A 288,358-nucleotide genomic window follows, 5' to 3' on the forward strand; every position below is an offset into this window, starting at 1 on the left:
CGCGGCAACCGGGTGGGCGGTTGGTTGGTTCCTAACCCTGGAAGACTAGACGGTGCAGGGCGGTGGCGGCGGCGCCACGGCCCGTCCACCCGCGAGACCCGTTCCAGGGGCGCCCGCAGCGCCTCCATCTTGGCTTCTGAGGTGGGGAGGGACGTCTGGGTCTCCCCGCAGTTGCCTTTTCCTGGCCCCGTGCGGACGCTGGGAGCGGGCTGTCGCTTGGCCCGATGGCGCAGCGCAGAGGGGGCTGCCCCGGGACACGTAGCCCAATCCCATGGGCCCGGTTCCGAGTGGGAACCGACAAGATGGAGGACGCCATCTCCTCCCGTAGCCATGACGGGCGGCGAGGCTGCTTCTCATGGGACGAGGCGCTGGTGGACGTGCGTCCGCCCCAGGTCACACGGGAACGCCTTCGCCCTCCGCCCGACCCCTCTGGCCCACAGCAGCCCATGCCCGGCCGCCCGCACGAGGCTTCCGGGACCTGGCTAGGAGAGCGTTAGGCACATCGAGGTTGCGTCCCTCAGGACGTTGGGAACCACCGCGGTGGCCTGGGCGCCCCGGCTTAAGCGGGGGCACTCGGCCTGGCCTCAGCGAGTTGGACGGTGCCAGCACAGCGGGACCATCCGTCCCCCTGGGGCCCAGTGCGTGGGCAATTCCTTGGCCCCAGCGGCGGCAACGAAAGTCGGGCCACTGCCCTGACGGACCGGGTGGGGGCGGGGCGGGGGCGGGGCTATAAGAGAGGGATGCGGCCCAGGCCAGTGCAGTCGGAGAGGCGAGGGCGTGGAAATGCCAGGGGTGTGTCCTGCGCCTGACGGACAGCCTCCCGGGCCATCCCCTCAAGGAGTTCATGAAAGAAGGCAGACACAGCCAATGGAAGCGCCCCAGGCACTCTTGACGGCCCTCCCCTCCAGCCAATGGGGGGCGAAAGGCGGTCCGTGCTCGGGCTTGGCCGCGCCGACGCCTCCGCCTCCGACTGCTCACAGCGCTAAACCCGGGACTGGACCGAGTGGAGTTGTGTGCGTCGCTGAAGGGGGTGGGTCGGGGGAGGGGAGGTTCGTTCCGTGGAGCCGCTGCCAGAACCGGGTGAGGCTCGTCCCCGCGGTCTTCGCAGTCCCGGCCCGCGGACGGTGGGGGTTGTTTGGTGCAGCGCAGCCTCGGGAGGCGGAGGCGGAGGCGGCCAGGGAGGCGGAGATGGGCGAGGGCGGCCTCCGGAGCCTCCCACCGGCCCGGGAGTAACCCCCGCGGCGCGGCCGCCGTCGCCGCTTCGCGTCGGGCCCGGGGGCTGGTCCGTGCTAGCTCATGTCACGGCGTCGTCCAGTGCCGCCCGAGGGCTGCGGGCGTGCGGGCGAGACCGGGAGGGCAGGGTGAGGACATCGGGCGGGGGTGCTAGAGTGGGTGGGGGGTGGTCGTGGGCATTTTCTTTTCTCTCCGGGGGGCGTTGGGGGAGGGGCGGCCGGCCTTGGGCTTCCGGGGCTGCGCGAGAGCCCGGGGTCCCGAAGTTTGGGTGTAAGGGTCTGCATCCGCTCCTGTCCCTGCTCCGCGCTCCGCTTCCCGGCAGTGCGCGGCCCTGCTCCGCACGTATTGTTTGCCTGGGTCTCTAATGGCGGACAGGGAGGCAGCGCAGCCGGTCTCCGACTGCGGGAGGGGGGGGTGGTGCAAGATCGGGCCCAGGGCAAGCGCTTGGGGCTGTAAATACGGGAGATTTCAGCCTAGCGACCGTGAGAGCCGTTTCAACGTGGGAGTTGGTGTCCGGAGTGATGGGAGAGACTCCGGGTTCGTTCATTTGGCGAAAATGCCTTTCCCTTATTGGCGTCGAGGCAACATTTGCCCTTCCCCCTCTCCCTTTCTTGGGGCAGGTTGGATGTCCTCTGCCTTCTCCTTCCAAATTTTGCTTTCCACTTTGGTTTTGGTGCCAAATTTGTATTTTACGCAGTTTTGCTCCGCTTTACCTACGAGGGATTGTTGGTTTCTTGCTGGGTAGTGATAACAGAAAGGCCGAACCTCCTTGACCTCCTATTCCGTTCTGTATCTCCTTCTTGTGGGAAGGGTTGCTTGCCCCACCTGGATAGATTGTTCTTGATACATTTCTTATTTCTCCTTTTACCCCAGGAGCAGGAATCGCCGTCAACCCTGTGTGGTGCATCTTTGACAGAAAGTGAGAAGGAAAACGCCCTCATTGTGAGTCCTTTTTCCCTGATTTGTCGCTCTTAGAGGAAGTTGTCATGTTGTAGTGGTTCAACCGTGGGACTTCTGTCCTCGTTGTTTTGAGGAGGAGAAGCTTTCCTTGGGTGGCAGCTGCCCATGGGGCGAAGCCTGGGTGATGGCTGGGGAGGCAGCTGGGAATAGGCGCTGCCGTTTGACCGCTGCATATACTGCTCTTACTGCAGCAACACCAGCCTCAGCAACCAGAAGAAGGTGCTGCAGCCAGCTGCTCACGTTACCCTGAGGAGGGTTGCTGGGAACGAGGGCATATTCCTGGTGCCCTCTAGAGTTCCACAGTGGGAAATGAAGTTCTTTCCTTTTAAGTGCTTTGCAAGCAACCATCTTTAACATTTTCTTTTACCTTTACAATGGATAATTAATTGAAGGGATGGGAAAAATATAAATAACCATTTAACCTTTTTTGTCTGATTTAAAACATATTTTGACTCTTGGTGTTCATGAGTTGGTAAGATCTCTTTCGTGTCTTTGCTCAGGCATGAATCCACTCTTTAATTCTTAATTCACCAACTATGTAGTATTCTGGTCACACCAGCTTACTGCTTCAGTTACTCTTTGAGTTCCCTATCTTCTGTGCTCAGTAGTCTTTACTTGATTCATTCTTAAATGTGTTGAGAGTTATTGTATAGTGCTTGTAATTTATTGGTTTTAAGACAGTCTGGTAATGTTCTAGACAAGATAAACATAACCAGCAAAACTTCGATAATTTAAAATTAGTTATAAAATATCAGTCAGGTTAGCACTCTGAAACATTGCCCACTGATAGTTGATACGTTGTAACTTGAAGATTTCTGTCAGAGGTGTCATAAGTGTAGCTTTATTTATTATTTTATTTTATTTTTTATTAAGTGAGAGTCAGAGTGGCAGAGCCTGACTCCTGCATGCGCAGCACAATGGGGATCCATCTGGCAAGCCCCTGCCAGGTGTGGCTCTGCCCAGCAGGCAACCGATCTATCACCAGGTGAGGCCGAGGCCATGGAGCCATCCTCAGTGCTCAGAACCATCCTCAGTGCCTGGGTCCAACTTTGCTTGAACCATTCGAGCCATGGCTATGGGAGGGGAAGAGAGAGAACAAAAGAAAGATGGAGAAGCATATGGTCACTTCTCCTGTGTGCCCTGAATTGAAATCGAACCCGGGACTTCCACACGCCAGTCTGATGCTCTACTGCTGAGCCAGCTGGCTAGGGCCATAAGTATAGTACCTTATACTTAATTATTAAGTCCCAAATGGGTCAAAATACAGTTAATTGATGATGCATGTTTGCTTAATACTGATTGTGAAGCACGATTTGAAGAAGACAGTTTTTATTAAATAGTTATCATTCCAGGCACAGTGCAGTACACTTTCAAGTATTATTTCCTTTAATCATAACAGGTAGCATGCAGGATAATAAAAATAGCATGTATTGAGCCCCTATTATATGCCAACACTATTGTAAGCTAAGTTAGAAAAAGTTTATTCAGAAACTACGTTCATGAGTGAGAGTAGTAAGTACAGTATATTGAATCTCTGTGTATCTTATTTGCATTCTGTAATTTCTACACATGTCTAAACTAAGTTTTAACATATATTAAGTACTTAATCCTCATGAAAACCCAGTGATACATGTACTGTTTGTATTTCTAATTTGTAGAGCAAGAAAAATATTACCAAACTGTTATTCTTGTTTCATTTAATGATTTAGCTCAGGATTAAAAAATAGTTTAAAATACCAGTTAGTGGTGTTTTAATGTGCCAGGCAATAAGATAAGAAAACCTGACAAGTTTTAATTGACTTTGATAAAAAATTCTTTATTATACTTTGATTTATTGGGCAGTTAATATGAATTAGGTGCTATTGGATGTCCTTATGAGGTATTTTGACAGTTAAAATATTTTATATATTTACGATGTCTTTCTTTAGTGCATTCTTTTTTTAATTTTTATTTTTATTTTAAAAATTTTCTTTTTATTGTGTAAGAGAAGGGGAGGCAGAGACAGACTCCTGCATGTGCCCCAGCTGTGTGGGATCCACCCGGCAAGCCCACTAGGAGTTGATGCTCTGCCCATCTGAGGTGTTGCTCTGTTACTCAGCAACTGAGCTCTTAGCACCTGAGGCAGAGGCCATGGAACCATCCTCAGTCCAACTCATTCCAGTAGAGCCATGGCTGAAGGAGGGGGAAAGAGAGGAGAGAAAGAGTGAGAAGAAAGAAGGGGAAGCGGTACAGAAGCAGATAGGCGCTTCTCTTGTGTACCCTGACTAGGAATCGAACCCGGACATCCACACACTGTGCTGAAGCTCTGCCACTGAACCAACCTACTAAGGCCTTTTTTTTTTTTTTTTTTTTTTTTTGGCATGAGAGAGACAGGAAGGGAGGGAAATGCGAAGCATCAACTTGTACTTGCATTACTTTAGTTGTTCTTTGCCTCTCAAATGTGCCTGGTGGGGGGCGGCGGCAGCTCCTGCCATTCCATTGACCCCTAGCTCAAATCAGCAACCTTGAGCTTCAAGCCAGTGTGACCTTTGGCCTCGAGCCAGCAACCATGGGATCCTGTTAATGATCCCTCACTCAAGCTAGTGAATTTGTACTCAAGCTGAATGAGCCCACGCTCAAGCTGGCAACCTCAGGGTTTCAAATCTAGGACGTAAGCATTATAGGTCGGTGCTCTATCCACTGCGCCGCAGGTCAGGCTTTAGTGTATTCTTAATAGTATGTATTGTCCTTCACTCCCATGTGTATTTTTAGATAATTGGGGGAAAGATACAGGGTAGTTCCTACTTTTCCATGATCTACTTTTATATAATCTCACGGCATGGACTTTTGTACCTCATTTGGTGAGACAGTCCTGCATCACTCAGATTTTACATAGGTGCTGACATGGATTTCATGGATTAATGGAGCTTGACATACCATCTAGTACAAGTGTTTAAGTTTTTTTTTTTAAAGATTTTATTCATTGATTTGGTGGGGGTGGAGAGTGGGAAGCATCAAGTTGTAGTAGTCGCTTTTCCTATGTGCCTTGACTGAGCAAGCCCAAGTGCTTTGAACTGGTGACCGACCTCAGCATTCCAGGTGGATGCTTTATCCACTGTGCCATCGCAGGTCAGGGAAGTGTTCATGTTTTAAAAGTTTTATTTTATTTTCCCCTTGTTTAAGACAAAGTGAATATTTGCCTCTAATCAGATGATATGGTATTACTGTAACGGAAGAATATGAAATTCTAGAGTTCTGTCTTTGTTGTCAAAAGGTGTAGAATAATTCATAGTTTTGTATTTTTTGTCTTTCTAGGTATTAACATCTGTGTCTGCCTCATTTAACTATATAATTAATGTGTATATTATATTGAATAACATTGTAAGAGAACTTGACATATTCAACTTTCATGTGCTTTTTAAGGAATGCACATGAATCCAAACACAAGTGCTTTCTCCTATTTAATTCTCAGAACTATTATATGCAGAATTTTTTTAGTTAGGAAATAACTAGACAAAGATTGCTTTGACTCTATGTATTTTCTATTGTTGAAATTTTCAGTTGGTTAATTTTCTATTCATGTCAGAGCATAGACTTGGGATTTTAGAATTGAACAGGACTTTTGAGCTATTCAAACCTGAAAGTTCTCATGCACAGCTCCTAATATGTAAAGATCTATAAAGTTGTGAGAAAATTGCTGTTGGACAAATCCATAATTTTGAACTGTGAGGATCTAGGTAACCATTGTACTTTATTATTATTATTTTTTTAAGTGAGAGGAGGGGAGATAGTGAGATAGACTCCTACATGCTCCCTAACGGATCCACGCAGCAATCCCTATTTGGGGCTGATGCTCTATCAGCAGAGCTATCGCCAGCGCCCAGGGACCAACCCTCAGACCAACAGAGCCACTGGCTGCGGGGGGAGAAGAGGGAGAGAAAGGGAAGAGGGAGCGAGAGAGAAGCAGATGTTTGCTTCTCCTGTGTGCCCTGACTGGGAATTGAACCCGCGATATCCATACACTGGACCTATGATCTGTTCACTGAGCCAGCTGGCCAGGGCCGGTACTTTATTATTTTTATTTTGGTTGCATACCAGCAAGAAAATTTTGTTCTACATAGTTGGAGTTGCAAACTTTTATCTGCAACCTGTTTTTTTTTTTTTTGACAGAGACAGAGAGGCAGAGAGAGTGGCAGATAGGGGCAGACAGATTTAGGAAGGGAGAGAGATGAGAAGCATCAATAATTGCTGTACTGTAGTTGTTCATTGATTGCTTTCTCATACGTGCCTTGACTAGGGATGGGGGTTGGAGGGTGGGGCTACAGCAGTGTAAGCTATCTCTTGCTGAAGCCAGCGACCTCGGGCTTCAAACATGGGTCCTCTCAGATCAAGCCATGTCTATGATCCTGCGCTCCAGGCGGAAACCTCGGAGGTTTCAAACCTGGGTCCTCCCTGTCCTAGTTGGATGCTCTGTCCACTACGCCACCGCCTGGTCAGGCTATAACCTGTTTTTTAAACAACTCACTTTATGATCTCAGGTTTCTGTTAACTAAAATAGAGATGGGAATAGAATTATAAAGGCCATCAACAAACATTTAACTTGGTAACAAGATAAATTGATGATTTTAAAGTGTGTTAAAATTTGGATTACATGCATTTGAGCATATTTGTTTTACTGCATATTTTAAAATACTAATTTTTGAATCATGGTTTAACAGCACTTGAAATATTTGGAATTCTGGAATAAACTTCTATACACATTGAAATATATAATTTAGAGTTAAATAATGATGTGTAGAGGTGTTTGCAATATTACCTGATAACATGACTAATTTAGGATTTATTCTAGTTCTTTATTAACTTAATAGCAGTCCATTGAAAATTAGAAGTAATAAAAATTTTTTAAATATATTTTTAAAATATATATATATTTTTTACAGAGAGAGAGAGTCAGAGAGAGGGATAGATAGGGACAGACAGACAGGAATGGAGAGAGATGAGAAGCAGCAATCATCTGTTTTTCGTTGTGACACCTTAGTTGTTCATTGATTGCTTTCTCATATGTGCCTTGACCGTGGGGCTATAGCAGACCGAGTAACCTCTTGCTCAAGCCAGCGACCTTGGGTCCAAGCTGGTGAACTTTACTCAAACCAGATGAACCCACGCTCAAGCTGGCGACCTCGGGGTCTTGAACCTGTGTCCTCCGCATTCCAGTCCAACGCTCTGTCCTCTGTGCCACCAACTGATCAGGCTAGAAGTAATAAAATTTAAGGAAAATTTATTACCTTTAATTTGGAAGAGGATATGACTGTTGGGGATTTTATGTTTACTGATTTGACCACTGTCTTGTAAGAATTAATGTCTACTATATTAAGAAATGATGTAAGCCCTGGCCAGATAGCTCAGTTGGTTAGAGTAGTGTCCCCATGTGCCCAGGTTGCATTTTCAATCTTTGATCAAGGCATATACAAGAATCAACCAGTGAATGCATACATAAGTGGAACAGCAAATCAATTTTTCTCTCTTTTTCTCTCTCCCTCTCTTTCTTCCTCTCCCCTTTTTCTTGCCCCCTCTCCCGTCATCTCTTCTCCCCGCCCCCTTCTTCTTTTCTAAAATCAATAAGTAAAATTTTTAAAAATTATTTAAGGGTAAACTTTGGATATTTGGATAATGAATATTTACTAGGTCTGGTTTTAAAGAATCTTATATATTTGTTTCATTGTTAAATGTTATCTTTTTTTATTTTATTCCTAAAGAGTTACCAAACTATAGTTAGAGATTTTCAACCATTTAAAAAAATAATCAGTAGGCTGCTAAGGATCAAATTTCTTTTCCGAGTTTCTAGATTATTTTCAATTGTGTTCCTAGTGAATTTGAAGTTGTATTTATTTTTGTGAATTTAATGTTTAAGGGTTAAAAACTCACCTAAAACTGGTACAATTTTGTATGTCAATTACATCTCAATTAAAAACGTTTAAAATAGTTTATCCTTAAATTATTAAATATTTTAGTGTGATTCTGATATTAAAAGTTAATGTTAACTCATAATTTTAAGATAAATTTAGTAGGAATAGAATTAACTGTTGCAATCTCAAATTTAAAAAACTATGAGGCCCTGGTTGGTGGCTCAGGGTATAGAACGTTGGTCTGGTATATGGATGTCCTGAGTTCAATTCCCAGTCAGGGCATAAAGGAGAAGCAACCATCTGCTTCTCTCACCCTCCGTCTCCCCCTTCTCTCCCTTCTCTTGTTTCTCTCCATCCTCTCTCTCCTCTCTTTCCTCTCCCTCTTCCTCTCCCACAGCTCCATTGGTTCTAGCGTAGGTCCGGGCTCTGAGGATAGCTTAGTTGGGCCCCAGTACATCAGCTTCAAGTGCTAAAAATAGCTAGGTTCTTGAGCATTGGCCCCAGATGGGGTTGCTGGGTAATCCTGGTTGGGGTACATGCTGGAGTCTGCCTCACCGTCTCCCCTCCTCTCACCTAAAAAAAAAATTATTAAAGATCTGTTGTAATTCTTGCAGTAAACTTTCTAACCATTTAGATTGTGTAGGAAAAATACTTAAATGTTTATTGTAAGTAAAATTGTGATGCACAGTTAGAGGTTTCAGACTGAAGAGAGTTTATAAAATGTGACTAATCAATGAGACACATTATTTAGTTTTGTTTTTTTTTTTAACTTTATAGCAGTGCCATGTGTATATTTTTGCTGTAGTTTACCTACATACCTTGTATGGATTTATTTTTGTAAGAATTTGGAACTGAAATTATGGTTTTCTTTTGTGTGTGTGTGTGTGTGTGTGTGTGTGAGAGAGAGAGAGAGAGAGAGAGAGAGAGAGAAAAGGACAGATAGGGACAGATAGACAGGAAGGGAGAGAAATGAGAAGCATCAGATCTTTGTTGTGGCACCTTAGTTGTTCATTGGTTTGCTTTCTCATATGTGCCTTGACTAGGGGGCTCTAGCAGACAAGTGACCCCTTGCTCAAGCCAGAGACCTTGGGGTCAAGCTGGTGAGCCTTGCTCAAACCAGATGAGCCCGCGCTCAAGCCGGAGACCTCGAGATTTCAAACGTGAGTCCTCTGCGTCCCAGTCCAACGCTCTATCCATTCACTGCTCCACTGCCTGGTCAGGCTGAAATCATGATTTCCTAACTTAAAAACATTAAAGAAACTTTTCTTGTAATAGTAGAACAGTTTTATTTTTTATTTTATTTATTTTGTGTTTCTCTGAAGTTGGAAACAGGGAGGCAGTCAGACAGACTCCCGCATGCGCCCGACCAGGATCCACCCGGCATGTCCACCAGGGGGCGGTGCTCTGCCCATCAGGGGCATTGCTCTGTTGCAACCAGAGCCATTCTAGTGCCTGAGGCAGAGGCCACAGAGCCATCCTCAGCTCCCGGGCCAACTTTGCTCCAGTGGAGCCTTGGCTTCGGGAGGGGAAGAGAGAGACAGAGAGGAAGGAAGGGGATTGGTGGAGAAGCAGATGGGCACTTCTCCTGTGTGCCCTGGCCGGGAATTGAACTTGGGACTTCTGCACGCCAGGCTGATGCTGTACCACTGAGCCAACCAGCCAGGGCCTAGAACAGTTTTATTTTTATTTAATTTTTTAAAAAATTTATTGATTTTAGTGAGAGAGCAATGGAGAGAGAGAGGAGAGAGAAGATGGAACATCGATCTCTTCCTCATGTGCCCTGACCAGGGATTGAATCAGCAACTTCTGTGCTTTGGAACGATGCTCTAACCAAGCCCATCTGGCCAGGGCAGGAACAATTTTATAACCATTAATTTCATATAGGCATGTCTTTTGCCTAGGAAGTGTGTTTCTTGGACTATTGAGCTAGACCAGATTGAGAATAGTTCAAGCTAATCATTCAGGGCCGTATAAAAGTCATTTATTCAACAAATTAGATATTATAACATCTGCTCTCTATCACAGAGTCATACATAGAAGATGTTTTCTATAAACTGTTGGCCAGCAGTTTCTTTGGCTTTATGTTTCTACCATTTAGATTGGACTTTGAATGCTACACTCCAGAACCTTAATTTGGAATTTGTAAGTTATTGGTTAGGTCAGTGATTATCATATTAGTGAATTGTCCTTTCAGTTCTATTGAGTTAATGAAATATTAGAATGCAAATGAAAATTTAGATTAAATGGAAGTTTTATTATATCTTCCTATTTTACACTTAATCTTAGGCAAAAGGTTAAAAATTGATAATCTTTTGTTTTAGATTTGTGTTTTTTCTTTCAAGCTTGTCATATTTTCTTTCATTATTTTAGTTTATTTATATCCCTAACATAGTATCAGAAGTCTTATATGTTTATGGTTCTATGTTTGTTTGATTATAAGTAATGGAAATTTTGCCCTTGTTTCAGAACAGTGAGCTACCCGGCCAGGGCCTCCTGTTTTGTCTTTAAGCAGTTCATTGTGTTAGAAAATAACAAATTATATGTATTTACAAGGCACTTGCATCCTATTCCTTACTCCAGTGTACAGCTAGATTAATTTCTTTCTAGAGCCCAACTTGAACTAATTGAATCTTTCACTTTGCAAAAACTTGAGGAATTCTTGTTACAGGTATTGTGAAACAAAATACAAATTAGCCTGGACTTTTTTTTTTTTTTTTGTATTTTTCTGAAGTTGGAAATGGGGAGGTAGACAGACTCCCGCATGCGCTCGACCAGGATCCACCTGGCATGCCCAACAGGGGGCGATGCTCTGCCCATCTAGGGCGTCGCTCTGTTGCAACCAGAGCCATTCTAGTGCCTGAGGCAGAGGCCACAGAGCCATCCTCAGCGCCCGGGCCAACTTTGCTCCAATGGAGCCTTGGCTGCTGGAGGGGAAGAGAGAGACAGAGAGGAAGTAGAGAGGGAGGGGTGGAGAAGCAGATGGGCGCTTCTCGTGTGCCCTGGCCGGGAATCGAACCCGGGACTCCTGCATGCCAGGCCGATGCTCTACCACTGAACCAACCAGCCAGGGCCTAGCCTGGACTTTAAAAGGAATAAATCAGTAAACGTGTTATAGTTTAAGGTACATTCTCAGTGTTAATTTTGTATAAACAAGGAGGCATAGTAGACAATACTATACAGAAATAAATACTTGTGTGCGTATCCGGACAGTCTGAATAATAATTTGATTATAAAAATAAATATACTCTTAAAATTTTAAGTAATAAATAAATATGTGATGGGTAAATGAATGTCCGCCATAATCCATTTCTTTTGAGACTAGTGTTTATTTTTTAAAATACATTCTTATGCCCGTCCAGTGGTGGCAATGTGGATGAAGAGTTGACCTGGAATGCTAAAGTCACAGGTTCAAAACCATGGGCTTGCCTGGTCAAGGCACATAGGGCAAGCAATCAGTGAACCATAGGTTTCCGACCCCTGCTTTATCCACTGCGCCACCACAGGTCAGGTCTCAGCTGATTAATATTTGAATTATAGTGGTCAGTATATCCAACCAGTTCACAAGTCTTGAATTCTATAGTATATAGTTGCAGGTTGAGGTGGTATAATGAAAAATATTTGGACCTTAGGTACAAACTCTGGTTTTGCCATCTGTATGCTAGCTGTATTCCATAGGAAGGCTACCTGATAACAGTAGTTTACTCATCAGCAAAATGGGGCCATTGTATATATGTAAGATATCTGTTATAAGGTGTATGTTAAGGTAGTTTAGATGAGCCTGGTACCAAGTATGTCTTTATAAATTGTAGTTATTATTATTGTACTAGATGTGTGATGAGAAATGAACACTTACTGAGCACCTTTGCTTCAGAGCTTGAAATACTTAATAGATAAATAAAAACTACATTGAATTGTAAGATAGGTAAAATTGGCCATTTACTTTCTGAAATTTGTCTACTAGGAGAAAAACACAGATTTTCTTTGATGTATATTCTATATTCATTTTGTATTTGATTTTTTTTTTTCTACAGAGACAGAGAGGGATAGACAGGGACAGACAGACAGAAACAGAGAGATGAGAAGCATCAATCATCAGTTTTTCGTTGCGACACCTTAGTTGTTCATTGATTGCTTTCTCATACGTGCCTTGACCGTGGGTCTTCAGCAGACCGAGTAACTCCTTGCTCAGGCCAGCGACCTTGGGTCCAAGCTGGTGAGCTTTTACTCAAACCACATGAGCCCTCGCTCAAGCTGGCAACCTTGGGGTCTCGAACCTGGGTCTTCTGCATCCCAGCATCCCAGTCCGATGCTCTATCCACTGCGCCACCGCCTGGTCAGGCTGATTTTTTTTTTTTTTTTACAGAGATTGAGAGTGAGTCAGAGAGAGGGATAGGCAGGGATAGACAGACAGGAACGGAGAGAGATGAAAAGCATCAATCATTAGTTTTTCATTGCGCATTGCAACACCTTAGTTGTTCATTGATTGCTTTCTCATATGTGCCTTGACCACGGGCCTTCAGCAGACCGAGTGACCCCTTGCTAGAGCCAGCGACCTTGGGTTCAAGCTGGTGGGCTTTTGCTCAAACCAGATGAGCCCGCGCTCAAGCTGGCGACCTCAGGGTCTCGAACCTGGGTCCTCTGCATCCCAGTCTGACGCTCTATCCACTGCGCCACCGCCTGGTCAGGCTGATTTTTAAAATCAGTAAGTGAACATCTTAAAAACATATCTTGGAAAAAATTGTGATAAATATTGCTGTGAATTGTGAGTCATATGAAACAGGTGATGCATTTTTATTTATTAATAATCTGTTTTGGAGAAGTAGTTTTAGTACCTAAAGTTCAGCCTTTTTAATTTGTGGTCTCATTGACTTATTGATGCAAATACTGTTTGTTTTTTAAAATTTTTATTGATTGATTTTAGCAAGAAAGGAAGAGGGGGGGCAGGAATGTTAATCCGTTCCTGGATGTGCCCTGACCGGGGATTGAACCGGCAATCTCTGCACTTTGGGACAATGCTCCAACCATTTGATCTATCCAGCCATAACAAATATTGTTTCTTTAGGTTAGGTGAAGTATTAATCATGGAACTTTTGAACTCACCTAAAGAAGTTACTACTACTTTTAAAACCCTCTACTTATTTCATCATTTTTTAACCCTAGGGCGAATTTGGTATTAAAAACAGTTGTTAAACTAGGTCATAGATTTGGAATACCAAGTATCATAAGAATAAATGAAAGTTTGTTTCCAAAGTAACACATATGGTTCTGCTATCCTACTTCAAAAAATTTTTTTTACACTTACTAATTTTTAGAGAGAGAAGAAGAGAGAAACAGTAACATCAATCTGTTTCTGTATGTACCCTGACTAGGGATCGAACTTGCAGCCTCTGCTCATTGGGACAACGCTCCAACCAACCAAACTATCTAACCAGGGCAATGTTTTTAAACTATGTTTGGAGAAGGAAGTGTATGTTCCTTTCCTGTCTTAAAATGGGGAAACTGAGGTTTGAATATGAAGTAATTATCTTTTGACACTTAGGAAAGGACGGAGGGAGGGATAGAGTTAGAATTCAGTTTGGACACATGGTGGAGGTGTTAGCAGCAAATAAAACCCACCAAAACACTACCTAGAAAATTCATTTATCTTCCTTTATTAGGTAAAAATTTTCAATCAGTAAATACTTACTGGCCAGGCACTATGTTAGGTTCAGAGAGTGCAATGGCAGGCAGTAAGAATATCGGTCTTTGCCCTTATGGGACATACAGTCCAATGGGGGATGCATATTACAAATAAACAAATACAAATTGGGTGAGTGCACCTGAGGAAGTGAGTGATGGTGTGAGTATATAACAAAGGGGCGATCTAATGTAGAGCAGGGATGGGTTAGCGGAGTGTTTGAGGGGAAAGGATCTAGAGCAGTGTTTCCCAACCTTTTTTGTGCCATGCCCCACCTTAACCTTTCTAAAATTTTTATGTCACCCCCCTATGTAACATACATAATTTTTAACATTAAAAAATGATTTGTTCACTTAATAAACATAAATGATAGGTTCTAGGAAGAAATCACTATGAAATTGTTGACAAAACACAGTAAGTAAAATTTCAAAACATATAATGAAAAACAGAAATTTAAATTCCAAATAATTTTAATACAGATTTTTCTATATTAATTTATTATTTTAATTTAGTGTGATCCTTGCGCTTGATGCTTGCTGCACAGAGATTTTATATTAGGTTCCAATTTGGTTAGCTTTAGTCTCAAGTCTCCACGTTGTGTTATATCCAGCCGATTTCTTTTTTTTACCAGTAAATCATTTACAGCACTAAATCCACATTCAGCTAAAAATGAGTATGGAAACGGTAGCAATAGTTTTCTTGCACATTTGGTTGAATTTGGGTATTTGATTTCTGTTTCCTCACAAAGCCATGCCATCGCTCCTTTGATATTAAATAAAGCTTTAACTGACTCATTTTGCAATTCTGCGAGTTCTTCTTGATACTGCATATTTGATATATCAGACAAATCCACTAACATTGGCTGCATCATCCATGTTGGGAAATCAATTTGTTTTAAATCAGAAAATCTTTCCTTTAAATCAGCTGATAGAATATTCAAATGATTAACAATAACAAGTAAAGCGGTATCAGTTACTTCACATTTTTGGAGCCAATGAAACTGTTTAAAGTTTTTGTTGTTAATATGTTTCTGACATAACTCAATATTGGTAATGAAACCAAATATCTTGGCTTTTGCATCGACAAGAGTTTTATTTGTTCCTTGAAGTTGCTTATTTAATATATTTAGTTTTTCAAAGATATCGGCTAAATAACTCACAAATGCTTTACCATCTATTGTTAACAGATACTTCATTTCAGGTTTGTCGCTTAAAAAATCACTAAGAGTATCAAACAGTTCCATAAATCTTTTCAAACAGTTTCCTTTAGATAGCCATCTTACTTCAGTATGAAGTAAAAGTCTCACATGGTCTTCATTTTGTTCTTCACAAAATAGCTTGAAAAGACGCTCACATTTGGCACTAGCTTTAATAGCATTAACACACTTTATTACTGTATGTAATACTTCATTCAGAACAGGCAAGATGTTTTTAGCTACCAAGTTTTCCCTATGAATAACACAATGCACAAGAATCATTTCTGGATTCGCATCTTTCATCAATTTTAAGCAGCCATTTTTCTTGCCCATCATATTGGGAGCACCATCTGCAGCACAAGATGTTCTCTTTTTCATTGGTATATCATTGACATCTAAGTAGTTTTTTAGCTTATTATATATATCTTTGGAGGTAGTGGTGCTTTCTTATCTTTTACAGAACATTTCTTCAGCAAAATGTCCTTTATCAATATATCTTACCTAAGTTATCAATACTGCCTCACTGTCTCTCAAAGTTGATTCATCTATTTGCAAGGAGAATTTTCTTGTTTTCAGCTTTTCAATAAGTTGTTTTTCAATATCCTCACTCATTTCGTCTATTCTTCTGCTAACAGAATTGTCACTGAGTGGCATAGCTTTTACATCTTTGTCATCTTTTTCAAGAACCGTTTTAAGAAATGCTGATATTGACGGTTTTATTAAATTCTCTCCTATAGTGTGATTTTCTCCAGTTTTAGCGGTGAATAAAGAAATTTGATAACTAACCTCAAGAACACGATTATTAGTTGAAGTATGAGCAGTAAATAGAGACTTTAATGTTCTTTTTTCAAAATTTTTCTTTTAAAGTTTTAAAGTAACTCAAATCTGAATTAATATGAGCACTATATTTCGCCTTCAAATGCGCCTCAAGACGACCTCGTTTCATTGATTCGTTGGTCAAGCATTGCTGGCATAAAAGACAAAAAGGAATCCGCTCATCGTGAACAGCGGGTATGAATCCAAATTTTAAATATTCCTCCGAATATTGATGAGTTTTTTTCTTGCTTGCACCACTCATTTTACTATGGGCTATAAGAAATAAAAATAAGATGAATTAAAAACTAATTTTAAAATATGTGTTAAAATATATTCAATGTGACATAGAATAAACGTATACTAAAAATTCATATTTATTTAAATGTATATAACACATTTACTACACTACCACCGCAAATCAAAAGGTATCTATATTTTTTCCACTTGACAAAATTTTCTGGAAAGTTATGCTTCTAAAATTAAAATTGTCGTGCATGCACTATTATAGCCCCAATAATATTTATAAAATATTATTGCTTTCTAGCCCTGATGCAAGAAGTACTTAATAAAGAGTTTAATATTGATAAAAATAAAATCAAATACTTACCAATTATATCTATACGATATATATATGTATATTTATTAAATCAACGAGCTTTTACAACAGTTTTGACTGACACTTATTTCAAATTAACACCAACTGAATGATGTGAAACAGTACAGAAGTTGCAATGGGCCAATTAGGTGAGAATAACTGCGTTGTTTAGGGAGTTTTTAAAATGTCCGGGGTTCCCCGCGGCAGGCGGCACGCTCCGCGGTTAGCCCAGGATGAAGTTTACTTGACGACGCCGATCACCCAGTTGATATTTTGTTCTCGTCAAATGAAATTATACTTAATAATTATTTAACACAATTATTTAAGAATTGCATTTTTTGTTAAGTTTGGCACCGATATCTAGCATTGCATTTAATTGGCCCGGGGCGAAAGAGTTAAAGTGTCGAGTCCATTTTCAAATTGCCCCCCTTAACTATCGAATTACCCCTCTGTTGGGCGTGGGCCCCACGTTGGGAAACACCGATCTAGAGGGAATGACATTTAGGCTGAGACTAGAAAGAAGTTTAGAAAAGGACATTTCAGGCAGAGAAAACAGTATATATTTGTAAAGAGAATCTTGACACTTTTCTGTACTAAAAGAAGGCTTTCACTGAATGCAGAAGCTTAATGAACAAGATGGGGAAGAGTGTTGCTGACATGGAGCCTAGCATGTAGTTAGGGATCATATCAGAATCTTACAGGTCAGGGGAAGAAAGAATCTTATGTGTTCTTTCTAAGTATACTGGAAAGCCATGTAAGAAGTGATCTAACAGAAAAATGATGTTTAAGTACTAGAGCTAGAGGGATGTCAGAAGAGATAAAAGCGGGCAGTTAATATTTATTTTGGAAGTAGGATAAGTCTTGGGGATGGATGGCATGGCAGTAGGTGAAGAGTAGAGAAGAAATTAAGAAAGAACTCCAGATTTTTATGAGTAGCTAGATACATAATTTCCTAAAAGGCAAGAAGATGTGGGTGGGTTTAGAATGAAAGCAAGTTAAAATAACTTAGTTTATGCAAGCTGGGGGCTTTGAAACATTGATTGACATAAATTAAGGAGCCTAGGGTATTGAAGTATTTAAAATTGTGGAGTGTATGATACCCTGAAAATGTTAAATTACTTAAAAGTACCTTGCAGTTAAATTTTGGTCCTATGAGAAAGAAGAGATTATTTCTTACTACAGAACTTCTGTACCCTAGAGATAACCTGGGAAAAACTTTTTATTTATTATATCAAAAGGGATTTTTTTTAGATGCTATTATAACCCTTAAATGAATATTTAGTATATTGAATGATTCCTATCACCTTCTAAAGCCAGAGTAGCATTGTTATAGATATCTGATAAAGACATGTTAAGAAAATTTTGTGACTAGGCTGTATGCAACATGAGGATGTCATCTATCATTGGTCTCCTAGTTCTTTTCCTCACTTTGCCAGAGATTTGTAGTAGTATCACATTTTTTTCTTTTTTAATTTAGTGAGAGGAGGGGAGGCAGAAACAGACTTCTGCATGCTCCCTGACCGGGATCTACCCAGGAAGCCCACTAGGGGGTGATGCTTTGCCCATCTGGGGCCCTTGCTCTGTTGGAACCAGAGCCACCTTTTAGTGCCTGAGGCGGAGGCCATGGAGCCATCGGCCATGGAGCTGTCTTCAGTGCCCAGGGCCAATTTGCTCCAATCGAGCCATGGCTGCATGAGAGCAAGAGAAGAGGGAGAGAGAGAGAGAGGGAAAGAGAGAGGGAGAGGAGCGAGAGGGGGAGAGGTGGAGAAGCAGACAGGTGCTTCTCATGTGTTCCCTGACTGGGAATCAATCCCAGGACTTCTACATGCTGGCTGATGCTCTACCACTGAACCAACCAGCCAGGGCTGGAAGGTTTTTGATTATTGCTTTCATTTTGTTGGTCATTATTGTTCTCTTCTGATTTTCTTCTTGATTCATTTTTGGGAGATTGAATGTTTCTAGGATATTACTCATTTCTTTCAGATTGTCTAATTTGGTAGCAATGGTGGTTTGTAGTGGTTTTTTTTTTTTTATAATCCTTTGTATTTTTGTGGTGGCTTTTGTCAACTTCTTTCATTTTTTATTTTATTCACATGGGCCCTGTCTCTTGTTCTTAATGAGTTATGGTTTAAGTTTTATCAAATCTTATTTCTTTTTTTAAACAACCAGCTTAGTTTTATTGATATTTTAAAAATATTTTTATTTTATACTGTTTAGGCTCTATTTTGTTTGTAGCTCTGACCTTTCTTTATTTCCTTCCTTTTACTCATTTTGGGCTTTGCTGTTGATACTCTGGTTACTTCAGGTGTTTGGTTAGATGTGTATCTGAGATAAATCTTGTTTTTTGTGGTAGGCCTGTACTTTCTCAGTTTCATTTTTAGGACTGCTTTTGCTCTAATTGATTTGGGGTCATTGTGTTTTCATTTTTGGATTAAATATAAGGTCGCTTGCTTGAGCGCAAGATTGCTGGCTTGAGCAAGGGGTCACTGGCTCAGCTGCAGCCCCCCAGTCCAGGCACATTATGAGAAACAATCAATGAACAACTAAAGAGATACTGCTCATCTCTCTCCCTTCCTGTTTCTGTCTCTCTCATGTGTGCTTTAAAAGAAATAAAAAAGTTAAAGGGGCTTCTTTAAATAAAGAAAAAAGAAAAAAAGAAACTTAATAATTATAAAGAATAAAATAACAAATGCCTTCAGAACAATAATCACTTTAAAGGTAATTGGATTAAATGCTTCAATCAAAAAACAGAGTAGCTGAATGGATAAGAAAACAAGACCCAGCCTGGCCTGTGGTAGTGCAATAGATCAAGTGTTGACCTGGAATGCTGTGGTAGCTGGTTCAAAACCCTGGGTTTGCCAAGTCATGGCACATACGAGAAGCAACTACTTGTGAGTTGATGCTTCCCACTCCTTCCCCCCACTCATATCTCTCTCTCTCTCTCTCTCTCTAAAGTCAATAAATAAAAACTTGAAAGAAGATCCATATATAGTATATGCTGAATACAAGAGACTCACCTCAGAAAGAAAGACACACATGGACTGAAAAAGTCGAAAATATCTATTTCATGGAAATAAAAACAAAACAAAAGCTGAGATAGCAATACTAATATCAGACAAAATAGACTTTAACAAAAAGGCTATAATTAAAGACAAAAAAAAAGACATTACATCATGATAAAGAGATCAACCCATCAAGATTATATACATAGTCCTTGTACAAATTTATGCACCCAACATATGTTTAGGAAAACCTAAATATATAAGGCAAATATCAGGTCTACCGGAAAGTTCTGTCCGTTTATATCACAAGTTTCGACACGTAAGCACATGTTTATTTGGCACATGTGTGCCTCTCTATTTTTATCACTTAATGTATACATACTGATGTAGCAAATTAACTAAAACAAAGTTGATTTACGTTAGTCTTATGTGTGGAAGCGATAGTGTACCCATGGCTACTGATAAAGTTCATTTACGCCACTAATTTTTACGAATTTTAACAAGGAAGAAATGCTACAGAAGCATGTAGAAATTTATTGAAAGTGTTTGGTGAAGGTACAGTTTCTGATAGGACATGCAGAAGATGGTTCGAAAAATTTGAAACAAGTGATTTTGACCTTTCTGATAAGCCACGTTCTGGGCTACCATCTTTGATCGATGACGATGTTGTTAAGACCACGTTGGAGCAAGATCCTTTTCTGACAACTTTGGATATCGCAGAAAGATTTAATTCAGCTCAGCAAACCATTTCGGACCATATTCGGAAGATAGGATTGGTGTGGAAATATTCAAGATGGGTGCCACATGAATTAAGTCAGAAGAAGTTGGATGATCGAGTTGTCATATGCACATCTCTATCTTTGCTTGCTCGGAACAAAATCGAGCCCTTCTTGAACCGGATGATAACTGGGGATGAAAAGTGGATTACCTACGAAAACATCGTAAGGAAAAGGGCATATTGTGAACCCGGAAAACCTAGCCCTTCCACCTCTAAACCAAATTTGATTCTGAATAAGAGAATGTTGTGTATATGGTGGGACATTCGAGGACGAATACATTATGAGCTTTTAAAACAGAACGAAAAGCTCAATTCAGAGTAGTATTGTCAGCAACTGGATAATTTAAAGACAGCAGTCCAAGAAAAGAGGCCGGCGATGTTCAATAGGAAGAACATCATACTGCATCATGATAATGCCAGGCCACATGCTGCTTTGGGGACTCGTCAAAAAACTGCAGAACGCCTGACCAGGCAGTGGCGCAGTGGATAGAGCATCAGACTGGGATGCTGAGGACCCAGGTTCGAGACCCTGAGGTCGCCAGCTTGAACGTGGGCTCATCTGGTTTGAGCAAAAGCTCACCATCTTGAACCCAAGGTCGCTGGCTCCAGCAAGGGGTTATTCCGTCTGCTGAAGGCCTGCGGTCAAGGCACATATGAGAAAGCAATCAATGAACAACTAAGGTGTTGCAACGCGCAATGAAAAACTAATGATTGATGCTTCTCATCTCTCTCCGTTCCTGTCTGTCTGTCCCTGTCTATCCCTCTCTCTGATTTACTCTCTGTCTCTGTAAAAAATAAATTAAAAAAAAAAAAAAAAAAAAGCCTGACCAGGCGGTGGCGCAGTGGATAGAGCATCAGACTGGGATGTAGAGGACCCGGGTTCGAGACCCCAGCTTGAGTGCGGGTTCATCTGGTTTGAGGAAAAGCCTACCAGCTTGAACCCAAGGTCACTGGCTCCAGCAAGGGGTTACTTGGTCTGCTGAAGGCCCGCGGTCAAGGCACATATGAGAAAGCAATCAATGAACAACTAAGGTGTTGCAACGCGCAATGAAAAATTAATGATTGATGCTTCTCATCTCTCTTCGTTCCTGTCTGTCTGTCCCTGTCTTATCTCTCTCTCTGACTCATTCTCTGTCTCTGTAAAAAAATAAAAAAATTAAAAAAAAATTGCAGAACTAGGCTGGGAAATTCTGTCGCATCCACCATACTCCCCGGACTTAGCACCCTCTGACTATCACTTGTTTTTGTCCTTACAAAATTTTTTGAAGGGTAAAAAATTAAAAAATGGCCCTGGCTGGTTGGCTCAGCGGTAGAGCGTCGGCCTAGCGTGCGGAGGACCCGGGTTCGATTCCCGGCCAGGGCACACAGGAGAAGCGCCCATTTGCTTCTCCACCCCTCCGCCGCGCTTTCCTCTCTGTCTCTCTCTTCCCCTCCCGCAGCCAAGGCTCCATTGGAGCAAAGATGGCCCGGGCGCTGGGGATGGCTCTGTGGCCTCTGCCTCAGGCGCTAGAGTGGCTCTGGTCGCAACATGGCGACCCCCAGGATGGGCAGAACATCGTCCCCTGGTGGGCAGAGCTTCACCCCATGGTGGGCGTGCCGGGTGGATCCCTGTTGGGCGCATGCGGGAGTCTGTCTGACTGTCTCTCCCTGTTTCCAGCTTCAGAAAAATGCAAAAAAAAAAAAAAAAAAGAAGAGGATACAAACAAGCACTGGTTCAATTTTTCGCATCAAAAGATAAAACATTTTTCAAAAATGGGATATACAAATTGCCCTCACGCTGGCAAGAAATCATTAATAATAATGGCAATTATTTAATAAAGTTTATTGGCAATTATTTAATAAAGTTTATTGGTAAGAAAAATTTGTATTTTGTTTTATTCCAAAAACTCACAGAACTTTCCTGTAGACCGTATATTAACATAAAAGAAGATACTGAAAGTAATACAGTCGTAGTAGGGGACATTAACACCCCATTGATATCATTGAATAAATCTTCCAAAATGAAAAACAAAAATAGTAGCCTTGCCTGACCAGGTGGTGATGCAGTGGATGGAGTGCTAGCCTGGGAAGCAGAGGACAGTTTCAAAACCCCGAGGTTGCTGGCTTGAGAGCAGGGTCGCTGGCTTGAACAAGCAGTCACTCACTTTGCTATAGCCCCCCCCCCCCCCAGTCAAGGCACATATGAGAAAACAATGAACAACTAAGGAACCGCAACAAAAGAGTGGATGCTTCTCACTTCTCTCCCTTCCTGTCTGTCTATTCCTATCTGTCCCTCTCTGTTTCTATTATAAAAAATAGTAGCCTGAAATGACACATGACACCAGATGGATTTAATTGATATTTTTAGAGCATGTCATCCCCAGAGCAGCAAAATATACATTCTTTTCAAGTGTACATGGAACATTTTCTAGGTTAGACCAACCACATGTTAAGCTGCAAAATAAGTCTTAATTATTTAAGAATATTGAAGTAATTATCAATCAACTTCTCTGACCACAATGGTATGAAAGTAGAAATCAATAACAAGAAAAAAACTGGAAGACACACAAATACATTGAGGCCTAATAATATTTTAATAAACAATGCATGTTTTAATAATGAGACCAAAGTGGTCCAACATTTGTTTTTAAATCTGGCTCTGGCCAGTTAGCTCTGTGGTAGAGTGTCGGCCTAGAGTATGGATGTCCCGGGTTCGATTCCCAGTCGGGGCACAGGAGAAGCGCCCATCTGCTTCTCCACTCTTTCCCCTCTCCTTTCCTTTTCTCTCTTCCCCTCCTGTAGTCAAGGCTCCGTTGGAGCAAAGTTGGCCCGGGCCCTGAGGGTGGCTCCATGGCCTCCACCTCAGGCGCTGGAATGGCTCCAGTTGCAACAGAGCAATGTCCCAGATGGGTAGAACATCGCCCTCTAGTAGGCTTGCTGAGTGGATCCCGGTTGGGTGCGTGTGGGAGTCTTTCTGCTTCCCCACTTCTCACTTCAGAAAAATACAAAAATAAAAAATCGTTTAGCTTGACACTTTGGATTTGATATTTCTCTTTGTATATTTGTATCTTGAATATTGATTAGTTTACTATTTTATTGAATGGATACAATTTTTAATTATAAGTTTTTCTATATGTTTTATTGTTAAATTCCCAATAATATAGTTGTAAGTATTCAAATTCTACTTCCCACTTCATTTGTTTTAAATCACTTGTTTCATTTCAAATATGATGTTGGAGAAAAGCTCTGTGGATACCCTGGATTGTTAGAAAGATGAACCATGGGTTCAAGAGCAGATTCAGCCTGGAATGTCATTGGAGGCAAAAGTGACAAAATTGATGCTATCCTAATTTGAGCACATCATGAGACGGCTGGGTTCTTTGAAAAAGACATTAGTTCTAGGAAAAACAGAAGGCAGCAGGAAAAGAGGAACACCCAAGATAAGATGGGTTGATGCCATGAAAGAAGCCTTAGGTGTAAGTCCACTGGTACTGAGAAAGGACTGTTGAGGACAGGACATAGTGGACAACATTCATTCATATGACTGCCAGGAGTTGGGGGCATGTAACATACACCACTTCCTGGCTTCAGGCTTGGGCAGTTTGCTTTTGAGGAGTGATTTTTAAAATATTTGTATAAGATAATTCATGGGATTGCATTAATGTTTAACTGATATGAATATATGTTCATAATCATTAAATTAATGTTAACTGTTATTGGATGAACGTACTTTTATTTTTTAAAAAATTTATTTATTTATTTTAAAGAGAAGGAGGAGGGGTGGGGACGAGCAGGAAGCATCAACTCCCGTATGTGTTTTGACCGGGCAAGCCCAGGGTTTCAAACCGGCGACCTCAACATTCCAGGTGGACGCTTTATCCACTGTGCTACCACAGGTCAGGCCGTACTTTTATTTTTAAAAATTATAGTTGAGTTATGAAAACTTTCTTTATAATTTATAATTTATAATTTTATATAATTTATATCTTTAATTTATAATTTTTTTTTATTATTTTTTTAGCTGAGTGAGGGATGATAGTGAGGCAGACTCCCACATGTGCCCTGACTGGGATCCACCTATTAACCTTCTCTGGGGCTGATGCTTGAGTACCAACCTATATTTATTTCCTGAGACTGATGTACGTGGCCTAGCCAAGCTATCCTTGGTGCCTGGGATCGATGCTTGAACCTATTGAGCCATCCTCAGAGCCTGGGGTTGGTGCTCGAATCATCAAGCTGGTTGTGGAAGGAGTAAAGGGAGAGAAGGGGGAGAGCAAAGGAGTAGAGAAACAGATGGTTGTTTCTCATGTGTGCCTCGATTGGGGATCGAATCCTGGATGTCCATACACCGGACTGACGTTTTATCCACTGAGCCACAGGTCACGACCAAAAATTTTGAATCAAATGTTACTCAGCGCATTTCCACTTTTAAATCTTTTTGTAGCAGTAATGTTAAAGATTTTTTCATGTTTGCTTAGCATCAAGTGAAGGCCTTATGAAGGGTTCCCCCTAGCATATGATACTATTTTACCATAAAGATGTCTTATTAGAGGTATTTTAGAATAATGTTTATATGTTTTATTGTTTAAAAACATACTTTGTCTTGGAGTTGGTTTTAGTCAGTGATGGGATTCAAATAATTTAACAACTGATTTTCTGCCCTAATGACCGTTTTAAGTATAAAAAAGTGATATACCAAAAGGTAGTTATTTCATGCATTTAATACTTAAATAAGAACAATAAAAGAGGCACACAAAACTAGATTATAAGAGAGAGTTTGAAAATGTTAATGAAAAAGTATTAAATAATACCTGAAAAAATAAACAATAAAACTGTTATTTAAGATAGATCCATATTGCCTTTTTTTTTTTCCATATTGCTTTTTGATTGGCAACCTCACTGGCAGTTTTTTCCACCTATGGATGGAATGAACATTATACAGGCAGTTAGAATACACTGTTGCACAGATGAACAGTTAAAAAAGAGTAAGGAATGTAAATTTGTTATTTCCACATTGGGGGGCTGCCCAGGTGCACACCTTAGAGTGAACCTTGATTACAAGTGTCATTTTAATAACCACTTTGCCGAACTCATCAAAAACTTAGGTATTGGTTCTGCCGACCAGTACAAACTGGCTGAATCCCACCACTGGTTGTAGTGTTGTCCCAATACACCAAGATTGTGGGTTGGATTCCCAGTGATGGCACATTCAAGAATCAAGCAGTGAATGCATAAAATGGCTTTGCGTATGAAATGGAAATTATAGATTTTTTTTGTTAAGCACATAGTCACTCCCAAGTTTTTAAACAGATTATCCATTCTCTTTTAATAAGATATAAATATATTTTTTGCTATTTTTATATTAGCATGCCCTTTTTTTTCCCTGAGAGAGAGAGACAGATAGGAAGGGAGAGAGATGAGAAGCATCAACTCTTAGTTGTGGCGATTCAGTTGGTTATTGACTGCTTCTCTTAACGTGCCTTGACTGGGGGGTCTCCAGCTGAACCAGTGACACCTTGCTCAAGCCAGAGACCCCATACTTAAATCTGATTACCTTGCATTCTAGCTGTTGACTTTGGGGTTTCTAACCTGGGTCCTCAGCCTCCCAGGTTAACACTCTGTCCACTGTGCCACCACCAGTTAGGCAGCATGACTTTTATCCTGACACAGATACTGCTCTTGCTTGTTCTAAGAGGAAAGAAGTCTTTATTTTTGGACTCAAGCTTTGTAAATTGTGTTTGAGTTGTGAGGTTGTCTTAGAACCTTGGGTACTTTTAACTAATGTATCTGACCTATTTTATTATAGAGAAAAGTTTTTATCTTTTATTTAACCTATAGTGGTTATTGTCACAATTAAGTGAAAATGAAGTAAAACCTTTTCTATAAAATAATGTGTAAGTTATTAGATACATTTAATTTTGAAGCGAATTGGATATGGTACTCTCTGGACACCAGAAGCTGCTTTAACCGGATGCATAATGGTCAGAGTAGCACAGTATATATAAAATAAGGGACTAGATTTGTATACCTTGACAAATAATGTCACTTAAAAATGACTAGTTGTTAAACTAAACATACTGGCTTTTGCATTCTAGCCTTTCGATAAATATCTGGGACAAGTGAGTTTCTGCTCTGTGCAGGGACTATTTAGTCTCTAGGTATTCAGTCAGGAGGGAAGTTACTTATGTTTTATCCACAGAGTTTCATAAAAAAGTTGGCATACTCGCATTTAGTATCTGAAAAGTGGTTATTCTGTGTCCCTCTTATACCTGGAGATTGATAATCACATCTTCAGCACTAGGTCAGCTTTATCTCATCCTCTGTTTTACCCTTTATTCATTCAGCTGTTTAAAAGCTGCCTGAATTCTTTATAGATTATTGTGTAATCTAAAGAGTAACATGTTGAAACCTCCCTGACTCTTCCAGCAAACTATTCTGTCAATGCAGTAAGATCCTTTGAGGTTTTCTTGTTTTCATAAATTTACATAAAAATATATGCATTTAAGAAAAATATAGTATGTATGTATGTATGTATAGGTTTTGGGGGAATGCATAATACTGTAATAATCGTCTGTATTCTGTAACTGTTTTTCAGTCTACAGTATATCTGGAGATTATTTCATGTAATGTGATCTTTTTTTCCTTTGTGAGAGAGAGAGACTCAGAATTTACAAAACTACTTATTGTATATCTGATTAGAATGAAATGTACCATTGCCAGTGGTGAGACTGAATGGTATTTTCGTTTTCATACTCTTATGTTATTAATACGTTTATAATTACAAGAAGGACAAAGTAGCTTTTTTTTTTTTTTTTTTGTATTTTTCCTAAGTTAGTAGAAGCGGTAGGGAGGCAGGCAGACAGACAGACTCCTGAATGCGCCTAACTGGGATCCACCCGGCATGCTTACCAGGGGGCAATGCTTGGCCCCTATGGAGCGTTGCTCCGCTGCAATCGGAGCCATTCTAGCACCTGAAGTGGAGGCCATGGAGCCATCCTCAGTACCTGGGCCACCTTTGCTCCAGTGGAGCCTTGGCTATGGGAGGGGAAGAGAGAGAGAGGAAGGAGAGGGGGAAAGGTGGAGAAGCAAATGGGTGCTTCTCCTGTGTGCCCTAACCAGTAATCGAACCTGGGACTTCCACACGCTGGGCTGATGCTCTACCGCTGGGCCAATTGGCCAGTGCCAAAGCAGCTGTTTTAAAACTAATTTGAACACTGTCATTCTTAAACATTTTTTTCTCTTATTTTTACGAGAGAGAGAGAGAGAGAAAGAGAGAGAGATAGATACACAAGAAGGGAGAGAGATGAAAAGCATCAACTCGTATTGTGGCACTTTAGTTGTTCATTGATTGCTTCTCATACATGTCTTGATGGAGGGGGAGGGGCTCCAGCTGAGCCAGTGACCCCTTGTTCAAGCCAGTGACCTTGGGCTCAAGTTAGCAACCTTGGGCTTCAAGCCAGTGATCTTTGGGCTCAAGCCAGTGACCATGGCTTATGATCCCATGCTTCAGTATACAGCCCTGCATATATATAGTAGGTGCTCAGAAAATATTAGTTGATTATTGCACAATGATAAAGAGTTTGAATTATTGAGTTATCAAGGCCTAGGTATGCATTCTAGCTGTATGGCTTTGGCATGTTAATTAGCATTTCTAAGCTAATTAACAATTTCAAAGCCACAATTTCTTAATCATTAAACTGGGACAAATTATATAGCTATATCAAGGGATGAAGATGTAAATCAAAAGGGTTGTGTTCATTTCCTTTAGCTGTGCAAATAATCACACAAACTTGAGGGTGAACAGTTTTTCTTAACATTGTGGACTGACCACCAGAATTTTTGTGTTTTCTATTCTAAGGCTTGTTTTACATAGTATCATACTTTAAAAAGTAAAAGGATATTAGCTTGTAAGAACATGTAATAACTTCAAAGTGTAGTGGGTATTTAATTTTAAAGCGTGCCTTTATCATTTACATAAAACATTTTTTGTACTCGTTCAATAGAAACTTATGTGGCCACTGGGTAAAGCTAGCAATAAAACTACTGATCCACAATATGTAAAAACAACAGCACTTTTTTCGCTCACAGTTCTGGAGGTCAGACATTGGAAGTCAGTGACACTGGGCTCAAATCAAAGTGTTAGTAGGGCATTCTTCCTCTGGAGGCTCCGAGGAAAGAATTTGTTTCTTTTTTTTTTTCTTCTGTACTCTTCTGAAGCTAGAATCGAAAAGAGACAGTCAGACAGGCTCCCTGCGCCCGACCGAGATCCGCCCGACCGGGATCCACCTGGCACACCCACCAGGGGGCGACGCTCTGCCCCTCCGGGGCATTGCTCTGTCGCTACCAGAGCCACTCTAGCGCCTGGGGCAGAGGCCGAGGAGCCATCCCCAGCGCCCAGGCCGTCTTTGCTCCAGTGGAGCCTCGGCTGCGGGAGGGGAAGAGAGAGACAGAGAAGAAGGAGAGGGGGAGGGGTGGAGAAGCAGATGGGCGCTTCTCCTGTGTGCCCTGGCCGGGAATCGAACCCAGGACTCCTGCATGCCAGGCCGACGCTCTACCACTGTACCACTGAGCCAACCGGCCAGGGCCGGAAGAATTTGTTTCTTGCCTCTTCTACACTCTGGTGACTGCCAACATTCCTTAACTGTAACACTCGGTTTCCTTTAATCTGCCTCTATGACCACACTGTCTTCTCTTGTGCTTGTAACTTCCCTCCACCTTTCTTTGATAAAGGCACTTATAATTGCATTTAGGGCACACCCAGCCCATCTTATTTTTAAATCCTTAGTCATCTTTTCAAAGACATACATTTACAGGTTCGAGGAATTAGGACATGATATATTTGGGGGCTGTTTTCAGATGATACATAAATGTAAAACACACTGCAGAGTGCCTGGCAAATAAGGATTTAAGCTTTCTGGGTAGAGTCAAGAAAGATTTCAGATTTTCAGAAAGATTTACTCCTACAGTTATGTGGGAGCCAGGTAGTATGAGAAGAAGGGATTAAAAAAAGATGAGGTAATGGATATTAGGCACTAGCCCTATCATTTTATTTAATACAGAGGAAAGATTGTATAGAGCAGGGATTTTTTTTTGAGTGAGAGAGAGAAACAGGAAGAAGAGAGAGAGATGAGAAGTGTCAACCCATAGTTGCAGCACCTTATTTGTTCATTGATTACTTTCTCATATGCATTGACTGGGTGTCTTCAGCTGAGCCAGTGCTCCCTTGCTCAACCCAGTGACCTTGCACTCGAGCCAGTGACCTTTGGGCTAAAGCCAGCGATGGGGTTGTGTCTTTGGTCTTATGCTCTAGCTGTTGAGCCCCGTGCTCAAGTCAAATGAGTCTGTGCTCAAGCTGGCGATCTTGGGGTTTCAAATCTGAGTCTTCAGCTTTCCAGGCTGATGCTCTATCCACTGTGTCACTACCTGGTCAGGAAATTACCTTTTTTTTATATTGTTAAAAGTTCACATGTAAACTGTATTAAATGATTCGTGACTAAGAGAAGATCACAGAATAAATATCAAAATATTCCTGGATATTAGATGAAAATTATTTTCATTTAGAATAAAAAAGAAAGTAAGAGCACACAAAAAGAATTCTTTCAATTAGAATAACATATAAAATGTCATATACTGACATTGTATTATTTTTCTTTTTTCTATCTCCTTAACAGGTTCCTTGGCATGGACACAGGTTCAGTGGGAGGATTAGAGTTGACTGATCGTTCTCCTCTTTTATTAGGGAGTACAGCCATGGCAGCTAGTCTCACGAATGTTGGAAATTCATTCAGTGGTCCGCCTAATCCTTTAGTTTCTAGATCTAATAAATTTCAGAACTCAACAGTGGAAGATGACGATGATGTTGTTTTTATTGAACCTGTACAACCTCCTCTACCTTCTGCACCAGTGGTTGCTGATCAAAGAACCATAACATTTACATCATTAAAAAATGAAGAACTACAAGGAAATGATTCCAAAATTCTGCCTTCCTCAAAAGACTTGTCTTCTCACAAGGGAAGTGTAAGTGAGACAATTGTCATTGATGATGAAGAGGACATGGAAACAAATCAAGGGCAAGAGAAAAATTCCTCCAATTTTATTGAGCCTCGACGACCTCCTGAGACTAAAAACAGAAACAATGATGTGGATTTCTCCACTTCCAGTTTTTCAAGAAGTAAGGTAAATGCAGGAATGGGGAATAGTGGTATTACCACAGAACCAGACTCTGAAATTCAGATTGCTAATGTTACAACCTTAGAAGCAGGTGTAAACTCTGTGAATGATGGCCAATTAGAAAATACTGACGGGCGAGATATGAACTTAATGATTACACATGTAACATCACTGCAGAATACCAACTTGGGAGATGTCTCTAACGGACTGCAGTCAAGTAATTTCGGTGTTAATATACAAACATACACCCCATCTTTAACTTCACAGACCAAGACTGGAGTAGGACCTTTTAATCCTGGTAGGATGAATGTGACAGGAGATGTATTTCAGAATGGAGAATCTGCAAATCATCATAGTCCTGGTAAGCAGTGAGTGATCTTCAACCCCATGTAAATGAATTGAACTTTGGCTGATGCTTTTTCTATTGGAATAATTGGTGTCACCTTGGTTAGTTTATTCAAGTAAGGTAGGTTAATTCTATTGAGTTCTAAATTTGAACGCTTAGCTGGTAAGAGATATAAAACTATATACAAGTGTTTCTCCACAATTATTAGAAAATTAGTCAGAAACTTATGTCTAAAGGATTTAAAAAAATACTTATATATTCGCCATCATTAAATTGTAACATTTTGGCATGTTATTTGTCATGTGCTCTCTTTTTGCTAATATATTTTTAGTTGTATTGTTTCAATGTATAGAGAATAGAAAGATAAATAGCGCACTTAAGGGACAATATAATATGCTGCAATTGCATTTAGATTTTACTTTCTCTGTTTAATTTTGAATGCTTATCTGATTTTAATTTTTGCTTTTTTTTTTTTTATAAATAAATTTTTATTTTAATGGGGTGACATCAATAAATCAGGATACATATATTCAAAGAAAACATGTCCAGGTTATCTTGTCATTCAATTCTGTTGCATACCCATCACCCAAAGAGAGATTTTCCTCCGTCACCTTCTATCTAGTTTTCCTTGTACCCCTCCCCCTCCCCCTCTCCTTCCTACCCTCCCCCTGCCCCCCGTAACCACCACACTCTTGTCCATGTCTCTTAGTCTCGTTTTTATGTCCCACCAATGTATGGAATCCTGCAGTTTTTGTTTTTTTCTGATTTATTTCACTCCGTATAATGTTATCAAGATCCCATCATTTTGTTGTAAGTGATCCGATGTCATCATTTCTTATGGCTGAATAGTATACCATGGTATATATGTGCCACATCTTCTTTATCTAGTCTTCTATTTTTTTTTTTTACAATGATTAAAGCCCTTAAGCAAACTCTTGGCCAGTGCAGCAAGAATCCATAAAAGAGTAGTGTCCTTGACATGTTCACCAAGTCCAAGTTGGCCCCAACACCATGCCAAATCCCTGAAAAATGCAACCCAACCCCAGTTCAGTCTGTTATGAGCTGTCACAAGGAGCAGGAGTCCAGGAAAAGTCCACATCCAGGAAAAGTCTGCATGGCACTGGAATTGTTGTCACCATTCTATACTTTGCAGCTCACGTCCAAGTCCCAATGACTGCTGTTTCTAGCTGGTAATGATTCAGGTAGACTGGGAAAGCCATCTGCAGCATTTGTGGAAATGGAGCTTCTGTTCTCTGCCTGGAGAGATGAGACCAGGTTGCTTTTCCCTGGAGCTCTGTGACTGTGGCTTGGTAAAGAGAACCTTGGGATACACTAAGCTGGGTGGCAAAGGTAGATTCATGATAGAAGTTGGCAAAAGGGGGAACGAGAGCTCTAAATTAGGAGTAGGTCCCAGCCTGCTGAAATATGAGTGGGGCATTGAGGTAGGAGGGATAAAGGAAACACTATATATTAAATAAAGCAGCAGAAAATAGGACTATCAACACCCACAACAGAGATCTTCGAGGGAAGAATAAAAAACCTGACTATTCAGGCAAGACATAGTTAAGTGGCCCTTGTGCAAATGAGATCAGTTTACCTGCTTCTTGGAAGAAATACCCTAGGCTTGTCCACAGTGTCATAGATGGGGCTGACAGCCCTGGGGACCTTCAGCCTTCAGTGGCTAACCCCAGCATTGTGGGCAAGGTTAGGTCATAGGTGGCTGGAGCAGGGCTGGAAGAGACTGAACCCTCCCTTAGAGGAGCGAGGGGGAAGCCTACCTTCTAGTGTCCCTGTTTCCTCACAGCAGAGGCATGTAAGTCTGGCAGGCGTTAGCTCAATGACCTTCCTTTCCACTATTGAAGCAGGGCCCAGATGGCATCCTATGAGACCCCTTTGGGGCATTGGAGCCTTTAAGGGTGTATCCTAAAAGCTGGTAGTTCCCCTGATCTCTATTGGGCTTTTTCTGCCTCTAGGTATCTTAAAAGCCATGCTCAGAAGATCTCGCTGAGGGGTTTGAGGATCCCCATCCGCCTATATAAATCTTTTCCATATATCTGGAGCTATTTGGAAAAAGACAAAACAGTGTTATTAGCTAGATCAAATAAAGAAGGTAGTAGTTTGCAGGCGAAAAAGATTTGGTGTCTCCTGTTCATCAGCATTCAAAAGAAATTTAAATTTTTTTTTTTTTTTTTTTACATGTAAAAAGCATGATATGGTAGACCTGTAGGAGTTCCAGGACATGACTACCCCCTTTAAAAAATTTTTTTTTAATTGACCTTAAAAATATTTGCTGAGTACACTTTAATAATACCTTAACTTTAAAGATTGTAAGAATGACAAAATATAGTAAATGCTTTTGCTCCATATGCAGGAGCATTTTCAGTTTAACCAGTTTAGGAAATCCAATAATAGAACAATGCATACAAAACAATGAGCTATAACATGCTTAGCAGCCTCTCCTGTTCTGACAGAGGTTACTATAAATCCAGAATATGTATCCACTATAACGTGGACATAGGACTGTTTGCCAAATGAAGGTATATGAGTAACATCTATTTGCCAGAGTTGTCCTGGTAGGGGTCCTTGAGGGTTAACTCCAAATGAAGGGGCAGATTGTAGTATAGGACCCCTTGGACAGGATTTCCCAATCTGCTGTGCTGCTTCCCGAGAAAGTTGAAACTGTTTACACAGGGCTGCAGCGTTCTCTGGTGATGAATAGAATGAGACTGAATTGCTCAATCTGTCATGGTTGCTCCAAATAATTTTCTTTTGGGTAGCTTGATCAACAAGGGCATTCCTAGGCCCTGGCAGGTTGGCTCAGTGGTAGAGCATCGGCCTGGTGTGCAGGATTCCCGGCTTCTTTTTCTTTTTTTTTTTGGTATTTTTCTGAAGCTGGAAACGGGGAGGCAGTCAGACAGACTACCGCATGCGCCCGACCGGGATCCACCCGGCATTCCCACCAGGGGGCAATGCTCTGCCCATCTGGGGCGTCACTGTGTTGCGACCAGAGCCACTCTAGCGCCTGTGGCAGAGGCCAAGGAGCCATCCCCAGCGCCCGGGCCATCTTTGCTCCAATGGAGCCTTGGCTGCGGGAGAGGAAGAGAGAGACAGAGAGGAAGGCGTGGCAGAGGGGTGAAGAAGCAGATGGTCGCTTCTCCTGTGTGCCCTAGCTGGGAATCAAAGCCGGGACTTCCACTCGCCAGGCTGATGCTCTGTTGCTGAGCCAACCAGCCAGGGCCTTTTCATCATTTATTATTACATTATATTTTCTTGTTATTAATATTTATGCACAAAAAGTTTTTGGTTTTTTTTTTTTTGTATTTTTCTGAAGCTGGAAACGGGGAGAGACAGGCTGACAGACTCCCGCATGCTCCCGACCATGATCCACCCGGCATGCCCACCAGGGGCGAAGCTCTGCCCCTCCGGGGTGTCACTCTGCCGCGACCAGAGCCACTCTAGTGCCTGGGGCAGAGGCCAAGGAGCCATCCCCAGCGCCCAGGCCATCTTTGCTCCAATGGAGCCTTGGGTGCGGGAGGGGATTAGAGAGACAGGGAGGAAGGAGGGGGGGGATAGAGAAGCAAATGGGCGCTTCTCCTATGTGCCCTGGCTGGGAATCGAACCCGGGTCCCCCGCACGCCAGGCCGACGCTCTACCGCTGAGCCAACCGACCAGGGCCTATGCACAAAAAGTTTTTAATGGCTGTATAATTAATTGGTATGAATATACCAGGGGTTGGGAACCTATGGCTCACGAGCCATATGTGGCTCTTTTGATGGCTGCATCTGGCTCGCAGACAAATCTTTAATAAAAAAAATAACATTAAAAATATAAAACATTCTCATGTATTACAATCCATTCATTTCCTACCACTCATGTTCATGGTTGCGGGTGGTTGGAGCCAATCACAGCTGTCCTCTGGACAACACCAAATTTTTATTGGATAATGTGTAACATACACGGGTCATTGTATGGCTTCACGGAATTACATTTTAAAATATGTGGTGTTCGTGGCTCTCTCAGCCAAAAAGGTTCCCGACCCCTGGAATATACTGTTCCCTGATTTGGATTTTCCCATATTTGCTACTGTAGGTCTATGATGAACATTTTTGTTCAGAGTTTTATTTAGTATATCACTAGAAATGAAGTTACTAGGCCAAAGAATATCACTATCCCTTTTCCCCTTGAATATTTATTTTATTTTATTATTTTTTAGAGTCAGAGAGAGGGATAGATAGGGACAGACAGACAGGAACGGAGAGAGATGAGAAGCATCAATCATCAGTTTTTCGTTGCAACACCTTAGTTGTTCAATGATTGCTTTCTCGTATGTGCCTTGACCGTGGGCCTTCAGCAGACCGAGTAAACCCTTGCTCAAGCCAGCGACCTTGGGTCCAAGCTGGTGAACTTTGCTCAAACCAGATGTGCCCTGGCTCAAGCTGGCGACCTCAGGGTCTTAAACCTGGGTCCTCCGCATTCCAGTCTGTCGCTCTATCCACTGTGCCACCACCTGGTCAGACTCCCATTGAATATTTTTAGTTTAAAAAAATAGCTGGTGTGCTGTGATTTTGAAAGAAATGTGTTTCTTATTACTCAGTTTTGAGAATTTTTCATGCCTTCGAAGACCCTTTCCCTGTGTGTGTGTTTATATTTGTGTAAGTTGTAGAAATATATTGTTATATTGCCTTTGAAAAAGTTCTTGCCAAGTTATATACTACTATGAGCTGCAAAGTTAGATGTCTTTCATTGTAACCTTCTAGTTAAGTGGTTTCCAACCTTTTTGGGGCCACAGACCGGTTTAATGTCAGAAAATATTTCCACGGACCGGCCTTTAGGGTGGGATGGATAAATATATCACGTGACCGAGACAAGCGTCAAGAGTGAGTCTTAGACGAATGTAACAGAGGGAATCTGGTCGTTTTTTAAAAATAAAACATCGTTCAGACTTAAATATAAATAAAACAGAAATAACGTAAGTCTTTTATTCTTTTTCTATGGACCAGTACTAAATGACCCACAGACCAGTTCTGGTCCGCGGCCCTGGCATTGGGGACTACTGTTGTAGTTCACATAAAAGTTTAAAAATGAGTCTGACCAGTGTTGGTGCAGTGGATAGAGCATTAATATGGGACACTGAGGTTGAGGTTACTGGCTTGAGCACGGGCTCATCTGGCTTAAGTGCAGGCTCACCAGCTTGAACTGAGTATCATCAACATGACCCCATGGTCGCTGGCTTGAGCAAGGGGTCACTGCCTTGGTTGGAGCCGCTGGTCAAGGCATGAATGAGAAGCAGTCAGTAAACAACTAAAGTGCGCAACTACCAGTTGATGCTACTCATCTCTCTCCCTTCCTGTCTTTCTCTGTCTCATAAAAATAAAAGAAAAAGTGTTTAAGAATGAGTGCTTAAATTAGTTTTAAAATGTCTATTTCGTCTTTCTTGTAATTGTAAATGTATTAGTAACATAAGAGTATGAAAACGAAAATCCAGTTCAGTCTCACCATTGACAATGGTACATTTAATTCTTATCAGAGATATAGTTAAAAGTATAGTTTTGTAAACTCTCCCCTCGTACTACTTTAAATACCTAGCAATAAATTTTGAACATTTGTCCATGTCAAGTATATGTTTGAGTTTTATTCTCTATTTAGCTTGGTTCCAGGTTTTCCTATATAAACAACTTTTCAGAGTACGAATGTATTTGGGATATGTATTTCTTTAGGAATATTGCTTAGTCAAAGGGATATATTGTAAGAGATGTGTTTTTGTTTACTCAGACTCTTAAACAAAAGAATATAAAGTACTCATCAGAAAAACTAAACAGATACACCTGCTGCTCTTGGTGTTTGTGAATTAGGTCTTTTTTTTTTTTTAAGAGAGAGAGAGAGAGAGAGAGAGAGAGAGACGGGGTAGACAGGAAGCGAGAGAGATGAGAAGCATCAACTCCTGGTTATGGCACTTCAGTTGTTCGTTGATTTTTTTCTCATATGTGCCTTGATGAGGGTCGGGGTTCTAGCTGAGTCAGTGACCCTGTGCTCAAGCTGTTGAGCCTGCACTCAAACTGGTGACCTCTGGGATTCAAACCTGGGTCCTCATCATCTCAGGTCGACATACTATCTACTGCGCCACTGCATGGTCAGGTGTGAATTAGTTCCTGTATTTTTATGTGCTTTCTTATTTGTGATAGAGAGTTATAAAATCTTGACTGTGTACTGGCTCTCGGACTGATTAAACTACTATCCCATGATGTCCCTTGTATAAAATGAAAGGGTTTGATGAAATGATTAGGTCCAGTCTTTTCTTAAAAGTCTTGTAGGTGAAAATTTGAAAGTAGATGAAATGTAAGAGCTGAAGTATAGTTAAAGGGAGCCATTACATTATTTACACCGGGCCTAAAACTGAAAATTATAGCACCATATTTTCAATAATAGAAGCCCTTAAGTTTAAATAGATTCCTTTAAGTATATATACAAATGATAAGCCTAGAAAGTTGAAAAATAAGGAGCCAGCCAGTATTTGTTGCAAAAGCTATTCTTTCTAGCATATGCTCAAATACTGTTTTTTTGATTGAAAGCCTGCCAGAGAGTAAAACTGCCAGTTCTTACAGTGATTTACTTTTTTTTATCTTCATGAGTATTGCTACTTATTTATTAAAACTGTTCATTTACCCTGGAAACAATAGGAAAACAGGATTCCAGAATGTACTATGTTTATATTCTTTGTATATCTATATAATTTTGGTGGTGGTGGTGATTGTGGAGTAAATTTTGAATAGCAACATGTGTAGCTTGTTGAAACCATTAAATTGTGGACTGGATCAGAACTAGGAGATCACCTTCTTGAAGTTTTTGTGGTAAAGAACTTTCCCTGAGCTCTGGATATATTTGTACTTACTATGGAAGGAAAGTAATGGTTTCTAATATGGAAGGGCTGCTTTTATGTCAGGAAGTTTAAGATTTAGAAGAAACTGGAAAGAAAAAGATATTATGAGATTAGAAGTGGTGGCCTTATAATCTCAATATAACTTCTAATAAAAGTTTCATAATGAACAAAGGTTATGGTTTTGGTAGTGTAGTGAAAGTCTGTGGAGCTGTAGCTATGCAGCAAGCTGGAGGCTGCAGCTAGTACTAAAGCAGCTCACTATTAAAAGAGGACAGATGAATAACTGCACTCCAGTGGTAATGCAGTGTACCTTCACAGCAAAGCTGTGTTGTGCTGAAACTGTTGGCAGTGGAAGAACAATATAGTGCATTGATTACTATATGTTGGCTTACTGTCATTTCTGTGAAACACTAATTTATTTGTTATGTGTATATTCAGAGGGTATGGAACTGAATGTATATATGGAAAAGCTGTTCTTAAAAAAGATGTCTTGAATATAATCATATATAAAATTTAACAATCTTGTATTATATTTGTTGAAGATTCTGGTTGATCAAGATTTTATTATACTTATATGTTGATGTTTGTATTCCTGCTTAAAGTAATATTTGGCAAATTCTTCCTGTTTAATAACTAAAGGCTAATATTTTTTAGTGCTTTCTATATGCTAGTCACTATGGTTTCTTACGTGTATTATCTCATTTAATGTTAGCATTCCTAAGATGTTGGTACCATTATCAGTTTAGAGAAGAGTTAGGTACAGAGTTTAAGTAACTTCCAGGTCTAGTAAGTGATAGAGCCTGAATGGCAACCAGCCTTTCTTACCCCAATACTTATATTACTTACTTCTGTGCTATGCTTCTGCCTTATTAATGTCTTACACTTGTACAGAATAGTAAGGCAAAAAACTGTTTCTCTGATAAAAAATTTCAGTGTGTGAAAATACATTTCTTACTCTTTCTTGTATATTTTGTTTTTAAGATTCTTGGATTTCCCAGTCAGCATCATTTCCGCGTAATCAGAAACAGCCAGGGGTGGATTCTTTATCACCAGTGGCCTCGCTTCCTAAACAGATTTTCCAGCCTTCAGCCCAACAGCAACCCACTAAACCAGTTAAAGTCACTTGTGCAAACTGCAAAAAACCTTTACAGAAGGGACAGACAGCTTATCAACGAAAAGGATCAGCTCATCTCTTTTGTTCTACCACCTGCCTTTCCTCCTTCTCTCACAAGCCTGCTCCAAAGAAACTCTGTGTTATGTGTAAAAAGTAAGATTTACTTTTCGACATAATTCCATTTGTTTGAATACTGGTGGTATAAAATTTAGGAAAACTTATTAGTCTTAGAGACGTATTACTGTGTTATAAAAATTCGTAAGCAAGTTGAATCTTAAAAGCAAACTGAAATTTATACTGGTTTTGGAGTGTTCTCCATCAAACCCAGTTGGCTTATGATTAAAAGGCTTTCTTTCTATTTTGATAGACATTGGGGTTGACCTTGTTAATTGATTTTGTCTGTAATCTTTATCAGACTTCTTAAATTTGTAAAAATACATATGTAAATTATTACGTAAAATTTTTAAGCGGTTTATATACTGCTTAAAAAAATTAGGAGATATGTTATCATCTCATATTCATTTTTGAAATATTCCCTAATTTTTATGAGCAGTATATATGAATAGTTCTGTATAGGTCAAGTTTTATACCGTCTTCATATTAAGATTTTTTTTTTTTTTTACAGAGAGAGAGTCAGAGAGAGGGATAGACAGGGACAGACAGACAGGAATGGAGAGATGAGAAGCATCAATCATTAGTTTTTCATTGCGCGTTGCAACACCTTAGTTGTTCATTGATTGCTTTCTCATATGTGCCTTGACCACGGGCCTTCAGCAGACCGAGTAACCCCTTGCTGGAGCCAGCGACCTTGAGCTCAAGCTGGTGAGCTTTTTGCTCAAACCAGATGAGCCCGCACTCAAGCTGGCGACCTCAGGGTCTCGAACCTGGGTCTTCCGCATCCCAGTCCGACGCTGTATCCACTGCGCCACCGTCTGGTCAGGCTCATATTAAGATCTTAAAATTGGCAAGTCTTTGGATTTTATGTATGTTTTGAACATTATGTCATTAGAATAGTCACTTTTCAAGACTCAGATATCAGTTTTTTGACAGTCTTGGAGAGACAGGATACTCTTTTCTGCCAAATTTTAGGTTTGGCTTCACTGTTTAAAAATAAATGGTATATGACCTCACTGGTGGTGGCACAGTGGCTAGAGCATCAACCTGGGGTGTTGAGGTCCCAAGTTTGAAACCCAGAAGTCACTGATTTGAGCGTGGGCTCAATTGAGCATGGGCTCTCCAGCTTGAGCTCAGTGTCCTTGTCTTGAGCATGCCATCATGGACATGATCCTGTGGTCACTGGTTTGAAACCCAAGGTTGCTGGCTTGAGTAAGGGGTCACTGGTTTGGTTGGAGCCCCCTTTTGTCAAGGCATTTATTAGAAGTAATCAATAAAGTGCTGCAAGAAGTTAATGCTTTTCATCTCTCCCTTCCTGTCTGCATCTCTCTCTTGCTAAAAAAAATAAAGTAAGTGGGATAGTTTATATTATACGAAAGTCAAACCAGATGTATTTTCTTGTACCATTTTTTGGAGCAGTCCAAATTTGTGAAGATATTTTTCATCTTAGAACTTTGGAAAAGTCTTAGTGCTCTGTATGAGTTTAATAAAGTCAAATATTGGAACAATTATTATACACCGTTTAGGTTGCTTTACGAACTATAGAAATGATCCCTGAAAGTATAGTCTTTAGGTTGCTTTACAGTAGTAGACTTACATACTACAATATAGAATCTTGAAATTGAGAATTAAAGGAAAACTTCAAAAGTTGTCCAGTCATTTTCTAACTTTTTTTTAGAGACAGAGAGAGAGTCAGAGAGAGAGATAGATAGGGACAGACAGAGGAACGGAGAGATGAGAAGCATCAGTCATCAGTTTTTCGTTGTGACACCTTAGTTGTTTATTGATTGCTTTCTCTATGTGCCTTGACCGTGGGCCTTGGGCAGACTGAGTAACCCCTTGCTTGAGCCAGCGACGTTGGGTCCAAGCTGGTGAGCTTTTTACTCAAGCCAGATGAGCCCGCGGTCAAGCTGGCGACCTCGGGGTCTCGAACCTTGGTCCTCCGCATCCCAGTCCAACGCTCTATCCACTGGGCCACCGCCTGGTCAGGCAATTTTCTAACATTTCTAATTGCGGTTAGATAGCTGTTTAGAATGCAAGTGAGGTTATTTTTGTCATGTTCCCATGACCTAAACATTTTATGCTTTCTATGTATGCAAGGGAATTCAAGAGGTATTATAAATTTATACCTCAGTAAATTAGGTCTTGACATTAAACTCTCTATAAATAATAACCATTTTGTTCTCTGAAGTGTTGCCAATAGCTGAAAGCCTTGTTAAAGAGTTTCAGGTTAAATTAGGTACTGGCAAGGATTTAAGAGTATAAAATAGATTTGCTTTTATAGAAATTAAAAATGTCTATTATTACTCTTTTTTTTTTTTTTTTTTTTTTCTGAAGCTGGAAACAGGGAGAGACAGTCAGACAGACTCCCGCATGCGCCCGACCGGGATCCACCCGGCAAGCCCACCAGGGGCGACGCTCTGCCCACCAGGGGGCGATGCTCTGCCCATCCTGGGCGTCGCCATGTTGCGACCAGAGCCACTCTAGCGCCTGGGGCAGAGGCCAAGGAGCCATCCCCAGCGCCCGGGCCATCTTTGCTCCAATGGAGCCTTGGCTGCGGGAGGGGAAGAGAGAGACAGAGAGGGAAAGCGCGGCGGAGGGGTGGAGAAGCAAATGGGCGCTTCTCCTGTGTGCCCTGGCTGGGAATCGAACCCGGGTCCTCCGCACGCTAGGCCGACGCTCTACCGCTGAGCTATTATTACTCTTATAGTTTATTTTTTTCATTATTTATTTTTTGACAGAGACAGAGACAGATAGGGCCAGACAGACAGGAAGGTAGAGAGATGAGAAACATCATTTCTTTGTTGTGGCACCTTAGTTGTTCGACTGCTTTCTCATATGTGCTTTGATGGGTGAAGGTGGAGGGGAGATGCTACAGCAGAGTGAGTGACCCCTTGCTCAAATCAGTGACCTTGGGCTTCAAGCCAGCGACCTTTGGGCTCAAGCCAGTAACCCTTCACTAAAGCTGGTGAGCCTGTGCTCAAGCCAGATGAACTGCTCAAGCAGGCGACTTTGGGGTTTTGAGCCTGGGTCCTCTGCATCCCAGTTCAACTCTATCCACTGTGCTACCGCCGGATCAGGCTGATTAGTTTTTAAAATAGAATTTTACTTTAAATTGTTCCTCTTATTTTCAGAGATATAACTACAATGAAAGGAACCATTGTGGCTCAAGTGGACTCAAGTGAGTCCTTTCAGGAATTCTGTAGTACGTCCTGTCTATCTCTCTATGAAGATAAACAGAATCCTACTAAAGGAGCTCTAAATAAATCAAGGTGTACAATTTGTGGTAAACTAACAGAGGTTTGTATTTTTATTTTTGTGCTTTATCATTTAGTTATAACTAATGGAAATATTTTTAACTTATGATATTACATTACTGTGTATTTCTTTAATAAAAGTGAGGATATATTAAATGATCTAAATATCCTGTTACGTAATTCCATTCTCCTAAGTTGAGAATGAATTAGGGAAATAATTATCTTTTCTCCCCTTCTCTCCCCTATTTTTTTCTTTTTTCTCTTTTCTTTGCCTTACCCTTTTTCGTTGCCTTTCCTTTTCCTTTTCCTTTTTCTTTTTTTATTAAGTGAGAGGCAGGGAGGCAGAGACAAACTCCTGCATGTGCCAGGAACTGGATTCACCTGGCAAGTAATGCTCTGCCCATCTTGGGCTGTTGTTCAGTGGCTTGGCAACCAAGCTATTTTAATGCCTGAGGCAAGGCCATGGAGCCATTCTCAGCACCAGGGGCCAACTTGCTTGATCCAGTTGAGCCATGGCTGTTGGAGAAAAAGGGAGAGAGAGAGAGAGGAGAGAAGGGGGAGGGGTGGAGAAGCAGATGGTTGCTTCTCCTGTATGCCCTGACTGGGAATCAAACCCTGGACTTCCATAAACCGGGCTGATGCTTTATTGCTTATCTAATCTGCCAGGGCCTTAATTTTTTTATTTATTGATTTTAGTGAGAGAGGAAGGTCAGGAACATGGGTCTGTTCCTGTATGTGCTCTGAGTGGGGATTGAACAGGCAACCTCTGCACTTCTGGACGATGCTCTAACCAACCAAGCTACCCGGCAAGGGTGGAAAAATACAACATGAACTGGCTTTTTTCATGAGGTGGGGAGGACTCATAGATAAAACCAGTGTTTAAATCAATAGGCTGATAAATAAGATAACAATCTTGCCTAAGACATAGAACAAATGGAGAGAAATATTTTTGTAACTTTACATTATTAATTTGTATTAAAGTGTTAGTATTTGATTAAAAAAGAAAAATAAACCTGCATGTATGTACCTCATTTGAATGATTTATAATGTTGGTTCTCCTACCTTGTCTAATGCAATATACTTATTTATAGTTCCTGTTGGATTTATCTAAAGATTTTCAGTATCTTTGTTTTAGAAACTATATGCTAGTAATTTCCAAACTGGGTTGTTTCCTGTCATTTTTAGATACCTCTAGAGAAGTTTATAGTTATGTCACTGGTGGTCCTCCCCACAGCATACATGTATTGTGTATATATGAATATGGTTCAAGGAATAATTATACATACTTTGTCTTTCCTTTTCTCTTTAAATGTTTCTTCTCCAGGAAAATTATTGAGGCATTTTTTCTATTGGAACACCTTGTTTTTTGACTACTTGTCATACTCCTTTGGTTTTTAAAATTTTGTTTACTGTTTTTCTTATAGATTCGCCATGAAGTTAGCTTTAAAAATATGACTCATAAGCTGTGTAGTGACCACTGCTTTAATAGATATCGAATGGCCAATGGTCTGATAATGAATTGCTGTGAACAGTGTGGAGAGTACCTGCCCAGCAAAGGTGCTGGAAACAATGTCCTGGTGATTGATGGCCAGCAGAAAAGATTTTGCTGCCAAAGCTGTGTCAGTGAATACAAACAGGTAATTCACAATCTGATCAAAACTGGCTTTCTTCTGAATGTATTGTAAATGGCTTTAATCGTTTTCTTCTAAAGTATTTATTAACCAGATTTATCTTGGAATCTCATTGATTCCATTATTGTCTTCACATCTTGGAAATGACCTGTCTCAAACGAATACTATGCATAGTATTGGATATAAACTTGTGATTTTTACATACAAAGGTAAATGCTATCAGATTCCTTTTTTGAATTTTCTTTGGGTGGTGGAGGGGTTGCAAATATTTTTTTAAATTGTTAAAGCTTAGCTTAGGACTATATTTTTCAGTTTTAAGGTTAATTTCAATATTAAGATCTTTTTTGATTTAGTTTATTTTTGAATTATACTTATGGTTCAAAAGTAACATGTACATAAAAAAAACTGCAAGAAACCAGCTCCCATTTCTGTCTTCCCCTTGGTTCCTATTCCTTCCTTATAGTTATTAGTGTTCAATCTTACTATTTTATGTTTTCTTTTCTTTCTGAAAATTACAGAAATACATAATTTATTCTTAGTTTCTTTTTTCTATCCAAAAGGCAGCATACTCTACTGTACTGCACCTTCCAATTTTTACTTCAGAGTATATCTTGGAAATTATTTTGTATTAGTATATATAGACTATATTTTACAGAATATAGGCTAGAATATATAGACTATATTCTGTATTAGTATATATAGACTCTTCAATATTAAAAAAATTGAAAATTATTTTCATGAATTTTGTGAGCCAGTTAAAAACACCCATTATTAACAATTACATTATTGAAGCTTATATACTGCTCATAAAAATTAGGGGTATTTCAAAATTAATATGAAGTGATAAAAAGCATTTGGGTTTTTTTTTGTTGTTTGTTTGTTTGTTTTGTATTTTTCTGAAGCTAGAAATGGGGAGAGACAGTCAGACAGACTCCCGCATGCGCCCAACCGGGTTCCACCGGGCACGCCCACCAGATGCTCTGCCCATCCGGGGCGTCACTCTGTTGTAACCAGAGCCACTCTAGCGCTTGGGGCAGAGGCCAAGGTGCCATCCCCAGTGCCTGGGCCATCTTTGCTCCAAAGGAGCCTCGCTGCGGGAGGGGAAGAGAGAGACAGAGAGGAAAGAGAGGGGGAGGGGTAGAGAAGCCGATGGGCGCTTCTCCTGTGTTCCCTGGCCGGGAATTAAACCCGGGACTTCTGCATGCCAGGCTGACGTTCTACCAATGAGCCAACCGGCCAGGGCCTGTTGTTGTTTTTTTTTACAGAGACAGAGTCAGAGAGAGGGGTAGACAGGGACAGACAGAAAGGAACAGAGAGATGAGAAACATCAATCATTACTTTTTCGTTGCGCGTTGCAACACAGTTTTTCATTGATTGCTTTCTCATATGTGCCTTGACCGTGGGCCTTCAGCAGACCAAGTAAACCCTTGCTCAAGCCAGCGACCTTGGGTCCAAACTGGTGAGCTTTTGCTCAAACCAGATGAGCTCGCGCTCAAGCTGGCAACCTCGGGGTCTCGAACCTGGGTCCTCTGCATCCTAGTCTGATGCTCTATCCACTGTGCCACCGCCTGGCCAGGCTGATTTTTTTTTTTTTTTTTAAATTAAGCAAGAACATCAGGAAAGCAAACAAGTCAAAGAAAGTTCTTCAATTATGTAAATGGATGCAAAACCAACTCTTTTTTTTTTTTGTATTCTTCTGAAGTTGGAAACGGGGAGGCAGTCAGACAGACTCCCGTATATACCTGACTGGGATCCACCCGGTATGCCCAGCAGGGGGGCGATGCTCTGCCCATCCGGGGCGTCACTCTGTTGCAACCAGAGCCATTCTAGCGCCTGAGGCAGAGGCCACGGAGCCATTCCCAGCGCCCGGGCCATCTTTGCTCCAATGGAGCCTTGGCTGCAGGAGGGGAAGAGAGAGACAGAGAGGAAGGAGAAGGGGAGGGGTGGAGAAGCAGATGGGTGCTTCTCCTGTGTGCCCTCATCGGGAATCGAACCCGGGACTCCTACATGCCAGGCCGACGCTCTACCACTGAGCCAACCGGCCAGGGCCCAACTTTTATTTCATTGGTGAAAGTACACTATACAAAAGGCTGAAAGTACTGGAGTATCTGCACATTTCCTGATCCCCTAATTTTTGTGAGCAGTGTATAAGAAGGGCTCCACAATAGAAATTTATTTATTTATAATTCTGGAGGCTAGAAGTCCACTGGAGGGTAGAAGTCCAAGATAAGGTGTTTTTCTGGGTTGATTTCTGGTGAAGCTACTTTTCCAGGATTTTATATAGCAAAAATAAATGCCTCCCGAAAGTCCCTATTTCAAATACCATCTTATTGGGGATTAGGACTTCAAGATAAGAATTTTGGGGGAGCACAGTTCACGCTATTACATTTTTGAAAACAAAGTAAGTCAGTACTTCCTGATATATTTATTATATTAGTGCTTTTAAGATATTTCTATCTACTGTATTTTTATGAAGGAAATATATACTGTATAATGGTGTGCTTTTGTGCATCTTTTCCCAATTTCATGTTAAGTTTTGTGTTTGTAGCCTGAAATTAGCCATAGTGGGAAGATTTTCATGACAAATGCTACAAATTTTGGTGTATTCCCTCACCTTCCAAGGGCTAGTGGTTAACCACATGCAGAACACCACTGTGCTGTATACTAGTTAATTTAATCACTTTGCTGGTAATGGTATTTGGGTTATTTCCATCAAGTCTTTTTTTTTTTTTTTTCATTTTTCTGAAGCTGGAAACAGGGAGAGACAGTCAGACAGACTCCCGCATGCGCCCGACCGGGATCCACCTGTCACGCCCACCAGGGGCGATGCTCTGCCCACCAGGGGGCGATGCTCTGCCCATCCTGGGTGTCGCCATGTTGTGACCAGAGCCACTCTAGCGCCTGAGGCAGAGGCCACAGAGCCATCCCCAGCGCCCGGGCCATCTTTGCTCCAATGGAGCCTTGGCTGCGGGAAGGAAAGAGAGACAGAGAGGAAAGCGCAGCGGAGGGGTGGAGAAGCAAATGGGCGCTTCTCCTGTGTGCCCTGGCCGGGAATTGAACCCGGGTCCTCCGCACGCTAGGCCGACGCTCTACCGCTGAGCCAACCGGCCAGGGCCTCCATCAAGTCTTTTGCTGTTATAAATAATAGATGGTGAATAACCTGGTAATATATTCTTGACTTTGTGTTTGTGGAGGTGTGGTTTCAAGGTAGATTTTTACAAGCAGGAGTGCTTGGCTAAAAGTAAATGCATGTTAGTTTGTTAGATATTATTAAATTCTATGTTAGAGTTTTACAAGTTTGCATTCTTTTCAGTAATATTGTGGAAGTGCCTGTTTGTCCATTGCCTCTCCAACAGTGAAGATGAACACATTCTTTTTATTAAGAATGATTAGAGATTTTTCATATTTCAAAGCTAATTGTCTTTTCTGTGAATTATTTACATCTTTTACCATTTCTTTGTTTGGCCTTTGATCTTATTTTTTTCTCATTTGAACATTTATTTTAAAGAGCAAAATTTATTGGTAATTTGTTATGAAACAATTATTGACCACCTACTGTGTTGCAGGTACTGTGCTAGTGCCTGGGAATAGTACGATGGAAAGCAAAGTAGACATAGTTCCTGCTTTCACAGGATTTGTACTGGGTAGGCATACTTCATATTCATTAATATAGGGAAGGTTATAGTGGTTATGGAAAGGATCGAACTAATGGTAATCTCCAGGACTAGGTATAGTGTTGACTGTTGATGAAGTTGTTGCTTTTGGTAAGGCTGCTGCTGGCTTTAGTTAGTTGGTCTAGGTTAGAATCCTGGCCTCACCAATCATCATCTGCGTCCTGGGTCTCAGCTTTCATCATGTGTAAGGTTGAGATACTAGTAATCCCTGTCTCTTAGTGTTATTTAAAAATCACATCTAAAATCTTGTCTTGATTTTTAGGATCCTGCTTCAAAAAAGTGAACACTACCTGTTCTCTTTCATCCTATTTGTGCTGGTCTGATTACTTTCTCCTCCCCTTTCTCAAAAGTAACCACTAATTGTGACTTCTAACATCATGGTTTGACTTGTTTAGAGACTTTATGTAAATGATATTAGCATGTGAATGAGATTCATTTATGTTATGTATAACTGTCATTGGATGCTTATAAGCAGTTTTTGTCATGTAGAATTTTAAAATATTGTCAACTTTTTTGCTGCTTGAGCAATAAGTTTACTATTTTTTCTATATGAAAAATTTATATAGAAAATAGTAGTTTGGTTTGGTTTATAAGATCTCAGTAGCACATTCCTGAGATCTGAGGAAGCTTGCTTTCTGAGCTACCTGGTTTTTCTTCTGGGCAAGAAACATTTTGGAATGATTCCACCTCTTCTTTTTAACTTTTTTCTTAGGCTACTTCTCATAGACTGTGGATCCTTTTGTATAGCAGCTTGAGCTTTCTTACACATCCCCATCATGTCTGGAGTTACATTGTTCTTTATGTATTGAGAGAATTGTTTCTTATAAGTGTCTTCATCTTCTTTCATTAGGTAAGACATGTAATCTGCAATGTTCTGACACATGGCATGCTTCCAGTGTGCTTCTGCATTGAATTCCTTACTTTCTGAATCATAACCAGGGAATCATTTGGCACTGTGAGGGATAGACAATCCTATATCGACAGCTCCTTTTAGGGCCCCCAAAACTTTATTTCCAGTAGTAGTTCTGGCAAACCCAGCATCCAAATAGCAGGTGAAGGAACCAGGTTGACCATCAGTGCTTTCCACATTATATTCATCTGTGGTCTCTTCCACTTGGCTTTCTCTGATATTGTCCTTGCCAGACCTGTTGAGAAGCCTGCGGGTGGCCAGTAGTAGGCTAGCACAGTATGCTGCAACATAATTTGTCAGGCCAGCCTTCACACTATACTTTGGGAGTTCATGAACATAAGCTATACAAACTATCATATCTCCTATATACACATAAGCAATCTGACAAATGATACCTCTGTTGGTCACACAAAGTATCATCCTGTATTTGGGTGTGTTGTACTTATTTTTACCTTGGATTACCAAGCATTTCTGGGTATAGTAATCGGTCATCTTGTCATCTTTTACATTTTACTTGGTATTTCTTGAAGTAGGCTTTATTTTTTCACAACTTTGACAAATCCCATTCTGCCGAACAGAGAACCACATCTGCAGCTTGTCACAGACCTGTAGGCCCAGCAGAGTTCCAATGGGGGGGAAAGGTCAAACTTAATAGTTTTCTATTATTGCTTCTGGATTTTGCTGCATTTATTTTTTTCCCACTCAAGCTATAAAGGGATACTTCTCATGTTGTCTCCTAATGTTTCTAAGGCTTCATTTTAACATCTAAATCTTTAACCCACTTGGAATTTATTCTGGTCTACAGTTGAGTTGTGGGTCAAATATCTGTTTCCAAATGACTGGTCTTAAAACTCAGCATCTTTTTGATGTCAAAGTATCCTTAGAATAAGGGATTTCATTTCACTTGTTATAACAGTTCTTTTTGGCTTTACTTACTCATAGATACTTTTATCTTCTGTTATTATTTTAAACGGGTCTCCTCCATTATTTTGTATATATGTATACATATGTGTGCATATATATTTTTACTAATTTTAAATAGCTCTACCTAACTGAATCATTTTATTGGTTGATTTCTCAGATTTGTTTTTCATTTAGATTCAATACTATTCTGTATTTGTTTTAGATGTACATTATAGTAGTTAGACAATCCTGTACTTTACGGAGTGGTGCCCCTGGTATTTCAAGTACCCACCTGACCCCACATATCATAATTATTATGATATTGACTATTTCCTATGTTATAATTTTATATCTTTGTGACTGTCGTTAGCAGTTCCTATAAAATTTTGTTTTTTAAAACTAAACCATAATATCACCTGCAAATAGAGAAAGTTTAAAATCTTCCTTTCCAGTTCTCATTCATATTATTATTTTGTCATCTGATGGTGTCTCCTAATACAGTAACTCCAATACAATTTTATTTTTTAATTATTTTTTCCAATACAATTATTTTATTATTTTTAAGTGAAAGGAGGGAAGATAGACTCCTGCCTGTGCCCCAACCAGTATCCACCCACAACAACCCATCAGGGGCTGTGGCTCGAATCAGTCCAGCTGTCCTCGGCACCCCCCCCCCCCATGGTTGAACCAATCTAGCCACTGACTGTGGGAGGGGAAGAGGGAGAGAAGGGAGAGAGGGAGGGGGAGATAAGATGGTGGTTGATTCTCTTGTGTGCGCTGACCAGGAATCGAGCCTGGGACTTCCATACACAAGGCTTGTGCTCTATCTATTGAACCAACTGGCTGGGGCCTCTGATGCTATTTTATCAGACTTTTTATTTATTTTTGAAAGAGAGAGGATAGAGAGAAAGTGGGGGAGGAGCAGGAAGCATCAACTTGTAGTAGTTTCTTCTTATATGTACCTTTACCAAGGAAGCCTGGGGTTTTGAAGTGATGACCTGAGCATTCCAGATCAGCACTTCATACACTGTGCCATGGCAGGTCAGGCCAATACAATTTTAAATATTGGAAATGGGAAGTCTTTTTCTTTTTCCAGTGAAAAAATACTCTTTGTTGTTTTTTTTTCTATTTTTTTGTGTGTGACAGAGACAGAGAGGACAGATAGCGGCAGACAGACAGGAAGGGATCAGAAGCGTCAATTCTTCTTTGTGGCACCTTAGTTGTTCATTGATTGCTTTCTCATGTGTGCCTTGACCAGGGGGCTACAGCAGACTGAGTAACCCCTTGCTCAAGCCAGCGACCTTGGGCTCAAGCTGGTGAGCCTTGCTCAAACCAGATGAGCCTGTGCTCAAGCTGGCAACCTCAGGTTTTTGAACCTAAGTCTTCCATGTCCCAGTCCAATGCTCTATCCACTACTCTACCACCTGGTCAGGTTATACTCTTAGTTTTCAATCTTTATAAATTTATTGAAATTCTATTTGTGCCCTAACATATGGCCTGTCTTGGAGAATGTTTCATGTGCATTTGAGAAAAATATTTATTCTGTTGTTGGGTGCATACTGTATATATCTGTTATCTCTAATTGTTTTCCAGTGTTATTCAGATCCTGTATTTAATTACTGAGATTATGTATAGATGGTTTGTCCATTATTGGAAGTGGTATATTTATTGTTATTCTACACTTGTCTGTTTTGCTCTTCAGGTATGTTAGTATTTGTTTAATATATATATTTTGGGACTCTGATATTTGTTCCATATATATATATATATATTTATAATTATCATATCTTCCTGATAAATTTACCCTTTTACTAATATATGCTATTTTTCTTTTACTCAACAGTTCTTATTTATTTATTTATTTATTTGAGAAGAGGGAAGTTAGAGACAGACTCCTGTGCCCTGTGCCCCAGCTGGGATCTACCCAGCTACCCCCTTCTGGGGCTAATGCTTAAGTCAGCCGAGCTATCCTCAGCGCTTGGGGCTGACACTTGAATCAATGGAATCACTGGGTACAAGAGGAGACGAGAGAGAAAAGGGAGAGAGGGAGGGGAAGAGAAGCAGATGGTGGCTTCTTATGTGTGCCCTCACTGGGGATTCAACCCAGGCTGTCTGCAGGCTGGGCCAAGGCTCTATTCACTGAGACACCTGGCCAGGGCCTCATCAGTTCTTGATAAGGTTTTTAAAGTTTATTTTGGCCTGAACTAGGTGGTGGTGCAGTGAATAAAGTGGCGACCTGGGACACTGAGGACTCAGGTTCCAAATCCTGAGGACGCCAGCTTGAACATGGGGTCACTGGCTTAATCATGGGATCATAGACATGACCCCACAGTCGCTGACTTGAGTCTAAAGCTCACTGGCTTAAGCCCAAATGACGCTGGCTTGAACCTAAGATCGTTTGCTTGAGCAAGGGGTCACTTGATTCAACTGTAGCCCCCAGTCAAGGCACGTATGAGAAAGCAATCAACAAACAACTAAAGTGCTGCAACTACAAGTTGATGCTGCTTATCTCACTCCCTTCCTGTCTCTCTGTCCCTGTCTCCCTCTCTGCCCCCCCCCCCCCCCCGTCTCCTTCGTTTAATAAATAAATATTTATTTTGTTTGAAATTAGTATAGTAATTCCTGCTTGGCACTTTTATTTTTTGTATGGAATATCATTTTCCATCATTTTATTTTTGACCTGTTTGTGAATTTGCATATAGTTGGATTCTTTTTTATTTCCATTCTACCTATGTCTGTCTGCCTTTCCAGATTGGAAAATTTCATCTCTTTATATTTAGTTATTTCTGATAAGGAAGAATTTTTTTTCTTCCATTTTTTTCCCCCATTTGTCTAATATCTTTTCTGTAACTCATTTTCTCTATTATTACCTTCTTTTGTGTTTAGTTGATTTTTTGTAGTGAATTGTTTTGGTTGTCTTCTCATTTCCTTTTGTGTGTAAATTTTAGTGGTTACCATGGGGATTACATTTACCTAAGTTTATATTTGTCTAATGTAATTTGATAACTTAATTTATATTTAAAAACTTTATTCTTTTATAGGCCCATCCTCCTTTATGTTCTAATAAGTAACATCTTAAACATTGTTTGCTTCATAACAGAAACTTAATTACTTTTTGTGTATTTGTCTTTAAAATCAGGTAGGAAATAAAAAGTGGACTTACAAACTAAAAATAAAAAAATAATACATTTTGTATCTGTTTATACCAAAGGTCTTTATTCCTTTATCTGCTCAAGTGACTGTCTAGTTCCCTTTTATTTCTGCATAAATCTTTGGAATCTCTTGTAGGGTAGGGTAGGTCTACTGGTAAGAATCCCCTCAGATTTTACTAGGGTATGTCTTTATTTCTTCTTCATGTTTGGATAATAATTTTTCTGGGTTTATATTTTTGTTTGAAATGTGTTTTCTTTCTGTATTTCACATAATGTTGCCCACTGCTTTTGAACTCTCCATGGTTCCTGGTGAGAAATTGGTGGAAGATGTTACTGAAAATTCATGGTACTGCTGCTCTCAAGATTGTTTTTCAACATTTGATTATAATGTTTCCTATTGTGTGTCTCTTCGGAGTTTTCCCATTTGTAGCTTGTGATTCTTAGCTTTGTAGATATGTGTCCATTATCAAATTGGTGAAGTTTTCAGCCATTGTTTCTTCAGATCTTTCTGCCTTGTTCTGTTTTTTTTTTTCTTCTTCTGAACCTCTCATAATGCACATGTTAGTACACTTGATCTGTCCCACAGGTCCCTTAGACTTAGTTCATTTTTCTTCATTATTTCTGCCATTTCTCAATCTCTGTAATTGTAATTTTGACCTTGTTAGTGCTAGTTGTTGGTGAAAGTCTTGATCCTCAATTCTGATCTTGAGGGGGTAGGCTGTAGAGGTAGGGACCTGGATGGATGCTGAGCATTGCATTGAAGTCTGGACAACGTGCAAATGTAGGCATCCACCTGGCCTTTGCTGGTGTGCTTGGGTGAATGCCACATTTTTCTCTGGTGTTTGCTTAGAGTAGAAAGGACAATTATCTAAGAGTTTTTTGTATTTCTAAGGCTGTTTTTCCAGCTGTATTTATCTTTTTTCTTTTTTTTTGCTGGTTTCAAAATTTTTTCTCATTATTATTATTATTTATTGATTTTAGAGAGAGAGGAGAAGGAAGATATATAAAGAGACATCAATTTTTTTTTTTGTTGTTCCACTTGTACATTCCTTGGTTGATTCTTGTCTGTGTCCTGACTGGGGATTGTATCCCTGCAACTTTGACATTATTGGATAATGCTCTAGTCACTTGTGAGCTACCTGGCCAGGGCCCTTAATTTTTTTTAAATTCAAATTTTAATTTTACTCAAATTTTTATCCAGATTTTTTTCCAGAAATTTGACATTGATGTGGTTTAGTTTATTCTTTCTAGGGTTTGCTGAACCTCTTCTGTCCGTGGGTTACTGTCTTTTGCCTAATTTCCAGCCTTTTCAGACATTTCTGTGAGCGCTTTTTCAGTCCTGTCTTCTTTTTCCTTGAAAGTAGCTTTTTTTGTTATACTCCTAACTGATCCCTTAGGCCAGCGGTTCTCAACCTGTGGGTTGCGACCCCGGCGGGAGTCAAATGACCGAAACACAGGGGTCGCCTAAAGCCATCGGAAAATACATATTTCCGATGGCTTAGCTGCTGAGAAGCTGTGCTACTGTCTGCAGCTGCGCTTTTCCGCTTGAACGCACACCATTATGGACGTGCGTTCCAAACTGAATGCTTGTAGTCATGCACAGACGTGACTGCATCATCCATCCGGGGCCTAAGGGGCGGGGGGGGGGGGGCTGGGGGGAACGCTCCACAGTCCATAGCAGCGTGGCTGCTCGTCCATAGCAGTGCATTACGTATGTCCGGCGTTGTCTGGCGCTTGCTGACATCATCAGTGGGCAGGTGCAGCAAGCACTGGAGGACAGAAGCCTAGGAGGCGGAGAGCCAAGAGAACCTGCGAGACAGCCTGCTGGTGTAAAAAAGGTTAATAATGTAAAAACAGTACACACACCATACACACAATACTATGTAAGTGTAAGGTGCTTTGTGTATAATCATTACACAGTACACAAAGCAGCTTACACTTACACAAAGCACCATACATTTACACAGTGTGAACTACATTGGTCTTATAAGAGACCACTATAAGATGTAGTTCACACTGTACCCCAATGTATAATTATCTCCCATATCTCCCACTATTTTCCCATATTCTGAATGAGGAAACTGCTGAAATCAGCGGTTTCCGGCATTGAATCCGCCTCCTATTGATTTCATTTGGAGTGCAGCGGATTTTGTGGAAGAGAGCTCCCAAGAATCTCAGGTTACCACACAATCCTCCGCAGCCTCCTTTTGATTTCAATAAGAGGCGGAGAAATGACAGTTTCCGACACATTTCTTCCTCTCCTATTCAAGTCAATGGAGGCCGCAGCAGATTCCGCTCAAATATAGAGCATGTTGCTTAATTTTTTCCACGCTAGAACTTTTCCTAGAGCAGAAAAATTCCAAAGGTGGAATCCGCCACCCCCAATAGGCTGAAAGAGGCTTCATACTGAGGAATCTGCTGTGCGGATTCTGCAGTGTAAAAGATCTGCCTCCCATAGAAGTCTATTGCCAAGGTTGCGGGTTTGATCCCCAGTCAGGGCACATACAAGAATCAACCAGTGATAAATAAGTGGAATGACAAATTGATTGTTCACTCTCTCTGTTTTTCTTTCTCTCTCTTTTTCTTAGTCTCTCCTTCCCTCCTTCCTCTATCTCGAAAATCAATCAGTAAAATTTTTTATAAAAGTCTATAGTTAATTTGGATTTCCTTAATTTTTACATAATACCCCTTTTCTGTTTCAGGATTTAGCCCAGAATACTACATCATATTCAGTAATCATGTCACCTTAGACTCCAATTAGTTGTGACATTTTCTAAGATCCCCTGTTTTTGAAGACCCTGACATTTATTTTATTTCTCCCCCACTCTTTTTTTATTTATTTTATTTTATTTTTTATTTTTTTGTATTTTTCTGAAGCTGGAAAAGGGGAGAGACAGTCAGATAGACTCCCGCATGCGCCTGACCGGGATCCACCCGGCATGCCCACCAGGGGGCGATGCTCTGCCCCTCCGGGGCGTCGCTCTGTTGTGACCAGAGCCACTCTAGCACCTGGAGCAGAGGCCAAGGAGCCATCCCCAGCACCCGGGCCATCTTTGCTCCAATGGAGCCTGGGCTGTGGGAGGGGAAGAGAGAGACAGAGAGGAAGGAGAGGGGGAGGGGTGGAGAAGCAAATGGGCGCTTCTCCTGTGTGCCCTGGCCGGGAATCGAACCCGGGACTTCTGCACGCCAGGCCGACGCTCTACCACTGTGCCAACCGGCCAGGGCTCTCCCCCTTTTTTTCTTTGACCACAGGCAGTCTTCAGGAGTCAGGTATATTCTAAGATTTCCCTATATTGGAATTGTTCTGTTGTTTGTCTCATTGTTATACAGCCTTGGGCTATGAGTTTTTAGGAGGAAGGTCACAGAGGTGTTTGTGAACTGTTTCCATTTTTATCCCATGCAAAGACACATCTCGTGTGATTTTACTGTTTAAGTTGTTATCACAGTAACCTTATTGTTTGTTAGAATTCTTGTAAAACTCCCTGTTCCCCATTTCCGTGTTGTACTCTTTGGAATGAAGTCACATTCTCCTTTAGTGTGGGGCATATATAGATATCTGGGATTATTCTGCATAGGGGATTTGTCTCTTCTACATTTATTAATGTATTCAGTCACTTATTAATATCAGTAAGGACTTGTGGATATTTACTTAATACTCTGGATTATAATTTAGTACCACTTTATTTGTTGCTTATAATTTTCTAGTTTTGGCCATTCGGAGCACTTTCATTTGTCTCCTGTGTTCTTTTGACATACCAGATCATTGATTTCTTTTTTGAATTTTTTTGCAGGCTTTTTTCAGTTCTAAAATATCCGCTTGGTTCTTTGTCTTTTATTTTTCTTAAAAGAATCTGTATTCATTGTTACCATATTTCCCCATGTATAAGACACACCTTAATTTTGGGGCCTGAAATTTGAAAAAGAATGTATTATATAAAGTTATTGAACTCAAGTTTTATTCATCATAAAATTCATACAACTCCTCATCACTGTCAAAACTTCCATCCATTAGCTTGTCCTCATCTGTGTCTGATGACGAATCACTGTCTTCATATATTGCCTCGTCCTCAGTACCATCTATGACATTTGAAATGTCACAACCACTGTATAAGACACACCCAATTTTTAGACTCCAAATTTTTCAAAAAATGGTACGTCTTTTACGTGGGGAAATATGGTAATTGAGCAATGGGGACATAGATAAAAATAGTGGCCAAGTTCAGTATTAGAGACAGGAGTCAAAGGGGAGGTGAAGGTGGAGATAAGAAAAGATTACCATATAATTTTAGTTTCCAAGCTACAGCAAAAGAAGACACCCATTAGAGTGTAAGTGGTCCCTAACATGTCTGATTGTGTTCTACCAATAACAGCATATGTATGGATTCCCATTTATTTACTTACAAATTATTAACATATAGTATGAGAATTATGAAATATAAAAATATTTTTAAATGAATATGAAACAATGTTTTAAATTAATATTTATTTGATTTTGTAAAAGAATAAATATTTTTATTTATTTATTTAATTTTAGTGAGATGAGGGGAGGCAGAGAGACAGACTCCCGCATGTGCCCTGACCAGGATCTACATGGCTAGCCCACTTGGGAGTGGTGCTTTGCTTATCTGGGGCCTCTGTTCCATTGATTAGCAACAAAGCCTTTTTTTTTAGTACCTAAAGCAGAGGCTGTGGAGCCGTCCTCAGGGCCTGAGGCCATCTAGCTCCGACACTTGAACCAATCAAGCCTTGGTTACAGAAGGGGGAGAGAGTGGAAGAGAGTGAGATAGAAAAGGGAGGGCTGGAGAAGTAGATGGTCACTTCTCCTCTGTGCCCTGACTGGGAATTGAACCCAGAACATCCACATGCCAGGCCAACACTCTACCACTCAATTTACCAGCCAAGGCCCTAGATAACGAAGAATATTTTTGATGTCCACCAGAGCAGAATCATTTCGTGTTGGTGGAGGCTCTCTGGAGAACCAGCAGGAAGGTACTCCTACTCTTCCTAGTAAAGGTGCATTCAGCTAAAGGCCAAACAGGAAATGAATGCCTATACACACCCAGCATTAACAAGAAGCTCCACACATTCCATGGGTGTCAACAGAGGCCAAGTGGAGAGCCTGAACTTCTACCTCCATGTGGCAATAATAAGGTGGCACATACCTTTCCTTACCAGAGCAGTGTCAAGTAAATCCAGTTAATGTAAAGGATTAACTATGATCCAGGTATATGTTATGATACTCAAAATGTCCTGGCTGCAGTGTTTTAAAGTCACACTTATCCTACCAAAGCCCAGGAAGAAAAAAAAGTAAATGGAAAGAGTTAATCAAGAGATGATAACACTAAAGGAACAGACATGTTCTAATTAGCTGACAAACAAGCAGCCACGATAAAGCTGCTTTAACCAGGCACAGAAGCCATATTTCCCATTTATAAGATGCACCCCATTCCTAAAAATTTGTGGTCTAAAAACTGGGTGCATCTTATACAGTGGTTGTACATTTTTTTTTAACTTGTATTTCCGCTTTTTCATGCTTGTTTTTGCACTCATTGTTTTGCACTTGTTACCAGTATATTACAGTAGGTTACGTTTTGCCATGTTTTGCCTAGAAATGGATGAGAAAAGATTTTAGTACAGTGCTGAATTCTAGTTAAAAGGGATTAAGTTTGCAAAAGTGAATGGAAATCGTGCTGCTATATATAATTTGGTCCTCCTCCAACTGAGAAATCTGGCTATGGAAAGAAGAAACCCTACTGGCAAAAGACGGTCATGAGAGGCAAGTCAGCAAAATAGCCTGATTTAGAGAAGGAATTGAAGATACCTGTATGTATTTCCCTGGCTGGTTGGCTCCGCGGTAGAGTGTTGGCCTGGCTTGTGGAAGTCCCGGGTTCGATTTCCAGACAGGGCACACAGGAGAAGCATCCATCTGCTTCTCGACCCTTCCTCTCTCCTTTCTCTCTGTCTCTCTCTTCCCCTCCCGCAGCCAAGGCTCCATTGGAGCAAAAGGTTGTCCTGGACATGGAGGATGGCCTCATGGCCTCCACCTTAGGTGCTAGAATGGCTCTGGTTGCAGCAGAGCAACGCCCCCTGGTGATCATGCCAGGTGGATCCCAGTCAGAAGCATGGGGAGTCTGTCTGCCTTCCCCCCTTCTCACTTGGGAGGAGAGGAGAAGATTTGGATTTAAGAGCAAAGGGCAATTGGAATTCGTGTGTCCACCAAGATGGTTCAGCATGAAGCAAGAAGAATTGCTGATGAAAAAGAAGTTACTGATTTCAAAGGAGGACACAATTGATGCTTCAAGTTCATGAAATGGAATGGATGCAGCATGCGTCCTCGCACCAGACTTGCCAAAAAGATTCCTGAAAGCTATGAGCAGAAGGTCCTTATCTTTGCTCCATCTATGACATTTGAAATGCTACACTTTATCATTTTGTCATTAAATGTCAGAATGAGTTGGGACAGATTGCAAATACGGATGAAGTCCCTCCTCAATTTGATGTCCCAAGTAACAGAACTGTTGATAAGAAGGGGGTGAAAACTGTAACTGAAGACAAGTGGACATGAAAAAGCCATTATACACTTTGCATTTGTTACCAGTATATTACAGTTGTTCTAGCTTGTTGTGCTGGCAGAAGCAAGCTGCCCCCTATGCTGCCTTTCAAATGCAAAATGATGCCAAAAGAAGAAATTCTTTGAGCAGTGATTGTCATTGTTCATTACAAGGGTTGGATGATCTGGTTTGAGAAAGTTTGGAGAGGGAGACCATGTGGGCTCTTATGCGAACCTACCCTATTGGTGTTTGATCAGTTCAGGGCACACATAACAAAAAACACAAAGAAGATTGCTGCAGAGCAAAAAAAAAACTTGCTATCGTACCTGGAGGCTTGACAGCCTAGCTCCAACCACTTGATGTCAGCAATAACAAACCCTTCAAAGCTGCCATGAGAGATGAATGGAACCAATGAATGAAATCGTCAGAAGACAATTTGACACTAGCAGGAAGAGTGAAGAAACCAACTATAGGAGCAGTTTGTACCTGGATGAAAAGATCCTGGGATAATATCAAGATTGAGATAGTTGTCAAATCATTTAAGAAGTGTAGCATTTCAAATGTCATAGATGGAACAAAGATGAGGCAATATGATATGATGACAGTGATTCATCATCAGACACAGATGAAGACAAGCTAATGGATGGGAGTTTTGACAGTGAAGAGTTGTATGAATTTTATGATGAATAAAACTTGAGTTCAATAACTTTATGTAATGCTGTTTCTTTTTCAAAGAAAATTTTTGGGTCCCAAAATTAAGGTGTGTCTTATACATGGGAATATCATATAATTGGGAAATAATGGTAATTTAAAGTACTTGGAGATCCTGGCCATGCAGTTCCGCAGTGGATAGAGCATCACACTGGGACATAGAGGACCCAGGTTTGAAATCTTGAGGTCGCTCGCTTGAGCAAGGGATCACTTGCTTTGCTGTAGCACCCCCCCCCCCCACTGTCAAGGCACATATGAGAAAGCAATCTGTGAATAACTAATGTGCTGAAATGAAGAATTGATGCTTCTCATCTCTCTCCCTTTCTGTCTGTCTCTATTTATTCCTCTCTCTCTGTCCAAAAAAAAAATTTGCTTGGAGATATCATTATAATTATTGATAACACTGGGGAACAAAATTTTTGTTGCACCCACAAAAATACTTGTTCTTACCTAATTCGAGTGTGCTGGTCTCAGATCTGATGTTAGTTTTCTTTGTAAGCTACAGTATTTTTGCAATTCAAGATTTTAGGTTTTCATCTTACTGTAAAATTTTCAACATTTAGTTTAACATAATCAAGTAGAATGTCTTGGGCATTATCTTTGTGAAAATATAATGTATATAATGAAGTAAATACACTAATACACTAAAAGATATGATAGCATCAGAATTTGTCTACAGTGTCAAAATAGAACATATTAAAACACTTATTTTAATCATAAAATTTGCACAAAAGTTATTTAAATTCTATTCAGGCAAAAATTTGTGTTTGTAGGTTTTGTGTTTGTGTACTTGTCAAGGACAATCTCGTTTGATGCTCCAGCAGTAGTCTGCTCATCTCTAACAGCTTCAAGATTTTCGGGAAACTTATCAAGGTGACTGTTCAGGAAGTGAATCTTAATGCTCAGGTTACATCCAATGTCACGGAAAGCCAACAGCATCCTTTGAACGAGAGTTCATAGTTTTCTGCTTTTTTGTTGCCAAGGAAGTTCTTTGTATCTGCCCCAAAAGACTGCCATGCTGCATTTTCTCCTCCTTATTCGTCTTCCTGGCAAATTCTTTGTCACATATGAAAGTTCGAATTTGAGGTCCATCGAATACACTTGCTTTTTATTTATTTATTTTTATTTTTTGTATTTTTCTGAAGCTAGAAACGGGAGAGACAGACTCCCGCATGCAAACGACCGGGATCCACCCGGCATGCCTACCAGGGGGCAACGCTCTGCCCCCCAGGGGGCGATGCTCTCCCCCCTCCGGGGCGTCGCTCTGTTGTGACCAGAGCCACTCTAGCGCCTAGGGCAGAGGCCAAGGAGCCATCCCCAGCGCCCAGGCCATCTTTGCTCCAGTGGAGCCTCGGCTGCAGGAGGGGAAGAGAGAGACTGAGAGGAAGGAGAGGGGGAGGGGTGGAGAAGCAGATGGGCGCTTCTCCTGTGTGCCCTGGCTGGGAATCGAACCCTGGACTTCTGCACGCCAGGCCAACGCTCTACCACTGAGCCAACCGGCCAGGGCCTACACCTACTTTTATCTTCTTGAAAGACAAGGCAGGAAAAGCAGAAATAATATGTTGAAAGCATTCACTTTCTCTGTTCGAAGCCTGAGCCAACTGCTTCACTAAGCTAAGTTTGATGTGAAGTGGGGGAAAAATGATCCTGTCTTGATTAACGACAGGTTCATTCACAATATTTTGCATTCCTACTTCCAAAGCTTCATGTTTCAGCCACTCCTGTGTCCGGTGTTTCTCCCGAGCTCGGCTGTCCCATAAACACAGAAAGCAGGGATATTTTGTGAAATGTCTCTGTTGGCCTAGCAGGAAATTCACCATTTTAAGATCCACACAAATGATCCAGTATTGCTCCTTATACTTTAGAAAGTCGAGGACAATTTTTATGTCATTATAATCTTGCAGATGAGTTGAATAACCAGTTGGAATCGCTGAAAATAGGCAATATATGCACGTGCAATAAATGATGAAATGTTGCGCCTTTGACGTTGATGTAACAGCCACACATATAACAGAAGGTGTCAGGACTATTCTTACATTTACGCCTATTCGAAGCCATGATTCAATCTTAAAATAAGAGGGTGTTTTTTATCAGATAATAACTTTTTACATTTAAAAACAACCAAAATTATGTAAAAGTGATGTTTGGAAAACATGATTGCCTTGTGGTTATGTTCAATCCAAGAGTTGTTGCCCTTTAACTACAATTTAAAAACCAATGCATGCAATGCATTGGTAACAAAAAGAAATTAAAATTGCATGAAAGCTGGAGCATACACCAAAAAATGGATTTTAGATTTAGAATCAGCGATGCAGAAATGTATAGAAACAGTTCTAAAACCTCATGCAACAGAAAATGAAAAAAAAAATTGTTCCCCAGTGTAAACTTTAATCAGATCTTGTCATCTAAGAGAAAGAAGTTATATTTTGCAAGAATTACTTATAGGCAGGTCAAATCTTAGGCTGTAATTAATTAATATATTTTAAGTGATAGGGGAGATAGACTCCTGCATGTGCCCCAACCAGGATCTGCCTGGCAACCCTTGTCTGGGCCAGTGCTTGAATCAACCTAACTATCCTCAGCTGATGCCCAAACCAAACAAGTTATCCTCAGCACCTTGGGCCAATGCTCGAACCAGTTGAACCACTAGCTGTGAGAGGGGGAGAGAGAGGGAAAGGAAGCAGATGATCACTTCTCATGTGTGCCCTGACCTGGGATTCAACCCAGGATGTCTGTACCCCGGGTTGAGACTCGATTCACTGAGCCAATAGCCCAGAACATTAATTTTTAATTATTGTTTACTATAAGTGATTTTTTTTTCTATACGTTAATTAAAATTATTTAATATCTCTTGTCTATGTTGGGCAGTGGCACTGGGGCTATGACAGGCATTTTAAAAATTTGGATTGAGTTTGTAAGTCACAGAACAGGTAATTAAAAATCAACTTTTACAATTTATTTTCTTTTCAATCTACTAGGCTTTGTATATATGTTTTTTAAAATGTTCGAAAATCTTTTTTAGGTAGGTAGCCACCCAAGCTTCCTGAAGGAGGTTCGAGATCACATGCAGGACTCTTTCTTGATGCAGCCTGAGGTAAGTAGAAACGTAGCAGGGGTTAAGGCGCGACTTTTTTATGCACTGCTACTGTTATGGTTTATCTGAACAGTCCTCTGCTTTCTGAGTGCTGGCACACTTATAACATACTCAGTTTCAATTCCTCACTACTGCAGAAAAGCGAATATTTCAGTAAACTATGTCACAGGAACGTTTTATTTTCCAGTGTATATAAAAGTAATGTGTACTCTGCACTGTAAGTGTGCAATATAGCCTTTTGTCTAAAAAAGGAATGTACATACCTGAACTTAAAAATACTGTATTGATAAAAAAATGCTAACCATCATCTGAGCCTCCAGTGGTCTGCAGGGTCTTCAATTTGTAATAAACCCAGTATCTGCAAATCATAATAAAAGAGAATATGCCTGTGTATTAAAATTTATGCACTAAAAATACATGATTGTTACCTGTTTTTTCTCTATGATCAATATAAACTTTTTTGGCTCTGGCCGGTTGGCTCAGTGGATAGAATGTTGGTCTGGCATACGGATGTTCTGGGTTTGATCACTGGTCAGGTCACAAAGCAGAAGCAACCATCTGCTTCTCTTCCCTCCCCTCTTCTCTCTCTCTTCCTCTCTTGCAGCAGTGGCTTGATTTGCTCAAGCATCCGCCCCGGGTGCTGAGCATAATTCAGTTGGTCTTCTTGTTGGTCTTAGGTGCTAAGGATAGCTCAGTGGATTCAAGCATCAGCCCAATACTGGGGTTGTCACCCGGTTGCTGCACATACAAGAATCTATCTCCCCTCCTTTTAACTTGGAAAAGAAGGAAAAAAAAATAGGATTGTAACTAGAATCAATCAAAATAGTTATAAAAACACTTCTAAATTTTTTTCAAGTGTGATATATACTTTATTTCCTAAAAGATTTTCAAAAATTTATTGCTTTTAGCTCTGGCTAGTGGCTTAGTGGTAGATAGAGTGTGTAGATGTTCCGGGTTCAATTCCTGGTCAGGCACATGGGAGAAGTGAACATCTGTTTCTCCACCCCTGCCTCTTTCCCTTCTCTCTCTCTCTCTTTCTCCCACAGCCATGGCTCAATTGGTTCGAGCGCATTGCCCTAGGAGCTGAGGATGGCTCCATGGAGCCTCTGCCTAAGGCACTAAACATAGATCGGTTGCCAGCATGGCCCTAGATGGGCAGAGCATCAGCCTATGATAGGGGTTATTGGGTGTATCTTAGTTGGGGCGCATGTGGGAGTCTGTCTCTCTATCTCCCCTCCTCTCTCTTGGAAAAGAAGAAAAAAAAATTATTTTTAAGTGATTTTAGAGAGTGAAAGAAAAACATTGATTTGTTGACTTATTCATTGATTCTTTTTTTAAAAAAATATTTTATTTATTCATTATAGAGAGGAGAGGAGAGAGAGAGAGAGAGAGAGAGAGAGAGAAGGGGGGAGGAGCAGGAAGCATCAACTCCCATATGTGCCTTGATCAGGCAAGCCCAGGGTTTTGAACCGGCAATCTCAGCGTTTCCAGATTGACGCTTTATCCACTGCGCCACCACAGGTCAGGCGATTCATTGATTCTTTAATGTGCCCTGATTTGCGATTGAACCCACAACTTAGTGTATAGGGACGACACTCTAAAGAAGTGAACAACTTGGCCAAGGCTGATAAATACTATTAGACTAATGGTCTAAGTAATAAAATCATATGACTAATAACTACAGTGGACTTCTTTTTTTATTTTTCTGAAATAAGAAATGGGGGAGAAGTGAGAAGCGGGGAGCGGCAGACAGACAGACAGACAGACTCCTGCATGTGCTGGACCAGGATCCACCCAGCATGCCCACCAGGGGGTGATGCTTGGCCCCTTTGAGGCGTTGCTCTGCTGCAACCAGAGCCATTCTAGCACCTGAGGCAGATGCCATAGAGCCATCCTCAGCCCCTGGGCCAACTTTGCTCCAGTGGAGCCTTGGCTGCAGGAGGGAAAGAGAGAGATAGAAAGGAAGGAGAGGGGGAAGGATGGAGAAGCAGATGGGCTCTTCTCCTGTGTGCCCTGTCCAGAAATCCAACCAGGAACTTCCACATGTCAGGCAGACCCTCTACCGCTGAACCAACGGGCCAGGACAACTAACCTACAGTGTTTTTAAGTAATGTTGAATATTTTATATTGAGCTATCTGCCAATACAATGTAAAAAGCAGGGATTTTAATTTTTGATGAAGTTACAGGTTGTGCTAAAACTAATGTGGTTTATTGCATCCAATTAGAATGAAAGAGAAATCCACTTTCCTATATTGAATACTGTATAAAGATGATAAACTTTTTTCCATGTTATACCATGGACCCAAGTTAAGTTTTAGTAAATGTGGCTAGGTAGTAGGTTCTGTGCTGGTTCTATCTTGGTGCCCATTTCATTTATTAGATTTGTAGCAACAAGTACATGAAACCTTTATTTCTTCAGTACCTATACACGTTGTTCACTTGCTTGGTCAGAATGTTCAAGTGAAATATACTACTTATTGTCTGATCTTTGGTGGTGCAGTGGATAAAGCCTCAACCTAGAATTTTGAGGTCACTGGTTTGTAAACCCAGGCTTGCTGGGACAAGGCACATATGAGAAGCAAGTAAATAAATAAATAAATAAATGAAATCTTTAAAAAATATATAATTACATTTTAAAGGAAAAATTAGGGGAACTTTTGTTTGTTTTTTATCTTTTTATTTTTTTAGATTTTATTTATTCATTTTTAGAGAAAGAGAAAGGGGGGAAGGAGCAGGCAGCGTCAACTCCCATATGTTCCTTGTCCAGGCAAGCCTAGGGTTTCAAACTGGCAACCTCAGCATTCCAGGTTGTCGCTTTTTTCCACTGTGCCACCACAGGTCAGGCAGGGGAAGTTTTAAAATCATGTTATGGTCAGTTTTGATATTAATGTGGAATTGGTTAAAATGATAATGTAAGTCATCTTTTTTTAGCGAGTAGCCTAAATGTGAGCCAGTTTATAATAAACTACCATTATATTTACCTTTTATCTTACCATTATCTTGTTTCATTTAGTTCTACCTCATTTAGTTCCCCTCCTTTCCCTCTGGGATTTGCTGTCCTGTTAATCTGTATCTCTGTGTTATGTATATATAATTTCACTAATCCTTTCAACCTTCTCTGATCCCATCCCCTCATCCCTCTTTCCTCTGACAGCTGTCCCTCTCTCCCTGTGACCCCACCTCTGCCTCTATTCCATTCCTTAGTTCACTTTGTTCATTAGATTTCACATATAAGTAAGATCATACGGTATTTATCTTTTACTGCCTGGCTTATTTCACTTAGAATAATAATCTCTGGGCCTGTCTATGCCAGTGCAAAAAGTAAGATTTCCTTTTCTTTGGCGCATAGTATTCCATTCTGTATACATATCACAGCTTTTTTTATGCACTCGGCCACTGTTAGACACTTGGGCTGTTTCCAGGTCTTGGCTATTGTAAACAATGCTACAATAAACATGGTATTGCATATCTTCTTTTGAATCAGTGTTTTGGGATTCTTAGGATATATTCCTAAAAGTGGGATTACTGGTTCGAGAGGCAGTTCCATTTTTTACTTTTTTTGAGGCAACGCCATACTGTTTTCCACAGTGGCTACACAAGTCTGCATCCTCACCAGCAATGCAGGAGGGTTTCCTTTTCTCCACATCCTCGATAGCACTTGTGTGATGATTTGTTAATGAGAGCCATTCTGATAGGTGGGAGGTAGTATCTCATTGTGGTTTTAATTTGCATTTTTCTAATGATTAATGGTTTTGAGCATTTTTACATATGTCTGTTGGCCATCTGTATGTCCTCTTTGAAATAGTATCTATTCAGGGCCTTTTCCCATTTTTAATTGTATTGTTTACCTTCCCGCTGTTGAATTTTAGAAGTTCTTTATAAATTTTGGTTATTAACCCCTTATTAGACATATTGGCAAATACGTTCTCCCACTGTGTGGGTTATCTTTTTATTTTGTTAATGATATCTTTTGCTTTTTAACTTGATGTAGTCCTATTTATTTTGTCCTTTTTTTCACTTGCCCCAGGAGATATATTGACAAAAATAATTCTTACAAGAGATATTGGAGTTTATTCCCTGTGTTTTCTTCCCAGGTTTTTATGGTTTAGTGACTTACATTTAAATCTTTTATCCATTTTGAGTTTGTTTTTGTGACTGGTTTAAATTAATCTAGTTTCATTTTTTTGCATATACCTGTCCACTTTTCCTAACATGATTCATTAAAGAGAATGTCGTTACTGCATTGTATTTTTTTGCCTCCCTTGTCAAATACCAATTGACCATAATGGCATGGCTTTATTTCTGGGTCGTTTGTTCTGTTCTTTAGATTTGTATGTCTGTTCTTAAACCAATACAAAGCTGTTTTGATTACAGTGGCTTGTAGTATAACTTGATATCAGAAAGTGTGATACCTCCCACTTTGTTCTTCATTTTTTTTTTTTTTTTTTTTTACAGAGACAGAGAGTCAGTCAGAGAGAGGGATAGACAGGGACAGACAGACAGGAACGGAGAGAGATGAGAAGCATCAATCATTAGTTTTTCATTGTGCGTTGCAACACCTTAGTTGTTCATTCATTGCTTTCTCATATGTGCCTTGACCTTGGGCCTTCAGCAGACCGAGTAAGCCCTTGATGGAGCCAGCGACCTTGGGTTCAAGCTGGTGAGCTTTTACTCAAACCAGATGAGCCCGCGCTCAAGCTGGTGACCTCGGGGTCTCAAACCTGGGTCTTCCGATGCTCTATCCACTGCGCCACTGGTCAGGCTTGTTCTTCATTTTTAAGATTGCTGAGGCTATTTGTGTTGTTTTGGTTCCATATAAATTTTTAAACTATTCTGTATTTGTAAAGAATGCCATTGGGATTTTAATAGGAATTGCATTGAGTCTCTAGATTGCTTTGGGTAACATAGACATTTTAATGATGTTAATTCTTCCTATCCATGAACATAGTATATGCCTCCACCTGTGTATACTGTCCTTGATTTATTTTTCTAAGTCTTATATTTTTCCGAATACAAGTCTTTTAAATTATTTACAATAATTTAACCTCCTTGGTTAAATTTATTCCTGGGTATTTGTTTGGTTGCAGTAGTGTAGGGTATTGTTTTCTTAATTTCTGATATTTTATTGTTGGTGTATAAAAATTCTACTGGACTGACTAGGCAGTGATGCAATGGATAGAGTGTTGGACTGGGACGTGGAGGACCCAGGTTCAAAACCCTGATGTCATCGGCTTGAATGTGGGCTCATCCGGTTTGAGTGTGGGTTCATGAGTTTGAGTTTGGGATCATAGACATGACCCCATGGGCTCTGGCTTGAGCCTAAAAGTCACTGGCTTGAGCCCAATGTTGTTGTCTTGAACAAAGAGTCACTTGCTCTGATGTAGCACCCGTCAAGGCACATATGAGAAAGCAATGAATGAACAACTATGGAGCCACAATGAAGAATTCATGCTTCTCATCTCTCTCCCTTCCTTTCTGTATGTCCCTGTCTGTCCTTCTCTTTGTCTCTCATTCTGTCTATCACACACAAAAAAATGCCACTGATTTCTGAATATTAATTTTATATCCTGCCACTCTGCCAAAATCATTTATCAGGTAAAGTAATTTTTGACTGAAACTTTATGGTTTTCTATGTATAGTATTATGTCATTAGCATATAATGACATTTTTATTTTTCTGATTTTGATGCCTTTTTTTTCTTCTTTTCTGATTGCAGTTGTTACAACTTCCAGAACTGTGTTGAATAAGAGTGGTGAAAGGGGGTACCTCTGTTTTATCTTAAGGGGAGGGATTGCTTTTAATTTTTGTCCATTGTATGTGATATTGGCTGTGGGTTTGTCATAGGTGGCTTTTATTATGTTGAGGTATATTCCCTTTATGTCCTCTTTATTGAGAGTTTTGATTGTAAATGGGTGCTGGATTTTATCAAATGCTTTTTATTCATCTATTGATTTAATCATAATTTTTATCGTTCATTTTGTTTATGTGATGAATCACATTTATTGATCTGTGAATACTATACCAGTCTTGCCTTCCCGAAATAAACGCCACTTGATCTTTTTTTTTAAATTAATTTTAATGGGGTGACATTGATAAATCAGGGTCCATAAGTTCACAGAAAACGTCTCCAGGTTATTTTGACATTTGATTACGTTGCATACCCTTCACCCAAAGTCAAATTGTCTCCCGTCACCTTCTATCTGGTTTTCTTTATGCTCTATCCCCCCTTCCCGCCACCCCAGTAACCACCACACTTTTGTCCATGTCTTTGAGTCTCATTTTTATGTCTCATTTTGGGGAAGATTTTATGTTTCAAAGAATTTGTCCATTTCATCTAGGTTTTGTAGTTTTTTGGCATACAGTTCTTCATAGTATTTTCTTACAATATTTTGTATTTCTGTTGTGTCAGTTGTTATTTCTCCACTCTCATTTCTAATTTTGAGTCCTCTCTTTTTCTTGGTGAGTCTAGTTAAAAGTTCTTCAATCTTGTTTACCTTTTCAAAGAACCAGCTCCTTGTTTCATGGATCCTCTGTATTGTTTCTTTAGCCTCTATTTCACTTATTTTCACTCTGATCTTTATTACTTTCTTCCTTCTACTACCCCTGGGCTTTACTTGCTGTTATTTTTCTAGTTCTTTTTGATGCAGTGTTGTTTATTTGAGCTTTTTCTAGCTTCTTAAGGTATGCCTGTAATGCTATGAACTTCCCTCTCAGTACTGTTTTTGCTGTGTCCCATAAATTTTGAGTTGTTATATGCTCATTATTATTCGTTTCTAGTAATTTTTTAATTTCTTCTTTGATCTCATTGTTAACCCATTCATTATTTAATAACATGCTATTTAGTTTCCAAGTGTTTGAATATTTTTCAATTTTTCTGTTGTGGTTGATTTCTAGTTTCATGCCATTGTGATCAGAGAAAATGCTTGATACAGTTTCAATCTTCGTAAATCTGTTGAGACCGCTTTTGTGCCCTAACATGTGGTCTATCCTAGAGAAGATATCATGAGCACTTGAAAAGAATGTATATTCTGTTGCTTTAGGGTGAAAGGTTCTGAATATAGCTATTAAATCCAGTTGATCTAGTGTGTCTTTTAAGTCTGCTGTTTCTTTGTTAATTTTCTTTCTTGAGGATCTATCTAGTGATGTTAGTGGAGTATTGAAATCCCCTACTATTATAGTATTGCTGTTGATCTCGCCCTTTAATCCATCAAAGTCTGCTTTATATATTTAGGTGCTCCTATATTAGGTATGTAGATGTTTATGATGGTTATATCTACCTGTTGGATTGCTCCCTTTATCATTATGTAGTGATCTTTTTTATCTCTTACTATAGTCTTTGTTTTAAAGTCTATTTTGTCTGATTGCTACCCCAGCTCTTTTTTCATTTCCATTTGCATGAAATATTTTTTCCATCCTTCTACCTTCAGTCTTATGTGCATCGTTTGTTTAATGTGTGTCTTTTATAAACAGCATATATAAGGTTTCTGTTTTCTTATCTACGCACCTACCCTATGTCTTTTGATTGGATTATTTAATCTGTTTACATTTAAGGTTATTATTGATATTGTTGTTTGTTGCCATTTTATTCTTTAAAACTGTATTCCTCTTTTGCTATATTTTTTTTCACCATTTGATCTGTTTACTACAGCCCCTTAACATTTCTTGCAGTGTTGGTTTGGTTGTAGTGAATTCCTTGAGTTTTTTTTGTCTGGTAAGCTTTCAATTTCCCCTTCAATTTTAAACAATAGCCTTGCTGGATAAAGTAATCTTAGTTGTAGGTTCTTGTTCTACATTACTTTGAGTATTTCTTGCCATTTCCTTCTGACCTCAAGTGTTTCTGTTCAGAAGTTAGATGTCATCCTTATGGGGGCTCCTTTGTAGGTGATAGCTTTTTTTCTCTAGAAGCTTTTAATATTTTCTCTTTATCAGTTAGCTTTGATATTTTAATTATGATATATCTTGGTGTAGATTTCTTTGTGTTTCTCTTTAACGGAGTTCTCTGTGCTTCTTGAATGTGTGAAACTTTTTCCTGCCTCAATTTAGGGAAGGTTTCAGCTATGATTTGATTGGACAATATTTCTTTCCCTTGTTTTTTTTCTTCTTCTTCAGGAACCCCTATGATGCAGATGTTATTTCTTTTCATGTTGTCACAGAACTCTTTTAGAGTTTCCTCAGACTTTTTGAGTCTCTCTTTTTTTTTTTCTGCTCTGCTTTTGTGCCTTTATCTTGTCCTCTAACTCGCTGATTCAATCCTCATCTTCATCCATCCTGCTTTTAATTTCTCCCATTGTGGTCTTCAATTCTGATATTGTATTTGTCATTTCTGACTGATTCTTTTTTATTATTTCAGTTTCCTTTTTTATATTTGCTACCTCTTTATTTAGGTGTTCGTAATGACCATCTATTGTTCTAAGCTCTTTGAACATCTTAACAATCATTATTTTAAACTCTGCATCTGTTATTTTGGTTATATCTGACTCATTCAGGTCCTTCTCTGGGGATTTCTCTTGATTCATTTGGGTTGCATTTCTCTGCCTGCCCATTTTGTCTGTGTATAAGAAAGGTTTGGCCATTGGAGTCCAATGCGTGTTCCCTCTGTGTATCCTAGGTGTGGTCTCTCCACTTAATCTTGATGTATGATCTTTTTAATGTATTGCTGGATCCTAAATGCTAATGTTTTGTGAGAATTTAGCATCTATCATCAGGGTTCTTGGCCTATAGTTCTCTTTCTTTGGAACGAGATTAATACTTCCCTCATAAAATGAACTTCCAAGTCTTCCATGCTTTTGAATATTTTGGAATAGCTGGAGAAGAATAGGTGTGTGTTTTTTGTTGTTTTTATTTTATTTTATTTTTTAAATTTTATTTATTTATTTATTTTTACAGAGACAGAGAATAAGTCAGAGAGAGGGATAGACAAGGACAGACAGACAGGAACAGAGAGAGATGAGAAGCATCAAACATTAGTTTTTCATTGCGCGTTGCAACACCGTAGTTGTTCATTGATAGCTTTCTCACATGTGCCTTGACCACAGGCCTTCAGCAGATGGAGCAACCCCTTGCTGGAGCCAGCGACTTTGGGTCCAAGCTGGTGAGCCTTGCTCAAACCAGATGAGCCCGCACTCAAGCTGGTGACCTCGGGGTCTCGAACCTGGGTCCTTCCACATCCCAGTCCGATGCTCTATCCACTGCGCCACCGCCTGGTGAGGCTATTTTATTTATTTTTTGGTAGAGATAGAGAGAGGGACAGATAGGGACAGACAGACAGGAAGGGAGATGAGAAGCATCAGTTTTTTTCATTGCAGCACTTTAGTTGTTCACTGATTGCTTTCTCATATGTGCCTTGACTGGGGCACTATAGCAGGTGGAGTAACCCCTTGAGTTTTGCTCAAACCCATCTGGATTAACCTGCACTCAAGCTGGCAACCTCGGAATCTCAAACCTGGGCCCTCCGCATCCCAATCTGATGCTCTGTCCACTGCGCCACTGCTTGGTCAGGAGAGAAGGATAGATGTTAATTCGTCTTTCAGTGTTCGGTAACATTTACCTGTTTAAACATCTGGGCCAGGAATTTTGTCATAATTGTTTCAATTTTATTTGTTGTAATCAGTCAGTTTAGGTTTTCTGATTCTTCTAGATTGAGTTTTGGAAGGTTGTATGTTTCTAGGAATTTATCCGTTTTGCTTAGGTTGTCCAATTTTTTTGGCATATAGATCTTCATAGTATTTTCTTACAATACTTCGTATTTCTGCTGTGTCAGGTATTCTCCACCTTATTTCTATTTTTATTTATTTTGGGCCTTCCCTCCTTTTTTTGATGAGCCTGGTTAAAAGTTCTTAGATCTTGTTTACCTTTTTAAAGAATTAGTTCTTGGTTTCATTGATCTTTTGTGTTTTTTTTTTTAGCCTCTATGTTATTTATTTCCACTCTGATCTTTATTATTTTCTTCCTTCTTCCTCTGGGCTTTATTTATTGTTCATTTCCATCAGGGTTAGGTTGTTTTTTTGAGTTTTTTTTTTTTATTCTTATTTTTTTTATTTTTTAAATTATTTATTTTTTTGTGGCAGAGACAGAGTCAGAGAGAGGGACAGATAGGAACAGACAGACAGAAAGGGAGAGAGATGAGAAACATCAATTCTTTGTTGGGTTCCTTAGTTGTTCATTGATTGATTTCTCATATGTGCCTTGACTGTGGGGCTACAGCAGACCGAGTGCCCCCTTACTCGAGCTTACAACCTTGTGCTCAAGCTGGTGAGCCTTGTTCAATCCCGATGAGGCCATGTTGAAGCTGGCAACCTCAGGTTTTTGAACCCAAGTCCCCCACGTCACAATCTATCCACTGCACCACCGCCTGGTCAGGCTCCTTGATTCTTAATGTATTCCTGTAATTCTATGAAGTTCCTTGTCAGGACTGCTTTTGCTATGTCCCATAAATTTTGAGTTGTATGTTCATTTTTTTTTATTATTTTTTTTTATTTTTGTATTTTTCTGAAGCTGGAAACGGGGAGAGACAGTCAGACAGACTCCCACATGCGCCCGACCGGGATCCACCTGGCACGCCCACCAGGGGGCGATGCTCTGCCCACCAGGGGGTGATGCTCTGCCCCTCCGGGGCGTCGCTCTGCTGCGACCAGAGCCACTCTAGCGCCTGGGGCAGAGGCCAAGGAGCCATCCCCAGCGCCCGGGCCATCTTTGCTCCAATGGAGCCTTGGCTGCGGGAGTTGAAGAGGGAGACAGAGAGGAAGGAGGGGGTGGGGGTGGAGAAGCAAATGGGCGCTTCTCCTATGTGCCCTGGCTGGGAATCGAACCCAGGTCCCCCGCACGCCAGGCCGACGCTCTACCACTGAGCCAATCAGCCAGGGCGTATGTTCATTTTCATTTGTTTCCTGGAAATTTTTGATTTCTTCCTTGTTCTCATTGTTTAACCATTTGTTGTTTAATAACTTGCTACTGACTTTCAAGTGTTTGAATATTTTTCAGTATTCTATTTTAGTTGATTTCTAGTTTCATGCTGTTGTGACCAGAGAAGCTGCTTGATATGATTTCAACCTTAAATTTATTGAGACTTGTTTTGTTTCTTAATATGTCTATCTTAGGAAACGTACCACGAGCACTTGAAACTAATGTACATTCTGCTGTGTTAGGTTAAAATGTATTGAAGGTATCAGTTAAATCCATTTAAATTTGTGTGTCATTTAAGGCCACTGTTTTTTTGTTTATTTTCTGACTGGAGGATCTATCCATTGATGTTAGTGTGCTATTGAAATCCCCTACTATTGTATTGTTGTTGATCTCACCCTTTATACACATCAAAATCTGCTTTATATTTTTAGGTGCTCCTATGATAAGCGCATAGAGCTTTACAGTGGTTATAGCCTCCTTTGCATTGTTCTTTTATCATTATGTAATTGGCCATTTTTATTCCTTATATTAGTCTTTGCTTTAAAGGCTATTTTGTTCATTGTAAGTATTGCTACCCCAGCTTATTCTTTTTTCATTTCCGTTTGTATGAAATACTTTTTTCAAGTTCTTTTACTTTTAGTCTATGTGTATATTTTGTTTTTAGCTGGGTTTATTATAGATAACATATGTGGGTGTTTTCTTATTCATGCTGTCATCCTCTGTCTTTTGAGTAGAGTATTTAAATCATTTACATTTAACTTTATTATTGATAGTACTTATTTATTGCCATTTTATTCTTTTTGTGAATGTGTGACAGAGAGAGAGAGAGGAGTTAGGGACAGATGGGGGAGAGAAATGAGAAGCGTTAGTTCTTTGTTATGGCACTTTAATTGTTCATTGATTGCTTTCTCATATGTGCCTTGAGTGAGGGCTACAGCAGAGTGAGTGACCTCTTGCTCAAGCCAGTGACACCAGGTTCAAGAGGGTGAACCTTCCTCAAACGAGATGAACCGGTTCTCAATCCAGTGGGCCTTCCTCAAACCAAATGAGCCTACACTCAAACTGGCAACCAAGGGATTTTTGAACTTGGGACTTGCTCATCCCAGTCTGTCGCTCTATTCACTGCACCACTGCCTGGTCAGGCTGCCATTTTTTTCTTTAAACCTACAATCAGCCCTGGCCGGTTGGCTCAGCGGTAGAGCGTCGGCCTAGCGTGCGGAGGACCCGGGTTCGATTCCCGGCCAGGGCACACAGGAGAAGCGCCCATTTGCTTCTCCAGCCCTCCGCCACGCTTTCCTCTCTATCTCTCTCTTCCCCTCCCACAGCCAAGGCTCCATTGGAGCAAAGATGGCTCGGGCGCTGGGGATGGCTCTGTGGCCTCTGCCCCAGGCGCTAGAGTGGCTCTGGTCGCAACATGGCGACGCCCAGGATTGACAGAGCATCGCCCCCTGGTGGGCAGAGTGTTGCCCCATGGTGGGCGTGCCGGGTGGATCCCGGTCGGGCGCATGCGGAAGTCTGACTGTCTCTCCCCGTTTCCAGCTTCAGAAAAATGAAAAAAAAAACAAAACCTACAATCATTTTTCTCTTGATTTCTTTTTTTCTTTGCTCTTTTTATAGCAGGTCCTTTAACATTTTTTACAGTATTGTTTTGGTTGTAACAAATTCCTTGAGACTTTTTTTTGTCTTGGAAGCTTTTTATTTTTATTTCAATTTTAAGAGATAGCCTTACTAAACAAAGAAGTCTTGGTTGTAGGCTCTTGTTTTGCATTACTTTAAATATTTCTTGCTATTCCTTTCTGCCCTCAAGTGTTTCTGTTGAAAAGTTGGATGTCATCCTTATGGGCTCCTTTGTAGGTGTTTGAATGCTTTTCTCTTACAGCTTGTAGTATTCTTTCTTTATTAAGTTTTGCATTTTAATTAATATGTGTCTTGGTTTAGGTCTTGTGTTTATCTTTAATGGGACTTTCTGTGATTCTTCAACTTGTGACTTTTTCCTTTATCCATTTAGGGAAATTTTCAGCTATCTTTTCTTTAATCAGGTTCTCTACCCCTTGTTCGTTCTCTTCTCTTTCAGGAACCCGTATGATGCAGATGTTGTTTCTCTTCATGTTGTCACAGAGGTTTCCTCAGTCTTTTTAAGCCTCTTTTTTTATTGCTGCTATGTTTTGGTGCTTTCATTTATCTTTCTTGTCCTCTAAATCACTGACTTGATCCTCTGCTTCACCCAGCCTGCTGTTTATTCCTTCTAGTTCAATCTCCATTTCTGATACTGTATTTGTCATTATTTTTATGTTTAAAACTTTAAAATTAATTTTAATTTATTCTATTAACATGGCTTCTGATGACCCACTCAGTATAACACCCTGAACCTTAAACTGTATGTGTAATTTCTGACTAGTTTTTTTTTTATGATTTCAGTGTCTTTTTTTTTTTTTTTTGACAGAGATAGGGCAGTCAGAGAGAGGGACATACAGACAGGAAGTGAGAGAGATGAGAAACATCAATTCTTTGTTGCGGTTCCTCAGTTGTTCATTGATTTATTTCTCATATGTGCCTTGACCGGGGGGGGGGGGGGCTACAACATACCAAGTGACTCCTTGCTTGAGCCAGCGACCTTGGGTTCAAGGTGGCAACTTTGTGGTTTCGAAGCTGGGTCTTCCACATCCTAGTCCGTCGCTCTATCCATTGTCCACTGCCTGGTCAGGCTCATTGTCCTGTTAGATGCTTGTTATCTCTTTGTAGAAGTTCTCATTATGACCATCCATTGTTGCTGTAAGATAGTTGAGCATCCTAAAAATCAATATTTTAAACTCTGCTTATGATAGTTTGGTTATTTCTATTTAACTTCTTTTTCCGAGAACTTCTCTTATTGATTTATTTGTGTCATAATTGTTTGTCTACCCATTTTGTCTGTGTATTAGATAGCTCTGCCCTGACTGAAATTTGTTGTGGTCTCTTTATCAAGGGGATGGGCTCAGTGTTACTGACGTCTAGGCCACCTGTTTTCCTTGCTGTAAGAATGCTTATTGAGGGTACTATTTTCCCTCTTGTTGTATGTTGAGTATTGAATGCAGTTGGTCCTTACATTGGTATGGTTATCCCTTCAGGCTGACTGGTTCTAAGGGTCAACCTTGATCACGTATACTACATACTGTGCAATGTTTGTCCGTTGGGAATATTTATTCTCCACAGTGTCTGGTGCCTACTGGATTCCTCCTTTGGGCATGCTGTTTTTGTAGCTTGCTGAGTCTAGCGTTGGTGTGGTCTGTCACCCACTACTGGTTGTGTTGGTTTTGGTTCTTCTTGGGTTGCGGTCAGCTGTTATTTGTAAATTGTTGTTTGTAAGTAAGGTGTTGTTCTGTGAGCCACCTGTCTGGAGCTACTGCTCTTTTCGCTTTCTCAGCATTTTCTGTGCCTGGGTAGTGTGGGAGGAGCCCACGTGTGTATAAGGATTAGCATCCTCCTATTTAGAGATGACAACAGTTCCATAAAGGCCTCAAACTCTGTTAGATTTTCCTCCACTTTTTAGCTGCTCCACCTTGTTTTGCAGCTGTGTTTTCATCCCATATTGTCTTCTGTAGAAAGACTGTAGTGTATACTCATTCTGGCTTCACCCCATCAACCCCTCCACGGGTTGCAGGTTTGGTGGTTTATGGCAGCTGAGTTTCAAAATACAATGTTAACGGGACCTCCTACTCCAGGGGTCTTTTATTCAGGAGCTCAGTACGGGGAAACTGGCCCCTACTCCAGAGCGCAATCCCCCAGACACTGGTGGATACTCCAATTTTATTTCTCCCCAGTGAGGTGAACAGCAGGTTCAGATCAGCTGGGGTCGACTATTCCCTGTGCAGAAGTTCTTCCATGTGGTGAGCCCCTGGTCTCGGGGAGGAATACTGAGTGATTACTACCCTGGGGCTGACTGTGCCCCTCCCCTCCGAAAGTGGTTAAGATCCTCTGCCAAACTCAACAATAGGCTTGCGGGCACCTACACTTGGAATATTTGTACTCCAAGTCTATCTTTATCTTCTCTGTGGAATCTAGCCCAGCGGGGCAGGATATCCAGAACCCAGGCTGGCTGACTGTGAAGCTCCACCCTATCCAATGCACATGAGCCTCTGTGTGGGTGATGATCACCGAAAGTGGAACTTGCCTCAACTCTGCTCAGTGTCAGATGAGCCCTCCCTAGGACATGCCGCCAGCCAAGCTTGTTAGGTTCTGAACTGATGCCCTCTGCACCTGGCCTCTGGATGTTCCGACTTTGGGCCTCCCTGGAGTGAACCCGGTGCAGACCAGTGGGGGACACTGCCTGTAAGGCCAGTGGCTGTGGCCAGGTAGGTTCACATTGGATATGGGCAGATGGTAAAGAAACTGTGGAGCTAGAAAATGGTGTGCCATTCTGTTTTATTAGAGTCTCACAATGCAGATGCGTAAACAGGCAGTGCATAACTGCTTCTGTCTCTGTTTCCGAGCTCTCCAGCCAATTAGGCTCGGGGGGGGGGGGAACCCATTCCCCAGCAAACAGTTGCAAAAACGGCCCCTCCCAAGCAGGCAGGAAATCCCCGATTTGCAGTCTTCCACCTTGAGTGCAAGTACATGCGTGCAGCCTTACATAGACTAGACCCATGATGGCGAACCTTTTTATAAAAACTGCCCAATTTTTCGGTGCTGGTCAACCTGGTGGGCGGTAGTGGAGCAACCAAATGGCACCAGGATTGGCACACCATGAAAGCTGGAACGCCCACTAGTGGACGGGAGGGACCAGGTTGACCAGCGCTGCAAAAGTGGGCGGTTTTTATAAAAAGATTTGCCATCACAGGGCTAGACACACGTGGTTCTGACCCTTGTTCATGCACCAATCAGGCAAAATACAAGTGAGCAAGGCTAACACACTTATTTCTCCAACAGTCCACCCATTTAGTGTTGCTTGCTTCACAATGTACACGACAGGTATCTTCCACCATGTTCCCTTTGGGAGGAGTGAGGCACATTACATAAACAGACTACAGTGACAGCACATACTATATAATTACATAATTACAAAGATGCTCTTCACAGTGTCTCCCTGAGCACTCTGCCCAAGGTGCTAACTGGAGTCGCATCTCTATCCCCTTAATCCACGATAGGTGGGAGGGCTTGTATTGTCCAGGGCTGTGTCAATGGAAACTGTAATGTCCTGGTGTGTCCCTGCAACTGTATGAGAGGAACTTCCTGGTGCAGGAGAGCCTCCACTGGAACTGGGCTCTTCCCTTCAGTGTCTTTCCTACTGTTTAAAAGTGGCTTCTCCATCGAACAAGGGAGGCGGTGTCCCCCTCTTGTCACAGACCAAGAGTCCATTATACTGCTCAATGATCAGCCACACGATAGACATCCCAGCTGTCTGTGAAAATCTCCAAGGTAAATGTCCATTACAAACAACTAGCCATACAACTCTTTATTAATGGACCTCAGCACCTTTCCATAAGCTCTCTGTTTGTTACCAAAACCCCATCCAAACCTCTTAGCAAGCTTACAGGGCCTGGCAGTCAAACACATTCAAGGGCTGTGCTGCCTTGACAATTCTCTTATCTATTGCTGCTGCCACTGCAAAAGAACAAAGCACCTATTATCTTCTAATGCCAACACCTGCTGCACATTTGAGAGGGACCAGTAGATTTCCAGTTTTATATGGTGCCTCAGTCCTTCCCCTTTCCCCCTCACCCCTGTTTTTATGTAAGTTCTGAAGATGCTACCTTAAGGAAGAGTGTATGGTAATGGCCATCAATTTCTCCATCTCTGTTCTGGAGAACATGGCGTCATCCACCCCTAGGTCCCAAAACCACAGCAACCCTATAGGAGCTCAGTGGGTTTTTTCCTGACTTGTTTCCCCAACTCCATCAGCTCTGCCTGGGTTCTTTCCTTCTGGGTGACCACCGGCCCAGCTCTGAGTCTGTGGATGGCAGCTTCAGCCCGAGCCTTCTCATCCTCAGAAGAGGAGTTGGAAGCACCTGCTCCTGCCGACTCAGAGCCACTCCACTGGTGTGGATGCTGCTGCTTCTTTGGCGACCATTTTGGCTGCTACAGCTGCCAGCTTTCGGCCTGAAGCTGAGAACTTGAGGTCTTGAACCCACAGTTGTTTCTCCAACAACTGCCGGTGCCAACGTTCAGTTTCCAGGGCAGACTGAAACTTGTAGACCATAACTCCTTCTCCAGAGGCTACTCCAGTTCCAGGCGCCGTTGGTGCTCAGCTTGCATCTCACACTGTAGCTCTCAAACCCGATCATTTGCCTTCTCCAGTGCTCACTCCAGTTCATGCCGTCAGTGGTTCTCGGTCTGCAGGCTGTCCTGCAGTTCTCAGAACTGCAGCTCTTCGTGGAGCTTTTGACCTTGGGCAACTTCTTGCACAGAGTTCTCGGTTCCCTCTTGCAGGCTGTAAAAAATAGCCAGCCGACAGTCTCCAAAAGGATAGCTGTCTTGATCCATACACTGAAGAGCAGCAACCACTCCTCTACTCCACCCCTCAAGGGTGTTGGTGGCTCCATACCAATCTGATCTGAATTCTGCTGGCTGTGCCAGATGTATGAGCATTGGCTTTGGCCGTGGCTCTGTAGGTTCACATTGGATTTGGGCAGATGGTAGAGGAACTGTGTAGCCAGCTCCTGCTTGCTCCTGCGAGTGGGGCATCCCTTTCCACATCTCTGCCCTTTTTACCAGTCTCGGTGTGGCTTCTTCAGTGATCCTTGGTTATAGACTCCTTTTAGTCCAAAGTTGGTTTTTCAAGATGATTGTTCTTAGTTTAAGTTGTAATCCAATTTAGTCCAGAGAGGTGGCAGTTGGAACTTCTGCCTTTGTTGCCATCTTGGAATAAAAAGCTATTTTTATTTCATTCTTGTTGTCATTCTTTTGTATGGATAATTTTTTCTATAGCATATCAGAGATTTAAGAATGAGTTGATTTCCACTTTGAATTGTGAAACTTAGGGACTTCTTTAAGTGATATTTAAGTAAATGGAAATAGGCAGCATGGGTTATATTTTATGGTACCAGAATTAAAATAACACACCCTCCTGGCACACACAGAGTTCTGTTTCTCATACTTGTTCTACTTGTTGTATGCTATGGATGCCTTTTCTTTCTTTTTTTATGTTGATGTTAGTTTACTTATTTTTCCCTCCATTAATTTATTTTCTAAAATTCTTTATTATCTAAAATTCTTTAGGACTTATGGCCCTGACCTGATAGCTCTGTTGGTTAGAGTGTCGTACCAAAGCGCAGACTCTTTGCTGTTTCCCTTTCTCTTTCTACAGTCAATAAAATAAATATTTAAAAGTAAATAAATAAAATTCTTTGGTGCTTTTAAAAAATATTTGTGAAGTGTACCCATTTTGTTATTGTTGGTCTGATTGTCATCTTTCCTGACACCTGTTGGTTATCCATTCATGGAACATTTGGATGTCTTCTAATATCATCATATTGTATTAGATGCTTTTGGGTGTGCAGATAAGTGAGATAATCTCCAATCAATTAGAAAGATGGATACAGTTATTTTGTAATTTAATATGTGGTAATTTGATTTAAATGATTGTGACAGTTTTGTAACTGCTCAGAAGAGATCAGAGTGACTCCAAAAGACTTTTTTCTTGTGTTTGATGTCTAATTGTGATTATCAAGTAAATGTTTTAATACAAACACACCATTTTGTTCAAATTGTTCTTTTGTAAGACTATATATATAGTTTAGCAGTTTTAAAAGTGTACCTCTTGTGTCTTACCTTCGTATATTTTATCTCATTTCTCTTAATTAAATCACTGTTGGCAAATATCGTTGGCAGAGTATTGACTTCATTATCTATTGAGTACTTGTTAACTTTAGTTAATAGCCAAAAATTATTTTGAATGAGGTTTGCTTATTAACAAATTTTAAAAAATATTTTATTGTCATTCAGTAAGGTTCTAAATGTAGTAGATAGGTGGTAAATCAGTTTTCACAAATGTTCCAGAGGTTCTTAGACAACAGCAGCTCAACAGCATAAGTATTTATTATGTTAAGATTATTTCTCAGAAGGACTTTGTTTGTTAATAAGGCCTACATTTTTAGGTCAGTTTAATTTTTTTCTATCAAATGAAAAAAAAGGGTGTGTCATTGTAAACATAGAACTTTTTGCCTTTCTTTAATTTTCAGTTGTTGCATACTTATATTTAGGGATTCTTTTAAATTAATAGAGAAAACCATGTATTTTTGAAGGAGACTTAGCAGAGATCATTACTTTTATTTGAATTTGATTTAGTTCCATTGCATTTAAGAGTTTGCATGCAGATGAAGACTTTTGGCCCACAAACCCTGATTAGAGATTAATAGAATTTTTTGCAAAGAGTAAAGGTGTAATGAAAAATACAGAAATTTTTATCAGTTAAATTGTGGTTTTCTTACTTATTTTTTTATGTTTCATATTTCAGAAATATGGAAAACTGACCACTTGTACTGGTTGCCGAACCCAGTGCAGGTTTTTTGATATGACTCAGTGTATAGGTCCTAATGGATATATGGAGCCATACTGTTCTACTGCTTGCATGAACAGTCACAAGACAAAATATGCAAAATCACAAAGTAAGTTTCAGAGACTTTGGAAGTTAAATTTTAATAACATGACTAATTTCTTAACTACTTTCTCTTCTTTATTCTTATGCTTATTCTAACTAATAAAAATAAAAAATAATTTTATTTTTATTATCACACTAAACTGTATTACCAAAAACTTTCTTAATACTTTTGATCATTTTGTATATCTTCTGATTTTTAAATTATTGCTGAAGTCCTGCCTGTGTCTTTGTTTTCTTAACTTAAACTTTTCCCATCCAAACATTATCTAAAACTGAGATTGTTTCATGTGTCTGTGTGTTTTAACATAATAACAGACTCTTTTATGACAATATTTTTTTAACATGTAAATAATCTTAGAAATTAAAGAATAGTCTACAGAAGATTCTATTAAGAAACTTTTGGGCCCTGGCCGGTTGGCTCAGCGGTAGAGCGTCGGCCTAGCGTGCGGAGGACCCGGGGTTCGATTCCCGGCCAGGGCACATAGGAGAAGTGCCCATTTGCTTCTCCACCCCTCCGCCGCGCCTTCCTCTCTGTCTCTCTCTTCCCCTCCCGCAGCCAAGGCTCCATTAGAGCAAAGATGGCCCGGGCGCTGGGGATGGCTCTGTGGCCTCTGCCTCAGGCGCTAGAGTGGCTCTGGTCGCAACATGGCGACGCCCAGGATGGGCAGAGCATCGCCCCCTGGTGGGCAGAGCGTTGCCCCATGGTGGGCATGCCGGGTGGATCCCAGTCGCGCGCATGCGGGAGTCTGTCTGACTGTCTCTCCCTGTTTCCAGCTTCAGAAAAATGCAAAAAAAAAAAAAAAAAAAAAGAAACTTTTGTAGTCAATATTTTTAAGAAAAATTTGTAACTTTATAAAGAAATCAAATATGTACCTTTTTTCTCCTAGGTTTGGGAATTATTTGCCATTTTTGTAAGCGAAACTCTTTACCTCAATATCAAGCCACAATGCCTGATGGAAAACTCTATAACTTTTGCAATTCCAGTTGTGTGGCTAAATTTCAGGTTTGTTACTTATTTTGCATCACCCCTACTCCAATAAAGTAAACATAGAAAATAAACAATATACTATGCTTTACCTTTATTTAATGTGCTAATTATTTCAGTTTGTTGAGGGTCACATTGATGGGTGGAGATTCTAGAGGCAAGTAGACATGGCTTCCCCCAGCTCTCTACCTACCATGGATGATCTAATTTTTTAAATTGTGTTTATGACGTAGACTTTGAAGGAAAATAATTAAAATTTAGCTTAATGCATGACGTGCAGTATTTTTTTGTAGATAGTTTTAATAACATCATGCGACTCGTATTGGGGAATTCTGTTTTATGAAGAATGTAGGTATGGTTAGCCTGGAAGTGATAAGCATAAATGCTTTCTTCATTTATTAGAAATATTCCAGGTAAAAAAGGGATTGGACTTGTTATTGTAGGCCCTGATTTAATATAAGATCGGTTTCAGTGAGACATTTTTCATTTTGGTAAATGTAAAGAATTTTTTATTTTGGTAAATTGCATAGGTTTTGAAAATTAGCATGAGTAGTCTCATAAGATTGTATTACTGGTGGTGTTCAAACTTAAGCTCATTGACCACTAGGATGGATAATGTAGAGGGGATTTAGCACTAATTAAGTGGTCTAAGAAAGTTTACTACCTGCTTTGAAAATTTCAGGGTATTTCAGTGCACAAAGCCATGAATCATGAGTTAACTTTGAACAACAGTTCTGTGTGTTTTGTGTTTGTTTAAAATGAAAAGTCTCTTACATACGTTGTAGTTACTAGTTATAGTTGATAGTTAACAGTTATTAGCATTTAAGTTGTGGTTTTGTGTTTAGTCTGGTGAGTGTTGTTTTTGTTAGTAGTTTATTCCTCAGCTGAGTTTGGGTAATTAACCACATTCAAGGCTAAGCTTTCATTTTGAAAGTTGAGATTGTGGCCATTGATACTGCTAAAGTGGTAAATACTGCCTCTAACTTGGCTTTTCACAAAGTAGAAATTAAGGAATAAGGAGTAATTAGAAGAGTGAAGGACAGGACAGTGTCTTTGGTATGCTGCTTTATTCCCTTTTGATGTTGGGTAAATTAAAATGTGAATTGAAAATATTTTAACTACTTTTCTCCTTTAATTGAAACTTGTATTGCCCATGATTCTTGATGAGATGATTTGTATAACAGTCCATTGTATATTTTTTTAAAGAAACACAATTTAGATTCTGACTTTTGAAGAATGTATGCAAATAGCATGTAGTGTAGGTAGCCTCATTGCTATGTGACTGCATAAAAGTAATACAAAGTTGGCAAATAGAAAACCAGCATTTTTTCCTTTCTCTTTATTTTAAAGCAGACCTTAGATTTTGAATTAAATGTCTTGATTAGATGATTTTCCATTGAAAGTAAGATAATAGGATGGTATTTCATTTGTTTTGAACAAATAATTTTAATGGACATGAAGTTTTTTAATAGTAAGGGTAACAGTAATTTATATAAAAATTTATATTTTTTTATTTAAAAGAATTTTTCTTCCTCTTTTCCAAGTAAGAGTAGGGAAGATAGAGAGACAGACTCCCACATGCAGCCTGACTGGGATTCACCCAGTGAACCCTATGTGGGGCTGATGCTCTGTCCATCTCTAGGGTCATGCTTACATCGGAGCGATTCTTAGCACCTGAGGTGGAGACTCCACTTAGCCATCTTCAGCTCCTGGGGCCAATGTGCTCAAACCAATCGAGCCAGGGCTGCAGGAGGAGAAAAGAGAGAGGAAAGGGGGAAGGGGTGAAAGCAGAGCAGATAGTTTCTTCTCCTGTGTGCCCTGACAGGGAATCGAACCCAGGATAGCCATACGCTGGGTTGACCCTCTCTACCAGTGAGCCAACTGACCAGGGCCTATTTAAAAATTTTATTCACTTTGTAGTTACTGGCTTAAATCTGCATGTTTTATTTTTCCACAAATTTTAAGTGTGTTGAACAATACAGAAGTTTTAAGAATATCAAAGGTGGTTCTATCTCCACTGCCACACTGAAAAATATTTTATAACTATTTCATACATTCAGGAGATTGTATATAATATGGATTAAAGGATGAAAAATAAATGTGTAATCACTTATTAAAACCTTTAAATCCCATATATGTTTATATCTTTTTCTATAATGTAAATGGTTTTAACTTTATAATAAAATCAAAATAAATTGCTGGTATCAATACCAGTCTGCTTAATCAACTTTAAAGGTTAACATAGGCCATTTGCATTGATGTATTTGAAATGACAATGATGGCAACAGTAGAGCTAGGATGACAGATTAGTGGTAATTCAGCTATCAGAGAGAGGGGGCTAGGGTTAAGTCTTTATTTACTAGTTCAGAAGTTGATTAAACAACCTTACTATTAGTTGCTTACATTTTCTTAAAGAGAAAAAAAAAACATGATTATGATATTTCTCCCTTTTTCATGTATTTTTAAAATGAGTAATCCTGTTTTAAAAATGAATTTTAATTTGATGAAATGTACTTAGGATACAGGTATTTTTTTTTTAGAGATGAGAGGAGAGGAGATAATGAGGTAGACTCCCAAATGTGGCCCAACTAGGATCCACCCAGCAACCCCATCTGGTGCTGATGCTCAAGTGCCAAGCTATTTTTAGTTCTAGAGGCTGATGTGCTCCAGCTGAGTTATCCTTTGCACCCAGGGCCACGCTCGAACCAATTGAGCCACTGGCTGCAGGAGAGGAAGAGGGACGGGAGGGGGAAAAGGGGAGAAGCAGCTGGTCACTTCTTTTGTGTGCCCTGACGAGGAATCCAACTCAGAATGTCCATAACCTGGGCTGACGCTCTATCCACTGTGCCATCTGCCAGAGCTGCAAGTATACTTTTTAAAGGCAAAATTCAGAAATTAATTTTATGTGTTGAAATACTTAAACAAAATACATCTTCTTTTCTGGACATCATCGACATTTGACAGTTGTCTGAAATAAAAATTCTAAAATCCATATCAGATTCAATATGTTTTATTCTTGTTTTGTTTAAGGCTCTAAGTATGCAGTCATCTACAAATGGGCAGTTTATAGCTCCAAGTGATATCCAGTTGAAATGCAACTATTGCAAAAATTCCTTCTGTTCAAAGCCAGAAATCCTGGAATGGGAGGCAAGTCATATTTTGTTATGTTATATTATCTAGTGCTAAGGAAAGTCTAGTAATGTAACTATGGTGTTTCCATCTGAGAATCTGTTTCTTAATGGATAAGGATCAGTTTTTCTGATTTTATGTACCATTGAAAAAGAAAAGATGCTGTCATTAAACATGATACATTATCATATTTAAATTATTTACTTATTTGGGAGTGGCATCAACAAGGGATTTGTTTTCCTTTTTTTAATGTAAAACAAGAAATTATTGAAGTCATATTCACTATATATTATGTGTATAGAAATGTATGTAGCTAAATACCGGAGCATCTGTATAGTATTTTCCCCATCTCTCCCCTGTTTCTTCTTACTCCACTCCACAACTGTCCTTATAAATATTTTTGTGAACTCTAATATCTTGTATTGCCTTCTACCTATGAAATAGAATTTGGTAGTCATTTACTATGTTGTCATTTAACATTTTATAATTGTGTTTTAATAAGAGAATCCTAATAGAAATTTAGTTTTCATTCTCATCTCTTTTGCCTTCACTTTATTAATTTACTTTGCCTTATCTTTTCTGCCATTGGCAAAAACTCTGATTATTTTTCTTTGATTAAGAGGGCAGTAGAAGTGGATGGATGGATGGACAAGGTGGCCCTGGCTGAACATTGCTTTCTTGAGCAGTGTTCACCTTTGCTAGTCTTCCTCCCTCCCCTCTCTCCCTCTTTCCCTTTCCTCCCCTCCCTCATTTCTGGAGGCAGAGAAACGCTGAATGTTCCTGCTACCAGAATCCACCCAACAAGCTCCCTAAGGGTGATACTCTGCCCATCTGGTTGTTGCTCAGCAGACTAGCTATTTTTAACACCTGAGGTGGAGGGCACAGCCATTCTCAGCACCCTGAGCCATCCTTAGAGTCCAGTGCCAACTTGCTGGAACCACTGAGCCATGGCTGCAGGAGGGGAAGAGAGGAGGGGAAGGATTGGAGAAGCAGATAGTCGCTTCTCCTGTGTGCTCTGACTGGGAATTGAACCTGGAACTGCCGCATGCTGGGCTGACACTCTTAGCACTGGTCTGAGCCAACAGGTCACGGCCTGGCTAGTCTTTCTTTCACCCTTTTTGAGGGCATGTAGTTTGTACAATGGTGTACAAGGTATACTACTTGTAAACAGATGGATGGGTTCTGAGGTAAAACTTACTAGTGGCTGTTGGCAAGTCTTAGGTGAAAGGTGATAGCCACAACCAGACTATGCAAATTTTTATTTTTATTTATTGATTTTAGAGGAGAGAGAGAGAGAAAGGTGGGGTAGGAGGAGGGACAGAAAATAATAGCTCATTATAGTTGCTTCTCATATGTGCCTTGACTCAGAAAGCCCGGGGATTTGAACTGGTGATCTCAGAATTCCAGGTCGATGTTTTATCGACTGTGCCACCACAGGTCAGGCAAGATTACACAAATTTTAAAATATTTTAGAAATCTGAAGTTTCATTATTTTAACACTTTAGTCCCTAGAAAATTTTCTAGTATATTTGTTTAGTGTAGTCTCAAGAACATTTTAACCAGTCATTCTTTGAGACTTTTGATGGCATCTAGTGATGATATTTAGTGACTAAAACACTCTAGATCCCAGCAGAAAGAATGTTGAAGGCCCAATGAGAAAGGATAAAGGAATGGTGGGGAAAGAAGAAAAGAGCTTATGAGCAAGCACATGAAGGTCCTGCATAAACTGAGTCTTGGTAAGACTAGATGAAAACAAGATCCTTTCTACCCTTTCCATTTTAGCACCACCCTGCTTTTGCAGTCTTGTTGAAGTGTTGCTTTTATTTATGTGGAAGGAGGGGCAGTATTGGAAGGAGTTAGGAAACACCATCAAACTGAATAAGAGCTGCTCTGCCTTTCTGGTGATTGAGAACTTGGGGGAGGGGGTTCTTGCTTCACACAGTTGCAGTTTTATTTTCCTTTGTAGTTACATGTCCGTGATGGGACACCTTTCCACTGATGGATGATTGCTTTACTACTTGAGTTACGTCCTAGACTCTTTTACTTTCTTTTTTTCTTTTTTTTTTTCTTTTTTCTGGAGCTGGAAACGGGGAGAGACAGTTAGACAGACTCCCGCATGCGCCCGACCAGGATCCACCCGGCACGCCCACCAGGGGGCGATGCTTTGCCCCTCCGGGGCGTCGCTCTGCCGCGACCAGAGCCACTGTAGCGCCCGGGGCAGAGGTCAAGGAGCCATCCCCAGCGCCTGGGCCATCTTTGCTCCAATGGAGCCTTGGCTGCGGGAGGGGAAGAGAGAGACAGAGAGGAAGGAGGGGGTGGGGGTGGAGAAGCAAATGGGCGCTTCTCCTATTTGCCCTGGCCGGGAATTGAACCCGGGTCCCCCGCATGCCAGGCTGATGCTCTACCGCTGAGCCAACCGGCCAGGGCCTAGACTCTTTTACTTTCTTATTTGGGTCTTAAAGTATCTTTACTAGTGTTAGATGGTTTATACTAGTCTGTATCCTCCACGGTAACAGAGGAGAAATGTTGCTGGCCTGGACATTTTAACTTGCTCCTGTTTGCCTTCATATTTGAAAAATATCACTGGCTCTTAAGGGTTTGGGGTGAGGAGAAATAATTAAATAATTACTAACCTTGCTCTGTATTCATGTGTGATAGCTCCAAAGCGCATATCTTACCCACAATTCACCTGTTACTGTTTAGTTGTAATAGGAATGAGAATGAACCTATTTGACTGTAGTCATCAAAGAATACCTTATTTTTGAGTGAACATGTTAATGTCATAATTTTCTTATTTTTGTATCTTACCCATGTTTTATCTTCCATTGTTTTCTTCCCTTTTCTCCCATTCTGCTAGCAACACCAGCCTGTTGACTTGCTTTGGTGATGCTTGTACTCTTTATATTTTTTGGGTAGTTAATGATACTGAGTTTTGTGGAGCTGTGTGTAAATATAGCAGCGAATTAGTTAAACAAACTAGGTTTCTGTAGTCTTATCAAAATTGTATCCCCAAGGAAGGTAACATTAAGTAAATGATTTAACCTAGTTTCTGTAAACGTGGCTTTATTTCTTAAACTTGTTTTCGAGATGGTTGTCCTCTGCTTACCAAGGTTCCCATTGTGCATTTAGAATAAAGTACATCAATTCTGCAGCAGAACCTGCTCAGACGACTATAAGAAGCTGCATTGCATAGTTACATATTGCGAGTACTGTCAAGAGGAGAAGACTCTGCACGAAACAGTAAATTTCTCTGGCATTAAGAGACCCTTCTGTAGTGAAGGCAAGTGTATATACAGTGTTGTTCATAACTTACTAATATTTAATACTAATTTTTTGCCAAAATATCTTCAGATATATAACTACACATGTTTAGAGGAGCTGTACAATTTTAGTGTAGCTGAACATAAAAAACTGAGTTTGCTTTTCTGTTTAATTGTTATATTTAATAGACTTCTGAACTTTAAGATGTTTTATTACTAAAAGTTTGGTAACCTGTTTTCTATTTCAAGAAAGTTTTGAAAATAGAATTGCTATCATACCATGTCATTTCTAAATATGCAAATTGTGACCTAAAAGATGACTTTCCACATGGACTAGAATTCTGTGTGTGTGTGTGTGTGTGTGTGTGTGTGTGTGTGTGTGTCAGAGAGAGAGAGGGATAGATAGGGACAGATAGACAGGGAGAGAGATGAGAAGCATCAATTTTCTGTTGCAGCAACTTAGTTGTTCATTGATTGCTTTCTCATATGAGCTTGACCGGGGTACAGCAGAACGAGTGACCCTTTGCTCAAGCCAGTGACCTTGGCCTCAAGCTGGTGAGCCTTTTTCAAACCAGATGAGCCCACACTCAAGCTGGCGACCTCGGGGCCTAGAACCTGGTTCTTCTGCGTCCCAGACCGACACACTATCCACTGTGCCACCGCTTAGTCAGGCTGGACTAGAATTCTTTTACATTGGATCCATTTCTTCTGTCCAGCTAAATGTCTGGCATACAGAGTTTGAGTATAGCAGAAAGAAAAATTACCTGTGGCATTCCTATATTGGGGAAATACTCAGGTTTTCAATTAGGTATGCCAAAGAAACACTGGTTTTTGTTATAATGCATTCCAGAATTCTGTTTCCTCTCACACTTATGCTCTGGGGCCCGGCAGTAGAATAAAAATGAACTCTATTCCTTATTCCAGTTCTCCAGAAATTGGAACCAGGATTATCAGTATAGGTTTTAGGTTCTTACAGTTACTACTTTTCCCCAAGTATCATATTCTTGCTCAAAATTGGCTTTCACTTTAATTTTTTTAATTCAATGAGAGGAGAGGAGGCAGACTCCCGCATGTGCCCCGACCTGGATCCACCAGTCAGGCCCACTAGGGGCGTTGCTCTGCCCATCTGGGGCATTGCTTTTTTGTTCAGAAACCGAGCTCTTCTTAGTGCCTGAGGCGTAGGCCATGGATCCACCCTCAGCAGCCAGTGCCAACTTACTCCAATCAAGCCATGGCTGTGGGAGGTGAAAAGAGAGAGAAGCAAGAGAAGGAGGGGTAGAGAAGCAGATGGGCGCTTCTCCTGTGTGCTCTGACCAGGAATTGAACCAGGACATCCTACTGAGCCAACCAGCCAGAACAGCTTTCACTTTCTATTCTTTCTTTAGTTCCAAACACTGAACTTTCAGCTTTCCTATTTGCTTTCTTTATCTAATATTTTTCTGCTATTTCTTTTCCTGGATCCACTTTTTCTATGAATTTGTATTACTAGTTAGGGGAAGAAAAAGGTTGGAGGTTTATCCTGGCTGGAACCGCCATCTTTCAGTAATTTGCAAAAGGGATAGTAACACGAAGGGAAAGAGGAGAGGCACCTCCTATATGTTCTCTAGGCCTTTTAGAAAACATGGAGCTGTTCCTTTGGCCGCATACATGTGAATCTACAAGAAAGACAATATTGTACACATCAAGGTAATGGGGACTGTTCAGATGTCACCATGGCAAAACCAGAAGAGTCTATGTCACCTAGCATGTAGTGGGCATTGAAAACAACAAGTTTAAGGCAAGATTTCATTTTTAAAAATTATATTTATTTATTCATTTTAGAGAGGAGAAACAGAGAGAGAAGTGGTGGAGGAGCAGTAAGCATCAACTCTCATGTGCATTGACCAGGCAAGCCCAGGGTTTCAAACCAGCGACCTCAGTGTTCCAGGTTGATGCTTTATCCACTGCACTACCACATGTCAGGCCAAGGCAAGATTCTTAAGAGAATTAATTTTTCATATTGAGCATATTAAGCACTAGAAGAGCTAAGATAGCTATCTGAAACATGTGAAGGAAAATGACCAGAATAGGAAGGAAACCTAAGAGAATGCTGCCTAGCTTCAACTGATGCACCAGCCTGCTCCACCCAGAGAAGCACACTTTATGAGAACCAATGGAATGGAGCCTGACCTGCTGGAACCCATTCCCTCTGAAGTCATGGCATAAGTGTAAAAAAATAAAAGCCCTCTGTACTGTTTAAACAAAACATGGTTGGAAAATTTTAAACAACAGCAGTAGGTATGACAATACCAAAAGATCAATTCTTTCAATGTTACATGCTTTACATAAAAGTTTGTAAGAGGGTACTGCTTATAAAGCAAAGCATTCCAGTTTTATAGGTTTATTTGGTACTTTTCACCTGGAATGAAATGGTACTACATTATTGTTAAGATCAAGGTTATAAAGAAAAATGACATGGTGTTTTTATTGAAAAGATTGATTCTGAATTAATTTAACTCTTTTTATAGCTGAACTTTTGTGCAGTAATATTCTCCGTGAATCTTTTTTTTTTTTTTAAATGAGAGGAGGAAAGACAATGAAACAAACTCCCTTATGTGCCTTAGCCAGGATCCACCCAACAACCCCTGTCTGGGACCTATTCTTGAATCACCTGAGCTAAATTAGCATATGAAGTTGACGTGCTCGGAGGAACTAAGCTGTCCTCAGTGCCTGGGGTTGACTCTCAAACCAGTCAAGCCATTGGCTATGGGAGAGGAAGAGTGAGAAAAGGGGGAGAGGGGAAGAGAAGAAGATGGTCACTTTTCTTGTGTGCTCTGTCGGGGGATCGAACCTTGGGATGTCCTTATGCTGGGCTGACACTCTATCCACTGAACCAACCTGCCACAGTCCTTGGTGATTCCTTTTAGATATTATATATTGATTTTTGGAAAGAGGGGGGAGAGAGAGAAAGAAAAGGATATTGAGAAAGTGAGGGGAGAAATGGGAAGCATCTACTCATAGCAATTGTTTCCTGTATGTGCCCTGACTGGGCAGGTCCTTGGATTTGAACCAGCTACCTCTGTTCCAGGTCGGCACTTTATCCACTGTGCCGCTACAGGTCAGGCAATTCTTAAATTTGAATGTATTTGTGTTGATGGCTAACATACATATATACCAGTAATACTGAGCAAACCCACTAAGGGGTGATACGTTGCCCATCTGGGGCATTGCTCCATTGCTCAGTAATTGACCACTTCGTAGCACCGGCTGAGGCACAGGCCATGAAGCCATAGTCTGTACTCAGGGTCAGGTCGCTCCAATCTAGCCATGGCTGCAGTAGAGGAAGAGAGAGAGGGAAGTGAGAGGGGGAGGGGTGGAGAAACAGATGGGCTCTTCCGTGTGTCCTGACCCGGAATCAAAACCGGGACATCCACATGCTGGGCTGATGCTCTGCTAGTGAGCCAACTGGCCAGGGCAAACATAATTTTCAGTCAGTGGGACTTACCACGTTAAATTGGCAATAAAAACTTTTAAAAAAGGATGTGTGTTTTTTTTCTGTTTAATGTATTTTCTGCTTTCTCTGACTGCTTCTAGTTCTCTGCTGGAATCTGTCAGAAATAATAAATCATATACTACCTGATACTGCTATCAAAATCTAGTTAGAAAAATAAAGCTAATAAAGGTGAAATATTAAAAATGTATGTGTAAATATAGTTCAAAGAAACAGAAGTCATATATGAATTGCCATATAAATTATAAAGAAATAATTATTTGCCAAGCACATTATATATAAAACAATTACAGTTCATATTCACAGCGGGAAAGATCATTTAAAGCCAGGTGAAGAGGCAAGAGTTTGTGGGGGAGGTGTAACTTGAGCTCCTTGTTAAAGGATGGGTAAGATTTTGTAGATGAGTGGAAGGTCATTTTTATGTGGTACAGTGTGAATAAAGTATGTAAGATTATTTTATCCTTATAGAGATATTATAGGGAATAATTAATATATGAAAAAAGTTTAAAATAATACATTTGCATAGTATTTACTGAAGGAATGGAATAACAAAATGTTTTCTCTCTAAAAGTTAATAAACCATTTTTACTTCCCTAAAGGTCTATATATAAGGTGGCAGATAATAAAGGCTAGAAAATGCAGCTAAATGCCCACTTAGCTGAGTTAATAGTCTTAGGTTTGCTTTTTGAGTGAAAGTTAATGTCATAATTCTCATCTTTCATTCTCAACAGTCTGTACTCTATGCTATTTCATTTACTAAAATGCCAGTTTGTAGTGTACTTACAATACTTAAGTAAGGTTATATTTAATTTTTTGCTTATTGATTGATTTTCAAGAAAGAGAGAAATACCCATTTGTTATTCTACTTGTTTGTACATGCATTGGTTGATTCTTGCATGTTCCCTGACCGAGGATTGAACCCAACCATGGAAGATGCTCTGACCAGTTGAGCTACCCAGCCAGGGCCAAGCAGGGTTATATTAAAATAGAGACAATAAAACAGTTCTGAGATATTACTAGATTTGTATGTCTTCCAGTATTAATTATTTGAACTCACATCATGTTCAATATATTCCATGTTTTGTTTGAATTTTTATAGATTATTGATCTCAAGAATTTTCACAATTTTGATCAGAAAAGAGGACTTTATATGTGAATTTATAGACAGTTTTCAAAGCTAATGATCTGTTTGCCATTAAGTTCTTTCTCACCCCAAAAAGTAGCTCTTGATATTTTTTTTTACTATTTAAAATGTTTTATTTTTCAGGCTGCAAACTATTGTACAAACAGGATTTTGCAAGGCGTTTAGGATTGAGATGTGTTACTTGCAACTATTGCTCTCAACTGTGTAAGAAGGGAGCAACTAAAGAATTGGATGGTGTCGTGAGAGATTTCTGTAGTGAGGATTGCTGTAAAAAATTTCAGGATTGGTACTTCAAGGCAAGTAACCCCAAATTTTTATTACAGTTACTACTTTAACCAGTTTTTTATAAAAACATTGTAGTTATTACCATGACAAATATGGTAGCTTATTTATTTTAAAAATGTATACACACTAGACTTAGCCCAGATTTTACAATTAATTAAAATTTTGGTCATTTTAGTTTGTTCCTTATAACTTAAAGTAGCATTTTTACTGATAACTTGGGTATTATCCAAAACTAGGATATACTTGTATTTTCTATAGTGTAGCTTAGCAAAATGGATTATTTCTGAAATTTGTTGTGTCTTTATTTTAATACATATATTTTTGATGACTACTTAATCAGTGTTGAACATTAGCAGGTAATTGTTTTGGATACTTTAAGGTGTGTTTTAAAACACTGTTCTTTTTTGCAATTTTAATTTTGAGTCTTTGGGGAGTTTGAAATTGAAAGGCTGTTATATGAATTAATAGAGACCAAACATTTAATTTGAAACTACAGTATAAGTGTGTGAATGTTTCTCATTAAAATCTGTATCTAAAAAAGCTAAGATAAATATGTTTTGGTGCATTGGTTTCTTTCCGAATAAGATAATGAGTGCAAATTTGGGCTTTGGTTAGTCAGGTATTAACCCAAGAAAAAGTTAATCATTCCTTTTTCTTAACATGAAAAACTGTCCATCTGCATAAGCTTCATTATGGATCCAGTTCTAAACCATGTGAAGACAGATGTTATCCTAACTTCAAATTGCGAAGTACTGTTAAGGAAACAAGCAGTAAAATGGTTAAAATACTGTTTGTAAAATACTGCTTCACTTAATGGAAGTGGCTAGTGTTAAAATGATACTAAGACTTACAGGAAATTTTGGTTAAGTTCTTGAATATCTAAAGCTCAAATTATTGACTAAAATTTTTTTAAATAAAAATGGCAGATACTTTTTAAGTTGTCAGAGGTTGTTGAGACCAAGAATTTTGGTCCACTATGAAATTTACTTCATTATTTTACTGTTGCCCGTGACGAATTTAAGCCTTAGAATTAAGGTTCAAATTTTAGCAACACACAGGAGAGACATAATGACACCCTCTAACATGCATTTCTTTCAGTAAACGAACTTCTTGCTCTGTTTTTGACAGTAGCAATTTTGAGAAGTCACTCAGAAAATGTTACTTTTAAGTGCTCAATTTTAGTTTAACAGGGGTAGTCAACCTTTTTATACCTACCACCCACTTTTGTATCTCTGTTCATAGTGAAATTTTTAACCGCCCACCGGTTCCACAGTAATGGTGATTTATAAAGTAGGGAAATAACTTTACTTTATAAAATTTATAAAGCAGAGTTACAGCAAGTTAAAGCATATAATAATAATTACTTACCAAGTGCTTTATGTCAGATTTTCGCTAAGTTTGTCAGAATAAATCTTTATAAAATAACTTACTATAGTTAGATCTATCTTTTTATTTATACTTTGGTTGCTCTGCTACCTCCCACCATGAAAGCTGGAATGCCCACTAGTGGGCGGTAGGGACCAGGTTGACTACCACTGGTTCAGCACACACAAAGATACTTTCTCCACTGATGAGGTTCTTTGTTCTTTTTTTCTGTAATTTTTTCTGAAGTGAGAAGCAAGGAGGCAGAAAGACTCCTACATGCACGGACTGGGATCTACCCGGAATGCCCCCCAGGGGGTGATGCTCTGCCCATCTGGGGCATCCCTCTGTTCCGTTGCAACCTGATCTATTCCAGCACCTGAGGCGCAGAGGCCATGGAGCCATCCTCAGTGCCCTGGGCCAACTTTGCTCCAATGGAGCCTTGGTTGCTAGAGGGAAAGCGAAAGAAGGAGAGAGAGAAAGAAAAAGGAGAGGGGGGAGGAAGGGTGGATAAGCAGATGGGCGCTTCTCCTGTGTGCTCTGGCTGGGAATTGAACCCAGGACTTCCACATGCCAGGCTGACACTTTACGACTGAGACAGCCGGCCAGGGCCATATTATTCTTTTTGTTTTTGAAAATTTGTTTTGGATAATCTCAAACAGTAAAGATATTTAATGGTTACAGATGTGGAAATTCCACTCTATTCTTTTGTCATCTGTTACCTTTTCATCATTTATTTTATAGTTTGAGAAAGAATTGTTATGTGATAGTGATTTCCCGTCATTGTTTTATTATACAAAATTCTGCTTAATTGTGTAATTCTGAATCACAATATTTCTTAAAGTAATTTTTCTTGGAGGATTTTGCTTTCTGTTCACAGCATACAATCTCTGTTTGGCTTCTTTCATTGAATTAATTCTTGCTGTTTTCTTTTGTATTGTAATTAAAATAGAAATCTTTTGGTTTCTTTTCTTTTTTCTTTTTTGGGAAGCAAAATCGTGTTGGCAAAAGACTCCAATATTCTAGATGTTACTGTTTTTTTCATTTTGTATTTAACCTAATTTAATTAATAAATTAATTTTGTGACAGAAACAGAGAGAAGGACAGGTAGAGACAGATAGGCAGGAAGGGAGAGGGATGAGAAGCATCAATTCTTCATTATGGCACCGTAGTAGTTCGTTTTTTTCCCATATGTGCCTTGATGGAGGGGGCTACAGCAGAGCGAGTGATTTCTTGCTCAAGCTAGCGACCTTTGTTTTAAGCCAGTGACCTTGGGTTCAAGCCAGTGACCATGGGGCTTGATTCCATGCTCAAGCCAGCAGCCCCGTGCTGAAGCTGATCAGCCCACGCTCAAGCTGGTGACCTCGGAGTTTCAAAGCTGAGTCCTCTGCATCTAATCTGACACTCAATCCACCGCACCACTGCCTTTTCAGGCTGCTATTGATTTTAAAGGATAATGAACTCTTTAATTTTTTTTACTCAGTGTTCAATGATGAAGTTTTAGTAAGGTGATGCATTTTGTTTAAGTTGAATGTCATTATTCTATACATTAAACACATTTTTATTATTTCTATCTTAAACCAATAAATCTTTGTAATATATACTGTTACAGTATTACATGCTGTACTAATGTGAGAGATGAAAGCATTTTTTCACACCAGCAATTTGTTTGATTTTAAATTTTATTTAGAAAATTACAATAACTTGAACAGTGTGACATCAATAAGAGTATATACACTGCTCACAAAAATTAGGGCATATATAAAAATGAATATGAAGTGATAAAAATATTTGATTTTTTTATTAAAGATGAACATCAGAAAAGCAAACGACAAGTCAAAGAAAGTTGTTTGATTATGCAAATGAGATGCAAAACCAAGTTTTATTTCATTGGTGAAAATGCACTATACAAAAGGCTGAAAGTACTGGAGTATCTGCACATTCCCTGATCTTGAAAGCGCACATCCTGCAATTTCCCAGCCCTTGCAATGCCCTGCAACACAATTTACCCAAATGCGGAGCCTGGAGAGCCATAGGACAACTTGAAGCTGGTCAAACACAGAAGACGATGGCAACAGCTCTTGGAACATCCCAAAACCTGATTAACCAACTGTAGAATCTCTTCCTAGAGCTTGGCACAGTACAAAGAAGACGAGGTCAGGGTTGCCCATCTGCCACAACCACTAGAGATGACCACTACTTGACCTTATTGGCAAAAGGGAAGAGGTGCAGCAATGAAACAGAGCTGCGGGGACAGTTTCTTGCTGCTACTAGATGATGGATATGCTCCCAGACCATACAAAATCAGCTCCATTGTTTGGACTTCATTTCTGGTGCCTGGTGACTAATGGTATGCATTCCGTTATCTGCTGAACACCGTAGAACCCGTAGAAGGTGGGCTGATGAGCATCGTCATTGGACCCATGATGAGTGGTCCACTGTCCTCTCCTCTGATGAGTCATGGTTCAGTCTGCAGCCTGATAATCATCGTGTCTCGATCTGGCATGAACGAGGAGCAGGGGAGAATCCACATTTCATTCGATAAAGGGACTCCTTCAGTGGTGGTGGAATCATGGTGAGGGCTGGTATCAGGTTGTACTGACCTCCATGTCGTCAGAAATGGATTGCTGACTGCTATCAGATATTGAGATGAGGTTCTGCACCCTATTGTGATACCCTATGCTGGAGCAGTTGGAAACAACTTTCTTTTCATGTACGATAGTGCAAGGTCCCTCTGTGCGCATCTTGTCAACAACATGCTTCAGGAGGCAGGAATCAAGCACTTGGACTGGCCTTCAGATTCTCCAGGCCAGAATCCCATTGAACATGCTTGGGATGCACTGGGAAGATGTCTGGCAAACTGTCCAGTGCCTCCCAAAACACTTCCTGAGCTCCAAGTTGTCCTGGAGCAAGAGTGGTGGAGGATCCCACAGGAACTGCTGGACAATCTGATCCTGTCCATGCCCATCACCGTCAGTGTGTTTTGGCAGTCTTGGGTGACCATACATCCTACTGAACGGTCAATGTGTGGCACTGTCATCCAGTTTGACATGCTTCTGTTCACCCCCACTAATATGTCATTTGCTACTCAATCTTGATAATTGAGTTTGCATCTCATTTGAATAATTCAACTTTCTTTAACTTGTCATTTGCTTTTCTGATGTTCTTGTTTAATAAAAAAATCAAATGCTTTTTTTTAATCGCTTCATATTCATTTTGAAATATCCCCTAATTTTTGTGAGCAGGTTTAAGGTAAACATTTCTATTGCATTTGAACTGTTGATCATGTATACCTATCACCTAAAGTCAAATTATTTTCCACCACCTTATATTTGTCCCTCTTTACACCCTTTCTCTCACCTCCTCACCCCCCTCCCCCACATCTCTATATCCCTGGTAACTTCACTTTTATCTATGTTCATGAGTCTCAGTTTTATATCCCACCTGTGTGTGAAATCATAAAGTTCTTAGCTTTTTCTGATTTACTTACTCAGTATAACACTCTCAAGGTCCATCCATGTTGTCGTAAATGGCAGTATGTCATCATTTCTTATGGCTGAGTAGTATTCCATTGTATATGTACCACATCTTCTTTATCTAATTCTCTATTGAAGGACACTGGTTGTTTCACATGGTAGCAATTTGTTAAGCAAGCAACTGTGATGGTTTTTCTGTAACCATCAATAGGAATACAACCTTGGAAATGAAAAAATAGTTGCTCCTGCTGCTTCATCATTAGCCTCTCTGGAAGCAGGCAGTACAGTATTCAAAGAATAGCTTTCTGTGTGCTTCCTATTTGAGTCAGATTGTTTTTTCCTTTACCTCTCTTCAGTCCCTTCTCTGCACTGCTAGCATATCATCTTGAAGATGTGGTTAAATGAGTCCCAAATTATAATTTCTTTTAACTGTCTTTTCCCCCCCATTTTTTAATATAAGAACTCGAAAATTTAGCTTTTAGGTTATTAGTGTGACCCTTACTAGTCAACCCAGCTTTTATTAGAAAAAGGTCACCCCTAAAAAAATGCCTCATTAAGGAAAACAGTGGCTACCCAATCCAGTTGTCACCTCACATTTATTCACAAGCATTTGCTGCCTAAATAGAAATACATGTTGAATTTTTACTTTCTATTATCTTTGTGTTTCAGTTTGAGAGACTACCTAGAATATAAATAACTACATTTTTGTTGATTTTAATTTAAGTATTTAATATATATACTTTCGAAATTTCTGCTCCCTTCCTTTGGTAACAAGACATATTAAGTGATCTGTGTTTTCTGGTTTATGTAATAGTTTGTTTTGGGGGTAAAGTAATGGTTTATTGTGTACTGTCTCTTCTACATTAGACAATATCTGTTGAAATCATTCAACCAAAAAATGCAGAGAATAAACTTTTTTCTCTCAGATTATTCTTTAGAAGGAAGTAGATTTTACTTTTCCTCAAAGTACCTGTTTCCAGGCATAATTTGAAACCAGGTGGGAGGGGATAGTTCTTTAGATCTGTATAAGTTTACAGTTATTGGAGAAAAGGAACCTAGTATTGTAATTGAATAAAAGCTAGATGTTTGATATGTAGTGAAGATAATTCAGAAACGCCTGTTTTCTAAGAAGACTACACAGCATTTCATAATAGAATTTATAAGCTCCTCTCACACTTTATTTCTTAAAATTACAGGGTTTTTTTGTTTTTTTTTTGCATGGATATTGCTTTGTTTTATAAACTAGTGAGTGGAAACAATATTAAATTCTTTGTTGCATAGGTCCTGTAATGGTTTAACAAGTTATGGGCTTTAATCAAATCAATAGCTAGTGTTTTAATAAGTCTTAGTTATAAAAGGATACTAAATGAAAAGTATTGGGTTTTCAAGTTTTTTTTTTTTTCATTTTTTTTTTATACAGAGATAGAGGGATAGACAGGGACAGACAGGAACGGAGAGATGAGAAGCATCAATCATTAATTTTCGTTGCGCATTGCAACACCGTAATTGTCCATTGATTGCCTTCTCATACGTGCCTTGACCGCAGGCCTTCAGCAGACCAAGTAACCCTTTGCTCGAGCCAGTGACTTTGGGCTCAAGCTGGTGAGCTTTTGCTCAAACCAGATAAGCCTTCGCTCAAGTTGGCGACCTTGGGGTCTCGAACCTGGGTCTTCTGCATCCGATGCTCTATCTACTGCGTCACTGCCCGCCCGGTCAGGCAAGTTTTTGCTTTTTGTAGTCTAAACTGCTAGAAGTAATGGTTTTTTAAGAAAAATTCTTTGTTCTAAAATTAATTTTAGAAAAGGAATATCTAATATTCCTGCTTTAATATTGTGCTTGTTTGGATAAATGACTTAATTTCTACCTGTTAATGCTTTGCATAGTAACCAATTACCTACTCTTACCACTGCATTAAAACAAGTCACTTGTATTTAGAAAGGTACATTGGCGACTCATAATTTTTTTTTAAATGATTGTAAAATCCCCTATTTCATTTATGTTCATGGTTTTCATCCCCTGTACCCCTGCAAAACTAGGTCTGATTGGTGAAAGGCAGAAACCATGGGCTGAACCAAAAACACAGAGCTAATGAGTTCTAAAAGAAAAATTTATTTTAAAAATGCCTGGGTGTAGGCAGGCTGAGACCAGCAAAAGGTGTCAGCCCTGAGGGAGGGGTGGGACAGGGATTATATGAATTCCTCAAAAGGACCTTGGGCAAGATAACTTCTGTTTGTGGTTGGGAGTGGCACCACATTCCTCAAAATTGCTTGTCCTCTAATCCAATTGTCCCTTATCAGCATCCAGCTATGGGGGAGGTCTGAGCTGGATTACTGAATAGGCAAGTCCTCCCTCCTTCAGGCCTGCATTCTTTTTAAGAAAGATGGTGGCTGAATAGCCATTTTGATCTATCAATTAGTGTAATGGGGAACTGTGGGTATATACAGTATATCAACCAAAAACCAGAAGTTGAAACTGTTGAATAAATGTAAGGTATTACATCAGTATAGGGTGAATGACCTTTTGTCAATTACTGAAGAGATTCTGTAGTAGCTGAGAGGTTGGATTAAGGCAGAGATCCCCAAACTTTTTACACAAGGGGCCAGTTCACTGTCCCTCAGACCGTTGAAGGGCCGGACTATAAAATAAACTATGAACAATCCCTATGCACACTGCACATATTTTAAAGTAAAAAAACAAAAGGGGAACAAAGACTATTTCAAATAAAGAACAAGTAAATTTAAACCAACAAACTGACCAGTATTTCAATGCGAACTATGCTCCTCTCACCACCAATGAAAGAGGTACCCCTTCCGGAAGTGTGGTGGGGGCTGGATAAATGGCCTCAGGGGCTGCAGTTTGGGGACCTCTGGGTTAAGGTTTTTGAATTAAGAATGTAGTTAGTGCCTGCATATTATTTAGATTGTTTGAAACAGTTACTGTTCCCCCCTCCCATACTGCTCACAAAAATTAGGGGATATTTCAAAATAAATACGAAGTGATAAAATATCCCCTAATTTTTATGAGCTGCATAGTATATATATAGTCCCTGATTTTTCACAGTGACAGGAAAACCACTAAGTAGATAAAATGCTTTTTTTTTTTTTAAAGATTTTATTGGTTGATTTTAGAGGGAGGATAGAGCGAAAGGCAAGGGTAGGAGGACCGGCAAGCATCAATTTATACTAATTGCGTCTCATATATGCCTTGACCTGGCCAGCCCAGGGTTCGAACCAGCGACCTCAGCATAGATATAATACTTTATAAAAAGTATTTTTTATTCTTTGTAGGCATACTTCTTCGAAAGAAATATTAAACAATGAGATGATACTTAAAATAAGAAACATACATTATAAATCGATATGAGTTTTGTTTAATTGATCTTTAGAGAGGGAAGGAAAAAGAAAAATCAATTTCTTGTTCCACTTATTTATGCATTCATGGATTCTTGTATCTGCCCAGTCCAGGGATCAAACTTGCAACCTTGGCATATAAGAATGGCATTCTGACTAACTGAGCTTCCTGGGCAGGGCCAAAAAAAATATTTTTTAAACCAGAGAAAGAAGTCACACTTCATTTAGTTTTTGTGCTATAAAAATGTTAATAAGCTTTTCTAAGAGTTCTCCTGTGGTTGGGGGAGAGTGGTGTTGGTTTTGGTAAGGAATAGTCATTAATGATGTTTGCAACTTACCCATCCTATTTTTAGCTCAATTTCAAACAGTTTACCTGAAGTTTGATGAGTGAGAGAAAAAGAAAAAAACAAAAACAAAAAGAGGATTTTTGGTTATGGCCTTAAAGTTGGAATTAGTATTGAGTTCTATTATTATTTTATCTTGAAAAAACTTATACCTGTTTTGTGTCCATTTGCAAATTGGTATTAATCTTGCTGCTTTTTTCTTCAGATAGAGAAATCATCTAAATTTGTTTTGAACCTTCTGGAATAAAGGGGCTTCAATATTGTTACTATAAAATTCAAATGTTTATTATGATTACCAAAATAATGAAGTGATTTAATTGTTCAGATTATTTGGGTGGGGTGTTCTCCGTTTTATGCCCCTGGCCTTCTAAGTTATTGTGTAAATAGAAATATTATAGACAGTACCAAGAATCAGCTAAGTATGTGGAGTGATTTGAATAAGTTTTATACAAATTGATTTGGGTTTTATATGTTACATTGAGAACCTTCTTGCACCATTTTACTTAGTAGGATTTTGATTCTCTGGTTATTCATATTAACTCATTTTGTCTTTCCATTGTTTTTATTTTTTAATTAAAAAAAAAATTTTTTTTTACCAGGGACAGAGAGAGTCAGATAGAGGGATAGATAGGGACAGACAGACAGGAACGGAGATAGATGAGAAGCATCAATCATCAGTTTTTCGTTGCGACACCGTAGTTCATTGATTGCTTTCTCATATGTGCCATGACGGCGGGCCTTCAGCAGACTAAGTAGCCCCCCGCTCGAGCCAGTGACCTTGGGTCCATGCTAATGAGCTTTTTTGCTCAAGCCAGATGAGCCCACGCTCAAGCTGGCTATTCTGGGGTCTCGAACCTGGGTCCTTCCGCATCTCAGTCTGACGCTCTATCCACTGCGCCACCACCTGGTCAGGCCATTGTCTTTATAACTTGGTGTATTGTCGGCTTTGAGTCCTGTCTCTACATTTTTAATATTTGACCATAGACAAGTTACTTCTATTTAAACTGTAGTTTCCATTACTGTTGTGAGGATTAGAGAGAGTATTTAACATACTGGCTTTTTATTTTTAAGGTTCTCAATGAATGAGGTAGCCTGCTACCACTTAACTTTTGTCATGTTCTTGTATGTTTAGATTCAACAAATAGAATATTAAGCTTTTAATTCCTTCCTTTGTTTTTTCTTTTAGTATAAAGTATAAAAAAGGTACAAAAAAATGAAGTTTGGAACACTTGAATGGTTATTTTAAAGAACAGTCTTTGGCTGGTGAGAATTTTACATAGGGACTTTTTTTTTTCATTATTGAGTAAAAGATGACCTGGTTGATATAAACTGTTAACATTATTGAGATTGCCACATAATATTACCAGCATTATAAAATTTGAGCTCACAAGTTTTTGTACAAGAGATGTGATATTGGCATCACTTAATAGTCATAATTTATACTACAAATCTTCATTTAACATTTATTCAGCACGAGAAATACCTGACCTGGAGAAATAAAAGAGCTGTGTTCTAATTTTGGGGTATGTGTGTTTCATAAGATCTGTTTAACAACCTAATCATTTGTTATATTCCTGACTAGGAATGTTGACATAGTAATTATTGATAGAACTATTGAGACATAAAGTGAGAAATTTCAAAACCTGCAGTGTGAAACTGTAGATAACGTAGAGTAATGAGGAAAAGCTACAGCCATGATTATTATGAACTAAAAGTTACTTAATATTTCTTATCAAAACTTCTATGGTAGTTAGTTTAAACCAAAAGGTAATTTTTAAAATTAAATAACTTATTTCTATTCTAACTAGATCAAAACTGATGAAATTTCTTAATTATGAAAATAACTATTTGAAGTTAATCATTTTTATCTTTTGGTCCACTCGTTGACCAAGATTTAAGAAAAAGTGAAAATGGGCAAAATCTATGTAAAAATCTGGAATCTATCCCTAGATTTTTGATTCATCATCATAAAACAGAACTTTTTATGTATGAATTTTTGTTGGTTTGTTTGTTTGTTTTTTTTTTTTTCCTGAAGCTGGAAACGGGGAGAGACAGCCAGACAGAATTCCGCATGTGCCCGACCGGGATCCACCAGGCACGATGCTCTGCCCACCAGGGGGCGATGCTCTGCGCCGCCCCCCCCCCCCCGGGGCGTCGCCCTGCTGCGACCAGAGCCACTCTAGCGCCTGGGGCAGAGGCCAAGGAGCCATCCCCAGCGCCCGGGCCATCCCTGCTCCAATGGAGACTTGGCTGTGGGAGGGGAAGAGAGAGACAGAGAGGAAGGAGAGGGGGAGGGGGTGGAGAAGCAAATGGGCGCTTCCCCCATGTGCCCTGGCCGGGAATCGAACCCGGGTCCCCCGCACGCCAGGCCGACGCTGTACCGCTGAGCCAACCGGCCAGGGCCAAATTTTTGTTGGTTTTATTTTGAATATTACATTGTAGTTGAGTTAGGGGTGATTGTTTTCCTATATGTAGGTCAAATTAGTTGTCTTAAAATATAATTGTTTTTTAATAAATTAAACACAGTTTTAAAACAAACTTGAAGTTCTTGTTATTAAATTAAATCAGTGTACTTATTAAAGCTCTTCAAATTGATCACATTAAAACTGTTGAAAAATAAAGATAATTCAATTAAACATCCATGTATTTTCACTGGAAAAGCTTGCTTCAAAATTCTGGTTTTGTACTTTAAATTGACTTATGAACTATTAGATGAACCTGGGATATCTGTTCATTAATCAGAGATGTGCGGATTTTACTGTTTGTTTATATTATAATTTTTTTTTAAAATCAGACATTGTTTTATCACATTTGGCAGTAATAACTGACAAAATTATTGAAAATCTTGTAATTCATATCTTGGTACTTCTTTTTTTGTTTTTAATTAAGGCTGCAAGATGTGACTGTTGTAAATCTCAAGGAACTCTTAAAGAGCGTGTGCAGTGGCGAGGAGAAATGAAGCATTTCTGTGACCAGCATTGCCTATTGCGCTTCTACTGCCAGCAGAATGAGCCCAACATGACGACTCAAAAAGGACCGGAAAACTTACATTACGGTATGTAACTTAGGGAGCAGCTTTAAAAACTTGTATAGCAGTCTTAAGTTTCTTAGATCTGAATTCCAAGTAATGATAACAATTAGTTGATTTTGGAGATGGTTTAACAGCAACTTCCATAGTTTCTTGTGGTGGAAGTGCCCTGTATGTTGTTTCTATAGATACATTGATTCTTATTTTATTCTCTTTTAAAAATTTAATGCTGTTTGAAGAAGTATAGTTTAGTTAGGGTTGCAGAGAAACTAAACAATTATAACATGCTAAAAAAATTCACCTACCTATTATGTGTCCTGTGCAATTTTAAATGAAAACCATTTTTAGCAAATTTTATGTGCCTGGGAATAGGAGCAACAAAAGCCCTTTAGGAGCTGTGACTCACTTAAGAATTAACTGTGTGTGTTAACTCTTTAGAGTTGTGTGTGTTTTCTGAGGGGACAAAATGGGGAAATGAGTTAACTCCATCTATTGAGCTTTGCATTTCAGCTCTCAAATTCGATATTCTTTAGTTAAAATAGCTTAAAATACTTTCTTTAGTAATTATTATTATTATATATATATATATATATATATTTTTTTTTTTTCTGAAGCTGGAAACAGGGAGAGACAATCAGACAGACTCCTGCATGCGCCCGACGGGGATCCACCCGGCACGCCCACCAGGGGAGAAGCTCTGCCCACCAGGGGGCGATGCTCTGCCCCTCAGGGGCATCGCTCTGCTGCGACCAGAGCCACTCTAGTGCCTGGGGCAGAGGCCAAGGAGCCATCCCCAGCGCCCGAGCCATCTTTGCTCCAATGGAGCCTTGGCTGCAGGAGGGGAAGAGAGAGACAGAGAGGAAGGAGGGGGTGGGGGTGGAGAAGCAAATGGGCGCTTCTCCTATGTGCCCTGGCCGGGAATCGAACCCGGGTCCCCCGCACGCCAGGCCGACGCTCTACCTCTGAGCCAACCGGCCAGGACCCTTTAGTAATTATTTTAAAACATTAAAATTTAATGACAAATACAGATTTAAGAAATTCTGAAGCAAGTGATATTTGTCTCATTTTAAATTTGTTTTTGTTTTTATTTTTTAGATCAGGGTTGTCAGATGTCCAGAACCAAAATGACGGTAAGTATTGCTTAGGTAAAGTATTAAATATTGATTTTCATAATGTGAGGATATAAAAAAAATAATCAGTTTAATTTAATCTGGTTGTAATTATAAAATATTTTTTACTTTCCTCTGTTGAGATGTTGAAGGATTTAGTTGAATTACCTGTTACTAAAACAGGTACTTTCATACATGTGAGGGAATATAAAGGTGTTTTTATAGTATTCTCTTCATGATGTTAATAGTTGGCATATTTCTAGAAAAATGAGAGTGCCTTTTCCTGTAGAGGTATATATTTTAAGTTAGTTAATTCAGAAATGCAAAGAAGTATTTAGCTGAATCATTTGATTTTGATTTATGCCAAGGTACATAAAGATGATCACTCCCTGTTGTGTTATCTTTGTGCAACTATCTGGCAGCTTTCCAACCTTGTTTCAAATATGTAAGCTTTTAAATAAGGATTTAGGAAACCCTTTCTGCCAGCACTGAACCCTGTATGTAACAGACAGAGTAGAATTACTAGGGGAGGAGGAGAAGTCAGTGTGCCAGTCACAGCTGTTCAAGTCCTCTCTCATCTTTTCCTTGTAAGCTTTTGGAATCTTTTACTTCCCTACCTATAAAAACTTCAAAATATGTGAGCTTAATTATATAGTTTTCAATAGGTGAGTTTACTGTTCTTTGTGTGAATTTCCTTATTTGTAAAATGAGAATGAAGATAGTACTTGCCTGGAGGTTATCACAAAGACAGCATGCCTGGTAGTTAAGAACAAAGGCTTTTTCTTAACTTCTGATCTCCTTCACAAGGGCATTTATCCCATTCATGAGGGCTCTGCTCTTGTGACCAAATTACCACCTAGAGGCCACATCTTCTAATCTTGGGGATTAGATTTTAACATGAATTTTAGGGGGACATTGTCTATAGCAGTGGTTTTCAACTGTTTTTACACTGGGGACTGGTAAAAATAAAATTATTTCGGGGATCACTAAGGCAGAAATCAGTCTAAGTGAATTTAAGATCATTGGGTCTGTAATCTTCATACAACATCAAGGTAATTAACTCTTTTGTGGATTCTGGCAAAATTTCTGGCCAACTGGTTCACAGACTGGCATTTGAAAAACACTGGTGTATAGCACATAGTCCCTCTCTTATAGCAAATACTCAACAGATGGTAACTTTTATTATTATAATTTTCATATTGGATTTTTCAATATTCATTATAAATGGGTATAGATCTGCCTATTGACTAGCAGAAGTGTAAGTGGCATTACCAAGTATAGGCTTTCACCAGGTGGCATAATTTTATCAACATGATATAACATTTGTAGAATGATAGAAGGTAAACCGTTGAGTGATCTAGAACATTGGTGATTTTGTACTCCTGATTCTTAAGTGGGGATGCTAAAGTATTCCCAGTTCAGTCCAGTTATCCAGTGCTTGGGGTATAGTAGATACTCAATAACTGTTTGCTAAATTATTCTCCCCAGTTTACAGTTAAGGAAGTTGAGGCATAGGAGATTGAGTGATTTATCTGATGCTACACAGCAGTAGTTAGAACTAAGTTCCCTAGCTCCTTGTTAACAACTGTCTTATAGCTGATTAATTATGTGGTGTGAAATCCTGATGAATCTAGAGTAAGCTCATACTGGTACCAGTCCCCTTGCCATATATATGTTTTATTTGTAACTTGTGAGATATCCATCATAAATGGTGTTTTTATTTATACTTTTCCAGACCTTTAAATATACACAAGTAAACATTTTTTTTTTAAACAAGAGTGGGAGGCGGAAAGTGATAGACAGGGGCAGACACAAAGGGAGAGAAATGAGAAGCATCACTTATAGTTGCAGCACCTTAGTTGTTTATTGATTGCTGTCTCATGTGCCTTGATCGGGGGGCTCCAGCTGAGCCATTGAACCCTTGTTCAAGCTAGCGACAGACGTTTGGGCTCAAGCCAGTGACCATGGTTGTCATGTCTGTGATTCCGCTCTCAAGCTGGAGGAGTCCGTGCTCAAGCTGGCAACCTTGGAGTTTCAAACCTGGGTGCTCCCAGGCCAATGGTCTGTATCTACTGTGCCACTGCTTGGTCAGGTGCATAAGTGAACTTTAAATAGTAAGTGCTTTAAGTACACTTGATTCTCATTATTCCTGTTTGCAAATTTTTTTATTCTCTAAAATTTATTTGTAACCCTACATCAGAACTAATGGAGTTTTGAGTTGCCTATAGATTGGTGAAGTGGTGAAAACTGAATCATGAGAGGCTCATCCTTTGCCAGGTTGAATAAGGCAAGCCTTATTTTTTTTGGTCTCGCTCATCTTACATACACAAGTGTCCTTTTTGCCGTCTTCTGAGTGTACATTTTTGCCTTTTGGGGGGGCACTTTTGCTGTTTAAAAGGTCCTCTGAGCATAGTACTAAAGTGCTGTCTATTGCTCCTGTGTACCAGAAGGCTGTGATGGGCCTTATGGAGGAGATACATGTTGTTGGTTGAGCACCATTCAGTTTGCTGTGAGTTCATTCATGAATCAACCATGTGGTAACTCCCAGAGAAAGTAACAAGAAATTCACCAGTCTATATAGGATATAACTCCCAAATGCTTAAGTCAAGCTTATAGAATGTGATGAATCTGTAGAAGGGGTGGAATAATGATAACTTGTTGGTTTCTGAGCTTACACCTCATTTCAAAAGCATAGTGAACAGCCCTATTGTGATACTTTAGCTTACATGTTACCCAGGGCATGGGTAACTTTGTCCTGTCTAAAGCTGCCTGCCACACATTTTAAGGTGATATGGTGTGAAAAGTGTTAAACTGGCAGATGAGGCAGGTTCTCATCTGGTCAGTATGCTGAGAGAGAAGCCCTGCTATGTGTTATGTATGGCAGAAGAGGGTTATATGGACAAGCAGGTTTTCAATGCTGATAAGACTGGCTTGAGTTTACAAGGTCGTTGGCAAACAAACCTATATAATACAAGTGGTCTCCAAAGCCCCTGACTTTAAATCATTCAGGGATGGTGCAACCAAGGTGTTGTGTGCCAAGGTCAAGGATAATTTTAGGCACAAATCCTTCATAGTGTACAGAGATCTTAGAGTCCATGAACACTTAAAGGTGAAAAGCTGAATCATCTATCATTTACTGATGGACAAAAAGCATGAAATATGATCTGGCTGTCTGGAATTGATTCTGCACTTGCTTTATTCTAGAAGTTAAACACTATCTCCAAATTAAAAACCTTGCTTTCAAGGTTTTATTATTGCTTAATATCTGTTGCCATGAAGAACTCAAAAAACGCCCATCTCAAAACTGTCTCATTCAGCCCCTTGATCATGGCATAATGAAAGCTTTCAAGGCCCACTTCATGAGAGCTTGCAAAGGCTCTCAACAAGGAAAACGCCATGATCATCTTCTGGAAATGTCACTGTATGCGACGTTATCGATTATGTTGATACAGCCCAGGACAGCAGCAGCAGGCTTTTGTGAGTAACTGTTGGGTAATGTTTGACCAGACTGTGTAAAAAATTTCAGTCTTTGAAGGTGTTATAGAAAATAAAAACTATGCTTATCATACACGAGTAAGTGGAGAACGCTTTGTGGATATGAAGGAAGAAGTCGTGGAGGAAGTTTTGGCAGCAAAGGCAGTAGAGACCACTAATGAAGACTGGACAAGATGGCATAACAAGGCAGCAGAGTCAGTGATGAAAGTCAGCGAATGGCTCCCGAGAATTGTTCCTTTAACAGCAGCCAAAATACTGGAATGGAATTCTGCATTGGGAAAAATTGTCGATGACATGGAAGCATGTGACCTTATGCCTGAGCAGAGCTTTCGGTTGAAGCACCACTGTGTTTGCGCCTTACATCAAAATGCTCAGAAGCTGTGAGGGGAAAAGCCCAGCAGAGAAGGTTTATTTAATTTTTGAAGCCAGTTTGGGAGGGAAAATGGCTGACAGCAATTGCGAGAGTCCAACTTCTGCAGAACTGCCGGATGTCACCATGCACCCTCATTGATGTCTTTCTTGTCTGCAGAATAAACTTCATCACCTCTCCCTTGGTGTCCATGGGGTGTGCCAAGGTCAAGAGGTCTCACCTTACAATGTGCTTCCCAGCATACATCCTGCAGCTCTGCCAACAGTAAGGAGCTACTATTCTTACAAAAGTTTGAATGCTAAGTCTGTTTTCTTTTTCTTTTCATTTTTTACAGAAGTGGTGGGAGGGGAGGAGAGAGAGATGAGAAGCATCAACTCTTAGTTCCTTCACTTTTTAGTTGTTTATTGATTGCTTCTCAAAGTAGGGCTTAAGCCAAGCCAGTGACCCCTTGCTCAAGCCATCAACTTTGATCTTCAAGCTAGCAACCTTTGGCCTCAAGCCAGCAATCTTGGGATCATGTTGATGAGCCTGCACTCAAGCTGGCGACCTTGGGGTTTCAAACCGGAGCCCTCAGTGTCCTTGGCTGATGCTGAGTCCACTGCGCCACTACCGGTCAGGCTTGAGTGGTTCAGGGACCTGATTTGCGTCACTATACAGTGTATATATGTGCTCACAGTACTGAGTATGAGTACTGCACAGTATGTGTGCTGTGTACATCCATGTCTGAGTGAGAGTTGATAATCACGGAGCACATTACACAACAATGCTGTAATCATACTGTTACAAAGAAATGCTACATATCATTATTTATAAAAAATATGTATTAAATAAAGTTTTGCAAAAGATACAAGATTATGTATTGATCTGTTGATGAAAAATGTGACCAGAGGCTGGCAGGAGCCTACCCCTGTATTTTTAGGACAACGGTTCAGTGCTCACAGTTGTAGAACGGAACTACCTCAGCAGTGGGAATGGAATATGTTATTATTCTGTATATTTTCCCGGTATCAGTAGGTGGTATGGAGAACATCTTATCTTTAGTCCCCTTTGCACAGAGCTTCAGCTTGATTTAGATTTTGTGTGTGTTTTTTCCAATTGCAAATGATGCTATAGTGAACATAGTGAAAACATTTGAGATACTGTATAAATGTCTAAAATTATAATTGCTGGGATATGGCAAATGCACACATTCAAGTTTGATAATATTTTTGGTAATATTTTAATGTTATTTTTTCAAAGTTTGTATCATATATAGAAGTTATTTATCCAGCAGAGGGAGCTAGAGTATCACATAGTCATGCTGACTTCAGTAATTCTTTTTCTTCTTCAAACTTTAGAAAAGTCCAGTTATTTTCAAAATTCAGTTTTATAACATTGCTTTTTGTATTTAAGAGTGAGAATTGTGTTGTTTTTAAAATTCAATCTGATGACATCCTTTGAAGGTAACACAGATCTGTGGAATGACCAGTTACTACTGCTTTGCTAGTAGTGAGGATAGATTTGTTTTATCCTGATTCTACCAGATTAAGATTAGTAAACATGATATTAAAGCATAATTTGATTATACTGTGTTCCCCCCAAAGTTCTTAGAAACCATATATTCATTCCTACCAGGAAGTAATAAAAATTAGGGTAAAAAAATGTTTCTCTTTGCCTCTCTCTAGGGTTCAGCACCACCCCCTTCTCCAACACCTAACAAAGAGATGAAGAACAAAGCGGTTCTTTGCAAACCTTTAACAATGACAAAAGCTACTTACTGTAAACCTCACATGCAGACCAAATCTTGTCAGACAGGTAACATTGAGGATTTGACTTCCTTATCTTTATACCTCACTTAATGAAATCATGGTTTTCTCAAATAATAGGCTACAGAATAGATTTCTTAGTCACTTTGTCATTTTCTATTGATTTTTGCCTTTCTAGTTTTAGACATTACCTTGAGAATACAGAATAATATTTTAAATTATTAATGAAAATCAACCTTTGGTAAAAGCCTGGGATACAAATGAATGTTACCAGTGAAATACTGCCATAGCTAAAATTTTCTTAGGGCTGAGACATACTAAAGTTATAGTGCTCTCTCTGAACATCATCTCTGTGTGTGGTCTGTTATAATAGCAATGCTATTTCCTTCTCAAAATGAGATGAAATAATTTAAATATTTTTATCAAATTTAATTTTAGCTATGTTCTAATTGTTAGATTAAATAAGCCTTTTTGTGGGTAGGTGAGAGGGGAATTTATAGTGTCAGGAACTATATAATGTCTTTAAATGATGTTTTCTCTTAATTAAAAAACACTTAAATTCTATTTGTGTTTTATAAGTTAGAAAAACTACTTTATTCAGTTTGGTGGTTTTTAAGTTACCTAACTTTGTGGAAACTAGACACTTATTTTAAATGTGTACTGAGACACTTTTTTTGGTAACCACATTATTTTAACATTGTGCTTTTTGCCAGTGCTAGTTAATGAGCTCTCTTATCACGTGTTGCATTTGCAGATGACAGTTGGAAGACAGAGTATGTCCCAGTGCCTATCCCTGTGCCTGTCTATGTCCCTGTACCTATGCATATGTACAGCCAGAATATTCCCGTTCCCACCACAGTTCCTGTTCCTGTAAGTTGGATGTTATCTGCTTTTCCACTGTGAGATTTGTGAGGCATGGGCGGGAGGGCATGTTGTGGCAGGTGCTGCTTCAGTAAAAGCTAGCAGAGTTGAGTCAACATTTCTTCACCAGGTCACTTCAGTGTGCTTGAATCTCCGTTGGTGACGGCTTTCTTTGTGTTGAATTGGGTATATATTCATCCTTGGGAGTGAAGATCAGCAGATGTCTGTGTCTGCTTTATGTAATTACATTTTATATTTAAGTTCATTGTAGAAAGAAATATTTGTGAAGCTGTTTAAGGTTTAGAGCTGAAACATGGGATAGAGTTGCATGTCAAATATCATTATATTTCATTCAACATGACTTATAGCACTTATACTATGTCAGGGCTTGACTATTGTAGTCCCCTGGGGGACAGCTGTTGGTTTCTTTAGCATTAAAATTAAGATGGAGAAATAAATTATTGTCATTTTATTCCAGCTCTAAAAGAGTTGGTAGTTTTTAAAAATAATATGTCAGTTTGCCAGAATAGATTATTAACCTGTACACTAAGCATCAATACTGATGGAGATTTTTCTAGGCGGCTCCTCCATGCTTATAATTACATCGCATGTTTTATATATCATATAATATATATACATACACATGGTGAAAGGAGCAGAGATGCCTCCATCTTGCCCTGTCAATGTGTGCATCACGCTGTGCTTTGTGCTTAATAAGTTTTCCATATTTTTCTTATCATTGTTATTCCCCTAGCAAAGTACATGTTTTTTTTTTAGCTTCTGGACTCCCATAGTACTTTACATACATATATTACTACTATAACATTGGTCATATTGTATCTCTCTAGCTGGTTTATATCTGCCTTCCCAACTGTACTCTGAATTTTTTGACAGGAGAGTGCTTCCTCTTCATCTGTATATCTTCAGATTTTAATGCAGAACTTGGCAGAAAAGCAGGCCACAGATAGGAAATATATTTTATCTCACTTGCCCACTCTGGTCGACAATCCTTGCATGGAATGTTGTGTTGGTGATAACTCAAAAAAAATTTTTTTTTAATTTTTATTTCAATTAGTAACTGCTTGTATTTTGGGCTTTCTGCGTCACAGTTGACATCCTAGTATTCATATGTGTTTTTCCACAGCTTTTTTCTAATATGGAATGATAAAGTAGACCATGTGTCAGAATAGTCTTTACTTTAGAAAAATACCTTTCAATGTTAACAGTAAATACTTTGGTGAATTAGGTGCCAGTCCCTGTTTTTCTGCCGGCCCGGGTGGATAGCTGTGAGAAAAGCCCTATAGCCGCTGAGGAGCTAAAAAGTAAAGCTTCTTCAGATCCTCTTGATACCGAGATGCTTACAATGGCAGACATGATGACTGAAGATGAGGGGAAAACAGATGCTGCTAACATCAACAGTGAGTAACACTAAATTATACCTTGTGGATGAGTGTGTTGTGGTTTTTACAAAGTGCTGTAATTGTTTTAGTATGTTTCAGGATATTTTAATCTTTGATACAAGAGTGAAGGAAGCATTGTAACAAAAATGTATTTTATGTTAAGAGAGCCAGGCTATATCTAGCAGGTGCTTTGTTATGTGAAGCCAAATTGAAGAAGAAATTTTTACATTGTAACAGGATTTGACTTGTATAATCAACTCAATTATTCTTGTTTTATTGGACTAGGTCAGACATAAAACTAATTTAATAATAATCCAGATTCTTATTTTATAGTAGTTACCAATTTTGTTTTATTGATTATACTGATGTCATTTGCAGCATCTAAACTAAGGTTTAACTTCTGTTAGAGCAGTGCCATCCAAATGGTACAGCATGTGAGTGTGTTGTGGATGATTCTGTCTTAGAATATTTATTCCTCTCCTCAGTCCCCTGGTGATGACAATCCTGTTTCAACCATGAGCTAATTTCCTTTAGAGTACAGTGAAAACACTATATAAAATTCTGTGTATTCATAATGTCAGTATTTTTGAAGGACTTTGTTAGGGAGTTGTAAAATTAATTTAGTGGGTTAAAATCAGTTTGTTTTTTTTTAAATGAAGTAGAACACAAAAAGTTGCATGAATTGCTTCATAGAAAGGTTAATGTTTTGTGAAACCTTTGTGCGCTGTGTGTGTGCATGCATGTATGCTTATTTCTCTTTCTGTCTGCCACCACCATCCTGAACCAGATAAAATGCATTTCTTACTGCGGGTTGCAATATAACGGTGTTTCAAAGCAACTGATCAACATTAGAAGACCATAAGCAAATATGGAATGATGTAGAAAACTTTGGTCATGGTTTAAAAAGAATATTGAAAATTGCAAAATCGTTTACTTTTGAGAAGAGATTACTTTGAGAAATACTCTGATATCAGTTGTTTTACTAGCAAAGCATGCCTATTAATTTTTGAAGAGCAGCAGTCAAAAACTTTTACAAGATTAAAAATTTTTGTGTACCCATGATTATCTAATTAGAAAATTTATAGTAGTTAATTTTAAGATAGCCATATACCTTTTCCTTTTGTGACATATAAGTATTTTTGTTTTGAATTGACAATCAACTGACTTTCTTTTGCCAGGTAAGGATACTGTTGAGGTCTTTGTTTTGATTTCTAATGTCAGTATGGATTGATTACAGGTGTAATTATTGAGACAGACATAATTGGTTCAGATCTCTTGAAGAACTCTGACCCAGAGACACAGTCCAGCATGCCTGATGTACCATATGAACCCGACTTGGATATTGAAATAGATTTTCCCAGAGGTACTCAAAATGCTGTTTTATTTTTTAAATATGAACTATGGTTATGGAATTTAGTTATAGAGTTGTAACTCTCATTATCAGCATTAGCCATTTAATGTTTGTATCATTGCCTTAACTGTTCATATTTGTCTTTTCTTTTTCTGAAATAAAACTCAATTGAAGTGAGGTATACAACTGAATCGTAGGAACTATTTAGAGCCTTAGAAAGAAACATTCTCAAAGTAATTTATTATACAACATTTTGAAGATAGAGAAAAGGATAAAGTAGTGTTTATATAATTTTATTAAAAAATTATAAAAATATGTATTTTTTTATTTCAAATTTTTATTCATTTTAGCCTGACCTGTGGTGGCACAGTGGATAAAGCATGAACCTGGAACGCCTAGGTGGCCGGTTCGAGACCCTGGGCTTGCCTGGTCAAAGCACATATGGGAGTTGATGCTTCCTGCTCCTCCCTCCTTCTCTCTCTCAGTCTCTTCTCTCTAAAAAATGAATAAATAAAAAAATCTTTAAAAAAAAAAAGAATTAAAAAAAATTTTTATTCATTTTAGAGAGCCAGGGATGGGAGAGAGGAGGGGAGAGAAAGAGAAAAAGAGAGAGAGAGAGAGAGAGAAAGGCAGGGGTGGGAGCAGGAAGCATCATTTCCCATATGTGCCTTGACCAGGCAAACTGGATGTTTCAAACTGGTGACCTCAATGTCAGCATTTTATTCACTGTGCACCATAGGTCAGGCTTAAATAAAGTATTGATAGTATTTTTCTTAAAATCGTTTTGAAAATTAACTTGACCTTCAAAGGAAAAAGTATTTTCAGGTCTTTTGTTGTAAAAGAAATGTGTTCTTTTTTATAAAATGTAAAGCATTTTATCTTAGAAAAAATTTAATAGATTGAAACATCTATATTGAGACTGCTTTAGATCTTACAATTGAATTTCAGATTGTAATAATTTTTCTGATGTACGATTTACTTGAACATTTCATGTTGATATTCATTATACATGATTTTTAAGAGTCTGAACAGCCTGACCAGGTGGTGGCGCAGTGGATAGACCGTCTGACTGGGATGCAGAGGACCCAGGTTCAAGACCCCGAGGTCGCCAGCTTGAGCGCAGGCTCATCTGGTTTGAGCAAAGCTCACCAGCTTGGACCCAAGGTCGCTGGCTCGAGCAAGGGGTCACTCGGGTCTGCTGAAGGCCCCTGGTCAAGGCACATATGAGAACGCAATCAATGAACAACTAAGGTGTCGCAACACTCAATGAAAAACTAATGATTGATGCTTCTCATCTCTCCGTTCCTGTCTTTCTGTCCCTGCTCTCTGACTCTCTCTCTGTCTTTAGGGGAAAAGAAAAAGAGTCTGAACAGTTTATCAGAACTCATAGGCCATGTTAGGTACAAAAACTCATTTACTCTTCACCCAGTACAGGTTGTTCCTATATGAATACCTGTTTCCATTCTGTGGTTGTTGTTTTTTATATATTATTTTAAGATTAAAAAAACATTTTAGATTGATTTTAGAGAGAGGGGAGAGAGAGTGCGAGAAGTATCAACTTATAGTTGCCTCACTTTAGTTGTTCATTGATTGCTTGCTGTATGTGCCTTGACTGAGTTTTCCCAGTCAAGGCACATACAGCAAGCAATCAATGAGCAACTCCCCCTACAGTTACAGTGACTTTCAGTGTTCTAGGTTGATGCTTTATCCACTGTGCCACCACAGGCCAGGCCTGTGGTTATTTCTTTGTTGACCGTATTTATGTAACATAAGTCTCTGCTATTACCTTTGGAATATAAGTTCTTCTAATTTGATTATCAGCTGCTGAGGAGCTTGATATGGAAAATGAATTTTTATTGCCACCTGTTTTTGGAGAAGAATATGAGGAACAGCCTAGACCTAGATCTAAAAAAAAGGTATAAAATTGTTAGTATTTTTGCATTTGGTTAATATTCTATGTATAGTAATATCTGTATCCGGGTATAGAGTAAGGATACAATGGTCTTCAGTTGTGCCTGTGAATATGGAAAGATACTTTGTGTTCTAGATTTAAAAAGACTTGAAGAGTTAAAATCTTTATTACTTCATTTCTAAGTAATAAAAATGTCTCAGATTTAATTTTAACTTCTTGTTAAATCTGAATAGACTGAGTATTACTGCCACTTAGTTTTGTTTTATTTTTCTTATTTTTTTTTCTTTTATACTTAGAGGCGGGGAGGCAGAGAGACAGACTCCTGCATGTGCCCTGACAAGGATCCACCTGCCAAGCCCTTTACTGGGCGATGCTCTGCCCATCTGGGGCTGCTGCTCCACTGCTCAGCAACTGAGCCATTTCAGTGCCTGAGGCAGAACCATGGAGCCATTCTCAGTGCCCAGGGCCAACTTACTCAAATCAAGCCATGACTGCATGAGGGGAGGAAAGAGAGAGACAGACAGACAGAGTGTGAGAAGGGGGAGGGGTGGACAAGCAGATGGTTGCTGCTTCTGTGTGCCCTGACCGGAAATCAAACCCTTCCACATGCTGGGTCAAGGCTAGTTGCATGTAAATTCCATTCTTTGACAAGTATTGAGACAGTTTCATAAAGAGCTGTTTTTTCCATCATTATTTCTTTTTTTTTTTTATTTTTTATTTTTTTATAATTTTATTTTTTTAATGGGGTGACATCAATAAATCAGGATACATATATTCAAAGATAACAAGTCCAGGTTATCTTGTCGTTCAATTATGTTGCATACCCACCACCCAAAGTCAGATTATCCTCTGTCACCTTCTATCTTGTTTTCTTTGTGCCCCTCCCACCCCCTATCCCTCTCCCATTCCCCCCTCCCCCCCGTAACCACCACACTCTTATCAATGTCTCTTAGTTTCACTATTATGTCCCACCTACGTATGGAATAATACAGTTCCTGTTTTTTTCTGATTTACTTATTTCGCTTCGTATCATGTTATCAAGATCCCACCATTTTGCTGTAAATGTTCCGAAGTCATCATTTCTTATGGCTGAGTAGTATTCCATAGTGTATATGTGCCACATCTTCTTTATCCAGTCATCTATTGATGGGCTTTTTGGTTGTTTCCATGTCCTGGCCACTGTGAACAATGCTGCAATAAACATGGGGCTGCATGTGTCTTTACGTATCAATGTTTCTGAGTTTTGGGGATATATACCCAGTAGAGGGATTGCTGGGTCATAAGGTAGTTCTATTTTCAGTTTTTTGAGGAACCACCATACTTTCTGCCATAATGGTTGTACTACTTTACATTCCCACCAACAGTGTATGAGGGTTCCTTTTTCTCCACAGCCTCTCCAACATTTGCTATTACCTGACTTGCTAATAACAGCTAATCGAACAGGTGTGAGGTGGTATCTCATTGCCGTTTTGATTTGCATTTCTCTAATAGCTAAAGAAGATGAGCATCTTTTCATATATCTGTTGGCCATTTGTATTTCTTCCTGGGAGAAGTGTCTATTCATATCCTCTTCCCATTTTTTTATTGGATTGTTTGTTTGTTTGTTGTTGAGTTTTATGAGTTCTTTGTATATTTTGGATATTAGGCCCTTATCTGAGCTGTTGTTTGAAAATATCATTTCCCATTTAGTTGGCTTTCTGTTTATTTTGTTATCAGTTTCCCTTGCTGAGCAAAAACTTCTTAGTCTGATGTAGTCCCATTCATTAATTTTTGCCTTCACTTCTCTTGCCATTGGAGTCAAATTCATAAAATGCTCTTTAAAACCCAGGTCCATGAGTTGAGTACCTATGTCTTCTTCTATGTACTTAATTGTTTCAGGTCTTATGTTTAGATCTTTGATCCATTTTGAGTTAATTTTTGTACAGGGGGAGAGACTGTAGTCCAGTTTCATTCTTTTGCATCCATCATTATTTCTTAATAGACTGTTCGATGAGGTTGGAGTGCACAGTAAATTATGTCTGGTTTCTTTTAAGCATGCCAACACATAGGAAGACATCTCAGACACTTTGTCATTCAGGTAGATCAAATCTAAATGTATTAACAGGTGCAATTTTGAATATTTTATCAATAACTTTCTCTATTTCTGATGTCTAACATAAAGTAACATCAAAAGAAAAAAAAGAATGATGACTTTCACAAATTTCACCCAAAAGAAAGAAACTAAAAAAGGAGTATCCTGTAGTACAGGGATTGGGAACCTATGGCTCACAAGCCAGATGTGGCTCTTTTGATGGCTGCATCTGGCTCTCAGACAAATCTTTAATAAAAAAAATAATGTTAAAAATATAAAACATTCTCATGTATTACAATCCACTCATTTCTTACCGCTCATGTTCATGGTTGTGGGTGGCTGGAGCCAATCACAGCTATCCTCTGGGACAACACCAAATTTTTATTCGATAATGCACAATGTACACGGGTCGTTGTATGGCTCTCATGGAATTACATTTTAAAATATGCGGCGTTCATGGCTCTCTCAGCCAAAAAGGTTCCCGACCTCTGCTATAGTAAAATGACGTTGGACTCATAACTGACACCACAAAAATCAACTCAAAATGGGTCAGAGACCTAAATGTAAGAACTAAAATGATAAAACTTAGAAGAAAACATAGGCCTCAATCTTCATTACATTGGGTTAGGTATAATATGTTAACTTTAACACCAAAACCATAAGGAACAAAAGGAAAAAGTAGATAAACTGGAATTTAAAGCTTTTGTATAATGAACACTGCCATCAAGAAAGTAAGTTGAGTGGTCATTCCCTATATAGTGGAATTATTGAAAGGTTCTTCAATTTCCCTCTTACATTAATATTTACAATCCTTTTATTTCAGCTTACTAGTTTATGTCTTTTTTTTTTCAGTGACTCAGTTGAAGTTAGCAAAATTTTATTGTACATAGTGGTTTATGTAGAAATATGGCATTCCTGGAGATATATTTTAAGTCATGTCATAGGTAAATATTCTCAGATTCAGGAATACCAGTCAGTTCTAAGAATATAAGTATATTTCTCTTTCATTTGCATATTTGGATTGATGGCTTATATAAAGTCATGAATTAATAAGACAGCCTTAAAAAAAAGATTTACAGTGGTGTTTTACTAATAGGGAGCCAAGAGAAAAGCTGTATCAGGATACCAGTCTCATGATGATAGTTCTGACAATTCAGAATGCATCTTTCCTTTCAAATACACGTATGGTGTAAACGCCTGGAAACACTGGGTCAAAACTAGGCAACTTGATGAAGATCTTCTGGTATTAGATGAGCCAAAATCTCGTAAGTGTTTTGATTTTGTTCCCCCTATGTCTTATTTAAAAGCAAGATTTTTGTTATTATCTATCTTTACTTGTTAAAAAATAAATGTAGTTTTTATTTTACTTTTATGTTTTTACATGGAATAATTTCAGGGAGTTTCTTAACCTTAAGACAGTAAATAATAGCAATTACTATTTTTAAATTTTATTTTGTTTTAGCTAAATCAGTAAAGTTAAAAGAGGATCTGCTGTCTCACACTACGGCTGAGCTTAACTATGGGCTAGCCCATTTTGTCAATGAGATCCGCCGGCCAAATGGAGAGAACTATGCACCTGACAGCATCTATTATCTTTGCCTTGGGATACAGGAGGTTAGTAATTTGTCGGCTACTTTTCAGTATAATGTGTTAATAAGAAATGTTGTTGTGGTGGTTCTTGGACAGAAAAATGTCAAGTTCTCCGAAACTGTGTCAAAACCAAAAACAATTTATGTGAAAAATAATTAGGGACAGGCCACTCGAAATTCATGTATCTCCTGTAATACACCTAACAAACTTTTCTGTTTACCATGTGTATGATAATCAAGATGACATCATTCCCTTCTTACAGTCCCAAGTAAGTAAACTAACACTCTGAGTCATGATATTTATATGCATAGATCAGTGCTGATAGACATGTGAACAGAAAATATCTGCCTTCTGCACATTGTCAGTCTGTTTCAGTATACACTTATGTGTTTCTAACATGTTAAATGGAGAACTACTCATTAGTTCTTTGGGATCATCTTACAAAAGGAGGAGATCATTCTTTAGGGGTTTTAGGTAAACTTCAACAATGTTTCTGTGAATCTGGGGCTAGTCTGTTTTCCATAGTAAACATGAAGATCAGATGTAGGCAATAACTTCTGGTTTTGTTAAACAGGTTTGAGCCCAGAAGTCATAAAGGATCCTTGCTTCACATCCTGTGTGTTTTTAAATGTGATAAATAATGGAAGGATATCTTTTTCAGCAGGGTTTTGTTACTAAAGAAAACTAGAATTGTCTTAATTTGTATTTTACTTCCATTCTTTTCAGGATAAAAATTTGCCCGAGATATAAGTGGTGTGGTGAAGTAGCACATGGCTGTACATAACTGTCTGTTCAAAGCCATCACATATTTTCCTGTAGCAACCTAAAAGAAATATAGTCTGTTTTGTTTCTTCTTATTCTTCTTTGATTTTGCATATACTTTGAATCTTGTTTCAATGGCAATACTAGCTTCACTGTTCCAAAATCCCAAGATCCAAGAACCAAGATTGCCATAGAAACTTCTTGATAGTAAAAACCTGACTCAACAGTTATGATGATGGTCTTATTTTTATAATACTTTAAAAAATATATTTCTTTTTGCTTGGCCACGCAGTGGCGCAGTGGATAGAGCATCGGACTGGGATGTGGAGGACCCAAGTTCGAAACCCCGAGGTCACCAGCTTGAGCATGGGCTCATCTGGTTTGAGCAAGGTTCACGAGCTTGAGCCCAAGGTCGCTGGCTTGAGCAAGGGGTTACTCGGTCTGCTGTAGCCCCTCCCCCAGGTCAGGGCACATATGAGAAAGCAATCAATGAGAAACTAAGGTGTCACAATGAACAATTAATACTTCTTATCTCTATCCTTTCCTATCTGTCTGCCCTTATCTGTCCGTCTCTCTGTCTCTGTCACACACACAAAAAAATGTATTCCTTTTTAGAATATTAACTGTAGATTCACTGTAGATTTGTTAACATTTCTAAAAAGTATAGGGTGCTTCCCAAGACCACTCTGGGAATACTGTGTAATTATGTACACACCCTGTGTTTCATCTGTAAAAATCCAAAAAGTCATGAATTCTAAAAGATATGTGGCCTCATTGGCTTTGTCACAGGATTTTTAGAACTGTCCATGTGTTTTCTCTCTTTCATTTTACCTCGTAGTAAAAAAGAGTAGAGAGAGAATATATAAGTATGGTACCAGGTATAGGTGCTAGCATCTCAGTCAGAACACGTTATTTATTATATACAGTTTCCCTTGGGAGCAGATAGGAGATGGGAATTACTCCTTTGTGTCTGTGTTATGCTGTCCACATGTCTGTACTCCCTGACCTCAACGAGTGCCATGACTGTTACACATTAGACCTATATATTCAGTTTTCTGCTGCCTTTTATTGTGTGTGTATACTTAAGATAATTTTTAAAAGAGAACATTTATATCTTAAAAATAGTTCAACAATTTTTATTTTCTTTTTTATAATATTTTCAATAACAGTTGACATACTTTGGTTTTATATGTATATAACACAGTGATTAGGCAGTTATATAACTTCAAAAGTGATTACTTTGATAAATCTAGTACTCACACATAGTTATTACAATATTATTGACTATTCCCTATGCCCGTGATGGCGAACCTATGACATGTGTGTCAGCACTGACACGCGTAGCCATTTTCGATGACACGTGGCCGCATGCCAAGAAGGACGTTCCATCCTCGGCTCCTACACGGCCAGGTGCAGTAGCCGAGGATAAAACATTTGCTATAGTGTAGACACTGTGCCAGAGGTCTGTAGGCTGAAACAACAGAACTCCAGCATAGAGCTTCTAGTTCTGGGACTTCCGGTTAGGCTGTTAGGGGATCTTTGACCTCACTTCCGGAGGCAGTGGAGCAGGGAGCAGTGGAATGCCGTGGGGGACGCATCTCTGGGAAGCCTGTGATCGCCATTACCAGCAACCACATAACCACAGCAGCCATCATCCAATCTACTGTTCTGGGGTGTCGTGGATTTCTAATTGACCATCATTACCTGAGATAAGTGATGGGGAGGCTGGGAGAGGTGAGGGCCTGTGCTATGGGTGCCGTTTCCCGCCATTAGAAATAACGACAGCCATCTTAATTTACATAAGATGCAACTTGCAGAATTTCAAGAGAACATCTGGACTCAGGTGTTTGTCGACTTGAGGTCAAAGCTTGAGAATCTGGAAAGGTGCCACTTGGAGAATCAAGAGGAGTGCCACTACGAACAGGAAATTTGGAGTACCTGGAACCGATTACCAGACACTTAGAACCCTGAAAAATATAGCAGTGGCTTTACTCACAATTTTTCCCTCTACGTACTTTTTTGAGGCCTTAGTGTTAAATAATATCAAAACCAACAAAAGAAACAGATTGACAGATGAAGTTAGTAGCACTTGCTTGGGCTTGAAGTGTACAAAATACCAACCTTCAATTGAAGATTTAGCCAATGAAATTCAGCAACAAAATAGTCACTAATAGGTTAGGTTAGTTAAAGAATTCCCCCTCCTCCTCACTTATCTTAGTTCATGGCACCCCACACAAGTTAAATAATATCAAGACCAACAAAAGAAACCAACTGACAGATGAACAAAGAAATCACTAGGCAGGTTAGTTAAAGAATTCCCCCTCTCCTTCACTTATCTTAGTTCATGGCACCCCACACAAGTTAAATAATATCAAGACCATCAAAAGAAACCAACTGACAGATGAACAAAGACATCACTAAGCAGGTAAGTTAAATAATTAGTTTTTGGTTCATTAAACACAGTTATATATTACAATTATACATTTTTGTTATTTAAACTATAAATATCGTGAAATTATGGTTTTTTTCTTGAAGTGACACACCACCCGAGTTATGCTTGGTATTTTGGCGAATTTTGCCACACCAGGCTCAAAAGATTACCCATCACTGCCCTGTGCTATACTTTAGAACCCCATGACTGTTTTGTGATTACCAATTCGTACTTCTTAATCCCTTCACCTTTTTTTACCTGTCCCCTTGACCTCTTCCCATCAGGTAAATGTCAAAATGTGTTGCCTGTATTTGACTGTTTCTTTTCTGCCTGTTTATTTTGTTTTATAGATTCCACATATAAGTGGAATAATCTTAAATTTGTCTTTCTCTAACTTTATTTAATATAATGCCCTGTAGGTCCATCCATGTTGATCAGGGCTAGATTTTGTGTGTGTGTGTGTGTGTGTGTGTGTGTGTATGTGTGAGGGGGGGGACAGGCAGACAAGAAGGAAGAGAGATGAGAAGCATCAGTTCTTTGTTGTGGCTCCTTAGTTATTCATTGATTGCTTTCTCATGTGCCTTGACTGGGGGGGCTACAGCATATGAGGGACCCCTTGTTCAAGCCAGTGACCTTTGGGCTCAAGCCAGTGACCTCGCGCTCAGGCCGGTGACCTCGGGATCTTGAACCTGGGTCCTCTGTATCCAGTCCAACGCTCTATCCACTGCACTACTGCCTGCTCAGGCTATGTACCACTTCTTTATCTTGGCTATTGTAAGTAATACTGCAATGAGTATATGGGTTGTGATGTCTTTTCAATTTATTGTTTTGGGTTTCTTCAGATAAATACCCAAATGTGAAATTGTTGGGTCCTTCTTCTTCTCTTGTTACAGCCTTTGTTTAAAAGTCTATTTTAGCCTGACCAGGTGGTGTCTCAGTGGATAGAGCATTGGACTGGGTTGCACAGGACCCAGGTTCAAGACCCCGAGGTCGTCAGCCTGAGCTTGGGCTCATCTGGTTTGAGCAAAGCTCACCAGCTTGGACTCAAGGTCGCTAGCTCGAGCAAGGCTCTGTCTGCTGAAGGCCTGCGGTCAAGGCATGTATGAGAAAGCAATCAGTGAACAGCTAAGGTGTCTCAGTGTGCAATGAAAAACTAATGACTGATGCTTCTCATCTCTTCATTCCTGTCTGTCTGTCCCTATCTCTCTCTCTGACTCTCTGTTTCTGGGGGGAAAAAAGTCTTTTATTTGGTATAAGTATTGCTACCACAGCTTTCTTGTTTGCTTGTGTTCATTTTTATGAAATTTCTTTTTCCACTGCTTTACTTTCAGTCTGTATGTGTCTTTTGATCTGAATTGAGTGTCTTGTAGAGTGCATGTGTGTTTTGTTTTGTTTTGTTATCCATTTATCTATCCTATATCTTTATTGGGGCATTTAAACCATTTGCATTTAAAGTAATTGTTGATAGCTAAGGATTTATTGCCATTTACCTTTTTCCCTTTTTTTTTTTTTTTTTCTTTTCTTTTTTTTTTGGTATTTTTCTGAAGTTAGAAACGGGGAGAGACAGTCAGACAGACTCCCGCATGCACCCATCCGGGATCCACCCGTACCCCCACCAGGGGGCGATGCTTTGCCCCTCTGGGGCGTCGCTCTGTCGCGACCAGAGCCACTCTAGCACCTGGGGCAGAGGCCAAGGAGCCATCCCCAGCGCCCGGGCCATCTTTGCTCCAATGGAGCCTCGGCTGCGGGAGGGGAAGAGAGAGACAGAGAGGAAGGAGAGGGGGAGGGGTGGAGAAGCAAATGGGCGCTTCTCCTATGTGCCCTGGCCGGGAATCGAACCCGGGACTTCTGCACGCCAGGCCGACGCTCTACCGCTGAGCAAACCGGCCAGGGCCTACCTTTTTTCTTCTTAAGACCCTTTAATATTTTCACTTATTGATTTTAGAGAGAGAAGAAAGGGGTGGTGAGAGAGAAAAAGAAAATCAATTTTGTTCCACTTATCTTTGCATTTATTGGTGATTCTTGCCTGTGCCTTGACCAAGAATCGAACTTGCAACCCTGTTGCATTGGGACAATGCTCTCACCCAGTTGTTCTCAAAGTGTGTGCTAGGCCGCACTAGTGTGCCCTAGAAGATTTCCTGGTGCACCCTATGATATTCTAGAGAAATATGTGCCTGTTGGGGACCAAAAAACCAACAGGGTTTTTGGAGTTTAGATTTTTAGGGGTCAGAGGTGTGAGGAATTGGCTGTAAGCTGACAGTCTGTCCAACCCCCCACCTCACTTGCCTGATTAGGTTGCAAAAGGCTGTTAAGCTCTGGTGCTGGATTGTTTACACTATCCCCCATGTTCCCTGGAAAGACTGGAGGCAAGTTTCTTCTATTCTTTGTTTGTTGTAAAGTTTAGATAATATGTATGATGGGGGTTTTCTGCACTCAACAATATTAAGAGTAAAAAGAGAGGAATTCTTCAATGTATTGATGAGGAAATGAGAGTTTGCCTTTCAATTACATGCCCAAACATTGAAGAAATCTCTAGGACACATCAGGTTCATGTTTCTCATAAGCACAAGAATGAAAAAACTTAATGCATTCAATGCCAGGACCTGCTGAATTAACTAAATCTTACTAATAATGTATCTATATATATAAAAAGAACTTTTTTGTTTTTTTATTTTTTAACCCCTTTTTTACGAATTCTAAAAAGCATAACAAATGTAACAAAAATGTTTTCAATGTCAGAATTTAATTTTGTTGTATTTATTTTGTTTACCATAAAAGCATGCTTGGACTTTATATTTTTTCTTTAATATTTGACTTAATTATTATAACATATTTCTCAGAAATTTGTATATAGTATACCTACAATTATTTGTAGGATTTTAAATGTGCCCGACTTCAAAAAGTTTGGGAACCACTTATCTTACCAATTGAGCTATTCGACCGGGGCCAACATTTCTTGTAATACTGGTTTGGTGATAATGAACTTCTTTAGCTTTCAAATGCCCATTCTTGGACTGGTGCTGATCTGCCTGAAATTTTGTGCTTGTCTTTGAAAGAGATAACTACCCTGATGTTGTATGAAGATCATAGAATTGAACATCATATTGGTCAACTCTTTCGCACCCTGGCACTGGTCTGCAGACCAGCAATTGAAAACCTCTCCTCTGTCTGACCTTTGATTCTCAATGATAGCTTTGCTGGGTAGAGTAGTCTTGGTTGTAGGTCCTTACTTTTCTTCACTTGAGGTATTTTGTGCCAGTCCCTTCTGGCTTGCAAAGTTTATGTTGAGAAATCGGCTGTTTTATGGGAGCACCCTTGTAGGTAACTAACTGCTTTTCTTTTTCTGCTTTTAAGAGTCTATCTTTAAACTTTTGGCATTTTGATATTGATATGTCTTGGCATGGGCCTCTTCGGATTCATCTTGTTTGGGACTCTCTGCACTTCCCGGAATTGTGTTTATTTCCTTCACCAGGTTATAGAAGTTTTTTTTGTTTTTGTTGTTATTTTGTATTTTTCTGAAGTGAGAAGCCAGAGAGACTTCGGCATGCACCCGACCGGGATCCACCCGGCATGCCCACTAGGGGGCGATGCTCTGCTCCTCTGGGGTGTTGCTCTGCTGCAGCTGTAGCCATTCTAGCGCCTGAGGCAGAGGCCATGCAGCCATCCTCAGCACCTGGGACAACTTTGCTCTGATCGAGCCATGGCTGCAGGAGAGGAAGAGAGAGAAAGGAATAGAGGGAAGGGTGGAGAAGCAAATGGGCATTTCTCCTGTGGGTCCTGGCTTAGAATCGAACCTAGGACTTCCACACGGTGGACTGATGCTCTGCTGCTGAGCCAGCTGGCCAGGGCTTATAGAAGTTTTTAATTCCTTTCTCTTTTCTCCTTCCAGCACTCCCATAATGTAAATGTTGGTATGCTTTCAGTTGTCCCAGAGGCTCCTTACACTGCCCACTTTTTTTGCCGAACAGATTGGGTGCTTTCTGCTTCCTTTTATTCCACATAGCTGATTTGATTCTCTGCTGCTTCTACTCTGTTGATTTCCTATAATTTATTCTTCATTTCAGTTAGTATATCCTTCATTTTTGGCTGGGTCCTTATGTTTCTATTTCATTTTGGTATTTCCTATTTTTTTTTGTTGAAGTTCTTACTGAGATCATTGAGCAACCTTATAACCAGGGTTTTGAGCTCTGCATCTGGTAGATTGCTTGCCTCCGTCACACTTAGTTGTTTTTTTTTTTTTTTTAGAGTTTTGTTCTTTATTTGGGACATGTTTATCTCCCCATTTTGGCTGTCCCCTTGTTTTTTGTTTCTTTGAATGAGGTAGAGTTTCTACATCTCTTGGTCTTGGTAGAATGGCTTTATATAGTAGGTGCCTTAGAGGGCCCAGTGGCATAGCCTCTCCAGTCACCTGATCTGGGCAATCCAGGTGCCACCCGGTGTGGATTGTGTGCACCCTTCTATTGTAGTTGAACCTTAATTGCTATGGGCACATCAATAGGAGGTATTGACCCCCCACCCACACCATGCTGATCGGGTTAGGGCGACTGTGACCACAGTGGAGGTGCTGCTGTGCAAAGGCTTACCCCATGCAGCACTTAAGCAGGCCTGTGATACCCAATGAATCCACCCCTTGAGTGTGTTGCTAGTGGCTTGGTTGTGTGGGTACTGTAGTGTGATCTGAAGCTGGCCACCCAGAGGACTTTTTGGGAGGTGCAGGTCAAAATCAGCTGTGACCTGTATGTACCCTGCGTGGAGCCACCAGTCATGAACTATAAAACGGTCTATAGATGACTACTACTTGTGATGGGCTAGGATGTGCTCAGGAGAGGCCAAGCTGTGAACTGAGTCCAGCTACCACTAGTACTGGGCCTGAGAGTACTTAGCAAGAGGTATTGGGGCATGCTGAGGACAGATGCTACTTGTTGGAGATCTGTGAACCTTTGAGAGATTTTACGAAAGTTTGCAACATGAGCCAGGAAAGGAGTTTGTATGGAAAAGCTACTGGAAACAGCTTGGGTTGGTCTGAAAGTTGGATGGGTTGGGTTCTTGGAATCAGTAGGGTGTGGTGAGGTTCACAAAGACTCCTGTATGGCACCACCTGCTTTTTCAGTGCGGATAAGGTTCAGCAAAGGAAAAAGGGTCTCTGCTAGCACTTCTGTCTGGGAGAAACTGGCTGATCAGCCTGAAGCCAGACAATTCAGTTCCTCCTCATATGTCCCTGACACGCCTTTTCAGCTTCTGCCATAGTGTTGGTGCACTCAGAGCCAGTGAGTTTAAATAAGTCCTTGTGTGGGCCCTTTTAAGAGGAATGCCTGGGACTTACCTGCCTCTGACTCACTCAGCCACAATCCCTGCTGGATTTTACAGCCAAAGTTATGGGTACTTCTCTTTCTGGCTCTGGAACTCTGGGCTGGGGGCCCTGGTGTGGAGCTAGAACCCCTTGCTCCCTTTGGGTTTTTAACCGCCACACGTAGCTGTGGTATGAACCTGTTTTGAGTCTGCCCCTTCTTTCAGTCTCAGTGTGGCTTCTTTATATCCTCAGTAATAGGACTTCTGTTTATCTAGATTTCAGGCACTTCTCAAAGATGATTCTGAAGTTCAACTATAATTTTGTTGTAGATGTGGGAGGATGACAATACCAAGTTTACTTACCTACCCTTGTGACTGGAATCCTAGTTCCGCCTATTTTAGAAGTGTTAAAAAATATAGAGTTCTGCCAAATTAACTTGGAAGGAGAGAGAAGAAGGAAGGAGACAGATTGAATTCCAAGCTCTTACTGTTTTAATACAGCTCTAATTTATGCTGTTTTGTTTTTTTGTATAAAATTTTACTTTAAAATGGCTTCTACTTGTAATTAAGCTTAAAAACTAATATCTACATATTGTAACTTTAAATCAAAGAGTAATAAAAGACAACAAAATGGGGGATCTCTACCCTACCCATTCTGGTCTACCTGGCTTCTCTCACTAGTCAAACATTTGCTCTGCTACTTCCTTTGCTATTACAGCTAGTGCTCGACTTACGACCACGATTGGTTCCAACAGACCGGTCGTAACACAATTTGGTCGTAAGTTGAGTAGGCTATATGTACATTACTGTGAAATGATGTTATAAAAATCTTTAAGTCATATTTTATCATAATTTTCTTTCATTATTGTACTGAGTCTGGGTTAACAGTGAAATGGTGCATGCGGAGATGCTAGTGCTGCCGGAAGCTGGTCCACACTGTCATACACCCAGCTGGGCAACGCTTGCTCTGCCAGATGCAGAGCAGTCATGGCTAGTGATTGTGGTTGTAGAGTTGAATGGTCGTAAGTTGCATAGGTTGTAAGTCGATCAATACCTGTATTTGCATATAGGAATACGATTAATTTTTGTATATTCATCTGTATGTACCAATTTAGTATTAGTTTTAGTAGGTGGATTTTTTCATAGAAGTTTCTACATACAAAATTTTGCCATTTATGGTACAGTTTACTTTTTTCTTTTCAACTTGCATGTCTTTTCTTTCTTTTTCTTGCCTTATTAAAATAGGTTATTTTGATATCACAAAAAGATTAGTGGAAGTGGTGAGAATAGAAACCCTTGCCTTGTATCTAATCCTTGGAGGAATGTTCTTCTCCATTAAGTAGGATGTTTCCTATAGATTTTTTTGTAGCTTCCTGGTACCTAATCAAGGAAGTTTTTCTTCTATTCCTTAGTTCAGTGATTTTCAAAGGGTGTGCCACAAGAATTTTTAAAACATGAAATACACGAGTATTTAGTCAGGGCCGCTTGACCTCTTTTCCCCCGAGGTTGTCAAATTAAAAAATGACACAGCCAATATAACTATAGCTGTCTAGTGTGAATACCCTGTCTTGAACCATAAATATATATATATAGGTCATATAATAGAGTTGCATATTATTGGTTACTACACATAATAAGGTTATATCTGATTGGTTAATTCTTGGTACCAGAAATCTTTATATAGGCAGCTGAGTTTTTAAAAAGTCAGTTTGGGCCTGACCTGTGGTGGCGCAGTGGATAAAGCGTCGACCTGGAAATGCTGAGGTCGCCGGTTCGAAACCCTGGGCTTGCCTGGTCAAGGCACATATGGGAATTGATGCTTCCTGCTCCTCCCCCCTGTCTCTCTCTCTCCTCTCTCTCTCTCTCTCTCTCTCTCTCTCTCTCTCTCTCTCTCTCTCTCCTCTCTAAAATGAATAAATAAAATAAAATTTAAAAAAAAAGTCAGTTTGGAGCAAAAAGGTAGGTAATTGCTATTCTTCCTTTTTTTTTTTAAGTGAGAAGAGGGGAGATTGTGAGACCAACTCCCACATATACTCTGACCAGGATCTACCTGGCAACCCTATCTTGGGCTGATACCCGAGTCAACCAAGCTATATTTAGCGCCTGAGGCTGACACTTGGACCAACCAAGCTATCCTCAACACTCAAGGCTGACACTCAAACTAATTAAGCCACTGGCTGCAGGACAGGAAGAAAGAGAGAAGAGAGAGGGGGAGAGAAGCAGGTGGCTGTTTCTCCTGTGTGCCCTAACTAGGAATTGAACTCAGGACATCCATCCATACACCAGGCTGAGCTCTATCCACTGAGCCACTGGTCAGGGCTGCTATTACTATTTTCTAAACCAGGGGTAGTCAACCTTTTTATACCTACAGCCCACTTTTGTATCTCTGTTAGTAGTAAAATTTTCTAACTGCCCACCGGTTCTACAGTAATGGTGATTTATAAAGTAGGGAAGTAACTTAACTTTATAAAATTTATAAAGCAGAGTTACAGCAAGTTAAAGCATATAATAATAATTACTTACCAAGTACTTTATGTTGGATTTTTGTTGTTTGGCAAAATAAATCTTTATAAAACTTCCTATAGTTTAATCTATCTTTTTATTTATACTTTGCATATATAGAAATTACATTAGTTAATTGAATTATTAGTGGGATCTCTAAGGCTGATGCTGGGAAACTAAATATTGAATATCCGGTTCAATTTTTGTGAGGAACAAATGAAGGTCTCCCCTTTCGGAAATATTCAGGTGGTTTCTTTCTTTCATCATAATATGATTAACAGCACTAAATCCTGATTTCACAAGATATGAGGTAGGGAAAGGTATCAATAAACTGAATGCCATTTTCCACATATTTGGATATAAGACCGGCATTTTTTTATTTCACTGTAGGTTTTCATATCCATCACTGTCAAATTTATGTGTACTTTCTTCATCATATCTAATTTCTAACAGTTCTTCTTGGCAAGTTGTATCAGCCTCTTCAATATTTGCAGTAAAAGCATTTTTTATCCAGTCATATACCTTCAATTTCAAAATATCTTCAAATTGTTTTTCCATGTCCAATTTAAGTTCGTTGAGGTGGCTACTGAATCTGTCAATATCCTCTGAAGTTACATTATCTTTTATAGATGATTATTGAGGAAACTGATGAAATTTTCTCTTCAATAGATTATGATGAAGTAGTTCAAGTTTGTCAATAAATAATAGCACAATACTTTGGCAACCTATAAGAGTTTTATTAGCTCCTTGAAGCTGCAAATTGACATCGTTAAATCTCTTGAAAATCTCAAGTAAAAGGCATCATTCTTTACAGTTTTTAACTGTTGACACAGATTGGTCTTCATTATTACTTTCAAAAAATTGTATGACACTATCATATAATGCTGCAAATCTAGTCAAAGATGTACCATTTGACAGCCACCGAACTTCTGTATGCAAAAGTAACTTAATAAAATTTTCGTTACTGTCCTGGCAAAGCTGCCAAAACATTGTCATTCTTTGCATTGAATTTAATCTTGTTTAGCTTGAATTATTATAGTTAATGTTGAATGGAGACTTGTACTTAGATGTTTTCCTACAAGATGTCTGTGCACCAATGAATACATAAAACATTTGGCACTTCCTGCTTCAAATAAGCAAAAAATCCATGATAACGACCTACCATTGATGGTGCTCCATCAATAGCGCATGCAACAATATTATTCAAAGGAATATTATTTTTTGTAAAGTATGTTCTCACAGTATTAAATGTAGATAATCCTTTTGTATCTGTGATGAGATTTATTGCAAATAGCATTTCTTCTCGTCATATATTTTCATCAAATAGCGTACATATGCCATCAATAAAGCATCATTATCTGCAATGGTAGATTTGTCCAATTGCATGGAAAATGAAGAGTTTTGGAGAATATTTATAAGTTTGTTTTCAACATTAACTGCCATTTCATCAATTCATCGCTTTACTGTGCTGTCGCTTAGGGGCAACATTTTTAAAATTTGAGGTATATCCTGATACATTACTGTTGAGATAAATTCTTTTATAGAGGGTATTATTACAGTTTCTCCAATATTATAGCTTTTCTCACTCTTTGCAATTATTTGTGAAATGTGATAAGTGGCAATTAATCCGTCTTTATTCATTGTATGTTGATTCTTAAGTGATGCAACGATTGTTGAACGATTTTAAAATTTTTTATATATTTCCTGAAAATATTCACTGGGCTTGTCCTTGTCATTTGGATGCTTTGTAGAAGGATGTTCTTGCAATCAACTTGGCTTCATTGCCTAATTGGATAATGTTTTATGGCACAATAAACACATTGGATGTTGTTTATTTGCAACAGTCTATGAAACCCATCTTTCAGATACTCTGGCAAATAGCCGTGTGCGTTTTTTTTTTGTTTTTTTTTTTGAGATAGGCTCACAATATTTCCACAGTATTTTGTTTGAAGCTGTAAGCATGTGCTTGCTCTCAGAAATCTACGTACTGACTTTAGTTTCGATTACTAATGATTTAGCTTCACTTACATAATGTGAACAAAACCTATGTGCTTGAAGCCTGTTGTGTGGTCACAACGTTACAAGTGTTGTAGTTGAGCAAGAGTTTGTCGAGGCGAGACTAAGTTAGTGAGTATCCGTGGTTGTGCATTTTATAAATTTTATGTAGCAGGTCTTGGCCAATGGCATCACTTCTTTGCGATTGGGGCGAAGTAGTGAGACATCAGCTAGTTTTGGCAATCCAAGGGGGAGTTCCTAGAATGTCACCCTATTACCTTAAAATCCGGGAATCGAGACGAAAATAGGAGCTTATTGGTGTCTCCATTGTCCGGTAGTTTCTGTCATAGAAAGAAGTGTCGAACCAAGGAGTTCTTTGTCTACAGGGTAATAAAATGATGAACTTCTAGTTTTTGGACGGCAGTAGCTGTCGGGTGGCGGATGTGGACCCGGGGTCAGGTACCTGGCTGCTCGCAGATGCAGGCCCAATACAAATGCCCTGTAACAGAGTCTGACCATTGTCCTGATCTTGACTGGTCAACAGTCGATTAGTATGTAATTGCAGCGCCGTTTAGTTGCTCCGCTACCGCCCACCATGAAAGCTGGAACACCCACTAGTGGGCAGTAGGGACCAGGTTGACTACCATTGTTCTAAATCAGTTAAAATTATACCTATATTTTGTCAAATTGGCAAAAAATATATTTTTTGGTGTGCTGCAGAATTTTAGTAGTTTCTATGTGCCATGAAATACTAAAAATTGCTGTCTGAGTTTGTTGATTTTTCTTAACTTTTTATTTTGTTGAGTGTTTTTATTGTAAATGGTTATTGAACTTTGTTAACTGCTTTTAGTTGTTCGACAATTACTTTTTCATATGCGCCTTGATGGGGGCAGGGCTCCACTAAATCAGTGACCCCTTGCTCAAGCCAGTGACCTTGGGCTTCAAACCAGTTACCATGGGGTCATCTTGATGATCCCATGCTCAAGCTGGTGGGCCCGTGCTCAAGCCTGATGAGCCTTCACTCAAGCTGGCGACCTCGGGGTTTCAAACCAAGGTCCTGAGCATCCCAAGTCAATGCTTTATTCACTGCGCCACCACCTGGTTAGGCCCTTCACTAATTTTTTAAATTGTATTTTTATTGTTTTTTTGTGTGTGTTGAGTTCTATAAGTTCTTTATGTATTTTGGATATTGACACCTTATATATATATCACTGACAAATATATCTTCCTTGTCAGTTGTCAGTGTGTTGTCTTTTTTCATTTTGATTATTTCCTTTGCTGTGAAAAACACTTTTTTTTATTTTTATTAAATTTAATGCAGTGACATTGATAAATCGGGGTACATATGTTGAGAGAAAACATCTCTAGATTATTTTGACATTTGATTGTGCTGTATACCTCTCCCCCAAAGTTAAATTGTCTTCTGTCACCTTCTATCTGGTTTTCTTTGTGCCCCTCCCCTCCCCCAACCCCTATCTCCTTCTTCACCCCATCCCCCCTCCCCCTACCCCCCACCCCTGTTGCCATCACATTCTTGTTCATGTCTCTGAGTCTCATTTTCATGTCCCTTCTTCTATGTATGGATTCATATAGTTCTTAGTTTTTTTTCTGATTTACTTATTTCACTCCGTATAATGTTATCAAGGTCCATCCATGTTATTGTAAATGATCCGATGTCATCATTTCTTATGGCTGAGTAGTATTCCATAGTATATATGTACCAAAGCTTTTTAATCCACTCGTCCTCTGACGGACACTTGGGCTGTTTCCAGATCTTTGCTATTGTGAACAATGCTGCCACAAACATGGGGGTGCATTTCTCCTTTTGGAGCCGATCTATGGTGTCCTTGGGGTATATTCCTAAAAGTGGGATAGCTGGGTCAAAAGGCAGTTCGATTTTCAATGTTTTGAGGAATCTCCATACTGTTTTCCACAGTGGCTGCACCAGTCTGCATTCCCACCAGCAGTGCAGGAGGGTTCCCTTTTCTCCACATCCTCGCCAGCACTTATTCTGTGTTGTTTTGTTGATAAGCGCCATTCTGACTGGTGTGAGGTGATATCTCATTGTGGTTTTAATATGCATTTCTCTAATGATTAGTGATGTTGAGCATTTTTTCATATGCCTATTGGCCATCTGCATGTCCTCTCTGGAGAAGTGTCTATTCATCTCTTTTGCCCATTTTTGGATTGGATTGTTTGTCTTCCTTGTGTTGAGATTTTCAAGTTTTTTATAAATTTTGGTTATTAACCCCTTATCAGATGTATTGTCAAATATGTTTTCCCATTGTGTAGTTTGTCTTTTTATTCTGTTCTTGTTGTCTTTAGCTGTGCAAAAGCTTTTTAGTTTGATATAGTCCCATTTGTTCACCCTGTCCTTTATTTCACTTCCCCGTGGAGATAAATCAGCAAATATATTGCTGCAAGAGATGTCAGAGAGCTTACTGCCTATGTTTTCTTCTAAGATGCTTCTAGTTTCACGGCCTACATTTAAGTCTTTTATCCATTTTGAGTTTATTTTTGTGAGTGGTGTAAGCTGGTGATCTAGTTTCATTTTTTTGCAGGTAGCTGTCCAATTTTCCCAACACCATTTGTTACAGAGGCTGTCTTTACTCCATTGTATGCTCTTACCTCCTTTGTGAAATATCAGTTGTCCATAAAACTTTGGGTTTATTTCTGGGTTCTCTGTTCTGTTCCATTGATCTATATGTCTGGTCTTATGCCAGTATCAAGCTGTTTTTAGTACAATGGCCTTGTAGTATAACTTGGTATCAGGAAGTGTGATACCTCCCACTTTATTCTTCTTTTTTAAGATTGCTGAGGCTATTCGTGTTCTCTCTTGGTTCCATGTAAATTTTTGGAATATGTGTTCTATATCTTTGAAGTATGTCATTGGCATTTTAATTGATATTGCACTGAATTTGTAAATTGCTTTGGGTAATATAGACATTTTAATGATGTTTATTCTTCCTAACCAAGAGCACGGTGTATGTTTCCACTTGTTTGTATCTTCCTTGATTTCTTTTATCAATGTCTTATAATTTTCTGAGTATAAGTCTTTAACCTCCTTGGTTAAATTTACTTCTAGGTACTTTATTTTTTTGTTGCAATAGTGAAGGGGATTGTTTCCTTAATTTCTTTTTCGCATAGTTCATGGTTGGTGTATAAAAATGCCTCTGATTTCTGAGTATTAATTTTATATCCTGTACCACAACTGGCCCACCATAAAAGCTGGAACGCCCACTAGTAGGCAGGATGGACCAGGTTGACCAGCACTGCTAAAGTGTGCAGTTTTTATAAAAAGGTTCACCATCACGGCTCTATGCCATTTATTTCCGCTCTGATCTTTATTATTTCCTTCTTCTGGGCTTTACTTGTTCTTTTTCCAGTTCTTTTAGATGCAGGGTCAAGTTGTTTATTTGAGCTTTCTCTAGCTTCTTAAGGTATGCCTGTAATGCTAGGAACTTCCCTCTCAGAAATGCTTTTGCTGTTTCCCATAAATTTTGAGTTGTTGTATGCTCATTCTCATTCATTTCTAGGATAGACCATGGTACATTCTCTAGGATAGACCACATGTCAGGACACAAAACAAGTCTCAATAAATTTAAGAAGATTGAAATCATATCAAGCATCTTCTCTGATCACAATGGCATGAAACTAGAAATCAACCACAACAGAAAAACTGAAAAATAGTCAAACACTTAGAAACTAAATAGCATGTTATTAAATAATGAATGGATTAACAATGAATTCAAAGAAGAAATAAAAAATTATCAGTTCTAGTTTTTTTTGGTGGAATCTTTAGGGTTCTTTAAGTATCATGTCATCTGTAAATAATGACAGTTTTACTTATCCCTTTCCATTGTTACCAGTTCATTGTTTAGTAAGATGTTTTTTTCTCTAGTTTTACACTATCATGGTCAGAGAAGATGTTCAATATTGCCCTCAGCAGGGTCTGGTGCCTGCCCCAATTTTCCTTGGAATATGCTGCTTGTAAAGCTAATTGGATCCTGCTCTTTTATTGTCTGAAGTTGGCCACTGGAGTTTTGTTTCTGAGGCCTCTTGGGAGGGAACTTGGTGCAGGCCACTGTCAGGCACTGCCTGTGACTGGCCCTGGGCAACCTGTTTGGAGCTACAAAGTGATTCACAGTTTGTGCCTGCCTCTGCTGGGCCTGAGTGTACACGAGTAGGCCCAAGGTACACACCAAGGGCAGCTTTTGTTAGTACCAGGCCCAGGGCAGGTCAGCAAAAGTTCTAAGGCACTCCAAGATCTGCCTCTTGTTGTACTCCAATTGCATTAGGTAGTTTCTCAGGGAGTCACCAGGGTGGGGCAAGTGGTGGTCACCAGATTGATACAGATTTAAACTCAGTGCCAGTGCTGGGTCTAAGGCTATTCAGCAAATGCCTTAGGGTATTACCAAGTCTAGCTGCCACCACCAGGTGCCCACAGTTTTTTGTTGTGGGTCAGAGCCTCAGAGAGTTATTAGAGTGAAGCCAGCAGAGTTTATTAGGCCCCAACGGACCAAGATTTGACCATGGTAAGGGATGGCTCTGTACCAGTCAGGCATGTGAGGGGAAAGTGTCCTTTGTTCTAGACACACATGAACTCTGTTCAATGTTCTGCCAGGATCCCAAGCTCAACAGGGCAGGGGAGCCAGGAGGTTGGTGCCAGTGGATTTCTTTTGAGAGAGAATTGCTGATCAGATTTGGTTAATGGTGGGAGGAGTGGCCAAAGTATAACCATTTTTTACCCAATTTGGGTAGCTCAGTTTGTTAGAGCATCATCTCCAAATGCCAAAGTTGCAGGTTCGATCCCTGATCAAGGTCCATACAAAAATCGACTAATGAATGTATAAATGGGCGGGACAACAAATCGATGTTTCTTCTCTCTCTCTCTTCAAATCAGTCAATAAATAGAACATATTTTTTAAAAGGTAACCATTTTAAAAGTTAAAAACCAGTTTCGGTTTCCAGGCTGTTAGAAGTAGATGGCTGGTGGATTGAGTCCAGTGGGAGTAGGATTGTGGTTTGCTTATCTGGTTAAAGGATTATCAGTTATTTTATTGTTCTAGTTAGAGAAACAACTTTTGGTATCACTGAATTTGTTTTGTTTTTCTTTTTTCTTTTTTTATTGAATCTCTCTGATCTCTTATTTTCTTTAATTCCCCCCCCCCAGCTTTTTTTTTTTTTTTTAATTATTATTTTTCTGAAGTTGGAAACAGGGAGGCAGTCAGACAGACTCCTGCATGCGCCCGACCGGGATCCACCTGCATGCCCACCAGGGGCGATGCTCTGCCCATCTGGGGCGTCGCTGGGTTGCAACCAGAGCCATTCTAGCACCTGAGGCAGAAGCCATAGAGCCATCCTCAGCGCCCGGGCCAGCTTTATTCCAATGGAGCCTTGGCTGGGGGAGGGGAAGAGAGAGACAGAGAGGAAGGAGAGGGGGATGTGTGGAGAAGCTGATGGGCGCTTCTCCTGTGTGCCCTGTCTGGAAATCGAACCTGGGACTCCAGCATGCCAGGCCGATGCTCCACCACTGAGCCAACCGGCCAGGGCCTCCCCTAGCTTCTTAATATTGATTTTAAGCCATCTTTTCTAGTAAAGAATTTAAAGTCAATGACTTTTTCTCTATGAACTAGTTTACCTGCTTTCCACAAGTTTTTATGTGTTGTATTTTCATTTTCCTTAAGTACAAGGAATTGGCTGACCTCATAATTCTGTTACAGGAAATTGAATCTCTCTCTGGATTGCTTTTTATTTAATTGGTTATTTAAATATTATATCTCCAAATATTATTAGAGGTTTGAGAGCTAAATGGATTGTATACATAATGATTATAAATTATATCTTTAAGTAGGTTCTTTTTTCTTTCAGTTTTTTTATTGTTAAATACATATAACATAAAATTTACCATCTTAATGACTTCTAATACTACAATTAAGTGGTATTAAGTACATTCAAAAATCTTGTGCAGGCCCTGGCCGGTTGGCTCAGTGGTAGAGCGTCGGCCTGGCGTACAGAAGTCCCGGATTCGATTCCCGGCCAGGGCACACAGGAGAAGCACCCATCTGCTTCTCCACTCCTCCCCCTCTCCTTCCTCTCTGTCTCTCTCTTACCCTCCCGCAGCCAAGGCTCCATTGGAGCAAAGATGGCCCGGGCACTGGGGATGGCTCCTCAGCCTCTGCCCCAGGCGCTAGAGTGGCTTTGGTTGCAACAGAGCAATGCCCCAGAGGGGCAGAGCATCGCCCCCTGGTGGGCGTGCCGGGAGAATCCCGGTCGGGCGCATGCGGGAGTCTGTCTGACTGTCTCTCCCCGTTTCCGGCTTCAGAAAAATACAGGGAAAAAAAAAAATCTTGTGCAAACAGTACAACCGTCCATCTCCGCAACTCTTCATCTTATAAAATTGAAACTACATCCATTAGACAAAACTTTTCATTGTTTCCTGGCACCCACCATTCTACTTTCTGTCTGTTAAGTTTGACTACTCTAGGAATGTCATTTAAGTGGACTTCTACAGAATTCCTCTCTGTGAATGTCATAGTGCACTCAATGTAGTGTCCCTAAAGTTCAGCATGTGTCAGAATCGCCCCCTCCTTTTTTTAAAAACAAGTTTTATTTTATTTTTTTACAGAGACAGAAAGTTAGAGAGAGGGATAAATAGGGATAGACAGATGAGAAGCATCAATTATCAGTTTTTTGTTGCGTGTTGCAACACCTTAGTTGTTCATTGATTGCTCTCTCACATGTTCCCTGACCGTGGGCCTTCAGCTGACCAAGTAACCCCTTGCTCGAGCCAGTGACCTTGGGTCCAAGCTGGTGAGCTTTTGCTCAAACCAGATGAGCCCGCACTCAAGCTGGCAACCTCGAAGTCTTGAACCTGGGTCCTTTGCATCCCAGTCCGACGCTCTATCCACTGCACCACTGCCTGGTCAGGCAAACCACCCCCCCTTTTTTTAATTTTTAAAATTTATTTTTATTATTTTATTTTAGAGAGAGAGAGAGAGAGAGAAACATTGATTTGGTGTTCCACTTATTTGTGCATTCATTGATTGCTTCTTTTATATACCCTGACCAGGGATCAAAACTACAACCGTGGCCATATCAAAACGACACTTGAATCAACTGAACTATCTGGCAGGGCCTCACCTTTTTTCTTAAATCGGTTCTTTATGTACTAAAAAAATGTTTCTGCAAAAATAATTTTTAGTACTGAAATGTACACAGAATTGGTTAAGATGGTAAATTTAATGTTTTGTATGTTTTTACCACAATTGAAAAAAACAGTTTTATGTTTTATTATTATTTGGACATATTTATATTTTCATGAACTTTAAGTTTTGTAAAAGACTGTATGTATGGTATATATAAAGCAGCTTTAAAAATAATCTGAAAACTCAGTGCAAAGATATCTAAACTATGCTTTCCAAAAATCATTGCTGGTTATGTTAGTTCAAGGAAACATGATATTTTTAGAAGAGTGCATATTTTTGTTTGTTGCATTTATTTTGTTCACATGTGACAATAAAAAGAGGATAATGTTGAGTATTTTGCTAGACAGATCTATTGAAGAAATAATATCTTTAGTTACAAGGACTAAGTTTTGTGAATGTATCTAGAAGTAAGTAGCTGCATCTGTGTTTTATATTTAGGAATTAAATATAATTATAAATATTAACCTGATACTTGTGAAAGGGGGAGTATATAGTATTTTTTTTCTCCCTCATAAAGATATAGCTGATTTTACCCTCCCCCCTGATTGTTATAAGGGATGATTGTTGTTAAATATTCACATTATATGGAAATGTTTGAGGAACAAAGAAAAATTATGTAAACTCCTACAGTCATGACCATTCTGCTATACACTGTTTCACATATGTGCACACCTCCCTCTCAGCAAATTCATATAAAGTGGATGCCCTTTTTCTTAATCGTCCCTGCTCCATCATGGTTAGCTAGATGTGTATGCTGCTATGCTTTTTATGAACACATGGCGAAAGATACAGTAGTTTTGTTTACTAAGAATGAGGAACCAAATTATACATTTTTGCATATTACTTTTCTTCCTTTGTTTTTCTAATATGTTGGTGGCTGTCTAAGTCAGCTGGAGCGGACTTTTAACTGTATGTATAAAATTTTGTAATATACTTGAGTCATTTCAACAATGACAAGCATTCCACTTGTGTTTTTTGCCTATTTGGATTTGCTTTTCTGTGATATGTTCCTTTGCCTTTTGAGTTGCTCATCTTTAAGTTTGTGAGTGTTCCTTATGATAGACAGTAATTCTTTTTCCATTTTCTTAAAATATTTTCCAGGGTTTTTTATTTTATAGGTAGTTTCCCGGTAATTAAATTTAACAATATGTAACACCTTTTTTAAAAAAAAAGAAAAAAGATTTTATGGCATTGGTAAGTTGGCTCAGTGGTAGAGCATTGGCCTGGCATGTGGAAGTCCTGGGTTTGATTCCCAGTCAGGGCTCACAGGAGAAGTGCCCATCTGCTTCTCCATCCTTCCGCCTCTCCTTTCCCTTTCTCTCTCTCTCCCCTCACCCCTTCTGCAGCCAAGGCTCCATTGGAGCAAAGTTTGCCCGGGCTGTGAGAATGGCTCCATTGCCTCCACCTTTGGCGCTAGAATGGCTCCAGTTGCAATGGAGCAACGCCCCAGATGGGCAGAACATCGCCCCCTAGTGGGCATGCCAGGTGGATCCCGGTCGGGTGCATGCAGGACTCTGTCTCTCTACCTCCCTGTTTCTCACTTTAGGGGGAAAAAAAAAGATTTTATTTATTGATTTTACAGAGAGGAGGCGGAGCAGCAAGAAGTATCAACTCATAGTTAGTTGCTTCACTTTAGTTACTCTTTGCCTACTTGTTGTAAGTGTTTTGACCTGGCAAACTTAGGGTTTTGAATCAATGACCTCAGCATTTCAGGGTGACACTTTATCCATTGCACCATCAGAGGCCAGGCTACGTATATCACGTTTAAACTTATTTGATCTTTCTTTGACCCAGAATGGCCTTAACAATTTGCTCTGTTTCCCAGCAATCATGTAGTGGATTCAAAGTTTTGCTAATTCTGTATTCATTTGGTTCATTCAGGAAATATTAGTAAAAAGTGCTCCTTCCTGCTGAACACTGAACATTGGAGTAGACTTTGGAGATGACTATTTTCTCTCTGTCTTTCTGTTTGTTTCCTCCCTCCCTCCCTTTTTTTTGCAAGAGAAACAGGCAGGCAGAGAGAGATGAGACACATCATCAACTTGTATTTGTGGCACTTTAGTTGTTCATTGATTGCTTCTCATATGTGCCTTGATGAAGGGGTGAGGCTCCAGCAAAGCCAGTGGTCCCTTGCTCAAGCCAGAAACCTTTGGGCTCAAGCCAGCGACCATGGGATCCTGTCAGTGATGGCATGCCCAAGCTCTAGCAACCTCAGGGTTTCGAATCTGAGACTTCACCGTCTCAGGTTGACATTCTATCCACTGTGCCACCACCGTTCAGTCATAGCTATTTTCTTTTGTCTAGTTATTGCTTTCCATGTACTTTGCTAAGTGCTTGACATGTCATTTAATTCTTCTCAACAATTGTACTCTTATTATCTTAATTTTTTGATGAGGAAGTAGAGTTAAGCAGCTCACCCGAGGTTATACTGCTTATACATATTGAATGTAATTTGATAAGCAGTTTAACATGTCACTGTAATATGCTCCCTCTCAAGGATTTGAAATACACAAATAGCCCTGGCCGGTTGGCTCAGCGGTAGAGCGTCGGCCTAGCGTGCGGAGGACCCGGGTTCGATTCCGGCCAGGGCACACAGGAGAAGCGCCCATTTGCTTCTCCACCCCTCCGCCGCGCTTTCCTCTCTGTCTCTCTCCTCCCCTCCCGCAGCCAAGGCTCCATTGGAGCAAAGATGGCCCGGGCGCTGGGGATGGCTCTGTGGCCTCTGCCTCAGGCGCTAGAGTGGCTCTGGTCGCAACATGGCGACGCCCAGGATGGGCAGAGCGTCGCCCCTGGTGGGCGTGCCGGGTGGATCCCGGTCGGGCGCATGCGGGAGTCTGTCTGACTGTCTCTCCCTGTTTCCAGCTTCAGAAAAATGAAAAAAAAAAAAAAAAGAAATACACAAATATGTAATAAAGAGTACTGTGCTCACCATATGGTGTGGTGGCACAGACCTGAGACTACTTCATTCTACCTAAGGATGTAATCAGAGAAAATACGACAGTTGAGAAAACCTTGAAACTGAGTTTTGAAGATTACATAGAAATTCTCTAGGTAGACAGGATTAGGGAAGAGCACTGGTGATCCAAGGAGAGAGAGATGCATAAAAGGGCACCGTTTTCCAGGAGCAGCTTGGCATAGCTGGAATGCAGAAGTGTGGAGGGTTCTGGGTGGTTTGAATACAAAGTGGGTAAGAGTCGTGTCACAAAGAGCCTGTACTCCTTGGTAAAATGTATAGACTTCGTCTTTTGTCCAGGGTGAAAAATGAAAAGCTTTTGAGCGCTTTTTAAAAATCTCACTTGATTTTTTTTTTTCTCTTGGAAGTGGACAGCTGAAAGCTGGAATATTATCATTAAAACGTAAATTACTATGCAGACCTGATTTGTAGCTAAATTAATACTTTATATTCTTAATGAAACAATGCTGTTTTCATTTAATAAGACAACCAATTTTAGAGACATGTAAGTAGAATCTCTTTAATATATCTAATATCTCTCAAATTGAGTTTCTTACCCTCTTAACATTTTATAAACTATTAATGCATATTGTTACACATAATAGGTTTCTTGCTTAGTTAACTTTTTGAAATATTTTTTAACAATACGTAATACCTATATTATTGGCAGTACATCTCTAAACAAATGTGTTAATGTTCTGAACATAATCTCCAAAATACATGCTTTTTCAATTGCCTATTAATTATGTTATATCATTCTACTTCTCAAATACCAGCCTGAATTTCTACTTAAGTAGATAGCTATCCACCAATGTTAATCCATAAGAAAAAAGGTCCTTGAAATGTAGCTGGTCTGAAAATAAGAAGTGCTTTGAATATAAAATAAACACGATTTCTAAAAATTAGTTTTTAAAACTGAAATATCTTATTAATTTTTATATTATTAGATGTTGAAATTACATGTTTTAGACATATTTGGATAAGTAAAATATTTAGTTATACCAGTTTTTTAATGTGCCTACTATAAAATTTAAAATTATATGTGTGGATCACACTGTATTTTTATTTTTTTAAATTTTTTAAAAATTTATTTTATTTTTTTTGTATTTTTCTGAAGTTGGAAACAGGGAGGCAGTCAGACAGACTCCCGTGTGCTCCCGACCGGGATCCACCCGGCATGCCCACCAGGGGGCGATGCTCTGCCCATCTGGGGCGTTGCTCTGTTGCAACCAGGGCCATTCTAGCACCTGAGGCAGAAGCCATGGAGCCATCCTCAGCGCCCGGGCCAACATTGCTCCAATGGAGCCTCGGCTGTGGGAGGGAAGAGAGAGACAGAGAGGAAGGAGAGGGGGAGGTGTGAAGAAGCAGATGGTCGCTTCTCCTGTGTGCCCTGGCCGGGAATCGAACCCGGGACTCCTGCATGCCAAGCCGACGCTCTACCACTGAGCCAACTGGCCAGGTCTATATATATATATATATATATATTTTATAATTTTATTTTTTTAATGGGGTGACATCAATAAATCAGGATACATATATTCAAAGATAACAAGTCTAGGTTATCTTGTTCAATTATGTTGCATACCCACCACCCAAAGTCAGATTGTCCTCCGTCACCCTCTATCTTGTTCTCTCTGTGCCCCTCCCCCTTTCCCTCCCCCTTTCCCCCCTCCCCCCCGTAACCACCACACTCTTATCAATGTCTCTTAGTTTCACTATTATGTCCCACCTACATATGGAATAATGCAGTTCCTGTTTTTTTCTGATTTACTTATTTCGCTTCGTATCATGTTATCAAGATCCCACCATTTTGCTGTAAATGTTCCGATGTCATCATTTCTTATGGCTGAGTAGTATTCCATAGTGTATATGTGCCACATCTTCTTTATCCAGTCATCTATTGATGGGCTTTTTGGTTGTTTCCATGTCCTGGCCACTGTGAACAATGCTGCAATAAACATGGGGCTGCATGTGTCTTTACGTATCAATGTTTCTGAGTTTTGGGGATATATACCCAGTAGAGGAATTGCTGGGTCATAAGGTAGTTCTATTTTCAGTTTTTTGAGGAACCACCATACTTTCTTCCATAATGGTTGTACTACTTTACATTCCCACCAACAGTGTATGAGGGTTCCTTTTTCTCCACAGCCTCTCCAACATTTGCTATTACCTGTCTTGCTAATAACAGCTAATCGAACAGGTGTGAGGTGGTATCTCATTGCCGTTTTGATTTGCATTTCTCTAATAGCTAAAGAAGATGAGCATCTTTTCATATATCTGTTGGCCATTTGTATTTCTTCCTGGGAGAAGTGTCTGTTCATATCCTCTTCCCATTTTTTTATTGGATTGTTTGTTTGTTTGTTGTTGAGTTTTATGAGTTCTTTGTATATTTTGGATATTAGGCCCTTATCTGAGCTGTTGTTTGAAAATATCATTTCCCATTTAGTTGGCTTTCTGTTTATTTTGTTATCAGTTTCTCTTGCTGAGCAAAAACTTCTTAGTCTGATGTAGTCCCATTCATTAATTTTTGCCTTCACTTCTCTTGCCATTGGAGTCAAATTCATAAAATGCTCTTTAAAACCCAGGTCCATGAGTTGAGTACCTATGTCTTCTTCTATGTACTTAATTGTTTCAGGTCTTATGTTTAGATCTTTGATCCATTTTGAGTTAATTTTTGTACAGGGGGAGAGACTGTAGTCCAGTTTCATTCTTTTGCATGTGGCTTTCCAGTTTTCCCAGCACCATTTATTGAAGAGGCTTTCTTTTCTCCATTGTGTGTTGTTGGCCCCTTTATCAAAAATTATTTGACTATATATATGTGGTTTTATTTCTGGACTTTCTATTCTGTTCCATTGGTCTGAGTGTCTATTTTTCTGCCAATACCATGCTGTTTTGATTGTCGTGGCCCTATAATAGAGTTTGAAGTCAGGTATTGTTATGCCCCCAGCTTCATTCTTTTTCTTTAGGATTGCTTTGGCTATTCGGGGTTTTTTATAGTTCCATATAAATCTGATGATTTTTTGCTCTATTTCTTTAAAAAATGTCATTGGAAGTTTGATGGGAATTGCATTAAATTTGTATATTGCTTTGGGTAATATAGCCATCTTGATTATATTTATTCTTCCTAGCCAAGAACAAGGTATATTCTTCCATCTCATTATATCTTTTTCAATTTCCCTTAACAATGGTTTATAGTTTTCATTATATAAGTCCTTTACATTCTTTGTTATGTTTATTCCTAAGTATTTTATTTTTTTTGTTGCAATCGTGAAGGGGATTATTCTTTTGAGTTCCTTCTGAATTGTTTCATTGTTGGCATATAGAAAGGCTATTGACTTCTGTATGTTAATTTTGTATCCTGCGACCTTACTGTATTGGCTTATTGTTTCTAGTAGTCTTTTTGTGGATTCTTTGGGGTTTTCGATGTATAGGATCATATCATCTGCAAAAAGTGATACCTTTACTTCTTCTTTTCCGATATGGATACCTTTTATTTCTTTGTCTTGTCTGATTGCTCTGGCTAGAACCTCTAGTACCACATTAAATAAGAGTGGAGAGAGTGGACAACCCTGTCTTGTTCCTGATTTAAGGGGGAAAGCCTTCAGTTTAGTGCCATTTAATATGATGTTAGCTGATGGTTTATCATATATGGCCTTTATCATGTTGAGATATTTTCCTTCTATACCCATTTTGTTGAGAGTCTTAAACATAAAATTGTGTTGTATTTTATCGAAAGCCTTTTCTGCATCTATTGATAAGATCATGTGGTTTTTGTTCTTTGTTTTATATATATATATTTTAATGCCGCTCTATACAGTGATTCTAAAATTGTCTTTGATTTTTAGTTCTGTCAAATATTGTTCCAAAGCAATCTAAGAAGAGAAACCAAATCTTCATAAAATAACTTATATTTTGAAAAGAGGATACTTATGAATTCAAATAATTCTATGATTAAAAACTTTCTGTAAACATTGCTTTTTAATTAAGCTTTCTGCTAGTTTGGCAGGTCTGTGCTGTCAGGGTGTTTTTTCTGGGGCTTCTTCTCAGAAGATGCTGCTGTCTTGATAGTTTCTCTTTGCTTTACTTCTGGAACCACAGGGCTCCGGTGATGAGGCAGATGAGGTGGTTGTAAATTGACACTGTCTTTAATGGGAATTATCAACACTAATAAAAATACTATTCTTTCCATATACAGCAATGCCTAATGAAGTATTTTGTCATCATTCTAGCATTAAGGGAAGTATATTTTTAAATTTATTACTTCAGGCCTTAAAAAAGGCCTGAAGAAGCCTTTTCAGAGCTGAATTGGGGAGCTTAATTTTTGCTTTTGGTTTATTGTCAATTCATTGATTGCCAGACTATTAATTGGGCTGTCGTCGTACCTCACTTTTTTTTCTTTAATTCAGTCTGACAGTATTTGTCTTGATATGTCTAGACCAACAAACTTCTTTTTGAAAGATTCTTTGATATTTCAGAGGGTGGGGGAATGAGAAGTATCAACTCATAGTTGCTTCACTTTAGTTGTTCATTGATTGCTTGTCATATGTGCCTTGACCAGATAAACTCAGGGTTTCAAACTGTTGACCTCAGCATTCCAGGTCAGCACTTGATTCACTGCGCCACCACAGGCCAGGCCCAACAAACTTTTTTTGAATGAAGGACTAGATATAAATGTTTGAGGCTTTGTAGGCCATATTTGTCAGTCTCATGCAACCTGTTGTCTCTGCTGTTGAATATGAGAGCAGACTTAGACAACATGCAGATGATGAGTGTGTTTGTGTGAATTTCAAGGGAATATTATCTACAAAAATAGTGAACCAAATTTGGCTCAGTAACTCTGGTTTGCTGATCCTAGTTTAGACCTTTTTCATTTAATGTAATTACTACTGTCTTTGGATTAAAATCTGTCATCCTGCTGTTTGTTTGTTTGTTTTTTAAGTGAGAGGAGGGAAGATACAGAGACAGTCTCCTGCATGTGCCCTAACCAGGATCCACCCAGCACCCTGTGTCTTGGGCAGAGGCTGTGCAGAAGCTCCACGGAGCTGTCCTCAGCGCCGGGAATGATGCGCTCAAACCAGTCGTGGCTGCGGGAGGGGGAGAGAGAGAGAGAGAAAAGGGAGAAAGGGAGGAGTAGAGAAGCAGATGGTCATTTTTCCTGTCTGCCCTCGTCAGGAATTGGACCTGGGACTTCCACACGCTGGGCAGACACTCTTTACCACTGAGACAACTGTCCAGGGCCCTGCTGGTTGTTTTGTATTTGTTATATCTGTTCTTTGTTTTTTGTTTCCTTCCTCTTTCTTTTGCATTAGTTAATGTTTTTGTGCATCCATTTTGTCTCCACTCTTAGTTTATTATTTATGTCTGTTAAATTTGTTTTTAGTGGTGTCCAGAGATTTATAATATGCATCCTCAGTTAATCATTCTTTACCTTCAAATATAGTACCACCTCATGTAATATAAGAGCCTCACAACAGTGTGGTCCTAATTCCAGCGTCCCATTCTTCATGCTGCTATTGTCATACATTTTACTTTGACATGGTTGTATCTTTACACCCCATAGGAGATGTATTTGGCAAACTTTTGTGTTTAGTCATCCTTTAACAGTCATTGATGTTAAGGTTTGTTATAGTAAATGATAAGATTCATGAATTTGTTCTAACTCATAGGAGAGTGAAGCATAGAGAGGCAATCAGGAGAAGTGCATTAATTAGCCTAACAATCAGTGTTGGAGGAGACTCACACACAGCTACAGAATAGCATTTCAGCCCACCCTCACCATACAGGAGTTTTCTGTAATCATTGGTAATTTAATTACTTTTACTTTCAAATTTAATTTAATTTTATCTATGTGCTATGTAATGAACACTGGAGCCAGAAATTCTGTTTTTTATCTGACAGACTGTAGGTTCTTATTCAGTTCTTACATTCTGGATTCTTGGGTGTATATTTCAGCTTTGAGTTTTTTATGTAACAGAGTAATTGGTAACTTACTATTTTTTTATGATTTCTAGATATGTAGAGAAAACCAGTGTCTCATTTTATTAATGTGCCTGTTTCTCTTAGACATAATCTTCGTTTATTTTTTCCTAAGTATAATAGAATATAAGTACTATATTCACTATTTATAATTAGCTGATTTTCCTTCAAGAAATTTTCTTTTTTTTTTTGGTAGTACTTGTGTGGTAGTAATCGAAAAGACAACATATTCATTGATCCAGGATACCAGACTTTTGAACAAGAATTGAATAAAATCCTCCGAAGTTGGCAACCAAGCATACTTCCAGATGGTAATGCTCTTTTTTTTTTTTCTGAAGTTGTAAACTGGGAGGCAGTCAGACAGACTCCCGCATGTGCCCGACTGGGATCCACCCGGCATGCCCACCAAGGGGCGATGCTCTGCCCATCTGGGGGCATCGCTGTGCCACAATCAGAACCATTCTAGCACCTGAGGCAGAGGCCACAGAGCCATCCTCAGCGCCCAGGCAAACTTCGCTCCAATGCGGGAGGGTAAGAGAGAGACAGAGAGGAAGTAGAGGGGGAGGGTTGGAGAAGCAGGTGGGCACTTCTCCTGTGTGCCCTGGCCGAGAATTGAACCCTGGACTCCTGCACACCAGGCCGATGCTCTACCACTGAGCCAACCAGCCAGGGCCGGTAATGCTCTTTTAAAGTAAAGCTGTTACAACTTGCTACTGGGATTTTTATTTTTACAGACATACATTAAAAATAATTAGAAATAATTTGAATGAGTATATTTTCCAGAGTTGTTATTTGTGAACTCAGTGGTTTGTCTTTTGTTGAATTGGAAATGAATATGGTTGGTAGCTAGTGTTTATGAAGAGCTTTGTAATAAATGTGACCTTTCTCTGGAGTAAGAAGCTGGATGTTAACTTTTTAAGCTTCTAGTGGAGGATCTGATGCAAATTTAAGAGTAAATCTCTGTTTTAGATGTGTGAAGTAGAAATGTTGATGAATGGAAATCACCTATTTTTTTTTCCAAGAATTCTACAGATTTAAAATCCTTTTTGACCAATGTCAGCTTGTCCTATGAAATAGAACCAAACATCCAGTCCCTTACAGCAATGGTCCCCAACCTTTTCTGGGCCACGGACTGGTTTAATGTCAGAAAATATTTTCACAGACCGGCCTTTAGGGTGGGACAGATAAATGCACAAAATAAAATTATGCGACCGGCGTTAAAACTGTGTTATTTTTAAATATAATTGTCGAACTTACGAGACAAGCATCAAGAGTGAGTCTTAGACAGATGTAACAGAGGGAATCTGGTCATTTTTTAAAAATAAAACATCGTTCAGACTTAAATATAAATAAAACGGAAATAATGTAAGTTATTTATTCTTTCTCTGTGGACCAGTACCAAATGGCCCACGGTGGAGGTTAGGGACCACTGCCTTACAGCGTAGATGCTAGTTCCATAGCCTCTTGGTTCTAGCCTTGGAATTGCTAATGAGCTATGTAGGTGATTCTGAAATTCATTCCAGTTAACCTGGTTTGAATGGAAGATGGTAATAGGGTTGATGATAAATGAAAATTGTTTTATTATAATTCTTTTAAAATATTTTTCTCTGTTTAAGGATCAATATTTTCTCGAGTTGAAGAAGATTATCTCTGGAGGATAAAACAACTAGGCTCACACTCTCCAGTAGCTCTTCTGAATACCCTGTTCTACTTTAACACTAAATATTTTGGTTTGAAAACAGTGGAACAACACTTAAGACTTTCCTTTGGCACTGTGTTTAGGCATTGGAAAAAAAATCCTTTAACAATGGAAAACAAAGCATGTCTCCGATACCAAGTGTCTTCCTTATGTGGAACAGATAATGAAGGTAGTATAACATTTTTATTTGGGGATTGTCTGTGGCAGAGATTGCTAGTCCTTGCCTTACTGAAGATCACGTAGGCCAGTTCTTCAGAACCTGATGACTGTCATTTTTAGAAAATAAAACATTTTATGTCTTCTAAAATAAATCTCAGTTAATTTTGTTTGGAAAATTATGAATTATCAGAAGCTACACTTAGAATTCTGAGGGATAACAGTTTCTTTTTTTTTTTTTTTTTTTTTTTTTTTTTTGTATTTTTCTGAAGCTGGAAACAGGGAGAGACAGTCAGACAGATTCCCGCATATGCCCGACTGGGATCCACCCGGCACGCCCACCAGGGGGCGATGCTATGTTGAGACCAGAGCCACTCTAGCGCCTGAGGCAGAGGCCACAGAGCCATCCCCAGCATCTGGGCCATCTTTGCTCCAATGGAGCCTTGGCTGCAGGAGGGGAAGAGAGAGACAGAGAGGAAGGAGAGGGGGAGGGGTGGAGAAGCAGATGGGCTCTTCTCCTGTGTGCCCTGGCTGGGAATCGAACCCAGGACTTCTGCACGCCAGGCCAATGCTCTACCACTGAGCCAACCGGCCAGGGCCCCATTCTTTAATATAACAGATACTGGGACTGAATAGAGTAGATAGTACTGTCTTGCATCAAGATTAGGCTTGAGAAGTATATTTAATATTTTTTTAAGATAAAATTACTACTGGAAAAAGAAAACATGAAGATGATGAGCCAGTATTTGAACAAATTGAAAATACAGCCAATCCTTCTAGATGTCCTGTGAAAATGTTTGAGTGCTACTTGTCTAAAAGGTAAGTGTTAATGATATTTAATTGTATAACTTAGTTGCCTTAAATAGAACATTACCAGGAGGTGAAATTTTCCAATGATCCTTCTTTAGATTTCTCATCTATATCATTTAGTCCCATTAATACCAGCTTATACTTTATATTTTAGGATTTAATCATATGTTAAGAAATTGCTCTCTACTAGTGAAATTATTAATATTGTCATCTTTTAAATTATAGCCGTTCTAATGACTGTGTAGAGCATGGGACATAAATCCTTTATGTAAAGGGTCAGGTAGTAAATATTTTAGGCTTTTTGGGCTGGAGGATCTTTATTGCAACTTTTCTATTTGGCTTTTATAGCCAGAAAGCAACCATATACTATACATAAATAACAGTCATGCCTGTGTTACAACAAAACTTTATACAAATAAGTGACAGGCTATAGTTTGTCATGTCATGGTGAAAAGGTAAGTTCAAAGGTAGGATAGATAGGTGGAGAGGAAAATGAAGTTCTTATATTTAAGAGAAAGTTGCCGTTTAGGAAGGTCTGAAGATAAAAGTATTCAGAAAGCACTATACTTTTCAGCTATACCACTGCTTTCCAACGCCTAATCTAATGCCAACAGACATTTAAAAAAAATTTAAACCTGTGAAATGTTTAGGTACCATAAATTATTTTTTGCTTGTCCATTATTTTAAGTATGCACTCTCTACTTTTTAAAAGGTTAGAATTCAGAATGTATTTTCTTATATAAACAGCCTTATAAATTCTTGTTATGTCCCCAGGTTAGCTCTCAAGAACCAATAAAAACAGTTATGTTACCTATGGGATGATGGTGATATTTTTGATGATGGTTTTGGAGTGCCCTTATTTGCTACAGCAGAGTCAGGATCTTCCAGAGGCAGTACCTGTTAATTGGGAATCCCTATCTCAGTGTTACCTTGTTGGTATTTTAAATATTAAGCTCTATTGTATAATGCTGTTAAGTATTTTTATTTTATGTGCTACCCTATTTCATTGATGCTAAGAAACATTTTTCACATTTTGTAATCTCTGAAACTGAGATGCATGTCATAATTGATGCATCTTAAAATTATAATTGTCAGTGTTTTACTTGTTTAGTGGAAAAATTAAAAATAATATTTTGATTAATGGTGTCTTGGATTCAGTGAAAAACATGATTTAAATTATGTTGAGAAGATAATCTTTTATCATGGACATTAACTTTCATAATATCAGAATGGTAGAATATTTCAAATCGGCGCATATGGTCTGACCACATAATGTGATTAGTAGTCATGGAATTATTTTTGAAAGAACAGACAGTTGTGGGGAATTTTGTATATATACTATGAAATTGACTTTCTCCTTTCTCCCAAAGTCCACAGAATCTTAATCAGAGAATGGATGTTTTTTATTTGCAACCAGAATGCTCTAGTTCTACAGATAGCCCTGTCTGGTACACATCTACTTCACTGGACCGAAACACCTTGGAAAATATGCTTGTACGGGTTCTTTTAGTAAAAGATATTTATGATAAAGACTATTATGAACTGGATGAAGACACAGACTAAAAAGGAACGTTTCAGAAGCAGTCGGGATAAAACAGCATTAGATAGTCATGCTGCTAGATCTTTATTATGGAAAACATTTCAAGTTTACTCCTGTTTGAGTTTTGTAGCAATGTACCCACACTGGGTATTACAGTGTAAATAATCTGTGAGTGAAAGTTGCCATTATTCTATGTAGTGGTTTTAGGATACTTAACAAATACATTCAAATTTTTTTATTATTATTTATTTGATTAGGTATGTTTGTAACTTTTTACCTTACAAAATATGAATGAGAATGTGCCATGTATAATTTTTTTCTTGTAGTAAGAAACATCCATATTGCACAATTCTACTGTTGCAACGCTTCCTTGGAAGGGGACTCTTTTACTGAGTTCTTGACCACACGGTTGTGTGTGGGTAGCACTACTAAAAGTTTAGAACTTGCAGTTTTTCAGAATTAAAAAAATAAACTATAAACTAATAGGCTGGGTTTTTTGTTTTGTTTTTTGAGAGGGAGTTTTGCTTTATGTTTTAGTTACTGAAGCCTTACAAGGTCATGTAGAAAGAAACCATCTTCTGTACCAAAAATAGACGAGAGAATGCTGTCAATATTGGTGTACTGTAATGTGAATCTATACTGGTGAAACAACTTTTGTTCTTATTAAAACTTTAGTGTCCTTTTCTCATTTGTGGCTTTCTGCATCACTCCAGTCAATAATGTAAGAGAGTTTGTGTGTGTGTGTGTGTGTGTGTGTGTGTGTGTGTGTGTGTGTATGCATTGAAAACATGAACATTGGGACATTTTCTTTATAAAAATGTCTGGTGAAAGTATAAAATTCTGTTTTTTATGCCAAATACAAGAATCCAAAATCCTCTCATTTATATAAGTTTGGTTTTTCTGTTTTCTCCCATTAAGGGTACAAGTAATGTTGCAATACCTCTGTAGCACTCTTAACACTTTACCAATTTTATTAGAATTCTTGTGCCTGCCCTCAAGTATGACTGATGCATATATTGGATAAAATTATTTCTAGAAATGCCACACCTGAAATAGCTGTTAAAGAAAGTCAGGCTAGTTTTAAAATAAGTATCACGTTACCATGACGATTACCAGTGTAGTGATTCAGATATTTCAGATGATTAATGTACAGAGAAAGAAACTGATGGTTAAAGTTTATCTCAGAGGAAATCACATTCCTTATTAGATTGTTTGGCTTTTAAATTATAATCACTTCTTATAGAAGATTGCATTTAAAAACTTTGTGTTTTTGATAGCAATTTATCCATGCAGAACATTTCTTTTAGAACAATGTTTACTAAAGGCCCACCTTTCTAGAGACTGAGCAAAGTGCAAGCAGCTGATCGTCATCAAGAAATCCTTTGGCATGGCATGTTTTCTTGTTTCAGATTCCTCAGTCACCATGGTGACATTAGTTTTCTAAAATTGCTTAGGGTGGGGAATTAAGTTGGGTTTTTTCCCACAGTGATTAGTCTAAGTTGCATGTTTCATAGATACTGCTCTCTTCCTTAGGATAAATGTTAGCATTAAGAAGTTTTTTTAGCCACAATTTGGAAAATTTCACAAGTGTAATCACTGTATATTTAAGCAATAATTATCAGAAATAAATATTTTTTTGGCATAAAAATTACTTTATAATGTTCTAACTTGTTTTATAAATTTGAATAACATTTCTGTCCCTTAATTTTGTATTGTTGATTTAATAATCAGTAACAAATCTGATAATACTTTACTGAAAAGGATTGCACATTATTTAATGAAGAAAAGCATATATTTTAACAAATTTAAAATATATAATACAAAAGTTTCTTAACACCTACCTTTTTCCAGAACTACTTCTTTAAGAACTTTTCCAATAAATGCATCTTGTTGATAGAAGAGGAATAATCCTAATCTTTCTTCTTGAAAGTGGTGTTAAAATTCATTAGAGCAATAACCTTTCTTCCAAATGTCACTTAATATGTATTTTACCAAATACCACACATTTCTGCCATGGTCCCACTGTTAAGCACCTTCTCTTGTTATTCACATTTTCTTTATTATTTAGTGCATTTTACTTTTCTAAAAAGAAATGTCTACATAATTTTTATATTGACACAACTGAGGATTTAGAACTTCTGTCTTTGTCTTGATTGCAGTCCAAGGATTGAGTAACTTGACTCTCAAGTGAAAAGAAAAAACATACCATTTAATGAGAATTGTTTGTTCTGTCAAGCTTATTTCACCTAGAATACATTTCATTGGTTTCTGGATATACTTTGTGTTGTCACAGCTGACTGCTGAGAATAGTGGTTTCTTTTTATTTCTTAGTGATTTCTGATTATAGCAGCCTGTAAATATAATAATGATATTGCCTTTAGATGTGTATTGGAGATACTGTATTTTTCTGTTCTGAAGAATATTTTGCCATTTAAAATGAACTGATAAAAATTTTTATACATATTGAGAAAAGTGGATTTTGCATGCAAATTGAATCTTTATTAATACGTATTTAGGCTTTCAACTGTATTAGGTAATATATTAAAGAATTTTTCTAGACAAGATGTATTTCTTTTTGGCCAAGAATACATTTTGTTCAAATAGTAGTTCATAGTTTTTCTTTTATTTCACGGAGTTGTACAAGTGTTAAACATATTCACAGGATGCATATTATACTATGCATTCAAACTTTTGTCACTTTTTCTCAAGGAATTTTCCTTTGTCCTGGCCAGTTGTGATTTTGGGAATAGCGTAACTTGTTTATGCATAGATTTTTATAGTAATGGAGAAGTCATAAAACTACAGATTTTTGGTTTGTGCTACCTAATGTGGGTCTGTTTAATCTGAGATCTTAAGTAACTTGCAGTCTTAAATAATACAAAAATTTACACTTTTATTTTGCCAGTTCTAAAATGTATTGTTATATATAATGTCATTTATGTTCTAATTTAACATTACTGTAGGATAATCTTGTTCCTCTCAAGCAAAAATCTTGGAAGTGTACATGAAAATACATATTAAAGAATAAATTTATTTAACTAAATTACAATAATTTCAGGTTTTCCCCCGTAGGCATATTTTAGAGTAGTTTTTTTTAATTTCAGTTATTCTACTGTTTTCTTAGTAATAGACTAGTTTTACTTTGTTTTTCAGTGATAAGTACTTTGTTGTTGTATCTGAGTGTATATCATACTTGAAAATAATACTACTATAACAATGTTAATTTGGAAATTGGTGTTAAGAATAGCTTAACTGCATCAGTCTGGGTCTGAGAGTAGAAACACCTTGAGTGGTGCCTCCTTATGCTTTTTGCTTTATTTAGAAGGTAGATATTAGAGGGACACTAGAAATAAGTCGCTGTGGTCCTCTGCCTTATAATGAACTGAAAAAAAGAAAGTTGTTGTTTAAAACTAGGCAGATTAAATAAATGCATGAATTTAGACCTTTTGAAAAAAGTAGCAAAACAAATGAAGATTTAGTCTTTAAGAACAGAACAAGAAATGGCTACAGACCATATGTGTCTATCATGAAGGCCACTGTGTCGTTGAATGAGGACAGGTATAAATCCTAACAGCCTATTTTGTGTTATAGCGCAGTGAAAAGAACAATAGGCTCTTTCTGGAACATAAACTAGTGCTTTATTCTCTCTGGGCTGCAAGTCAGTGAAATAAAGGCACTGCCTTGATTCCTGATTTTGGATTTTCAAATTGAGCATACTTGGCATTGTACTTAGAGACTTAGTAGTAAATTTTTACAGATTTATGTTTAAAGCCTTATGATTTTTTTTTTAATTAGGTGAGAGGAAGGGAGATAGCGAGGCAGATTCTTGAATGTTCCCTGACCAGGATCCACCTGGCAACCCAATCTGGGGATGATGCTTGAGTACTGAGCTATTTTTAGCACCGGAGGCTGTCATGCTCCCGCGGAGCTATTCTCAGCACCTGGGGCCATGCTCAAACCAATCATGTCACTGGATGCAGGAGGGGAAGAAGGAGAGAAGAGGAGGGCTGTGAGAAGCAGATGGTCACTTCTCCTGTGTGCCCTAATGGGAATCAAACCTGGGATGTCCATATACTAGGCCAATGCTCTATCCACTGAGCCACTGGCCAGGACCACATCCTTATGATTTCTTTAGAAGTAAATTTTCTTGGAAAGGGGGATGATCTTCCCTAAAATAGCCTTATACTTTATGAGTGCTATTCAGATAACTCCTCAGAAGTAAAACTAATGCAAATTTATTAACATAAAACATAAGTGTTTGTTAAATTTTTACCTGTTTCACTGCCAGCCATGCTCGTTAGGGAGAAAGAGAAAATAAATGATTAAGAAGAGGATGTGTTCCAAAGTTTATGAGTGGTAAACAAGATCCACTGTTGTATGAACATACAGAAAATATATAATAGTTCACAACAAAAAAGATTATGCACACTTAAACACCCTAAAAAGCTGCTGTGTTCTAAAGCAGGTTTTGTATATTTACCACCACTTATGATTATATCAAACATTACATTTCAGCTCTGTTAGAAATAGTGGAACAATTTCTGATTATTTTAAGGGTTCTATTTTAATGATGTCAGCCCTTATCGCTGGGTTTCATACTACAAGAGTAGTTAAAAATAGTACCTGAAGGAATTAGAGGTAATTCCAAAAGGTATTAAACTACATTGAATCAAGGTGAGTATAATCACCTTTTAGGTTATGTTGTATAGATGGAACATATAAGGCCCAGTATCATTTTGATAAATTTTTTAAAACTTGATCCACTGAGAATTTTTTAAAAAATAGCTATTGCTTTTGAAAATAGAAAGTCTCAAGTATTTTTAAGTGATGGCAGTGGTGCTCTTAACTCTTCATAAACAAGATTAAATCTTTCTGGCCTGACCTGTGGTGGCACAGTGGATAAAGCATCGACCTGGAATGCTGAGGTCGCCGGTTCAAAAGCCTGGGCTTGCCTGGTCAAGTCACATACGGGAGTTGATGCTTCCTGCTCCCCCTCTTTCTCTCTCTCTCTCTTTCTCTCTCTCTCCTCCTCCTCCTCCTCCTCCTCCTCCTCCTCCTCCTCCTCCTCCTCTTCCTCCTCCCCCTCCCCCTCCCCCTCCCTTCTCTCTTCTCTCCCTTCTCCTCTCTTGGATGAATAAAATCTTTAAAAAAATAAAGATTAAATCTTTCTATTACATATATATTTGTAGTTCTAAATTGATGTCAGCAGATGGCAGTAGTATACAGTACAATTGCTTTTTTCTTAAGCTATTAAAAGTATATGCTATAATCTTTTTATCAGAAATCATTGGGGGTTTTAGAATTCAAAAATTTTCTCTTCAAAAATTACATAACACCCTCAATAGGACCTGGGGCAGCACTCCATAATTTGTATTTCTGTAGCAGTAAATCTCGTGTTAGTAACTGACTATATATAAACTGTGGCTATAGGTCAGTTTTTGTCATGGCAGATAAAAAAAAAAAGATTTTCAGTTGATGAGGAACTGCAGACCTGTAATTTAAAAATAAAAATCTAGTATTTTCCTTCTAATAAAATGCCTAAAATTTTCTTCATTGATTAGTTTTGTTAGAAGTAACTCAAGGTTCTGTAAAATTTGCATATTTGAAAGAACATTGCAAGGACTACTTAAAATGTATAAATATTAAATGGCAGATCTAGAGCATTGAATTCTGCTGAAACATAAGTGCTTTTTCTCTATTGATAGCATAATTGGCCTATATTAATATGAGAACACCTTTATTACTAGCTGCAGTCATGACATGGAGCCAGTCATTTATTCCTTTAACAAATACTTGAGTGATTCTTCCAGGCACACTAAGCCAGGTGCTGGTTATACAATAGGGTAGATGGCCCAGCCCTCCTTAAAAAGGTAGTTTGTCCAGGAGGAGGGACCTCAGAGTAAGGTAGGGATTTAAACCTTGTTGCACGCAGTCACTTGCATTATAAAGAAACTATTACTCAGATAAAATAACTTGTCAAGACCTACTTGTGAGCCCAACTCTGACCTGACTGCAGTTCTGGTCTCAGCTACACCTGGTCTTTTTATTCTGGAGAGGAACAGGTGCTAACTATTTGAGGATGCAGAGATAGATGAAAATGGCAAATGTTAGTGGACATCTTTCACATTGAAGGCTCTCAAAGGTTATTAGTTGTCCCAATTCATTTTTTAATCAGTCATGCTGCAAGGGCAGTCTAGTTCAAAAGAACGTAAGCTCAGCTCGTAGGGAGTATTTTTTTCCCTTCTCTGTCCCAGGCACCTAGAAAAGTTTCTGGTACATGCTGGGTGTTAAGAAATGTTGAATAAAGTAGTGATTATAAGTACTTTCAAGTTCAAGAATTTTGAGAATAAACTGTTGGAAATATGACCTATCAACCATGAAGTAACTACCTGATTTCTAGTGTGCCTTTGAACACTTGTGTTACTGTGTGTGTGTGTCTGATGTGTTCCTGTCACCTTTCCTTTATGAGGCTAAGGGGTCAGGATAGTGTTTGATGTACCAGTGTTCAAAATATAAGCACTTAAAAATCACTTGTGAAGTTTGTTAAAATGTGAATTTTTTACCTATTCCCTGGATATTGACTTAACAGGTCTGGGGGTGTGTTTCGGAGAGCTCCATTTTTAACATCTGGGTTAAAAACAGGTGAAAAAGCCCACAAACTTTTTTTTTTTTTAATGAACTAGAATGGAATAGGATATAATAAAGGTATTTTCCTCGTGAAGCTTGTTTTATACTCTTGTATTTGGTGGTAAATATAAAATATATTTTTTATACTTTGCAGTGGAAGTTTCAAAACTTTCCTTAGGGAACTAAGAAACAACATCTATGGGAGGATTTGTTGTTCATCTGAACCTCCCAGTTTGTTTTCAGATACCCCTTTCTTAAATTTATGTGTTGTGAGCTCCAAGAGTTGTGAACTGTGGAGACACGTTTTTTCATTTTTCCACAAGTAAGTGGCTACTCAACTAATGTGGATTTTTTGAAAATAGACCTCTTTCTCTGTTTTCTTTAAGTTTCAGGCTTAAAATTTCTTTTTCAAGAGTAGTTGTGGGAATAAGATCAATAGTTACTGTACTGCTTTCTCTGTGAAAATCCACAAAGTATTGCAGTTATTGTCTCCAACTTAAAGATTAATAAATGCCTAGTGTCACACAACTAGTAAATGGTGAGCATTGATTCAAATCGTGTTTATTTGGGAGAGCTCACATGTGTTCCATAACACCTGTCTGTTTACTGTTTGTGACTTGAAATGGGTACTCCTTCCAGTCTACACTTCCTCCATTTGTGAACTGCTTTTCATGGATATAATACATGTTTAGTAAGCATATGCCAAGAAAAGAGTAACAAGTGAGGATGCAGCAAAATTTTGGAAGGCTGCCTGACCAGGTGGTGACTCAGTGGATGGAGCGTCGTACTGGAATGCAGAGGACCCAGGTTTGAAACCCCAAGGTTACCGGCTTGAGCCCAAGGTCGCTGGCTTGAGCAAAGGGTCACTCGGTCTTTAGTGGCCCCCTAGTCAAGGCATGTATGAGAAAGCAATCAATGAACTAAGTTGCTGCAACAAAGAAGTGATGCTTCTCATCTCCCTGTCTGTCCCGATTTGTCCCTCTGTCACACAAATTTGGAAGGCATAAACAGCTAAATGGAGATGTATTTAGCAGGGCCAATAAGAGCCACATTGGAAGCCGTTAATTCTGCCTGCCCCTCACCTGTACATCTGCTGTTGAATGTGCCAGAGATAGGGTCATGGCCAATGCTGTTTTAGCGCGTTCATTGTCTCACTCTTCTAGATTCCTATTCCATACCTTTAATTCTTTCCTCAAATCTCTTAACACTTCCTTCATCCCTAAGCTCCGCAAACCTTTTCTGTACAGAACCACTGAATCAGTTAATTTTAGGAAACATGGAGGGTTCTATGGTACTTAACAAAAGAAGAGAAAACAAATTTCTACATTTTTATTGACAAAATTCAAAATACAATAATTAGGTACAAAGTTTTCTAATACAGGTATACTAATAAAGATAGAATGCTTTTTGAAGGACTATCCAATGTTTAACGAGTTCAAAGTTGGTTTACTATCATCAAAATTGATTACAATATTCATGTTAGATTTTATGTATTTTGTCTTTGAAAATGTCTCTTCAAACATAATTATTGCCAAGTACTGATATCCATAGGCATATGATTTTAATCACACCATTACCAATTGGTTCTGTTAGCTTCCTCCTTTGATATTTGCCTTTCAGCATGTCATGGTACACATTAATCCCTTCCAATCAAGAGACAAGATGAATTGTCACTTGTACTGTTATATGAATTTCATAATATGGAAACTTCTTCACACTTGCACTGACGTGGAAAACTGCTGGACAATAGTTTGAGTTTGGGAAATATGCTATAAACGCACATATGTGTAGAGGTGCTGCTTTAACTTTAAACAGCAGAAGATGGGTGTGAGCAGCTCGAGGTTACTTGTGATTTGATCAACATTAATTGTTGGAAATTACTGAAATGTGTTTTTCACATACGCACTGCTTTGCCTTGTAATTTTAGGTTGACTTTACTAAGAAACGTGATGAAGCCTGCAACAAAAGCTAACTTTCAAAGTTATTCAGTGTTGAATGATACATTGCTCACAAAAATTAGGGGATATTTCAAAATGAATATGAAGCGATAAAACATTTGATTTTTTTATTAAACAGGAACATCAGAAAAGCAAATGACAAGTAAAGTTGCTTGATTATGCAAATGAGATGCAAAACCAACTTATTTCATTGGTGAAAATGCGCTATACAAAAGGCTGGAAGTACTGGAGTATCTGCACTGTTCCTGATCCCCTAGTTTTTGTGAGCAGTGTAGTTGAGCATGGTTCTTATTCAGGAAAGTGTCACATTTTGGTTCTGAACTGAAAACATCACACTACTATTGCTGTGCTGTCAGATTGTCGTTTGATAGGGCAGCTCAGGATATGCTGCTGCTTATCTAACATTCATGGAACTGATAAGGTTAAGTCTATGAGTTGAAGTTCACCCTTGATACACATAATAGACTGAAAAATTGACTGCAAAGTACTCGCTGATAAACAACATCATGAATATTACATTTCAGTGAAAACTGTACTCCATGCATATTTTTGCCAAACATCTTTACAGACATTTTAAGAGTCTACTGAAATATAGAAAAAAAAAGGCTTTTAGCAATAGGTAACTTTAAAAAGGCTCTGAACATAAGTAACTTCATTTAGCTTCTTAAATTCTAAGTAACCCCAGAACTTACTTAGGTTGAAAACTCCCTACCCCCAACTTTTAAGTTAGTTTTGCCAAGTTACAGAGGTGTTAGGGGTGGGTCGTAAATTCTAGAATGTTTAGAAACATTTATCATTACTGTGTTATCTTCAAAGCTTATGGTCTTAGTATATAGAAATTTTTTTAATTGATCCTACAGATAACATTGTAACAAGACAGTAAGATTTAATGAGCTTATTAGCGAGATTAATGAGTATGTTTTATTGCTTTTGTACCATGCTTTGTTGAGCTCCCCCTCCTTCTTATACCCCACCCAGTATGTGATTTTATCTTTAAAAGCTGGCTCTAAACTGTGTTTGGGCCGCATGATTTGACTGACTTAGGTCTCCATGCGGTCTCCGGCTTTAAAATAAAGTCTCCTTACTTTGGCTACTTGTGTGGCAAAACGTCTGTTTCTTGCTGTTCCGATACAGAGGGAGAACTGTAAAGAGATTGAGAAAAGCAAAGCCAATGGAAGAAGGGACCTGCGAGGCATGTGAGAGCTTCGAGTGGTCCACATTCTTTGAAGCACAGAGTTCACATGGAGTAATGGCTCTGTAACAGTGAGCAGTGTGTAGGTGGATTATGGAGGGCCCCGAAGCTTTGTTTAAATGGGAAACCACAGATGACTTTTAAATAGGTGAGTGACTTCAAAATGGAGCTTTAAAATATTAATCTGAGTGGTTTTGTTCAAGACCTGCTGAATGGGGGCCAGTCTGCAGGCAGAGAACACAGTTCAATGGCTAGGATGGGTGGCAGAAATACGAAGTGAGGGTTGCCAGGCAGAGGAGCTGGGACAGAAGGGTGGGCACAATTTGGAACTGATGAAGAGGAAGATGTGAGTGGTTATTCTGAGGAACTGAGTTTGGGATGGTGAGAGATGCCACACAGGCAGAGGACACAGGTCCCCCAGAGGACAGGCAGTTTTAGACACACTCTCAGTCTACCTTTGGACATGTTGAATTTAGGATCCAGGTGTAATACTGAAGCTAAAGGGCAAGGTGGGGAGAAACTGGAGTCAGTCATAAAGAAATAGATCTAGAAATGGATGAGATCCCAGAGGGAGAGCTGTGAAGGGAAAAGAACAACAGAAATTGTGGGAATGACCTCATTTTAAAAGAAGATACAAACAGGACACCAGTAGGAGCCAGATGGTCAGTAAATACAGTGGGGGGGGGGGCGGGGCTGAAGAAAGGGACAGACCCAGGGTTTAAATGCACAGGCACACATTTGGATGTTGGGTTAAAAACTTTTGAGAAAGTAACATTTCCCTCTTGAGAATTTTGCTGATGGAAGGGAGGAGAAAGCTAAGAGGTCCATTTCTCTTTCGAGGCTAGCCTGGAAGTAGGCACTTCAGCTGTCAGAAGGGCAATTCATTCTGATTTCAACTCCCTTGAAAAGAGTACATGAAGCAGTGGGCCAGATGTCACCTACAGGTTCTTTATCCTGAGGAGCTGGAAGTCCACTGGTTGCCTCTTGTCACAGTACAGTCTAGAAACAAGATTCAATACATCTGTTGAGCTGGAACACTTACCCCGATTAAGGAAATTTAACAGAAATTGAGTTCAAAACAAAACTCAGAATTAACACCTACGCCAAAAGAGAAAGGAGAACCCTGCATTTAGCCTTTTAGGACTAGTGGGTCTTACTGGCCAATGTCTTCAGTCTGATGGCCTCCAGAGGTTAGCAGAATTCCCTTCCCTCCACCCTCTTTCCAGACATCAGCCAGTGTTGGAGACCTAAATCCAAAATTCCAAAGGCCCAAACCTAGTGACCAATTTAAAGAATTTCAGAGTGGACCTGAGAGGTCACTGTTAGATTATAAACAGGGATTGGCAGGGCTGCTGTGGGCCACATTCTGCCCTGGCATTTCTTTGGGTAAAGCTTTTACAAGCTCACACGTCACCCACGGCTGTTTCCAGAGACCATGACAGAATCGAGCAGCTCCATTAGACCCCCATGTGGCTTGCTAAATGTAAACTACTTTGTTCAGTGCTTTACAGAATGCTTGAGGAAACCAGGGGTCTGTCGCTGGCTGCCTAGCTAGATGCACTCTGATTGAGAACAGAAGGACCTTTCTCTTTCAACCTGGGCAGAGTTGAATCTTTTTAAACAGCACCAAGAATACTTTCTGGACATCTGAATTTTCCAACTAATGGCTTTGGCTGGCTTCCAGATAGTGTCTATTCATTTGGCAATTGAGCCAGACTGGGTACATGGCATAAAAACAATTCTCAGACCTGACTTTTGTTTCTGCTCAATCTCTGGCCCTTTGAACTGGTACAATGAGAGTGCTACAGTAAGCAGGGCAAGCTGGGCACACAGGAGTGCGATGTGAAAGCCAGATTAGAGCTGCGGTAGAGGCGGGCGCGTGTGTTCAATGCCCTCCGTCACATGCTCGGAGCTCAGAGCACCATTCATTAAAAAACACACTGCTCAGCTCTTGGAGGCACAGAATTGATGACAGTGCATTTTAATATGTTTTGTTCAAGCAAATGAAGCATAGTCATTTGGAAAAAAAGGGAGGCCAAATTGGAAAATGGCTGAAAATGGACTTTATTTACTTTAGTTCTTAAAGTGGGATGTGACATAATGCTCTTCTGCTAGTTTGTGAACATTAGTCTTTTTTTTTTTTTTTTTTTTTACAGAGACAGAGAGAGTCAGAGAGAGGGACATACAGACAGGAATGGAGAGAGATGAGAAGCCTCAATCATTAGTTTTTCGTTGCGCATTGCGACACCTTAGTTGTTCATTGGTTGCTTTCTCATATGTGCCTTGACCGCGGGCCTTCAGCAGACCAAGTAACCCCTTGCTCAAGCCAGCAACCTTGGGTCCAAGCTGGTGAGCTTTTCTCAAACCAGATGAGCCCACGCTCAAGCTGGCAACCTTGGGGTCTTGAACCTGGGTCCTCTGCATCACAGTCTGACGCTCTATCCACTGCACCACCATCTAGTCAGGCGAACATCAGTCTTTTGATTTGGGATAGAGGCAAAAATGAAAGCCATCTACCATTTGGAAAGTAAGTCCACCAAACTGTCCTGAAATGAGAAGAAGTCCGCCCACATAGTGAGCTGTGCGTCCCTGGGCTGTGGACAGAGGACTAGATGGATAGTCTTTTGGGAAGCAGCTTGGCCATATGCATCAAAAAGTCTGAATAGGGCCCTGGCCAGTTGGCTCAGCGGTAGAACATCGGCCTGGCATGCAGGAGTCCCGGGTTTGATTCCTGGCCAGGGCACACAGGAGAAGCGCCCATCTGCTTCTCCACCCCTCCCCCTCTCCTTCCTCTCTGTCTCTCTCTTCCTCTCCCACAGCCAAGGCTCCAATGGAGCAAAGATGGCCCGGGTGCTGGGGATGGCTCTGTGGCCTCTGCCTCAGGCGCTAGAATGGCTCTGGATGCAACAGAGTGACTCCCCAGAGGGGCAGAACATCGCCCCTTGGTGGGCATGCCGGGTTGATCCCCGTTGGGCGCATGCGGGAGTCTGTCTGACTGCCTCCCCGTTTACAGCTTCGGAAAAATGGGAAAAAAAAAAAGTCTGAATAGAGTTTATCCTTTAACCAGTGGTCTCCAACCGTTTTAGGGCCACAAACCGGTTTAATATCAGAAAATATTTTCACAGACTGGCCTTTAGGGTGGGATGGATAAATGTATCACGTGACCGAGACAAGCGTCAAGAGTGAGTCTTAGATGGATGTAACAGAGGGAATCTGGTCATTTTTTAAAAATAAAATTTTTTTTTTCTTTTTTTTCATTTTTCTGAAGCTGGAAACGGGGAGAGACAGTCAGACAGACTCCCGCATGCGCCCGACCGGGATCCACCTGGCACGCCCACCAGGGGCGATGCTCTGCCCACCAGGGGGCGATAATCTGCCCATCCTGGGCGTCGCCATGTTGCGACCAGAGCCACTCTAGCGCCTGAGGCAGAGGCCACAGAGCCATCCCCAGCGCCCGGGCCATCTTTGCTCCAATGGAGCCTCGGCTGCGGGAGGGGAAGAGAGAGACAGAGAGGAAAGCGCGGCGGAGGGGTGGAGAAGCAAATGTGCGCTTCTCCTGTGTGCCCTGGCCGGGAATCGAACCCGGGTCCTCCGCACGCTAGGCCGACGCTCTACCGCTGAGCCAACCGGCCAGGGCAAAAATAAAATTTTTAAAAATAAAACATCGTTCAGACTTAAATATAAATAAAACGGAAATAATGTAAGTTATCTATTCTTTCTCTGTGAACCAGTACCAAATGGCCCACGGACCAGTACTGGTTCGTGGCCCCGGGGGTTGGCGACCACTGCTTTATCCTAGCAATTCCACTTTTAGAAATTTGTCCTAAAGAAATTGGGGATGTGGAAAAGATTTGTGTATAACAAGCATTATTTAAAATAGCCCCCCATTGGAAATAAATGTCCAGCAATTAGATTCTGCTTAAAGAAATTGTAGTACATTTGTATGGTGGCCCATTATGGATCCTTTAAAATTACGATTTTAGAGCAAAATTTTACTAGCATACAGAAATGTTCATAACATATTGAGTAAAAATATCAATAAATACACAGTCTGTCTGATCTCAGGTTTGTTTAAGTATACACTTAGAAAATGCCTCAGAAAATAACTCTAAATGTTAGCAAATGGTATCTGTAGGTGGTGTGATTTTAAATGTCTTTTATGTTTTTCTTCATGCTTTGGGGTTTGTACTTTTTGTATAATGTTTTTGTGTGATTTTTGTTTTGTTTTTACTTGAAATGTATTGAGCTTTTGAATCTATGGGTAGGATCTTTCATTAATCCTGAAAAATCTTCAGCTGCAATAGTTTCAGATATTGTCTGCTTCATCTCTGTTTCCTTCCTTCTAGTATATTGATTAGAGGTCCATGAGACCTCTCTGTGTTCTCCATGTGTTGTAACCTCTTTTTCATACTGCCACATCTTTGATGCTCTATGTAACACACTGGGTAATCTCTTCAGCTATATCTATATTGTTCAGATCAATTCTTTCTCTAGCTGTGTGTTAAATCTACCTATGCATTTTAAATTTCAATTATTATTTTTAAAATTTCTACAACTTTCTTTTGGTCCTTATTTTTTCTTTTTAAAAATATTTTTATTTACTAATTTTAGAGAGAGAAGTAGGAGAGGGAGAGAGATAAGAACATTTATCTTATGTGCCTGTATGTGCCCTAACTGGGAATCCAAGTGGCAAAACTTTGTGCTTCCAGACGATGCTCTAACCAACTGAACTATCTGGCCAGGGCTAATTGTTCTTGTTCTATAGGGAAGAAAAGAAATTTCTTTATTTAAAATTGCTTTTTCCCCCCTGTGAAACTACAAGTTTACAACGGAGGAGAGAGCTGCCCCCAGCCTGTGCCTCTTGCCCCATCCCCATCCCAATCCGAACATGGCCCCAATCCTGTCCAGACCTTTGACAGGAAGTGTTCCCCATGATGACAGTCTTGTGAAATCCTGACAATGTTTGAGGGGTTCAGGGCCAAAGATGAAACAGAGGTGACTACTTTCCCTCATACCCAGGTCTTTGCAACCTCCCTCCTTGCCCCACTCTCTTGATTTTGGACTGAGAATGAAAAAGATACCTCATATCTGGGCAAATTGAGGGAAATACGCACAGAAGCACCCCAATTCATATTTAACATATTTTTCAATAAGCCCTTCCCTTCAATGTGCAAATAGTTTTTGTTTTGTTTTTGAGAGAGAGAGAGAGGAGAGAGACAGTGAGAAGCATCAACTCATAGTTGCTTTCACTTTAGTTGTTCATTGAGCTTCTACGTGCCTTATGGGGCTGAGCCAGTGTCTCCTTGCTCCAGCCAATGACCTTGGGCTTTTCATGCCAGTGACCCGTGGGCTCGAGCTGGCGAGCTTTTGGAATGATACCCTGCCTGCTCAAGCCAGTGACCCCACACTGATGAGCCTGTCCTCAGAGCCAGGTGGGTTTCCAAACCACAACCTCAGCATTCCAGGTGGATGCTTTATTCACTGCACCACCACCCGTCAGGTTGCAAAAAAAGATTTAAAGGTATGTCACAGGGGAAGATGGCATTTCCTCAAAATTACTGCATCTAGTTGTGGGAAGAAGGAAAAGAGGCCAGCCAAACAAGCTCCCGACTGCCTCAACACCAACTGCAGCAGGAAGCTGCCTGCACAGAGAGGAGCTGGGATTTTGAGAGCAAAGGAGAATACCTAAGAGACTAGGGGACAGGCCCGGCGCGGCGCTGAAGGTGCCTCCTGATGGACAGGACTGGAGCTAGGTAGGCCTTCCACCATGTACATTTGTTCTCCTTTCTTTTATCATGACCCCTTGACTATCACCCCTAATACGGGAATGTGAGAAATCAAAAAAGAAGGAAAAAAAAGGAAATCAACACATTAATAAAAAATATCTACTTCTCCAAACTAAATTAAAAATTAAGAACCACCAACCAACCAACAAACAAAAACCAAATGAATCCCCCAGGGTTTCTTTTTATTTCAAAAAAAAAAAAAAAAAAAGAAAGAAAGAAAGAAAGAAAGAAAGAAAGAAAAGAAAAAGAAAAGCCCAGTCAACAATTCCCTAAAGCAGCAGAACCCTACTCTGAGCTAGATACCTGAGTCAGATATTCTCATCCCTCTCACCCACTGTCCAGTCCACTCACCAGCATCCACCCAGGGATTCTAAGACGAGCAGATGAGGGTGGGGGAGGGAGAGTGGGGAGAGAGAGATAGGAACAGAGTAGTTTACATGTGTGTATGTATGAGAAAAAGAGCAAGAAAAGAGTCTGAAAAATAGTGTGTGTGTTTCTGTGTAAGAAAAGGGGAGAAAAAGAAAAATACTGAAAAAAGGAAGAAAGGGGAAGACATATCCCACTTTCCCTTTAGGGGACCACACCCTTCCTGTCCTGACCTCAGCAAGCTTAGCACTGAGTCTGGGGGTGGGGGAAGGGGTGATTCCATTTGCCCTCTGTCTATGCTTCTCTTGTGTCTAGAGTTTGTCTTCTTCACGGGTCATCTCATGAGATCCCCACACCTGTGTCCCTGAGGGCCGAGATCAGTTGGATGTGTCAGCATGAACACTGCCTGGTCCCTCTGTTGGGGATGGCATTAAGGACAGGGTCACAGCCTCTTTATTTCTGGAGAGCTGGACATCTGGCCTCCCCCAAATCTAATCCCATAGCCCTGGCCCCATCATGTGTCAGATGGACCTCAGTGGCCTGCTTGCTGACCTCCTGGCTTGTTGGCTTGGCCCCCAGACAGCAGGAGTTCCACCTCAACCATGTCCAGATGGTATGGAGCTTCCCTAGATGGTGCTCACCATGTGAGCTTGTCACCTGCCCACTCACACCCCCCAGCTCCGAGTGCAGGACATGGTGTATCTGGGCAAATTTGCTGCAACAGTCCAAGAGTTCAATGGAGGTGTTACGGATATGCTGCTCCTTCTTCAGGCCCAGCCCTGGGCAAGGCCAGAAGCCTGTGTCTATGTGTACTAGCTGAGAGATCACAGGCTCCTCTCCCCGGGGATTCCAATGCTCTGTCTCACACAGGACATGTTTCTTGGGCCTCTTGCAAGCTCTAGTTGGTAATGGTCACTATATCCTGTAGAATGTCCCTGATGTCTTGCTTTTCTCAGCCTCCTGGAATCTTCACCCCCACCCCCACTGGGATCTTCACTACTTTGAGGCTTGCCAGGGCACACAGACTCTCCACCCACAAATTCCAGGTCCCAGCAGCTGCTTGTCCATAGTTGGGGAGGCACTCTTCCCTGCTCTGACCCTGGTACTTGGTCATTCCCCATCCCATACTCACTGCAACCACTGCTTCCTCTGCTCAAACCCCTGCTCATGTCCCTAGGAGTTCACTGGCCCTGAAGGGAAGCCTAGGGTACTGGATGCCCTGCCACCCCAAGCCCCACTACCAGGAGGTTTTGGGCCCCTGGTGAAGAAAATGGAACCAGAGACAGAAAGGACCTCTTGTTCTCTATATCTTCAGTCTTGTCTTTTAATTTGTTCAACAAAATAAACATTGTTATTTTACTTTCTGTGTCTGATAATTGTAAAATTGGAAGACTTTGTAGGTCTATTTGTGCTGTCTGTTGTTTCTGTTTGTTCTCACTTACCAAGCCTCATTTCTTTTGTACATGCAATGAGTTTTATCTGGAATCTGTGTAAGAGCAAATTAAAAACTGAGCATCTCTTCCTACTAGAGGGAAGAAGACCATTATTCATCCCATAGTTACTCACTAGAATATCATTTGAGTTTCTTTATGATGAAGGATGAAGTTGGTTTCTTCTAGAGAGAATTTACAGGTGGTTTTTTTTCCTTCAGATTGGAGACACTTTAAACCCAATTCTCAATGTGAAGGGATTTTTTTTGAACTAGTAGTATGAATTCAGGCTACAAATCTGCATGAAGACTAGCTGTGGTCATAGTTATCTGGGGCTCTTGTCTACTTAGCACCAAGGATTAAAACAGAAGAAGTTTCTTGCAGTCTTTTTTTTAAAGATTTTATTTATTGATTTTACAGAGAGAGGAGAGAGAGGAGGGAGTGAGAAGTATTAACACATAGTGGCTTCACTTTAGTTGTTCATTGCTTGCTTGTTGTATGTGCCTTGACCGGGCAAGCCTGAGGTTTCAATGGGCAACCTAAGCATTCCAGGTTGATGCTCTATTCACTGAGCCACCACAGGACTCTTGCAGTCTTTATAAAGGGAAGGGATTTTTTTTTTTAATTTTCTTCCTAATTTTAAAGCTGAGTTGTACTCCTTTGAGGTGCCTATTAAACTCTTTGAATGGGCTCTAGATTTTACCCTAAACCCCATGACCCCTCATGAGGCTATGGAAACTGAGGCTCAAATTAAGTCTTGAGTCCTTTCTTTCTTTACATTTTTCACAGTGAATTTACAGGATATCATAATGGCTTTATCTGTAGGTATATCTAGAATCTGACCACTCTCCATCAGCACAGTGTCTCCTTTGGTCTGAGTAACCATTATCTCTAGCCTGGATTACCGCAATAGCCACCTAACTGGTCTTCTTGCTTCTCCCTTGCACACTAATAATCTCTCAACAGAGCAGCAAGAATGGCTCATTTAAAAGTCACATCACTCATTTGCCCCAAACTCTGAAATGGTTTCTTATTTCACTTAGAGCAAAAACAAAGTTATTACAGTGCCCTATTAGATCCCTTACCTCTCTAACCTTATTAACCACTACTGTCCCCTAGTTCATGCTGCCCAAACCACATGACCTCCCTGCTGTTTCTTTAGCTACAAAGGCTCTGTCTTCACTTAGATATCCTTCAACCTCATTTAAAGCTTTGCTTAAATGTCACCTTTCCAGGAAGTCCTATCCTGTTGAATCTATTAAGTATTATAAACTTACCGATCACACTAGACTCCCAATCCCTTAAGAAGGTGTACTTTTACTTTGAATGCACTTATCAGATTTGAAGTATTGTCATTTTCTCTTTTTTTTTTAACATTTTAAATTTTATTTATTTATTTATTTATTTATTTTTTACAGAGACAGTGAGTCAGAGAGAGGGATAGACAGGGACAGACAGACAGGAACGAAGAGAGATGAGAAGCATCAATCATTAGTTTTTCATTGCGTGTTGCAACACCTTAGTTGTTCATTGATTGCTTTCTCATATGTGCCTTGATTGCGGGCCTTCAGCAGACCTAGTAACCCCTTGCTGTAGCCAGCGACCTTGGGTTCAAGCTGGTGGGCTTTTCCTTAAACCAGATGAGCCCACACTCAAGCTGGCGACCTCAGGGTCTCGAACCCGGGTCCTCCGCATCCCAGTCCGACGCTCTATCCACTGCGGCACCGCCTGGTCAGGCTCATTTTTATATATTTTTAAATCATTCATCTGATCCCACTAGATTGTAAAGGCAAGTATCTTTGTTTCACTCTCTCCTGAGGAATACAAACCATGACCTCATTCACAGGGTGTGTAGTCAGAATTTACATTATTTGAATGGTCTGAGAAAAACCTAAGTCAAAAGACAACCATGTGTCCTGAGTTAGGAATGACCCAGAACTCAAAACTAGACCTCAAAAAAAATTTTTTTTTCAATTTTCTTTTTAGTTTATTAATTTATTATGTTATTCATGATTATTTATGTTCTTGGTGATTTGTCCTTTCTCTCTTTTTTTTTAAAATTTTATTTATTTATTTATTCATTTTAGAGAGGAGAGAGAGTTAGAGTGGAAGAGAGAGTGAGAGAGAGAGAGAGAAAGAGAGAGAGAGAGAGAAAGGGGGGAGGAGCAGGAAGCATCAACTCCCATATATGCCTTGACCAGGCAAGCCTAGGGTTTTGAACCGGTGACCTCAGCATTCCAGGTCAACGCTTTATCCACTTCGCCACCATAGGTCAGGCCCTCAAAAAATTTTAACAGAAAAAGTGCTAAAGAAGAAAAGCTCACAAATACATGTCATTAAATGCCCAGAAAACAATGAGAGTCAGGCAGAGCTAAAAATGAGCTAGAGGAAATGACATAAAAAACTATTGAGAGAGAAAGAGATAAGATTAAGACGAGTCATAATAAAAATGTCTGGTGTAAGTTTAATTATGTTCCAAAAATAAAAAGGTGACATTTGAAGTTATAATGGCTAAGAAATTCCCAGCATTGATGTGAGACAGTTATCCTTACATTCAGAAAGCAGAAATTTAAAAGAAAAATCTATGTGTGCGTTCATTATGATAAAAGTGCTGAGCATCAAAGTAAAGAGAATATAATTCTTAAAAGCAGTTTTAGAGAATACATTAATTTCACTGCTATTAATGTGTTGACTTTTTACCTCCGTAATGGAGGTCAAAAGACAGTGGAATGAAAATACTATTAACTTAAATTTCTACATACATTGAAATTAGCTTGAGATTATAAGGATGAAATAAAGATGTTTCAACCAAATAAAAACCGAGTATTTACTAGCCTTGTCTTCACTAGAGAAATTTCTAATGTGTATACTTTGGAAAGCAGGAAAGTTTACAAGATGCAAGAAAGAAATGATAAATATAATGAATCTAAACATTTTGTCTAGGATTAGAATGATATGTTCTATGAATACTTGCTAGAATTCTCTTATGAAACTACCAGAGCTCAGTGTGTTCTTTGTGGCAAGGGTTTTAGGCCACTGGTTCAATTTATTTAATAGTTATAGTTTCTTTTTTTTCTGAAGTCAATTTTATTAATTATATTTTTTTCTAAGAAATTTTTATTTTACCTAATGTCTTACATTTATTGGCATATGTTGGGCAGATAAAATGTATTATGCTCACTTTGTTAAAAACGGCGCTGCCCACGTGAGGCCATCGCCCAGGTGATATTAATGTGTGTTGAGAATCCTTGTAGCCTGGGGTTTGGTTTTGGGATTAAGCCTTTCCCACCCTTTTTGATGTGGGGTGGTACAATCCAATCATGCCTCAGAGAAGTGACTTTGTACTAGAGACTTTTCTATTTTGTATATTGGATTAAAGATTGTGAAGCTAGACTATAAAGTGGGGGCAGAACGAGAGCTTGCCCTCTTGGTTCCTGGGATGATTAGCATGAGAGAGCAGAGGGAGCAGAGCAGAGAGTAGAAAGAGGCCATGTGGCCAGGAGAAGCAGCCAAGATGGCGGAGTGCTGAGTGAGATGCCAGTTTGTGCAGAGTTTGTATCTGGGATAAGGAAGGAGATGGGGAACTGAGGAGGATAAGGCTGGTGAGCTAGAAACCTTTGATTCTAGGAAACTCGGATAAGTCAGTAGCTTTGAGAGCACTGAATGTGAGTGGGTTTTGGAGCCCAGTGTATATTTTTACTTGCCCGCTGGGTGCAAGCTAGAATTAAAGAAAATGGCTCCGTTGTTTCTTTACCGACTGTCTGAATCCAATGCGAACCTGCATGGGCCAGGAGGCTGCTGTGATAGTGGCCCTGGCCCTGGCTGCTGGCTTTACAGCATACAGCTATTCATTATTAATCATGTGTTGGGCAGATAAAATATATTATGCTCACTTTGTTAAAGATGGTACTGCCCACATGGAAGCCCGTTGCCCAGGTGATTGCTTGGGATGGGAGTGATTGTATTAATGTGTGTTGGGGGCGGGCTGTGGGCAGGCAGGATCCTTGTAGCCTGGGGCTTGGTTTTAGGACTAAGCCTTTCCCACTCTTTTTGATGTGGGGTGGACTTTATATCAGAGACTTCCCTATTTTGTATATTGGATTAAAGATTTTGATTTTTGCACTATAAAGTGGGGCAGACTGGGAGCTTGCTCTCTTGGTTCCTGACATTAGCATTAGAGCAGAGCAGAGAAAGGCCACGTGGAGGAGGCCAGGAGAAGCAGCCAAAATGACGGAGTGTTGAAGGAGAAGCCAGTTTATGCAGAGTTTGTGCAGGGAGAAGGAAGTAGATGGGGAACAGAAATGAATAAGTCTGGTGAGCTAGAAACCTTTGATTCTAGGAAACTTGGATACATCAGTAGCTTTGTGAGCACTGAATATGAGTGGGTTTTGGAACCCAGTGTGTGTTTTTACTTGCCCGCCAGGTGCAAGCTAGGATAAAAGATGATGGCCCACCAGTTTTTGGCTCTGTTGTTTCTTTACCAACTGTCCGAATCCAATGCGAACCTGTATAGGCCAGGCGGCTGTAGTGGTGGCCGTGGCTACTGGCTTCACATCATGTTTAGTTGTAGCTCATGATTGTGAAACAATTTGGTCTTGCCTAATGCAATTAAACTTGTAAATGCCAAAGCAATTTACTCTCAGGTGTGAAGTAGAGATCTGCTGTCACATGAGCCCTGGAGACGTGTACAAACTGTTCACAGCATCATTGTTGAGTTCGCCTAAAGCTAAAAACAACCTGAATGCCCACCAGCAGTGGGACAGAAAATGAACACAATGGGTAGAGTAATACAATGCACAGCAATGAAAATGAGCAAGAGTCAGCTTAATTCAGCAATATGGATAACTCTCAGAAACATAATTTCCAGGAGCAAAAAGCAAATTTCAAAGGCATATACAGACGTGTGCCCCACAATGACATTTTGGTCAATAATAGACTGCATGTATGATGGTGTTCCCATTAAGATTACAGTAGAATGTTAAAATTCTTAACTCCTAGTTGTCATAAGGTACCAAAAGGTGAAAATTGATATTAATATTCTGGGAGGAAAGGTCAGGCTTTCCTGTCCCATCCCTCCTTTAGGGAGGGGAGGGAGAAGAATGTAGAAGTTTCTGGCTTGCAAGAACAATGGGTTATTCAGTTTTAAATCTAAAATAAAGGTTAACCTAGAAACTTCTTCTCTTTCAATAGGAGGCAGAATTTACATACCACCTTGCATTGACTGTAGTTCCTCCCTCTTCCTGGAATCTTGAGGTTAAAATACCTCTAGGCTAGTGAGGGAAGAGGAACCCTGAAAGATTTGTAAATGTCTTTGATTGTGTTACGTTGAGCGTCTTAATGATTCTGTGTATCCCCTAAAGAAATGTTTCCAGCTTGTATTGTAAAGTCATGCTCTCCCTCGCCTGTGTGTGATCAAGGGTATATAAGCAGCCCCTGAACTATTTTTGGGGCTGCACAATCTGGGCTTGCAGATGCCCTATGTCAGCCATATGCAGCCAGCATATTAAAATTTTCTCCTCTAATAAAACTCTTCAAAATTCATCTGGACTGGGTGTCTCTATGTGAACTCAATGAAATGAGGTACAGTGCCTTTCAAAATCTGGGGTGTAGTACTTTATAACATGGGGGCTCGTCCGGGATCCGGTGTTTCATGTCACAGAATCAAGACACCCTGAATTACCTGGACTCTCCACTGAGCTACTTGGCCCCGCTTGAATCTGTGGAGAGGCGCACCACCTGAGACTTTTCAGGGCTCCCGATTTTCCTGTGGGGTCCCTTGGTAGGTGCTTTCTGGTTCCCAAATTCAACAATTTGGATAATTCAGCATAGAAAATCGAGGAGGTAGGTAGAGCAACTCTTTTTGCTTTACTGAACTTTCTGGCTTTCCTCTGAACTCTTGCTTTCACTTTTATGTTTCAGACTAGAATGTAGGTAAAGTGGATTTGGGGTCTCTGCTGAATTGTGACTCTGGGGATGTGGAACCCTGGTGGAGTAGGTAGGGCTTTCAAAACTGCTTTGCCGGTTGTAACTAGTCTATGGTTTTTATGTTTTGAACTGGATATGCCGCGAAACAGATCAGACGTGGTCATAAGTTCATGCAGGCTCTCCAAGACCGAGCCGTCGGTGGGGAGTTTTAGTGGTTGATCCTGCCTTGGGTTCTAGTTGCGCTCTCAGTGAATGCCAGAAGTGGGGACATGCGTCTATCTCTAGGTAGGCTAATGGAGGTTAAGTTCGTCCAGGATTAGTCAGTCTTGCATCGCACTGAATCAATGAAGGCTGAGCTAATCTGGATTGATTAATCTCGACCCAAGACTTCCAAGAGACATCTCTGTGTTTGTCGAGATCTCAGTCTTTGTTTTTAAAGGTGTCTGTTTAGAAAACCCTGGTTTAAAGCAATCTCTGGTACAGCCTACGTGCACCTGAGAGGCCATGAGGGGGAGCCCTTTTCCTGTCAGTGAGGCACAGCACTTCTCAGCATCTGGAGTGCAGTGCTCTCCACTGAGGGGAACTCCTCCCTCATCTATTGAACTTTGTCTTTGTTTGCCAGAAAAATTAGGATAAGTAAAGCATGCTCATTTAAACATCCTGATTTGTGTGTATAAGTCCTTTGTTTAATGTCTAAACGTGTCTGTTTTAAGGCCTGTTTGAGTCTTTTGTGTCAAGATTGGAAGCTTCTGACTAAAAGCTAGGTTAAGTGACTTTCTTTGTTCTCAACAATCTACCTTTAGGGTGCTCTATCTGACTTCTCCCCTGAAGGAAAATCATTCTCTTCAGTTGGCTTCTTCCCCTTGTCTTGTGTGATAATTAATACCTCTATAGTCAAACACCCTCTTATTCTGGGTGCTAGTTAATTATCTGTCTTATCTCTCTTGTAAGTGCACTAACTCTTAGATTCTCCTGAAACAAGTTTCAGTTTTTTAATAAGTAATAGCAACTGGGAATTCTAATCTCTGGACATAAGGACAGTCTGGAATATAGTAATTGGGAACCCAGGTTGTCCTGATCAGTTTCCATACATTGATTGGTGGCTAAATTTAACAATGAATCCACAACAGTGGCTTAATAGCTTGCTCAATACAGAAAGGGATGGCAAGCAAGCAATTTAAATGAAAAAAAAAAGTGGAGCCCACAAATTGAAAGGGTTTCACCAAACTCTGAAGCAAAAGGACTAGCAAGTAAGCAGTTTGAGTGAGAGAAAAACCTAGCCGGTCCCAGTCCCGTGGTGTGCAAAGTGAGGGGTGGAGCCGAGGACAGAAAATCATACGCATGGTCCTTCCCCTTTCCTTCATTCTCTGGTCTCTGCTGGTGCTGCACCCAAGTGGCAGGCAAACAGTAAACAGCCTGCCACCTCCAGGTGCATGGTTAGGTTAAGATTCAGCTTGCTGTGTGCGGGGTGACTGGAAAGAACAATGAAGTAAGGATAAAATAACTAAAATATAGAATAGAAACTAGTTTCAAATATCTGCCTACTGACCAAAGGAAGTTTTTCCCATTTAGAAATTACAGGGTAGGAATAGTATTAAAAATTAGGACTATGCTTTTAAGAAAATCTCTAAGGAGAGAAAAAGAATTTAAAAAATGAACAAACCGTAGGTGTGGACCATGCTAGTTAATTGGCAATTTCTTAAATTAAATTGCAACTCCATAAGGAGTAATAGAATCATAAGTAATAGGATTATAGGGAATAAAAATTAAAATAAGCTCTCTGTGGGTTAGGGATGATGGCTTGTTGCCATCCACAGGTGTAAAAATTAGAGAGGAATTCCAGCACTCTCCCGCAGGCGATGAGGGTGTTGGATTCTCCTCCAAGTCTTTCAGTTACATAAAAGACATGAAGTTCATAAGGAAGACCCACAGCATTAACCATAATGGTAAGAACTGTAAAAGGGAATTTTCAGAGAATTGTGGGAAAAATTGGAAACCTCATATGGGCTAAAGCAACTCACTATTGGGAAAGTAATTTTGTGAAAATTGTATTTAGCTGCTCAAAGCAAGACAGTTAGCTTACAGGTGGCAAGTTGATTTGAGTCCTGCTAGGGAGAAGTCCCATTATCTTGCTAAGGAGCTTGGCTACAGAAAAAAAAAAAAAAAGGTAAAAGTGGCAAGCTCTCAGTTCTTGGAGTCTGCTTCTCCCTCAGGCATCCAGCTTTCCCCTCATGACTGAAACTACTGTAAGTCAAAAGAAAGTTAATATCTCATTGCCAGCTGGGTGGTTTATACCAAGAATCCCTTATTGTATAAAAGTGTTTTCCATGTTAAAATGTATGTGTTTTTATTTATTTATTTATTTATTTTTGTATTTTTCTGAAGTTGGAAACGGGGAGGCAGTCAGACAGACTCCCGCATGCACCCCACCGGGATCCACTCGGCATGCCCACCAGGGGGCGATGCTCTGCCCATCTGGGGAGTCACTCTGTTGCAACCAGAGCCATTCTAGCACCTGAGGCAGAGGCCATAGAGCCATCCCCAGCACCAGGGCCAACTTTGTTCCAATGGAGCCTTGGCTGTGGGAGGGGAAGAGAGAGACAGAGAGGGGGAGGGGTGGAGAAGCAGATGGGCGCTTCTCCTGTGTGCCCTGGCCAGGAATCGAACCTGGGACTCCTGCACACCAGGCCGACGCTCTACCACTGAGCCAACAGGCCAGGGCCAAAATGTATGTGTTGTTTAAAAGGCCTTTTATTTGCTGTTCTATAGTCCTGTAATATTGGAATCTTAGTTTAAATGTTAGGAATTGTTAACAATGTCTTCTATGTAATGTTTATTTTATTACTATTTTGAAACAATATTGTTCAATACTAAGTCATATCTTGGAACTCCTGCAAATCTATTTTATCATGCTTTTGTTAAAATTTCTTTTGAATGCTAATGTACTGAATAATTTAGCAGTGAAGAGACTCTGGAATTCTAAAGGAGATACCCAAACTTATTTTCTTAGATTTATCCAGCTAATAACGTTGCTTTTGTCTTTTTCCAAATGTTTATATAAACAGGTAAGGACCCTCAAGCCCCTCAGTGGGATCTTCTGAGCATGGCTTTTAAGGTATATAACGACCAAGGTAGTAACAGAAAAGGCAAATAAGGCCCCAAAGAGGTCAGGAAACACCAGCTCTTGGCATATGCCCATAAAGGCTCCAGCGCTCAGAAAGGGCTTCATAGGATTCCATCAGGGCCCTGCTTCAAGAGTGGAAAGAAAGGTCATTGAACTGAGGCCTTCCAGGCTTCCAAGCCCCACTAGGAAACATGTTTTTGCTGTGAAAAAAAGCGACATGAGAAGGTAAACTGCCCCCTTGTTCCATGGAGGGAGGGTTCAGTCTTTTCTAGCCCTGCTCCAGCTACCTGTGACCTGACCTTGCCCAACAGCATACTGGGATTTGCCACTGAAGGCTAAAAGGTGCCCAAGGCCAGCCATTGGTCCCATCTCACAACATCGTTCACAAGCCTAAGGTGTTTCTTCCAAGTAGCAGGTAAGCTGATCTCATTTCTTGAAAACATGAGGGCCATTTACTATGCCTTGCCTAAATATTTGAGTTTTATTTATCCCTCGAAGATCTCTACTGTGGGTATTGACAGTCTGATTTTATTGCTTTATTTAATGTATAGTGTCTCCTTTATTCTTCTTGTCTCAATGCCCCATGCCTATTGTAATAGGCCCCCAATGCCCCATGCTGGGACCTGCTCCTAATTCCACCTAGAAGCAGTGATCATTAGGACTTAAACTCTAGCTGCAAAGTGTAGAATGTGACCACAACTCCAATGCCTTGTGGACTTTTCCTGAATATGTGTAACTCCTGTTCTTTGGGACATTTCTCAGACTAAAGTAAGATTGAATTACATTGGCAAATAATATAAAGCAATAAGAATGTCAATATAGACTTAGTGAAATTACGTTAACATGTTAAGAACCTTTGCGACTGTAAGAATTTTATTTTGAATCCTGTTACATTGGTTAGAACTTTATTTTTGTTTAATAATCTAGTAGGCTTTATCATTTTACTGTATTAAGATGCTTGTTATAGTATTTGTTAACATTAGTGTAAGGCCAGTATCCATGGCCACCATCACAGCCGCCTGGCCCATGCAGGTTTGCATTGGATTCGGACAGTCGGTAATGAAACAACAGAGTCACGAACTGGTGGACCATTATCTTTAATCCTAGCTTTCACCCGGCGAGCAAGTAAAAACACACACTGGGTTCCAAAACCCACTCATTCAGTGCTCACAAAGCTACTGACTTATCCGAATTTCCTAGAATCAAAGGTTTCTAGCTCACCAGACTTATTCACCTCTGTTCCCCATCTCCTTCCTTCTCCCTGCACAAACGCTGCACAAACTGGCTTCTCCTTTAACACTCCGCCATTTTGGCTGCTTCTCCTGGCCTCCTCCACGTGGCCTCTCTCTGCTCTCATCTCTGCTCTCTCCTCTAGTGCTAATGTCAGGAACTGAGAGAGCAAGCTCCCGGTCTGCCCCACTTTATAGTGCAAAAATCAAAATCTTTAATCCAATATACAAAATAGGGAAGTCTCTGATACAAAGTCTACCCCACATCAAAAAGGGTGGGAAAGGCTTAGTCCTAAAACCAAGCCCCAGGCTACAAGGATCCTGCCTGTCCACAGCCCGCCCCCAAAACACATTAATACAATCATGCCCATCCCAAGCAATCACCTGGGCGACGAGCTTCCGTGTGGGCAGCACCATCTTTAACAAACTGAACATAATATATTTTATCTGCCCAACAATTAGCTATTTGAATTTTATTGTTAATTGTATATTTTTCCAGTCTGCCTCAAAAATGGAAATAGTAATTCAAATGAATAGATGCCACCCAGAACCAGTGGGGTCTTGGGACCCTTATTGCCAAAGGTATATTTGAAACCAATTAGAAAAAGGATCTGGCCAGTAGGAAAGGAATCCGATATTAATTAGAAACTAATTTGAAGTTACATTGTGCCCACAGGTACCAAAAAGTCCAGGCAAGTAAAATGCATCAATCAAATAGTAAAAGAAATGTAACCACCCTTTTCCTAAGTACTTGCAGGATTTATAGATTACTCAGCAAACTGTTCAAAAGACTGTCCAAGAGGCGCTTCCAGCAGTACATCACCCAAGGACTGACTTTCACATGGACGAGTCCACACACTGTGATCCTGACAACTCCCACTGCTGCTAAGGTAGAAAAACGGCATGCCCTACTACAACCACAAACCGAAAGTGGGTTGGTCTATGTATGGCGAATGTATAAAAAACTCACTAAGGATTCTTTTTATCAGACTTTGGGAAAAGGGGAACTAGGATAAAAAGAAAGTCAACTTAATTGTCACTAAAGGTTAAAGGTTTTAAAATTAAGAGTTCTGACTAAAGGTAAATTGTTATAAAGGCCAGTTAGTTTTATATAAGTTGCAAAAGGAAACTGTACAGTCTATAGAAAATTGTTAATCCAAATTCAGAGGGACCCGAAATATGGAAGACAGGAGCAAGGTCCGTCGTTTACACATTGAGGCTTTATTGTCTAGCTTGGCCAAGCGGCAGCAGCTCCAACAGAAATCTGAGGGAGAGCGCGCCGGCCCTTTGTTCTACTTAGTTTTTATAGTTTTGTAAGTGGGAAGTACAGAAGCAAAAAGCAATTAGGAGCCCCTTACCACTATTGGTTATAGTCATATGTCCTTTAACATGATAGGACCATGTTCAATTTGCAAGCTATACATCATTTTGGGGAAAACAAAGTTTACAAGCCAACACAATGGTAGAAAGATGTCTCTTTACATATTAAAGGCATTCCTATATTATCTAGTGTTTATCTGCTATCTCTCTGTCCAGAGTCACACACACATTTACATAGGAGAGGTAGTTTCGGTGGGGACAAATGCCTGCAAATGACTCATTGCTATAAGAAAAGGCTTATTTTGGCTTTTCTCTTCCTGCACCTGGCTAGCCATTCACCCCTTTCCCATAGGTGTGGTGGAATGTCTTGGAATCCATGTTTTCCTCCCCTTGCATTTACAATACAATGCCAAGGGCCATCCTGGTTATGCCAATCACACAGTACAGAGACTATTCTCACAATTTCTCTGCACACCTTAATCCAAATTAATAAAATGTTCTCCAAGCCTCCTAAAATATTAATATTAATTCTGTAGCCTTTGGTACTTTACAACACCTGCAGGTGAAATGGCTCAGTGGCTCCTCATTAATCATAACATTTGTTTCTTTAGTGAACTGTAATGCTATTAATGCTGTCTGTTAAATATCTGTTACATGTTATAAGTTAATATCCCTGGACGACAGCCTCATACTCTTCAGTAAATTAAGTCAAGGATTTGACTTAGGAAATAGAACCAGTGGGGAATGTTGTAAGGTATCAAAAGCTGAAAATTGATATTGATATTCTGGGAGGAAAGGTCAGGCTTTCCTGTCCAGTCCCTCCTTTGGGGAGGGGAGGGAGAAGAATGTAGAAGTTTCTGGCTTGCAGGAACAATGGGTTATTCAGTTTTAAATCTAAAATAAAGGTTAACCTAGAGCCTGACCTGTGGTGGCACAGTGGGATAAAGCGTCGACCTGGAACACTGAGGTCGCCGGTTCGAAACCTTGGGCTTGCCTGGTCAAGGCACATATGGGAGTTGATGCTTCCTGCTCCTCCCCTTTCTCTCTCTCTCTGTCTCTCTCTCTCTCACTCCTCTCTCTCTAAAAAATCAATAAATAAAATATTTAAAAAAATAATAATAAAATAAAGGTTAACCTAGAAACTTCTCTTTCAATAGGAGGCAGAATTTACTTACCACTTTGCATTGATTGTAGTTCCTCCCCCTTCCTGGAATCTTAAGAGTAAAATACCTCTAGGCTAGTGAGGGAAGAGGAACCCTGAAAGATTTGTAAATGTCTTTGATTGTGTTACGTTGAGCGTCTTAATGATTCTGTGTATCCCCTAAAGAAATGTTTCCAGCTTGTACTGTGATGTCATGCTCTCCCTCACTGTGTGTGATCAAGGGTATATAAACAGCTCCTGAACTATTATGGCGGCTGCAGGATTTGGGCCTGCAGATGCCCTGTGTTAGCCATATGCAGCCGGCATATTAAAATTTTCTCCTCTAATAAAACTCTTCAAAATTCATCAGGACTGGGTGTCTCTACGTGAACTCAATGAAATGAGGTGTAGTGCCTTTCAGAATCTGGGGTGCGGTACTTTATAACAATAGAACAGTAGCTGTGTTTCGCTGTGGCACCAGGCAGCCTCGTAAGCCTCTCAATTATATCACTTTATCTTATCTTTGATTTAATCTCATGTTGTTTTGTACAGTAATGTGCTGTACAGGTTGTAAGAACAGGCCCATAGGCCAGGTATGTAGTTGCTGTACCACCTAGATTTGTGTAAGAGCATAACAACAGAGAGATGAGCAAATAGGCAGGGAAGACCGCTTCCCTCTCTCTCAGCACCCACCAAGGCCAGCAAGGCTCCCAAACCCCTCAGTACTCCAGATTCACAGGACTCATTCTCCGGATTTACCGGAATCAGAGGCCCCCACTAGCCTCGGCACTCCCTCTCTCTGCGCTCTCCAGCAAAACCCCTTCTCCAGCAAACAAGAGCAAACAATGGCCCCTCCCAAACAGGAAAGCTATCCGCAATTTGCAATCTGCCGCCCTGAGGGCAAGCTCCACAGCCTTCCACAGACTGTACACACAAGGGCTGCCCCAATACAAGCAAGCAAACTTAAATACTTGCTTACCCAACACCCTTGAACAACATGGGTTTGAATTTTGCGGGTCTACTTATACGCAGAATTTTTTCAATAAATACGTACAGTACTATAAATGTATTTTCTCTCTCATGACTTTTTTAGTATTTCCTTAGTTTACTTTATTGTAGAAATACATTATGTAATACATATAACATACAAAATATGTGTTAATTGACTATATATGTTATTGATAAGGCTTCTGGTCAACAGTAAGATATTAGAAGTTACATTTTGGGGAGTCAAAAGTTGTATGTGGATTTTTGACTCCACAGGGCATTGACACTTCACCCCTGTGTTGTTCAAAGGTCAACTGTAAAAGGAAAACTAAACAGTCTTTGCTGGTTAGGGATACATACATGTATTGTAAAACCATAAAGAAAAACAGGGCATTATTAACAGAATTTTAAGATAGAAGTTACCTCTGGTGAGAAGGGAGGGTGTTGAGATGAGAAAGAAGCAATTGCTTCCAAGTGCTTAAAATATTGGGCACTACAAATTTTAAGAAAAGAAGCAGCACCTCCAGTGATCCTAGTGCTGGCTAAGTTTCTACAATTGCTGCTCTACTCTAGTTCTTATAGAATAACCAGATGCACTGACATCAGACACAGTGAGAAGGCCCTGAAGTTGGTGGTGAAGGAGAATGAATTAGAAGCACAAGGAACCTTTGGTGTGATGGAAATGTTCTTGACTGTGGCAAACTGCTCTTGACTGTGGCAATACACTTTTGGCGTATTCATGTGGCAAACACAAGTAACACAAATTATGTCTTTAGAGTGAATTTTACAGACAGAATGAGCCAGCCCTGGCAAGGGGATAAGCTTCTCTGATATCATATTCATTGATGCTTCAATCTGTGTCAAATGAAGTTTAGGTGACCAAGCAGTAACAAAGTTTCATTCACTCACTCACTCATTCACTCAGTCATTGGGTCACATTATCAGATGCCTACTGTGTGTCAAGCCATAGTCTAGGCATATGAGAAGTCTTCACTGGACTTCTACCTACTCCTAGGTAGTAATACCCACTGTCCTCCCCTCCCCTCCTCCCTTCCATAAGTGATTCATTCTAGAGCTGACATGGCATGTTGGGATCAGAACTTGGTATATTCTTGGCTCTTGGCCTTACACCAGTCAATGTTATATTTTCTCAAATACAACTGCCTGGATGTCTGAGTGGACTTAGGTTTCCATATTTAACATAAACTCCAAAGCCTCTGTCTTTGTCTACACAAGTGCAAACCCAGAAAAGCATCTTAATATCTAAGCAGTTTCTTTCTTTTTCTTTCTTTTTTAAAAAAGATTTTATTTATTCATTTTAGAGAGGGAAGAGAGAGAGAAAGAACAAGGAGAGAAGCAGGAAGCATCAGATCCCATATGTGCAAGCTTGGGGTTTCAAACCGGCAACCTCAGAGTTCCAGGTCGATACTTTATCCACTGTGCCACCACAGGTCGGGCTCCAAGTAGTTTCATTAGGGAATGCTTCCCAAGACACTTTGAAAGGACATTTAAAAATAGACTTACTGTATTTCTCCACGTATAAGATGCATCCCTTTTAGAAACATTTGGGCTCTAAAAACTGAGTGTGTTTTATACAGTGGTTGTAGACTTTTTTACTTGCATTTTCTGCTTTTTCACCATAAATGAAATTGAGGATGAGGCAATATATGAATACAGTGATTTGTCATCAGACACAGATGAGGACAAGCTAATGGATGGGAGTTTTGACAGTGATGAGGAGTTGTATGAATTTTATGATGAGGCCTGACCTGTGGTGGCGCAGTGGATAAAGCGTCAACCTGGAAACGCTGAGGTTGCTGGTTCAAAACCCTGGGCTTGCCTGGTCAAGGCACATATGGGAGTTGATGCTTCCTGCTCCTCCCCTCCTTCTCTCTCTCTCTCTCCTCTCTATAATGAATAAAAAAAAAAGAGTGCAAAGTTCAGGCATTTAAAAAAATGCATTTTATGATGAATAAAACTTGAGTTCAATAACTTATAAAATACATTTTTCTTCAAATTTCGAGCCTCCAAAATTTTTTTTTTCTTTTTTGTATTTTTCTGAAGCTGGAAACGGGGAGAGACAGGCAGACAGACTCCCGCATGCGCCCGACCGGGATCCACCCGGCACGCCCACCAGGGGCGACGCCGCTCCGTTGCGACCAGAGCCACCCCAGCACCCGGGGCAGAGAGGCCAAGGAGCCATCCCCAGCGCCCGGGCCATCCTTGCTCCAATGGAGCCTCGGCTGCGGGAGGGGAAGAGAGAGACAGAGAGGAAGGAGGGGGGGGTGGAGAAGCAAACGGGCGCCTCTCCTATGTGCCGTGGCCGGGAATCAAACCTGGGTCTCCTGCACGCCAGGCCAACGTTCTACCGCTGAGCCAACCGGCCAGGGCCTCGGGCCCCAAAATTTAGATGCATCCTATACATGGGGAAATATGGTAAATTTCATGAGGTCTTCAGTACAAATGATTAGGAAATAACTTTTATCCCTTTAGCTGGATTTGCCAAATGGATAAGCTCCCAACTGTAAGTATCTTGTCAGCTGTTTTGGATCTTAACCTAACCAGCCACATCTCTGTTTAATAAAGGCAGTAATAAAAGATAGCCTTAGAGCCAACAATGATAGTGATCTTGCTTTTGTAGTTGAAGAGTTTATTTCTTTTTTTTTCTTCTTCTTTTTTTTTTTTTTTGTATTTTTCTGAAGCTGGAAACGGGGAGAGACAGACTCCCGCATGCGCCCGACCGGGATCCACCTGGCACGCCCACCAGGGGCGATGCTCTGCCCACCAGGGGGTGATGCTCTGCCCCTCCGGGGCGTTGCTCTGCCGCGACCAGAGCCACTCTAGTGCCTGGGGCAGAGGCCAAGGAGCCATCCCCAGCACCTGGACCATCTTTGCTCCAATGGAACCTTGGCTGTGGGAGGGGAAGAGAGAGACAGAGAGGAAGGAGGGGGTGGAGGTGGAGAAGCAAATGGGCACTTCTCCTATGTGCCCTGGCCGGGAATCGAACCCGGGTTCCCCGCACGCCAGGCCGACGCTCTACCGCTGAGCCAACTGGCCAGGGCCAAGAGTTTATTTCTTAATGCTTTCAGTAATGTTAAAATCACTTCTCAGACTTGTGAATTCATTAAAGGGGAAATGCTTGATCATAAATCAATAATCTAGATTTTGTCAAGTTATATTTAAAATTCATTATAACAGAAATGTATATTGCTATTAAGGATGTTATTATGGTGCTCCCTTTTGGTATGAAAGAGATGATACCCTACTGAAGGACATAACTTACACTCCAGAGATGACACACTACCCCAATTTTCAGCCCACTGCATAGCCAGCTGAGCACACTAATGAACTAGATGCTGACTTTAATCTGAGAACAGGAATCACAGTCTTTCCATCAGACAGTTACTGAGTCACAAAAGAATTATCAGAAAATTAAAAGAATTTTTTTAAAAAGGAAAAGAAAGAAAATTAAAGGAATTCATAGAACAAGTGGATCAGTTGACAGTGTACGGAGTTGTACTAAGGGCTGACTGCCATCAGTGGCTGCTGGAGGGAAAGTGTGACGAGGGCCAGGCTCAGCGTCACCCCTGCTCAATGGGTCGCACAGACAGTGACTGAGACAGAACAGCATGAGTGTGCTGCGGGAAATTGTCATCTTCCAGCCACACCCACCCACACAGCAGCCTTCCCTGTCACAGCAGCCGTCCGCGCGATGACAAACCCAGCACGCTCACGAAGTCACACATGCCCTTACGTGGGGAGTGAACCCAGATACTTTTATTTACACTTTAGAAAGCACATGGGCTGCCCACAAAGAATGGTTAGGAAACGTGAAGAGGTTCATGGTACAGTTAAAAAGGTGTAGTCACTCACTCATCTGTATAAATAACTTTCCTGGCAACAGCAGTTACTTTCCCATTCAAAAACTTCACAACTTCAAGTATTTGAAAGGCACTTAAGTTTTCCCCTGCTTTTATTTGGTATGTTCTCACAGGAATTAACTGGCTCATCAAGTCAAAGCATTTCTCCAAAAGAATATTCAAATCTTTACCACTGGGAATGGGATAAATGAGCACTCCCTCAGTCAGCACCACCACAGTACTATGTTTCTTTCATTTTTCCTGAAAGAGAGAACAAGGGGAACCAGGCCTGTCTGTACGATTCAAAGCAGAAAATATTTGAAAAGCACAAAGGCGGCCTACCAGTTTCATTGCTGTCTCCTCAGCTGTTAACATGATCTCAAGTGCGGCTGCATTTCCACCTGCTTCCGTCCCAGCCCCTGTGCCCTCGCCCACGAATCTCTGCTTCTGGGGGCTGCTCATTGTCACGTGTCATGAGCCTGTGCTGGATAGCCTGGGCTTTACATGCAAATTCAGAACCTCAAACGACACTACATGGTCTTGCTCTAAGTCCCCTTTTAGTGTAGTTTGGCAAATATTCCAAATGAACTTCTACCCTGAGTTACAGGTGTCACACAGAGATAGGGCTAAGTGCAGCATGACCTTCTGGGCTGCCCAGGGGCTCTGGAGCTCAGGATAGAAAACCCAATGGCCCCAAACTGAAGTAACTGTAGACACCTGCCTCTTTATCACCGCAGAACAGTCCCCCAGAGACAGAAACGCTTGCAGAGGCTGCCTGTGGGTTTCTGGGCTCATGGGGTGCCATAAATATCTTTAAAGGCCATCAGTCCCACACCCCACTTTGCCCCCAGCCCCACAGAAAGCATCGTCCTCTCCCCACTCCACCTCCAGCGTGAAGGACAGCAAGTGCCAGCGGGAGCAGAACCCTGACCTCTCCGGTGATCTCTGCCCCGCCAGTGCTCTGTCCCTCAGGGCTCTCTACCTGCTCAGTCAAGTGCACTTTGGTTTTGGTTGCTAGAAAAGAGGTCATTATAAAGCTATCTGGGGAGACCACCCCTAGATGGCCAAGTCACTGGGTCTGGCCCGACTGCTGCTGGACTTACTGGCCTTGCTTGACCCTCTGGGGTCTGTGGGGAGCAAAGTTGGTCTGTGCATCTCCACAGCGGTGCTCCCTGCCTGCTGCCCCTCATCGGGGGGCACTTCCGATCTGCTTTCTCCCGCGATGCAGCCATCCCCATTCTCCAACAGGACAGGCTCTTTGCCACCTGCTCTGCCCTCCTGGGGGGGTGGCTGGGGGCTGCCTGGAGGGGTAGGGGAGGAAGATGTGGACACAGGTGGGGAGACCTTCCTCACAGAAGTCTGCTGTTCGGGCTCCTGGTTGGCCCAGTCCTGCTCTCTCATTAGCAGGTGATGGCTACTATCGTACAATTTGTCAGCGTGACCCTGCCCCTGTGTCTGGGACAGGGCTGCCATGTTGAAGTCTGTTGCTGGTAGAGGGGACTTGGGATAAGCCGTGGCCATTGCCTGTCCCAGGGAAGAGGGAGAGTGAGTGTAGTAAGGAGGGCACCCCACAGTGCTGATGGCTGGAACAGGGTGGGAGGGCAGTGGGCTACCCCCAGGATTTGTGGCCCCCATTCTGCATTCAGGGAAGTCTGGGCTATAGTGGTTGGTCATGCCCTGTTTTAGCTTCTTCCAGCCCAGGTGGTAGATCTCCAGCATGTTGAGTAAGAGGGACAGGCAGGCCACGACCAGCATGAAGATGATGAAGATGGTCTTCTCCGTGGGCCTGGAGATGAAGCAGTCCACGATGTTGGGGCAGGGCCACCGGTCACAGCGGTAGAGTGGCTTCAGCTGAAAGCCATACAGACAGTACTGTCCGGCGATGAAGCCCACTTCAAACAGTGTCTTAAAAATGATGTTAAAGACATAGGTCCGGAGCAGGGCCCCGGCGATGCGGATCTTGCCCCGGTCATCCCTCAGTGGGGTCTCGTCTTTCTGGCCATGGTCACTGGGCACACACTGCCCAGTGGGTCTGAGGTGCAGGCTGCCTCCCTTCAGCTGTTCTTCCTCCCGCTCTTTCTTCTTCTCTTCCATGCGCACGATATGCAGCACGTGCCCCAGGTAGACAAGGGTGGGTGTGGACACGAAGATGATCTGCAGGACCCAGAAGCGGGTGTGGGAGATGGGGAAGGCTTTGTCGTAGCAGACATTCTCGCAGCCCGGCTGCTGGGTGTTGCAGGTGAAGTCTGACTGCTCGTCTCCCCACACCTCCTCTGCAGCAGTTCCCAGCACCAGTATCCGAAAGATGAACAGGACCGTCAGCCAGACCTTGCCAATGACTGTGGAGTGCTCCTGTGCATTCTCCAACAGTCTACCAAGGAAGCTCCAGTCGCCCATTGTTCCAGACTGCCAACCTGTAAGGGGACATTCTTGTTAATATCAGGCAGGACAGGTAAGCAGTAGTCCAACTGCCCAAAGGGTCGGGTGTCATTGTGCATTGGGGTTGGAATATAGCATCATTGGGTGCTATCTTCCACTTTCCAACATGGGATGTGCTGCAAAGTTCTGCTCTCCACAGCCCTGTCTGTATTCATGAGTGTGAATGTTTGTGTGTGCATGTACATGCACTTGTGGGTGTATAAGCATGTGCCTATGCATGCATGTGTGTACACACACATGCCCACACCTATACATGTTTACACCTGTGTGTACATGTATGTGCCTATGCAAGTGGGAGCACATGATTGTTTAAATGTGTGTAAATGGGCATGTACATGCACACACACATGTACACATGCATGCACATACTGGTCTTTGTGTGTATGCAGTATACTGTATTTGTATGTTTCTACACATGCATATATGTGTACATGTTGTGTTCCTATGTGCAAAGTATGCATACATGTGCACAAACATGCACACACAATGACTTCTCATGTGTGTGCATGTCATAAATCTGTGTGTACATGTATGCATGTATACATGTGCAGATATGTGTGCCTGTGCATGCCCATGTTTGTCTTTGCACGTGTATGTGCATCTTGGTATCTGTGTATATGCATGTGTGTGCATGTATAAGTATGTGACATATATACTTGTCTCTGTGTGTCTGTACATATCACCCATTTTGTGCTGTGCAGAGTTAAACTATGGTTTCCAGCACCAAAACAGTACTGAGCTATGCTACCCTACACAAGTGCGGCATAAATGAGACAAACACAGGTTAGTTACTTAAGCCCCTTCAGAGATGAGAAAGCAAGAGCTAAAAAGAGAAGTGATTTGCCTCAGGGACAGGGACCATTTGTGGCCTCCTAACTCCACCCTGGGCTCTTCAGGGCTCTGTCTCTACAGGAGCTCTGGGGTTTCCTGTGCAGCTGACCAGTTCCTAACCTCACTTGTTCTGCTCATGTGAGGTCAGAGCAATGTGCTCCCAAAGGCCACTGCACTCGTTCCACCTTCATAACTTCTTCCGTATTAACCTGTACCTCCTCCATTTTTACTTTCCTTTGGACTTTTTCTCTTTGCACATCCCCGACAGGAGCCCATGTCTCTATCTATGAGGTGGGGACCATGGCCGTACTCAGTGATTGCCTCTCGGACTGAGGGAAGTCAGAGCTGTAGCCCCCTTTGTGAAGATGACAGTGCCCCTCAGATGCAGGGACAGAGCCCACAAGATGCTCTCCACGTCACCTCTACTCACATGGGCCAGCTGCTCCAAACTGGAGAAAGACAGCCCGCCATTCTCACCACCAGTCTGTGCAATGAGGAAAGTGGGCTAAGTGGTTGGTGCACAGACAGTTCTCCAGGGGAGTAAAAAACACTGTATCAGGTTGACCCTTAAGAGGCTTAACAACATTGATTTTTAGGAATTGGTTTGAAGGTAAATAAACAAACAAATTTTTACTCCCTGTGATCTAAAAGATATAGGCAAATGTAAACCCTCTTTTAGAGTAAACCTCCAACTCTTTGTTTTGGCCATTTGCGCTCTGTAGAGAAATCTCGGTCTTCATGTATCCATGAGTCTGCTTGCCCCTTATGGTGACGGCCATCTGCTCTACGCTGCGTGTTCTCGGACGGCAATACGTTTCCATTGAGAAACTTGATTACTGAACATGAAACTGCTCACTCCCATGAAAGATATCAGATGTCAGGGAATTATTCTAGGATATATCCTGCTTCCCCTCCAAGCTGTCAATTCTGACTCCTACAGAGACCCCACAGTCATCCCCCTGGCTTGGAGGGATGCCATCCACCCCAGACTGTCACAAGGCTCCTGACTCTGCCCTTGGCCCTAGTCCCTCACTTCACGCTCACGGACGTCTGTCTCTGGGGCACAGGACAGAGCCATGGCCAGTGTGCACCACCAGAGGACCTGGTTCAGCATGCTGGGCAGACCAAACTTCCTGTGGTTCCTGAAACTCTATTTTTATGCCCTTGCAGGTGCTGTCTCTTCAACTTAAACACGGTCTATCTTGAGATCTAACTGTGGAGATGGGAAAATTCAGGAGAATAGAGAGCTCTAGAAGGGCAGAGGGGTTTCACTGATGGAGGCTCTTAATATTAAAAGGTGGGATTTGAGCTGGGCTTGGGAGATGTGGATTTAGGGGCAGGAAGGACAGAGGGAGAGCATTGTAAGAATAGAGCGCCGCCTGACCAGGCAGTGGCACAGTGAATAGAGCATTGGACTGGGATGCAGAGGACCCAGGTTCGAGACCCTAAGGTTGCCAACTTGAGCGCGGGTTCACCTGGTTTGAGCAAAGCTCACCAGCTTGGACCCAAGGTCACTGGCTCGAGCAAGGGGTTACTCAGTCTGCTGAAGGCTTGCAGTCAAGGCACATATGAGAAAGCAATCAATGAACTAAGGTCTCGCAATGAAAAACTGATGACTGATGCTTCTCATCTCTCTCCGTTCCTGTCTGTCTGTCCCTGTCTATCCCTCTGTCTATCCCTCTCTCTGTCCCTGTAAAAAAAGAAAAGAAAAAAAAAAGAAAAAAAGAACAGAGTGCCATTCCCACAGTGGTGGGAAAACCTGTGACTGTGTGACTGAACAGGGCGTTGCATTAGAAAGCAGGCAATTGAATGGCTGCCGTGCGCATGGAGCTAGGCTGTGGCCATGTTGGCACACAGCAGGCATTCAGTAAGCGCTGGTGGTGCACATGAACCAAAGGACTAGAGAGCCACTAACCCAGTTCAAGAGAGGAGAGAGATGTGGAAGGGTTGTTCAAGAAAGAAGGGTCCCCTATATAGGTCACAGGGACTCTGGCAGGGTGTGGTGACCTCTGAGTGAGTGCTGAAGGCCGAGCAGGATGACAGGAAGAGCAAATGGAAAAGAGGAAGGACAGAGAGGAGACACGTTCTGCAAACAAAAATAATGCAATGTAGTGTCTGTCCAGAGCCAGGAATGAGAGAGGTGCAAGTGCAAGAGGAGCCTTATGTGCCTGCGCCTGGTGAGCAGGAAAGTTATGGGGGGTTTAGAGAGAAGGACATGGGGAGGGCTGCCGACCTGAGACTGGAGGACGAGAGTAAGACTTCGGTGTGGCGACTGTGTGCATGGAAAGCAGTGGCGGGAGATCTGAGTGAGTGTCAGCGGGAAGCTGGAGACCGGGTGAGAAGCAGCTGGGAAGGGGGTCTACAGGGTGGCTCCTCCTCGCCCGGTGAGGACCACAGTGCAAAAAGCAGTGCTTAGAGGCGGACATTGTGGGAAATGCAGCACAGGAGGTGAAGAGGAAACGGTGCTGGCTCATTGCCCTGGGTGCCTGTAAAGGTGGCTGGTATGGGGTGGGTACTTCGTGAAGGACACGTGATCTGATAGGGTGGGTGAGGGCCTGAGACTGAGCAGAGTGGGAGACCAGAGAGCCTCCCTGGGTAGTGCGGGGGAAGGGACACGCTCAGTGTGTGCCGGATGGATTCTGCCAGAGAGTCCACAGTCTTTAGGTTTTATTAGATTCTTAGAACTTGTGTGCTCTGAAAACTTGCTTTACCCTTTTATATTTCATTTTCATTATTGTTTTCCCTTTAGTCTTCTGAAAATTGTAACTATGAGCGGAAAGTGGTTGTAAAGACTGGACACTGCGGGGCCAGCAGAGAAAGGTGGCCCAGGACCCTGAAAGCCTGACTCCCTGTGGGATGCCCTTCAGGTCTCAGAAGGCATATCCCCTTGAGAGCAAGGCTCAGAACTGGGGTATCCCAGAATTGAGGAGACTGATGGGTGACTTTGCAGAAAGTGACTAACAGTGTCAATGTTTTTCAGAACCTTGAAGGATGGACATGAAGAAGAGGCCCTGTGATCTCACAATAAGGAGGCCACAGATGGTCTTCAAGTGACCACTTAGCAGAAGGATAGGGACAAAATCAAAAGCCTGGGCAAGGGCGCCTTGGCCAGTCGGCTCAGCGGTTGAGCGTCGGCCCAGTGTGTGGAAGTCCTGGGTTCAATTCCCAGTCAGGGCACACAGGAAAAGCACCCATCTGCTTCTCCAACCTCCCCCTCTTCTTTCTCTCTATTTCTCTTTTCCCCTCCTGCAGCCAAGGCTCCATTGAAGCAAAGCTGGCCCGGGTGCTAGGGACAGCTCCTTGGCCTCTGCCTCAGGCACTAGAATGGCTCTGGTTGCAACGGAGCAATGCCCCAGATGGGCAGGGCATCACCCCCTGGTGGACATGCTGGGTGGATCCCAGTTGGGTGCATGTGGGAGTCCCCCCCCATCTCACTTTGGAAAAATACAAAAATACCAAACCAAAACAAAACAAAACCCCCGAAAGCCTAGGCAAGGGGTTTGGAAGCACTATATAAGGGGAGTAGTAGAGACAACACTTACACAATGAATCTAGAGCTTGAAGGAGAGACATGAATGGGTAAAATTAGCACACAGGCCCAATGGAAGCATTTTCAAGATAGAGAAGGCTGTGGGTGTTTGACATGGTGGGATGGGGTCCTGAGGGATGAGGAGGGTGGAGGGTCTGGCTGCTCACCCAGCAACCAGAATGAGTGAAAGGAAGGAGGGTGAAAGGAGAGGAGTGGGACAAAAGCTCTTCACAGTGTTGATGTGACTTAATTAGTGAGTTCAAAAGGGAGGCCATGTTCTCATGCAAGGGCAGGACTTGAGCCTTGAGAAGAAAGGTAAGTTTGATAACAAGGGAATAGGGAAGAGAAGAAAGGGATGGGGCTCCCTCTGTGTTCCTTTCCCCACACACTGCATTTGTGTAGGATGCAGCATGTAGTAGTGACTGAGAGAGGCCTACTATGTGCAAGGCACTGGTGCCAAACAGAATAGAACCACAGCTGGAGCAGCATTACTTGAGTAGGAAAGACATTCCAACACAAGAGATGCCAGATGCTGTGTGTCATGGAGAGACAGAAATCTGGGGAGGAGCATGGAGGACAATAAGGGTCAGAGAGGGTTGTGAGTCTCCTGAAAGGGTGATACCTGAGTGACAAGCTGAGCCCCCCACAGAACCAGGTTCTTAGAAAGGCACAGACCAGACAGGTTCAGGGAGGCAAGGATGGGGTGGCTGGAGCAGAGCCAGCCAGGAGGAGACGGGTGGCCAAGCAGGTCAGAGAGGTGGGTGGGGAGGCAGACAGATCACAGGAGACAGTGCCAACTTAGGCTTCTGCTTTAAGTGTGCTGGGAAAGGACAGGAGGGTTTTGAACAGAAGAGTGTACTAAGCAGCTTACATCTTAGAGGACCACTCTGGTTGGCTGTGGTGAGAATGCGGGAGGGCTTGGGCACTGGTAAAAGCAGGTCCTGTGAGGACTCTGTGCTGTGGCCAGAAAGGTGGCGGTGGACACAGAGACGGTGTTGAGAAGAGGCTGCGTCTGCATTATGAAGGTGGGAACAGTACCAAGTGCTGATGAGTGGAGTTCCAGGATGGGGCTGAGAGGAGCTTAACAGGATGCCAGGGGTTTTGTCCCCGGAGAAAGATAATTTACCAATATGAAGATACCAGAGGACATACAGGTTTGGGGCACAGAAATCATGAGTTCAGCTTGAAAATGTTACGTTGGAAATGTCTAGTAGACATGAGAGTGTGGACACAGGAGATAAACATCATCTGACCCTGCCATTGGACTGTGGGCATTTGAGGGACAGGAGAAGAAAAGATGGCCGAAGAACAAGCACTGGTCCTCCCATGCCTGGAGGCTGAGTACAGAAGGATGGGCCTGCAATTAAGCTGTCCCTAGAAAAGGCCAGTTTTAGTAAAGACTCGGGAATGGCTTAACAGCAAAGGTGGGATTTGTATTATACTGGATTCCCTTTTGTAACAATATATTGAAACTAAAGTCATTGTTACTTGACTTACAAATTAGACATCATATAATGTGGACTAGGGCTGGGCAAGTCAATTTTGTGTCAATGTTTGTAATTACCTGGAACACATTGAATAGGATTTTGAGGGTCACAGGTAGGCTTAGCCAGAGAGAGTTCCATGTTCATCAAGTGTCTGCTAGGGTTGGGTATGGCTCATGGGCAGCCCAAATGCGATTTTTCACCATTCCTGATTTGGTGCAAATCTTCAAGGACATAGTAGGTTGAACTTGGCACAAATACATTACAATGAAAAGGTATATCTAGAATTTTCAGCCAGTGAAAAAGTTCCAATAGCTTCTTTCAGCCCTTACCTGCCTGATTCAAGTGGTCACCCTTAAGACAGAAATTTGCTAATGCCAGGAGACCTAGCCCATGGTGTTATGTCATTTTCACACCTTTTTCATAATTCTGTTCTGACTCTTGAAAAAGGAAACAGAATTCAAAATAAACTTGTCAAAATAACAAAAGACCCTTTCCCCTCTTCTACTTTTGGAATTGACTCCAACATGTAGCTTTGAATTACCAAGACCAAAGAGCGACATGGAAATCAGGCCGTTAGAAGCTGGTCCAGAGTTAAGGCAATGTAGAAAACTTCACTCACTCCCATAGAAGAGCATGAAAGGAAAAAGCAGAACCTTTGAACTTGCAGATTAAATGACATGTGACATTTGTTTTCCATCTCCTGAAGAAAAGGACTGAAGGTTCCCCATGACAATCACACCACCAGCGGGACACCCAACGGCCACGATTCTAGATTTACGTGACTCTGGGTCGCTCATGTCTCCCACTGTGTTGTTCAAAGTTATTGCAAAAGGTTTTTTTTTGTTTTCTTTTGTTTTTTACAGAGACAGAGTCAGAAAGAGGGATAGACAGAAACAAATGGAGAGAAATGAGAAGCATCAATCATCAGTTTTTCGTTGCGACACCTTAGTTGTTCATTGATTACTTTCTCATATGTACCTTGACCGTGGGCCTTCAGCAGACCAAGTAACCCCTTGCTCGAGCCAGCGACCTTGGGTCCAAGCTGGTGAGCTTTGCTCAAACCAGATGAGCCTGCGCTCAAGCTGGCGACCTCGGAGTCTTGAACCTAGGTCCTCCGCATCCCAGCCCGACGCTCTATCCACTGCGCCACTGCCTGGTCAGGCTGCAAAAGGTTTTATCCTTTTATTTCTTCCATGTGAAATTTAGGTATAGCTGGTCAAGTTCCACAAAAATCTGAGACATGGTTTGGATTGAAATTGTGCTCAGTTGATAGAAGAACCACATTGACTTCTTTACAATAGATTTTCCCACTAGTAAGCACCACATTTCTTAATGAAGAGTTTGTTTGACCTTCACTGGTGCTCTAGGACACTGCCCTGCAGGTCTCACACACCTTTCTTTCCTTAGATTTATTCCTAGATACTTAATCATTTTTCTAATTTTTTATTCTAAATTGTTTTTGCATTAAAATTCCGGATCACTTGTCACTGGTACTTAGGAACTTATCTTTAAATATTAGTCTGATATTCAGCAACCTGTGAGGAAGCTCTTACTCTTGTCAGGAACCCTCATGGTTAGCACAGTCCTTTGGATTTCTGTGGAAGACACACATCATGTCATCTGCTACTAAGGACAGGTTTGTGTCTTCTTCTCCTAACTCAAATTCTTATTTCTTTTTCTTGTCCTCTAGTTCTGGCCAGGAATTCTAGCACAATGTGGACCACTTTTTTTTTGTACTGTTTCTGGATTTTACTGTGAAAGTTATTTTATTCTGAAAAATGATACATTTCCTAAATAAACTTTTATCAGAATCTCCTGTAAAAGAGTTTAGGGATTAAGATAATTTTTGGAGGGGGTTTGGAGGAAGACTTGATTACAAATTGAATTTCATTAACTGTTAACCAACAAATGAAAGTTTGTTATTTCATAAGTCAATTTAGTCAAATTTAGTTGATTATTTCTGAAGTCAAACTTTTAAAAAAGTTTTATTTTACCCGTTTCAAATTTATTGTTATAAAATTATTCATGGTATTTTATTGTGATTGAAACTAGGTGGTATTTATAACTGAGTTCCTTTGTTTGGTTCCACCTACTCTTTTTTTTGTGTTTGTGACAGAGACTGAGAGAGAGAGACAGAGAGAGGGACAGATAGGGAGATGTGGAGAATTAATTCTTTGATGCGGTTCCTTAGTTGTTCATTGATTGCTTTCTCATATGTGCCTTGATGGGGGGGTCTGCAGCAGAGTGAGTGACCCCTTGCTCAAGCCAGTGACCTTGGGCTTCAAGCCAGCGACCTTTGGGCTCAAGCTGGCAACCTCGGGGTTTCAAACCTGGGTCTTCTACGTCCCAGTCTGATGCTCTATCCACTGCCTCAGGCCAGATATTCTTTATTTTATGTTTGGTTCCAAATATTATTTATTTTAGGTTTCTAAAATATAAGTCTTTGTTAGAACCAGCTTTGATATGCTTAAAATGAAATAGGATTTATTTTGTTATTTTTTTCAATGCCTTATCACATATGTATATTTATAGTATATAAATAAATCTACAAAAATTCTTGTGGGTCTTTTAAATAAATATAGATTTAAAAATATTCTAGTATTATTATAAAATACAGATATATAATTTAAAGGTACCCTCTATCTTAGTGTATATCTGTGTATTTCCAGGGCTTTTCTTCCCTAATTTTAAATGGAAAAAGAGATGGGTCCTATTTACTTAACTTCTCAATAATCTAACATCTGGTAGGAAACAACACTTTCATCCAGAAATGATAAAGCATGAATTTTTCAAGTTCTTTATTAATGATTCTAAAGCACTTCTGGGATTATATAGTTTTATTGTCAAAGAATAAATATGAAGAAACATAAAATGGTTTTTAAATTCCTTTTTTTAAGAGACACAGGAAGGGAGAGAGGGGGTAGAGAGAGATGAGAAGCATCAACTTGTAGTTGCAGCACTTTAGTTGTTTACCGATTGCTTCTCAGGTGTGCCTTGACCAGGGACTCAAGCCAAGATGGTGACCCCTTGCTCAAGTCAGCGATCTTGGGCTCAAGCCAATGATCTTGGACTTCAAGTCAGTGACCTTTGGGCTCAAGCCAGTGACCTTGAGATCAAGTCAATTATCCTGTACTGAAGCCAGTGACCCCATGCTCAAGCTAGCATGCTTGTGCTCAAGACCACCAGAGACCTTGGGGTTTCAACCCAGGGCTCTCAGCATCCTGGGCCAATGCTCAACCAACTGCGCCACCACTGGTCAGGCTAAATTCTATTTTTAATCTACTTATTTTATTTATTAAATAAGAATGTATGAATGTACTTATAATAGTGCCTGCCACTTACGTATTATTATTATTATCCTTATGTTTTCTGTTTCCTATAGGAATTTGTATCACTTATGAACACCTGAAAAGTTATACTCTCTTAAATCTGTATTTGCCTACGGTAAACATGATTAACACTTTTCATCTTTAGTCAAAGGAAAGAACTCATCATTCTCTTTAACCTTCTGTGACTTAAAAGCTTAGTGAGAGCTAATTTTAAGTTGGAAACAATTTAAACAACTGTGTTAGTTGAAAACAAATGTCTTCTATGTTTTATGCTCAAGAATGGCAAAATTAAAAATACATATAACATCCCTGGTGGGTTGGCTCAGTGGTAGAGCATTGGCCCAGCGTGTGGATGTCCTGGGTTTGATTCCCAGTCAGGACACAGGAGAAGCATCAATCTGCTTCTCCATCCCTCCTCCTCTTGCTTCTCTCTCTCACTTCTCCTCCTGCAGCCATGGTTCGATTGGAACAGGTTGGCCCTGGCCACTGAGCATGGCTCCATGGCTTCACCCTCAGGAACTAAGAAGAGCTGGTGGAAAGCATGGTCCCAGCTGGGCAGAGCATCACCCCCTAGTGGGCTTGCCAGGTGGATCCCGGTCAGAGCACACCTGGGATTCTGTCTCTCTGCCTCCTCTCCTCTCACTGAATAAAAATAAAAATACACATAACTTTGTATTCACACTATTTCTTCTTGAAATACTTGAAGTAATCATTCCTTCCAGAAATTCATATTAAATTATCCTTTCCACAGTTAGTGTTTTAACATTCAGAGAAAAAATTAACAGCCAACCCAGTTTCAGTTCAACTGGCAGGAAACTGTAGATAGTCTGGAATGTAACTGGACATGTGACTGTCTTCCAAGGCTATTTATGCCACACTGGCTGCCTTTCCAACCATTCACACATCTTTCCTGCTCCATTACTCTGTCCATATCCTGTCCATCATTAAATTAATAAGGTTTTTAAGTGACTTCTCTGAAGATTTACAAACACCACTAGACTTTTTCATTTATTTAAACATTTTCTTTAGACATTTCACTGATGTGTTCATTTGAACACACACATTAATCTTCAAAGTTTTAATAAGTGAATAATTTTAAAAAGTCACTACTTTTAAATTGAAAATGAATTTAATAGTACATCACTTTCTTTTCTATTTATTTTTTTTAAATTTTTTAATTTTTTACAGAGACAGAGAGTGAGTCAGAGAGAGAGATAGACAAGGACAGACAGACAGGAATGGAGAGAGATGAGAAGCATCGATCATTAGTTTTTCATTGTGCATTGCAACACCTTAGTTGTTCATTGATTGCTTTCTCATATATGCCTTGACTGCGGGCCTTCAGCAGACCAAGTAACCCCTTGCTGGAGCCAGCGACATTGGGTTCAAGCTGGTGGGCTTTTGCTCAAACCAGATGAGCCTGCGCTCAAGCTGGCGACCTTGGGGTCTCGAACCTGGGTCCTCTGCATCCCAGTCCGACGCTCTATCCACTGTTCCACCGCCTGGTCAGGCAGTACATCACTTTCTAAAGGATTTCTGAGGCATTATTTATTATAATTATAATAAAATTATAGGGTTACTTTGGCATACCACTGCACTGCATAGAATCTTATCATATTGGCAACACAAGATAAATCAGTCTAAAGAGCACACAATGCACTGACTCTATAAACACAGCATGGTCAATTAGAAGGTAATTTCTCTATATAAATCCAAAGTACATCCTTTAGGAATCTTACTCTTTAACTATGGAAGAAATATGGAATCATAACAGGTTAGAACTAGAAGAATCTTAGAAGTGGTCTAGTTTGTCCTCCTCATTTTACAGATTGGGAAATGGAGCCCAGAGAGGGTGTGCTGATTTTCTAAGGTTCTGAACTCGCAGTTCTGAAGCTGGTCCAGCATAGCTTCTCCTTCCACGCATCTGCCTGGAATTATACATCAGGCCGACTGGTCAGATGACAGCGTTGTCTTTTGAGTTATCTTTCTCTACCACACTTTAAAATATGTTTGGAAACATTAGTTAGACTACATTTTAAGCTTTTGACTTTTCTTCCAGTCCAGAGTGTTTAAAATTGTTAAATATTAGTGATATGCTAACAACAGTTCAGACATTATCTTTACTTTTGCTTAGCAAACGAAACCTTTCAGCCTTATAATTATGGTATTTTAGTCCTCTATTTATATTCCTGACACAAATCACATCTTTCAAAATGTTTTCAGAAATAGCACTTTCTACAGTATACATATAATTTAACTTTTCTTATTCAACTCTATTTCTATTAGTATATAACCAGAAATCTCTTCTATATTCTATGATAAAAGATTCATTTTATAGCTTATAGCCAATTAAGTCTCATGAATTAATGAGCAATAATTTATGGAAATAATCAAGTAAACTGAATGAAAAACATTAAGTGATTTTTACATTCAGCATCATTAGTTAACAGCAATTTAAAGGAAACCACTAATTCTTCAAATTAAAGAAAATATAAGAGCGAAGAAACTGTTGACATTAACCACTGCCAAGTTATACCTTTGAAGATGCAGAGGTTTTACAAAGCAAGCAGTAGAGTACTAACCTAGTAATCATGATGAAGAATTTACCACCACTGGAAGAATAAAAATTAAGATTAAATTTAAATTCACTATTTTACTGAAATTGCAAAAACATAGCTTTTAGAGACACATGTGTGCTGTATACAGTCACATATATTGGATATCTTTCCCTCTTTAATTGGGGAAACATTAATCAAACACCTATGTCTGTGGCACTGTCAATACTAAAATAATTAGGATATGGTGCTTACCCTCAGGAGGTTCGTTCACAATCTAGGGGAGAGGCAGATATTTGTAAAAAACTGATCAAAATCAAAATAATATGACAAGTGCTGCACAATGTTGGTAATGGCCACGATTCAGTAGAGGGGGAAGCGGTGAAGGAGACTTTACAATAATCTGGTCAGACCCAGGGTTTCGTTACAGGGTCAAATGTTTCTCAGAGGCCTTTTCACTGTTTAGAATGTTCTGATAATACTGCTCTGGCCGGGTAGCTCAGTTGTTTAGAGCGTTGTCCTGATACAACAAGGGTTCTATCCCCAGTCAGGGCACATACAAGAATCAACCGGTGAAGGCATAGGTAGGTGGAACAACAAGTTAATGTTTCTTTCTCTCTCCCTTCCTCTCTCTCTCTAAAATCAATAAAATTAAAAAATTTAAATGACATATTTTAGTACATTACACAAGCTATGTGTTTACTAATGTACTTATGTGCAATACTGAAATAAAATCCTAAAAAATGTATGTCCTATTTCATCTGTTAGTTGCATTTCAAGTAATAGTAACATCCTAAAGACTTATTGGTTAAATTCTTTGTGTGAATGAAGTTTTATAAAATGGCTGTGATAAATACAGAGAAGTAATTTTAAATTTCATATGTATAGTGTACAAGTTATTTTCATTAAGAAAATAACTATACATGGTGTGAGATGAGTAATTAGATTTATTGGGATGATCACTTCGTTAGTTACATAAATGTCTAACACAGTAACTGGATTGCACACCAGAAACTAACATAATATTGTATATCAACTGTAATTGAAGACTAGAAAAATTATTTTAAAAAGAAAATGAATACCACTTAAAATATAAGTAACATTCAAGGAAACTGGGTCAAAATTTACTTTCTCATTAGCAAAACATAATTTTCTTAAATGCTGTTAAGATAGCTTTGAAGCCCTGGCTGGTTGGCTCAGCGGTAGAGCGTTTGCCCAGTGTGTGGAAGTCCAGGGTTCGATCCCCAGCCAGGGCACACAGGAGTAGCGCTCATCTGCTTCTCCACCTTTCCCCTATCCATCCATCCATCCATCCATCCATCCATCCATCTATCCATCCATCCTCCCTCCCTCCCTCTATCTCTCTTTCTCCTCCCGCAGCCAAGACTCCATGGGAGCAAAGTTGGCCTATGGCGCTGAGGATGGCTCCATGGCTTCCACCTCAGGTGCTAGAAGGGCTCTGGTTGCAACAGAGCAATGGCCCAGATGGGCCGAGCACCGCCCCCTGGTGGACATGCCGGGTGGATCCCGATCGTGCACATGCCTCCCCCCCCACCCCCACCCCCCCCACACACCAGCTTTGAGCCAGCTAACCTTTGCTGGCTACCCTACACAGCACTGTCTGGTTGTTATAACAGTATAGCCTCTGGATTACTTCCCAGGAACACATGTGCTCCCCTATTAGATGCTCATCTCAACATGAACTGAACTGCTGCGCCCATACAATATGGGACAAATTAGCTGATGTTGACCTGAACACACTGACCTGAGGGAAAGCAATGCCTCTCTCTCTTCCTCTCTGATCCTTTCATTGTTTTGCAATACTCCTCATGGCACACGGATGGACTGCCAGTGAAGTGACACACACATCGTGTTGTCATCATTCTTGGGTCCCAGAGACCAATGCATAATTTACGTCTCAGCTGTTTGCATTTAACCACTTTTAAACGGCATGTTTCGCCGACAACTTGATAAAATAAAAACCGCTAACTCCACTTGTCACTAAAGTCTAGGTCACAAAAATTCATACCCAGGAGCTCCACATTCTAGGATGAGTCCTGTCCGCCGGAGTGCGGACAGCAAAGCAAGTACTGCGTGTCCCTGCCACTTACGGTCAGAACAGCCCCTAAAAGAAGGGATCAGCCTGACCTGTGGTGGCGCAGTGGATAGAGTGTCAACCTGGAACGCTGGGGTTGCCGGTTCGAAACCCTGGGCTTGCCTGGTCAAGGCACATATGGGAGTTGATGCTTTCTGCTCCTCCCCCTGCCCTTCTCTCTCTCTCTCCCCTATAAAATGAATAAATAAAATCTTTAAAAAAAAAAAAAAAGAAGAAGGGATCACTGTCAAGTCAGGTAAGTTTCCCACTCTTGTACTTGAACGCAAAGTAACCAGCATACAGGTCAAGAATCACGTCCTGCACGCTTGCTAAAGGGTTACCTTTAAAACTTTCCATAAAGGGATGTAGGAGGCAACATTAGTAGTAACAAAACCAAGAGCTGTGCAGAGAGCCTGGCGTTATAGACTAGCCTAGGGTGTCCTTCCCTCCCCGCGGGCCTGTGTCCCCTGACCCTCCGGGGTTTAAAAAGTCCAAGTCGTGCTTCCTGACTGCCCGGGGAGACACCCTCCGGAAAGCATTTCCCCTCAGCCTCCGGCCACCCCTAGGAACCCTTTACTCATCTGAGAACCCGGCTCTGCAGGGACCTCCAGCAGCACAGGGACCTCAGTTATCCCAAAGGGACCTCAGGAAGTCCCGAGCCCCGCTCTCCAGCCCTGCTGCGCCCACAACTTCCCCGGGTGCCCTGCAGAACTCCCAGAGGCCGGTTCCAATCAGCCGCTAGGGTCTGGTCCCCGGTCCAGCCACGGCCCACGATTACCTCTTACCGCCTGTGCTGGCCGGCGCTCCGCCGAGCAGCGCTCGGCCGCCCTGGACCTCTACTAGCTCGCTGCGGCTCCACCCGTGCGCCTCGCGCCAGGGCCCGGCCTCCCTGTCCCGGCGCGCATTCCCGCGGCCCCCGAGCCCCTTTCCCCGGCCCCCGCCGCAGCTGCTCTGCGCCCCGCCCTAGTCCCCAAGCGTCAAGTCTCCACCCTAGTTCACGCCAGGCGGCGCCACCGAACCGTGGGCCCCAATATGGGCCAGACGCGGCAACCACCGCTCCCCGCCTCCCTCTCCCCTTGTACGCATCCCTTGCCCCGAATTCCGCACCCTGACACTCAACCCACTCCCGCACCCCCACTGCATTTCTACTTGCTCCCACTTCTCCGCCAGCATTACTCGCCCCTCGCCCCGCCCGGTTCGGGACTAGCTCCAATCTCCAACCCTACCCACCTCACCCATCCCTACCGCCTTCTCACGTGGCAGCGGGGCAGGGCTGCTGTCCCCTGACAGCCGAGGGGAGGCAAGACCCTGCGGGAGTGGTCAGCATGCTCGTGCGGGGCGCTGGGGACACAGCCCCGGGACTTTAAAGAGCGCAGCCAGCCTGGTTCCCCTCAAGCACACTCACCAGGGCCACGGTCTCAGGGGCCTCTATGCTTTTTAAGAACTTGGCCCATGTGACTTGCTGAGGGGACAAGGAGGTTTCCTGCTGTCACTAGTTGCCACTGGTCCTGGTGACCGTGCAGGAGCGCGGCCTAAACTGCTGGCCTCCGTCCGGGTGGAAGTTTAACGCCTGCCTTCTTGCCTTCTCAGAGTTGACATTCCCGCACTTGACAGGGAACCGGCGACACAGGCCCAGAGCAAGGAAGGACTGGCTGCAACTGTGCCAGCTGGTCTGGTGGGTTCAGGCCCCTCCACAATGAGTCACTCCTGGAGTCTCACTCGGGCCTGGTCCTCAGAGGTCTTTCATAGGTATTAGGGGACCGAACTTCGCTGGCCATTCTAAAAGCTGAAAATGAGCTCAGCTCCCTTTACCGAGTGGTGGCTTTATTCCAGGAATGGGGCAAAACTGGAGTCTCTGGTTGTTTCCAAATCCCTATGGAGCAACCTCTCTGGGCTGCCTTCATCAGGGCTGAATCTGTCTGATTAGCAGTCTGCCTGCCCTGGAGTGTTTACCTGTCCTGGTGTCCCAAGGAAAAGAAAACAGTGTCCACAGGCATATCAGGAATCTCTTTCCCTTGTGGAACTCGGAGGGTGTGTGTGTGTGTGTGTGTGTGTGTGTGTGTGTGTGTATGTTGTAAGTGGTAGTTTTGTAGACCATTTTTTTTCTTGAGAAATATTACTTGAGAAGGTTTTCATATATTCTTTTTTTCTCTCTGAGAGGCACAAGAGTAATTTCTACTTATTTATATTTTTCATCACAAAAGAACTAAAGTTTGTAATACTTATAGTTTCCTTACAACTATTATTGGTATTTTTGGGGTAATAAATGCAAATAGACTATTGATATTATTTTAAACTTTTTGTTAAATAAATATAGTTAAAATGATTTGTATTGAAAAGTTAATATAGGAGAATATAAAGTCAAAAGTGGAAGTCCCATTTATCAGTCCTGTTCCAAAGTGTCAGCACTCACATCCTAGAGCATTTCTGTCCAATCTTTTCTATGCCATTGAAATCGTTTCTCCCAAGGGTCATCAGATACAAAAAAAAATAAACCATGAAAGATGGCAGGAGCCTGACCAGGCAGTGGCGCAGTGGATAGAGCGTCAGACTGGGACATGGAGGACCCAGGTTCGAGACCCTGAGGTTGCCAGCTTGAGCGTGGGCTCATCTGGTTTGAGCAAAGTTCACCAGCTTGAACCCAAGGTCGCTGGCTTGAGCAAGGGGTTACTCAGTCTGCTTTGGCCCCTTGGTCAAGGCACATATGAGAAAGCAATCAATGAACAACTAAGGTGTTGCAACGAAAAACTGATGATTGATGCTTCTCATCTCTCTGCATTCCTGTCTATCCCTTTCTCTGACTCTCGATCTGTCTCTGTAAAAATAAATAAATAAATAAAAATTATTAAAAAAAAAAAAAAAGATGGCAGGCTTTTGCCAGGAAAAGACCAGACATAAGTGGTTAGTTTGGCTTCTTCTATTTCTTTGAGAAGCAGAATAATCCATCAAGGGTTCTATTCTACTTGGTCATAGGACTGAGTGACCAGTTTCTCAGATCCAAGGCCCAGACTAGAATCTACAATGCAGGGAAGATGCTGGTTGCTGCCCCCTGCTGTCAGCAAGGCTCCCTGCAGGCCACTGCCTCTTTCCAGGCACCTGGGGCCCCCTTAGGATGGCAGGGCCCAGCCAGCACCACCCTCCTTAAGACCCTCCTGTACCTGCACAGGCACATCCTCCTCCGTCACACCTCCTGGCTCCATTGCTCTGGAGGTTGTATTTCCAATTTGTAGCTCTCTAGCCATTGTTGCTTTGTTAGGGTGACCATGAAAATAAAAAACAAAAACACATGTAAACGTACACTACTACAATGAGCAGTATTAGCAAACTGCTATGAGCTCAAGGTGACAGTGAGTGGCTTGTCACAAGGTTCTCAGGTCGGTTTTTCTTCAGGTTTCTGTAAGCACTCTGTTCTGGATTTTGGCATCTCACCATCTAGACCTGTAAAGGCCACAGCCCGATGATTTCTTAGTCATGATACATCTGTGGGGTTGGGGTGATCACTTATTTTAAAACCTATTTTAAATCATCACCTCATAACACAGAAAATCTTTAAAGATTCAGTGTTATTTGGCTTTACTTCTCTTATATTGTTAGGGGAAAATCACCTAACATAGTTCATTCAAATTTTTCAGTCCCTTTATTGTGATATCTATTTTTCCAAGCCAAAAATATAGGTTGAGGCCAATTTTGAATTATAATAACTGAAGAAAGCATGACTTTTCCCATTTGCTTTGATCTTTGCAAAAGAGATTTCAACTGGAACAGATATTTGCACACCCATGTTCACTTGCAGTATTGTTCACAGTAATCAAAAGGTGAAAACAAGCCATGACCATCCACAGATGAATGGATAAACAAAATGTACCTATATGTACAATAGGACATTATTTATTCTTAAGAAGTTAGGAAATCATGTCATGTGCTTCAGCACAGATAAGCCTTGAGGACATTATGCTCAGTGAAATAAGTCAGTCACAAAATGATCAATACTGTATGGTTCTATTTATGTAAGGCACTCAGAGCAGTCAGATTTATAAAGACAGAAAGTATATGGTGGGTGCCAGAGCTGGGGAGAGGGTAGGGAGTTACTGTTTAATGGATACAGAGTTTCAGTTTGGGAAAATGAAAAAGTTCTGCACAATAACATGAATGTACTTGAAAATGTACATTTAGGCCATGGCCAGTTGGCTTAGTGGATAGAGTGTCAGCCCAGTGTGCAGACATCCCGTGTTTGATCCCCAGGCAGAGCACACAGGAAAAGCTACCATGTGCTTCTCTTCTTCACCCTCTACCCTTCTCTCTTTTTTCCCCTCTCAAGTGGTTTGTTTGAATGTCAGCCTCAGGTGCTGAGGATAGCTCTGTTGATTTGAACATTGGCTCCGGACAAAGGCTGCTAGATGGATCCCGGTCAGGGCACATGCTGAAGTCTGTCTTACTATCTACCCTCTTCTTACTTAAAAAAAAAGATAAAATTCTTAGTATTAAAAATGCAGTAAAAATATCAATAACTCCAGAGCAGACAATGCATATAAAGCACTTAGCCCAAAGTTTGGCACATAGCAAAAGCTTAATAAAGGTTACCTACTAAGTTATGACATCCATACACATGGTATTTGAGGAAAATACACAACCCCCGCACATAAACATGCCACATAAGGCAACTTAAGACTAAATCTTTCTCCTTTCCAAAAAAGCCCTAGAATTTGCTTTTCCCCCAAAATAATACAAAAATTGAAACACACAGAAAATCTAACACCCCTACACAAATATCCGATCCTATAAATTATGCTACAAAAGCTTCATGTTAAGAATGGAAACACTATAGAAAGTGTTCTATAGGCTTACCTGAAAGCAAATTGCTTCTACCTGATAAAGGTGAAAACTCTTAGGGTATTTGCAACAGAGTTGTTTGAAATAAACCTAAAGAGGAATTTGTCTTTTTCAAATCCAAGTTTGTATGTACTCAAAGCTCCCACTTTTTAACTTAAGTAGCCCGTTCCCTTCCCCTGTACCTTGCTTTGTCCCAACCTCTACCCTGAGGACTTCAGCTCCTCTAGTGCTCACTTTTTCCTCCTCTTTGAACCTCATTTTCCTTACCTGTAAAATCGATGTCTGCTGTACCTTTCTTATAATTCTGTCACCTACTCAATAAGGCACATGAAGTACCATAGTTAAAGTCTTTAGTGGGAAGGAGCTATTAAAATTTTACTCATTGTGCGGTGAACCCTAGACTTTCTCGGTTGGCCCTGGTCCACTAGCCCCTGCTTCCCCCCCACCATTGTTTCCCCATGTGAACGTCAAATTACTTGTAGTTACCAATGTCCATTTTTTATAGTTAATCACCAGCGGTTCTCAACCTGTGGATTTCCGATGGCTTTAGGCAACCCCTGCGTTTTGGTTGTTCGACCCCCGTCGGGGTCGCGACCCACAGGTTGAGAACCGCTGCTTAATCACCAATTCACGAGGTTTCTAGGCTTCGTGCATTTCCTGCACACACTTTCTCCCTGCCTTACTATGTGAACTCCTATTTATCCTTTCAAATCCTGCTTGGACAGCCCCCTGACAAGGTCAGTCATCCCCTCCTGTGCTATTTCTGTGCCACGTCATTATCACCAGAGCACCTGTGTCTGAGTCACTCCTATCAGTATACGTGTCTGGAGGACAAGTTCTATGTCTTGTTCTTTGTGTCCTAGTGTCTTGGAGTGTTTGAATCCAATCCACTGTTTTTATTCTGGCAAGAGAAGGAAAGTTCTTTTAGCTTAGTTTAAAAAATCTATTTAGCTCAGGTCTAGTAAGCAGCTAGTGTGAAAAGTCGTGTGTTCATTCAGGTCTTACCACGCCTCTCCCTCTACAGTCTCAGCCTGAAAAGCAGAGGGGGCTGGAACTCAAATGCTCATAGGTGTTAACAGACTAGATATATAGACTTACAAAATGAAGGGCACGTTCCCAGAGAAGAGAGAAAACTCTTATCCCAGCCTGCTGTTCTCTTACTGAAATGAAAGCCTATAGTGTCCACAGTCTGATTAATCAGTTCAGGAAAACCTGGAAATGCAGACTGTGAAGTCTTCCCAATCCAAACATGCTGACAACTAATCAAAGTAAGGGGGGCAACCTCCTTAGTCTGCCTGAAGTCTCTCACAGACTCATTTGTACAGTGAATTCCTTCTCCACTGCCCCCCCTTGTGGACAGACGGGAAATTCCCTAGCACTAATGCCCAAACCTGTTCAAAATACACCAACCAAAAAATGATTACAGAAAGTCCCAATGGACACAAGAACTGGAGTTCATCTAACAATGTGACATTTGGTCCAACAGAACTACCAGACCCAACAGAACCAGGATGTGGGTCAGCAGCCTTGGGAGGTCATGGGGACTGTCCAATCAGCTCAATTCATTAACTGAGCATCTGTCTATTATGTGCCTGGAGTGGAAGATGCCAAGATGAATGAGACAGCGTTCATTCCTGCTCCATTTGGAGACACAGTCTTCCTCCTTCGCATCTGCGCCTGCCCCCCCCCCTTGTCCCACACACTTTACTCACCTTGCTAGTCCCAGGGGTGCACCGCACAGAAGCACTCTCCCACCTGGTCTTACAGTCTTTACAGTGAAGGTACCTATATTTTCATTCCAAAAACTGCAAATAAAAGTAGAAGAGTCTTTTATTGTCTGGAGAAATAAAGTCAAATTCTTCTTTGCTTGTGACATTGTGTGGAAAATCCAAGAAGCCTCCTTAACCTCATTCACAGCTATTCTCAAAGTCACTACATTTACTTAGTGTCTCATCTGTGGTGCTCTTCTCCCTGTCTATCACACTTTCTCAATCCACTCTCCGCAATGCCACTAGCACCGTCTCCCCAGAACGAAATTCCGATCACATTTTGGTAGCACATGCTTAAAGCTGGCTCTGTATTTCACCAGAATGTTACAAAACACAGAGGCCATGTAAAATACATGTTTTCAGAACTTCCTCTCCTTCATCCAACAAAGGGAGGAAGCCAGGGAAGATTTTGCTCCAAAAATGGGAGAGAGGGAGGGGCTAGCTGAGGACAGAGCAGGAGACAAGGCGTATCTGGAAGCTGGGTTTCCTGAGCGGCTGGCATCTCCCTGGGCCTGCTGGCTCTGCCTTTCCCCAGGACTTGGGGCACCTTCCTCCCTCAATAGGTCCTGTGGCCAGAGTTCCACCTGCTTGTTCTGTTGTGACCCTGGCATTGGTGGTGACTTCTGCTGCTGCTGGATAGCCTCCACAGGACCTGAAAGCGCCTTTCTTTCCTTATCCTTCTCATCCTCCCGAAGCCGGACCAGGCCCCTGAGGCCCGTCACTAGTGAATGGAGGTCCCAGGCTGGCAGGGGTACAGAGCAGTATAGCATATTTTTGAACATAGAGTTTATTTTCTCAGGCAGAGACTATTCTTGAAAATATGCTTTTTCTTCTGCTTTTAAAATTGATATTTGCTAATTGTAGAACATCTCAACATTATGTAAAAGTATAAAGAAAAAGAGACTAATTCTTCCTCCAGAATCAAGTGTTAACATCTTGGTGAATTTCTTCTAGTCCTCTTTATTAACATGTATATATTAAAATAAAAAGTGTACTATGTACTAGATACACACTTTATATGTTTTTCATATATTTTACATATCATAAGTGGGTCCCCAATATTGTCTTCTTTAACAACACTTTGTTGATAGCTACATAACACTCCATTTCAGAGTTATATCATTTTCATTTATGCATTTAGTAAAAGTTTAATGTTAAAACTGCAATGAAACAGCACTGCATCCTCACTAGAATGGCTGAGATGAAAAGGATTGACAGTATCAAGTGCTAGCAAGGATGTGAAGCAACCGAACCGCTCATCTGTTCCTAGTGAGAATATATTTGAGAACAACTGTTTTACAGAACTATGCAGTGTGTTCCAAATACATGTATACCCTGTGAGCCAGAAATTCTTCTCCTGGGTAAACATCCAACAGGAAACACTGTGTGTCCTTAAGAGACAGGTGCGGGAATCCCCACAGCCACTGCATACATAAACAAGGAGCAACCCAAATGTCCACCCAAGGTAGAACGGACTTGAAAATTGTGCAACAATGAATACATACTGCATGAGCTCATTTAAATTAAGTTCACAGACAGATGAAACTAGCCTAATGTGACAGTGTCAGAATAACAGTCACCTTTGGTGGGTAGGGTGCTGTTAACTAGGAGAGAGTGAGGGGCATCTTTTGGGGTCCTGAAAGTGTTCTGTATCTTGAAATGCATGGGATTACATGGGCGTATACGTACACATGTAAATATTCAAGCTGTACACTTCAGATTTGTATATCTCATTGTACGTAATTTCTGGGTATAAGTCAGATGTCGGGAAAAACAAAGAAATGTTTAACGTGCCAGGAAATATGCCACCTACTAGAGTGATACAATGGCAGTAGCCCAGGCCACTTCTGAGCTCACTGTATTTCACTCATTCACCTAATTTTGGGTATTTAGGTTATTTCAAATGTTTCTACACATAAATCAGTAGTAGAAATTACTAAGAAAATGTCAAATGCTTGACGATAAAAATGCAAAATTAAAAAATTTCCCCAACTTTGTAACTGCAAAACTGCAAACCCACAGAAAAGTTGTAAAAATAGTCTAATGAAAACTCATATATCCTTCCTTCATCCATACATGGTGATTTGTTAACATCTTGTCACATAGATACAGGTGACATAAAGACATAGAAATTTGGTGGTGGTGGTTGGGGGCGGGGTGAGAGCCGAATCCTTTGAAAGTGCAGATCTTATGTCTCTATCCCTAAATTCTATGCCATGTGTTTCTTAAGAAATATTCAGGAAATTACTTTATATTCAGGAAATTTAACACTCACAAAATATATGATCTAAAATATAGCCAGTACTGAAGTTTCTGTGGTTGTTTCAAAAATGCCCTTTAATCTGCCCCTTTTTCCTCCAAGTTAGGATCCAATCAAGTCTTAAGCACTTATTTTAACTGCCTTGTCATTTTAGTCTGCTTTGGGCATGGAATCCCTGGTGTTTTTGTCTTTCCAGACATTGCTATTTTTGAAGGGTCCAGCTACTTGTTGTGCAGCCTCTTAGGAGGCTTTGAATCTTTTTTGCTCGTTGCAGGTGACAGCGTCCCTGTCTTTGTGAGCAGCCCCTTCTAGGCAGCAGTGCCAGAGAACGTGCCTCTGGGCCCCTCGGCGTTGCACATTCCGGTAGTGGATGCCAACGTGAGAACGCATCTGTGCTATCGCCTGGTAGACACGGCTTTGGCCTCAGTGGGGGGTTCTGGGGCCTCGGACCCTGGACCCCTGCCTCAGTCACCAACTTCCCTTTCGAGATCCAGGACAGCTTGAGCTGGATCACTGTGTGCACGGAGCTGGACTGCAAGGAGGTGGAGTACTACAGCTTTGGGGTTGAGGCGGTGGATTGTGGCTTGCCCCCCATGAGCTCACCCGCCAGCATGTCCACCATGGTGCTGGACACCGACGACAACCCTGTGTTCACACAGCCCAAGTACTAGCTGCACCTGAATGAGGACACCGCGGTTGGGAGCAGCGTGCTGACCCTGCAGGCCATGATCATGATATGATACCAACAGCGTGACCACCTACCAGCCCACCGGCGGCAACACCCAGAACCATTCCATCCTCCGCAGCCAGCCCGCATGGCGGTGGCCTCATCACCCAGGCAATGCTGCTGGCCTACAAGCAGGAGTGGCAGTACCTGCTGGTGGTGACCGTGTTGGATGGCACGTGCTCACACACAGCACAGGTCTTCATCGGTGTCACTGACACCAACACCCACCGGCTGGGCTTCCAGAGCTCCCACTGTACCATGAGTGTCAGCGAGGACCGGCCTGTAGGTACTTCCATTGCCACCATCTGTGCCACTGACAAGGACGCGGGCCAGAATGCACGCATTGCCTATGTGCTGGAGGACTGTGTCGCAGTTTCACATTGACCCCGACAGTGGCACCACCTACACCATGACAGAGCTGGACTTAGGAGGACCTGGCCGCCTACATGCTGGCTATCAGGGCTTGGGACAACAGCATCCCTCAGAAGTCTGACACCACCTCCCTGGAGATCCTCATTCTCGATGCCAACGACAATGCACCCCAGTTCCTGTGGGATTGCTACCAGGGCTCCTCTTCGAGGGTGCTCCAACGTCCACCAGCGCCCTCCAGGTCGCTGCCACTGAATGGGACTCAGGTCCCAATGGCCTCCCGCTCTATACCTGCCAGGGTGGGGACGATAGCAATGGGGACTTCTACACTGAGCCCACATCAGGTGTGATCCACACCCAGTGCCAGCTTGACTGGGAGAATGTGGCTGTGTACAATCTTCAGGTCCTGGCTGTGGACTGAGGGACCCCAGCAACTCTTAGTGCCTTTGTGGAAATCCAGATATTTTGAGAATAAACAGCTGTTCCGCTCCACAGGCAGGCGACCTCCTTAGATTCCCCCAATAGTAGATGCATTTTCCACTTGCTGTGGTCTTCCTAGTTCATCAAGCTCTTTCTGGCCCAGTAGCCAGTTATGGAGGTATGGGTTTGCCCATGTCCCCCCAGTTGACCGTCCTGGCTGGGCTGTAACACAGACATGTGTCCTCTGACCTAGTCCCAGTGTCTCGCCTGTCACACACAGATAGCCATGTTTTCCACTAAGAAGCCTGAACCTGGCCTTCTGTTTTAAAGGCTCAAGTGTCCTCAGGCTATGGGGAGTTTGCCAAAGCGACTGAACCTTCTGGCACATTCTTTTCAGCCAGAAGATGTTTCTGGAATGGTGGATGTAGCTCTCTCCCTTTCACAGGACACAGTGCAGATCCAGAACCAGCCTCTGGGTTTGAAGATGAGAAGCATCGTGCTGGGGAGCATGTCTGAAGATAAGGTCTAGGTGCCTGGCGATTCAGAGGCTGCATGCACATGGCCACCCCTCATGCTGGCCAGGGGGCTGCAAGCACCACTGCTGGTGCCAGTGGTCAACCTGTTAGTTTTCAATAAATCAATAATTTGTCTCAGAGCCAACTGAACCATAACAAATCCAGTTGCCAACTTTGACCTGTCCTCCCCACATTCCCTCGTGTTCTCCCCCCCACAGCCCCTGCCACCATGCCATGGCCAGTTGCCCACAGCTCTGCCTTTGTGGCATGTCCAGAGTCCGCACCTTGAGACCTCCACCTGCCCCATTTGCCCCCCCCCCCATGCTCATCTGCATGAGTTCCACACTGTCCCTTAGTCTAGGTGTTCAGGCAGCTGTTTATAGAATTTCTAGGCTCCCAGCCCCTGCTCCTTGTTCCCTGGGCTCCCACTGCAAAGAAATAAACTCAAGTTCCTTCACCTGGCTGCCTCCAGACCCTGGCGTGTTTTTTGAGAGCCTATCCCCCAGCTTTCCACCAGGCTCTGGCCACGGGACTTCCTGCCCTGGAGCTTGCAGAGTGTGGCCCCATTGTGGTGCCTTGTGAGGCGGCCGCTCTGCCTGGGATGTCCTCTCCCGGCAGCCCTCTCTCCCATGAGCTGCTCTGGCCACTGTCACCCTCAGTCATTCCTTCTGTGACTCTCAGGTATTTTTCTCCTGATGCTCACATGGAAGGCTGGGATGTAGGAGCCTTCTGTCTTTATTTCCTGGGGCCTGTTTCCCGCCTGGAATGCAACTGGTGGAGGCAAAGGGAACTGGTCCTGCTGTTGCCCCACCTCTCTGCTGCTCTCAGCCCATCAGTCCCAGTGCCCTAGATAAGTGAGGTGTCGCTTATAGAAACAGGATCAGGCACAATTGGGATTCCTTAACCTTTGGTGACCTTTGGGGGTTCCTCCATACCCAAGGCTCTGGGACAGAGTCCAACTGCCCTTTCTCTTTCTTTTTCTTAAGTGAGAGGAGGGGCAATAGAGAGACAGACTCCCGCATATGTTGGAAAGCGCTCCACCTCACAACCCCGTCTGTGGCCAATGCTCAGATCAACCAACGTATTGTCAGCACCCCTGTGGATGCTGGAACCGAGTCACTGGCTATGGGAGGGAGAGAGAGAAAGGAAAGGGAGAGGGAGAGGAAGGAAAGCAGTGGTCGCTTCTCATGTGTGCCCTGACTGGGGATCTCACCCAGGACTTCCACATGTGAGGCCGATGCTCTATACACTGAGCCAACCAGCCAAGGCTCATGTTTCTTTATCTTTATCTTTCAACAGTTTGATTGTAATGTGTCTTGGTGTACCTTGTTTGGAATTCATCTTACATGGAGTTCGTTGAGCTTCTTGAATACTTATATTCATGTTTTTCATCGAATTTGAGGAGCTCTCTACATTAATTTTTCAAACATTCTTTCTGCCCCTCTTTTCCTTGTGTGACTCCCAGAATGTGTGTTGGTCCACTTGATGGTGTCCCACAGGTCACTCTTCTTCAATATTTTTCCTTTCTGTTCCTCAGCCTTAATAATTTCCATTGTTCCATTTCAAGTTTACTGGATTCTTCTGCCTATTCAAATTTGATTTCAACTCTCTCTAGTAAAATTTTGAGTTACTGTACTGTTTTCTTTTAGTTCTTTAGGTATCTTTACTATGGTTGTTGTAAAGTCCTTGTATAAGAGATTTGCCATCAGGTCTTTTGCCAGGACAGCTTCTGTTGATTTATTTCTTTCCTTTGAATGAGCCATATTTTACTGTATCTTTGTATGCTTTGTGATTTTCTGTTCAAGTGGACATTCAGATCTAATAATTTAGAATCTCTGCAAATCAGATTGTCCTTTCCAGTTTTTATTTTTTATCTTTATTTTATTAGTGTTTTATTTTTTGATTGATGTAGGTTGCTACTGTGCCAAGGGTCAACCTGAGAAGTAACTTAAGTAACTTAAGATTTTCTCAGGTCTTTTCTGAGCCTGCAACTTTCCCTGGGCATGTGTGACCACATTTCCCCCATATGCAGTTGCTCTTGAATGCCTTAGTCTTTACTGCCCTAGTCTTTACTGCCCTAGTCTTTACTCTCCTAGTCTTTACTGCCCTAGTCTTTACTCTCCTAGTCTTTACTGCCTTAGTCTTTACTGCCCTAGTCTTTACTGCCCTAGTGTTTACTCTCCTAGTCTTTACTGCCCTAGTGTTTACTCTCCTAGTCTTTACTGCCCTAGTCTTTACTGCCCTAGTCTTTACTGTCTGGCTCTCAAGAGGGGAAAGAGAAAAATGGTAGGGGAAGAAGGGGGGCACTAGCACTTTAAATCCCCTAGAAGTCACTTCAGCCAGGAAGCGAGGGTCCTGCAACAGGGAGAGGTGCAATGACAATGGCTGCTTATCTTTCCTCTGTCATTAGAAGCAGCAGTCACCGATCAGCAGTTTCCTGCTATTTGGAGGACAGGATCTTTTTTGTCCACCCTGGATCCTGCAAGCTGTGTGTCTATGCTGCTCCAGTAACATGCAGGGCTGCTGGTTGTGGGTGAGGGATGCGTAGCTGCTGACTTTGGTAGACTGTTATGCAGCTCGAGCAGACTATTACAGTAATGAAGGCCAAGTGGCTGTGCCTCTTATTTTTAAGGCTGATCCACAGAACTATTAATTTAATTATTTGCACATTCGCATCCTGAGTCTGGAGTTGCAGAACTGTAGGTCCCAGTGAGGTTCTCCCAGTGACGTCAGCCCATTTGCTGGCTTCTGTGCTTCAGGTCTGTGCATGTAGCTGGGATTCTGGGATAGGCCATGCTTTCTGACAATACTGGTGTTTGTGCTTCTGAAGTCTAAGAACTGCCATTAATTGGACAAGGGCATTTAGTCATAAAGGCCAGCTGCAGAGCCAGCAGAGGGGGCTTAAGGGGCTTTCACGTTGGGGGTCAACACATCCGGTGCCCTTGGGAGCCACCCTGCTGTACAGTGTTCCTCCTCCCAATGGTTTTTTCCTTTGTCTCTCTAGCTCTGGCAGGTTCCCAGCAGTGAGGGACAAAGCCAGCCAAAAGTAGGGTATATGTTGTCACCCAGCAAGTCCCCATGTGACCCCGGTTATTTCCTGACATTTGAGACTGATTTTTTAAAAATTAATTAATTAATTAATTTATTCATTATTAGAGAGGAGAAACAGAGGGAGAGAGAGGAGAGAGAGACAGAGAGAGAGGAGGGGGAGGAGCTGGAAGCATCAACTCCCATATGTGCCTTGACCAGGCAAGCCCAGGGTTTTTTTGAACTGGCGATCTCAGCATTTCCAGGTAGATGCTTTATCCACTGCGCCACCACAGGTCAGGCGAGACTGATTTTTTAAAAAAAATTTATTTATTGATTTTAGAAAGAAGAGAGAGAGAGAAAGGGTGGGGAGGAGTGGGAAACATCAACTTAGAGTAGTTGCTTCCTGTAAGTGCCTTAACCCGGCAAGCCTGGGGTTTTGACCAATGACCTCAGGATTCCAGGTCGACGCTTTATTTACTGCGCCACCGCAGGTCTGGTTGAGTGAAGGAAGGGCTGGCTGACTCCAAGGAAAGGGCTGATAAGAATATGGGAAAGCATGGGGGTGGGGCACAGCAGAGCCTGTGTATGGGACAGCCACATGTGGGTGTATTCAGTCTCCAGATGTGGTTATTCAGCACCTGTCAAGTGAGGGTGCTCTGGGCAGCAAGGTAAATCAGAAATGCCTCCACAAATGTCCCTTGGGGTATTCAAATCAAGCAGAAGAGACCCTTGGTGTCGTGCTGAGGAGGGGGTGCTCCAGTGATGCAGACTGAAGTCCCAGGCAACGAGGAGACTCAGAGTGGGGAGCCGGCCCAGTCAAGCCCCAGTAACCACAGAGCCAGTTCCGTAAGGCTGGGCTGGGACATTGAAATGCCCATGTCTGGCTCATGGAGGTCCGTATGGGCATCCCCTGTATGCCCCACACTCAGCAGACCTCAGAGGAACCCCCGTGTTGGTCTTGGTTGTTCAAGCCCTGTCTACAGAGTGGCCAGATGTGTCAGGGCCAACTTTGTCCTCTCCCCTTTCTCTCACTCTCAATTGGGTCCCATAGTTCCTCGACCTTGTGTCTCCCACATCTGGCCGCTTCTCTCCTTCCCAGCACCCCCACCTTGTCCTCTCCCTCCATCTTCTCTCCCTGGTGACACCTGATTTGACAGCACTGGTGTCCTCTGCTCTCAGCCGGAGAAGTCAATCCCTGTAGACAGTCCAGCTGGGCCTGCCTGCCACCTGTGGAAAAGCTCAAACTTCTTTAAAGAAAAAAAAAAATTTTTTTTAGATTCTATTTATTGACTTGGGGGGCAGAGGAAGAAGGATCAATTCATAGTTGCTTCACTCCAAGTGTTCATTGATTATTTGTCGTATGCGCCTTGACCAGTGGCAAGTCCAGGGTTTTGAACTGGGAACCTCAGCATTTCAGGTCAGTGCTTTATCGACTGGACCACTACAGGTCAGGCTTATTTAACTTAATCTAATTTAATTTAACTTAATTTTATTTTATTATTTCCATTAATTGACAGACACAGAGAGAGAATAGCATCAATTTTCTGTTTCATTTAGTTGTTCCATTTGGTTGTGTACTCATTGATCACTTTTCCTATGTGCTCTGACCAGTGATCAAACCTGCACTGGGACATTTTATCCACTGAGCCATTTGGCCAGGGCCCAAACTTCTTAAGGTGCAGGGGACCTCTGTGGTCTGATCCCTGATGACCCTCGATGCTGGCACCTTGTGGCCTGTGATGTGGCCGTCTCACCTCCCTGTGGTTGTCTGGATCTGCCCAGCCTGGCAAGGCCATATCTTCATTCCCTCCTGCTGACTGCTCCCCCACTCCACGGCCCCGCCCAGGCTTCCTTCAAGAAGCCCACTGACCCAGGCCGGATGATGCTGGCATTGCAGCCTCGGCTGGATTGTTTGGTCACTGCCTGCTTGTCCACTGCCTCCATCCTATAACATCCGTGCTTGTGGGCTCAGGCCACCCTCCTTGATGGGGGCACTTGGTTAACGTGGAGGTTTGACACAACAGCGGCTTTCTACATTGTGGCTCAGACTTTCTTCTTCTAGACTGGTCCTCTATGCCGGGGTGGGAAATCATCCCCGATTTTCTGGTCCTGACTTTTATCCTGATTGTCAGGTTATTTGATTGTGCTAGTCTCCAAAGCAGATGCCTGTCTGTTTTGAAACCTTTAATTAAATGACCACATGGGATTCCAGGAGGAATCCACCTGCTCAAACATGCTAGCAAACTTTTCAAAAAGTGCTCTGGAAGTAGAAGCTGAGGGGGAGATCCGGAGCACAGACGCCCGGTCCCTGCTTCCCCGGGGAGGTGGGGCCGCAGTCCCTCCAGGGCCGTGCAGGTGTGGGGCGGAGTCACCCCACCCACCGTGCTGTCTGCGCTGCTGTTACCGCCCAGCCTGCCCCTCACTGAGTGCTCCCTCCCTGCTGCCCCCTCCCCGCCCCATCAGGCAAGTTTTGTAATCTTCATGGTACTGCATTTAGAAACTGAATACCAGGTTTCATCAAAATCTAAAGTTGATAAGTAACTACATACACTTTACAATACATCTTATAGTTGAAAAGTGCTTTCCAGCAATCCTTTGAAGTCCTCACCATATCAAAACAGAGCAGCAAAATAAATGTGAGAGAATTGTTTTCTTGGCTCTTGGCCAAATTCCGCAGCTCCTAGGAAATTTCTTTTTTTAAAGAGTTAAAAGGTGATTTTTTTTTTTAATTTCCCAGACAATGTGGCAGAGAAACTAGAATGTCCTTAATTGCAACCATGTTTAATTTTTTCATTCCAAATGAATCCTGTCAAGTTTCACCAGTGCCCTTCCTTTCCCTGGGTGGCGCCTACTGGCTTCTACACTATTTTCTTGGTGACTTTTTCACCTGTTCCTTCCATCATTGCTAACACTGACTTCTTACTAAGATTGAAAAGAGTTCATTCCCCTATAGAGTTAAGGACCCAAAGGACAGTTTTAATTTTTCAGTTGTTTTAGTCACTTATATTAAACAATTAATCAGGGATTGCCTGGAAGTGGGTTAGAGTAGAGATGAGTGGTGCTTCTCAGTGTCCCACTCTGCTAATGAGAAACTTGGTTCTCTGAAAGGAGGATGGACATTTAAACCCTCTCTTCAGTCAGGATGGGCTCAGTGAGGCCTCTCCCAGTGGCAGTCAGACATCATCCCCCCTTGTGATTCAAGTATTTTAACCCCTGTGTCCCAAAACCCAGTGAAGAATCTACAGTTTTCTTCATTCTCTCATCCCTGAGGTCTCTGATCAAAGATGATTTACAATGGTTGTTCCATGGTTTCCAGAGTTTCTCCAAGAGTCATGCAACTGGAGAATTTTTGTAGTGCTGTATCACAGGAGAAGGGGAAGAATCACTTTGGAATTGCTCAGGCTGGAACCAGAGAGTTAGCAAGTGGCAGCTCTTAGCCTGAGTGATGAACAGTATCCCAGGGTCCCCCTGGCTTCTGATGATCAGGAACCATTACTTCCAGCACAGTGATGCCCAGCAGAGTTTCAGTCTAATCCCCTGTAATGGTAACAGGCTTCTGTTCCTCATCCTCACTCATTCAAAAGCAGGCACAAAACTGCCTGTGCTGTCACCAGCAAAAATAACACTTCACTGGATCCAGGTTGGAATGAATGCTGTTAAACCTCTTGAGAGACAGCCCAAAGCAGGTATCTACAGCTGGCTCACAGAGTGTTCACCGTGCACTGGCAGCAACACTCACCATACAAGGGTCCATGTGCTTCTTCACCTTCTGGTGTAAGTTCTGAACAAGATGAATCTATTAGTCACTTCGTAGATGTAAGCTTCCAATCAACTGCTGTCATATTGCAATGCTTATGTTCAAGTAACCCTATTTTACCTAACAAAGTACTCAAAGCACAAGAGTGGTAATTTGGGTATGCCAAAGAGAAGCCGTAAACTGCTCCCTTTAAGCAAACAGGTGAGTACAGCCTGACCTGTGGTGGCGCAGTGGATAAAGCGTCAACCTGGAAATGCTGAGGTCGCTGGTTCGAAACCCTGGGCTTGCCTGGTCAAGGCACATATGGGAGTTGGTGCTTCCAGCTCCTCCCCCCTTCTCTCTCTCTGTCTCTCCTCTATCTCTCTCTCCCTCTGTCTCTCCCTCTCCTCTCTAAAATGAATAAAAAAAATAGTAAAAACAACAACAACAAAAAACCAGGTGAGTACAGTACAATTAGATATTCTGCTGTCACCAGTTTGTACCAAAAAAGCATCAAAATGTGTGTGGATATTTAGAGTTCCTACTTCTAAAGTTCCCTCAAGTTCTAGGAAATCTGAGAATAGAGCAGCACTGAAGGGGGATGCCTGCTATCACATGTCTAAATATTTATAATGTCATTTTGGTCATGTATGAGTCATCTACAAAATTCAGTGCAGACTCTAACATGTTAATGGCCACATTCTATGAAGCACTAGTGAGGATGAGAATAGAATTGGGAATTAAGACACTCAAAACCCCCTTTTACTCACCCACCTGCATTAAGATACTAATTAAAAATGAAAAGATCTTAGTTTTAAAAAATTATCTAAGCCCCTTAATAATCATTATCAGTGTCATGTAAATAAAAATAAAAAAATAGAGAAAAAACTTAACTGAATGAATTTTTAGAAATGATGTAACTGGTCTTTTCTGTTTCAAATATTCTTTTGTTCCAGGAATGCAAAAAAAAAACAACAAACAACAAACAAAAACCCATTCAATGGAAGCATCCTTGGAAAGGAAGTAAAGCTGCCTAAAATGATTAATTTTCAGATTATAACATTCATTTGAAGGTAAAAATTGCAGTATGTTAACATACTAATAATATTATTAATATTTTATACTTAGGATTCACATATTCTAATCAGAAATAAGCAAATAATTTTCTCAAAAGAGTTTATAATCATTGTCGTAAATTTGTCTACTCCTATTCTCTCTTAATCCTACTACAACCAGAGAGAGAGAAAGGGGGGTAGAGACACAGACCACAAAAATCTGATCCTGTACATGCCCTTACCTGAAACTAAACCAGCAACCTCTGCACTTCAGGAAGATGCTACAACCAACCAAGGTATCTGGCCAGGGCTTAAGCATTTTAAAGGCTAGTAATTTTGCTTCTTCAGAGCAATTACCATACTTTCACTTAGATTTTTTTAAAGCATTTTCTGAACAATGTAGAAAAACAAGTTGATTACAGACTCTCTCAATTGAGAATAGTTTCAACTATATATTAATAAGAGGCAGTATTATCCACATAAAAATAAGTGATTGGCCCACACTAAGCAAACAAGTTCAAGACAGAGGCCCAGCCTAGGCAGGCTGGTTCAGAGCCCCTGAGGGAAGAAGTCTCCTACTACCACTCTGCTATCTATCACTGAACAGAAGATGTGGAAATTAGATTTTCCTATAAGAAAACCTCACTTGAAAACAACCTGGCTAATTTTCACATGAGTTCCTTGTCAGAAAACATACAACTGGCCTGACCTGTGGTGGTGCAGTGAATAAAGTGCTGACTTGGAACTGTGGGGTCACCAGTTCTAAACCCCGGACTTGCCTGGTCAAGGCACATATGGGAGTTGATACTTCCTTCTCCTCCCCCCTTTCTCTCTTTCTACTCTCTAAAATGAATAAAACAAAAACAAAAAGCATATGACCCAGGATAAATCGAATAGACAAGCACCACCAAGGAGAAAACCTAATTCTACTGGATGAAATGTTTGCAAAGATAGATCCTTCAAAATTTTATTCCTTAGCTCATTTTTAAAACATTAACATTATATATGCCAACTGCATTCCTAGATTACTTAGGAAATTACAAAAAGAAAATTACAATATTAGGTCTTTTGTTAAACAAGTTTATGTGTTTCCATATATATATATAATATATATATACAATTAATTTTAATGAGGTGACTGATTAATTAGGGTACATAAATATATAGATTCAGAGAAAACCTCTCCAGATTATTTTGACATTTGATTATGTTGCATACCCATCACCCAAAGTCAAATTGTTTTCTGTCACTTCTATCTGGTTTTCTTTGTGCCCCCCTCCCTGTAACCACCACACTCTTGTCCATGTCCCTGAGTCTCATTTTTGTATCCCACCTATGTATAGAATTATTATTTCTTAGTTTTTTCTGATTTACTTATTTCACTCAGTATAATGTTATCAAGGTCCATCCATGTTGTTGTAAATGATCCTATGTCATCATTTCTTATGGCTGAGTAGTATTCCATAGTATATATGTACCACATCATCTTTATCCAATCATCTATTGAAGGGCTTTTTGGTTGTTTCCATGTCTTGGTCACTGTGAACAATGCTGCAATGAACATGGGGCTTCATGTGTCTTTATGTGTCTTTATGTAGCAGTGTTTTTGAGTTTTGGGGGTATATACCCAGTAGAGGGATTGCTGGGTCAATTTCCCCTATATTTATTCAGCAAATATTATAGGAACATGCACAAAATGCTATTCTGGTATAGGTCAAAGATTGAAATCTAGCACCCCTCTATTTCAAATGGAAAGGACCCTACACTGTGATCCTGACCACTCCTACTGCTGCCAAAGTAGAGAAAGTACCTGACTGGGTTTATCACAGTTGACTGAAGCTGGCGGCTCCTGTAGAGATCCCCTCTTGGAAGGTGCAGACGGGTCCCACCAACTCTTGTAAGTTGACCCTGAGAAGGACAACATGTCCTGCTCCAGCCACAAACTGGAAGCTGGCTGGTCCACGCGTGTCCAAAGCCTGAGGAAACTTGCCATGGGGCTTCTTATAATTGGACTCTAGGAAGAGAGGGAAACTAGGGTAAAAAAAAAAAAAGCCAGAACAAGTCATCTTAAGGTTTGATGCATGTACTGCTATAAGTCATACAGAAAGGGGGTGTAGGTAGGTCCCTTGGCTGAGAGAGAAGCTATGAAGTAAATGAAAAATATATGTGTGCTCATAGCTACCCATGTAGAATAACCTCTGAATATTGGTCATATGTCTGTCTGATAGGCTACTTGGAAAAAGGACACCTCCAAAAAGAAGTATATTTTAAAAGAGGATTACTTATTACTAAATTAGCCCTCACTGAAGGTTAAGGTTTTTGGAAATTAAGAATTCTAATCAGTTGGAAAGAAATTGTATGGTTTTTTGTTTGTTTGTTTTTTTGTATTTTTCTGAAGCTGGAAATGGGGAGAGACAGTCAGACAGACTCCCGCATGCGCCCGATCGGGATCCACCCGGCACGCCCACCAGGGGCAATGCTCTGCCCCTCCGGGGCGTTGCTCTGTCGTGACCAGAGCCACTCTAGTGCCTGGGGCAGAGGCCAAGGAGCCATCCCCAGTGCCCGGGCCATCTTTGCTTGAATGGAGCCTCGCTGCGGGAGGGGAAGAGAGAGACAGAGAGGAAGAAGAGGGGGAGGGGTGGAGAAGCAGATGGGCGCTTCTCCTGTGTGCCCTGGCCGGGAATCGAACCTGGGACTTCTGCACACCAGGCCGATGCTCTACCACTGAGCCAACTGGCCAGGGCTGAAATTGTATGGTTTTAATGATAAAAGTAAAAGGAGTACTATAATGTATAGAAGTACTTTTAAAAGGAAAAGAAAAAAGCAGGTTGTTGTGAAAGCTAGTTATATAAGAATAGCAAAGAAAGTTGAAGGTTTGTATAGGTTGCAGAAAATTTGTAAAGGTTGTAGGTTTGTTCAGAGGAAAAAAAAAAAAAAACAGGTAGAAAGAGAACTCCAGATAGGAGACTAGAAAGATAATGATTGACCCCCGGAAAAAATAATCCAATATTATGGACCTGCCACCTGGGCAAAGAATGGTTCTTGGTGATATTGTAACCCCATTTACATGTTAAACCAGATTATCTGACTGCAGGCAGTCTTAGAAATCATTACCAATAAGACTGGGAGAGCCCTAACCCTCCTTGCACATCAATAGACTCAGATGAGAAATGCCGTCTACCAAAACAGGTTGGTGCTAGACTATCTATTAACAGCAGAAGGAGGAGTATGTGAGAAATTCAATTTTACCAATTGTTGCCTGCAAACGGATGACCAAGGCAAGGCATTAGAGACCTTGTCAAAAAGATGACAAGACTAGCACATGTACCCATGCAAGTTTGGCACAGATAGGACTCCAATAGCCTTTTAGGGGAATAGTTTTAAGCCTTTAGTAAGTTTGAAATTTTAATAGGAGTAGTTTTAAACTATCAGAAAATCCTCCAGGAGTTAAACAAAAAGAAGGTGAGATTTCAGTATAATAAAAAGCTCTGCAGGTATCAAAGGGGGTAATGAAGGAGGAGAAACCAGAAGAATGCAGAGGAGAGAGGGGCCTGCAATGTCTAGGGTCTTACACTCCCTCGGTGTTCAGGACCGAGGAGCAAGGGCAGCCAGAAAAGTTTGAAAAATAACAAACCACATCTGTGGACCTCACTTGTTATCAGTTCCTTGAAATAAACTTGCAGCTCCAGAGAGAAAAATAAGTAATAAGTCAAGGACAGACCCTCCAGCCTCCTCTTCCCCTTCGCCTCCCTAAGACATAAAATCACGTAGGCCTGCAAACAAAGAAGTCATAGAAATCAGGCATTTCTTTTTTTTTTTTTTTTATAATTTTATTTTTTTAATGGGGTGACATCAATAAATCAGGATACATATATTCAAAGATAACAAGTCCAGGTTATCTTGTCGTTCAGTTATGTTGCATACCCACCACCCAAAGTCAGATTGTCCTCCGTCACCCTCTATCTTGTTCTCTCTGTGCCCCTCCCCCTCCCCCTTTCCCTCCCCCATTCCCCCCTCCCCCCCCCCCCCCCCCGTAACCACCACACCCTTATCAATGTCTCTCAGTTTCACTTTTATGTCCCACCTACGTATGGAATAATGCAGTTCCTGGTTTTTTCTGATTTACTTATTTCGCTTCGTATCATGTTATCAAGATCCCACCATTTTGCTGTAAATGTTCCGATGTCATCATTTCTTATAGCTGAGTAGTATTCCATAGTGTATATGTGCCACATCTTCTTTATCCAGTATTCTATTGATGGGCTTTTTGGTTGTTTCCATGTCCTGGCCACTGTGAACAATGCTGCAATAAACATGGGGCTGCATGTGTCTTTACGTATCAATGTTTCTGAGTTTTGGGGGTATATACCCAGTAGAGGGATTGCTGGGTCATAAGGTAGTTCTATTTTCAGTTTTTTGAGGAACCACCATACTTTCTTCCATAATGGTTGTACTACTTTACATTCCCACCAACAGTGGATGAGGGTTCCTTTTTCTCCACAGCCTCTCCAACATTTGCTATTACCTGTCTTGCTAATAATAGCTAATCGAACAGGTGTGAGGTGGTATCTCATTGCCGTTTTGATTTGCATTTCTCTAATAGCTAAAGAAGATGAGCATCTTTTCATATATCTGTTGGCCATTTGTATTTCTTCCTGGGAGAAGTGTCTGTTCATATCCTCTTCCCATTTTTTTATTGGATTGTTTGTTTGTTTGTTGTTGAGTTTTATGAGTTCTTTGTATATTTTGGATATTAGGCCCTTATCTGAGCTATTGTTTGAAAATATCATTTCCCATTTAGTTGGCTTTCTGTTTATTTTGTTATCAGTTTCTCTTGCTGAGCAAAAACTTCTTAGTCTGATGTAGTCCCATTCATTAATTTTTGCCTTCACTTCTCTTGCCATTGGAGTCAAATTCATAAAATGCTCTTTAAAACCCAGGTCCATGAGTTGAGTACCTATGTCTTCTTCTATGTACTTAATTGTTTCAGGTCTTATGTTTAGATCTTTGATCCATTTTGAGTTAATTTTTGTACAGGGGGAGAGACTGTAGTCCAGTTTCATTCTTTTGCATGTGGCTTTCCAGTTTTCCCAGCACCATTTATTGAAGAGGCTTTCTTTTCTCCATTGTGTGTTCTTGGCCCCTTTATCAAAAATTATTTGACTATATATATGTGGTTTTATTTCTGGACTATCTATTCTGTTCCATTGGTCTGAGTGTCTATTTTTCTGCCAATACCATGCTGTTTTGATTGTCGTGGCCCTATAATATAGTTTCAAGTCAGGTATTATAATGCCCCCAGCTTCATTCTTTTTCTTTAGGATTGCTTTGGCTATTTGGGGTTTTTTATAGTTCCATATAAATCTGATGAGTTTTTGCTCTATTTCTTTAAAAAACGTCATTGGAAGTTTGATGGGAATTGCATTAAATTTGTATATTGCTTTGGGTAATATAGCCATCTTGATTATATTTATTCTTCCTAGCCAAGAACAAGGTATATTCTTCCATCTCATTATATCTTTTTCAATTTCCCTTAAAAATGGTTTATAGTTTTCATTATATAAGTCCTTTACATTCTTTGTTATGTTTATTCCTAAGTATTTTATTTTTTTTGTTGCAATCGTGAAGGGGATTATTCTTTTGAGTTCGTTCTGAATTGTTTCATTGTTGGCATATAGAAAGGCTATTGACTTCTGTATGTTAATTTTGTATCCTGCGACCTTACTGTATTGGCTTATTGTTTCTAGTAGTCTTTTTGTGGATTCTTTGGGGTTTTCGATGTATAGGATCATATCATCTGCAAAAAGTGATACCTTTACTTCTTCTTTTCCGATATGGATGCCTTTTATTTCTTTGTCTTGTCTGATTGCTGTGGCGAGAACGTCTAGTACCACATTAAATAAGAGTGGAGAGAGTGGACAACCCTGTCTTGTTCCTGATTTAAGGGGGAAAGCCTTCAGTTTAGTGCCATTTAATATGATGTTAGCTGATGGTTTATCATATATGGCCTTTATCATGTTGAGATATTTTCCTTCTATACCCATTTTGTTGAGAGTCTTAAACATAAAATTGTGTTGTATTTTATCGAAAGCCTTTTCTGCGTCTATTGGTAAGATCATGTGGTTTTTGTTCTTTGTTTTGTTGATATGGTGTATTACGTTAACCGTTTTACGTATGTTGAACCATCCTTGAGATTCTGGGATGAATCCCACTTGATCATGATGTATTATTTTTTTAATATGTTGTTGTATTCGATTTGCTAGTATTTTGTTTAGTATTTTAGCATCTGTATTCATTAGAGATATTGGTCTGTAGTTTTCTTTTTTTGTGCCATCCTTGCCTGGTTTTGGTATGAGGGTTATGTTGGCCTCATAAAATGTGTTTGGAAGTATTGCTTCTTCTTCAATTTTTTGGAAGACTTTGAGTAGAATAGGAACCAAGTCTTCTTTGAATGTTTGATAAAATTCGCTGGTATAGCCGTCAGGGCCTGGACTTTTATTTTTGGGGAGGTTTTTAATGGTTTTTTCTATTTCTTCTCTACTGATAGGTCTGTTTAGGCTTTCTGCTTCTTCTTGACTCAGTCTAGGAAGGTTGTATTGTTCTAGGAATTTATCCATTTCTTCTAGGTTGTTGAATTTAGTGGCATAAAGTTTTTCATAGTATTCTACAATAATTCTTTGTATACCTACGGTGTCCGTGGTGATTTCCCCTCTTTCATTTTGGATTTTGTTTATATGAGTTCTTTCTCTTTTTTCCTTGGTAAGTCTTGCCAAGGCATTTTCCTTCTTTCCATGTTCAAATTATACTTGGAAAGAATAAAGCAGCTTCTATCCAAGCAACTGAAAACAGCCTATTTAAGAACATTATATAGGGAACTGAGGTTGTAAGAGGTTAGTGATTTGCCTAAGGATGCACATAAAATACTGGTTCTTAAAAAGTTTTTGCTCAGCAAGAGAAACTGATATAAAAATAAACAGACAGCCAACTAAATGGGAAATGATATTTTCAAACAACAGCTCAGATAAGGGCCTAATATCCAAAATTTACAAAGAACTCATAAAACTCAACAACAAACAAACAAACAAACAATCCCATAAAAAAATGGGAAGAGGACATGAACAGACACTTCTCCCAGGAAGAGATACAAATGGCCAACAGATATATGAAAAGATGCTCAGCTTCATTAGTTATTAGAGAAATGCAAATCAAAACTACAATGAGATACCACCTCACCCCTGTTAGATTAGCTATTATCAACAAGACGGGTAATAGCAAATGTTGGAGAGGCTGTGGAGAAAAAGGAACCCTCATTCACTGTTGGTGGGACTGTAAAGTAGTACAACCACTATGGAGGAAAGTATGGTGGTTCCTCAAAAAACTGCAAATAGAACTACCTTATGACCCAGCAATCCCTCTACTGGGTATATACCCCAAAACCTCAGAAACATTGATACGTGAAGACACATGTAGCCCCATGTTCATTGCAGCATTGTTCACAGTGGCCAAGACATGGAAACAACCAAAAAGCCCTTCAATAGAATACTGGATAAAGAAGATGTGGCACATATACACTATGGAATACTACTCAGCCATAAGAAATGATGACATCAGATCATTTACAGCAAAATGGTGGGATCTTGATAACATTATAAGGAGTGAAATAAGTAAATCAGAAAAAAACAAGAACTACATGATTCCATACATTGGTGGAACATAAAAACGAGACTAAGAGACATGGACAAGAGTGTGGTGGTTACCAGGGGTGGGGGGAGGGAGGACATAGGAGGGAGGGAGGGAGAGAGTTAGGGGGAGGGGGAGGGGCACAGAGAACTAGATAGAGGGTGGCGGAGGACAATCTGACTTTGGGCGAGGGGTACGCAACATAATTTAATGACAAAATAACCTAGACATGTTTTCTTTGAATATATGTACCCTGATTTATTAATGTCATCCCATTACCATTAATAAAAATTTATTTAATAAAAAAAAAAATACTGGTTCTTAAGCCTGTAAGACACTGAGCTTCAAATATAGAAAGTTTTCCTCTCTTTTTTTTTTTTTTTTTTTTTGGCCACTAAATTGTGGGTCTATCTCTTCTCTCTGCTAAGCAGGTGCTTTTTAGAAAATAAACTATTTCATATTAAAGTACAATAGATTGTCTGACCAGATAGTGGCACAGTGGATAGAGCATCCACCTGGATCCATCTTGCTGTCTTATTGGGCTAAGAGAGCAAGATTACCATCTTTCCCACAAGTGAGTGTTCTACACTCAGCTACTGTACTTTACTTATTTATTTTTTAGAGAGAGCAAGAAAGAGACTGACAGACAGACAGAGACAGATAGAAAGGGAGAGAGATGAGAAGCATCACCTTATATTTGTGGCACTTTAGTTGTTCATTGATTGTTCCTCATATGTTCCTTGACTGAGGGGCTCCAGCAGAGCCAATGACCCCGTGCTCAAAGACAGTGAACTTGGGCTTCAAGCCAGGACCATATGGTCATGTCTATGATCCCAGTCCCATGATGGTGAGCCAGCACTCAAGCCAGCAACCTTGGGGTTTCAAACCTGTGTCATCAGCATCCCAGGTGGATGCTCTATCCACTGTGCCACTATCTGGTCAGACAATCTATCGTACTTTAATATGAAATAGTTTATTTTCTAAAAAGCACCTGCACCTGCTTAGCAGAGAGAAGAGATAGACCCACAATTTAGTGGACCAAAAAAAAAAAAAAAAAAAAAAAAAGAAAGGAAAACTTTCTATGTCAGTGCGTCTTTCAAATACAATATTTTACAAGCTTCTCTAGGGAGGCTACTGAGCTTTAGCAATCTAGTTCTAAAAAGTAGGACTGCCTAGTTAAGAAAATAGCAGATCCTTCTTTGTATTTTTCTGAAGCTGGAAACGGGGAGAGACAGTCAGACAGACTCCTGCATGTGCCCGACCAGGATCCACCCGGCACGCCCACCAGGGGGTGACGCTCTGCCCCCCAGGGGGCGATGCTCTGCCCCTCTGGGGCGTCGCTCTGTCGCAACCAGAGCCACTCTAGCGCCTGGGGCAGAGGCCAAGGAGCCATCCCCAGCGCCTGGGCCATCTTTGCTCCAATGGAGCCTTGGCTGCGGGAGGGGAAGAGAGAGACAGAGAGGAAGGAGAGGGGGAGGGGTGGAGAAGCAGATGGGTGCTTCTCCTGTGTGCCATGGCCGGGAATCGAACCCTGGACTTCTGCACACCAGGCCGATGCTCTACCACTGAGCCAACCGGCCAGGGCCAGATCCTTCTTAACATTTATTCACCTGCCCCCTTTTTTGGATGTCATAGGAAAGACCTACAGAGGTACTCTCACTTTTAAGATAAAGTAGCAAGTTTCCTGAGGTCATAAATAAGAAAGAAGTCTACATTCCTGAATCATTTAGATAAACAAATACGCTAGTCACATATGGAGAGATTTTTAGACTGCAAATTACTAAGTAATCAACACTGCTGGGACAAAACTTTAAATAAAGGAAAGAGCCAAATATTTTGAATTCATAAAACTATTTCAGACTTCTTTCATCAAACAGTGTCAAACTAAAGCAGGGGCAACATACAAGAGATCTTTAAAATATCTGTACAAAATCCATATTAAGACAAACCAAAAGCAGGATTTACCAACTCTACAGCATAGTTTAGCTTAGCTTGAAAATCTCTAATTACTTGCAATTGCCCTATGTTTTTCATAAGCTTATACATGACTTCTCCAGATTGTTAAAACAATTGCCTTACTCTCTATTCTGATACAAAATCCAGACAAAACAACCAAAGAAAAATGGACAGGTTCTGTGGTTTGGTTTTTACCTCAGGTTGATTCAAAAATATTTAAATCAGATGGCTCTAGCCTGAACAGGCTGTGGCACAGTGGATAGAGCGCTGAACTGGGACATGGAGGACCCAGGTTCAAAACCCCAAAGTCACTGGCTTGTGTGCGGGCTTATCTGGCTTGAGCACAGGCTCACCAGCCTGAGCATGGGGTCACTGGCTTGAGCGTGGGATTACCAGCTTGAGCATGGGATAATAGACATGACCCATGATCACTGGCTTGAGCACAAAGGTCTCTGGCTTGAGCCCAAGGTTGCCGGCTTGAGCAAGGGCTCACTCACTCTGCTGTAGCCCTGCCCCCCCCGCCCTCCCCCCATCAAGGCACATATGAGAAAATAATCAATGAACAAGCAATCAATGAATAGCTAAGATGCCACAAGGAAGAACTGAAGCTTCTCATCTCTCTCCCTTCCTGTCTGTTTGTCCCTATCTGTCCCTCTCTCTGATTCTGCCTCTGTCAAAAAAAAAGGACTGTGACATTGCCATGAAAAGGAAGTTTCCTGCCTCTCATTATAGGTGACACACTGCATTTCCATAGACATTCTTTGTGTGTATGTGTGTGTGTGTGTGTGTGCGTGTGTTTCTGAAGTGAGAAGTGGGGAGGCAGAGAGACAGACTTCAGCATGCGCTCAACTGAGATCTACCAGGCAAGCCCACCAGAGGGTGATGCTCTGCCCATCTGGGGCATTGCACCATTGCAACTGGAACCATTCCAGTGCCAGAGGCCTGAGGCAGAAGCCATGCAGCCATCCTCTTGTTGGGCACTGGCTGACCTCTGGGAGGAGGATGGCCAGGAGGAGACGTGCTGCTGGGACCCTGGGCCACTTGCTGGCAGAGCACGGCCAAGGCCATCCTGGGGGACCCTGCTGCTGCCTTCCACCAACCGACCCCATTGCTTAGAGCAGGAGCAGAGGCCACAGTGCCCTCGAACAGGCACCCTCTGCCTGCACACAAAACACACACCCTGGACCCTCCTTCCCCTGAAGGATGGCCCCTACTCTCATTCAGGAAACCGGGGCAAAGCCGCCACAACCTCCAGCCATTTAAACCCTGGTGCCCGGGTCAGCCCTCCACCCCACGCTCCAGCGCCCTGACCCCTCAGGCGTGCTCTGGCTGTACCCCGCATGCATCTCAGCACCCACCTGCCTCCTGCACCCGCCACCCCCAACACTCCGTCCTCTGCAGGTGCAGCCCAGATGTCAGCGCCTTTGCCCAGCACCCCACCAAAGTGACAACCGTCCATGGGACCCACGCCATCACCATACAGAAGGCCTTGTGGCCACATCCTCTTCACCAGTACCAAGTTCCAGGATATTGAGGTCAGGAAAGAAGTTCACTGGGTGACCATCATGGTCCACAGGATTTGGCAGAAAATTCTGCCCCCCCCCCCAAGCATTAGAGAATCTTGCAGCAGGGGGACAGGGCAGCCGCTCACAGGGGGCTAGAGGCAGCATCTGACCACTTACAGCAGACTGAGGGTCAAATTAGGGACCATAGATTCAACTTAGGACTTTATTAAACAGAGACAGAGAGAGAGTCAGAGAGAGGGACAGACAGGGACAGACAAACAGGACTGGAGAGAGATGAGAAATCGTTAGTTTTTCGTTGTGACACCTTAGTTGTTCATTGATTGCTTTCTCATATGTGCCCTGACCATGGGCCTTTAGCAGACCGAGCAACCCCTTGCTTGATCTAGTGACCTTGGGCGCAGCTGGTGAGCTTCTGCTCAAACCAGATGAGCCCACGCTCAAACTGGTGATCTCTGGGTCTCGAACCTGGGTCCTCTGCATCCCAGTTCGACGCTCCATCCACTGTGCCACTGCCTGGTCAGGCTAGAGTGAAGAATTGTGTTAAAATACTGTATTCATATTACCCAAAGAGATTTCCTGATTACATGCAATCTCTACAAAAATCCAAGGGGATTTCCCACAGAAATAAAACAAGGAATCCTAACATTTGTATTATAGCATAAAAAACCCCAAATAGTCAAAACCATCTTAAGAAAGAAGGACAAAGTTTGAGGGATCACATTCTCTGATTTCAAACTATATTATAGAGCTATAGTACTCAAAATATTATGGTTTTGGCATAAATACAGACACACAGATCAATGGAACAGAATAGAGGCCAGAAATAAACCCATGCATATATCATAGTAATGCTGGTGGCTGAGGCTGGGCAAGTTCACACTGGGTTCAGGCAGACAATAGAGAAACTAACTGTAAAGCCAGAAAGCGTTAGGTCATTCCTGTTTTAATAATGTTGCAATGAAAGCCAAGCAAATCGCTTCTCAGGCAAACAAACAGCAAAATACAGGCCCTAAAAGTTTGCAATCCACCGCCCTGAGGGCAAGCACTCTACCTTTACATAGACTATACACACATGGGGCTGCCATGTGCTCATGAACTAATGAAGCAAAGTGTCTGCAGCCAGGAAACCAGTAAGCAAACCTAACACAGCTGTTTTTCTCTAAAATCGTCAATCAGTTTGAGACAAAGGAACCAAGATATATAATGGGAAAAGGACAGTCTCTTCATTAAGTGGTATTAGGAACTGTAGTGCCAGTGGTCAAGGCCAGGCAGGTTCATATCAGATTCAGGCAGATAGTAGGGAAACTGCAGAGCCGGAAAGTTGGGCCATTCCATTTAATAAAGTCTCACAAAGGCGGGGGAAAACTGCTTCTCAGGCAAACAAATAACAAGGATGGCCTCTCACAGTGGTTGGCAGGCAATCTGTCATCCGCAATCCCCCATCTCTCTGAGAGCAAGCACCTATAGCCTTATATAGGCCACACACATGTGACACTGCCACATGCTCATGTGCTTGTAGTTGGTAAACCAGTGAGCAAGCCTGACACAGCTGCCCTGCAGGAACACTGAACAAAAATATGCGAAAGAATAAACCTGGACCACTATCTTACACCATGCACAAAATGTATCTGAACATGTATTCAAGATTTGTACGTAAGATTGTAAACCAATAAATTCCTAGAAAAACATACAGGGTATAAGTTCCTAGGCATAGGTCTTGACAATGATTATTTTTGGATCTCATACTAAAAATTAAGGAAAGGCAACAAGAGCAAACATAAACAAGAACTACATCAAACTAAAACACTTTTGCACACCAGATCAACTGGATTTAATGGACATATTGAGAATATTTCATTCCAAAGCATCAGAATATACATTCTTTTCAAGTGCTCATGGTATGTTCTCTAGGATAGATCATATGTTAGGACACAAAACAAGTCTCAATAAATTTAATAAGACTGAAATCATATCAAGCATCTTCTCTGACCACAATGCATAAAACTAAAAATCAACTATAATAGAAAAACTGGAAAACATTCAAACACTTGGACTCTAAATAGCATGTTATTAAATAATGAATGGGTTAACAGTGAGATAAAGGAAGAAATAAAAAATTTCCTTGAAATAAAAATGAACATACAACAACCCAAAATTTATGGGACACAGCAAAAGTATTCCTGAGATTCAAGTTTATAGCATTACAACAGGTATATCTTATAAAACAATAAAAAGCTCAAATAAAAATCTAACCCAGCACTTAAAAGAACTAGAAAAAGAACAACAAATAAAACCCAGAGCAAGTAGAAGAAAGGAAATAAAAAAGATCAGAGCAGAAATAAATGACATAGAGGCTAAAAAAGAAATAGAAAAGATCAATGAAACCAAGAGCTGATGTTTTGAAAAGGTAAACAATATTGACGAACCTTGAACCAGACTCATCAAGAAAAAAAGAGAGGACTCAAAGAAATAAAATTAGAAACAAAAGTGGAGAAATAACAACTAACACCACAGAAACACAAAGGATTATAAAAAAATACTATGAAGATCTATCTATATGCCATAAAATTGTACAACCTGGGTGAAATGGATAAATTCCTAGAAACATACAATCTTCTAAAACTACTTAAGACTGGAAGAATCAGAAAACCTAAGCAGACTGATTACAACAAGTGAAATTGAAACATTTATCAAAAAACTCCCAGCAAACTAAAGTCCAGGACTGATGGTGTCAAAGATGAATTTACTAAACATTCAAAGAAGAACTAACACCTGCCCTTCTCAAACTATTCCAAAAAATTCAAGAGGAGGGAAGAGTTCCAAGCTCATTTTATGAGACAAGCATTAGTCTCATTCCAAAACTAGATAAAGACACTACAGAGAAAGAATATAGGCCAATATCCCTGATGAACATAGGTGCTAAAATTCTCAACAAAATGTTAGCAAACCAGATCCAGTAATACATTAAAAAGATCATGCACCATGATCAAGTGGGATTCATTCTGGGGAGGCAAGGATGGCTTAATATTCACAAATCAATCAATGTGATTGATCACATGAAATGAAGATAAAAATCACATAATCATTCAATAGATGCAGAAAAAGCATATGATAAAATCCAGCATCCAGCCTGACCAGGCTGTGATGCAGTGGATAGAGCATCAGACTGGGATGAGGAGGACCCAGGTTCAAAAACCCGAGGTCACCAGCTTGAACGTGGGCTCATCAGCTTGAGTGTGGGGTTGCTGGCTTGAGCATGGGATCATAGACATGACCCCATGGTTGCTAACTTGACCCATGGTCACTGGCTTGAGCCCAAGGTCACTGGCTTGAGCAAGGGGTCACTTGCTCTGCAGTCCCCCCACCCCCCACCCCCCATCAAGGCACATATGAGAAAACAATCAATGAACAACTAAGGAGACTAGGAGCCACAACAAAGAATTGATGCTTATCTCTCTCCCTTCCTGCCTGTCTGTCCCTATCTGTCCCTCTCTCTGTCTCTGTCACAAAAAACAAACAAACAAAAAAACTAGTGGTTCTTATAGAACAGGATTTTGTGTGTAAGTATTATGTACATTTTTCCTGGGTCAAGTTTATCATTATCATCAATGTATGTCAGGGGTCGGGAACCTATGGCTCACGAGCCAGATGTGGCTCTTTTGATGGCTGCATCTGGCTCGCAGACAAATCTTTAAAAAAAATAGTAATGTTAAAAATATAAAACATTCTCTTGGCCCTGGCCGGTTGGCTCAGCGGTAGAGCGTTGGCCTGGCGTGCGGGGGACCCGGGTTCAATTCCCGGCCAGGGCACATAGGAGAAGCGCCCATTTGCTTCTCCACCCCCCCCTCCTCCTTCCTCTCTGTCTCTCTCTTCCCCTCCTGCAGCCAAGGCTCCATTGGAGCAAAGATGGCCTGGGCTCTGGGGATGGCTCCTTGGCCTCTGCCCCAGGCACTAGAGTGGCTCTGGTCGCGGCAAAGCAGCGCCCCCTGGTGGGCAGAGCTTCGCCCCTGGTGGACGTGCCGGGTGGATCCCGGTCGGGCGCTTGCGGGAGTCTGTCTGACTGTCTCTCCCCGTTTCCAGCTTCAGAAAAATACAAAAAAAAAAAAAAAAAAAAAAAAATATATATATATATATATATATATATATAAAACATTCTCATGTATTACAATCCATTCATTTCCTACCACTCATGTTCATGGTTGCGGGTGTCTGGAGCCAATCACAGCTGTCCTCCGGGACAACAACAAATTTTTATTGGATAATGTGAATGTACACGGGTTGTTGTATGGCTCTCATGGAATTACATTTTAAAATATGTGGCATTCATGGCTCTCTCAGCCCAAAAGTTTCCCGACCCCTGATATATGTGAACAAAAATGCTAAGAATTACTATACCTAATTTCACTCTCATTCCCAACTTCTGAAAATTATAATCCAAATGTTTTAGGAAGTGAAAAATTTTGTAGAGCAGGTATTCATTTTAGTAGACTACCTCTTCCACCTGTCTCATTCTATGCCTTCTGAACTCCTCCTGTCTTCTCTCTTCTCACAGCCTGTAGCTTTCTTTCTGCCAAGTGAGTCAATTGAGATGAGAATATTAATTTACTTGATAAGATGCTGTTAAAAAAAAATAATAAGGGTGTGTAAGGACCAAGAGAAGATCAGAATATCTAAAATAATAGGATATAGGCAGGGCACTGATGGAACAGGGAACTTAAGGGTTACAGGCAGGTCCTGCTCCTGTTCTGTTAGGAATACCATGCTCAAGGTCGTTCAAGAAGCAGAGACAGATAGGGACCCTGTGAGGCTGAGAACAAAGAAAGACAAACGTTTGCATTCCATTGGTTAAAGACCCTTATCAGAAGTTTATGTTTGGAATTCGCCAATGAGCTAGACCCAGCCCCTGTTGCTATGCTATGTGCAGCCCCCTTAGCGAATAGGTAACTGCCACATCTGCTTCTGTATTATGCTTGCTTACTTAGGATATATAAGGAACTATTGATAGCTGTAAGCGCCAGGCGCAATTCCCTTTTGTAGCTCCTTGTGAGTAAGATGTCTCTGGACAGCTGGGAATTCACCCCTGCGCAGGTTAAACTGGCCAATAAAGAAACATCTATATTCCTGAAAGTCTCTGACGTCTGTTATTGTACCTGGTGCATGCTACAGGTGTAAGTTTGCCATACCATCAGGACAGTTAATGCTTATTGGACAGGTTGATTTTGGTCCCAAAACTCTACTGTGATTTCAGTCCCAAACCTCAGGATATTTTATGAGACAAATTCTAAGAAGGGTCTATAGTATTGATAGAAGGAGTGTTTTTTTTTCTTTCTTTTTTTTAAGTGTTCAATAAAGGTTTATTAAATAAATGTCAGTAGGAAAAATGCCCTTTCTCATCCTGGTGAGTTCCCTGGGGTGTGTGTGTGTGCATCACATATTTAGTGGTATCTAGCTGGTTGGCTGGCTGTAATATATCCCTTTAGAAAGAAATAACCTGCCTCAGCTCAACACTGGGGCTTCAAAGTTGAGTATTTGTCTTGCTACAGCTGTATTTCCTGACCCTACAACAGAAACTGGCACTTGATACGCAACAAATGACTTAAGTTAATTAATTATGTTAGGGAAAAACCCAGCTATAAGAGAAAAATTAAGCACCTTTTGGTTTACACAGAATAATGCAAATAAAACCTACAGATAAAATGACTTTAATAACAGTTTGAAAACCATCCTTCCCCAACATTCTCAAAAGAGCCAAGCCAAACTGTAGACCAAGGGCACAGGGAAGTTAGTCATACCTCTCCTCAGGAAGGCCTGCCCACAGGTTAGGCTAGCCTGGTTGACATCTGAGAACTTAGATTTCCAGACTCTTTTGATGTCCTTTAGTTAAGAGTGGCTCCCTGTGCCTAAATGGTTTGTACAATGTGGTTTGAAATAAACACAGGCTTTTCTTCTGGGGTCTGGAACATAGCTGTGTGCTGGGTATGAGATGCACAAAAGATGGACCCCCAACAAAATCTCAGGTCACTGAGTCTCTGCTGGCAGTGTTTCATATGTCCTAGGACTACTCAGTGCTGTGTCCCCCCTGACTCCCCTGGAAGGGGACCTTGGGAGCCTGTAAAGCCAGTATACACGGCCACCATCACAGCAGCCTGGCCCATGCAGGTTCATATTAGATTTGGACAGTCGGTAATGAAACAACGGAGCCAAAAGCTGATGGGCCATCATCTTTAATCCTAGCTTGCACCCGGTGGGCAAGTAAAAACACACACTGGGCTCCAAAACCCACTCATTCAGTGCTCACAAAGCTACTGACTTCTCTGAGTTTCCTAGAATCAAAGGTTTCTAGCTCACCAGACTTACTCACCTCTGTTCCCTATCTCCTTCCTTCTCCCTGCACAAACTCTGCACTAACTTCTCCTTTAGCACTCCGCCATCTTGGCTGCTTCTCCTGGCCTCCTCCACGTGGCCTCTCTCTGCTCTCCTCTCTGCTCTCTCCTCTAATGCTAATCACAGGAACCTAGAGAGAGCAAGTTCCCGGTCTGCCCCCATTTCATAGTGTAGAAATCAAAATCTTTAATCCAATATACAAAATAGGGAAGTCTCTAATACAAAGTCACTTATCTGAGGCATGATGGGATTGCACCACCCCACATCAAAAAGGGTGGGAAAGGCTTAGTCCTAAAACCAAGCCCCAGGCTACAAGGATCCTGCTTGCCCACAGCCCGCCCCAACACACATTAATATAATCACACCCATCACAAGAAGGGCAACTAATATCACCTGGGCGATGGGCTTCCAGTGGGCAGTGCCATCTTTAACAAAGTGAGCATAATATATTTTATCTGCCCAACAGGGGCCTTTGATTCCAGGAGGAACCAGAAAAGATTCCCTGGGTTGTGGAACTGGAGAATGCTTCAGGGCTTTGGGAGCTCTGAATGAGAGGAAATTGGGCTTCCCTGCCTGTTTGCTCATCTGCCTGTAGAGACTTTAATAAAGGAATGTTGTTGAGGTACCCGTACCTCAATTCTGTGGGTTTATGTAGAGACACCAAGTCCAGATGAATTTTGGAGAATTTTATTAAAGGAGGAGACTTATTAAATATGCCGGCCACATATGACTAACATCGGGCATTTGCAGACCCAAATCGTGCACACCAAATACATCTCAGAGGCTGGTTATATACCCTTGATCACATACAGACTGGGGGAGCATGACATCATGGCACAAGCTTATAACATTTGTTTAGGGAATCCAGAGAAACATTGAAACTTTTAAGGTAACTGTAAAGCCAGAAGCCAGGGCCAAGGCCACTATCACAGCAGCCCAGCCCATGCAGGTTCGCATTGGATTCGGACAGTCAGTAAAGAAACAATGGAGCCACAAACTGGTGGGCCATTGTTGGTCAAGTGGGTTTGTAAACGTGATATATATGTTTGCTCGCTTGTGACTTATAATGGGTGTGGGGGACAGGCTATAAGCAGGCCAGGTTGTTGTAGCCTGGGGTTTGGTTTTGGGACTAAGCTTTTCCCCACACCCTTGACTGATTGTATGATCTGGGTGGTGCACTCTCATGAGAAATCCAGTTATGCCTTGGATAAGTGACTTTGTATCGGAGACTTCCTTGTTTGTATATTGGATTAAGGGATTTTGGTTTTCTACACTATAAAGTGGGACAGACCAGGAGCTCAGACACACAGTTCCTGCTATCACAATTGCAGGGGCTCCCCTGATCCCTTGCCCTTCATGGGAAGAGCTGGTTTTCTGCTTTTCCCTTGTCTTCTTTTGTGGTTTGCCTGTCTTGGTGAGACACCAATAAATAGGATGGCCCCCCATCCTCTGACTCCGCCATTTCTTTATCGCCTGCCCGAATCCAATGGGAACCTGCATGTGAATGGTCACGATGACGGCTCCTGGCCTTACAGCCATAGTCTTTAATTCTAGCTTGCACCCGGCAGGCAAGTAAAAACACACACTGGGCTCCAAAACCCAGTCACATCCAGTGCTCACAAAGCTACTGACTTATCCGAGTTTCCTAGAATCAAAGGTTTCTAGCTCACCAGACTTATTCTCCTCTGTTCCCCATCTCCTTCCTTATCCCAGATACAAACTCTACACAAACTGGCATCTCACTCAGCACTCCGCCATCTTAGCTGCTTCTCCTGGCCTCCTCCATATGGCCTCCTTCCACTGCTGGCTCTACTCTCTCATGCTAATCATCCCAGGAACCAAGAGGCCAAACTCTCATTCCGTCCCCATTTTATAGTGTAGAAATCCAAACCCTTAATCCAATATACAAAACAGGGAAGTCTCTAATACAAAGTCACCCTCTGAGGCATGATAGGATTGTACCGCCCTACATCAAAAAGGGTAGGAAAGGCTTAATCCCAAAACCAAGCCCCAGGCTAAAGGATTCTGCCTGCCTTTAGCCCACCCCAACACACATTAATATCACCTGGGCTAAGGCCTCCTCCTGTTATCTTTAACAAAGTGAGCATAATACATTTTATCTGCCCAACAGTAACACAACCAAGATATTTATAAATCTTTCAGTGTTTATCTCCCCTCCTTTGCCTAGAGGTATGTTCCTCTCAGGATTCCAGGAATGGAGAAAGAGCCAAAATCAATGTAGGGTGGTATGTAAATTCTGTCTCTTATTGTAAAAGAAAAGTTCCTCAGACAATCTTTACTCTATAGTTAAAACTAAATGACCCATTATCCTTGCAAGCTAGAAACTTTTACATTCTTCTCCCTCCCCTCCCCAAAGGAAGGACGGTGTGGGGTGGTCAGCAATGGGGGATGGTCATGTGAGGAACCCAGGCCCGGGAACTTTGGCTAGGACTGCCCACACTCACACGTGCCATAAGAAACTTCCCAAGAGCCCTTTGGAAAAAAGCGATTGCCCGTCAGCCAGTGAGATTTCACCACATCATATTAGCTCGACCACCCTGGATGGGACCCTTTAAATATCCCCCACGCGGGTCACCCTAAGCGACTTCCCTAGCCTCTGTTCCTGGAACTAAGGAACATCATTGGGCGGTGTATGGCCAGTAGGCACGGCCACCATCATAGCTGCCTGGTCCATGCAGGTTTGTATTGGATTCGGACAGTTGGTAATGAAACCACAGAGCCAAGAACTGGTGGGCCATCATCTTTAATCCTAGCTTGCACCTGGCGGGCAAGTAAAAACACACATTGGGCTCCAAAACCCACTCATTCAGTGCTCACAAAGCTACTGACTTCTCCGAGTTTCCTGGAATCAAAGGTTTCTAGCTCACCAGACTTATTCACCTCTGTAAAGCCAGTAGCCAGGGCCACCATCACAGCAGCCTGGCCCATGCAGGTTTGCATTGGATTCAGACAGTTGGTAAAGAAACAATGGAGCCAAAAACTGATGAGCCATCATTTTTAATCCTAGCTTGCACCTGGCGGTCAAGTAAAAACACACACTGGGCTACAAAACCCACTCACATTCAGTGCTCATTGTTGCATCCACCAGGTACGAGAACAAACGTCGGAGACTTTCAGGAGTTTAGACGGTACTTTATTGGCCAAGTTTTATTTTATTTTATTTATTTTTCTGAAGCTGGAAACGGGGAGAGACAGTCAGACAGACTCCCGCATGTGCCCGACCGGGATCCACCCGGCACGCCCACCAGGGGCGACGCTCTGCCCACCAGGGGGCGATGCTCTGCCCCTCCGGGGCGTCGCTCTGTCGCGACCAGAGCCACTCTAGCGCCTGGGGCAGAGGCCAAGGAGCCATCCCCAGCGCCCGGGCTATCTTTGCTCCAATGGAGCCTTGGCTGCGGGAGGGGAAGAGAGAGACAGAGAGGAAGGAGGGGGTGGGGGTGGAGAAGCAAATGGGCGCTTCTCCTATGTGCCCTGGCCGGGAATCGAACCCAGGTCCCCCACACGCCAGGCCGACGTTCTACCGCTGAGCCAACCGGCCAGGGCCTATTGGCCAAGTTTAACCTGCACAGGGGTGAACTCCCAAGATGTCTGGAGACACCGTACTCACAGGGAGATGCAAACGGGAGTTGCGCCTGGCGCTTACAGCTAGGCCCTTATATATCCTACATGAGCAAGCATTTATACAGAAGCAGATGGGGCAGTTAGCTCTTTGCTAGGGAGGTCGCACGCAGCATAGCAACAGGGGCCAGCATAGCAACGGGGCCGGTTTTAGCTTAGTGGCGAATTTCAAACATAAACCTCTGATAAGGTCTCTGACCTTCTTTGTTCTCAGCCTCACAGGGGCCCTATCAGCACTCCCTGTTCCTTCAATAGTTACACTCTTGGCAGCCCAAGCATATCAGCACTTCCTGAATCTAACACTCACAAAGCTACTGACTTATCTGAGTTTCCTAGAATCAAAGGTTTCTAGCTCACCAGACTTATTCACCTCTGTTCCCCATCTCCTTCCTTCTCCCTGCACAAACTGGCTTCTCCTTTAACACTCCACCATCTTGGCTGCTTCTCCTGGCCTCCTCCACATGGCCTTTCTCTGCTCTTCTCTCTAACCTAACCGAGAGAGCAAGTTCCCGGTCTGCCTGAGTTTATAGTGCAGAAATCAAAACCTTTAATCCAATATACAAAATAGAGAAGTCTCTGATACAAAGTCCACCCATGGGAAAGGCTTAGTCCTAAAACCAAGCGCCAGGCTACAAGGATCCTGCCTGCCCACAGCCTGCCCCTAACACACATTAATATATAATAATCACACCCATCACCTGGGCAATGGGCTTCCACGTGGGTAGCACCATCTTTAACAAAGTGAGCATAATATATTTTATCTGCCCAACAGGCGGGATGTGCTCTGTACTCAATAAAGCCTTTTGTTATTCCACACCTCATGGCTCCGGCCCCTTCATTCTTCCTCGGTGGGGAAAAATACCTTACAGATGGGACAGTAAAGCCTGACTTTTCCTTCTAAAATATCAATATTAATTTTGCAGCTTTTTGGTACCTTACTACAATGTACCTCTGTTTTTTGGTTCCAGTTTTTTTTACAGTCTGCCCAAATCCAATGAGAACCTGCATGGCCACGATGGCGGCGGCCATTGGCCTTATGTAAAGCCAGTAGCCATGGCCACCATCACAGTTGCCTGGCTCATGCAGGTTCAAGTTTGATTCGGACAGACGGTAATGAAACAACAGAGCCAAGAACTGGTGGGCCATTAGCTTTAATCTTAGCTTGCACCCAGTGGGCAAGAAATACACACAGTGGGAAAACACTTACCTTTCCATTCAGGGTTCCCAAAGCCATTGAATTATCCGAGTTTCCTAGAATCAAAGGTTTCTAGCTCACCAGCCTTATTTACCTCTGTTCCCCATCTCCTTCTCTCTGCACAAACTCTGCATAAACTGGGTTCTCCTTCAGCACTCCGCCATCTTGACTGCCTCTCCTCTCCTCCACGCGGCCTTTCTCTCTCTCCCTAGCATGGGCTCCTCTGCCTCATTTTATCGTGTAGAAATCAAAACCTTTAATCCAATATATAAACAAGGAAATCTCTAATACAAAGTCACTTAGGGTGGGAAAGGCATAGTCTTAAAACTAAGCCTTAGACCAGGGGTCCCCAAACTTTTTACACAGGGGGCCAGTTCACTGTCCCTCAGACTGTTGGAGGGCCGGACTATAAAAAAAAACTATCAACAAATCCCTGTGCACACTGCACATATCTTATTTTAAAATAAAAAAAAAGGGAACAAATACAATATTTAAAATAAAGAACAAGTACATTTAAATCAACAAACTGACCAGTATTTCAATGGGAACTATGGGCCTGCTTTTGGCTAATGAGATGGTCAATGTGCTCCTCTCACTGACCACCAATGAAAGAGGTGCCCCTTCCGGAAGTGTGGCGGGGGCCAGATAAATGGCCTCAGGGATCGCATGTGGCCCGCGGGCTGTAGTTTGGGGACCCCTGCCTTAGGCTATAATGGCCCTGCCTGCTTACAGCCTGTCCCCAACACCCAATGCAAACTATAAGCGAGCAAACATATATATTTACAAACTTATTTGACCAACACTGTACAAAGAGGAATATTTAGTAACTGGGATGAATGCGGAATGACTTACCAACTTGTTGAAGCCAGACCCGATTGGGCACTAGAGTGGGGAGCGGATCAGTGCTTCATGGCCCAGGTCGGAGGAAGTCGGGGGGAACTGGGCTCGGCAGGGATGCTGAAGCAGGTGTCCCAGGTGTTGAGTAAATAAGTTTGTAAACTGTGATTTTCATGCTCACCTTGTTAAAGGTGGCGCTGCCCACGTGAATGGCCAATGCCCAGGTGATAATATTAATTACCTTCCTATCTGGGAAGGGGCTTGGTTATGCTAATATGTGCTGGAAGAGGGGTTGTCCCAGGGAGAAATTTTAAAAGGAGGAGCCAGGAGGCCATTTTGGAATGGAGGAGACCAGGTTGTTGCAGGGGAAGCAGGGAGCAAGATGGCCCCGGCTGAAGGGGAACAAAGGTGGGAACCTTTGATTCTAGAAAAAAGCAGATTCTACTGGTTGTGGAACAGAAGAACACGTGAGTGGGTTTTGGTGCCCCACGTGTTTGTTGTTACTCGTTGGCCTGTACAAGTCCAGAATAAAGGAAAATGGCCCACCATTTCTTGGCTCCCTTGATTCATTACCATCTGTTCAAATTAAATGGGAACCTGCACGGGCCAGGCCGCTGTGATGGTGGCCTCGGCTACTGGCCCTGCACCAGGCAAACACACGGCCATACTGGTCCGCGCCTAGATGCGCCTGCCCTGCGACTCACCTGCCCCCTAGCCCCCAGCAGCCCCCAGCAGCAGCTGTGCCCCACAAACGGCTCAGGCAGTGGTTGGGCAGCTTAGCACCGCTTGCCCAGCGCTGCATCCGCACTGTCCACCTGCCCCCCTGACTCCTGCCCAAGGCCTCACAAGGGGGCCTCCATGGTGGCGCAGGGGCATGTGGACCTGTAAAGCCAGCAGCCAGAGCCAGGGCCACTATCGCAGCAGCCTGGCCCATGCATGTTCGCATTGGATTCGGACAGTCGGTAAAAAAACAATGGAGCCACAAACTGGTGGGCCATAGTCTTTAATCCTAGCTTGCACCCAGCGGGCAAGTAAAAATACACACTGGGCTCCAAAACCCACTCACATTCAGTGCTCACAAAGCTACTGACTTCTCCAAGTTTCCTAGAATCAAAGGTTTCTAGCTCACCAGCCTTATTCTCCTCAGTTCCCCATCTCCTTTCTTCTCCAGCGTCAAACTGCACAAACTGACCTCTCACTCAATACTCTGCCATCTTGGCTGCTTCTCCTGGCCACATGACCTCTTTCTGCTCTCTGCTCTCTCATGCTAATTATCCCAGGAACCAAGAGAGTAAGCTCTCGTTCTGCCCTCATTTTATAGTGTAGCTTCACAACCTTTAATCCAATATACAAAATAGGGAAGTCTCTAATACAAAGTCACTTCTCTGAGGCATGATTGGATTGTACTGTCCCACATCAAAAAAGGGTGGGAAAGGCTTAATCCCAAAACCAAGCCCCATGCCCACAGAGACACACATTAATATCACCTGGGCAACGGCCTCCACATGGGCAGCGCCACTTTAACAAAGTGAGCATAATACATTTTATCTGCCCAACAGGACCCAATGCAAATTCCGGTGCTGGCGCCCAAGGCTCGGAGTGCAGCCAAGGAGTGCAAAGGGGGAACGGCATGTGCAGGCTTGGGGGAGCGGGGTTGCCATGACTACCCAGCCTGAAGGGGGTTGCCAGTGAGTGGGCAGTTCTTTAAGTTATCCAGAAGTGCCCAAGGGCATTTCTAGGAATTCCCTAAGAATTCCCTCCTCTGCAGGACAGAATCCCTCCTTCCAGGCCTCAAAGCAAGCCCCTTGTGGGCTCTTCTGTTAAAGCCTCAGGGTACTACCTGGGGATGGGAAAAGAGACAGAGTCTTCAGAAGATGCCCAAGGTACCCTGAGTGTGCCTTGCCCTCCAATGCCAGTGACATGAGCTGGAGCATCCAAGACTTGTTGCAGGGGTTTGATTCAAAACCTGATAAATTGTACTTAATGCTATTTGAACTATTTAATTTTAATAAAATTATTCAAAAGATTTCTAATCTTGGCTAACTTTTCTTTTCTTTTTTTTACTGAGACAGAGAGAGAGATAGACAGGGACAGACAGACAGGAACGGAGAGATGAGAAGCATCAATCATTAGTTTTTCGTTGCGCATTGCGACACCTTAGTTGTTCATTGTTTGCTTTCTCATACGTGCCTTGACCTCGGGGCTACAGCAAACCCAGTAACCCCTTGCTCAAGCCAGCGACCTTGGGTCCAAGCTGGTGAGCTTTGCTCAAACCAAATGAGCCCGCGCTCAAGCTGGCGACCTTGGGGTCTCGAACCTGGGTCCTCTGCATCCCAGTCTGATGCTCTATCCACTGCGCCACTGCCTGGTCAGGCAATCCTGGCTAACTTTTGTTGAAATTCTATTTGTACATCATTTCAATTACCAGCTCCAGCCCCGTCTACAGATCCCTGATTTCCTCCCAATTGAATAAAACAGGGTAAAGATGAAACCCAAGGTAACCCAGTCACTTCACAAACCTCATCTGAGGGGGCCAGTGAGGGGAACCCCATGCCAATCCCACTACAATACTAGCCTCTCAACAAAAACAGGACACCAGGTCCCCTGCCCCCTGACCTGCCCAGAGGAGTCACAGGGTGCGAGGCAGCTGCAGGCCTGGAGGGTCTTGGGAGGCCAACCTGCACCTGCTCTGGACAGTGGTGGACATGGGGACACCCTCGGCGCTGAGTAGCTAGAAACCCCAGCACAGAAGGTACCCTTCCCTAGAGTGCCCGCTGGAGGTCACTCCACAAGTGACTTGGCAACCCCCTTTTCCTCCTGCAGACCTAGGAACCTGGCAAACCCACTGTCAATAGTTTAAACCAGAGCCTGCAGGCACTCTGGACTTGGCTTCCCTTCCTGTATCCCACACTTCTACCAATTCCTCCAAGTTTCTTGCTGAAGTGGAGGTAGATGCTCCCCTCCCCACAGACTCTTTCTGGTGCTGCTACCCTACCAGGCATCCAAACAGGAGGCTGCCATCCTGGCTCCAGGGAGAGGACTGGAGGAAGGGACATGCTTCCCTGCAGCTGAGAGAATAGCCAGGCCCTGTGGAGAGAGGGAGCCTGGCCTGTTTAAGGGGGAGAAAAAAGGGGATGGGAGCTCACCCTCCAGCCTGGCTCCCCCCACCTTGTGACAGATACATCTTTCTCACACAAATCACCCTGGACACACAGAAGACACGTGAAATGCTACCTCAGGCAGAGCTGGCAGTCCCCACCCCACTCCAGGGGTAAGGCAGCAGTTGTCCAGTGGATGCCATCCACAGACCCAGGGTATGTGCTGTCTAGAACCCTGAGATCTGTCATCTCTGTGGAAAGTATGTCACAAGGGCAGTTCTAATGGGGGTCCTGGCTGGACACAGGCTCTTGGGGCCCATCCTCCATACAGAGGCCCTGGGGCTGTGCTCTAAAGAGGTCAGGAGGACATGTTGGCTGTGCTGAATGCCCACCTCCCCCTGGCTCCTAACAGCCAGAAACACAAAGCTTTTGTTAAGTATTAACTATGGAGCAGAGACAGCCCATGTCCCCACACAGCACTACCCCAGTCTCTGCAAGGGGAACTTGGACTCAACTGGTCCTCACTCTTCCCCTTGCCTACCAGGCCCAGGTTAAGGAGGTAGATTTCCCAGCAGCTGAGCCCCAGCCCAGGTATGAACACTCCCCAGGGCTTCTGCCTTTGGAAATCTCAACTCAGCGCTTCCAACCTAGGTTCCAATGGTGCTGCCTGCTCAGCCACTGTGTAGGCCTTGCAGGAGAGAATCCCTGGAGTGGGGGTCCTGAGGAACATCAAAGAAACTCTGAGCCCCAGATGCACCCTCTGGGGGAGTCCCCCAAGCCCTGTGTTAGGGAATCACACTCGCCAACTGACCTGTCTGTCCTTCCCTACCAGCACAGACTGCAGGCAAGCCCAGCCCTGCACACTGGCCTTATAGCCATGAGCTGTCTCCCCACTCCCTAGGCCCTGACCCTAGCCAAAGTGTGGCCTGGAGGGGCGGTTCTCAGGTGGCTCTGGAGCTGCTTCCTGACTCCAGTTCAGGTAATGGAGTCAGGGACCTAGGGAGGTCCCATCTGCTGAAAATATTGTCCACTGAAAGGAAATTCCTCAGGAGAGCATGTGCCTTAATCCTGTGCCTGCATGGCTTACCTTTTTGTGAGAGCTTGGGCTAGCTGTCCTAGCTGTGGGCCTAAGCAGTAGGTGTCCTCAGTGCTGGCTCCAGCTTGGTCTGGGCCTGACAGACCTACTCGTTTGTGCTTTTGCTCCCTGAGGACTCCTAGGAAGGGAAACCCGCACTAAGCCTGACCTACAGGTCCAGTTCCCTGGCCCCCAGGCTAGGCTGCATTTCACTGTCAGGTACCCAGTAGATTCTGAGCACAGCCTGATTCAGGCAAACTACCCAACTGGATGGTGGAGCAGACAGAGAGCTGAGGACCATGTGGGTACCAGTGGGTATGGGAAGTTTCCAGGGCTTTGGGGGCACTGAGCCCATCTCTGGTTTGTGGTGAGGACCAAGGTGGAAGGCTTCAAGAGAGTTTGGCTGCTTTTCACTTTCTTGCTCCAGCTTCGGGCCCCTCCTCAGTAAGAGCCTGACCAAGGTGGCCTGCAGTTGACGGTCCAGACTCCGAGAAGGCCCATGGGGCACACAGACCCAAACATGCACAAGAGCACACATGACTCAGGCGCCTGCTCGTTGGCAGGTTGCACTGGCTACAGAATGTGGGCCTTGTTCACACCAAGAAGGGCCAGAGGCAGGGGTAGTGAGGCAAAGAGCACCTGGCAAAAGAGACTTGCTGCCAAGAGGTGCCTCTAACAGGATGCCCATGGAGTTCTGCAGGAGCTCGGGGCTGCTTTTTCTTGGCAGCCAGCTCAGCCTATGGCTACAGGGGCACTACTGGGCCAGTCATCTGAGTAGTGAACCCAGAGAGCAGAACTTCTGAAATCTGTCTTGAATTTTGGGCCCACCAGACACTCATGAAGGGTTCAAGCCTCAATGCTGCAAGGCCAAGCCCCGGGTCAGGCCCAGAAAGAGAGGTCTGATGGTGGAGCCGGGGCCCTAAGAGGAGCTATATGGTGCCCTTCCTGTGATGGTGGGGTTGTAGGAGGAGGGGGACCGAAAGTAGGTGACAGGGATTTCTCTCCTCACTGCTCTCACCACTTCCCTACGGCCCCTAGACCAGGGCTGTGGGAGCCACAGTCACAGGTTGTGCAGCTGACACCTTCTAGGGCTGCCACCCTGGGCAATGGGCCTTACAACAATGGCGATGGTGCCAGCACCAGGGCTCATAGTTACAGGGATGGTCTTAATCACAGTGGTCAGAGATATGAGAGGAGGAGCCAGCCCCCTACCAGCAGTGAGGGTGTGGAGGCAGCTTACTAGGAATGAAACCCAGGGCTCAACCCTAGACAGAGCAAAAGAGAATGAGCAGACTGGGCAGTCTCACAGGGGGCAGCTCAGTCCCCACCGGACCTCATGACTGTGCCAGGAGAGCTGCTGCAGATGGGTCTGAGCTGGGCTGAGGGCAACAGGTGCCACTCCTGGAGATCCTCCAGCATGAGGCACGGGCACCCGGTCAACCTGCATGGACCGCTGGATTCATGGAGAAACTCTCTCTATTCTGTGGGTTACCAGTTGAGAATAAATATCAGATAATAGTTCCAAGCCCAGGAAAATGTCTCATGCTGTTCCCCAAGGGGCAGTGGCTCTCCTGCCCTTACAAGCATGCCCTTGTATCTACGGAGCCACAGAATGTCAGCCATGCCCCTTCTTCCTCTCCTCCCAGACTGGGCTCTCTCTCCTCTGCCACCAGCTACACATGCCAACGGTACTGCTCTAGCACCCCATGTTTTAAAAGCCCAGAATCTGTTCTGACCACGACTGAGAACCACAGGGAGAAATGGGGAGAGAGGACTAGCTAGGGGGAAAAGGTGCTCACCCTTTTAGTAAGTGTTTTGGAAACTTTAGCATTTTGCTCCCCTCCACAGCATCCACCAGGCTCCTGGGGGTCTGGCCCAAAGGCCTGACAAGGAGGCAAGTAGGTGATAAGCATCAAGGGGGCCTGTGCTTTCCAGGAGCGCACTGCCCAGCTGCCCTGAGCTACAAGCCCAGCCTGAGCCATGCTGCACCTGAGCAAGGAAGGTGGAGCAGCCCCCAGCTGCAGTGTGATCCTGGCCTTTTCCCCACGCACCTCCCTGGCCTGGGCGCCCCAGAAGAAGGCAGTTCTGTGCCCTGCTCTGGTACTCACTGACTGCCTCCACTGATTCCTGCCCCAGGTGACTGCTGCCCCCTGAGGCAGCCTGAGGACCTAGTAGCTCAGCCCCAGTGCCACCCTCCTTAGAGGGACTGTTACCCCCACCCTCATTCTACCTGCACTCACACAGACCTTGGTTATTTCCCCCCACAGGGAGGCAGTGCACCCTGGGTCTTGGTGCTAGGCTCACCACATCTTCTTGGATGTTGCCATGGGGACTAGGGATTGCTGCAGGACCTGGCTGGCTCAGTATCCACTCACACCCAGGGTGGGGAGGGTGGTTCCTGGGAGAGGAAGAAAGGGACCTGGAACCCCAGAGCCCTGGATCTGCCCACCTAACCCAGCCAAGGCAGGTGTCAGCCAGTGGGCCTAACCTGGCAGGGGCTGCTGCCCAGAGAGAACACAAGCTCTTCATCCTACCTCAGCACCCAGCAGTCCTTGCCCTGAGCCTTTTATTCAGGCTCAGTATGAGGCCTGGGGAGAATACAATGGTGCCTGTGAAGCCCTCTTACCTGGAGAGGGTCCCTATCTGACCTCTGACCCCAGCCCAGCACTGTTTTCCCTGCTGGTTACAAGGGAAAGGAAGGCCCAGGCATATTCTGAGAGCCCCACAGCTTGCTCAGGCCCTCTTACTGCTCCCTTCCTCGGCTCAGGAGGTGATGAAGATCCTCAGAAACCTGGCCAAGCTGGGCCAGTACACCCTTCACACTCTGGGACACTGTGCTGACCAGGGCCTGGGGAAGGCGAGCAGGAGGCTGAGGAGAGGGCCAGCAGCACTGTCTCTTCTCTGCCCTCTGCTAGGACCCTGCTGGGCTGAGGGTGGATCTGCAGCTCAGAGCTTGTCTGGGGAGGGAAAGCTGGGGAACAAGGATGCAGAGGCTCTCATGGGTGCTCTCCAGGCCCAGGTGTGCTTGGGAAGGCTGTCCTCAAGGGCATGGCTCTGGCCAACTTTGGGTCCTGAGTCCTGACCTAGCTAGGTCCTTGTCCCCACATGGCCTGACTGAACAGAGAGCAGATCAGGCCTTGTGCAGTCCTGAGAAGAGAAAGGATGAGTCAGAGAAAAGCAAAGGCAGGTCCTTCCAGGCCCCAGCTCTGCATTCTTCCTGCAGACATTTGGGATCTTGAGGTTACAGGTGTGGGTGCATCGGTGCCTAGTTTTCATTTTGTTAATACGACAGGTTTAAGGGCAGTTTTCAAACTGAGCCAAGCTCAGGGGAGTGTATGGCCTATGCTTCTAGAGGCCCCTACAGCCCATGCTGCCCATTCCAACCACGGTGACCTTCTCAGCTGCAGGCTCTGTCAGCTTGTCTGAGGCTGGTGGGCTGAGGGCTGGCTGCATGGATGTGCCCTCCATTCTCTGAGTATTGGAACTGACTTCCTTGATGGTATCTAGGAAATGAAAGGGAACTTCTACCACCAACTTCTAAGGCACTGCAGCCTGCTTCCCACGGAGCTCTGTGCCCTCTCTGAGCCTGTCCCGCAATCAGGGAGGTGTAGCTGGAGATCCAGGATCAGGCGAACTCCTTCAGGAAAAGGATCCGGTATGGAGAGTGAGCATCTCTGGTCCTGCAGTGCAGTAGTAAGCATGGCAGTGGGCAGCAAGTGAGGGTGTGTCTCCTCTCTGGGTCTCCTGAAAAGCCCAGGTGTAGTGAAACCACACGGGGGCCCACCATACTCTGAGTCCATGCATTCCAGGGCTACAGGTTTCTTTGCTGGGATAGGCCCCCTGCTCCATGCCACCTCAGGGAGGCAGGGACCTCCACAGAGCCGGCCTGCGCTGTGAGATGTGTGTGGGCTGGTGCAGAGTCACGGCCAGCCCAGCCCCCACACCATGCTCTCTGGCCCCAAGGAGCCCTACTGCAAAGTATGTGCTGGGAGGTGGACAAGGCTGGCTGCAGTTAGGACAGTAGCACCGACCTGGCCAGTTTACCTGGCTGCTTTCTCTCTCTTCTTCTCTCTACACTTCCTAATCTTGGCCCCAGGCTGTCAGGCACTCTTGCCTCTATTAGATTTCAGCTCAAGTTTTGCTTACATGTGCTTCCTGCTCAGAAAAACTCAAGCAGCCAAAAGAATAAAAGCCCTTCTGCATGGGCTCCCCTCCAAGCCCCTGAACAGCCCCAGGTGAGATCCAGACTACCAGTCCTTGTGCCCCCACCAATACTGTGCAGTTGGTATTGTCAGTTTGGAGCTTAAGCCATTCTAGTTAGTGGCTAAGACCTTGGTCTGGTGATTTAATTTGCTTCTCCTATTGCATGATGGGTTTTGTTTTTCAATCATTTCCCAGTATTGAACAATTTATGTATGCTTGTTTCCTATGCACCTATATATGTATATTCTTGGTGAGTGGGGTGTGTGTGTTTAGTGGGCGTGGTGGGGGATGCTGTGGGGTGTGTGTGACTCCTCACCCCTAGGGCTCCGCCCTGAGGACCCGGAAGGAAGGCGGTAGCCGTGCGTGGCGCTGAGGTCCGGACTCCCGCTCCGGGCAGCAGGGCAGGTTGGGGGGAGGTGGCAGCATGGTCCCTAGGGTGGCTGAGGCCCCTATGCCAGCAAGTGGCCCCGGGACTGGCAGCGCTGTCCCCTCCCGGCGCTCCTCCTCCCGCCGGCAGTCCGAGCTCCCGACCCCCTCGCACTTCCTCGCCTCCCCCTCTGCGCGTCCGGGGCGCCCACAGCTCCGCCCTTCCGCCCATGACCCGCTTCCCAACGGAAAGGTCGGCCCAGCTGGGTTTCCCAGGAGCCTGGAAAGAGCCGGTTCGGGGTGTGGGGGACTCGAACTGCGGCCTTGACGGAGCTTCTCCGGGGAAAGCGCCTCTGTCAGCTCCGCGGGCCGCCCGAAGCGGGTTCCGGAGACCGAGCTGGGTCCCGGCGCCCCGCTGCAGGGTGACAGGAGCCAGCGCTGCGGAGCCTCCCCGCCCTTCACAGCCCTGCCGCCTGCACGTGGTTTTCTGGGAGGAAAGTCTCCCTGGAGGAACTTGTCCCAGGCAAACGTTAGGACATCGAGAGAACTTGGTTTTCAGTTAGCCCTTTTAAAGAGTGTAGGGGGTGTAGTCTTGGAGATCTCTAGTAAGGATCATAGAACTTCCCCGCCCTAGATACCACGTAGAATTAGCAGTCCAGTTCTGAGTGATATTTTTCCTATGGCCAAGCTCTCTCCTCATTGGGTGCCGTCTCACAGTTTTGCTGGGCCTCATCTGGTCCAGTTGTGTTTTTAGAATCTTGACTCTTGTTTCCCCCATCTTTGTGCAGGTGTATTCTTCAGCTGGTTCCCCTTCTGGTTCTTGGGGCTCCTTAGGGGAAAAGGGAAGGTTCTTCTGTCTTCTTTAGCCTACAGAGATGGATGGATCCAGGAAGGGACCCCTAATAATTTGGCAGCTGTAGGGGTGGTAGGAATTCCTTGGTATGGGCCCTCTCATTTTGAGTGAAAAGGTTGTACTTGTTCTGGCAGAACCTTTAAAAGAACCCAATCTCCCATCTCTAGGAGCATTGGAGGAATATCTATTTTGGCCATTGGTTTGAGTAAATGAAAGTCAGAATGCTGTCAGAGATATCATGTGAGAGATTAAACTGAGAAATAATCTCTGAGACAGGAATTATTAGTGGAAGATGGCAGAAGGTTGCCAAGTAGAAAGGAGTGACCATAATGAATTTGAAAGACTAAGGAATGGCGAGGCTTAAGGTGCTGTACGAAGGTGGGTAAGAGCAGTGGGGAGAAGAGAGACCCAATCTTGCTTCAGTTCAATGAAAACTTTGGTGAGTTTATTTTGAAGGCGGCATGAGCTCATTCAACCTTACTGAAGGACTATGGCCAATAAGGGACGTATAGGCACCAAGTGATGCCAAGGGGATGGGACACCTGTCGAGTAACTTGGGAAATGAAGGCAGGGCCCTTGTTGCTTTGGATAGAAGCTGGGAGGCTGAAGCAGGGGATTATATGTTGGGTGAGGACAGCGGTGACCTCAGAGGCTTTTTCAGAGGAGGTGGGGGGGGGGGCTTCTAGACAGTAGGAGAAAATGTCAAGAAGGTGAGGAGGTAGCAGTGGGAACAGATGTGGGGCATATGAGTGAAGTCAATTTGCCACTCCTGTCCAGAAATATGTCTGCAGGCCTTGTGGGAATGGAAGAAAGAAGGTGTCCTGAGGTCTCTTTGGAGGATAGAAGTTTTGCAGACTCGGCAAGATTGAGTAATTTGGGCAAGAAAAGATGGCAAGTTGGGGTGGTTAATGAGGGGTCAAAGGAAGATAGGTAGAGGTCAGTGGCTAATGGGAAGGCAGTTATGGAAGGAAGTGAGAATACTGATGGCCTGGTGAGTAGGCAAAATGAGTTTGCCCATGTCAGCGGTTCTCAACCTGTGGGTCGCAACCCCGGCGGGGGTCGAACGACCAAAACACAGGGGTGGCCTAAAGCCATCGGGAAAAATACACATTTCCCGATGGCTTTAGCCGCCGAGAAGCCGCGCTACCGTCTGCAGCAGCGCTATTCAGCTTGAACGCACGCCGTTATGGACATGCGTTCCAAACTGAATGCCTGCGGTCATGCGCAGATGTGATTGCATCACCCATCCCGGGCCTAAGGGGCGGGGGAAGCGGTGGTGGGGGGGGACGCTCCACAGTCCATAGCAGCGCGGCTGCTCGTCCATAGTAGCACATTAGGTGTGTCCAGTGCTTGCTGATATCATCAGTGGGCGGGTGCAGCAAGCGCAGGAGGACAGAAGCCTAGGAGGCGGAGAGGCAAGAGGCGGAGAGCCAAGAGAGCCTGCAAGACAGCCTGCTGGTGTAAAAAAGATTAATAATGTAAAAACAGTACACACACCATACACACAATACTGTGTAAGTGTAAGGTGCTTTGTGTGTAATCATTACACAGTACACAAAGCAGCTTACACTTACACAAAGCACCATACATTTACACAGTGTGAACTACATTGGTCTTATACTATAAGAGACCACTGTAAGATGTAGTTCACACTGTTCCCCAATGTATAATTATCTCCCATATCTCCCACTATTTCCCCATATTCTGAATGAGGAAACTGCTGAAATCAGCGGTTTCCGGCATTGAATCCGCCTCCTATTGATTTTATTGGGAGTGCGGCAGATTTTGTGGAAGAGAGCTCCCAAGAATCTCGGGTTACCACACAATCCGCCGCAGCCTCCTTTTGATTTCAATAAGAGGTGGAGAAATGACAGTTTCCGACACATTTCTTCCTCTCCTATTCAAGTCAATGGGAGGCCGCAGCAGATTCCGCTCAAATATAGAGCATGTTGCTTAATTTTTTGCACGCTAGAACTTTTCCTAGAGCAGAAAAATTCCAAAGGTGGAATCCACCACCCCCAATAGACTGAAAGAGGCCTCACACTGAGGAATCTGCTGTGCAGATTCTGCAGTGTAAAAGATCTGCCTCCTATAGAAGTCTATTGGGGTGGTGGATTCCACCTTTGGAATTTTTCTGCTCTAGGAAAAGTTTTAGCGTGGAAAAAATTAAGCAACATGCTCTATATTTGAGCGGAATCTGCTGCGGCCTCCCATTGACTTGAATAGGAGAGGAAGAAATGTGTCGGAACTGCATTTCTGCCGTACAGGGGATCTCTCTTCTGCGGAATCCACGGGTCTCCCATTGAAGTAAATGAGATGTGGATTCCACCGCAGAAACCGCTGCTTTATAGTGTGAAAGAGCCCTGAAAGATACCATGCTGTGCGGAAACTGCAGTGTATCCTATGACATAGTTCACACTGTTCTATATAGAAAACTTGCCACTAATCTGGAAAAAACAGATCCATTAGTTAAGCAGCTATTTATGGAATGGTAGCCCCAATACACTAGGTAAGGAGGTCCATTAGTAATAAATATTTCTCAATGTATAATTAAATATTGTTTTTGTGATTAATCACTATGTTTAAATTATGTTTGATTTGTAGCAATGAGAATACATAATGCATATCAGGTATTTACATTCCAAATCATAACTGTAGCAAAATTACAGTTATGAAGTAGCTACCAAAATTATTTTTTGGTTTGGGGTCACCGCAACATGAGGAACTGTATTGCGGGGTCACGGCATTAGAAAGGTTGAGAACCACTGCCCTAGGAAGTGAATCAGGACCCTTTGTAAATGATGGCCCATTATAAGAGATGTTTTTTATTCTTTGAGGGTATGAGTGTTGCATGTAGGGAATGGTTAGGTGTTGAGAACTGGTTCCTGAAGAAGGGCAGCTGTGTGTGTCTCTTGGTCTGCCTTGTTGCTGAGGACATTAAATCATGGGCCTTTCTGGTGTCCATGGAAGTGGAGGATTGTGACTGTAGTATGTAAGTGTAGGGCCTCAATAAGTTGGAGGATAAAGGAAGCATGTGGAATTGGAGAGCCTTGAGTGGTGAGAAAGCCACATTCAGCCTAGATGGTGCCATGGAAACGGACTCTGTAGTAAACATATTTGGAATCATGGTATATGTTGACAGATCAGTCCTTAGCTAGAGTTAGGGCACAGGTGAGAACAAAGGATTCAGCCTTTTGGGTAAGTGTTGGGAGGTGGGGGTATGCCTCAATTAGATCACAGGCTGAGGTGTCAGCATAGCCAGAGTGGCATTTGCCATTTTAAACATGAATAGAGCCATCAACAAACCAGGTGAAGTCAGGGTTGGGGAGGGTAGAATCGCAGAGACTGGTGCAGAGGGAGCGGAAGGCATTTGGTTCCATAAGATATGATTAGAGGGCCCTGGCCGGTTGGCTCAGTGGTGGAGTGTTGGCCTGGCGTGCAGGAGTCCCGGGTTCGATTCCCGGCCAGGGCACACAGGAGAAGCGCACATCTGCTTCTCCACTCCTCCCCTTCTCCTTCCTCTCTGTCTCTCTCTTCCCCTCCTGCAGCCAAGGCTCCACTGGAGCAAGGTTGGCCCGGGCGCTGAGGATGGCTCTATGGCCTCTGCCTCAGGTGTTAGAATGGCTCTGGTTGCGACAGAGCAACACCCCAGATGGGCAGAGCATCATCCCCTGGTGGGCATGCCGGGGTGGATCCTGGTAGGGCGCATGTGGGAGTCTGTCTGACTGCCTCCCCATTTCCAACTTCAGAAAAAAAAAGAAAGATATGTTTAGAATATAAGGATATTGGTGGGAAGAAGAATAGAGGGATTTAAGGCAGGGGATTTGAGGAAGGAAACATGAGGGTTACTAAGTGTGAGTTGGTACTGGATGAGCCAAGCTAAGACAGGAAGGAGCCTTGTTATGTAGCAGGCTAAGGACTGCATAAGGAAAGTAGACAGCAATGGGTTGGGAGTACATGAGTTTGGAGGCCTCAGTGATAGGCAGGGCAGTAGCTGCAAGAGCGTGAGGGAGGGAGGCCAGTCCCAGGCTGTGGGGGTCTAGTTGCTTGGAGAGATAGGTGGCTGTTTTTGAAGTCTGGTCCTGATTTCTTCACAAGAAGGCTGAGAGCAAGGCCTTGAGACTCATGGGTGTAGAGATAAAGGGTTTGATGAGGTTAGGGAGTGTAAGGACTGAGGTGAGGAGGATAAGAAAGGTTCTTGCAGGGGGCCAGATGAGGCCTTATATAAGGGTTTGGCAATGAGCCTGAAGTTGGGGATCCAAATGTGGAAATAACCTGTGAGACCAAGGAAAGATCAGAGGTCCTGTTTAGTGGTGGGGAAAGGAGCAGAGTCTATAAAGGTGTTTTCATTGAGTAGTTGATTTTTTGTTTGCCTGGGGACAGACAAAAACCAAGACAGGTGACAGTCGAGGAGGAGAGCTGAGACTTATTGTGGGAAACCTGGTAGCCAAGGGAGGCCAGGTGGTTGATAAGGAGGCACGTGTTGAATTGGGAAATTTGTGCTGTGGGGCCAGGCCAAAGAGGTGGCCAGGAGTTTTTCCAGGAGGTAGGGGCTGTCCTGGAATCCCTGGGGGAGGAAAGTCCATGTGAGTTGTTGGGAGTGGTGGGTGTCAGGGTTGGTCCAGGCGAAAGCACAAAGGTCTTGTGAGTCGAGGTGTAGCAGAATGGAGAAGAAAGCATCTTTTAAATCTAAGAGAGTGAAAGACTGCGAGTCAGGGGGAATTAAGAAGAGGAGAGTTTAGGGGTTAGGGATGATGGGGTGGAGACAAACTACAGCCTCATTTGAGGCAAGGGTCCTGGATGAACCTGTAGGAACCATCTGGTTTCTCGAAAGGTAAGATTGGGGTATTGTAAGGGAAACAGGTTGGGCTGAGAATGCCTGCTCAAAGGAATTTGGAGATAAGGGGTTTAAGTCCTACTTGTCTCTGCTGTGGGATAGGGTATTATGCCCTGGCTGGGCAGTGGGGAGGTTTTTTTAAAGAAATGGAAATAGGGGAATGATGGGTGGCTGTAATAGGTTGGGAAGTATCCCAGACTTGGGCATCTATGTTGTCTAGCATTGGATCAGGGGTTGAACTAAGGGCATTGGGATTGGAGGAGGGAGCATTGGACAGAAGCCCAATGAAGATGGTATCAGAAGAAGAGGGGGTATAGAGGGTAACAGTGGTGTGGAATTTGATGAGGATGTCTCATCCAACGATGGGAATGGGACACTGAGGAAGAATAAGGAGTAAAGAGGCGACTTCCTTGATGACAGAGGCGAGGGGGGATGATCAGTGGGTTGGAGGGAATACAGTCAGCCCCAATAATTGAGTTGGAGGAAGGAGACAGTGTCCTGAGAATTTGGGGAGTGCTGAATAAGTGGCCCCTGTATCTAATAGGGAATAAAAGGCCTTACTGGTGACCTGCAGAGTTACCTGAGGCTCTGCCATTTGGATGGTGGATGTGGAGGCCTGTGGAGACACCGGTCTCCTCAGTCTTCTTCTTTGTCCAGATGCAAAGAAGTGCTGCTGCGTGTAGACTAGTACTGGGGAGGGGCTGGGAATGGGAAGGGACAGTCCCTATGCCTTGATAGGATCATGGGCAGTCTGGCTTATAATGACTCACATGACCACAAAGAGGGAAGGGTTTTGTTGGTGGCCTGGTGTTGGGGCAGGAGTGGCTCTAGTGTCCCTCCTGTCTTCACTTAAAGCAGGTCCCTGGGAGAGTGCTCTAAAATCCCTGCTCAGATTTTTTGGGGCCTTTGGGATCTTTGTGTGGTTTTATAGCCTGGGAGACTGCCTCGGAAAACATCTCTAAGGCTGGGTTTAGGCTAGTCTCTGTTTTGTTAGGGTCAATTATTTTTGTAATCTTAACTGAAACTGGAAGTTTCTGGCAACAATTTTTAGCTCATGCCTAATAAGTGGAACCTCAGTACCAACAATAGAACTTTCCAGAACTGAGTTAGAGATGCCAGCAGTGTCCCCAGCAGTTCTCAGGGTAGGCAGCCTGCAACTGTTGTCCCATGATCCACGTCTCCTCTCCTACCCACCACCACCCCAAATGTACCAGCCCTCTTCTCAGCCAGAGAAGTGTATTGGCAGGTAGCCCCAGAGTAGATCTTGCCACCTTGGCTGCTCTGCCTGACATGCCAACTCAGCTTTACCCTTGTGTGATTTTCCTGATAACTAGAGGTCTGGTTCAGCACTTAGGATGAAACCCCTACCCTTCTATTCCCAAATTGGGCAGGCCTGAGGGGGCCTGGGCAAACTAGAGGGAGGGGAATGGGGGACATGGAAAATGGGGGGAGAGGGTTGGAGCAGGGAGGGGAGGTCAGAGCAATTCATTCCAATGGACCTCACTCAATACCTTCATTCAAATGCAGAAAGCTCTCCAGTAAAATCAGAGCCTTTGACCTCCCTTGGGTCTCTTCAACTTCACCACCCTTAGGCTGCAGCTTCCAAAGTGCAGAAAAGGAGGATGTTTGAGAAATAAGCTAGTCTGGGGCAAAATGAGTCCCTTGCACTTCCCAACCCAGGAAAACCTCCCGCAACTGTATGAGAATCTCTATCTCTCTCTTCTTTCTTTCTCTCCAATCAATAAAATCAGGTTTGCTCCTTCAGCACTACTTAAAAAATAGAGGAAGGAAGATGAACAAACATGAAAGAACCCCACAGATGGCAACTCAATGAAGGGGGGGGGGGCTTTCATTGGCTGAACTGTGACTCTAAGTCATGATCCTGAGGATGTTTTAAAAATTGAACCAAAAGAGTGGACATGATATGGAGGATGTAAGTGTAATTAATGCCAGTGAATTGTGTGCTCATAAACAGTAAAGAAGATATGTTGTAGGTGATGTCTATTTTTATCACCATTTAAAGAAAAAACAAATCAGAACTTGCATCTCTATAGAAGAGCGTCATCTACAGTGTAAAAAGCCAGAGTTTAGCAATATGGTCTATTTTCTTCCTCTCAAGGAGAATGGAAATTGTCAATGACAGTAGGTGTTATGTGCTGTAATTCAAAAGGCAAGGGAGAGCTTTTTGACATTTAAAGAAATAGCCTACCCACCTTGCCTTTCACAGCATTTTTCACTATGAATTAACATGTAATTTTTGAGTTGGATTAATTCTTGAATCACTACTTTGGTGGTGGTGGTGGTGGTGATGGTGGTGGTGATATGAGGTGGTATTGGGTTGCGGGGGCAGAGTCAGGTGAGGGATAAAGGAGGAAGGGACTGAGTGAACCCCAAGGCCCTGGCCAGGTAGCTCAATCAGTTAGAGCATCATCCCAACATACTAAGGTTGCAGGTTGCATCTCCTGTTCAGGGCACCAAAGAAGCTGGTTAATTAATGACACTGGGCATGGGTATTATTCTCAGTGTTTTCTTATTTGTTTTTCTCAAACACTACCAAAAAGTAACTTGTGTGGAATTAAACAAAGATCACCCACACAGAGAACAAGAACTACTTATGGACTGTAATTCTAGGTAGTAGGCTGCCACCCTGCCCTACCCAACTTGCCCTGCCCCACCCCACTGCATTTGGCAGAGACTGAAATTGAAGGCAGGGGCAAGAATGGAAAGATTTATGGTGGCCAAACAGGAAGGCCCCTACAATTAGAGCTGGTTGGCATGGCCTGGGGCAGCAAGAGGCAAGCAGGCTGACTAGAAAAGGGATGTGGGACTTACTCGATGAGGTGGAGCATGTTTGCTTTCCTCTGTTGGACCCAAGTGGGAGGGTGTCAGGGCAGGATGTTCTCAGTTGGAGGCAGAAAAACAAAACAAAAATGGAGGCTGACAGGTCAGTCCTGACTTTTTGGGTCAGGCCTGTTGCTTCTAGAGGTATGTATGGTTTGAGGTTTCTGGCCAGGAACCTCTGTCTCCTCTTCAGTCCACCAAATACCTTTCCAGGTTGGGGAACGTTTATACGTATAACAACAACAAAAGTGATCATGACAGAAAGCATAATGGTTAATCACATATTTATATCTTTATGTGTTATTTATAAATGATAATGTATATAAATAAAAACAATGACCACTGCTAGTATGACTACCTACCATGCACCTTTAGACTGCCTGTCCCTGCCCACTGTGAGTTGCCATTCCACTCTCAGGTCATTCATTCCCTACACCCTTCCTTTATGTCCCCTCCCACTGTCAACCTGCCATCTGGTTGACCTCTTTTCTTTGGAGGGTATAGAAGCAGCCACCTAGCAGGAAGGATTAGGCAGTGACCATGTGGGGATGCCTGGCTGTCAGCTCAGGAGCCTGGCCTCCTTTCAATCCATGGCAGTGAAAGGGGGCTTTGAAAATATACTCCCCCACTTCCTTTCTTTTATGTCCAGACACCCCTGGGAGAGAGACAGTTAGTTTCCAGGTCAAGAATGAACCTCTTTTGTGCTGATAAAAAGCCGCTGGGTAAACTTTAAAAAAATTTACCCTGGGTGGGAAAGTGAGCAGTCCCAGGCAAATTTAGAAATTTCCTGGAAGTGAAGCATGTCCCTCCTGCCTGTCCTTCCAGCATCAGCTTTGGTCAAGAGGTACCCTTTGTGGGCAGAGAAATGACTGGGTTTGCTTGTTTCATCATCTCCACCAGGAAATATTGCTAAACAATAAATGTGGAATAGAAATGGTGGTGCCTGACCTGTGGTGGCACAGTGGATAAAGCGTCAACATGGAAATGCTGAGGTCGCCGGTTCGAAACCCTGGGCTTGCCTGGTCAAGGCACATATGGGAGTTGATGCTTCCAGCTCCTCCCCCCCTTCTCTCTCTCTGTCTCTCCTCTCTCTCTCTGTCTCTCCCTCTCCTCTCTAAAATGAATAAAAAAAAAAAAAAAAAAGAAATGGTCGTAATTGCAATGATGATGATAGTATCTCACTTTTTAATAGAAAAAAATATAAATTTATAATGTTTTTATAAGATTGCATGTTAACAAGAACTGACCAGACCTTGTGGGGCAATTGTCTTACATATTGTACACAAGTGATGTAGTTCTGTGTACCAACTGTACTTAAAAATAAATAAAAAGTTAACACTTACCTCCTGTCCTTCCCACCCCTTCTACAGATTCTCTGACCCACCCCATCACACCCCACAATGCCCCCTCCCTCACCCATGTGTCACCTACAAATAGTTGTAGAAAACTCAACATGTTAGCTGGGTGGCAAAGTACAGGACTGGTAGGCTGGTCAAACTGGGAGCCCATACTGTGCGTCTAAGTCCTAGACGGTTAGGGAGGAGTTGCTGTCAACTGGTGGACCATCACGACTGGTACACTGTCCTGGGTGTGCACCAGGGACTACAGGCTGACCAGAATGTGAACCAGAGGCTGTGGAGGGGAAGGAGGCATGCGAGCTCAAAGCTGGTATTGGGCTTCTGGCCATGCACCGGCACTGAGGTGGACCTGTGGCACCCCTGGGAAAGGGGCACAATCCCGGCCCATTTGTGCTGTCCTGCATCCTGTCCCTTGTCCCAGCCCATTTCCTAGAGCCCCAGCGGAGTCAAAGTGGAGGTGGAAGTCAATTGGCCAAAGGGCAGTAGACACCAAAGAAAGTGTGAGAACTGTCGCCGCTGCCCCCTATATTTTCTTGCCTTGCTGCATTGTGTGGGTGGTGGCAGGAAAGGATGAAGAGACAAACCTTTGTGTCCAGGGCTGGTCTTCAATAGACGGCAGCGAGGTCACTCCACTGCTACTTAGGGAACTTCAGCTCAGACGCAGGTCATCTAGGATTGGTTTAGCACCATGTTTCCAAGAACATGCCCCTTTTCTGGCCATATCCATTTCCCAGGGAAAAAGGCTGGTCCCACCTGATGGTCTTTTTTATTTTTTTAATTTAGAAATTAAATTTAATGGGGTGACATTGATCAATAAGAGTACAGAGGCTTCAGGTAAACATCTCTATAGCATTTGAACAGTTGATTGCATTGTGTGCTCATCACCCAAAGTCAAATCATTTTTTATCACTGTATATTTGTCCCTCTTCATTCCCCTCCCTCCTAGACCTCCCTCTGGTAACCACTTCACCTTTATCTATGCTTAAGGAAGGTCCTAATGCAAAAGGAGCACACCAAGCCACAGGTGAGGGATGTGCCCAGTAGCCTGCCTTAAGAGTTGAAGGGGGCAGGTTATCTTAGGCCAACTGAGGCTCCATGGCACTGCCCTATAGTTCTACCTGGGCAGAATTCTGACTTAGAGGAGTTCAGTCATAATCCCACAGATGACAGCTTCACTCCACTGGTGCCTCAGCAAGCACATGCCCCAAGTATTTAAACCTACAATTTCTCTCATACTGACCAGGATTACAAGGCGACATCACATCATCAGTAGGGTAAAACTAACCTGTCTCAATTCACTCACAGTCCCTATTAGTGGTTAAACAATCCAACACTTGTGAATTCTGCTTCATAATAACAGGAAGAGCGGACATCAAAGGATCAAAAAGCAACATTTGCTATGAATGTTTGGCCGCCACAAATCAGTTACCTCTGTAACCTTTCTGACACCTCTAGCTTAAAAGGTCAGCGGATCATGAGGCCAAACTTTCATGGTCTTTATTTGTACTGAAGATCAAAATCAAGTGAACTTTTGCCCTCTGCTCCACCAGAGATTTCTGTCCTCCCTGAGCTCACCTTAGGACTGCATTACCATTTGATAGGAGTTCCCCCCCAGTCAAACACCCCACCTGGCAATGTTCTCTGAGCAGGCTAACACTTACTGAGCATTGACACAATTATTCTAATACAACAGCCCTATAAAGCACAATATTATTTAGCTCCAAATATGATACTCTCAACCCCTATGTCCCCAGAAAGAGCTGGAGTGGACAGGTGTGTGGGCACCAGCCTTGCCATGCCCCCACCCCCATAAGGTGCTCAGGGTCCTGGTATCTCAAGGATGTCACACATCCCTTCTGAGCACTGTAAGCTCTCAGTCCAGCATATGGCCTGGAGTCAGCAATAATAGAAATGTGTGGAAGTCAAGAGTTGAGATTCAGCCCAAGCCAGTTAGCTCAGTCAGTTAGAGTGTCATCCTGAAACAACAAAGTTGCAGGTTCAATTCTTGGTCAGGGCACATCTCTCTCTCTCTCTCTCTGAAATTAATTTTAAAAATGGTAAGACCCAGTCCTGGCCATATGCGTCAGTAGACGGAGGATTTTCCTTGTATACTGAGGTCATGGGTTTGATCCCCAATTAGGGCACATATGAGAAGCAACCAATGAATGAATAAGTACACAACTAAATGAAACTACTAAGTGGAACAATAAGATGATGGGTCTCTATCTCCCTCTTCCCCCCATCTCTATCTCTGCCCTTTCTTCTGTCTCTCTCAAATCAATGGGAAATAAAAGAAATAACTGAGACTCACATTCCTTGGCAACTTTCTTTCTATCCTCTGCCAGGTTCTGGTGGGCAGAGCCAGCTGCTCTGATTCATTCCAGCTCCAGACATAAATGTTCCCAGTTTCTGAAAGAGAGATTAAAGGGGGCCTGTAATACTGGTGGTTGAGGCAAGGCAGGTGCGCATTGAATTAGGGCAGATGATAGAGGAACTGTGGAGCCAGAAAGCATCTGGCCATACCCATTTATTGGAGGCTCGCAGAGACAGGTAAGCGAATAAAGAAAGGACTAATCATGCAAAGTCCTTGCAGCCAGGAAACCAGCACACAAGCCTAACTCAGCTGTTTTCCCAGCAGTGCCCATTAAAGAGGCTGTAATCCTCCACCCACCTCCTAACCCCCTTGCATCTCTCCAAACTCCTTTACACTGCACTAGCTCCCTGGTGACCACTGTGATCTGCTCTGCCCAAGTTAGCATCTAAAGAGAGAATGCCTCCCTCAGGATCAGCAGCATCTTTGTCTTAACAGGTTCCCTGGTCCCTGAAGTGCCCTCAGGTCACCCTTTTCTTTAAAGGAAGTCTCCTGCTGGACCTTCCTCTTTATTTTCACTTTTAGACTTTGTTACTAAATTGGTCCCCACTCTCCTTCCACCACATACATGCACACTCTTCAGAAATGTGTCCCTGAAAGACCTCACATGGTCTCTGTTCAAATTCCCTGAGCCCTGCTCCTTTCTTCAGCCCCACCTGCCTCTGGTCCTGGGGAAGGCCTCAGCTAGAAGCTCCCACCCTCCTTGCCTGCACATCACTACATTTTGTCAGTTGTAGCAACTGTCCCAATGCAAAAACTTTACTAATAATAGTAGCTGGTCGTTATCAAGTGTTTTAATCTGTGCCAGTGTTTAAGCTCTTCTCAAATATAAATCTTCAATTCACAGAATAGCCTACACAGGGTTATATGACTATAGTCTCATTTTACACAATGTCCCCATTTTAATCATGAGAAAACTAGAGGCACAGAGAAGTTCAATGCTCCACCCAAGGTCACAATGGGCAGAGTAATGATCTGAACCCAGGAAGTGTGGTTTGAAACATCTGGGCTCCAACCATGACACCAAACGTATGACCTCAAATTCCTTCCGGGCCCCTAAATGTGAGACTTGCTCTTTCAGCATCTATCTGCTCTATTCCCTGCAGTCCAATAATTCTGGAGCCAGGATTCCAACCCAGGCCTAGTAAATAAAAATAAGGAGGGGGGAGCATCAGTGCTGGCATACAAATGTTTTTCGGGTGTCCAGGCGATATAGTAGCAGTCAGAGGCCCAGATGCAGACCTTTGACAAAATCATCAGTTTCAAGCCCCATTACACAACCCTGGAATCACCGGCAGGAGTCCTGGAATCTGGACCATCTGCTAGGCTATGGACTCACAATCCAAAGTGGAACTCCTCATCTGGTCCCCCGTAGCACCACCAAGGCTCACATTCACCACCTTCATCCTCCCTGTGGACACGAGTATCTACTGTGAGCCACACATCATGGCCACCTAGACACTTAAAGCTTTTTCCTCCATTCTCCTTGGCTAGGCTGCCCCACACCCCTTCATTCTTCTCTATGGGGTATTTTAGAAAAACAGCCCTTGCTGGAGGCAGATGGATGAGGTAGTTAGACCAGTAACAACATATGAACAGTCCAACTGTGAACAGGTGATGGAGGCTGCAGAGGGGCTCAACTTCAGAGGCATCCAGGAGTCATGAGTGACTGAGCTGAATGACCTGGGATGGGCTTGAAAGAAGGCCCGGCTAGTGTCGTCCCCCCCCCCCCAGCCAAAATGGGAAGGGAAGGAAGGTTTGCAGGCTACAAGACCCAAAGACCCAAGCTTCTTTGGAGAAGTACCGGTCACTCACCACTCACACACACATACAGTGTGTTAGCCACCTGCGGCCACCTCAGCCATGGGAAGGCCTTCCAGAACCTCCAACAGCCACTGCTCCAGCCTTGCCTCCAGAGTCCCGTGGACCAGCTGTCCATGCCTTAAGAAGGAATGCCTAGTTAGCTCTAGTAACATCAAGGGGTTTCCCTCCACTTCCTTCTGTAGTCACCTGCTCCTGCCCCAGAAGTACACCTGGCTGGACTCGTCCAACAGCCATGCATTCTCTGCATCCAGCTTCAGCAGAGGAATCTGCAGCTCCCTGGCCAGTGCAGGGGCAGCCAAAGGCTCACGTAGACGCAGGCGCAGGGCAGCAGGGGCAGCAGCCCAGCCTGGTTCTCACCAACAGCTCAGACTCCTGCACCACCACCCTCTGGGCCCAGAAAGGCTCTGCGCTGCACTCAGCATGCCGCCCAGGCCTGCAGTTCCGCCTGCGACCAGGTCTTCGCACTGTGCACAGCACCAAAAGCAGCGTCTCCGAGGTCCAGGCATCCTGGCAGCCGTCCACCTTGCTGCCTGCCTAGCTGGGCAGCTGCACTCGGCCAGCACATGCGAGAGAAGAGACCTGGCTGAGCAGAAGGCGGGGACACGTGGCCAGGGGCCGGCCTAGAGTGGAAAGCAGGGGGATGCTCATGTCTTAGGAATGCCATGTAGCTCCATCTGGTGCTCATGGCCGCAGAGGTCCCAGTCTGAGTCTGGCGTGCGCTGCTGCTCAGGGTTGTTGACCTAACGCTAAGGCCAGAGCACAGCTCCTGCATGAAGCCGCTAAAACCGAAGCTAAAGCAGGACCCTGGGCGCAATCTGCTAAACCCTACCGGGCTGGTTAGGCAACATGAGAACATGAGATCCTTGCAGAGGGTTCCTTGCCAGACACTGCTGCTGCCTTACCTGTAAGATGGGAAAAGTTCCACCCTCCTAACCACAGCGCCAGAAGATACCCGTTCCAGAGGGTCACTGAGCCGGAGGTTTGGCTAAAGTCCTACTAGATTTAGGAGAACTCTCAGCTATCTAGAGTAGGGCAATTTCCCTGTCCCCCTCTTTGACTCAGCAAGCTCAGCCTCCCACAAAGTGGGTCTGAGAGATTTAAGTGCCTTCTACATCAGGGGTAGGGCTGGAATCTGAGCCCCTTCACTCCAAACTCCCAGTGTCTGGTACTTTATCCCATGTAATGCTGGTATGGGGAATTATCCCCGTTTGACAGAAAAAGTAACCCAGAGAAACTAACCCTACACAATCATACAGCTTAGAACTGAGAGGGGCAGAAAGCTAAACTCCAGGCCCACCGACTGCATACACTGCTGTTCCCACCAGTGAGCAATGGGGAGAAGGTAATGGGTACAGCCAGCTCCAGAGTTCACATTTGCTTCTGCAGCTAACAGGGCCTTGTGTCCTCAGCTAATTCACTTAAATCTCTGAGTTCAGCTCAGTTCTTCAGTTTTACAAAGGCAGGGGTAGGAAAGGGGGATATTTGTACCTATATTGTGGAATTGTTTGGAATAGATGCACATGAAGGGTTCAAGGGCTGGCACATCATACTAGTTTACTACATTCAGTTCTTTGAGTTGATAAATATGACCATGGATACTCATCAGGTTTTCAGGGCCCCGTATAAGCACAGTTTCAACTGGACCCATCTAGTTATTTATTCATTCCACAGGCATTTATTGATCCTTTACTCTGTACCAAAGAGGGAAGCTTTCTGCCTCGAGGAGCTCACACATCAGTGGGGAGACAGAGGCAGTCTAGTGCTCACACAGCAATCAATGCACTTTCTCAGTACAGCATGTGCAGCTAGGTCAGAATTTCACAGGCATTTTCAAGCCTTTGAACTCAGGTTCTGGGCCTCTCCCGAGATTAAAGTTCCTTGACTCCTATGTTCCTAACCTGTTCTGTGTCCAATTCCAACTCAAGGAGGCCACTGATTTTGATCTTGACCCTGTACCCTATGTCCCCTCAGGCAGCTCCTTTTAATGGGCAGTCTTGAGAGAGAAAAGTGGGAAGCACAAAGCAGCTTCCTAGGAAGTAGTAGCCAGCCCAGGACCTGGCTCACATCAGCCAGTGGGAAAGTATGGAAGTCCCATGACTTGGGCGAGGTGCCCATTGGCTGCCACAATGCCTTAGGGCCAATCCCTCATGCAAGGGTAGTGCTTACTCCGTACCTAGAGACCCCGTAGTGGTCTGTGCAGTCCAAGCTTCCTGGAACTGGTCCCAAGTACAACGCTGCGCCACTGCAACCTGGGATGCTATGTGGAGATACCTCTGGTGAGCATATGTCCACAGCAGAAGTGAAGAAGAGGGTCCAGGACAGGAACAACCCGCCACCCCAATTTCACTCACTCTCACTTGCTGGACGGCTGCCTGTCCGAAAGCAGCCAGAATAGGCGGGCGCTTCTGCGGTGGTACATCCCATTGGCTCGGGACCTGTCATCTATCCCATTGAGCCAATGAGCTTGGCTTGGCTTTGCCAAGAGGGAGGAACAAGCTGAATGACACATCCACAACAAATCTTAGCATTGCCTTGGTCACTGAGAACTCTCAATATAAAGACAAAAGTATTTAAAAACCAACACCTAGGAGTCTATACCCTAACCAATTTGTGTATTGGTTAGCTTTCTAGGCTTAACCCCGAGCCTCCAATGGGATTAAGCAGCGACTCAGGGGCACGAGGTAAGGAATCCGTGTGATTTCTTTTTGTACGTGACCTATCTGTGCAATTCTCTCGCCCAAATCTTGCTCCAGAGAGTGACTCACAACCAGCCGTCCTGCAGGCCACAGACAGCGCACACATTTGAGTTCCACACACTTATATTAGACATTCTGGGACAGTCCTGCTGGCAGGCTCAGATGATGCTTACTGCTGGTAAGGCTGATGGATGTGTCCTCAATGCTGGAACTCTCAGCTAAGTTAGGAGATGCCTTCCCCCTTCCCAGCTATCTACAGTAGTACAGGAAAAGCCCTCCTGCGTAAGCCTGGAGGCAGTACTGGCAAGCAGGGCTGTGATGAGCTTGGGCCCTGACTCAAGACAAAAGACATCAAAGTGCAGCTGGGGAGGAGAGGCCAGAGGGCTCTGCGGGGTGGACCTTAGTGGCCAAACCTGCATGTCCTCATTCCTGTGCTGTAATGCACAGTGCATGCATGAGATAGCCCTTTATTCTACATCTTGGTTGGCTTTCATGAGCCAATATTCCATTGCTTTCCCTCAAAAAGCCATGGCTGCCCTCATGACAGGGCCTTCCTCGCCACTCACCAGTACTGACAAGGATCTCTGGTGCTAGCGGGTTTCTCCTGAGGCCTCCATCATGTTCAACACCACCACAGTATCCTGGTGCTACAGCTCCTACTTGAGGCTGAGAAGCAGAGCCTGCAGGATCTCTAGCCAGTGTGTGGTCTGTAGGAAACAGGGTAGTGTGAACACTGAGCAACAGGTTGAACCCGAGCAGGTGGCACATCCACCCACCCTGCAGTCCCCCTACCAACCACTACCACTGCTGAGTGAGGCCTCCACTCCCTCACAGAGTAGAGGGACTGACCACTTGGGGTGTAGCTGCATAGAGAAAGTGAGCATGGCCAGGCCCCCAACAGCCACCCAGCATAGCAGCTAATTGTCTTCCCCACTGTACAGTACCAGCAGCTGCAGCCAGTCATTGCCCTTGGCTTCAAAGACTGGCCCTGTACCCATGACCAGATGACAAAGGACACCAGGTCAGCTGGGGGAAAGCCCATCCAGGGGCTTATGGCCAAGTTACACATGCACTCTGTGGCTGTGTGACAGATCAGCTCATGGTCCTCAAACAGGTAGACCTCAATCTAGGGCACAGCCTTCTCCTTCAGAATCTCCTGCCTGCAGAACCAAGGGTGGCAGTGTTGGCACCATCAGAGCCTCCACCATCATGTTCCCATTCAAGCCAGCCCTGGGCTGAGAATTTCCCTGGGCAATACTCAAACACCCTCTTGCACTAGGTATGGGTTGCAGTTGTTTTCAGACTTCTAACCAGGCCTAGGAGACAACATAAAACCATGGAAAATGGTCTGAACTAGAACCTAGGAGACGATGCTGGTGGTGATGGTGGTGCTAACACCTACTATTTGAGCACCTCTCCTGACCCAGCACTTAGACTGACTTCATCTTCCACACAGCACCGTGGTGAAGGTGCAGGTGTGAGCACTTTGCGGATGAGAAAACCAAGGCTGAGGAGTGAGTCTGTAGTGAATGTCACAATTAGTAGTAATAGCTAATGTGCATTGATTGGACACATGTCTGAGAGCCAGGCACCTTTGTACTAAGTACTTTTACATGTATTTTCTCATTTAATTCTCCTCACCACAATGACATGGGGTAGGTACTATAACCATCTTATTTTGCAGAGGGGAAAACTGAGGCATGGAGAGATTAAGTAATTTGTTTGAGATTACACACTAGTAACCAGAGAAGCCAGGATTCAAACCCAGGCCATATGACTCTAGAACTTGCACTATTATGGTTAAGTAAATTGTTCTCATGGAATGGTCCCCTCAGCTGAATGATACAGAGAGGACTCAAATAGAGCAATGACCAAAAAGTGCTTTTCAAACTGTAAAGCACTTCAGTGGGAATAATCTAAACCTTAATACCCTGTCCAGGCCTCATATCTCAAGAAACCTTATTGGAGCCTCTCTCTGATCCCTGCCAGGTTCATCTGAGCCATGGGCACCTCGAAGTTTTGAGGGACTGAGCAGTTGGGGTGCAACAGAGACAAGAGGTCAGACTACTTCACAGATCTGCAAAATGCAATCTACTGGTTGAGACTACACATCCTAGGCCCCGCCAACCCCACTGACCCTGCAGGTGTCAGTCCACGCAAACAGAAGGCTGCCTTCCCTATTCCAGGGCTCAACAAAGCCATTTCTTATTGTTCCTAAGAAGAAGCCACAGCCCAGATCAGAGGCCATCAGAACCCAGTGATGGGTGGAAGAGAGGCCAGGGCTGGAGTAGGAAGACATACACCTCCTCCCAGGAAACATCATCTCTGGCTTGGAGGTGATGGTGAACTTGGCGAGAGCCTGGGCTGCCTTTGTTTGCCCCACATCAGAGCCTTCCAGGGTCAGTGGAAGCAAAGCCTATGGGCACAAAGCCCTTGGTGATCAAGATGTGCCCAGGAGCCTAAGGCCCTGGCACCCTGATTGTGCCACCTTCATTTTCTCCTCTCTCCCCAGGCTTACTGATCAGGGAGGCACAGATCCTCGTCACCTCTCTGAGGTTTCCCATTAAACTACCCAAACACTTTCTTTTTTTAAAAAAATTTTATTTATTCATTTTTAGAGAGAGAGAGAGACAGAGAGGAAGAGAGAGGAGAGAGAGACAGAGAGAGAGAAGGGGGGAGGAGCTGAAAGCATCAACTCCCATATGTACCTTGACCAGGCAAGCCCAGGGTTTCAAACCGGCGACCTCAGCATTTCCAGGTCGACGCTTTACCCACTGAGCCACCATAGGTCAGGTCTCCAAACACTTTCTAAGGCATCATTTACAGGCAAAACATGGGCTGTGCTGGGCACTGAGGCTATGGAAGTCAATGACACAGAGAAAGAACTCCAGACCTTAACAGAAACCCACTTCCTTTAGCATCACTCAGCAGAAAGACATTCCCCCAGCCATTAACAATGCTTTTTTGTTCCACATCTAACACTAATTGCTGTTGTAGAAGCCACTGAGTCATGTTTTATAAACCACCAGGAAGGAGTCGGTACACCAGCTCACTTAGCCCCCTCCCTGAACAACCACAATGCTGTGGTCTTCTGTCTTTTCTGACAAATCCAGGAAAACCATGCAGGGAGAAGATGAAGGTGGTAGGTGGTCCTTACCACCTACCAGGGCTCTGGTGGGGAAACATTCCACTTCCGGGCTCAGTAAAGGAAGGCAGCCAAGCAGTGGTTTCCCTGCTTCAAGAGACCCAAAAAACCTGGACCCTCTGGAGTTACAGTGGAAACCTCAAGGCTTATGATTCAAGTTCAACTGGACAGCAGCTCTCTGTAGAAATTTATCTGCTCAGGGCTCTGATATTGACATATATGGTAGGAGGCCTCATTGTTAAACATGAATGCACAATCATGGTGCTTCATTGTGGTGTAGATGATGAGCATGGAGTTACAGGGCTCAACTACAGCTATGGAAACATGGGGGGATGGGTAAACAGAAAACTGCTGTGACCAGCACAGGGAAGTGAAGACCTGAGTGGGAGCAATGGAGGATAAAAGAAAGACACAAAGACATAGATAGAGTTTGGGCAAGGTGGGACATTGTGCTCTGATGGAGACACAATGACACTGAGCCTGGAAAACCCATTTATTTTATACGTTTAAACAAGAGGCTATTGTGCTAGGGGAGTAGAGCTGATAACTATGTAACACTCTATCCTACAAGCATATGAGGACATCCTGAGTCTGTGGTACCACTGTGTGCCTGCTGCCCTGCTTTTGGTGTCAATACCACGAACAGCCTTCAAGTTGTTTAAGTGACCTTGCCCTGCCAGGTCACTCAAGGATGAGCAGGGCTCTTCCTCTACTCCCAGCTGCACATAGGCCGGAAGAATTCAGAGGCAGGGGCTCTCTCCAGAGAACCACAGGTTAGGCTTCATGCCATAATGGACAGAGACACTCTGCATCAGCAGGTAGACTAAGAATCAGTGCCCCCACCAAACTGTGAAAAACTAAAAAGCAATGAAGATCTGCATGTTAGTAAGCCTGGAAAAAAATATAGTTTTAATTTAAGATTTTTGAAAGAAACAATAACTTCTTTGACTCTATAATTAACACATTGACCATGATTTAAAAAAAATATTTAAATATTTGCTAAGAAACAAGATACTAAAAGCTTCTAAAATGTTAGGTGATTCTGAAAAAGTTTTCACAAAACCTGGTAGGGGAGGGAAGGTTCTAAAAGATTATTTTAAAACTCTGCAGAAAGAAGAATCATGAGGTCAGGAATTGATGAAGGTCCCAAGTTGAAAGAGCAACATCTACTGCATTTGCTGCAATTGCAAAACAAAAAGAAACTTCTGAGGAAAGAAAGATGGCAATGAAGTAGGCGGATATTCCAGCTGCCACCTCCCAGGACCAAATTGGATTACAACTTAATTTAAGAACAATCATCGAAAAACCAACTTTGGACTAAACTAAGAGGACTCTTTAACCAAGGATCACTGAAGAAGCCACACTGAGACTGGTAAGAAGGGCAGAGATGTGGAAAGGGCTTCCCTGCTCCCAGTAACAAGCAGTGGCTGAGGGTCAGGAGGGACTCTCATGGCAGAGTGGGTTGCCCTGAGAGGTGTGGGTCCTCAGCCCCAGCCTACAGCCCCAGAGCCTAGAAGAGGCACCGAGATAGCATTTAGCTATGAAATCATAGCTGGGTTTCTTTCCACAAGAAAGACACAGCTCTAGGATGCAGATTTCATTTTAAAGGGCCCATGCAGAAAACCTCACTCACAGCCACTTTCCTGGTACTCTGGTGGGGGAGAGCTGAGAGAACTGAAGTTATGGGAGGAGAGTGTAAAGTGGAGGCCCACGGAGGGACACTGTGGGGGATGGCTGCTGGAACCCCTGTGCTGAGTTGCTATCCAGTACCACAGTCACCATCTCTTTTGGGTGGGGCAATCCCCTCTGAGTGGCATCAGCCTGGGGAAAAGCAGCTGCTCCGCCCTCAGGAGTCTCTCCTACCCATCATGGCAATGGGTAGTTCTGAGAGGCCAGGAAGCAGGGAGCATGTCAGTGACTCAATTTTCTGGTATTGAGACCAGAGCTCCCCACAACACTCTCCAGGGTCTATGACTGGTGCTTCCACCTCACAAGAGACTCAGTTGAAACTGAGTGGACAGACCACACACCTCTGGGCCTCAGAGGCCACACCCACCAGACTCCTGGGGCCACACCCTACAGAGGTCAGAGAAAAAAGTCTGGACAGATTGACACCTGGGGCAAAGGGGAAGAGGACAGCCACCACCCTTCCTAATCACCAAATTGCCACAGGCTCTAGATTCCAGCAGAGGTTTTTTCAGCGGATGAGTCCATCAAGCAGCCAGCAGTGGCCATTTGAGCAGACCAGAGTGGACCAGAGTGGGTAGAAGCCAGCCTAGGTATTTCCATGTACACCTGGTTCCAGCAGAGGCAACCACAAACTCTGAATTGCTTGTAGCTCCAAAAAGGTTGCTGAGGGCCAGTCACAGGCAGTGTCTCCCACTGGTAGGTGCTGGGTTCCCGCTTGGGAGCCCAGGGCTGGCACATCCAGGGGCCAACTGAAGAAAGCATTTGTTCAGAACCTAACAAATTTTGCTAGAGTGGTATCCTAATAAAAATCTCCTCACATCTGGCCCAAATGTGGCAGTAAAAAAGAAGGAAATCTTACCTTTTGTGAAAGCACAGATGGACCTGGAGAGTATTCTGCTATGTGAAATAAGCCAAGAAAAAAAAAAGAAAAATATCATATGATCTCACATATATGTGGAATCTAATGAACAAAGTGAACTGAGGAATGGAATAGAGGCAGAGGCGGGGTCACAGGGACCAGAGGGACAGCAGTTGGAGGAAGGGGGATGAAGGGATGGAATCAGAGAAGGTAGGGGGATTTGTGAAACTATATACATAACACAGATATACATAGCAGGACAGCAAGTCCTAGAGGGAAGGGGGAAGGGAGTTGGGGGAAAGAGGGCAAAGGAGGTATAAAAAGGGGCACAGGGGTGTGGGGTGAGGGAGTTATGTTCAGTGGGACACTTGAATCCATGTAAACACAATAAACTAAAAATAAAAATTAAAAAAACTTATGAGGGATTACACAGCAGAAGCTATATTAAAGGCCTAGAATTAAAAAGTGAAAAAAAAAATCTACACATCTAATATAGGAGCACCTAAATATATAAAGCAGACTTTGATGAATTTAAAGGGCGAGATCAACAGCAATACTATAATAGTAGGGGATGTCAATACCCCACTAACATCACTAGATAGATCCTCAAGAAAAAAAATTAACAAAGAAACAGCAGACTTAAAAGACATTCTAGATCAACTCGATTTAATAGATATCTTTAGAACCTTTTACCCTAAAGCAGCAGAATATACATTTTTTTTCAAGTGCTCATGGTACATTCTCTAGGATAGACCACATGTTAGGGCACAAAAGCGGCCTCAACAAATTTAAGAAGATTGAAATCATATCGAGCACTTTCTCTGATCACAATGGCATGAAACTAGAAATCAACCACAACAGAAAACTGAAAAGTACTCAAACACTTGGAAACTAAACAGCATGTTATTAAATAACAAATGGGTTAACAATGAGATCAAAGAAGAAATTCCTAGAAACAAATGATATTGAGCATACATCAACTAAAAATTTATGGGACACAGCAAAAGCAGTCCTGATAGGGAAGTTCATAGCATTACAGGTATACCTCAAGAAGCTAGAAAAAGCTCAAATAAACAACTTGATCCTGCATCTAAAAGAACTAGAAAAAGAACAGCAAGTAAAGCCCAGAGCTAACAGAAGGAAGGAAATAATAAAGATCAGAGCAGAAATAAATGACATAGAGGCTAAAGAAACAATACAGAGGATCAATGAAACCAGGAGCTGGTTCTTTGAAAAGGTAAACAAGATCGATGAACCTTTAATCAGAGTCACCAAGAAAAAAAGAGAGAGGACTCAAATAAATAAAGTTAGAAACGAGAGTGCAGAAATAACAACTGACACAACAGAAATACAAAATATTGTAAGAAAATACTATGAAGAACTGTATGCCAAAAACTAGACAACCTAGGCCCTGGCCGGTTGGCTCAGCGGTAGAGCGTCGGCCTGGTGTGCGGGGTACCCGGGTTCGATTCCCAGCCAGGGCACATAGGAGAAGCGCCCATTTGCTTCTCCACCCCCCTCCTTCCTCTCTGTCTCTCTCTTCCCCTCCCGCAGCCAAGGCTCCATTGGAGCAAAGATGGCCCGGGCGCTGGGGTTGGCTCCTTGGCCTCTGCCCCAGGTGCTAGAGTGGCTCTGGTCTCGGCAGAGCGACGCCCCGGAGGGCAGAGCATCGCCCCCTGGTGGGCAGAGCATCGCCCCTGGTGGGCGTGCCGGGTGGATCCTGGTCGGGCGCATGTGGGAGTCTGTCTGACTGTCTCTCCCCGTTTCCAGCTTCAGAAAAATACAAAAAAACAAAAAAAAAACAAAAACAAACAAACAAACAAAAAAACTAGACAACCTAGATGAAATGTACAAATTCCTTGAAACATATAATCTTCCAAAAATTAATCTGGAAGAATCAGAAAACCTAAACAGACCAATTACAACAAATGAGATTGAAACAGTTATCAAAAAATTCCCAAAAAAGAAAAGTCCTGGGCCTGATGGCTTCACAAGTGAATTCTACCAAATATTCAAAGAAGAACTAACTTCTATCCTTCTCAAGCTATTTCAAAAAATTCAAGAGGAAGGAAGACTTCCAAGCTCCTTTTATGAGGTGAGTATAATTCTGATTCCAAAACCAGGCAAAGACAACACAAAGAAAGAAAATTATAGGCCAATATCCCTGATGAACTTAGATGCAAAAATCCTCAACAAAAATATTAGCAAACCGGATCCAGCAATATATGGAAAAAATCATACACCATGATCAAGTGGGATTTATTCTTGGGAGGCAAGGCTGGCACAATATTAGCAAATCAATCAATGTGATTCATCACATAAACAAAAGGAAGTAGAAAAACCACATGATAATTTTAATAGATGCAGAAAAAGCATTTGATAAAGTCCAGCACCCATTCATGATCAAAACTCTCAGCAAAGTGGGAATACAGGGAACATACCTCAACATGATAAAGGCCATCTATGACAAACCAACAGCCAACATCATACTCAATGGGCAAAAATAAAAAGCAATACCCTTAAGATCAGGAACAAGGCAGGGGTGGCCCTTTCACCACTCTTATTCAACATAGTTCTGGAAGTCCTAGCCACAGCAATCAGACAAGAAAAAGAAATAAAAGGCATTCAAATTGGAAAAGAAGAAGTAAAACTATTATTATTTGCAGATGATATGATATTGTATATAGAAAACCCTAAAGTCTCAGTCAAAAAACTACTAGACCTGATAAATGAATTTAGCAAGGTGGCAGGATATAAAATTAATACTCAGAAATCAGAGGCATTTTTATACACTTACAATGAACTGTCAGAAAGAGAAATTAAGGAAGTAACCCCTTTTCTATTGCAACCGAAAAAAATAAAGTACCCAGGAATAAATTTAACCAGGGAGATTAAAGACTTGTACTCAGAAAATTATAAAACATTGATAAAAGAAATCAGGGAAGATACAAACAAGTGGAAGCATATACCATGCTTATAGTTAGAAAGAATAAACATCATTAAAATGTCTATATTACCCAAAGCAATTTATAAATTCAATGCAATATCGATTAAAATACCAATGACTTACTTCAAAGATATAGAACACATATTTCAAAACTTTATATGGAACCAAAAGAGAACATGAATAGCCTCAGCAATCTTGAAAAGGAAGAATAAAGTGGGAGGTATCACACTTCTGGATATCAAATTATACTACAAGGCCATTGTACTCAAAACAGCCTGGTACTGACATAAGAACAGGCATATAGATCAATGGAACAGAACAGAGAACCCAGAAATAAACCCACAGCTCTATGGACAACTGATACTTGACAAAGGAGGTAAGAGCATATAATGGAGTAAAGACAGCCTCTTTAATAAATGGTGTTGGGAAAATTGAACAGCTACCTGCAAAAAAATGAAACTAGACCACCAACTTACACCATTCACAAAAATCAACTCAAAATGGATAAAAGACTTAAATGTAAGCCGTAAAACCAAAAGTATCTTAGAATAAAACATAGGCTCTTCGACATTTCTCGCAGCAATATATTTGCTGATTTATCTCCACGGGCAAGGGGAATAAAAGACAGGATAAACAAATGGGACTATATCAAACTAAAAGCTTTTGCACAGCTAAAGACAATAAGAACAGAATAAAAAGACAAACTACACAATGGGAGAATATATTTGACAATACATCTGATAAGGGGTTAATAACCAAAATTTATAAAGAACTTGCAAATCTCAATACCAGGAAGACAAACAATCCAATCAAAAAATGGGCGAAAGAAATGAATAGACACTTCTCCAAAGAGGACATACAGATGGCCAATAGGCATATGAAAAAATGCTCAACATCACTAATCATTAGAGAAATGCAAATTAAAACCACAATGAGGTATCACCTCACACCAGTCAGAATGGCACTCATCAACAAAACAACACAGAATAAGTTGCTGGCGAGGATGTGGAGAAAAGGGAACCCTCCTGCACTGCTGGTGGGAATGCAGACTGGTGCAACCTCTGTGGAAAACAGTATGGAGATTTCTCAAGAAATTAAAAATCGAACTGCCTTTTGACCCAGCTATCCCACTTTTAGGAATATACCCCAAGAACACCATAGCACTGTTTGAAAAGAAGAAATGCACCCCCATGTTTATGGCAGCATTGTTCACAATAGAGAAGATCTGGAAACAGCCCAAGTGTCCGTCAGTGGACGAGTGGATTAAAAAGCTTTGGTACATATGTACTATGGAATACTACTCAGCCATAAGAAATGATGACATTGGATCATTTACAACAACATGGATGGACCTTGATAACATTATACTGAGCCAAATAAGTAAATCAGAAAAAACTAAGAACTGTATGATTCCATACAGAGGTCTTTGATTACTATAGGATACAATCTTCTCAGTCCTAAGAAACAAAGATCTGATAATCATATATCAATCCAGTGCTGATGTGACAGGACCCTTTTCCCAACACTCAGAAATAAAAGCTTTAGTGATTGCATGCCCCACTCTTTCATGTGTAATGGTGGAAAGGGTCATGCCTAAGAGAGAGGGGTGTCCAGTCACTATGGCATTTATTTATGTCACTATCTGTGATGATTGAGAACTAACATCACAGGATCCCCAAATGACTCAGGGTGGACACCTTTGCACAGGTACATGACCAAAAGATGGTGTAAAAGTAAACCATAATCTCTCAGATGGGTCCACATCTCACTACAAGGACCCTGAGCTGATGTGAAAAGGTCCCCAACTCTAACTCAGATAACTCAAACCAGACATGACAGGACTCCCTACTTTCTCAAGTGGGACACATTCTCACAATCACAAGGTCCAGATATAATATGTCAGAATTCTATACTCTCACAAAAAAAGATAGTTACAAACACTCTGAGAATCCAGAGTTGATGAGACAAGACTCACTCTCTGGGTAGGAACACTGCACACACTCCAATGCATACATTCAGTAAATGCTCTTCTCTGCTGCCATTTCAGGAACATCTAGGAAATAGCACCTATTTACTAAGCATCTTCTTTTGTCATTTTGCAAGGGCTCCATGAATCGCCAGGGCACCTCACATCATGCCTAATTTAGGATGATTTACATATTGGTAGTGGAAGGATGCAAAGTGCACATAGCATGAACCATTACTCTTTCATGTGGGTCTTCTCACCTTTGTAGCAGAATACAAATTTCCTGTGACAGGATACAATATTCTCTCAGGTAAAAACAGAAATTTCCCCAAAGTAACAAAACCCAGAGCTAATTTTGCAGGGACCCATTAGCTGAGAATAGCAAGCAGATGAACTGTTTCTTTACTCTTACATAATCTATTTATTAAAACTAAAAAGCTACTATTACTGAAGCAAATTTTTAACTTTTGGACTCCTCTATCAAGGCCTGATTTGAGATGCCTAATGCTAGTCCCTCTTTTTCTGTAATATGTCATTGGAAGAGCTTTTCTAACTTTGGTCAGCTTAGGGCTGGTAAGAGCTTCTTTTAGTGCTTCAAAAGCCCTCTGTTATTCTCTTTCCTAACTTAAACTAGTTGACCCCCTTGTTACTTTTTTTTTTTAATTTTATTTATTTATTTATTTATTTTACAGAGACAGTGAGTCAGAGAGAGGGATAGACAGGGACAGACAGACAGGAACGGGGAGAGATGAGAAGCATCAATCAGTTTTTCGTTGCGTGTTGCAACACCTTAGTTGTTCATTGATTGCTTTCTCATATGTGCCTTGACTGCGGGCCTTCAGCAGACTGAGTAACCCTTTGCTGGAGCCAGTGACCTAGGGTTCAAGCTGGTGGGCTTTTTGCTCAAACCAGATGAGCCCGTGCTCAAGCTGGCAACCTCGGGGTCTCAAACCTGGGTCCTCTGCATCCCAGTCCAACGCTCTATCCACTGCGCCACCACCTGGTCAGGCAGTTGACCCTTGTTAATCACTTTACTTTAAAGACTTATAGAGAGGCCTGGCCTTTTTTTTTATATTTTACATTCTATTACTGGCAATATCCACTTAATTCTAGGAATGTTCAGAGCTGTTTCTGAGTGGTGGGCTCAGGAAGGCCTAAAATGGCCTGTATTCTACTTGAGGATAATAATTGTTCTAGGAGTTAATACAAGGCCTAACCATTCTAATATTTTAAAAATATTTATGTTTTATCCCTTTTTTATGTAGAAATTAAATGTAATGGGGTGACCTTGTTTCATAGGAACACATAGGTTTCATGTATGCATCTTTATAGCATGTGAACTATTCATCTGGAAACCACACTTCCCCCATACTCCTCCTTCCTTCTGCCCTATGTTGCCACCACTCTGGGCACAATGTAGACAGTTCATCCTGCTCCCGTGTATCCCACCACACCCCAAACTGTTAGCATGGCTCACATAGAAAAACTTTATTAATATAATTAACTGTGTTAATAGAATGAAGGGGGAAAAGCACATGACCAGCTAAAGAAATACTGAAAAATCATTTATATGCAAACTAAAGAGAGTCAGAGAGAAGGATAAATAGGGACAGACAGACAGGAACACAGAGAGATGAGAAGCATCAATCATTAGTTTTTTGTTGTGACACCTTAGTTGTTCATTGATTGCTTTCTCATATGTGCCTTGACCATGGGGCTACAGCAGACTGAGTAACCCCTTGCTCAAGCCAGCAACCTTGGGTCCAAGCTGGTGAGCTTTGCTCAAAGCAGATGAGCCCGCGCTCAAGCTGGCGACCTCCAGGTCTTGAACCTGGGTCTTCTGCATCCCAGTCTAATGCTCTATCCACTGCACCAACTCCTGGTCAGGCCAAAGAGTCCCTTAATAAAACATTGAACAAAAAAGATGTAATACCTATGTATGATTAAATACTACTGAGTCATACTTATGCATATGCAATAAACAACATGAATAAACCAAGAGACTATTTTAAGAAGCAAAATAAGGAAGTCATAGAAAGTTAAGGACTATATGATTGCACACATATGTGGCAGAGATACTTAAGAGACATAGACAGAAGTTAAGTGGATACCAAAGTAAGGGGTTGGAAGAAAGAAGAATAAATGGGGTTTTTGTGCTAAAAACACTCAATAAACTAGGACTAGAAAAGAATTTCTTCAACATGACAACAGGCATTTACCAAAAACCAACAGCTGGGGCATATGGCAACTCTATACTTACATTTTGATAAAACAACATACTGTCTTTCATAATGGCTATACCAGGTTACATTTTCCTTTTTAAATAAGATTTTATTTATTTAATTTATAGAAAGAGAGAGAGAGAGAGAGAGAGAGAGAAGAAGAGAGGAGGAGGAAGCATCAACTCTCATATGTGCCTTGACCAGGCAAACCCAGTGTTTTCAACTGGTGACCTTAGTGTTCAGGTGGACACTTTCTTCACTGCACTACCACAAGTCAGACCCAGTTTACATTTTCACCAACTGTGAAACAGGGTCCTATTTCCTCCACAACCACTCCAAACTTTTTTTTTTAAGAGATAAAATTTTTAATCTTCATATTGTTTTACATAACATTTTATGTATTTAGGCTTTTTTTATAACCAAGTGTTGGAGTGGTTGTTTGGAGTTTGTCAGAGATTTAATGGATGAAATACTTTTCTTCTAGCAGAGGGTTAGTGAGATATCTTAAACACTTTATTTTGTTGGGGATTTTTTTTTTATAAATAAATTTTTATTTTAATGGGGTGACATCAATAAATCAGGGTACATACATTCAAAGAAAACATTTCCAGGTTATCTTGTCATTTAGTTCTGTTGCATACCCATCACCCGAAGAGAGATAGTCCTCCGCCACCCTCCATCCAGTTCTCTCTGTACCCCTCCCTCTCCCCCTCTCCCTCCTTCCCTCCCCCCACCCCCCGTACCCACCACACTCCTGTCCATGCCTCTTAGTCTCGCTTTTATGTCCCACCAATGTATGGAATCCTGCAGTTCCTGTTTTTTTCTGATTCGCTTATTTCACCCCACACAATGCTACCAAGACTCCACCATTCCGTTGTAAGTGATCCGATGTCATCATTTCTTCTAGCTGAATAGTATACCATGGTGTATATGTGCCCCATCTTCTTCATCCAGTCCTCTATTTTTTTTTACAGTGATTAAAAGCCTTTAAGCAAACTCTTGGCCAATACAGCAAGGATCCATAAAAGAGTATTGTCCTTAACATGTTCACCAAGTCCAAGTTGGCCCCATCACCATGCCAAATCCCTGAAAAATGCAACCCAACCACAGTTCAGTCTATTAGGAGCTGTCACAGGGAGCAGGAGTCCAGGAAAGTTCCCTACAGGAAAAGTCCGCATGGCACTGGAATTGTTGTGACCATTCTATACTTTGCAGCTCATGTCCAAGTCCCAATGACCGCTGCTTCTAGCTGGTAATGATTCAGGTAGACTGGAAAAAGCCATTTGCAGCATGCGTGGATATGGAGCTTCTATTCTCCTCTGCCTGGAGAGTTGAGACCAGGTTGCTTTTCCCTGGAGCTCTGTGACTGTGGCATGGTAAAGAGAACCTTGGGATACACTAAGCTGGGTGGCAAAGGTAAATTCATAATACAAGTTGGCAAAAGGAGGAAAGAGAGCTCTAAATTAGGAGTAGGTCCCAGCCTGAAATATGAGTGGGGCATTGAGGTAGGAAGGATAAAGGAAACACTATATATTAAGCAAAGCAGCAGAAAATAGGACTATCAACACCCACAACAGAGATCTTTGAGGGAAGAATAAAAAACCTGACTATTCAGGCAAAACATAGTTAAGTGGCCCTTGTGCAAATGAGATCAGTTTACCTGCTTCTTGGAAGAAATACCCTAGGCTCG

At 41.9% G+C, this 288,358-nt stretch overlaps 2 protein-coding genes and 1 pseudogene across 9 annotated transcripts; 1 reads left to right on the forward strand and 2 right to left on the reverse strand.

The window, feature by feature from the left end:
- The first annotated feature begins 1,086 nt into the window (after positions 1-1,086).
- On the forward strand, positions 1,087-155,868 carry ZMYM2 (zinc finger MYM-type containing 2). Of its 6 annotated transcripts, XM_066258294.1 has the most exons (27): positions 1,087-1,361; positions 2,107-2,175; positions 29,792-30,296; positions 30,558-30,651; positions 38,495-38,780; positions 41,876-42,041; positions 43,423-43,635; positions 62,553-62,624; positions 81,959-82,109; positions 82,990-83,105; positions 86,118-86,234; positions 89,346-89,496; positions 94,234-94,406; positions 105,817-105,982; positions 107,051-107,085; positions 111,089-111,193; positions 112,594-112,723; positions 113,429-113,544; positions 114,782-114,953; positions 116,173-116,298; positions 118,108-118,202; positions 121,366-121,534; positions 121,732-121,883; positions 151,172-151,286; positions 152,592-152,843; positions 153,529-153,649; positions 155,011-155,868. In XM_066258294.1, the coding sequence occupies exons 3-27, from the start codon at positions 29,802-29,804 to the stop codon at positions 155,201-155,203; spliced, it is 3,981 nt and encodes a 1,326-aa protein (XP_066114391.1). In that variant the 5' UTR covers positions 1,087-1,361; positions 2,107-2,175; positions 29,792-29,801; the 3' UTR covers positions 155,204-155,868. The 6 variants fall into 6 exon arrangements, with proteins under 6 accessions (XP_066114391.1, XP_066114386.1, XP_066114392.1 ...); XM_066258289.1 differs by having other exon boundaries at positions 29,792-30,651; XM_066258295.1 differs by lacking the exon at positions 111,089-111,193.
- LOC136323748 (large ribosomal subunit protein uL18-like) lies at positions 47,891-48,779 on the reverse strand (annotated as a pseudogene).
- A 34,352-nt stretch (positions 155,869-190,220) lies between the features above and the next one.
- Positions 190,221-209,561, reverse strand: GJA3 (gap junction protein alpha 3). Of its 3 annotated transcripts, none has more exons than XM_066254845.1 (2): positions 209,549-209,561; positions 190,221-192,539 (listed from the first exon to the last, which is right to left on the reverse strand). In XM_066254845.1, exon 2 carries the CDS (start codon positions 192,520-192,522, stop codon positions 191,182-191,184), a length of 1,341 nt encoding a protein of 446 aa, XP_066110942.1. In that variant the 5' UTR covers positions 192,523-192,539; positions 209,549-209,561; the 3' UTR covers positions 190,221-191,181. The 3 variants fall into 3 exon arrangements, with proteins under 3 accessions (XP_066110942.1, XP_066110941.1, XP_066110940.1); XM_066254844.1 differs by lacking the exon at positions 209,549-209,561 and adding an exon at positions 207,176-207,283; XM_066254843.1 differs by lacking the exon at positions 209,549-209,561 and adding an exon at positions 207,169-207,268.
- Between the last annotated feature and the right edge of the window lie 78,797 nt (positions 209,562-288,358).

The sequence above is a fragment of the Saccopteryx bilineata genome, chromosome 2, assembly GCF_036850765.1.
Source record: "Saccopteryx bilineata isolate mSacBil1 chromosome 2, mSacBil1_pri_phased_curated, whole genome shotgun sequence".
Lineage (NCBI taxonomy): Eukaryota > Metazoa > Chordata > Mammalia > Chiroptera > Emballonuridae > Saccopteryx > Saccopteryx bilineata.

Excerpts from the sequence above, each read along its gene's own strand:
- ZMYM2 (XM_066258289.1), top strand. The coding sequence starts at position 29,802 with ATGGACACAGGTTCAGTGGGAGGATTAGAGTTGACTGATCGTTCTCCT. Across the intron at positions 114,954-116,172 it reads AGATGCTGCTAACATCAACA|GTGTAATTATTGAGACAGAC; the intron begins GTGAGTAACACT and ends GATTGATTACAG. Across the intron at positions 152,844-153,528 it reads ATGTGGAACAGATAATGAAG|ATAAAATTACTACTGGAAAA; the intron begins GTAGTATAACAT and ends TATTTTTTTAAG.
- GJA3 (XM_066254845.1), bottom strand. The coding sequence starts at position 192,522 with ATGGGCGACTGGAGCTTCCTTGGTAGACTGTTGGAGAATGCACAGGAG.